Consider the following 243,793-nt stretch of genomic DNA (forward strand, 5'->3'; position numbering starts at 1 on the left):
CCAGATGCCATGATCTTCGTTTTTTTAATGTTGAGTTTCAAACCCGCTTTTGCACTCTCCTCTTTCACCCTCAACAAGAGGCTCTTGAGATCCTCTTCGCTTTCTGCCATTAGGGTGGTATCGTCTGCATATCGGAGGTTGTTGATAATTCTCCCGGCAATCTTAATTCCGACCTCTGATTCATCCAACCCGGCGTTTCTCATGATGTACTCTGCATATAAGTTAAATAAGCAGGGTGACAATATGCAGCCTTGTCGTACTAAAATACTACAACCCCATAAATGACTAACACATCAGTGACAACCAAGCACCTCAGCTGATGCATTAAAATTCCCACCATATGCCATCAAATGTTTGGGAATAGAGGAAAGTCTTGACCTGGGGCTGAAAATTTGACAATGTTGGTGCCAACTATGCCTCACAGGAAGAGCATTCTACAATTGGGGGGCCACCACTGAAAAGGTTGATCATAGTGTATGGGTAGGTTCACTATTGATCAAGCTAACGCACATAATTCAGGGGCAGAGCCTGCCGTGCAATGCTCCCCCACCCCCACATGCCAGTTCAAGCAGAATTTCAGGAGCTGCCTTATACCGAGTCAGACCATTGGCCCATCTAGCCCAGTATTGTTGACACTGACTGGCAGCAACTCTCCAGGATTTTGGGCAGGATTCTTTCCTAGCCTGGCCTAAAGATCTGGGACCTTCTGCATGCAAAGCGTGTGCTCTGCCAATGAAGCTACCCAAATAGAATACCTGGACAGTACTCACGAGATAGATTAGGCTGAGAGTTTGGGACTGGCCCAAAGTCATGGGAGTCAACTTCATAGGTGAGTAGGGATTTCAATCTAGCTCTCTTCTGTCCAAGAACAACAGTATATCCACTACGCTACACCAGCTCTAGGATCAGGATATGTTCAGGATAATTTCCAGATTGTTGTGTTTGTTTGTTTGTTTTTAATCCCCTATGGAGTTCAATTGACCACAGATCTGCATTGCAAGAGCTTCAATAGATTCAAATGGATTATAGATTGGTATGATGGAACATAATGTGTACACTTTATTTCCATTAGTCTGCTTTAAACATTGGTATTTAAAAGCGGACGCTTGCTTAAATACCAAAATGCGTGCCGGCTTCTCTGATATCATAGATCATTTGCAAACGCCAGAGCCTCTTTGATCTCTCTGAATGCCCAATGAGAACTTAAAAAGGAAATTAAATGCGGAGCTCAATTTTTCATTAAGTTGTCGCCCACTGTTTTACAGTTATGACTCTTCAGATCAGCCTCTTCTAACAGGTGGACAAACAGAATGTTAATACACTGTTATCCGTGGAATTGTAAAAGCCGCACAAAGAACAGCATTGTTCTACTCTTGTGACACCCTTTTTAATTAACCGTTGTAACCCTGCAATCCACAAATAATTTAAGCCGATGGATTTAATGAAAGCTCGGCCAACTATCCCCTCTACTACTTTTGAGGAACCATTTGTGCCCAGTAATAGTGTGCATATGAGATAGTTAGGGACTTTCAGGGTGGGTGAAACTCTAAAACAGTGTTCTCCATCCAGATACTCTCCAGACACATTGGACTACAGCTCCCAATGGCCATTCTGGCTGGGGATGATGGGATTTGTAGTCTGACCCATCTGGAAGGTGCCAGGTTGGAGAAGGCTGCTCTAGGACATTTTGGCAGGGGAGGGGGATCTTATATTGAATATGAGGTGACCAAGGGTCTTTCATTCTTTTACTAGCCCCCTTCTCCAAGCTTGCTGCCATTTCTGCCTGCTGGGTGAGAAGAAAGATGGAGAGAAAAGGAGGTGGCAGAAAGGGAGAGAGGAAAGGGGTGACCCACCCACTTTTGGCTCTGGCCCTGCACCCGGCTAGGGTGGTCACATACACATGGCCCCCCAAAAGAGGAAACACATCACCAAAAAAGATGTCTTTATGCATTTAATAGATTTATATATCGCTGTCCATATTTTAAAATATCTCTGAGAGATTTACAAGAAAATTTAAAACATTAAAATACATCATGATATGCATGAAAACACAATTAAATACATAATTATTAAAATGTTTATATAAAACATTAATTAAAACATTAAAATCAATTTAAAACCACTACAACACATAATTACAAACAGAGTGGGCAGCACACTCACTCAGGGAGGGCCTCAGTAGAGAAATGGGTCTTTAGGTGGTGCCTCCCAGATACTGGAGGGGTGGGGGAAGGGAGATCATTCCATAAATTGGGTGCCACCGCAGAAAAGGCCTTCTTCCTGGTTGCTGCGACACAGCAGCCTGCAGGTCATGGTACAACCAGCAAGACCCCTTCCGATGATCTTAATGATCGCACAGGTCTGTATTGGGGAAGGTGATGCTGCTAACTTGCATAATGTTTGCATATGCTAAATTATACATGTAGATGCAAATCAGTCTCCCCATCTCAGATCCGTGAGCCTAAGCATCAGCAACCCACAAAGAGTCCCGAGGATTGCCATTCTGTGCCCTTTGCTCCAGCTGCCCCAATTTACCAGAGGCAGCCCCTATTTCCTGGGCCATGCTGCTCCCACCTTTGCCTCTTAAGGACGCCTTGCAAAAATGTTGAGTGTGGATTGCCAGGGCTGCCATTCTTCAGGGTTCAGCTCCCTCACTGGGAAAATCAAAACTCTGACAGAGCAACCCTATGCATTTCCATGCAGAAGTCAGCCCTATTGAGCTCAGTGGGATTTACAGCCAGGTAAGCATGCATAGGATCGTGGCCTCAGGGTCAAACTACACATGACGTCAATTGTGTTGCATGTAGCTGAGGTGTATACTTTTCTTTTTACTTTAAAGCGCATGCAAGCCTGATTGAGACTGGGACCACTGCACGCTGGGAGGGGAGGATTAAACCTTTTACTCCATTGGCAGCAACAGTGGCTTCCCCCCCTTTTTTAACCCCCACCAGGGGAGATTTCAGGAATGAAGTTGTGTGCGTGGGGAGGTTTATTCCTCCCATCCCTGTGTGCAGTGGTCTTGATCTGAATCAGCCCAGCATGCACTTATTCTAGAGTAAAAAAAGAGATAAGCTTCAGCCACGAGCTACACAATTAATGTAATGTGTAGTTTGACCCCAGCAGCGTAGTGGTACATTTTGAAGAGGAGGCGCTCATCATGACATTCTCCGTAGCCACCCACTCAAGGAGAGTCCAGCAATCCAGGCAGTGGTGTTGATCCATATCCACAAACCAGTTCTAGCACTTTTCATCTCCACCAGGAGCAGGTCTTTGGTAAAGTGAATGGGTTTCAATTGCCCATTCAAGATCAAGCCACCCCAGAAGACTTTGTATTACAACAGGGAACAATATATTGTGGCTGGGGAAATTCATCCCCCCCACCCCGCTGCCCCTACTGTGTGGATTGCAGCCAAGCTCAGGAGCAGAAATTTTCCAAGGGGGGTGGCAGGTGACAACAGTAGCCCTGCTAATACATAATAATAAAGAAATATTAATAATAATAATAATAATAATAATTTTCCAAGGGGGATGGCAGATGACAGCAGCCCTGCTAATAAATAATTTAATAAATAATAATAATAATAATAAAAGTTATTATTAATAATAATAATTTTCCAAGGGGGATGGCAGATGACAACAGCCCTGCTAATAAATAATTTAATAAATAATAATAACAATTATTATTAATAATAATAATTTTCTGAGCGGGTGGCAGGTGACGACAGCAGCCCTGCTAATAAATAACTTAATAAATAACAAATATTATTATTAATAATAATTTTCTGAGGGGGATGGCAGATGATGACAGCAGCCCCACTAATAAGTAATTTAATAAATAATAAATAATTATATAACAATTATTATTATTATTATTAATAATAATAATTTTCCGAGGGGGTGGCAGGTGACGAGAGCAGCCCTGCTAATAAAAAAGGGTTGGCGCTGCGTCCCTGTGAGCCCTGGCTCCACTACACCACTGTTTGACCCTCAGGGGATGGTCAGTTGGATGCTCTCATCTCTAGAGTGCAGCTGCTGGTGTATATTTTGGACTGTTGATAATGAACTGCAGGATGGTGGACTGGATCCAGATTCTGGCATGGGCAACTTGGATGGCAGAAGCAGACTTCTCCACAACCTACTCCCTATAGCAGGCCCCAGAAAATGCTATGCAGAAGGTCAGGGGACCCTGCTGAATGGGGTGAGCTGTGGTGCACGGGGGGTGGAGGCAGGGCAGGGACGATCCCCCCAAATCAGGCAAAAGCGCCTTCTGTGAGCAGAGCCCTTTGGTCGACACAAGGCAGGCCCTGGATCTAGCCCACAATCCTTTTGTAGCTCATCTTTAACCAGAAGAACCCTGTTCCCTTTGGCTTTTGAAGTGAATGAATGGGGGCAGCACCCTGAGTGGTCCGGCAGCTGCTGAAAAGGGCCCTCCAGCACAGACATGGGTTGTAGGATTGCAGCCTTCCTCACTTCTGCTCTGATTCTGAATGCTGTGGGAGAAAACCACCGGTGGTACGTTGTGGCAGATTTTAAATGCCCAGTGGCTAACCGCTGCCCTGCTGCTGCCTGTTAGGGGAGCCAACACTGGTGTCGGCAAGGGGGCCTAGATGGCACTTGGCCAGGAGGCCCTCACACCTGGCTCCACTCCTGTCCATCAGGGGTGCCAACCCTCTTTCAGCCTGAGGGCCAAATTCAGTTTTGGAGACGCTCTTGGGGGCTGCATTCCGGAGGTGGGTGGGGCAAACGTCATAAGGGGCGGGGCCAAAAATACAAGCGTATTGTTGCTTCAGGCACTTGCTGCCAGCAACGCAGCCACAGGAGAGGCACCTTAGCCTTCAGAATGGGGGAAAAATCACACCAAAGCTGAGAAGCCAGCAACCAGTGGCTGGGGAAAGGGGGTGAGGCTAAGGGAAAGGAGGCACAGCCACCCGGGGGACTCCTGAGGGCTGGACTGGAACTTAACGAATACAGTGCACAGGCGGCGGAGAGGAACCTTAGTTATGTATTAATTAGAGGGGGGTTGTGAAGAAGAGGGGGCTCAAGAAGTGGCATGGTATGGGTTGTTAATACACACGTCCTGATTTTCATCTGTGAAATGTTGGAAACTGTGTTGGAAGGTTGCTGAATTCTAGCCGCCATTTAAGGGTGCAATCCCATCTAGATAGGCCTCTGATAGGCTGCCTCTGAACTTGGAGGCGACCGCCTATCCAAAGCAAGGCAGGAGAAGCATGGGGGCAGGGGGATCATTCCCTCCACACCTCTCCTGCTCTGCTTTTTCTGCTAGACAGCTGGGGGGGCAGGGGGAGCAGGAGAGGAGGCTGCTGTACGAAACATAGGATGTGTCGTACAGGTAGATCTGTTCCCCCTGCCCCAGAACGTCTCCAGCCCTGCCCCTTTTCAGCTGCTCCGCTCTCCTCTTCTGAGCATGGAGGACGGGGCTTCTCCGCGCTGCCTCCAAGGCAGCGTGGACATGGGGTGAGGTCAGTTGCTGGAAAACAGCATATCCTATGGCCATCTAGCCGTTGTCTAGTGGCCATAAGATTGCTCCCTAAATTTCCCACAATTTCCTCTGTGTATTTGTCACACTTTTCTTCAGGGTCTCTAAAGGGACTCACATCAGCAAAGGCCTTGTACTGAGACAATTAACATATATCACTTTATTTTCTTAATTAAAAACAATAATAATGCACATGTATTTTTAAAACAATTTCTTAAATTTCTTAATCGGCCATCTGGCTGGTCACCTGGCCACTCTGGGTGATCTACAGCAATACAGAAAGTTTTAAAACAATAAAATTCTACATTAAAACATCATATTTCCAAAAATATCCTAACCCACCCCAAATGCCTGCGTGAACAACCACGTTTTTAATGCGTGGCAGAAGCTCATTCAAGACGGAGCATGGCGGAGTTCCCTAGGGAGGGAGTTCCACAGAGTGGGGGCCACCACAGAGAAGGCCCTCTCCCTTGTCCTCACCAGCCTAGCTGTCCTGGCTGATGGGACAGAGAGAAGGCCATCCAAGGCTGATCTTGTTAAGGAGCCTGCCTGGTGTTGCTGGAGGGGCTCCTTAAGATAGGCTGGGCCAGAACCACATAGAGTTTTAAAGGTCAAAACCAACACCTTGAATTTGGCCCAGAAAACAACTGGTAACTAGTGCAACTCCTTCAGCACCGGAGTGATGTGATCATGCTGGAGGCTGCCTTTAATCAGCCAAGCTGCCGTGTTCTGTACCAGCTGCAGCTTCTGAACCATCTTCAAGGGTAACCCAATGTAGAATGCACTACAGTAGCCTAGATGAGAGGAGGCCATGTAATAATTTTACATGCATAAAAAATCACTTATCTCCAAAACAATAAAACAGAACGCAGCCCTCCCAAAGTTCTGTATTTCAGCTTGAGTCTGCAACAAAAATATAAATAAAACTTCCCTCTGAAGCTTGTTTTTTTGTTGGCCAAAGAAAGAAAAAGTCTCTACTCAGTTCACTCCAGCTCCACAGCAATCTTCTCAAGGTGGACCAGGATCCAGCAACACAGGAACTACTTGTTAAACAGCCCTTTATTCAATATAAAAGAACATAAACAAACAAGGAACTCATAGTGTTTGTTAAAAAACAACATGACTCTTTTAACAAAACCTCAAAAGGAAACCTCCCTACTAGCCTGCCTCAAAGGTTCAGGGTTGACAGAGAGGAGAAAGCAAGCTTCCTCCACCCTGCCTTTTGGTAATTGCCTAAAACCATGGCCACCCCTATCTCACTTTACTGAGCATGTGTAGGAATGTTCTCACTCAGAATTCTTAAAGAAAAATATACCAGTGGGTTACATATTGTCAATCTGAAGCATTATGGAAAATTTAAATGATGAGTAGACCTAGCCACCCTGCACTGCTTGTGTAACCCCGATAGATGAGATGGTTTAGCCCTTTGGGACGGAGTCCTCACTCAGAGGGAGGGCAAAGACGAAAACAACAACAAATAGAGTCAGTTTGTTTTACTGGAAAGCTGAATGCGAGAGAACTGATTTATGATTCTGGGCTCTTATCACCTTGTATAAGATAACTGGTAATTGTGTATAGCAGAATTTCAAGGGGATGGGGAATAATTTTTTGTATCTTTGATATTTATTATAATTATATTATTATTACAGGGATAATGCCTTGAAATACAGTGTATAAGTGTTACTAATTTTGGACTGCGCTGTGGTCTAAAGTTAAGAAATCTACAAAGGAACTACTGAAGTATCCAGCATCTTGAGAAAACCAAAGACACTTTGGGACTGGCCTACTGCAAAGTTACAAGCAAGAACTCCATATTTTTGCTTAGACTCTGAAGGACTAATTGTATTTATTTGTATTGGGAAATTGTTGCATGTTTTGTATTTAAAAAAAAAACTTAGTAAAGGCATGTGCATTCAGCTCTTTGCAAGTTTTATTTTAATTAAGCCCCATAGGACCCACACAAATAGAAGTTATACTTGAAGCACTGCCATGGCTGCTGGCTGTCTCCCAGTAAGGTCGCTATGGTGAACTGTGGCGTGGCACCACAGAGTACTTTGCCCAGGGCCATCTGAAACCAGCACTGGCCATGACAATTGGACTTGCTTGAAACTAGTGGAGACTGGTGGCTCCAATTTCGGTGGGGCTGTGCGTCCATTCTGGGTTTCAGTCAGAACCAGCCAGAACTCCAAAGGACCTATCCAAGGTGCTGAATCTATTTAGGGGTTAGGTTTCAGCACCTTGGATGATCCTTTAAAGTTCTGGCTGGCTCTGACTAAAACCCAGATTAGAATCATAACCCCACCAAAATCAGTCACCAGCCTCCATCGCTTGAAACTGGTTTAACTTCATACTATAGAGACCCTCTGTTTATAAAGGCCTCAAGACTCTGTTGTTTCTAAAAAATCTTCTGTCGAGAGGCTCCCCGGCAGTGCAGTCACAGAGTGGAATATAAAACCATCACTACCTCAATCAGCATGCAATTTGGCTGTGTGTGCACGTGCAAGGCAATGCTGTGTAAACTGTTCCAGGATAGATGTACATATGGCGTGTTTGTTTTGCCCATTTTTTCCCCAGTGCAATTCTCCTCCATTTGTAATCTGTGCAAGTTGGTTGTTGCGGAATTATTGCTGTGAAAATGTGCATTCTTGTTAATAGTAATGGCTGGAAATTATTGTTAGCCAAACAGAAGACCTTATTGATTTGATGTGACATATGGCAAGGATGTATAATGACTCACTTTTTTGGCTGCTAGTTTAAGATCTTATTCATGAAGTGTTTGTGAGAGAGAGAGAGAGAGAGAGATACATATACACATACACACACACACACATGCACGCACTTAGGGTTATTTCTTTCTATGGAATCATGGGGAAGGGAGGGGGAGTCTTCTACAGGTGGTCCACAGACAATTATTTCTATTCTTTGGTGCCCTTCAAAGATTGGAAAGCAAATCTGATCAGCTTTGCAAGGATGACTCATGCCAACTACAGGAGAAATTGTATGAAGAGCTGCTTACTCTCTGTCCAGCAACAACAATTCCAAATCTTTCAATATGGAACCCCAAATTATTTCCCAAAATTAAGGCTGCAATTCTGTGCATGCTTACCTAGGAGTAAGGCCCACTAAGTACAATAGGACTTACTTGTGAGTAAATGCGCAAAGGATTGCATTGCACAGCAAGCAAAGAAGAACACATCTGCTTGCATGCTGGCTTGGAAGTCCCCATGTGTTCAATGGAATGTGTTCCCAAGTAAACGTGCACAGGATCACTGTCTTAACTCTGTTTGAAAAGGCCAGGTTTTGCTAGAAGCTAGAGTTTTCCTTTGTTTGGGGGGACTTGAGGACTTGAAGCAGGAAAAACAATGCCCTTCCCCCACAGGATGCCCATGCAGTAATTAAACATCCTGGCACAGAATTATGTACTGCGAGAATCACAACTTCAGATTTAAAAAGTACATTTCTAGCCCTTATGGTATTCCAGGACTTGCCAGCCAATGGTTGTCCTTCCTGTTAATTATCACTAGGGTTAGAGTGACTGGGGGTATTCCTACTTAGAGGCTAAACGCAATAGGATTTTCTTGGAGGCTGAGGATGGACCTAGGAGGGCTGACAACTCTCCCACTTACAGTGAATGACTAATGACTTTTGAGTCCCATAGCACCCTAATGACTCCATCCCTAGCATAGTGCAGTCTCATTAACAAACTGCTTCCAGAGGGGTAGCTATGTATGGCTGCAGCAGCAAAAATAATGAAGAGTCATGTGGCATCTTAAAGCAGGGGTGAGCAACCTCAGAAGGAATTGGAATGCAAAGAAGTACAGACAGTGATAATTACTTCAGCAGTTGCCATTCACAAGATTTTGTTGGGTGATAACACAAACATTGCAATGGTGAACTGAGAAAAAAAATTGACATGCAAATAGTAACAGTGATCATTTCCTAAACAGTTGCCATTTACAAAACTGTGTTGGGTGATAAGGAGGTCAAATCAGTCCATCCTAAAGGAAATCAACCCTGACTGCTCATTGGAAGGACAGATAATGAAGCTGAAGCTCCAATATTTTGGCCACCTAATGCGAAGAGAAAACTCCCTGGAAAAGACCCTGATGCTGGGAAAGACTGAAGGCAAAAGGAGAAGGGGACGGCAGAGGATGAGATGGCTAGATAGCATCACGGATGCAATGAATATGAACTTGAGCACGCTCCGGGAGAGAGCGCAGGACAGGAAGGCCTGGCGTGCTATGGTCCATGGGGTCACGAAGAGTCGGACACGACTGAACGACTGAACAAAGTTGGGTGATAACAGACATCATCACAATGGTGAGCTGATTAACATATGTAGTGTGACTTTTAAAAAAATCTGTTGTCCTTATTCAAACCACAGGAAATGGAGTTGAATTCCTTAGGGCGCAATCCTATCGGGATAGGCAGCTGCCTCCAAAGTCGGAGGCGACTGCCTATCCAGTGCAGGGCAGGAGCAGTGCAGAGGGGATTGTCCACTCCATGCTTCAGCTGCCCTGCATTCGTGGCTAGACAGCCAATTTCAGCTGTCTAGCCACGGAAAGTCAGAGCGGGGTGGGTGGGGGACGATGCACAGGAAGCATCAGAATGGCACTTCTGCCTGCCCCACCCCCAGGAACAACCCGTTTTCACTGCTCTGCACTGCTGTTATGAGCATGGGCCCGATCCATGCTGCCTATAAGGCAGTGCGAGAGGGGGTGGAGGTCAGTTCTCAGGGAACTTACCTTAGAGTGCAGACTCTGAGGTCGGTTCCCAGGAACCAACCTATCCTATGGCCGTCTAGCCACTGACTAGCGGCCATAGGACTGTGCTCTTAATGAATTGTACTTCCACAATTTCAGGTTGGTATCTGTCTTTGAAATTCCTTTATCCTTGGAAGTTGTCCTTGGAGATTGAAATGGCGGCATCACTGGCAAATGATGCCATATATCACATTGGAGGATGAGCAGGTGTGCAAACCCCTGATATTGTGGATGGCTTTATTAGGTCCTGTTATAGTATTGCCTCGTGTGGTGCAGAGTGGTAGGCGGCAGTATTGCAACCGAAACTCTCCCCATGACCTGAGTTCAATCCCAGAGGAAGCCGGGTCTCAAGTCGCTGGCTCAGGTCGACTCAGCCCTCCATCCTTCTGAGGTCGGTAAAATGAGTACCCAGCTTGCTGGGGGAAAGGTAGTCGTGACTGGGGAAGGCAATGGCAAACCACCCAGCTATAGTCTGCCATGAAAATGCCAGCGTAAGCGGTGTCCCTCTAGGGGTCAGTAATGACCCAGTGCTTGCACAGGAGGAACCTTTCCTTTCTATAGTATTGTCATGGTAGATATGCAGACAGATCTGGCATCTGGGTCAGCCACAGGATCTTGTTCCTGCATCTGTATCTCCACTGCAAGGTATGTTGGTGTGTATGCCCTTTGGGTTGGGTGGCTGTCTGGAAGCAGGACAGGGCCAGTGAGAGGAAGTGTCACTGTCCGGGATGAGTTGTAGAACACTGATGATATGTTTGAGTGGCCTTAGCTGAGAACTATAGGTGACAACAAGTGGTGGCCTGTTATTTTCTCTTCTGGGTCTGTCCTGTAGTAGATTATTCCTGGGTATTAGCCTGGTCCTGTTGATCTGTTTATTCCCTTCATTAGGTAGGTATTGTAGTCTGAGAAATGCCTGATTTAGAACCTTAAGCTGTGAGTCTCTGTCTGATAGACAGAGGTGTACAAAGTGATGCGTGGTGTGGCTAGGGAGACATTTTTTCTCCTCTGTCAAAATATTAGAACCCGGGGGTCACCCCATGAAGCTGATTGGTGGAAGATTCAGGACAAGTAAAAGGAAGGGCAGTGCAGAGTTAAACAATGGAATAAATACCTGGAGGAGAAGGCTATCAATGGCTACTAGTTCCGATGGCTATGTGCTACCTCCAGTATCAGAGACAGTACGCTGATGTACACCAGTTGTGGGTTCCTGTTTGACAGCTGGTTGGCCACTGTGTGAACAGAATGCTGGACTAGATGGACCTTTGGTCTGATCCAGCAGGGCTCTTCTTATGGTAGGTCAGAGCAGATGTGGTTGTATCTTAGGGCTTGGCTAGATAATGGCTTTTGTGGTGTGTCCTGGGTGGAAGCTGAAAGCATGTAGGCATGTGTAGCGCTGTCTGTAGGTTTCCGATTTGGGTGGTGTTTATATGCCCATTATGTAGTAGTACTACTACATCTAGAAAGTGGACCTGTATCCAGAAAGTGGACCCAGGAATAATGTACTACAGGACAGACCCCTAAGAGATAATAACAGAACACTACTTGTTGTCACCTATAGTTCCCAGCTAAGACTGCCTCCCCAAATTCTGGGAGCCCGCACTACAATTGCTCGAGGCAAACAGCATGGTGCAACAAGCTGGTGGCTGGATTCCAAGTGGGGAGACCAGGACCCAAAAGGCCGCAGGCAGTGACAGTGACCGGGCTTGCACTATCAGTGCAGCCCACATGGCTTACTTAAGCTATGGTGGATTGCGGCACATGAATATTTTGAATATTCAACCCCTGGCAGCGTAGGGCTTGCAAGTGGGGCTTGCTATGGTTTGCCATGTCATCCAAACCTGGTGCCAGGGGTTGTTGGAGAGGGAAATGAACCTCAAATAACCAGGGATGTCTGCCGTGGGAAAATCTGGTCCTTTTAAGGCTGTTCCTGTGACACCCTTGGCTTGACTTGCCTTTGTGAGCCAAGCTGGTGGTTTCATCTTGAAATCTGGGAACGTTTTTTCATCATCCGTAAACGCAATTTGCGATCATACTTACAGAAGAAAAAGAAAAAACTTCCCACTGCTGCTGCACAACCGACCTCCTGTATCCCTACTGGGGTTGGCCTCTACAGAGAGAGAGGGTTGGTTGCACATTGCCACTGCCATGCCACCACTGTGCAACTGACCCTCTCTCCCTGCCAGGGTTGGCCCTGGCAGAGAGAGAGGGTTGGTTGTGTGGTGGCGGTGGCACGGCAGCAGTGGCGGGAGGCTAAGAGGAGAGCATGCTCCCCTCTCAGCCTCCTGCTGCCACTGCCGTGCCACCATGGCACAGCTGCCCCTCTCTCCCTGCTGGGGTTGGCCCCAGCAGGGAGAGAGGGATGGTTGCGTGGCAGCGGGAGGGTGAGAGGGGAGTGCCATGCGCCATGGCGCTCCCTTCCCCTCTCCGCCGCCACTGCCGCGCAAAGGTGGAAAATCTGCCAGCTGGCCCGACTTGCTCTGGGCCAAGTAGGGCCAACTGGTGGATCTCAGGTCGGAGTCCGGACAGGCCAAGCCTGCGAAAGAAACCCAGATTCCCCCAACATCCCTGCAAAGCACCCCACAACAGACCAAAGCTGTAATACCGCATGTGGCCATTACAAGGGTGCCGCTGCAGCACAGCACGGCTTTGGCTGGAAGCTCCCTCTGCCAAAGAGCTGGTGCAGCAGTGCAGGGAGCGATGCCCCTGGCCCTCTGGCCGCTGGTGCCCAAGATTCCTGTGAGATCGCATAAGCTGTCGAACCCCTTTCAGCCCACGGGTTGATACAAGCTGTCACGAGCCTCATTCCAGTGGTGGGTGGGGACGAAGGCAAAAGGAAGCGTGGCTCAAAGTGCCAGAAATACCCCCCAGTACTTATTTTAGCTTAAAGTCTTACTGCCTGTAATTATCTGTCCATCCAAAATTATTTCTCAACAGAACCCTCTCAGGTAAGCCTTAGGAGAGGCATTTCAATCTTGTAGAATGGGGAAAAAACTGTACAAAAGCCGGGTAACTACCAAACAGTCGACAGCAGGGGAGGTCGGTGTCTTACAATGTCAGTGGGGCGGTGAATCCGCTCCAGGCTTCAGTCAGAACTATAAAGGACTTCTGCAAAGCACCTTGGAGACCTCCTTTAGAGTTCTGACTGGTACTGACAGAAACCCGGAGCGGATTCACCGCCCCACTGAAATCGCAGCCACCAGCCTCCACAGGTCGACAGCGGAAGGAAAGTGGGTAGGGGCTGTGGAGGTGGCCTTCTGAGGGACCCCAGAGGGCCAGACTGGGGCCTCAGGTGGGCTGGATTTGGCCCAAAGGCCTGGGGTGCTACACCCCAGGTGAAAGCCCTGTAAATATCTGTCTGAGCATCTGAAGGTTCTGAACATCTGAAGAGTTCTATCTATCTATACGCACGCACGCACACTATGCGGAAAGCTACATAACTGAATTGCATCATTGCCGTGTCTCCTTCAGAAGACAAAAAACACATTTAAAGGGCAGATTCCCAGGTTGCTGTCATGTTTTCAAGGACGATAAATCAGAGAGGTGTTGCCTTTGAGGTTGAGCCTCAGGAGCTCCATCTCCTCCCCGTACAGTTGCGCCCAGCATGGAGAAGGCCACCTTCCTTTGATTCGTCCCCTTCTTCTCCATCGTCCAGCTTGGTCTGTGCCAGCAGGTCTTGCACTGTTGGACATGCGCTGCGCATTTGGGGCTTGCAGTGGGGTGGAGAACATCAAATGGAGGCTGATTTATCATTTTTAATCAAAAGTGGATTATAGCATAATAAATCCTAATGAAGCATTCCCCCGCAACCCCGTTTGGGGTTAGGTGAGGTGGAGGGTCAACTCATATATCATCACCAGCACTCCTCATGTCTAAAAGTGGAAAGGGAGGAAGGGCTCTATTCTGTCTTCCTCTGGCAGTTCTGGCTTCCCAACATGAACTGCATAAGGAGCAAAATTTAAACTCGTGGGGCCAATCTGATGTTAGGGCAGCCTGGAGCCCTCCATATGTGTCAGACTGGCTGGGAATGATGGGGTTTGTAGTCCAACACATATGGAGGGCGCCAGGTTGGGGAAGGCTGTGCTAGGATATTCTCATTCCCCCTCCCTGTGTATGCACCTGAATCTCGGAAATAGCAGAGATTGCTGTGTAGTTCAGCTGTGAAACAGAAAGTCCCCCAGTTCAAATCTTGCCTCTGCTACAAACTCGCTTATAGCCATATGGCAAGCCACTCCTCAGTCTCCCATATGGGGATGATAACGCTGACCCACATTACTGCAGGTCTGTCATCAGGGTGACTGAGATAACGGAAATGACATGCTTTAAACTCTGGAAAATCATGTACACTAACAACCATCTCAGTTCTCCCAATGCTGATCCTTATGTGGCAAAAATGGCACCAGCCCCACACAAGGGGAAGCTATGAGCAAGCTTAGGGGAACTCCAAGGTATGCAGAAGTACAAAAATATTAAGGGGGAGTCATAAGGTGGCCAAGAGTCCTACTTTACAGAGGACAATCCTCTATTTTGGAGAGCTGTCAGAGGACAGTCCTCTATTTGAAGGTGTCCTCTCTTTGAAGGGCTGACCACTCCAAGTCTAAAGTTCAAGAACCATAAGAAGGGGGGGGCACAGCAGGGGCCTTGAAGTCACCTGTCAGCAGTTGGCAAGTGGGCAGGAGACTAAACAGTTGCAAAGGTTACTAAGGGTGCAGTCCTATGCATATTTAGACAGAGAAAAGGCCTACAATTCCCAGCATTGCTGGCTGAGGCATGCTGGGAGTTGAAGGCCTTTTCTCTGTCTCAACATGCATAGGATTGCACCCTTAGTCAATCTTCTCCACTATTACAAGATGTCTTGTATGTCTATTTAAATAACAGTTTTTATTTTTAAATTTGCACCTACAAATATACATTTGGATATACAAATGCTATGCAAACTGGTGTCCTTTTATTGTCTTCTTTGCTTTTCCTCTTTTTGGGTGTTGCGTAAGTGGCCACCCTAGGGATAAACTTGCTAAAACAGCCCAGTGAGGACTGGGAATGCCCAGTGACCATGGAATGCTAGCTGAATGTTGGGTAGAGGGGTCATGGAACGGAGTCTCCTGGAAGAGGGCAGGGCTCCAGCCAGCCAGACATAAACAGGAGCACTGAACCCTGCAACATTTTGTTGCAGGTCTCACCTGTGCCATATCACTGCTAAGGCTACCTGATATCTCATAACAGAACTTTAGCTTTGCACGATAGGTGTGCAACACAGTTTTGAGGGGCGAGAAACACACCCTGGCTCATTGGGAAATCCTTCCTTCCCATCTTCCCCTCCTGACCATCTGCTCCCATCATTAGTACATGCCCTGGTCTCCTTTTGTTTAGACTACTGTAATGCGCTCTATGTGGGGTTACCCTTGAAGACTGTTCAGAAGCTGCAGCTGGTGCAGAACGCAGCGGCTTGCCTGATTAAAGGCAGCCGCCAGTGTGATCATATCACTCTGGTGCTGAAGGAATTGCACTGGCTACCAGTTATTTTCCGGGCCAAATTCAAGGTGTTGGTTTTGACCTTTAAAATCCTATGTAGTTCTGGCCCAGCCTATCTCAACGAGTGCCTCCAGCAACACCAGACAGGCCGCTTAACAAGATCAGCCTTGGATGGCCTTCTCTCTGTCCCATCAGTCAGGACAGCTAGGCTGGTGAGGATGAGGGAGGGTGCCTTCTCTGTGGTGGCCCCCACTCTGTGGAACTCCCTCCCTAGGGAACTCCGCCATGCCCCCTCTTGAATGAGCTTCCACCACGCGCTGAAACCTTGGTTGCTCAGGCAGGCATTTGGGGTGGGTTAGGGAAATTTTAGAAAATGATGTTTTAATGTGTTGTTTCTAAACTGTTTGTATTACTGTATATCGCCCAGAGAGGCTGGGTGACTGGCCAGATGGGCGATTAAGAAATTTAATAAACAAACAGAAAATAACAACAGCAAAGTAATAAATGTTCTATTCCCTTCACAGCATGCTATTGGCCACTGTGAATGGGGGCAGGGGGGGCATTTTAGGGCTAACAGTGTGGGATAAAAAATACATTGCAGTCTCCAGGTCTACTGTAGCTGTGCAGGACACAGGCCTACTGTGGCTCTTTCCCTAATTTGGGGGCAGAGTAGGCCTTCCTGTTCATGATGGACCACTAAGGGTGAGGTCCTGGTGGAAACCCAGGTACAAAGGCAGTTAACATGGATGAGGATGCTACCAATGCCCAAACACATCCCCAAACCAGAAATCTAACTGGCAATTGCCTGATGTCCTCCTGGTATGCCTGGGTCTCTGAGGCAACTACCCATGGATTAATCAAAGCCACAATGGGAATTATGGGAGTGGGTTATGGTTTGGAGTTGGCAACTCTCGATATCAAAAAACTCTTCTCTCTGGGCAGGGCCTGGAAGTGGAGTCTGTTGGGTCATGGGATGGAAGTAGTCTGCTGCTGGGGCCAGGGGCAGAGACTAATGGTTTGGGGGTGGAGCCCAGCTGGGCCAGCGGCAGAGCCTAGCAGTTTTGGGGTGGTCTCAGGGGCAGAAGTTCAGCCTGGCACTTTTGAGCAGCGTTGGGGGCTCAGCCTGGCACCAAAAGTGTCTGTTCACCTGATGTGTACAAGTAAAAGAGGGAAAAGCTGAAGGAGGAAAAACCAGCGTTGCCCTTTGTCCTTCTGGTAATTGGCCTGAAATAAAACACACACAAAAACCAGTCAGGCTGGTTTTTCCCTGGTTGGCTGGCAAACCTAGTGAATATACAGTCTTTGGGCCCCTTACAGACCAATGATTCTCTTCTCATGAACCACAGTTTTTCTTACTTGTGAAAATGGGCCTAAGTATAACCCTCCCTCTCCCACCTAAGTATAACCCTTCCTCTCCCCAAATTCATTTTTGGTGTATAACAACAAAACATCCGAGAACGCAGAACAACAAATATAACTGCATGAGAACTTTTAAGTGCCACTGGGAAAATTTAAAATATTTAATTATAAAAGCACAATAATGTTTGTTTAGCACATTCTTCCTATGAATGAAGAAATCTTGTTACCGCAGAAATGCAAAGCAGGGACTGCAAACAGTAATTTGAGAGATGAAGATAAAGTGGATATTGGGAAGGGGGGAGCACGTGATGAAAATGACATATCCTGTTTTCCTGCCATTCAGGTTGGCCATGAACACAGTTTAATATTTTAAATACTATAATGGGCTATAGAGCTGAAGAAAACTGCATTAATTGCTATGGGCTAGAGAGAGAGAGAGTCATTAAGAATAAAAAAGAATAAAAAATTAAAGAATAAAAGTAGAAAAATTAATACAAAATTAAAAACAGAGCGAAAAGTGGATCATGCAATAAAAACATGCAACTTCAGATTCTGTTTACACTTGAAATACTTGACTATGCAAACATCCTGACCAGTACTGTAATGGAGCCAGGGTTCACTGGGGTGTCCTGACATTTTTTTATTAGCAGGGCTGGTGACCTCATCTACCACCCCAATCCACTTTCCTGTTCCCTCAGAGCTTAGCTTCACAATAAGCTAGGGAAAATGGACTTTCCCAGCAACAATATATTGTTGTGAGCTATCCTTGTAATGCAAAGTCTTTTGGGGTGGCTTGATCTTGAATGGGCAATTAACACCCATTAGCTTAACAAAAGACCTACTCCTGGAGATGAAAACTACTTGAACTGGTTTGTTGATATGGGTCAATGCAGCTGCCTGAATTTTTGGATTGTTCTGGGGGCGCGGGGATGGGGACCATCATGTGTACCTGCACTTCAAAATGTGCCACCACCCCACTGATCCCGACTACAACATTCAGTCAGCCTATTCCTATTGCCCCCCCACAACCTGCTTTTTCTAAAATCTTGCCTGATGAAGAGAGCTGCAGATCTCAAAAGCTTGCACATTTTTGGTGATCTCTGGGTTTGCCTAATAAACATATTACACTATATGGATTTTGGAATTTTTGTTAGGGCCAACATGATTGCCTTTGTTTTTGTATAGCTTGAAATATGTTGTAGCAACAGAATGGGCAATTCACCTCCCCAGGTAACATATTCATCCCACCCCCTCTATGCTAAATCGTCACAGGGAGGTGCCAGGGAGAGGGGGGAAACCCTCTTCTCCTCTGTTGTTTGAAGCTCTGTGGCTTCTGTGAACCGCCCAAAGAGTTTCGGCTATGGGGCGGTACAGAAATGCAATAAATAAATAAATAAATAAATCCCTTGAAAGTGTTCCTTTGCTTCCTTTCCAGCAGCCAGGCAGCTGTGATGCCCAACTCACCTCCTGCCCCTCATTGAGTTCTGGTTACCTTCCCTATCCTCCTATCTTGACATCCAGCCTACTGGAGTTGTATCTTTTCTGACAACCTCTGGGAACTTCCATCTGCTGACTTCCCTTTGCCCACCACAGGTACTATGCTAGACAGGCAAGGATACAATGGCCCGGTTTGCATGATCACTGCAGCTTAAACAAGCCACGGTGGCCATGGGTTATTTAAGGGTTATTTCCTCCTCCAACAGCCCATGCTGCCCTAGTTCGGACATGACAAACCATGTCCAGGCAGGCCATTAGGCAAATGGCGCCCACTGCACACTGGTATGTGCCACGGCTTAAACATGCCACTGTAGCTTGTTTAAGCTGTGGTGATCATGCAAACCAGGTTGAAGAGAGGCCAGAGTGACCAGAGCATAGAACAGCTCAGAAATGGTTTCTTAATGAGAAAATAAAACACAACAAATTAAAGGATACGATAACCTCTCGGATACACCTTTTATTGATTGTATTATACCACATCAAAACAGCCCCACTTAAACTTTATGTAAATGCTACTATATCTGTAAACTTAGGGGTGCTTCCAGGTGAGACTTTAATTTCACCATCACCTTGCCTCATTCATGGAATATTATGGGGGGGGGGTGTCTCTGGGTTGTATCCAATGTTGGTCCTACTTAGCATAGAATAGAAACCAATGGAACTTACCTTACCTTGAGTCTAAATATTACTAAATCTGGATCCCACACATCGTATCTCAGCTCATTTCAAACACAATGGGTTGGATCATACTTAAGAGTACACACATACGAAGCAATGGGACTTGTTCGTCATGACTAAATTAGGTTCCATCGATTCCTATGGGTCTACTCCAAGTATGACTACAACCGGGTTCCCACATTCATGGAAGGAAAATAAGCCACACTTGCTTATTTTCTGTCTAGGTGTGTGCTGGCTGCGAGCCGCCTAATTAGCATAATTAAAAGTAGCTCAAAGGTTATTCCATGAAAATGTTTGTTGATGTATGCATCCGTGTAATACATACCTTTCAACTATGCTAGTCAGCTGGGCTGGGGGGCGCTTTCTACCTTGCTCTCAGGTGGTCTCCCTGCTAATGTTTTATGTGTCAAAACTCATTGGTTATTATTTCTACATCTCCTGCTACATCTTGCACAGTGTAGGGGTCAGTTTTCTCTCCTTATTATGCTCACCTTGCATCTTTCTCTCATCTCAGGCTGCGTGGTTGTAGGTACTTGTGCTGAAAGAACAGTCTTTGTCCCACTAAGAGAATCCCTACCCCTCTGAAATTAAGTTTGGTTTAAATGTCCTTTTACAATCCAATTTTTGTTTTCTTCCTGTCCCTAAGTAAACATTCCTTTTTTATAGAATAACTCCAACTGCAGAATCTCATTACTGAAATCTTTTAAATACACATTCATTAGCATTTCTTTCTTTTTCTTCCTTCCCCGCTCCCAATCAGATGCATAGTAAAAAAACAGATTGGATTCTTTGGAATGATGCTGCAATAGCTACATTATCTCATTTGAACTGCTAACTCCTGAACTGGTAGCTCATGAATAAAGGTCACAGGGTCCCACCTTTCAGTACCCTGATCTACATAATTCTTGCAGGTATGGAAGCCAGGTTGCAGGAGTCCAAAGGAGCTTTTGGGGAGTTCATAATATCCAGTCCTCCGGTTTCACCCATTCTCTCTTTATCACCCTGGCTGCAAATCCCTTACAAAAATGTGTGGGAAGAGCAGTTTTTCCACAGGATCCTGTTGAGGGAAGGGTGGTGGTGCATGCCATCAAAAGTATTCCTCAGATAGGTGTCAGACGCTTCTAAGGACTTCTCTGCTGGCTGTTGTGCAATAGCTGTGACTCTGATTAAACACTGGGGCAAACCTGAGCATCAAAAGGGGCCTTTCTGGGTTTTTGCTGTTTACCCATGCTCTTTAACTGCTCTGACCTGTGAAATTTTTCAGGCCCTTGCAATAGTGATGTGAACCTTTTGCACACTCTTTCAAGTAAGCCTTTGTGTGCCTGCCACTAAGGCAGCCTGATGGGCCACGAGCTTGGATAACTAGGGCTACGTTTCCCAACCTCAACCTAGGAAAACTGACAACCCCACATTCTTGTTCATTTAAATAGCACAAGCCTGCGTATTTTTCCCAATATGCCATCATATAAACATTAGCTTTAAAGTACAACCCCATCAGGACCACCGAATTCAAAACTCAATATGTACTAGCAATATTGTTCCAAAGCAAGCATGCTAGTATTCTTCCTGCCAACATGAAGAAAGTGGCTGGGAATCGACAGATTCCAAACAAACTGCAATGTGGGAGATCTTTGAATGGATCTGTGGACATCTTAAAAAGATAAAGTTTCACCCCATGCAATTTCCCTTATAGAAATTCCTACTTCCCACCCCACAAGCTGTTTGAGCCGCAGTGGGCGGGGGAGCTATAACATCCATACCTGTCCTCCCCCACCTCCACAGGTAATAGCAGCTTTGTGAGGACAACCATCTTCATTAGTTAAAAGGTTAAACTAGCTCCTCCTGTGTTCCATCCCCAATCCAGTTTGGATTTCCCCCTGCACCCTTTAAGCAAAAGAAAAAGACCTTGAGTGATCTTATGATAGAGCTCCCTTCACATCACATTTACTTTGGCCCTTAGAGCAGTGGTCCCCAACCTTTTTTGCACCAGGGACCGGTCTCGTGGAAGACAATTTTTCCACGGACCAGGGCTGTGTGGTTTCACGGGCAGACTTCCGGCTGCTGGGACACAAATGGCGTCCACATAGCGGACGCCATTTGCGTCCCTGTTCTTTGCAGTAATAGGCTACGTAAAGATTTACGTAGCCTATTACTTGAAGAACAGGGATGCAAATAGCATCCGCTATGCGGATGCCATTTGCGTCCCAGCAGCTGGAAGTCCGCCAGTGGCTGGAGCTGTCTGGCAGCTCCACGGACTCACTGGGGAACGGAGCTGGCCGGGGCCAGTGAGGATTCCGGGGGAGAGGGATGGATCGCCTCCCCCCCTGCAGACCCAAGGTAAGGGGGTTTCGCACACCCCTACTGCGGCCTGGTTCCTAACAGGTCACGGACCGGTACCAGTCTGTGGCCCGGGGGTTGGGGACCCCTGCCTTAGAGGATCAGGTAAACATTATAGGAGTTCCAGCATGGCACAAAATCCATTTGATCTCTGCTTACAAAACAGACCTATTCACAGTGGCACCACAACTGAAGGTACAGATTTAGCACACCACACCATCCACATCTACAGAGAGGGCCTTTCCAGAAGATGCCAGGCAATGCTTGCTATGGCAAGTGTTAAAGTCAGTGGAGGCTGGTGGCTCCAATGTCAGTGGGGTAGTGGATCTGCTCCGGGTTTCAGTCAGAACTCTAAAGGAGCTATTCAAGGTGGGGTAGCACCTTGGATAGCTCCTTTAGAGTTCTGACTGTTCCTGACTGAAACCTGGAGCGGATTAACTGCCCCACTGACACTGAAGCCACCATCCTCCACTGGTTAAAGCAGCACTAATTTATTTATGTATTTATTTACTATTACACTTATATCCCACCTTTCTTCCACTGTGGAACTCAAGGTGGCTACATCTGGTTCCCAAGTGGTCTCCCCTCCAAGCACTGACCAGACCCAGACCTGCTTAGCTTCAGCAAGGTGGCTGCCTCATATGCCTTCAGACCATTTATTGGGACCTCGAGCCCTGCTGTATCCCAAATGATGGGAGGAAAAGGGGTAGCCCCCAATGTGGAATGGTTGGAGGGCTTCCCCCCCTCAAACCAAGACATGAGGGAATTTGAGATGCCATTAACCCCTGGAACTGCAGCAGACAGAAAATACAGTTCAGTTGATCAGGTTTCTAGTACTGATGCCAGGCCTGGCTAGTCCAGAGATGTCATGACTGCCAATCACAGGAGCTGATACTCAAGCTGAGCACCCACTAAAAAAAATGATGTAGGAGCTCCATCATCAAATCTCCCCCCCCCCATTTAAAATCTGCCAGAAGGGGCTGTTTTTGAACAGAATAGTGGCTCTGGGAGAGAGTGGCAGCTCTGATCCAGAAAATGGCATGAGACGGGGAGGATTAACCCCAGCTTCCCAGAAAACTGCCCCACTGATCAAAACTGGAGGCCCCCATGGCTGCTTTTTAAAAGAAAGGGGAAAAAATAGTCAAGAGAGACAATCACAATTCTTCTGCATCACACATCTTTTTGACACCCTAATTACTAACTTATGTAGGACCCAAGCCACCGAGGGTGATGTCCGGATCCTGAATTTACATCTACTGCAGTCAAGACTGTTGCAAGGAGATTCTCCTTTTTGTATCAATATCCCAGATATCCACTGAGTATGCACCAAGCTCCAAAAGACATAGAGAGATGTTCTCAGTGGCCATACCACAACTGTGAAACTCCTTCCACCCAGAAATTCACATTGATCCACTCAAAATGCCTCCTCATAAGGCTACATTTTAGTTTTTAAGAGATGTGCTTGATACAACCCTTTTAATTTATTTGGAATTATTTTTTCTATATAACTTAATTTATTCAATTTTTGCTCAATGATTTTCCTTATAGACATAAAACCTTTACTCTTTAAATACAGGATGATACAAAGAAGGGAGGGGAAAACCTAAAGGGGAAGGAATGGGGGCAGAAGGGGAGGAAAGTTTACTGTTTGTATTGTATTGGAAAATGATTTTTTTTTTTTAAATAAACTGTTAACAAGAAGTTAGGCTTGTTTTGCATGTCTTTGCATGTCATATATTGTGTTGCCAATGAATTTGGTAATTAGTCCACTTGCTGGTTGAACCTCACCCATTCGTAATGCCCAACTTTTTAACCAGCCTGGACTGGCGCTTTACGAATTCACTATTTAGTTCAAAATTGATGGAGATTCTGAGCATGTGCAGTCTGTATCTAAACAATGCCATTTCAGAGCATGTGCTACAGTGGTGGGAGTAGCCCCTTCCTTGCCTAAATTGGCACTGCTTCCCTCCGTGCTGTCCTGGCTCCACAAGAAGCAGAAGGACTTAGTAGTGCGCCCCCCCTCATTTTCAGTAGTCCTACCTTCTCCTTGGCAGCTTTCCTCAACGTTGCTGCTGCCACCACACAGCCCTACCTCCAAGGAAGCACTATAGTTTGACTACAGCTCCCAAGATGCATTTTGATATCGCCCATGAGCAAAAGCTCATTTACCCAGAACACAGAACTCTCATCTGAGCCTACATGGCGAGTTTGTTATTTTCCAAGTAAATAACAAACTTACTTGGAATAAGTTCGCCCATCACTCGTCATATGTAGTTTGCCTGTAACTAAAATGGCACAGCACCTCACTTGAAAGTGCAGTGAAAATCCTATTTCTCAGGAACTGGAGTAGATGCCATTGGGTGGTGTATTGTGAACAGGAACAGTTGCCATTCTACCAGTCGAGGCTGATGGCTCCAATGTCACTGGGGCGGTGGGTCCACTCCTGGTTTCAGTCAGAACTCCAAAGGAGCTATCCAAGGTGTGGAAGCACCTTGGAAAGTTCCTTCAGAGTTCTGACTGAAACCCGGAGCGGATTCACGGCCCCACTGACATTGGAGCCACTAGCCTCCACTGCATTCTAGGTTTTCCAGAGGGCTTTCAGTGGTACCATCAGGGCAGGGCTTTGGGGAGAAGATTGAGGCCCTACTGAGTAGAATAAGCTGCAGAGGCCCCAAACCCTGGCTTAACACATGCTGAAGTAAGTGAAATAATACACATTACCATCCAAAGGCCATGGACTCCAGAGTCTGAAATGACATAACTGCACCACTGAAGGGCATTATCAGAAGCATGTGTTACCAGTCCCTGTTCACTAGAACAATCTACAGCAGCCTGCCCCAACCTGGCAATCATAGCTGGCTGGAGGATTCTGGGAGTTGTAGTCCAACACATATGGAAGGCACCAGGGTAGGGAAGGCTGCCCTACAGGCATCCTGCTGAAGGCAATGGCAAAAGTTCCCATCGGTAGGACTATCCATGTTGGACCAGAGAGAGACCCAATGAATCCAGCATTGACCAATTCTGGGCCAGCCACAAGGCCGATACAGAAACAAAATTCAAAGGGATCTTGATAGACTGGAGCAATGGGCAGAAAACAACAGAATGACATTTAATAGGGATAAATGCCAAGTTCTGCACCTAGGAAAAAAACCCAAAGGCACAGTTACAAGATGCGGGATACATGGCTCAACGGCACTGCAAGCGAGAAGGATCTTGGAATTGTTGTAGATCACAAGCTGAATAGGAGCCAACAATGTGATGTGGCTGCAAAAAAGGCAAATGCTATTTCAGGCTGCATTCATAGAAGCATAGCTTCCAAATCCCAGGAAGTACTAGTCCCCCTCTACACAGCACTGGTTAGGCCTCATCTGGAGTACTGTGTCCACTTCTGGGCACCACATTTTAAGAAGGATGCAGACAAACTGGAGAGGGTTCAGAGGAGGGCAACGAAGATGATCAGGGGACTGGAAACAAAGCCCTATGAAGTGGGACTGAAAGAACTGGGTATGTTTAGCCTTGAGAAGACTGAGGGGAGATATGATAGTGCTCTTCAAGTACTCGAAAGGTTGTCACAGAGAGGAAGGCCAGGATCTCTTCTCCACCATCCCAGAATGCAGGACACGGAATAATGGGCTCCAGTTACAGGAAGCCAGATTCCGGCTGAACATCAGGAAACACTTCCTGTCTGTTGGGAGCAATACAACAACGGAACCAATTACCTGGGGAGGTGGTGGGCTCTCCCACACTGGAGGCATTCAATATGAGGCTGGACAGCCATCTGTCAGGGATGCTCTGACTTGGATTCCTGCACTGAGCAGGGGGTTGGACTCGATGGCCTTGTAGGCCCCTTCCAGCCCTACTATTCTATGATTCTACGAAGGTGATATTCAGGATTTTGCATTGCACGCATATTTTTGAGATGGTGACGACTCAGGGGGGCAGCCTTAAATCAGTTCATAACACTGTAAGGCTGCAATCCTATATAGCAAGGATGTAGGAGAAAGTCCTACTGTCCTGAACAGAGGGCCCATTTCTGAGCAGGCACGCATAGGATTGCGCCGCAAATGGCTCGAAGCGCGCAATCGACCCCGAAACGCAAAGCGCCGAACGCGAGCGGCTCTGTGCAAATACGCGCGCCCGCGAATCGCTGCGGTTCGCTTGGCGGGGGGGGGCGCGTCTGCGGAGGCCAGCGCGGGTGCGCTTCTGCCGAGAAGCCTAGGCTGTGCGAACCAGCCCTGAGGGAGCGGGACGCGAGCGCAGAGACCCTCCCAGCCCGAGCTTCGCGGGCTGCGCAAGCCGGCTTTCCTTTCCCCCTCCCGCTCTCCAACTGGCCTTCCCCTCACGCTCACGCTTCCTCCCAAGCCCGGCCCCCTCGTGCGCCTTGACGAACAGCCGCCTTCCCCCAGTCATCGTCTCAGCATCCTCCCAGACCCTTCCCTGGGCCCGCCTCTTTCCCCCCTCCCTTTCCCCCCCTCTTTGTATCACACATCCGGGTGTCTCCCACTGCTGCGGCTCCTCTCTTCTTTTTTGTGTGGTGGTGATTTACACACACACACACACACACACACGCTCCCCGACCTCACTCTCCCCCACCCCCAGTTGCAGGAGGAGGGGGGGTGAGTGTGCGCGCCCGCGCGCGCCTGTCTGTACATGGCCATTGCAGCCCCAGCCTCCCCACGGGCTTGGAGTGGCGCGCGCGCGCGCGCCCCGCCAGCCCTCTCCCCGAGCACCAAAGCCAACGAGCGATGCCTCAGAGCGGCCCTTGTTACCCGCCAATCCTCAGCACCGTTCCTGGCGCCTCCAGCAGCGGCGGCTCTCTTTCTCTCACTCTCGTCCTCGTCAGCCGCACCGCCGCCACCCGCTCCGTGCCCGCCTCCGCTCCTCGCTCGGCGTTGCCTGCTCTGGATGCTCGCGCGGTTCACATCGCAAAGTTTCCTTCTCTGTTGCTGCTGCTGCCGCCCCGCCGCCGCCGCCGCCGCCGCCGCCTCCTCCTTTCCTCTGAAGGAGGTTGCTGGACTTTGTATGTGCGCGCGCGCGCGATTTTATTTATTTATTATTATTTTTTTTACAAAAAATAATAATTCTGTGAGGGGTTGCATGTGTGTTTTTTTATGTCGCGCCTCGTCCCCGTCTTCGTGGTTTTCTTCTCGCTCCCCCTGCTGCTCCTGCTGCTGAAGAAAAGGCAGAAGGAGGCTGTTTTGGGGAGGGGGTTGCGTGGTGGGGGCTTCCGCGCCTCTCTCTCCTTAGTGGCACACAGTAGCCCCGGCGAGGAAACTGTTGGTCGGCTTTATTTTTTGAAGGGAGGAGAACTGCAACCCTGCGCTCCGGAACCGGACAGTAGCAGATCCACCTGTCTTGAGGATTTAAAAATAAAACCAATAATAAGTACTATTATCTCTCCCTTGGACTTGGAGACGTTGTTGGAAACTGTGAAGGATTTAATCTCCGATTTTTAAAAGTATTATTATTATTATTGTTATTATCATTATTGAAAAGGAGCCTATTTTTTAAGTATATTTTTTAAATTTTCGCCTTCCTCTCTTCAATATCCCTTTCATCCCCCCCCCCCTTACTGAGGGGGAGTAAACAAGAGCCACGAGGAGCAAAAGGAATATGAGGGTTTCGTGGTTCACTTTCGCCTTCCTTTGGGGGACTTTCTGTACACGTAAGTAACGAAAAAGTTTGTGATGATCACCTCATCCCCCCCCTATTTTTAAAAAAGTCTTACAATCATCCTGGTCCTACAAGGAATTAAATACCTCTTTGAATAGAAAAGGTATTGAAAAAAAATATTTGAAATACCCAAACTGGGGAAACATGAAGACTTTTGTTTTTAAAGGGGGAAGAACAAAACACAAAACTTTGTATTTTGGTGGCTGCTGGTGGCAATCGTGGCTTTTTGTATTTTCGCCTCTCCTCCCTTCCTTCCGCCGCGTGTTTTAATTGCGAATCAAGAAGGTTGGGGGCTTTGATTCCATTTGATAAGATCAGAACGGTGGTTTTGGGTCGGTGTTGGGCTGCTGTGCTGGGTGCCCGGGGACGTCGGTTTAGAAACAAAGATCTTCGTTGACATCAGTTGGAAAAGAGGCATTTGGGGCGGACAGTAAAAACGTGTGGAGTTTTCCCCTTCGCTTCTCTTCTGCCATGTGTTTTCACCCTCGCTAAAGATAACCATCTTTACCCAGGGAGAAAAAACACAGAGACGTGGAATTCGAGGCCTTGGATTTCTACCGGTCGCTCTCCGAAATGTTATGTTTTCCCTTTGTTTTTAAACATGAACCCTTGAAAGCCCCCCCCCCATTAGTTTTCCTCTTGTTCTGGAAGTTTCCTTGGAATAGATTTTGCACACAACTTTTTAAAAGAAGGTACTTTGAATTGGTGTACTTGGTGTGAAACGGTAACGGTCTTGAAAGACTTCGCTTAAATCCACCGCCTTTTCCTCATCTATCGCTGTATAAAAAGGCTATGATTCCATAAGGTTTTGTGGGGTGACTTTCTACAAGATAGTTTATTATCATTATCATCATTGTTATTATTATTCTGATTGTGTGACTTAGCCTTTGGAGAATTGAGCTGAACACTGCTTTAAAACCAGTTCCCAAACATCAGGGGTTAAGTTACTGGGATTTATTTATTTATTTATTTATTTATTTGAAGGAGGGAGGGAAAGATGGTTCTTTCCTTTGTGAACCTTTAAACTTTCGCCCTAGTCTGGTAGTGTGTGTGTGTGTTTTTAAGCCTTACTACGATGTCACGATGGAAGTTACAAATGTAAACAACCGGGTGAAGAAGTCGGAAGACGTTTGGCGAGGCCCTGCTACAAAGTGACTTTCCCAGAGGAATTTATTTCATTGTACTGCATTTGCATGCGGCTGTAGGCTTTTTAAATTTCTCTCGCGTTTGTTCGGCTTCAGCTTCATTTACATTCGTGCCAGCCTGAACGGTGTCTGGGTTTTTAATTTTTTTGTTTCCCCATTGGAGGACGGGGTGGGTGGGAGAGCGCGGTCTAAATGAGGGAGCGGGGGATGTGTATTGTACAACCGTGCAATGGATGTTTCGCAGCCCAGGGCTGGAACTTTTGTGCCAGACCCTTTCTCTTGTTATGGAAATGTTTTCTTATTGTGCCATCACATTGATCCACTGTAAATCTGCTTTTCTCCTCTCGCCCCCACTCCACCCCCCCCCACCTTTGAGCAGGAGGAGGAGGTGACGGTGGGTTTGGAGGTGGGAAAGAAGGGGGGGTTGCGCCCTTTCTTTTCTTTCTCTCGATCTGCTAGCCAGAGCCATTGCTGGGAGGCGAGCATTGTGTCGAAGGGGCTGCCTGCATGCTTTTGTTGTTCACGGCTTCCTCCACCTCCTTGTTTTGATGACTTTAGGAGATGGGGGAGGGGTCTGGGGAGGGAGGGAGAAATCTCGTCCTTTGGGGGATTGGAGAAACGTGGACGGCGTTTGCCGCTCGCGTAGACGAAAACGCGGCGCGCACACAGCCCACAGCCCACAACACACGCACACACATCTCGTGGCCACGGAATAATAATAACGGGCGCTGACGTAAGTGCCCGGACCCATAGCATGGCGTGGAGGGATTGATTTGTATCTTTTAAAAACAGCAGTACCAATACATTACCACACTAGGACGCCTTTTCAGTCCTGCCAGGGGAAAGGAAAGGGGTGATCTTTGTATTTTCATAGCGCGCCTGGCAATAGCTGTGCTCCCCCGCACCCCGACTTGTTTTCCTTCAAACCTCCTTTCTATCGCCTCCCCACCAGCAAGAACACAGAAAATATTTCTAGCTGGGCGTGTGTTGTATAATAAATCAGAGTCGTAGCAGAGACTGCTGGTTTTCAACCGGGTGGGGTGGGATGGGGTGGGGGCCCTGCAACTGTGGCCCCCTTTTTTACATGTTGCATGTATCTTAAGATGAAGGGAACACAAGTACCTCCATTCTTAAATATTATTTGGGGCTGTGTTCGAATTACGTATAGGGGGTGAAAGATGCCCCTTTACCATGGTATACGTTTTCCATTGGAACCATCCTATCCACTGTAACTGTTCCTTGCTTCCAGACAAGGTTTCCCTGTCTTTGTGGGTTTGTTTTGGAATGTGTTTCAAAATCTTGGGGAGGGGTTAAATCCAGCAAAGTGGCAGCAGTGGCTGCTGCTTAGCTGCTGTTTCTTTGTTCAGGGTACCCATTATATATTCACTGTCACTGCCTTCTCTCCTTTTTTTCTGTTGTAAACAATGCTATTTTCTATTTTTGTTAAGTCCTGGGATTTCCCCCCATCTTCAATCAAGCTGAAGGTGGAAAGGAAGGATGTCTGCTTTTTAAAAAACAAAAACAAAAAAAACAACTTGAAATATGGTAGTGATCAAAGCTGCCAAGTATTTGTCTAACTGATTGTGAATTTGCATAGAGATCTTTGTCTCCAGTGCGTGAAGGGTTCGTGAGTGATCCTATTTCCATGGCAGTGCTCTGTACCATCTAGAGATTACTGGAAGGAGAAGGATAGCTTGGGACAATAATGTTAGGTGCGTGCGTGTGCTTCCAGTAATGCAATTCAGTGTGTGTATAATCATAAACTGTTCTACTTGCTTGCAGCAGGATTTGTATAACGGGGCTAAATTTAGCCCATTTCTCCCCCCCCCCCCCGTATGATTTTTTTAAAGCTTTTAGCCTATGTGCTTACTCACTCACACATAAAAGGTTCTGTCTCTTCTGTTGTTGTTGCTGTTCAAATCATAACCCGCTTTTGAAAAAAATTGAATGTGGAATAGTACACACATTTGTATCCATATTGGAATCATATTAAAAGTTGCCTTTTAGAAAACACTTGGCAGTTTGCTTGCAGTGACATGCTTATATTGGCTTTTTGGAAATCTAATTTGAAGGGGGGAAAGGAAAACACACGCATGTCATGTGAATTGTGAGACTCCTCCCAGGGTGAACAATCACACTGTAGAGCAAGCAGAGGTGTACATCTGCTTTTATGAATGGCCTTGGCTGTCTTTTTGTTTGTGTTAGTTGTGTTTTTGTTTTGTAGCATGCCCTTCTTGTAGCTGTCTAGAAATGCTCAGTTAGAAAAACGTAACTGAAGTTTTAAGGTATATTGACTGGAAGGCATAGCTCTTCTGTGCAGGTCAGAAGGTTGCATGCGGGGTGGAGTTTTCAGATCATGAGAAAGAGTAGGCTATTTAAAAATAGCTTGACCACAGTTGTGTGATTTCTAGTAATACCTTGGCTAACAGTAGTGTAAGAAAAAACAAGACTGACTTTTCTTTAAAAACAAAACCAAACCCTAAAACACTGTTGTGTACTTTAGTTTTTTGGGGGGAGCATTTGAAAATTTGTTGATGAAAACATTATGTTCATTTCTTGTGTTTTGTTTGCATATTTTCCTGCAGAACACAATGTTCTGAAATTGTGTTAATCTACTCCTCTCTACCCCCACCCCCAAAGATAATATGGATTGTAGGAAAATGAATTCTGTTGTAAAAGCACATCTTGGTGAAGTATTGCAGAACTTGCGCTCTCTCTCTCTCTCCATATATATATATATATATATATATATATATAATATTAGCACTTCACTAAACAGTAATGAATTGAATTCCAAACAGAGAAGTCATCCCTTTTCCCAGAGCCCTGCATTTATCCTCTTGTGGTTGAGAAAAGAAATGAGACCAGCTTCATTAGCTTGCTAATTAAACACAATGAAGTGCTGTGCCAAGGTTAATGGTGCTGGTCTTTAAAAACACAAAACTCTTGAACTAGTGGCCAGGATCCTATTAACAAAAATCTATTGTTAGATATAGATTATGTCACTCTAAATATCAGGACTCTTGACTGGTTGTAGTGCTTACATTAAAGGGAGTCTATGTGTGCATATCATTAAGGTGACAATCCTAAATACATTTGCTAGGGAGTAAGAAGCCCCATTGAATATGAAGTGAGCAAATATGCTTAGGATCATGCTGTAACTTATATTTAAATCATGTTCTTTAGCTAATCTTCAGGACATGTAGCAGCTGTATTGATGGCCACCTACTGAGACGGCAATTAGCTATGATAGTTAAATAGAAACTCCATGTACAATAACAGTATATCTCTACTACTAGGTGCTCAAGAGAAACAACAGAGAATAGCAAGCACTCTCCTGCCCTGCTTGAGAACTTCCAAAGACATGGGTGTAGTTGACTACTGTTGGAAACAGAAAATGTTGGGTTGATCTAAGAGTTCTTATGTTAGGATTTCTCTACTTCATTCATCTTTATATTTTTTTGAGATATGCCACTACCACTCACAGTTTTCAGGAACTTGAAGGTGGGGGAAAAATGAAATTAGTACAGTGTATCAAGGGCAGAGTTCCACATAAGCACATCCAGGTATCTATAATGACGATACATTAAAGACAAACACATTTATTTTTGAATAAGTGTTTGTGAACTGGAGCCCACATTGAGTAAAGCTCCTTTGGAATCGAGAATTCTATGGACTCTTTCAGTATTTCTCTTAAATGAAGAACTAAAGTATGGCAGATATTTAAGTGAAGGAGGTTGTGACACTTATATGAAAGTCCTGGGGCTTTTTTCTTTATAGTGCATCCATTAAAATGCTGAAATAAAGCTTATTTAAAAAATGCCTTCCCTCCACCCCAAAATTTGCTTAAGCATCTGTCACCTAAGCTAAGGCAGATGGGAGTTACAGTCCAAGAACAACTGAAAGGGCACAAGTTGCCCAACCCTGACTTATAAACAAGATGTGAGTTTGGGACAAACGTGTTGGAGAATGCATGTATGGTGTACATTTGAGTGCCAGGGAGTTGGTATTGGTAATGACGGATTGAGAAAATAAACATTTGCCAGTATAACATGTGGAATTCAGGCCCAGTCTAGACAAATGGCTCATCATGTGCTAAAACTGTTCTTGGACTGTACCACTTCAACTGCCATTGCATGTTTGAATGCTTCTTTGATTGGCAGAGGGGAGGTGGCAGGGAAAAAAGACTGCTACATGTAGAAAACTAGTATTTCAGGAAGAAGGCTAGGTTGGGATTCTTCCCCTGACTTCTGTTTTTCTATGCACATGGGCTTTCTAATACACTTGGGCTGTATTAAAGGGCTGGTTCTGGCACAGTGCTCCATGGTTATGAGATTGCAAATGGACCACAGGGTTGTTTCCTCTCTCCAGCAGCCTCTCCTTCCTCTGGTGTAAATCACACTTGCAGATTTAACCTTGGTTCCCATCTTAAGTAAGAGTGGAAGGTTACCAAAATTTGGTTAAGACAGAACCTGGAACTTATGTCCACCACAGCCTGAACTGTGGTTTCTCATAGGGGAATGATGGGGAAGGAGAGAAGCAGCCCGTCTCATGGCCTGCTCAATGCATTACATTTGTGGAGTCTGTGCAGATGTAGGTCTTGGGAAACCCACACTGGAAATCCTGAAATTAGTAAAAGGCTGGACTTGTGGGGCTTGATGACATTTGTTTAAACAAAACCTTTGATCTTGCAGCATATTTATCTTCACAAACCACTTCTCTGAGAATTGTATAATAATTTACACATTGACAAAGAGACTGCTGTTGATTTGTATGTGTGTTTTCTAAAAAAAAACCCTCTTTGTGAAGTGGATTTTCTTTGGGGGAGCTTCAAAGTCTATACTTGTATTGGTCAGCTGCAAAGAGCAGCATGGGCATGAGAGAGTAATTTTTGGAGTTGTTACAGTCTGTCTGTTCCAGTAGTTTATTTCCCTCTCTATCTGTAAAGCAAAATATTATGGAGAAAGTTGGGGAAAAGATGGGGGGAAATGTAATTGCTTTTAAAAGGTTTTTATTTTCTTTTATCTTTCCCCTGACCTTTGTCTGATGTTGCAACCTGATACTTCTTTCACGATCCAGTCTGATTTTTCTGAATTAAATAGTTCATGAAATATTGAACGAGGTTCATTTTTGTCTTTTAAAAATGTGTTTTAAAAAAAGCATTATAAAAATGTTTTTTAATTCCATGGCTGAACATCTGTACATGCCTGCCTTATGCCAAGTGAGACCATCAGTCCACCTACCCCAGTTCTGTCTGTGGAGACTAAGAGAAGCTCTCCAAGATTGTAGTCTAGAGATCTTTCTTTCCAAGACCTGCTTTTTGAGATTCATTTTAGCTAGATGTGCCAGGGATTTCAGTTGGGACCTTTTGTATACTTCTCCACTGTGGAGCTCTTGGCCCTACCAATGTTGTTTGTGGTTCTCAACATAAGGTGAGGAGGCATGGGCAGCCACATTGATTATACTCCCACCCAGGGGTGTTGTTAGGGAAGGGCTCACCTGGGCACAGGCCTCGGATCTTTTGAGCTGTCCTAATTGCCTTTTTAAAAAACATTTTCCCATTGATTTGCATTGGAAAACAAAAACGGCCATAACTTTTTTAGTTTGTAAGATATGTACATGAAATTTGGAGGCTTGGTAGCCCCCAAGGAGCTGATTGAGTATGCCAAATTTCAGGCTGTTAGATCCAGTGACTTTTGTGCTAGTCACAGGTAAAGCTTGCTTTTTTCAAGAAAATGTGTCAAAGCAAAGAGCTATATATATTTTTTGTGCTTCCACATACGTGCATGGAATTTGGGGACCAGGCAGCCCATATAGAGATGACTGAGCCTGCCAAAGATCAGACAGTTACGTGTAGTGGCTTTTGTGCTAGGCACAGGTAAAATTTGCTTTTTCCAAGAAAATGTGTCAAAGTAAAGAGCTGTAATTTTTTTGTGCTTCCACATAAATTCATGGAATTTTGGGACCTAGCAAGCTCTATAGAGCTGACTGAACCAACCAAATTTCAGACAGTTAGGTCTAGTGGCTTTTGTGCTAGCCACGTGTAAAGTTTCCTTTTCTCAAAGTCTAAAACAAAAAGTAAAAATTGTCAAGTCACCCAGGGGATTAGAGATCCTAATCAGAAGGTGTTTAAGGTGACCATTAGGAGGTCACTATCCCTAATCTCTGGTGTAGGATTTTTTTGAGGTGCAAAAACCCCTCTCCCCTTACTTTTCTTTTCTGCTCTTACATACCCACTGTTGGGAGCTTGCCTACAATGAAATTTTGAAGAGGGAGAAGGAAGGAAAGAAAGAGCTCCATGTAAAATACTGGTATTTCACACAGCATCTGATTTTATTGCCCTGAACTGGAACCTTTGGCTTCTGCAGAAGTTTAGTAGCTGCAGTACAGCAAAGGAGCCAGTCAGCCTCCACCAACTTCTTTCTCCCTCTCCACTTTAATTTCTCCTAAATAGCTGTAGGACTCAAATAATCCTAAAGGGAGGGTTAAGACTATGTGGCGTCATGACCGAGAAATTGCTGGGGATTTTAAATAGGTTCTACAGTTTTAAAAAAGCTAGAAAAAGCCCTCAGACACCTCACCTCATAAAATTCATTTAAGTACGTACAATCCTTGCAAGCCCTGCACAGCCTCCTAAATTCCTCTGAAGTGCTACCTCTCTGAAAGGAGCCACTTGGCTTAGGGAATTCTCTCTGCTCCCCACCCTGCACATTTCCAGTCACCATTCTTCTTTTCTTCTTCCCTCCCCTCCCCTGTCCTGTTCTTTCTTTCTTCCTTTATCTTCTTTATTCCACCCAGAGCATATCTTGGGGAATTCTTAAAGAGAATTCTCTTCGGTGGACAAGATGAATTCTGAACTGTATTTGACTTTATACAAACAGACAAGAGGGTTGGTTTTTCTCCTTCTCCTCACTCACGCAGTGGCCAACCCACAAGCAGGACATGAGTGCAATAGCACCTTCCCACCTTCTGCTAACATTGGTGAAATATAAATAAATTCTAGTAATTCTAAATTTGCATGCATGTATATCCTTCAGAAACTTTGCAGGTTTCTTGCCTGGGGGACACCTGTAATGACCTGTGCATTTTCATACAAATTTATCCAAAAACTATTGGGGAAGGGGTGAAGGGAAGGGAAAGCAAATCACTCCCTCCCCCAAATTGGAGAACTCCCCTTCCACATGAAGTGCTGTACCTATCCTTCTGAAACTTTGCTGGTTTCTTACTTAGGGACAACTGTAGGCTGTCTGTAATTTTCAGAACAATGGTCCACAAGGAACATAGGGAGATAAGTATGTCTTCTTTTGGAGACCTCAAAATGTCAAGGCCACTCTTGCACAAAAACCCTTGTGGCTATCATTCTGAAATTTGGCAGACATGATCTCCTCTGATGGGACAATGAATCCTGAAATGTTTATCCAATTTTTCCAAGGAATAAAAAATGTTATTGACAGTTCCCTTTAAAAGACAATCAAAATATAAACTCTGCAGCTATCTTTCTGACATTGGGCAGGTGTATCCCCTTCTAGGGGGCTACTATGCCTGAAATTATCATCCAGTTCTGACCAAGAGAAAAAATTAAGAGGTTTTTTTTTTTTAATTTCCCGTAGTAGTCAACAGGAATCATAAAGGCTCATTTTTCCAAACCTTGACTCAGGTTTGGTGCTGAGCTGAAGTGGTTCGACTACAAATTGGCCCGAGCAGAAGCGGGATGTTTTCTAAAATGCTGAATCAGGTTCTGAGTTGAAGTGGGGGGTGGGGTGGTCAGTGCACACTTCTTATGTATGTATGTAATCTTTACACACACACACATATATTAGTTGTGCGCTTAAACTTGTGTGTGTGTGTGTGTATATGCAAATTTGTGTTATGGGCCTGTGCCCCAGGTCTTTTAAGAACCTAGCAATGCACCTGCTCCCACCTAATCTTTGTGTGTGTTGACTGAACAAGGAAAATCCACACATTTCTTGTGTTTGTATTCCCTTGCTGTCTTGGTTGACAATCCCCTATTTTCACAAGCTTCCCCTACCCCAGTCCCCTTGCACCACAAATAGGTGGGGGTGATAAATGGCCTTGGGAAATGATCTGGTACAGGTGTTGGTTGTTAGACATAACAAGCTCAGTAGGTAACAGTTGGAAGTAACAAGCTTGGTAGTTAGTAACAAAGGGCACAATCCTCTACAACATCCAGCATTCCCGAGCTACTATGGCTAGTTGGGGAATGGTGGAAGTTATAGGACATTTTTCTGTCTGAACATGCATAGGATTGCACCTTAAGTCTGTAATAGTTTTTAAGGGTGCTAACCCAGCTTGTTACCTTTCTGCTGTATGGAGCTTATATAGGGCACTTTACCTGTTGCTTTAATTCTTCTTTCTTACTTCTGAAATATAGTGTGATGGGGTTATGTCCCTCTCTAGCTTTTAGCTGTCCCAGAACTGTTTATTATGCTGCTTCAGACAACAATAGTATATGATCATGTGCATTGCAAGGCTATTTAAGATATTCCCAATTACCAGTTGCACAAGCTCCACCTTTTTGTGTCCATGTGTATGACGTTGGCTCTCTGGTGACAAATGACAAGAAGAGAAGAGATTATTGGAAACATATGCAGTATGTGTTCCTGCATGGCAAATGCTAGGAGTGAATACTATAATAACATCCAGATTTGTTATAAACCATAATCCTATATAATAACTGCTCATGCAGTAAGAGTTAAAGGCTCAGTGTGGTTGAAACCCTGATCCATTTAGGTCAGACTCTTAGAATATGTGAATGAACACACACATATATATATATATTTGAATTAGTGGGAAATCTGTTATGTGGTTTGTGTCTTGTTTCCACAAGATAGTGGATCTGGTCAGGTGGTATGAACTCAGTCTGAGTCATGGGCTGCAGTCCTATACACATGTACGTGCAAGTAAGTCCCATTGAATTCAGTGGGATTTACTGCTGAGTAGGCAAGCGTAGGATTGCACTGTTAGGCTCACATGTAGTCACATATTCCTTTCCTGAGATCTCCCTGAACCTTCTGTTTTGTCTCTTAAATCCGATGTACAAATGAATGCAGACTTCAGTGGAGTCAGATTTTACTTCCCAGTGTTCATTTCTACTCTGAATCTGCCTGCTCTCCCTAACTGTCCTTGGATGTGTATCAAGCAGGAGGTGGCTGCCCAAGTATAAAACTTGTCTTGTGGTTGCATCCATGTTTTTGTGCTCTTGTTTCTAATTCTTTGTAGAACTGTTTTTGTTGTTGATGCCGTTTTGTTCCAGTTTCTTTGGATTGCCCTACGTATTAACATGGCATGTAGCAGAGGGCCAGAACAGGTGTGAAGCTGCCTTATTCTGAGTCAGAGTAAAAGTCCATCTAGCACAGCTTACCTTGACTGACAGCAGCTTATCAAGGACTTGGACAGAGGGTCTTTCTCAGCTGTGGAGATATCAGGGGCTGAACCAAGCACCAATCCATGCAGAGCATGTGTTCTGCCACTGACGTGATGCTACCAAGTCCTTGTCTCAAGCACAGATATTATTTATTAATGGAATTCCTTCTAACATTTGGAAATGGGAGTAATAAGGGAAGAACGTATTTTTGTGCCTCTGTGCAAGGTAACATTTGGTTGTTGCGTGGCGTAACAATAGTAACATGCTCTCGTGCTGTGGGTGAGAATTTATTTGCTAGCTAGAGAATAACATATGAAGTTGCCTTGCACTGAGGCAGGCCATTAGTCCATCTAGGCCACTCTTGTCTGCTCTAGCTAGCAGAAGCTCTCTAAAGATTTCCCCAGCCTTGGTATCTGGACTCCTATAACTGGAGGTGTTGAGGGTTGAACCTGGGGGGAGCGTCTGCATGTAGAGCATGTATTCTGTCATACTGTACAGTTGCCTATACTGAACTCTGAAAACTTCCTTGGCGTCTTTCAGTGGTATAGTGGTCTGGAGCCAGGGCTTGCAAGGACACAGCTCTGGCACTTTTTGATTAGCAGTGACGCTGACCCCTGCTAATCTGCCACCCCCCTCAGAATTCCCTGTTCCATCTGAGTTTAGTTGCAACCAATACAGTAGCTGGGGTGGGGGTGGGGAGTGAATTAATTGTACCAGCAACAATATATTGTTCCCTGCTGTAATGCAAAGTATTTTGGGGTGGTTTGGTTTTGAATGAGCAATTAAGACCCATTAACTTTACAAATGTTCTGCTCCTGGTGGAGATAAAACTGCTAGAACTGGTTTGGTGATATGGATCAGCACAACTGTCTGCATTTTTGGACTCTCCTTGGGGTTGGAGCTATAGGGAGCATTACGATGAACGTCTGCACTTCAGAAGTTACCACTGCACTGGTGTCTTTTCACTGATCCAGTCTGTTTTTAATGCTTTCTTTAAAAGGAACAGAGGCTCTCAATTTTTGGTTCATCACATAAACCTATGTAAATGATAGCTCTTAAAATATAAGTGTGTGTGTGTATGTTTGTAACTTATTCCCAGAGCTCAGTATGGGTTTTGCAACATCATAAACTTGCTGTGTATATGGATTTTTAAGGAATAATAAATATCTTGTAATTAATGCTCAGTGGGGCGCAGTGGGATGGGAGAAGGAGTATTGGCAATCTTCTGGTGATAGGATCTTCAACTTTGTATCCCTCCGTCTGCTGTGTTTGCTGCTGCTGATATCATTTTGATAACTAGGGCAGTGAAGCCTTGAATGGATGATGCCAAGGCACTTCTCGAATAAGGAAACTAAATGCAGGATTATTAAAGTTGCAAAGATGCCACGGTGTTGGTGTCAGAACAGGTTGCCACCTCAGGACCTTTTGTAATCTAATATGCAAGCATTTGCTATATCTGTGTTTTGTGCCTCTTTTATTCTTCTCTTTTTTTGGTGAGGGAGAGTAAAATACTGGCCTTACCAGGGTGGTTGTAAAAACTGCTGAGATAAAAGCATGAGCACTTGTTGGGAAGCGCTAAGCTGCAACTTTTGAATACTGCCACCAAAATTCAAAGATTCAGGCAGAGAATATGGTAAATATGTTAGTAAGTGTGATCGGGGAGCGAAATTCTTCAGTATTTCAAGACATGGTGACCTTTTCAAGTAAACAGCCAAGGAATACTGGAGCTGGTGTTGCTCTTGGTGTCAAAGAAGGCACAGAGTCCAATAAATTGTTTTGAGGAAAAACAAAAAAACTCTTTCACAGAATCACTATAGGCAGAAATCCTAGGCCTCAAAAGTCAAATAGTACTAGGGACATATTTATCTATTAAATTTATGTCACTTCTTTCCTCTTGAGGAACTCAAGGGAGCATAGATGGTTAAGAACATAGGAAGCTGCTTTCTGCTGAGTCAGACAGTGCAGGGGCCCTTCCACTGAGCTACACCCCTCCTCCTTTTCATTTTCACAATAACCCAGGCTAAATTTGTTGGTTTTAGCGCTCTGTTGCAGCTACAGAGCGCCATTTTGTTCGTAAAAAGAAGAGGTTTTTAAAAAATTGGTTCACAGCAGGGGCACACAGCAGGGTGGTAGGGGTCGCATCTGGTTCATGGGCCACATGTTGGCATAAGCAAAACAGGTAGCTATGTTTTGCCTTTCCCAAATCTGCTTAAAGGGTGATGGGAATGAACCCGTATCCAGTCACACCACATTTTAAAGAACAGAGGAACAATTGTTTCCTCAATTCATTAAGGGAAGATATTATTATTAATTTCATTTCTGTACTGCCCAATAGCCAAAGCTGTTTGGGCGGTTCACAACAATTCACACAAATTACAAATCACAACATTATACAACATTCTACACACATTACGTGATAACAAAACATCATCTAAATTTTAATGTACAAATTTTAAAAACAATTTGAACAGCTAAAAACAATTTCAATAATAGACCTAATCAAGACAGCTAATATAAATGCCCCATCATATGTCATTAAATGCCTGGGAGTAGAGGGCAGTCTTAACCTGGCACTGAAAAGATGACAGTGTTGGTGCCAGGTGGGCCTCAGTAGAGAGCTCATTTGGGAGGCCACCACTGAAAAGGCCCTCTCGCTGCCATCTTCCGAGCCTCCCTTGGAAGAGGCACTCGGAGGAATGCCCCAGATGTTGATCGTAGTGTCTGTGTAGGTTCAGGTTGGGAGAGAGATATCACAGAACGTTCTTTTTCTGGTGAGCAGCATCTCTTCTGCCGATGTCACTTCCCCTTCCTCTGGTAAATGACTCCATTGATGCCTTAGTTTGTTTCCCCTTTCGTTGTCAGCAGGAAGGGTAGGCAAAGACAAGGGCCTACAAGTGATTCGGTAATTCTGGCAAAGGGTGGGTCCTGTGACATTTGTTTATTTTGAATATTTGTTTCATGCAATTGAACCACAAGGGTTCTCGGAGCAAAAAAGTGCTCTCTGTCTCTCTATAAAAGAACAATAAAATCATATCAAAGCATAAGAGCAACATAAAATCAAATTTAATACAAAGCTAGGAAAAAAAACAGGTCTAAAAGGCATGGGCAAATAAAAAGTTCTTGGAATTAAAAAACACCAGTGAAGGCACCAGGTGAATTTCCCTAGGGATGACGTTTCATAGATGGGACATCACCACTTGAAAGTCCCTGTTTCAGGTCACTACCTGCCTTACCTCTGAAGGTGGAGGGGCCTGCAGAAACGCTTCAGAGAAAATTCCTAGTGTCCAGGCAAGTTTGTTTCAGATGCGCACACATTAGGGGCACGTGTGTTTGATGGCAAAAAAAGGACCTACCTCTTGTACAGGGCTGAGCAGAAAGTAGATCTGAATCTACTGGTAGATCTCTGGGTGATTTGGAGTTAATCAGCAAGGATTCCCAACTCCCATTTATTTAACAATAGCAGCAACAAAATGACTCTCCACCTTCCCTAAATTGAACTGCAGAAGTACAGGAAGTAGAATTTTGTGTGGAATATCTGTGAGTTCCCTTCAGGTCTGGTATTCAAATCACCTGGGTAGCTCCTGCACACCTGAAGTCTGCCTACCAGTGCTCTAGTCCCCCCCCCCCGTGGCCAAGCGTCATTTCATGTATTATGCAGGCAGTAACAAACTCAGGTTTGTCACTGAGTGTATCTTTAACAGGGATCCACAATGGCATGCGTGTTGTCGAACACCTGTTCTTCACATTCACACATTACATTTTTAGTGTGATGATTTAGGTGAGCAACAGAATGTTATAATGATGGTGGTGGAAATGAAGACAATACCTAGAAGGGACAGTTAGGTGGGCAGGAAAGCAAAGGGGATTAGAAGTTACATAGGTCCTGTTCAGATGTGCATGGGCAAGAGTGGTTAGGGTAACTACGGGGGGGGGGGGATACTGAAACCATGATGTGCGCCCCCATCACAGGACCTGGACTCGCGCAGCGCCGAGTGGTTCCCATAACCACCCCATCCATTGCTACTGTGACCATCCTATCACCACTGCTAGCACTGGTGATCCCAGCGGCCCTCGTGCCGCAAAAACGTGTACGCCGGCTGCTCCATCTGTTGTTATGTGACAGTGACCATACAGAAAGTCTGCGCCAGCTAGAGAGTTACTGGAAGTGCGGGACACTCTAGGCTACTATCTATGGTCGCATGCTAGAAACCCCTAGGAGCCCATTCTAACCACTGGAGAACCTGCCACATGTAACGGTAAGGCACCTCGGGGGCCCTTAACCCTGCTGCAGGGGGGTGGTTACCTGAGGTTTGGGGCTGCATTAATAGAAGCATAGCTTCCATATCCCGGGAAGTACTAGTTCCTCTCTACTCAGCACTGGTTAGGCCTCATCCTGAGTACCATGTCCAGTTCTGGGCACCACATTTTAAGAAGGATGCAGACAAAGTGGAAAAGGTTCAGAGGAGGGCAGTGAAGATGATCAGGGGACTGGAAACAAGGCCCTATGAGGAGAGATCGAAAGAACTGGGCATGTTTAGCCTTGAGAAGAGAAGACTGACGGGAGATATGATAGCGCTCTTCAAATACTTGAAAGGTTGTCAGCGAGAGGAAGGCCAGGATCTCTTCTCAATCATCCCAGAGTGCAGGACACGGAATAATGGGCTCAAGTTACAGGAAGCCAGATTCTGGCTGAACATCAGGAAAAACGTCCTGACTGTTAGAGCAATACAACAATGGAACCACCTACCTAGGGAGGTGGCGGGCTCTCCCACACTGGAGGTATTCAAGACGAGGCTGGACAGCCATCTGTCAGGGATGCTCTGACTTGGATTCCTGCACTGAGCAGGGGGTTGGACCCGATGGCCTTGTAGGCCCCTTCCAACCCTACTATTCTATGATTCTACAAGGTGGTTCCGGAACCGCGATTAGCAGGTTTTTCTCCCCACACATGACACACTAAGCCACCGTACTTAGCGCAAATTCCCTAACCATCATGGCTTCGCATTATTTGCCACCTGTTAGTATTGCTGATAATCTCCAGTATGCTGATATGGTATGAAGATGTAACTGAAAATTCAGTGTACATCTAAAAAATGTTGCATGAAGGGGCCTTGAGGTACAGGCATAATAAAAAATGGGAAGATTTGAGAAAGAGTCCTTTCATGCATCTAACTTTAGGGCTTCTACCTGTCCTTTCTCTTATTTCTCTTATCTCCCTTTATGCTCCATCTTCCTAGACACCATGTACCCAGAGGTATGAGCTGGCATAGCCCTGGGTAGAGTCAGAAAAATCCCAGTTGCCTGGCTGCCCAAGAGTTTAAAATAATGCTATAGTTTCCCAAGAATTTCAGATAGTCTTCCAGCTGTGCCTGTGTTACCTACTTGCCCCCCTTCTCTGGAATAAAACAAGATGAAAACCCCAGCTGACTATTAACATCCATCAGATCAGTTTGTTGTTTCTAAATAGTTCTGTGCAGAGAAGCTGAAGGGGTTAAGAACTCAAATTTTTGCTGTATCCCCAGACTGAGGAATTAAGTTGTTCGGGTTACTTTTTTTTTTTTTAAAGCAAAAGTATATCAAATTGCAGTTAATTGAAGGCACTGGACAGCCTTTTTCTTTAGGAAAATCTGAGCATGGTGTGGATTTGCTGTGTCTCACAGACAACAGTTAAAGTCAACAACAACAACATTCTGGCTTTGGGGTGGTTGTGGTAGAATGGGGGCAGGGTAGGTAGGTATGTCTCTGTTTCCAAACCATGAATACTTGCAGCCGAGACAACACACGTTCTCAAATCAGTACACCAGTATTTTTGATCACTCACACATCTGTTTGGCAGCATTTGGCAATTCTTGAAACTTCCCCAAAACATCTTGCGGCTAGTGGGTAATAAGCACAATCTACTATAATATCTAAAATGTCTCACCCCCTTTTGACATTTTCTTTTTTGGTTAAAAGTAATAATCCAGAAATACAAGCCAGATGGTTGAAGGAGGCTCCTATGTAATTTAAAGCTGCAGCCCTGTTTATTTTATTTATTTTATTTAAATACCACATTTCTTCTATCATGGAACTCAACAGTTCCCACAGGGTCACCCATCCAACACATCTTAGCTTCAGAAGGTGGCCAAAGTCATGTGTCCTCAGACCATGCCCTGGGACCTGAGTACATTTTCCTGGCAGTAAGTCTCATTGGACTCAGTGGAACTTACTTCTGAACAGACATGCATAAGATTGCATTGTAACAGCACTATCCTATGTATGTCTAATCAGACATAAGTCCCACTGAGTTCAGTAGGGCTTACTCTGTGTGTATAGGATTGTAAGCGTGCATAGGATTGCAGCCCGAGTCACTTACATTTCTTAGCCACTGTACTATATTAATTCACATAAATCTTGCATCATGGAAATTGTTCAGACACTTTTTGCTCATGTCTGGCACACATAACCAGACCTTGGGTGAAAAATATCAATAGAACTGGAGTCAGCACAGAATGGTATATAGCCACCTTCTTTGCCATAGTAATGTGGTGAGGACAGCCTTTGCTAATCTGGCACCCTCATATGTGTTGGACTACAACTTCCACCATACCCAGTCAGTAATGTTAATGGTAGTGGACTGGATGAGGGCAAAAAAATTGAAGCTTAATCCAGACAAGACAGAGGCTCTCCTGGTTAATTGAAAGGCAGATCAGGCAATAGGAATTCCACCTGTGCTTGCTGAAGTTACACTCCTACTGAAGACTCAGGCTCGTGGTTTGGGTGCACTCTTGGATTCACCCTTGAGCCTGGATTCCCTGGTTTTGGCAGTAGCCAAGAGTGCATTTGCACAGCTGAGGCTTGTGTGCTAATGGCACCCATTTCTAGAATTGTCTGATCTGGCCATAGTCATGTATGCCTTAGTTATATCCTATTTGGACTACTGAAACATGTGTGACTGCTTCTGAAAACTGTTCAGAAACTTCAGCTGGTCCAGAATGCTGTGGCCAGACTGTTGACCCCGGCTGGTTATAGGGAGCATTTGACATCCTTGTTGCAACAACTCACTGGCTACCAGTCTGTTTCTGGGCAGAATTCAAAGCGCTGATTATGACCTATGTCACTTGTGACCAGGCTATGTGAAAGACCGCACTCTCCCATATGAGTCTGCCTGTGTTCTAAGATTTTCAGGGGAGGCCCTTCTCTCAGCGTTGCCAGCTTCAGAGGCGTGTTTGATGCTGATGCGAGAGAGGGCTTTCTCGGTGCATGCTCTCAGGTTATGGTTATGGAACTCCCTGCCAAGGGGGGCTAGGTTGGCCCTTTTTCTGTTGTCCTTCTGGACAGATAAAAGGAAGTACTTCACACAGCGCATAGTTAAACTATGGAATTCGCTATCACAAGATGTAGTGATGGCCTCCAATTTGGATGGCTTTAAAATGGAGTTAGGCAGATTTGTGGAGGATAAGGCTATCAATGACTACTAGTCATGATGGCTATATGCTACCTCCAGTATCAGAGGCAGTTTGCCTATGTACGCCAGTTGCTGGGGAACATGGGCAGTAGGGTGCTATTGCACTCATGTCCTGCTTGTGGGTTTCCTGTGGGCAGCCGGTTGACCACTGTGTGAACAGAATACTGGGCTAGATGGACTCTTGGTCTGATCCAGCATGGCTGCTCTTAGGCTTTTATCTTATTAATGATATGGCAGGGGCAACTTTGGAAAGAAACTACTTGTGCAGCTAGTCTATTAATGTGTGCAATGTAACATCAGAGCAACTACTCACCAAATAAAGATCCCTCCTTCTCTTTTGGACAAAAAACCCAAGTAATTTTCCACCTCATAGAGGCTGAGATTTCATATGTCGCGCTGTTCATGCAAGTAGAGGATTCAGATGAACAGTGGGAATTGTGGAGCTGGGTATGACCAGCTCTTAGCTACTGGATTGAACCAACTCTTAGGGTGCAATCCTATGCATGTTTAGACAGAAAAAAAGGCCTACAACTCACAGCATACCCCAGCATTCCCATGTATGCTGGGAATTGTAGGCCTTTTTTCTGTCTAAACTTGTATAGGATTGTGCCTTTAGTTACTCACTACTGAGCTTAGGTATACCAGTTGATGGAGAACCCAAGTGGGAAAATGCTATTGTACTCATGTCCTACTTGTGGGCTTCCCAAAGGCATGTTGTTGGCCACTGTGAACAGAATGCTGGATCCGATAGGACTTTTGTCTGATTCAGTTTGACTCTTATGTCTGCACAATCCTATCTACATCCATTCAGAAGTAAGTTCCTTTGTGTTTAATGGGGCTTACTTCCATGTAAGTGTGCAAAGGACTGCAGTCCTCATGTGTTCGGTCATCTGTGCTTTCTGATGGGTAATGTACAAGGATGTGTCACCAAACCATGATCAAACCTGAATGAATTGATGATGAAAGGTAAACTCAGGGGAGTGTTTATACAAATTTCTTAAAAAGGTAATCCTTCATTTTATTTGCAGATAGCTTCCTACATTATTGAAGTGTAAAACTCTTCAAAGCTAGTGTCTGACAAACCAAAGTTAGCTAAAAATAGCTCTTCTAAATATGAAAGCTAGTTGAAAACTCTGAGCTACACTAGAGTCGTTTTACAGTTATTGTTGATAGAATTTCAGAGTTCCAAGATTGGAACGTGAATGACTTTCTGTTAGAACTAACAGCTGTTCTTTGCCCATTGGGATCTACTGTTTGCCTACCCAGCTCTTAATAATTAAACAAAAGCGTTATTTCATAGCAACTCCTGTTGAGGATTGTACTCCATTTATTTTCTGTCTAGCAGCCTGATGTTAAACACACTGATTTGGAAGGAAGACCCAATTAATTCAGGCTGCAATCCCATGCACACTTACCTGGGGGTAATTCTCATTGAATTCAATGGGGCTTACTTTTGAGTAGACACATGAAGGATTGCAATGTTGGTGGATCTTACTTCCTAGTGAGTATACATAGGGCTGTAGCCCAAACCTCTTACCTGGATTTTTATCTAGATTTTTAATAATTTAATAGTTACCTAGCTTCAGGTCTGCTTTGAGCCCACAGAAAAGGTTCTAGACTCTATAACCTTTTCTTCGGGCTCAGAACAGGGTTGTTTGGGTTTTCCAGGCTTTGTCATATTATACTAATTAAGGGCGCAATACTATGCAAGTTTAGACAGAAAAAAGTCCTTCAGCTCCCAGCATTCCCCAGCCAGCATAGCCCTAAGAGTGCAATCCTAAACAAACTTAACTTGGGAGTAAGTCCCATTGAACTCAATGGGACGAATTTCGGATATCTGGAAGGTCCCAGGTTGCCTACTCCTACTCTGTGCAATTGTGGGGACTGATGTGAGAAGCTATCCTAAATGTTGCAGCCATGGCAATGACAATTGCCATCAAGTCTAGGCCAGGGTTGTGGACAGATGTATCCAAATCTAGACATAGATCTGGTTTGCATGTAATGCCAATTCATGGGTTGTTTAACCCCTGAATTGGCGGAACTGCGCTGGAGTGAATGAGCACACTGCATCCTGTGCGCTCACCACTTCTGCTTTGCATCAGCTTTCTCAAACAACCCAGAAACATCCCATTCATGGGTGGTTTGATGCAACATCCAAACTAGGAACTCTGGGTTGTTAATCAACAAACAACCCAGAGTTTTAATCCAAAAACAAACCACGGGAGTGGAGCATTCTCTGTTATATGAACACAGAGAAATGCCTTCAAACACAAACAAAATCAAGACTGGCAAAATTGTGAAAAATGCTAGAAAGAGACCAGGTACACCAAGGAACTGGGAACAGCTTGGAACTTGTGTGTTTGAGTGGCAATCATGTGTGAAGAAATCTTTCCATATACCTTCAAAACATGGGACAGATTTGCATAACTCTTCCCACGCTGTAAAAAAAAAAAAGAAAGAAAAAAAAAGTGGAAACCTCCAAAATTTTGTGTTTTGTGATCCACCTTTCAGTACATCATCACAGGTGTGGATTTTTACAGTGCTTTACATAACAGGACCCTAGTCTGTGATTGTAAATGCTCAGAATAAAATGTAACAACTCCTACTCCCTGTGTATCCAGATTCTGTTGTCCTCGCTTTTGCCTGTCTCTGGTGGCAGTGAAGAGTGCAGATGCAAAACATTTGTTTCAAAATGCCTTATCTCAAATATGTTCTCTGCTCAGACTTCAAACCTAGATAGAGGAATGTTTTTTTAAAGGAGAAAGAAACCATTTATTTCAGCCCTCAAATTCCTGCAAGCTTTAGAAACACTGTCAGGGTGATTGCCGCCTTCTCAGTCTTTACATGGAGGAGATACTCAGGTAAGGTGTGGGGGGGAATCCTTTGCTCTGATGGAGTGTCACTCTTAGATTCCGCCCCCTCCTCCGTAAGTGACAAGCATCTCTCAAGTAATCATCTGAGTGGTGTAAAATTTGGCTGCTATGTGTTTAAATTCCTGCTGCCTGCTAGCTGTCTATGCTGAAGTCATGTGAAATTGGGATCTAACAGCTTTGTTCGTCTGTACTGCTCCTCCACCCCAATTACACCCCACTGCCATTTTGTACTACACACAGGACATGTACTATGCTACATAAACTTATTGCTCTCTCTCTACTAGCTTTAAAGGGCTACTGTCTGTCTGTTTCTGTCTCTGTCTCTCATAGTCAGAGACATAGAGAGAGAGCGTTTGCATGCCCTACAGAGCTGGACTGGCGCAGTATTAAGTGAGCAGTGAACGGGGGTCCTTGAGTCTTTTCTCCAGAACTTCAGACTAGCAGGGGAAGTGTTCTCTTTCCTTCTCTACTCATTAGCCCTTTAGCTACTTGGAATCCCAGAAGGTTCCTGCCTCTGCTCTCTTTCTGTAGCTACCTGGGTGGCCACACCCCTAAGCTCTGTCCCTAAAATAGACTGCATAAAATGTGCATACTTGCTGTTGTCACACACAGTTACTCTAGTCTCATTAAAGGCTGAAATTACACATTGAACTCTCACCAGGAGGTTTTGGGCAGCTGTGCTCTGCATGGCATTGACATCAGCTTGCCTTTGCCAGGTGTCCTCCCTTTACTTTGCCATTTTATAAATGCCACATGTGCAGCTGCTATAGTACTGTCAACATAGTGGAGCGCTATAGAGACTGCACATCCATGCTATGGGAAAGAGGCAAATAATGACTCTCCTTGCCTCCTTGAATCACTCAATGAGGCCTGATTCACCTATGCAAACAGAAGCTTGCCACATGGTTCTGGCAGTTTTTCACTGTACTGCTGCCAGCTGCAAACAAAAACTGGTTGCAGTGGCATAGGGAGAACTGTTGGCACTGCACCGAGGGCTGATTCTCTTGGACAGTCTACACAGAGCAGGTTCTACGTAGTTGCATTAGAAGAGGTTGTCACTTGATTGCTTTAGGATGTGAATCAGGCTGAAAAAATGATACTAAATGGCATACAGTGACAGTCAAATTTCATCCCCCCCCCAAAAAAAGTAAATAGGCTTGTGTACACATATAAGGCAGCGCATCAAACAGTTTGATTGTTCAGGGTATCTAATCTTTTATTTATTTATTTATTTATTTTGAAAAGCCTAGTGATGTTGAAATCATAGCTACGCTGAACTGTGTGCAGACAAGGCATACGGAGATATGTTCCAGATACAGATTACCGATTTCAATGTCGCAGGCAAAGATTGGAGTTCACTAACAAAGATGACCTTTGATATTATATGCTTCAGCTCTGCAACCAGCTGAAGAAATATTCTGTTCCTTGCTAACACAAGGTTTTCATAGGCTGAACCCTGCCTTTAAGCACACCATGCCAAATGCTTTATGGCTTTCTATAGGTGTGTGTGTGTGTGTGTCCCCAATCCCTTCTCTGGTAAAAAGAGAAATCCACAACCATAGATAAGGTGCTGAATTTCAGTTGGGGCAGCATGCAACTGCACTATTAGATGGCACAAATTGCACTTGCTAAAATTCTCTCTACTTTGCTGTTGTTATAGGCACTTGTCTGGCAACCCTAAGCTGACTGGGTAGAGTGCTAGAGCCCCTATGACTGTGGTTATGTGGTAAAGGCAAACTGCTGTTATCAGGCTTCTTAGGGATTTAGTGTTTCCTGTATAGAAACTCATGGTTCATAGATGTGGGAGAACATACTACTTCACAGGCACTATATCAAGGGGGGTGAGTGGTCAGAGATGTCTTTTGAGCAGTAACCATGCAGGGCACTGTTGCATGGCTGGATCAGGGTAGAGGAAAGGGGCAGCAGGCACTTAGAGCTGTAGCTCATGAAGTCCTTATCTTTAGCAGTCTGAGGGACTACTTTGCTTTGCAGACTTTGTAAGGCCAAATTAAACACGGTTACCTAGGATCAGTGTGGGCTCCATGTTTCTGAGGCCCATTGGGCAAGACACCCCAATGGGCGCCCTTCCTCAGTGAATCTACCTTCTCACTGCCATTGTAACCAGCTGCTCTTGCTGCTCTTCCCAATCTCTGTCATCATTGCTACTTCTTGCTTGACAGGCAGAAAGCAATCCGGCAGTCATCTACTGCGCCTCCTACTCACCACCACCACCACTGTATCGGCCAGAGCGAGAGGCAGGTGAACAAACTTGGGGAACTACAGCTCCCAGCATTCCTGACCACTGGCCATGCTGGCTGGGGCTGATGAGAGTTGAAGACCACAAAATATCTGGAGGGCACCAGGTTGGGGAAGGCTTGACCACAACATATACTGAAACCAAATCGGTGGTTTAAAAAAATCTTAGCAGAACAGCAACAAAATTCAGCAGGTGTAGGAGGAGCTCCATCTCCTGCCAAGGCCGGCAGCCTGGATAGAAAGTCCCCATAGTTCTTCTGAAAAGAGACTGTGGCTCATTCTTCAGCTTTGCCAAGTTTCCAAGGGAAAGGGCACAGGAGGTACGGTGGCTATATGCAGAAAAGAACAGGGATCCTGAGCCTTTAATAGTTGTGTAGAAGAGGGAATTTCAGCAGGTATAGCATGCATGACAGTCTGCACCTGATGAAATTCCCTCCTTTTGGGTTTTGTATGTTAAGACTGACTCACCCCCTCCAGTTAGTATGCCCATATGCAAAAGAGAACAGGGCTCCTGCACCTTTAATAGCTATATAAAGATGCAGGGGCCCTGCTCTCTTTTGCATATGGCCATATTGACCACAGTCAGTCTTAACCTACAAAACCCAAGTGTCCTTAGCCCTAAGTAAATGTAGGGCCAAAGACATTTGGGTTTGTATGTTAGAACCCACTTTTGTGTTGTGAAGACAGAGGGGAGATTCTAGAAAATCCACATTGGAATAGTTTTCTAAACAGTGCCTCTAGGAATTCAGGTGTTATGCCCAAAGTTAACAGGGTTTCCTCTAGGAAAATATCAGTAACAGTGGACATGCTTTCCTAAAAAAACCAGCTCATTTCTTATTAGTGATCTTCTCCTGTAGTGCTGACACAGGGGAATGTTGGGTGTATCCTGTAGTACACTCTCGGTTCATTCAGGACAATGTAAGACCAAATTTGGTATAAGGCAGGTTCCTGTGTTCTTAGTCCTTTTAGGAAGGGCTGCAACTCAGAGGCAGAGCAGATGGCTTGCATGCAAAAGGTCCCAGGTTCAGCCTCCAACATTTCCAGATAGGGTAGGGAAAGACCTCTCTCTCCACCTGAGACCCTGAAGAAGCTGCTGCCATTCATTGCAGACAAAGCTACCCATTCAATCTTATACATGTTTACTTAGGAAGAAGCCCTATTGAATTCAGTGGGAGTTACTCCCATGTAAGTGTGGATAGGATTGCAGCCTAAGTTAGATTGATTGAAGGTCTGACTCAGTAGAAGACAGCTTCCGACGTCTCATAAGCCTGCATCCTGTTCAAACTACTAAAGTTCAAAGTACACATAACTTAAAAGATAGCAGCTATGTCCCTTTTTCTTTATGTAAAATTAAGCACAGCAAGCCCAATCCTGATGAGAGCCAGTGTGGTGTAGTGGTTAGAGTGTTGGACTGGGACTCCAAAGATACGGCTTCTAGTCCCCACTTGGCCATGACGGTCACTGGGTGACTTTGAGCCAGTCACTGACTCTCAGCCCAACCTACCTCACAGGGTTGTTGTGAGGATAAAATGGAGAGGAGGAGGATTATGTGAGTCACTGTGGGTTCTTTGTAAGAGGAAAAAAGGTGGAAGAGAAGTGTTTAATAACAATAACAATAATAATAATACAGAAATAATGAGGATTAAAGAGGCTTGAATCCTTTGACCCTGCTATGTGATCCATATTTGGGACAAAACTCAATCACTTTTGAGCAATGTAAATTGAACATTGCCCCCTCCCCAATCTGGATTTGAACCACAAGTGGGGGCAAAGGGTTAAAGCTCTCCCACACACACTAGGGCCCTGGTTTGAGTCACATTCTTTGCTTTTGAGTAAAAAAAGAAACATAGCTGCTACCTACATCTTAAAGTAACATGTAGGTCCCAGGTCATAGACTAAAGGCATATGAGGCAGCCACCTTGCTGAAGCTAAGCAGGTCTGGGTATGGTCAGTGCTTGGAGGGGAAACCACCTGGGAACTGCATGTAGCCACCTTGAGTTCCACAGTGGAAGAAAGGTGGGGTATAAATGTAATGAATAAAGGAATAAACAGACATGTAGTTAGACCCTAAGAGTGCTCCCAGAATCCTTTGCACCCAGGAGTTCCATGGAAAACGGTTCCTCAGCAGACAAGTCAATGGGGAAAAGGTGACCTGAGGGCTGATATTTCAAAACCACTGACTTGTATGCAGCTATTTTTGAGAAGCTAAATGATTTAGAATAGTCGACACTGCCCCTTTACACATTTCAAAGGGAATTCTCAGTAACTTCACCCAGTTCTCAGATACAATCTTTTCTGTGCAACTCCCCATCTCTTCCTTCAGGAGACATTTTGATAATGATCTCTCCCCAGCCCCCATCATGATTGGACAACTCCGCATAGCATTTTTAATTTGATGGTTTTGTACATAATAGCATTATGTCTTGTTATGGAATCTCCTGCACACTGCCTTGTGAGAGGGCTATGTGTCTTTAAAGGTGGCATGTATAGTAGTGGTGGAAGAAAATTCTAAAATGCAAATATTCATTCATTCATTCATTCATTCATTCATTCAATTTCTATACTGCCCAATAGCTGAAGCTATATTCTGATAAAGGTCCCCCCACTTCTTAATAAACTTATGCTATGAGCTGCCTGGTATGAGCTTCTTGGCTTTCTGAAGAAAAGTTTTATCGAAGGGAACGTCCTTGTTAAACTGCACATAATTTTTGGAGTATCTGGAAATCCTAAAAATAAGAAGTAACCTCTTACTAAACAAATTCCCCTTCCACCTGAGTCTCTCTCAGAGGGCCATTTTCGAAGTCAGGAAAATATTGGACTTTGCTCAGGATAATGCTATGAGAATTGTTCTATAGGTTTCTGAGATTAGAAGGCCTTCGTTCTAATACCAAAACAGGTGTGCTTTAATGGAGCTTTGGAAGGCCATGGCATAGTGACTCCTATTTCTACTTGCTGGAGTCATGTATCTTCAGAATCTGTGCTATCAGGTTGTAGTTCTAAGTCTCTCATTTGTGATGGTGGGTTGCATCCTAAAAAAGAAAAAAAAATCCCAAGTCTTAGAAGAGTGTTATCCATATGCATGTTAACTCCATAGTAAGTCTCACTGATTTCAAAGGGATTTACTATCAGGTAGGTATGTGTAGGATTGCAGTCTTCATTAGGTTATAAAGAAAGTGTGAATTTAGGGGCCAGTTTAGGCCCCCCAGATGTTGCACTTTACAGGCATATGCAAAACCCAACACTCGAACAGAGTAAATGCTGTATATATCATCAAAATAACAAGCTTGTCCTGTAGATAGATCTGATGGGAAATGTACAATGCTTCCCAAAGGCCAAGAAGGAGCACTCCCTGGAATCCTATTTCTACCCAACTGTGAAGGTACAGCAGCCTGCCCTCTCCAAATATAGTCTCTAGACTTAACAACCTTGCTTTACCTTGGCTCCCTGTGCCACAGTTCCTATCTTCTCCAAATTACTTTCCTGTCTTTCTTGCCCCTAAGCCTTCTGTGAGGTTTTGGGTCAGCTCTATTGTTTTGGGTAGCTCTTCCTTTCTCTATATCTTCACCAACCACTGTTTCCTCATGTCCCTCATTTTCATCCAACGTATATCTTGGGCAGCCTCTCTAGCACTCCTGTCTCTTTTATCTGGTGTACAAACCCCACTTGCTTCAACCTCTTCTGTCTTTTCCATCAGCCATCTTCTGCATTTTCCCTTTCCACAGGATCCTGTTTCTGAGTTAATCCTGCACTCTTCCTTTGGCCTCATTGCACCTGTGTTCCCTTGTGCCTTTGCTTCTCTAACTTTTGGGACCTCTTCCCAGCTCTCTGCCCACAAAACCACTCTTGTCCCCAAGGCCTGTGTAGCTGGGATTAAAAATTTCCAACTGACAACTTTTCTTTGCTTCACAGAAGGTAAACTGCAAACATTCTGTCAGTTTTGTTCCCCGAGTAGTTGGAATGCTTGTGGATGATATTCTGTTCCATCATACCTCCTCAGCCAACTGATGTCAGGAGCATTGCCATCACAAGTGCAATACAATAAAATGCATCCATAATTGCTCCTCAGCATTCTGAAATGAAATTGAAATGTGGTTGTTGGCTGCTCTGAAAAATACGTGCATTCTTGGTCATTCCCAGCTGGGCAAAGGCTTCCCAGCACAGGTCTTTGTACTGATAGCACCTATGTTTTCTTCAGTAGCCCATAAGGACTGTTGTATAAATCTGTGTCTAAGAGCTGTACTTGAATCACCCAGCAAGCCAGAGTAGGAAGGGTGTGAATGGGTTTGTGAGATGCAATTTGGCCTCCCTGCTGGATGCAGTTTTTAGAAGCTAAAAATTAATTGGGTAGCTTCTCTCTCAGCCCCCAACTGGTATTTCTCCTTTTCCCCCTGCCTTTGCTTTTGATTACCAGCTGCTCACATTGCTTTACCTTGGAAGACACACAGTTGTGGATCAACTAAGGAGAAGTCTGCAAAGGACAAAGGTCACATTACTTTATTTTACAGCCCAGAGGTTTGCACATACATGGAATGACCTTTGTGTCATGGAGAGAAAATAATTCCTAACTTATAAAATAAGGTCATTCCTCTGATTTACTTTGTGGTTCCAAGCCAAGAATCACAGACTTTTTGAGGTGTTCCTGTGACTAACAGGGCTTTGGAGGTTAACAACAGATTGTTGTGGGCCTTTGGCTGTTGAATTGAGTCTGATGTGCTTCAGGCAGGTGCTTTACCTGGGAAGTCTTCTTAAAGCCTTTATAAGCTTCTCCTCCCACCTCAGGGAATGCCAGGCAAGGATTAGGTAGTAACAAGGAGCCACCTCATAGTTCCTTTCCCCATATATATGTATGTATGCATGCATATATGTATGTGTGAGTGAGAGTGCGTGCGTGCGTGAATATGGCTATTTCAAAGACAATTTAGAGTGTAATCCTATGCATGTTTCAACAGACAAAAGTCCTACAACTCCCAGCATTCCCCAGCCAGCATTCCCCAACCTTTGGGAACAATCCTAAGTTCCCAGGGAGAGTGGCAGATGGGATCAGCAGTCCAGAGACATCTGCAACTAATGGAGCAGCAACAGCAAGAGATCTTCCTTAGATACCTGCAGGAAGATTCACTGCCATGGTTGCCCTACTGGTGATGCTCCACCAAGGATGGGGCCAAAATTAGGCATGCTGGGTACATATCAAGGGCATGCCAGGGCTGGCCAAGGATCCACAGCATCTGAGGTCCCCTCAGTCTCTGCACAGGCTTCCCAAACGGGTGAACAACTATGCCAGCCCTAGAGCTGGTGCAGGTAATTCCCTTCTGTTGGTGTCAGTGGGAGAGACAACTCCATGGAAAACAGCTAGGAAGAAAGGGAAAAGTGCGCACTCACTGGCCACAGCGAGCCAGCAGTACATAGGAAGTGGTGGTTCCTTCATCACAAATCTTCCTTCCCCTGCTCCCATAGTATTGCTCTACCCCTGAAGTTGTAACAAGCTCACAGTATGCTGCATTAATAGATACAAGTCTTAATTGCATACTTTATTTAAATAGCATAATTTAATTGAACTTGGTGCAGAAGATTGATTTTAGCATAGCGTCTATATGACATTGAAAAGACAGCTCTTCTTGGAGCTTCCCAGATTTCTTACTAAAAGGACGCGCCAGCAGAATTCAATCACTGGGCTTTGGAATCTATCAGTGTAGACTTTGGGGTGAAATTAGTGCTGCAGCTGTTTGATTTCTTTAGGGATTTGTAGTGGTTTAACTAACTTTGTATTTTTATTGTCAGGTTCTTTTGAATGGGTTTTATAATATTTTGTTATACATCATCTCAAGAACTTTGTGGAGAGGCAATTTTAATACACGCCCTACCCACCCAGAAAAATAGTTAACTGGCTAAAAGAAAACAGTTTTTTTCTTACATTTATTGGTTTGCCTCCCACCATGTGCTCAGACATATTTAAAATCACTGAAAAACAACAGTACTATTAAACCTAGAAATAATTTAAAAGAAAAATCACCAATGCCTAGGCTTGAAAAGGCTTTAAAAAACACCAGTTGGTTTTATCCTTCTGTGAAAAAAACAGAGGAGGGTCCTTCGAGCCCTGGGAAGACTATTTTACAGTGTGTAATAGACTTGGGCAGTCTATTACAAATAATGAAACTTTTGTGGGTGGAACCTGTAAACATGGCAATATTTTTTTTCCTGAGGGCCTAACACTTCTAGTTTGTGCTAGTTTAATGGTAGATTTAGAGTCCAAAATTGTTGGGACAGGAACCAAGGCTTCTGTTTACACACAGCTCTAAACATGCCTTTGGTCATGCCATCGAATTGTGGAGAACGAATATCCTGCACTGCTCTGGAATGCATCGTATGCGCCTCGCCTCCCACTCTTAACAGGCAGAACTTGACAGAGATCAGCAGCTGCAGCGTCTGTCTGCAGAGATGTTTGCTACCAAATGTTGCTATTTAATTATATACATTTAATATAGTTATTAAAAGTCTGCCTCTGGGCTATTTTGATTATTCTCATTTACAGGAGCATTGCATGCCACCCCAGCCAGCGTTTGGGTCTGGGGTGCCAGGGCTGTTTGTCACCCACTCTTTACCAAAAAAAAAAAAAAGCAGTGGGGAAGCATATGATAATGTCTTCATTTGGAGTGCACTGCTTAAGCAACATACTCTAAAGAAGATACAATGAAATCTTCAGTGAGGCTATGAGTGGAGGATCATGGCCTGTTTTGCTGAATGCTCCTTTCCAGTCCAACCATTATATTTAATTTCATGAAAAAATATCCCCTCTGCAAGGTCTTCTTATACCTCCATTGTTCCTTCCCTCACCCCTTCCTTTGCTCGTTACTATGTGTTACCTGTGAAACATAGAAGATTTCGGTTTCAGAAAAGCCTGGCTTACATTTTAGCTAAGAGAGCATTGGGTTGTGTGGCTGTTTTTTTAAAAAGACAAGTATTCCCAGCCCTCTGAGGGCCCCTTTTACACATTAAGCAAAAGACAGTCCTGATGTTTCCACTGTGGGCTGGCTGGATCCCCCCCCCCCCCGATAACATTTGAAGGGCATCCTTATGTCAGAAAACACACAGTGAGCCCAACCCATGAGCTGATATTTCCAGGGACATGTTTACTTCATGTTATCAGGCACACAAATGCCCTTGAAATGGTATAGAAAAGATGTGGACAATACACAGTCAGGAGTTCAGGTGAATGGCCGTAGCTTAGTGGTTCCGGCATCAGTCTTGAAACCCTGGAGAGCCACTGCTAGTCCGTGTGGCGTAGGCCATGCTTCACAACCTGGCGCCCACCATATGTGTCGGACTACAGTTCCCAGCATCCCCACCCAGCATGGCTAATAGTCTTAACTGGAGGTTGGGGGAGGCTACTAATGGTCTGACTCAGTGGGGTGTTAACACAACATGCCAACCCACACTCAGTGGTTGAGTGTGGGTTATTTTGAACCGTGGGTTGTTTGTCGAACTGTGGGTTAGCGTATTGTCTGAAAGTAGCACGTTTCCCTCAGGGTGGGTTAGCGTGTTGTCTGAATGCAGCAGCCAGGGTGGCTTGTTAACCATGCAGCGTGGCTTGTTAACCACCCTGAACACCCCAACTACAAACCATTGGTTCTCAAGGTGGCTCATTCGAGAAAAATAAGCCACACTGCATGGTTAACAAGCCACCCTGGCTGCATTCAGACAACACAATAACCCATGGTTCAACAAACAACCCATGGTTCAAAACAACCCACACTCAACAACTGAATGTGGGTTAGCATGTTGTGTGAACAGCCCCAGTATGTTCCTCTGGTTGGCTACTCTTGGAGGCAGACAGCGCTGGACTAGAAGGACCCTTGGTCTGCTCCAGTATATGTGCTTACATTCATTAAAAAGATCCCATCGCATGGCCTCACAGAACCCTGGGTCGACTCAAAGCATACCATAAAATAACCATGCCACATCACATTTAACAGTTGAAAACAATAAGCCTAAAAGCATCAATCCAACATCAGATGGAACCATCTCACATTAAAATTACTACTTCCCCTTCATAATATGACCTTTGGAAGAAAAAGGGTTTTGTCAAGGTTCCCAGTGAGGAGAGTTTCCACAGTGAGGGTGCCACCGCCAAAAAGACCCTGCTCCTTTCCCCTTTAGACAAAGAAGGGTATTTTAGTGTGGTCCTGTTTGAGCATTGGAGGGAGCAATCCTATGGCCACTAGACAGCGGCTAGACGGCCATAGGATACGGTGTTTTCTGGGAATCGACCTTGGAGCCCGCGCTCCGAGGTTGGTTTCCGGAGAACTGACCTCCCCCCACTTTCGTGCTGCCTCGGAGGCAGTGCGGAACAGCCTCATCCTCTGCACGAGGAGCACGGAGTGGCCAGAAAGGGGCGTGGCTGGGGGACATTCCAAGGTGGGGAGAGCGTAGCTGCCTGTACGGCACATCGTATGTGTTGTACAGCAGCCTCCTTTCCCGCTCCGTGCTCCCATGGCTAGCCAAAAAAGCAGGGCGGGAGGAGCGCGGAGGGAATGATCCCCTCTGTGCTTCTCCTGCTCTGCTTTGGATAGGATAGGTGGTTGCCTCCGAGTTCGGAGGCGGCCGCCTATTTCGATAGGATTGCTCCCTTAGTGCAGCTTTCCCCATCTTTGTGCCTGCCATATTTGTCAAACTACAACACATGCTGGCTGGGAATGATGCGAGTTCCAGTCCAGCACATCTGGAGGACACCAGGTTGGGGAAGGCTCTCTTAGTGTATGGGAGGAAGTAGCTCATGGGAAGAAGTGCTCCCTCAGATAATCTGGGCCAGCACTGTTTGGGTTCTTAAAGGTGCAATTCTATGCATGTTTAGACAGCAAAAAAGTGCTTCAACTCCCAGCATTCCCCCTGCTGGAGTTGAAGGACCTTTTGCTGTCTAAACATGCATAGGATTGCATCCTAAGGTATCTTGTGTGAAGTAGCACTTTATGAAGAGTGTTCTTGTGGCTGACAAAGCACAATCACCATTCTGATGGAAGGGGTATAAAGAGGCAACTGCAATAGAGCTGATTTGGGGTCTTGATGGGAACACCCTTGATCATTGCCACATCCCATCCCTAATTGGATCTGTATGCCATACCGATCACCGGCGGTACCATAGCATACATGGAGGCTGATGGCAGCCCCATCGGGTCATGGAGTTTTTGATGTGGGGTTTGTGATGTGGGAGTGGGAGGCAAACTACTTGCTGATTGATTGTGCTCAAATGCCGAACTGGACATGTGGGAAGCTTCTGCAGAGAAAAGGAAGGGAGGGTGAGCAAACACTCAGGCATCTCTTTAATGTTTAAGGAAACATCATTGCCTTTAGCATGCTTCTATATCCCATTCTGCCCTCAAGGATACATTCACAGCTTTCAATTTACTATTATTTTTAATAGCATTGTCCTCCAGTGTTATCTACTTAAGTGGTACAATACCCATTTTCTCATGATGGATTCTAGTTGATGGTTTGTACTTAATACTGGAACACAGCCTCCAGGTGTACAATTTGTTGCATATAATACCAGCGTTTTCTTCTTTTTGGATCTAGACAACTTTGCTAGTATAATAACCAGGAGAGCGATCCTATGCATATTTATTCAGAAGTGTGTGCCGCTGTGTTTAATGGAACTTGTGCCCATAGGATTGCACAGTTTAAAAAACCTGGTGTATTGGATTGAAGTACTGAATTTTTGAGAAACACTGAGAATTTCTTTTTCTTCTGGGGGGGGGGGGGAAGAACAGATTTTAGTGGATAAAATTGTGTTTTTTTTCCAGGAAATTGTGTTCTGAGTTTATGGAAACTCTGCATTTGGGTCATGCTATGGATGCTGCTCATTCATTTTTTGTTTTCTCTGAACCACATGATGAGTTGCAGCTCTTATATAAAATGTGAGCCTGTTCCCATGTGACAATTAATGGAGGCAATGACCTGGTTTACACATAGAGGTTGAGTATAGGTTGTTGTTGAATCCTGGGTTGTCATTATATATGAACTCTACACTATAGTTTAACTATGGTTTGTTAACCATGAACAACCCAGAATTCACAACTCAACAACAAACCATGGGTTCTCTTCCTGGGTTGTTTGTGGTTAACAACCCATAGTTAATACATAGTACAGCATTCACACGTAACAACAACCCATGATTCAACAAACCCATACTCTGAGGTATCTTTATATGCAAATATCTCAAACATCAATTGTGTGACACTGTGGAGTGTGCTGCTTGAGTATTGGGCTTGGACATGGTAAACCCAGATTCAAATGCCTGCTCAGCTGTGAAGCTTACTAACATTGCAATCCTATGTATATCTACTCAGAAGTACATCCCATTGAGTTCAATGGCACTTAGTACCAAGGAAGTCAGTATGGGATTGCAGCATAAGTGGCCTTGAGAAAGTAACTGGGCCTGTTTGCACATCACAACAGCCCACTGTAGCTTAATTTACCCATGGGGTGTCACATTGTGCTGGGGGCCCACAAGTGTCACTTTTGCATGGCACCCATGGGCACCTGGCTTGCTGTGGCTTGCCGTGTTGTATGAACCCAGGCAGCAGGGGTTGTTTGAGGGTTAGAAAACCCTCAAACAATCCCTGCTGCCTGGGTTTGTACAACATGGCAAGCTAGGTCCCCGTCACAACTATATAGCATTTATATAGCATGTCAAACACTTCACATCCAGTATCTTGTTGTAATCCTTACAATGATCCTTTAAGGTAGGTCAGTAATATTAGTACCATATTGCAGATGGGGGCTTGAGACTAAAAGAGATTTGAACCAGGATGTGCCATGCCAGCTGTCATAGAAGGGTCTCTGCATAGCAAAGTAAAGGGACTGGAAGAGAGTTTTTGGGAGGGAGGTCTAAAGTGCTCTGCCATCTAATGCATGCTCTAAACCCCAGGAATTGAATGCCCAAGGGTTGTATGTAGTAAGGAAAACTGTAGGAAGCAGAATGAAGGTGGGGAGAGTAGAAAGCATCAGTTATCTTTTTCTCATTCTGTAATATTCTTGTCTGTGTTGGGGGCAGAGGTAGTGGCAATTGTTATTGCAGAATGCTAACTGTGTTCAGTACACTAAGCTCCGGCCCATTTATGCATTATGCAGTTTATGATATTCTACAGTTGCTTCCTTTCCAGCATTCCAAATTTTTTATAATTGACTATTTGCCAAGGCACTCTGCTCTGTACTGTATTGCCCAGGATAGCCTGCTAGCCAGGAGGAGCCTATAGGCCAACAAAGCAGGGAGGACAGGGACTGGGCATGTAGGGCAACTTTTAGCTATACGTTTTGGAGAGAATAGAATTCTGAAATGGTCTGCCTAATAGTTGTGGGGGTAAAGAACTTAACAGGAAACAAGGTGGAGCAATCAGATAAATTTGAGAACGTTTGGTTTGCATACAACTGCGTCATGCTGCTAGCGTAAATGACATTGTGCTAGTGGAAATTAGGTTGTGAACTATATGCAAGAGTAGAATCCAACTAAAGTTACGTTTGCGCAAGTATGATTGCACAAGCAGCTGTGCAAGTGGTTACACAAGCATAATGCACTAGCAGTTGCACAACACAAAGATTTGGTGGAGCTCCACTAATGCTATTTGAGTTTGCGGAATGACACTGCTGGACACTGCTCTAGGGGTATATTGTTGTTGTACAGAGTCAACTTAAAATATCTGCAAATAAATTTCAGCCACAACGTTTGACAGTGGAAAATGAGAACACTTGTTTTACATTAAACCCATACGTAGTTCATCATATGCTATCAAGACAGCCCACCTCCTTGAGGCTTGGCAAAGAACCTCTAAAACACTAAATTCAGGATGTACATGTCTGCAATCCGACAAGCACATTTCCATGTTTAGAGGCCATGAATACACACATTCTGATTTGACTTACAAAACTCACCTCTCAGAAGAATAAAACATTTTGGATTTTTCAAACGTCTGTACACAATGTCTCAAACATTAGTACAACCAGCAAAAAACATATATATTGTGCTGGGTAAACATGCCAAGATCATGTAAGCCCCAGCATTAGGTTCATACCGGGATATCAAAAGCCAACCAGAATAGAAATCTCCTAAGTGTGAATGGATACCTTTATGGAACTATGTGCTATAATGTGGGAAGGGGATATACACTGTTAGGAGCCAAAGAGCTTCTGCTTAGCCTTCTCCTGCAGCTTCTTTTCTATTCCCCTCCTCCCTCTCTCTCCCCTACATTGGATCAGCTCTAATCCAGCTCAGTCCAGCATACACAGCAGACAGAAATGTTATACTTGCTTTTCCTTGCCACTGTTGCCTTCCTGTGTGCCATCACCCGCCCTGCTGTTGACCCACCAGTTGCAACCTAAGACGGCTGCTTAATTCTGTCTGCTTTAGTGGTATCTGTAGCACTAAATCTCCACTGTAGCTTATTCCCATTACTTGGCCTGGAAAACTCTCCCTGGTTTTATGAAGGAATACAGCTGCTACATCTTGCTGTTGGGAGGTGAGGGGGTTGAGAAAGGAGGCAAGTGGTTGCCAGCTTGGTCTCACAAAATAGCACAGGCTCCTTGCAATAGGATAAGTCATGGTTTATGCAGCATACACTGTACTTGAAAAGGGGAGAACACACATGGAAAGTCTGTGCCAAGAAAAGCTAGATTCTGCGCTGTATGTATGTATGTATGTATGTATAAAATGTTTTCATACTGCCTTCCAGCTCTAGAAAGAGCCCACAAAGTGGTTTGTATCAATACAATATCAATACAATTAAAAAGAGCATTCAAAGCCAGAAAGCTAGATAAAATTAAGACACATTGAAAACTTGGCAGACCAAAAATGTCTCACGGTGCAAACCTATACATGTTTAGACAGAAAAAAAGTCCTACACCTCCCAGCATTGGCTGGGGAATGCTGCAAGTTGTAGGACTTGTTTCTGTCTAAACATACAAAGGATTGCACCCTTAACCTCCTAACTAATGGACAACAGAGAAGGAGCCAGTCTAGCCTTCCTTAGAAGGGAGATCCACAGAATATTGCACCAAAATGGCCCTGAAACGAGAGCAGGGTCTCAGAAAACATCTGCAATTGGCAGGCAAGTTAATACAAACTGGCATCATCAGCTTTTGTTATTTTTGCATAATGTGCTCCAATTTGGTTCTACTCATGGGAAAGGGCAAAGAGGAGTGTGACAAGCACTGAAACTCCTGTGCTAACCACTGCAAATCACATTCAGCCACCTCTCCGGCCCCTGAGGCTTCCCTAGGAGTTGTCCAGATACTTTTAAGCATGTCTTTGCTTTCATAAGGGCTAGAAACTTGGCTTTTTAAAATCAAAACCCGAGCTTCTCAGGAAATGGACCTATGCTCCCAATAACAGTCCAGTCTGAACTTTCTGTGCTCCCTCAGAATCATGATATACAGAGAGATGTAAGCATTGTTGCTGTTGGTGCATATATGCCCTTGTTCATTAAACTGGACTGACTCTTGATGTATCGAGTTTTTCTTCCATGAGAGTGAATGAAAACCTATAAACCATATGTCTGGATGCATAAATAGATTTTTGCATGGAAGATCTGTGAACAAAAAAGAACCTTGGCTTACTTGTAGATCTTGCCAGCATAACCCATATGCATTTTGCATGCTGGCAGAGTGATTTGAATACATGTGATGCCATTCTGGTGCTGAAGCTAAGCTGGTCTGGCTCTGTAAGTTGTGAAAGGTGAGCAGGGTGTAAAATGAACAACAAGTAACATAAAAATATAACATCCTTCGTGTATCTTTTCAATATGAGCTAATAGTAAGCACATGAACTCGTAGCAAGATCTCTGCCTCAGACCTTACCTCAGCCACAAAACAAGCCTTTATATATTCTCTGCCTCAGTTTGCTCTCAACAGTTTGATGCTGGCTTACCATACAGGGATGTTGTAAGGATTACTGAGATAATGTATGTAAATTCCCTTGAAAACCTTAAATGGATCACTCAGCAGCAGCTTCTGAGTGCTGTTATGGATTTCTTTGAAAAACACTCTTCTTAAGTTAAAGGAAGAGAAGGTCAGGGACATGGCATAGCTAGGGTTGTCACATCAACATTTCAAAAGAGAAATGCATTATCTCTTCTTTGTCTTGAGGAAAAACTAGGCATTGAACAGCAAACACACTGGGATTCCGAATCCTGTTTTTTCTCTGAGGTGTAATATGGGAGTGGGCTAGCATTTGCAAGGGAGAAGGAGTTGCTTAACAAGTCCCCCTATCTCTTTTCATCTACACCACTCCCCTTTTTCCCTACTTGATGGGGAAAGTGTGGGGAGCAGCTCCGGGATGCTGTGTTTCTGCTGCCATCAGGGAATGGTATAATGAGCTCAAGGCCTGGTAATGAGGGCTGGCCCAGGGCTTGAAAAACAGTGCTTTACATGTAATCCTATGCACACTTACCTTGTTGTTGTTGTTTATTCGGTCAGTCGCTTCCGACTCTTCGTGCCTTCATGGACCAGCCCACGCCAGAGCTTCCTGTCGGCCGTCGCCACCCCCAGGTCCCCCAAGGTCGAGTCCGTCACCTCCAGAATATACACTTACCTTAGGCAGAGTGAAGGGGCTGCCTCAGCTGATTTTGGGTGTGGTGAGAGGGCAGCAAATTGTTAGTTATTTAATTTATGATTATTCCCAGAGAAAGGCACTTGTGGGATTTTCTGCCTCAGGTGCCAGATTTTTTTTTTAACCAGCTTTGGGTACTATGCATCTTGACTTGGGGTTGCGTGGACACCATTTTCTGTTCCAGTTCAGGTAGTAAAATGTCTTGGGCCAGCCCTGCTTACCTGGGAGTAAGCCCTATTGAATATAATGGGACATACTTCTGACGCTCGTGTGGCGCAGAGTGGTAGGCGGCAGTATTGCAACTGAAACTCTCCCCACGACCTGAGTTCGATCCCAGCGGAAGCTGGGTCCCAGGTAGCCGGCTCAGGTCGACTCAGCTTTCCATCCTTCCGAGGTCGGTAAAATGACCTCTGGCTTGCTGGGGGAAAGGTAGCCATGACTGGGGAAGGCAATGGCAAACCACCCCGCTATAGTCTGCCATGAAAATGCCAGCGTAAGCAGGCGTCCCTCTAGGGGTCAGTAATGACCTGGTGCTTGTACGGGAGGAACCTTTCCTTTCCTATTTCTGAAGAAACACACATAGGATTGCACTGTTAGTCTACTATAGAACTCTTTATCAGACTGTTCAAACAACGTGCATACTCCTTGACTCAAACAGCTTGCATACTCATGCACCATTAGGGGTTGGTCCAGCATCTTACTGCTTGTGCACCTCCAAATCAGAAAGGAACTTTTCAGTAGCGTGCCCACGAATGGCTGTGTTCTTCTCTTATTCCCAGTTGCAGTCTGTTGTCTGTGGGGCTGTGTCTACTAGGCACTCTGGATAATACATGTATCAAGGCTTGGCATTTGTTGTTGTTTTTTACTTTGTAATCGGACACCCAGCTGCTTCAGCCTCAAACTGCATGCAGTGATTTAGTGGTTCAGCTAGTGTTGAGGAATGCATTGTGGTGCTTTCTACTTTGCAGCATGCAAGGTTTTGTGCTTCACATGCCGAGCCTCCATTTAAAATAAGCCCTAGGAAAAAAAGCTTTTACGCAGACCTTAAAATCTTGTGGTGAGATAAATGCTACAAATCAGCTCTGAGCTTGTCCGTTGTTCTGCTCTGGACAGTTTGGCTGGCAATATCTGTGGATGAGGAAACCAGGGAAACAGGAAAATGATAGATCAATCCTCTTCTTGCTGCAGCTGTTTTGCATCTTTTACCAATTCTGACCGCACAGAATACCACACATTGAAAGAGGCTATATGGCTTGTTTCCACCCCACCGCCTTCTTTGCTCACATGTCCTGGGAAACAGACCACAAATTGGGGCAAGACTTTTATGGAAGATTATCTCTTTTCTTCTTGTCCTCATTCGAAGCTTTGGCTGAATATGAGTTCCTCGCAGTGGAATTCCTTAAAGTGGAAATGAGCATTCAGCAGCACACGGCACTATCTCCATTGCTTCCCCGGATCACTTCCAAGCATGGGATATGGGCGGCCCTTTCACACATTACACAGGGGTACATCTTGGTTGGCTACCAAGGGTTCACTGAACAGAGAGGTACGGCAAATCACGGCTCCCTGATGGGCATGCCTGTATAATAAGTGTATTTGCAAATACATGTTCATCGCATTCACACTTTCCTTTTTTAGGTACATACTTAAAACATCTTAGAAATGTAACATAATGAAATTGACCTGTGTTAGATGCCAATATAGGTGGTGAGCTGAATCTTGAACTTGGATTTTCAGAGACCAAGATTCAAATCGCTCATTGGACATGAACGCACTGGATGTCAACTCCGAACAAGCAGATGTTTCACAACCTCCATTCTCCGTATGGGTAAATATGAATGACCCATCAGACAAAATTGCTACAGTAACAATTTTTAGTGTTCCAAAAGTACTGTTGAAATGGAACATTAATATTTTGGAAAAGGCCATAACTTTACTGGTAGAGCACATGCTTTTGCATGCATAAGGCCCCAGGTTCAGTCCCCGGCGTTTCCAGGTAGGGGTTGAGAAGGACCCCCATGTGAAACTTCGTATCAGCGTAGGCAGTACTGAGCTAGATGAACCAAGGGTCTGGCTTGGTATAAGGCAACTTTCTGTGTTTCAGAATGTAGACCTGAAATGTCTAGCTAGACATTAAAGTCAAACTAAACACATGAAACATATCAAGGATTAAAGTCATCAAAAGATAAATCAAATGAAAAAGTCCTAAGAGCAACTTTTTTTGTTTGCTACAGAGACAATTTGAGAATGGGTTGTGAGTTGATGGACCAAGACCAGTTCCTAGTCTTAAAGTTCATCATCAGCAAATGCTATTTGCCAGTACAGAGCCCTAAAAGAGTCAAATTTAGCTTACAAATAATCTAGATTTGACTTCTTTTTTTAGCTCTGTAATGCTCTGGATGCCATTTTTTTGTTTAGAAATTACCCCCCCCCTTTTTTGGGGGGTGCCCAGCAGATAGTAGCCCGGTTTGGGGGGACAGGGGGCAAAAATGGTCCCCAGACCTCTCGAAGTTTCCCACCCCTGCCTTAGTTACTTTTATATGGGTGGGAAGTGGCCAGTGGTCCAAAGGATCCTTTTTTTAGCTATTGACGCCTTGGCTAGTGTCAGCTTAGTTCTAATTTTTATCACCCTTCTGCAAACAACCCCCTTCCCGCCAACACACACCTATGCATTCATACTTACAATTAAAGCTTTGCGTTGGTGCGGTGAAAACTGGCAAGTGTATAGGGCTACTGGCTAAATGCAACTAGCAACTCACCTGTGGCACACTCCACGCACTGGGCTTTACAGAAAATACAAGGAGGCTGCTTGGCTGTGTGCGTGATTTTATGAACTGGCCCTTAGGAATAGAGGGGTTAGGACTTGACTGGGGCATATTTAAGCATGTGTTCTTCCCAGTTTCTAATGGCTGAGGGTTTATTCAAATCATGGCTTGAAAGCTGGGTGGTAGTTGCTCATTTGGTTGACTGTCAACAGTATTGTTGTGGTAGGCATCTTGTCATCTTTTTGTCTTGACCTTGGCTAAAGCAGATGCCAAATAGTAATGAATCAGTGGATGACTTCCTAAGCTCTTGTTGCGTCACCTCACGGCAAACAGTGGAGAGACGCAGGGAGAGTTGGATGCTTTGCATGCCTCCTCTCTTGTGCATGCGTGTGTTTGTGTGCATGCTTTTTAACAAGGTTGGCAACTTGCTTTAAAGGAAGTTGAGGTTGATTGATTAAGAAAAAAGACAGTTTCCTAGGTAATCTAAAATGAAGCTCTGGGTGAGTTCACAAGTGCATACATGGGTGAAGACTGAACATGTGTGAAATGACCTACATGCATCGAGCACTCTAGGTGGAACTTTCCATATCATCTGGCTTTGTCACATCACCACACTTTTCAGCTGAGGACATAGTTCACCCATTCAGTCATGGCTCCTTGTGTGAGTTAGTGCTCAGTATTAGTGAGAGCCAGTGTGGTCTGGAGGATAGGATAGCATGTTGGAATTGAATTTGTGGGGAGAGCTTGGGTTCAGATCCTTAGATTCAGTTTTGTCAGTGACCTCCACCTCCATGGGTTGTTGTGAAGAAAAACGGAGGTTAAAGCTCTGGACATTAAAAATGCTACAGAAATTATAAATAATAATGATAATGATGTGAGATGTTTCTGGCATGATTGTGACAAAAGTGGAATGCTTGAACCATAAATCTCTGAACCTTCAGAAGCAATAGATACATAGAACGTAGTCATAGTATTTATTTTATTTGTACCCTGCCTTTCTACCAAAAACTGGCACTCAAGGAGGCTTACAGAAACAATTAAGATTGATTAAAACAATGCATTAAAATACAATAAAAATATAACAGTTAAAGGAAAAAAGATTATTAAAAACAGCATCCAATCCTCCTACTGAAGGCAAAAGGAGAAGGGGACGGCAGAGGATGAGATGGCTAGATAGCATCACTGATGCAATGAATATGGACTTGAGCACGCTCCGGGAGAGAGCGGAGGACAGGAAGGCCTGGCGTGCTATGGGCCACGGGGTCACGAAGAGTCGGACGCGACTGAACGGCTGAACAACAACAACCAATCCTGCAGACCCAATTACAGGCTAAAGCAGTCTTTACCTGCCTGCGGAAGGATAGCAGAGAGGGAGCAAACCAAGCCTCCCTTGGGAGGGAGTTCACAGCCTGGGAGCAGCCAGTGAAAAGGCCCTCTCTCGGATCGCCACCAAACGTGCTTCTGAAGGTGGTGGTCTCAAAAGAAGGGCCTCTCCAGAAGCTCTTAAGACCCAGGCAGGCCTGTATGGGAGAAGGTGGTCTTTCAGGTAGCCTGGTCCCAAGCCATATAGGTAATATAACTACCTTTTTGAATTCTTCCTGGAAATAGACTGGAAGCCAGTGAAGCTGTTGTAACAAGGGAGCTGCATGCTCCCTGTTCACTGGCCCCGGCCAACAGTCTGGCTGTGGCATTCTGGACCCACTGAAGTTTCTGGACAGTTTTCAAAGGCAGCCCCACATAGAGTGTGTTACTGTAGTCCAAATGGGCTGTAACTATGGCAGGTGTGACTGTGGCCAGTCAGATGTCTCTAGGAACAGGCACACTAGCCTCAGCTGTGCAAGTGCACTCCTGGTCACTGCCGAGACCTGGGCATCCAGGTTCAAGGCTGAGTCCAAGGGTGCACCCAAACTGCAAGCTTGAGTCTTCAGGAGGAGTGTAACTCCATCCAGCACAGGTTGAATCCCTATTCCCTGATCTGCCTATCGACTGACCAAGAGCATTTCTGTCTTGTCTGGATTAAGCTTCAATTAATTTGCCCTCATCCAGTCCATTACTGACGTCAGGCACTGATTTAGGGCCAGCGCAGCCTCCTTGGATTTAGATGGAAAGGAGTGATGGAGTTGGGTGTCGTCAGCATGCTGATGGCACCAGGCCTTAAAACTCCAGACAGTGTCTCCCAGCCGTTTCATGTATATGTTAAGTAGCATGGGGGATAAGATGGAACCCTGAGGGACACCACAGGCCAGTGGCCGCAGCTTCGAACAGGAATCCCCCGGCGCCACCTTCTGAGATCACCCCTCCAAGAAGGACTGGAGGCACTGTAAAACAGTGCCTCCCAGTCCTATCTCAAACAGACGCATCAGGAGGGTACTATGGTCAGCATCAAAAGCTTCCAGTTTTAGTTAGTGACCTGGTTTACACTTCATGGTAAGCCACTGTCGGTTAACTCACCCGTGGGGCTCCAAGATGCATGCCAACCACCATTTTGAACATGCAAACTGCAGCGGGGGCATGTTGTGTCATGTGAATGTGGGCATCGTGGGTTATTTGAGTGTTAAACAACCCTTGGGATGTTCTAGTGTTATCCAAGGTTTGTTTAACCCTCAAAATGGTGACCAGCGCACGTCTCAGAGCCCTGTGGGTGAATTAACCCATGGTGGCTTATCATGACATGCTAACCAGCCCAGTGAATGTACTGATTCATAGCACAGATTGATAATTAATCTTTAGAGAGTATCTCCTCCCTTACAGATATCACAATAAAATATCAAGTTTAAAAATATATTGCCTTAATTTTGTTGGGTTTTTGTCAAAACCCCTCCCTGCCCATTTTTATCTTGTAAAAACAGAGGGTATAAAGTGTGGTTTTGTTTCCTTAGCAGAAGTATTAATTACTAATGAAGTATTCATTCATTAGCTGATTAACGCATAAGGAGGTATTGCAAGTTTGTTGGCTATACTTTTAAGCTTTTATACTTTTTTCCCTCCCTAAAGTTGACAGCTGGGAAAGTGGAAAACCAGGGGTGGACAACTTGTGGCCCTTCAGATGTTTTGGCCTACAACTCTCATCATCCCTCACCCTTGGCTCTACTGGCTAGGGCTGATGGGAGCTGAAGGCCAAAACATCCGGAGGGCCATAAGTTGATCTTGAACTGTAGCAAAATAGATTGCTGTCTGAGATATAATGCCATGTATATTGTATGTAGTCATCAGACAGGACCTGATTACATGGCCATTTATCCTAGATAACAACCCCTGGGCTAGAGGTTCCACATGTTAGTGTGTGTTTTCAAATATTCGTCAGTTTATTTTGCTTGAAGCACAAGACGGAGGAATCTGGGGCAAGTGAGAAGGATGAAGAGTCAGAAGCTGTGTTGTGCCAAAAGCCTCGTCACCATGTTGCAGGAGAAATATGCCTGGCAGCTTCCCAGAGTGCATTCCTGGATCAAATTCTGTAACATGTTAAAGTACTTTTCTGACACCAGGTCCTAAACGTGTAACTTGTTTAGTAATCCAGTCAAATGCAGTAGCCATGCTCCTGTCATCACTAATATTACTATAGCTAAATCTTGGATCCAAGAGATTTGCAGCAGCATGAACTGGCACCAACAATATTATTTTGAAACACTGCTCTAAAAAGTGCTTCAGTCATCATTCTGAAAGAGAATATATTTTACATGATTTCTTTTTTCAATTTCCTCCAACGTTTCCCATGTGTTTTTTCCACAATAGCCCCCACTGGCTCTCACATCTCTACTCTGGACCCTCTCAGTTGTTTGGGCATTGCAAGTTTGGGTCAGGATTGTGAAATGCCTGAATATACATGGGCCAAACCTGACAGTGCCAGGGATTCCTGACTCGCCCCTTTTATCCCAAACCAGTGGACTGGTGCAAATGTAATGCTAAGCCATAGTTAGTGCAGGGGTGTGCAACGTGTGGCTCTCCAGATGTTTCTGGCCTACAGCTCCCATCTTCCCTCACCATTGGCTAGGCTAGCTAGTGCTGATGGGAGCTATAGGCCAAAACATCTGGAGAGTCACGTAGGAATATGGGAAACTGCCTTATACTGAGTCAGGCCATTGGTACATCTAAGCCCAGTATTGTTGACACTGACTGGCAGCAGCTCTCCAGGGTTTCAGGCAGGATTCCTCCCTAGCCCTATCTGGAGATGCCTGGGATTGAACCTGGGACCTACTGAATGCAAAGCAGGTGCTCTGCTCCTGAGCTACGCCCGCTCCACAAGTTCCCCACCCCTGGTTTCGTGCTATGAAAGGAGCCTAGATTTGTAGCATGGCTATGGAGAGGAGTTTGAAGCTTTTGTTTCCATTTGGGTGGGGCTGCAGCTCAGTGGTAGAGCACCTGCTTTGCATTTAAAAGGCCCCTGGCTCAATCCCCAGCATCTCCAGACAGGGCTGGAAAAACCTGCCTCAGACCGTGGAGAACTGCTCCCAGTTGACAATACTGGGGAAGATGAACCAGTTGACAATACTGGGGAAGATGAACCAGTGGTCTGACTTGGTATAAGGCAGCATCCTCTGTTCCCATCCTAGTTTAGATTAACCACAGCTTGTTGTGTCAACCTGGACAAACTGTAATGCATCTTAACTAGGGGATGGAAACAAGCCAACTTCAAAACCAGGTTTAAGAAGCTAGCTTGTTTCAACAAACCATAATTAAGGTTAGCCACAATTTATGGTTCAGTTGCAGTGCCAAACTGGTTAGCCAAAAATGGAAGCAAAGTCTTCAGATCTCCTGACAGCTGTGGTAGAGGATGAAAGGGGAGGGCAGGGTGCATTTGCAAGGCTTGCCTGGGCTTCTCTTAACACTAAGCCATAGTTTCGTGTTACGGGCAAAGTGGGCCAATACTATGATCTCAGATGGGTAGAAATCACAGATCTATGGAGCTGTGAATGAGGTTGCCAGGTGCTACAACCTTTCAATTCCCCTAGAATCTTTAAATCTGCCTGGAGCCAGGAGAAGTGGCTGCAGTGGCTTCTCCTACCTGTTTCCCCCTTTTGTCTACACTGCTGTCACAGCAGGACTTGGTTCACATGCAATGGCTAACGATGGGCTAAACAATCCATAGTTAGCTGTGGCTGTGCCGCAGCAAGAGGGAGTGTTGCCTCCTGTGCACTCTTTCTTTCTGGATCACCACACAACCTCAGGAACCTGGGTTGTTTCTATGACATGTGAACTTGGCACTCTGGTTTGTTGAGGGAGAAACAACCCAGAGTTTGAACCAACTCTGGGTTGGTTGTCCCTCAACAACCTAGGGTTCAGGGTTTGCACGTCACAGAGAACGACCCAGGAACAAGTTGGGTTGTTTGGGAACTGGAAAGAAAGTGGAAGTGCCAGGCATGTGAGAAGCAGTGCCCTCTCTCGCTCCGGCGTGGCTACAGCTATCTGTGGTTTGTTTAGGCCATATTTAGCCATTACTAACTATGGACTGAACCAGGTCCAGGAGTCCTGCTTCTTACAGCAGGCAGGGAAAGAGACAGGGAACTGGAGGTAGGGGAAACCCCTGACTGGGCAGGAGGCTCAGGGGTACAGGGAAACCTCCGAGTAGTGACATGGTAATCTCTGAATGCCCAGCAGTAGCAAGTTGTTGTTGTTGTTGGACTGTGTGTCAAATACCAGGTGCTTCCAGACTGAGGGCTCCTAGAGCTAATGGTGAGAAGGCTTTGTGCAGCTATTCCATCCTTTATTTCTTAACGGCTTTTCTACGGTAAAAGAAAAGACAGATGATGTGGAGGGAAAACACTGGAGAGTTACATGTTAAAGACAACATCATCTGGAAAAGCCCCCCCCCCCCCGCACCTGCAAATTCATGAATGAGGCAGGGTGATGGCAGCCTCTTCTGCAAGCAGGGGTGTTGCTAAAAGGATTTAGAGCCCAGGCCCATAGAACAGAAATCTGCATATGCAGAGAGCCAGTGTGGTGTGATTAGAGTGTTGGACTGGGACTCAGGAGATCCGGGTTCTAGTCCCCACTCAGCCATGAAGCTCACGGGGCGTCACTGATTCTCAGCCTAACCTACCTCACAAGTTTCTTGGGAGTATAAAAAGGTAGAGGAGATGGACAATGTAAACCACCTTGGGTTCCTTGCAAGAGGAAAAAAGGCAGGATATAAATGTTGTAATAATAATGATGATGATATGCAAATTTAGAAATAATTATGAGGATTTGTTGAAATCTAATCTGAGACAAAGCCAGCCACTTAATTTCTCATCCAAATAATCTCAAATGCTTCAGTTAATTCGTACCCTGTCCTAGATCATCTCAAACCAATGGAAAAAGTCTCCCCCCCACCCTGAGCTTTATTGCCATGCAGGGGAAGATTTTTTGGAGGGTGTTCCTCTGCAGCTGCAGTCCCCCTTGAAAACTGCCCCCTGAGTGGCAATTAAGCTGGTGGAGGGAACATTCCATTGGTACCAGTAGACACTCTGGAGTCTAGGGAATAGATCCAGGACCCTTTGAAATAGATTTGGGGCTGGAGCTTAGCAATGCCCCATCCTGGAAGCACCCACAGTCCATGCCTTTATTGAAGAGACTGGTGAGTTTATAGCTCCACCATGTCAGAGTCTTCTGTAAAAAAGTTCCCCACACTTTCCCATCTTTTAAAGCATTAAATGAAGAAAGGATCTAATAGTGCAATCCTATGTATGTCTGCTCAGAAGTCAGTAACATGGAATTCACTGGGACTTACTCCCAGGTAAGTCTGCCTAGGATAACAGCCTAAGTATATTAGACTTTTCTTGTATGCCAAGTACTCCGGCTTTATGTACAAAGGTGGAAAATTCTGCCTGCACTAAAGGTGGCAAGGTAATGACAAGCACTTCTGTGGTGATCTGAGTTGCTCTTGCTCTTTTCAGTTTTGGTCTCTCATCAGTCTCTTATTTGAGGAATTGTATTCTCTGCCTTAGATGCCAGACCTCTGTAACAGGAGGCATGAAATAAAGAAGAGTAGACTTCTTGACATACTCTGGGTATGAGCAAGAGGGAAAAACCTTAGTAGATTTCAATCTCTCTCCCCCCCCCTCCCCTCCTTTGAAACCTATGTGGTTAACCCCCACCAGTGCACCACACTCTGCGGTTTGTAAGCATATGGTGTACACACGAAAACAGATCCTTGGTGTTTTGTTTTTTAAATCAGTGAATAACAAAGTCTGACCTAGCCTCCTGCCATATTACTGCTACTGTTAATTCCCCAAATGCATTAATCCATCTGTGTTAAGGAGCTCTAGAGTTTGGCTTTCTGTGATCAAGCTGGGTTTCTAGGCCAAGCTGTGCCAGACAAGAAAAAAGTTAGCTAGGGAAAAAAAAAGACAACATGAACTTGTAGAAGAGCCTTGATATTATTTATTATTAAATATAGTTATATTATTTACTTTATCCCACTCATTCCCTAAAGGCTCAGAGATATGACAGAAAACACATAACCAAATAGTGTGTGAGTGTGTGCATGAGCACAGAATTAAATGAAAAATCCTGTGCTAATGCAGTGTAAGCTTTCATTGCTGTAAACTCACATGTGTGTGTTTTTGGTTGTATAGCATGTAGAATTTGTAATCCTTCCCTCAGGCCCAGGTTTTTTTAATCTAGTTGGGGAAAGATGAATTGAAGCCCATTGGGAACCAATATGGTATAGTGGTTAGGGCAGGGTGAACAACCTTTCCTGCTGGGGGGCCAGGGGCAGCACATACACATGCCACAACTAATGGCGTGTGCAGTGTCTGCCACCAATAGCTGACTCCCTCAGCAGCACTTTCAGTTACCATCCCAAATACCAAGCTCCTGCATGTCTATTCAGAAGTAAGCATGAGTAGCATATGCACTTGCAAGTCAGCAGGACATGCCTCAGTCTACTCAGAAGTAAGCAGGACTGACTCCCTCAGCAGCACTTTCAGTCACCATCCCAATTACCAAGTCTCTTCATGTCTACTCAGAAGGAAGCTTGAATAGTATGTCTACTCAAAAGTAAGAAAGGCAAGCCTCTGCCTGTCTACTCAGAAGTAAGCAGGACTAAATCACTCAGTCCTCCACAGGCCCCACCCCCCTCTCCTGAGCAGGGAAAATTTCTCCAATCAGCAGCTGATCTAGGATAAAGCGTTTCCCTGCCAGGTGAGGGGGTGGGGCTTGGGGAAAATTTTGGTGGGCAGGTCAGCTGGGCTGCAGGAAAAAGTGGGTGGGATGCTGTAGGTTTCATTGACTATACTACATTCAGTCCATGAAGTAGTGAAGGGCTTCATGCAGCCTGTAAGGCCATGGGTTATGCACCCTTGGGTTAGGGTGCTGGTTTTGGTGGGGAGGGGACCCAAGTTAATATTCCCACTCAGCCGTGAAGCTCATAGGGTAACCTTGAGCCAGTCACTATCTCTCAACCTAACTTATCTCACAGTGTTGTTGTGAGGATAAAACATGAGGACAGTGGGAGGATCTTGTATGCCATCTTGAGCTCCTTTGAGGAAAGGTGGGATATAAATGTAATTAAACAGTCACTCAAACAGAATAAAGGGGACAAGATATATGTAAAGGCAAGGGGGTGGAAAGGGTCTGGTGATGTGTGTAGGGTGAAGAACTCAGCTGTCCAAATTATTGGAATATAAGAAAAATGATGCTGGATTAGACCAAAGGCCTATCCAGTCCAGCTTTCTGTCCCACAGTGGCCAACCAGATGCCCCCATAGGAAGCCCACAAGTAGGATACAAGCACAACAGCACCCTCCAGCTCATGTTTCCCAGCAACTGGTATTTAGAGGCATACTGCCTCTAATACTGGAGGCAATATATAGCCATTGTAATTAGTAGCCATTGGTTGGCTTATCCTCCATGAATTTGTGAAATCCCCTTTTAAAGCTGTCCAAATTGGTGGCCGTCACTACATCTTGCAGTAGTGAATTCCATTAATTATATGCTGTGTGAAGAAGTACTTCCTCTTACCTGTCCTGAATCTCTCACCGTTCAGTTTCATTGGATGATCCTGTGTTCTAGTATTATGAGAGCAGGAGAAAAACATCTCCCACTCCACCACACAATGCATCATTTTATGCACCTCTGTTGTGCCCCCCCTCTTACCCTTTTTCTAAGCTAAAAAGCCTCTGAATATTGTAACCTTTTTTTAATAGGGGACTTGCTCCAGCTAGAAAGCTAATTGTCAAGGGCTCCTTGGCAGCCTCCTTCAGTCTAATCCAGTAGCCAAGTCCAGACACAGACAAAGGGATTCTTTTCAAAGCTTTATTCCTTTTTTATAACTTAACTTTACTATCAGTGACTACCTATGAGCAGCAGAGTACCTATGCCCTAAGTTGGAACAGTTGGTCCTCGTTTGAAGGAGAATCACTGGCAGACCCTGAACTTATGGGCTAGGGAGAGCCCCTCCCCTTTTCCCTTGGATCCTCTGGGTGCAACCGTTGTTTGCGTGCCAACCGGGCACTACACCTCCTTTCCGCACCCTCCATTTGGTGCCGCTCCCTGCGTCGGCGTTGCGCGTCCAGCAAGTCTTCTTCCTGTGCTCTCTCACTCCCGGGACCGCTATCTATGTCAGGAATGCGGGTGGGAGGAATCTCTGCCAGCTGTTGGCCCTGGGAAGGATGAGCGCGCTCCTCTCCCAGGAGCGGCTGCTCCACCTCAGAATCAGAACTACTCTGGGATTCTATGGGCTTTGCTTGTACTGACTCAATATTTCCTCTCCAAAACATGAAGTAGAATGAGTGCAGATGGTTCAGCCTTTTACTGTACAGAAGAAGCCAGGTGCTAGAGAGGAGAAAGATTCTTCCACACTGGGGGCTTCTTGGCAAGAGAGTTCATCAAAGGAGAGGCAGGCATGTGCCAAATTCTTACAAGATCTTGAACTTTGGTTCTCATTTGGAACTGCTTGCTAAGGTTTGGGCTTGTTGTGCACACATGACACCTAGGAAATTGTGAGTGGCATTTCTGGTGAAGCTTGCTTATACTACAGTGTATCCATGCAACCTTCTTTACATGAAGAACTCCAGTTTCAATGAATCCGTAGTTCAGGCTTGAGGAACCTATAAACCTCAAGATGTTGGACTCCCATCATTCCTGACTATTGGCCATACTGACTAGGGCTGATGGAAGTTGAAAGTCTAATAACATCTGGAGGGCCACAGGTTTCCTTCCCCCGGCTTAGGTTCCTAGTCTTCTGTTTCTGAGGACATATGTACATTATCTAATACAATTCTGGTTTTGCATTTATTTCCTTACACGTTCTGCCTTTCTGCAAATGCACTCAAGGCAGTTTATAGTTTTAAAATAATGGCTTGCAGTCTTAGCAGACATGATACAAAAGCGGGGAGGGAAAGGAATGGGCAGGGAAGAGGAAAATAAGCAAATCCATGTGCCAGCTCTTTCATACTGTTACAAAGGCCACTGGAGTGTAGTGTTTGTAACCAAGAACATGCCATGAACCCATAAATCTGAGCTTTCTTACATGGCTCTCTGCCTCCAGGCTACATATTTTCCCCCTTAGTGTTAGATATTTGCTTATTGCAGCCTTCCTCAACCTGGTGCCTTCCAGATATGTGGACTACATCTCGTGGAATTCCTGGCAAGCTGGTTGGGGCTGATGAGAGTTGAACTCCAAAACATTTGGAGGGCACCAGATTGGGGAAGGCTCGCTTACTGTGTTACTGTTTCTTGTGAGCTGTTCACCCTTTCATTGCAAAGGGGCCACCATGCCTTGTGTGAGTTTGTGCCTGTCTCAATGGCATATCGGGTGGGGCCTGATCTGGATTGTGGCCTGTGGGCATTGCTGCTATACAGCCAATGAATAATGTATTGCTTTCCATCTGGAGATGTATCGTTAATTTCCTTTGTTTAATAGCATCATTGATTACATTGACGGCTCCTGTTCTGAGAGTACTTTGTGCTCCCTCTGCTGGAAGGCTGTTTGTACACATGTTCTCTATGTATCCAAGATGAGCCACCTTCAGACTATCCAAACTGTTGTCAATATTTGGCTCCTTGCAGTAGGCTGTAAAACACTGTCCAGTATTTTGAGGTGCTGTTGTATGGAATGGCTTTGGAAGAGGAATTTTCAAAAGGGCTTTTGGTTGCAGACAAACCAAGAGATAAAGATCATCTTGCAAACTTTCTGTAGGGAGAAAAAGCGCAATTAATATATTAGCAGAAACAAAAACCTAGCTGGGAGTTTTGTTCTGTAGTTTGTAGGGTTTTCAGTAGAGACTTGTATTTACATAATGGTGGAAAATGATACAAACATTATTGCATTGTGCCAATATGCATGCGACTTATGAAAGCTTTTTTAAAAACACATACAAAAACAAACATGTGTCCAGATTATAAATTGGGAATGGCTAGCTGGGAACATGCACGCAAGAGTAGCTGGGCCCCTAGCTTTCTTTTAAAAAGGGGAGGGAGGCACAGCTAAACACCTGCTGCTCCACAACAGGATAATATACATTTGCATCAAAATGGAGGTGCTTTACTCTGTGTTCCCCCCACCAACCCACCCTCCAGCCCATTCAGTTCTGCTGCCTCCTTTTGAGGAGAGCAGTTGTGTATGGAGGCATTCTGTTGGGAGAGAAAGGGGGGAAAGTTGTACCATGAAAGCATTTTTGAAACAAGGACAGGGTGGGGGCAATTTGCTTCTGGCAATTATAGAGGACTGGAAGAATGCTATTTAAATTTCAAATTGGGCTGGAGTTTTCACAGTTGCCATGTCAATAGATCAGTCTCCTCAAAACAGAATGTAAGCAGAGTTTACACAGAGCCACAGGGGCTGCATTGACTGGGAGGCCTCCTTTTGTTCTCTTTTCTACCCATGGTAGGTCAACATGATGAAATGAAAACAATTGGCTTGCCAGTGGAGGGCAAGTTAGCAAACTTGTCCTGCAGCCCATTCCTTGGGACTTGTTCTATTTCCTAGTGCTAGTATGCTAGTTATGGTATAATTCAGTATGATCTGCAACATGTGTCTGATGGAAAATTAGATGCACTTAGTTTTATGTTTCATGACAGCCTTCTCCAACCTGGTGCCCTCCAGATGTGTTGGGCTACAACTCCTACCACGGTTTGGGATTGGGACCCCAGGTGGTCTAGATTTGAATGTCTGGGTGCTGCAACTCAGCCTGCCCCAGGCATCTCCCCAGTAATATCTGCTAAAAGAAACTGTAATGTGACAATCATCACATTCAGTGTTTTCCCTTCCTATTGGCATCTGCTTGCTGGGGGCAGGAAAATGCTGAAGGTGATGGAATCATGGAACTGCTCAGATGACTCAAGGGGGTGGGTATGGGTTGGCAGCAGCTGTGCATCCCCTGTAATGTGTAGTTCAGTCCTCGTTTCAGTCCTCGTTTTGAAATCCTGCACCTTTGGAAAAGGTTGTCATTTAGCCACTGGTTGGTTGCCTGTAGTGAATATGTATGACGTCCAAATGAGCAGGGATAGAACCTTGCGTGCAGCCACTGTAGCACTGGCTTCTGTTTATGCACTGGCCTGCGCTATAACAACTGCACACATGACACTTCCAGTCCCCAGCCTTGACATCCAGAAGGGAGACTGGATAGAAAAGTAAGACGGCATGCTGCTTGGTCTCCAGACATAGCACAATCTTGTTTAACCCAGGGCTGTACTCTAGAAGCTGCACATGGTGCATTTTCTCAGTTTTCCTTCTAGCCTTATTATGTATTTATTTAAAAGATTTTTTTAACCCTACTTTTCCCCAAGAGTTCAAAGCACCTAACAAATTCATTCCATTTAAAACATCATAGATAAAAATTGCAAAAGTAAATGGACAGTTGCAGTAGAATGAAAACCACACACACTAAAACACAATATCAGGGCACCATAATTAGGAACTCCCATACTTCTCAATAAAACAACAGCAGAAGACATCAGCATTAAAAGGCCATTAGGGAGACAGATTAAAATGGGGTTGGCAAACAGCATTCAAAGGCATTTTAAAAAAAGAAAAGTATTTGCATATGGCAGAGGTTCGCATATGGCGGAAGTTCGTAAGAGGACATGCAAGATGGGACTCCCTTGGGAGGGAGTTCCAGAACCAGTGTGTGACTGCCGAGAAGGTCCTTTCCAAGTGGGAGCTGAACAGACCACCAGAATCACTGAAACATATAAAAGGTCCTCCAGTTATGACTTTAGTAAGAGGACCTGTTCATGTGGAAGAAGGTAATTATGTGACTAGCAACTGTCATACGTGGGGCACTTGGCTGGTCAGATTTTATTCCTGATCATGACTGCTGTTTCACGGATGGTCGTGACTGAGCCCTAAAGCCCAGTTAGACAACATGCAAATTTTCACAGAATCACAGAATAGTAGGGTTGGAAGGGGCCTGTAAGACCATCAATTCCAACCCCCTGCTCAATGCAGGAATCCAAGTCAGAGCATCCCTGACAGATAGCTGTCTAGCTTCATCTTGAATGCCTCCAGTGTGGAAGAGCCCACCACCTCCCTAAGTAATTGGTTCCATTGCCGTATTGCTCTAACAGTGAGGAAGTTTTTCTGGAACTTCAGGCAACTGGAACCTGACTTTCTGTAACTTGAGCCCATGATTTTGTGTCCTGCGCTCTGGGAAGATCGAGGAGAGATCCTGGCCTTCCTCTCTGTACCAACCTTTCAAGTACTTGAAGAACACTATCCTATCTCCCCTCAGTCTTCTCTTCTCAAGGCTAAACATGCCCAGTTCTTTCAGTCTCTCCTCATAGGGCTTTGTTTCCAGGCCCCTGATCATCTTTGTTGCCCTCCTCCAAACCTTTTCCAGTTTGTCGGCATCCTTCTTAAAGTGTGGTGCCCAGAACTGAACACAGTACTCATAATGAGGCCTAACCAGTGCTGAGTAGAGGGGAACTAGTACTTCATGTGATTTGTAAGTTATACTTCTATTAATGCAGCCCAAAATAGCATTTGCCCTTTTTGCAGCCACATCACATTGTTGGCTCATATTTTGCTTGTTGATCTACAACAATTCCAAGATCCTTCTCGCTTGTAGTATTGTTGAGCCAAGAATCCCCCATCTTGTAACTGTGTATTTGGTTTCTTTTTCCTAGGTGCAGAACTTGGCATTTATCCCTATTAAATTCCATTCTGTCGTTTTCAGCCCAGCACTCCAGCCTATCAAAATCACCTTGAATTTTGTTTTTGTCTTCCAGGGTATTTGCTGTCCCACCCAATTTTGTGTCATCTGAAAATCTGATAAGCAGTCCCTGCACCTCGTCATCCAAGTCATTAATAAAAATCTTTAGGGGCACTGGGCCCAGGACTGAGCCCTGCGGTACCCTGCTCATTACCTCTCCCCAGTTTGAGAAGATACGATTGATCAGCACTCTTTGAGTCCGATTCTGTAGCCAACGGTGGATCCACCTTTTTGCAGTGCAGGTGCCCGTCATGACTATCCCAATGGCCATAGCCCCAAGAAGAGTCCAAAAATGCATGAACACAAATGTGTTGATTTATATCAGCAAACCAGTGCTAGCAGCTTTCATCTCCACCAGGAGCAGATCTTTTGTAAAGCCAGGGGGTCTTAATTGCCCATTCAAGACAAGGCCATCCTAAAAATAATTTGCATTACAACAGGAAACAAGGTATTGTTGCTGGGAAATTCTTTTCACCCCAGCTACTATGGGGACTGCAGCTAAGCTCAGAGGGAACAGGGAATTCTCAGGGGTGGGGTGGCAGATCATGTTGGCATCCCTGCTAATAAAAAAGTCCTGGTGCTGCATCCCTGTGAGCCCTGGCTTCACTATGCCTTTGAGTCCAAGCATACAACACTGGTCTGCACTCACACAGTTTTTTTCATCCTCAAGTAGCATGAGCTCACTAAAAAATGCCATGGAGCAGTTCTGTGATGGGTCTTAGGCTAGAGTTGGACACTTAGCTTTCAAACTAGCAGTATGGTGTGTTTACTTGGTGCAGTGCTAGTAACAGTTACTCCTTCTGGTTCTTTCTCCACCTTCTGGCTTTGAGGATGAACATGGTGGTGGTGGTGGTGGTGAAGGACCCATGGGAGGAGTTGGATAAAATGAAAGATGAGCAGGGAGAGAATCTCCAGTGACCCCCTCCCCCTCCAGAGTTATTGCTGTCCTGCTTCGGAAGCAGATTATGTTGAGCAAAATGATGCAGGCTTCTTCTGAAGCCAACCTGTTTCATGGGGCTCCTGTGAAGATAAATTAGAGGAATCAAGTGCCATAGGAATTATTAATAACACAGTCAGTAGGACATTAAGGCCTTCTTATATTCACTTTGGTCTGATTGCCACATGTAAAAAACAAGCACCTTCGCATGATTACTTTACCATGTCATTTTTGCACAGTGAGATATTTGTTATGAAATACAGGAAGCTGCCTTATACCGCCCATCTGTACCAGGGGTGGGCAACTTGTGGCCCTCCATATGTGTTGGCCTACAACTCCCACCAGCTCTAGCCAACATAGCAAATGGTGAAGGATGATGGGAGTTGTAGGCCAGAAATCTGGAGGGCTACAGATTGCCCACCCCTGATCTATACTGATTGGCAGTGATACTCTACAGTTTCAGACAGTGTTAGAATGTAGACTGTGGAACTTAGGCTTGGGTTCAAGCCCCTATTTAGCCACAAAGCTCTGTGGACATTGGACCAGATACTATCTCTGAGCCTGGACTGCCTCATAGAGTCATGAGGATAAAATGGGGCAATCTCTCTCTCTCTTTCTCTCTCTCTCTCTCTCTCTTTGCTGTTTTCAGCATTTATCCCCTGCCTTTCTATAACATATTCAAGGGGATTTACAATCACAAATAAAACAATACACAAAGTAAAGACAGCAGGATATCACTAAAACTAACACTATACCCTATGGAGACTTTAAAAAAAGGCAGTAGCATCATAAGAGAACTTAAAAATAGTAACCCACAAAAGCTCGAAAGACTGAAATTAAACTACTTTCACTGCCTGTCTAAAAGTGAGTAGTGAAAGGACCCTCCTTTGAGAGGTTCCTCCAGATGTTGAGGTGCCACATCTGAAAAAGGTTCATCTTAAGTATCTACTATATTTCTGATATAACACCATCCTGAGCTCTTTGTCCAAAGGGTAAGATACAAAGTGTGTCTGATGGATAACATTTCTCTGATGTATTTACAGAGAGAGTGTTACTCTCAAAGTCATTTCTGTATACTTTAATCTCTTATCTGCCACATGAGGGTTCCTTTTTTTAATTTTTAACACCCATCACCACTAAAATGCCAAAGTAAAGTTGGTATATGTTCACTTTACATCAGGAGTGCATGATGAGAGGCCGTTGGGAGGCATTGCCTCCACAGGAGTTTTGCATGGCCCCTCAGTTTTCAGCCTAGAGGTAAAAGGTGTGTGGAGGAAGTGGCACCTGTGGTAACATAACTTGCACTTAGGGAGGAGGCAGTGTTGACACCCTGGGCCACCATCCTTTGTATCCCAAAGTGGCCTTCCAGGGCAACTAGCTGCAGTCTAGGGTCATGCATTTACCTTCTTAGAGCCATTTGTAACTTATTGGGTATCCCAGATCTGTCAAACTTGGAAAGGGGGGTACACAGGGGGCATAATATGGGAAAGTAGAAATCTCTTTTATGCTCTTTTATAGGGACTCCCCCCCCCCCATTAATCCAGCCCAGGACATTGTGGAAGAGCCTATATTGGTGCCAGTTTGAAGAGTGGTGGAGCTTGCATGTGCTTTTAAATTTCATTCATTCTATTTATGCCTTGCGTGTGCTCCACCGTTCTAAAAATAGATATTTTAATTTAAATGCGGCCTACTAGCAGAAGCACTGAGAGAGCTGTCATTTCAGAGATGTTGCGTCCTGAATTCTGCAGCCCCTCCCTCCCTCACCCTCCATGTATCCTTACCTTCATCATGCAGCTAGCATACTCTCTCAACCATATTTTTAAAAGAACTTAATGCTGCTTTCTCTTGCTGAGCTTTCTCTGTGGATGCATTAATCTGAAGCCCTTTTTTGACGCTGTTTAAGGAACAACCCTGCATAACTGGAATCCACATTTCTCTTGCTTAGATATTTTAAGACACGGCTGCAGAACCATTTTGGTCCAAAGGGCTGCATGTGATGGGGGCCACACACACACGCGCGCACACACACACACACACGTACATACGTACGTGTGCACACAGAGATACTTGCATACATATATACACATGCGCACACAGACACCCCAGTGATCCAGATGCAGATTGCTCTTTCCTTGCTGCTTGCGGTGGCAGAAAAAGAGTGATCAGTATGAGGATCTCTGGGGAAGGGACTAGAGAGCACAAGTGACAGGGGAATGGGGGGGGGAATTTGGTGGCCGGGAGGGTCAGGGCACCCTTGCAGGGGCTGCAGTAAAGGCGTTGGGGGCCACAGGCTGTGCACCCCTGTTTTAGAATCTTCTGTATTATAGCATGGTGTCTCACACCTTGATACGCATAAGCATTTTTTTGTTGCTTGCTTGTTCAAAAGCACGTGCGTGCACCCGCACCCCCGGAATCAGTATCAGACTGTTCAGTGTCAATTCTGCAGTTACATGTTTTACCTATTCAGAGTTTGGATGAGGGCTATGGTTGTTGTTTTTTTAATAAAACTCGATTCAGGGCCAGCTGTTAATCTGATGCTGATTACGTGGTGTTTTTTCCTGCTCAGCGCCCAGCAGAGTAATAAAGACTGAACAAGAAAGTAAATGAGCAAGCAAAAAACTGTTTATGCATATGAAGGTGTGAGTTGCTGCCATTCGCCAGCTCCTAAAGATATGCAAGAGCAAGAGAAATGTGGATTTCGGTTACACAGTTGCTTCTTACACAACAGTCAAGAAAGGGCTTCAGATCATATAAGCCACCTGTACTATGCAAATCAGCCTTCCCCAACCTGGTGCCCTCCACTGTGTTGGACTACAACTCCCATCATTCCCAGTTAGCATGGCCATGGTGGCAGGACATTTCAGCTGTAAATTGTTTTGATGGTGCTGTATAAAAAGAAACATTTCTATCACCACTGCCGCTGCTGCATGTTGTTGTGGTGACTGTAATTGTTTTATACGGCACCATCAGTGCACAGGGCACTTTACAGCAGACGCAAAACAAACAAAAAAACAGACAGGCCTCTGCCCCAGGGACCTGAAGGCTCACAATGGAAAGAGAACAGGCATGGGAGGAAGAGCAGCAGGGATGATCAGGGATACATGGGAGCAAGTGCAATTACATGTTCTTAGGTTCTGTTGTGTGTGGGGATGAAAATAGGTATGGGGGTGAGGCAAGCAAAGTGGGTTCTGAGGACTGATTTGAAGGGGACATCTCATAGGTATCCTAGGAGGGACCTCCAAGCTTGTTCTGCAGGATTGCCATGCAATGTCGTCTGATGAAGATGTGTCTATTTTGCCGGGCTTTTTCATGAAATTTGATTCTGACATTTCTTTCTTTCTTTTTCTTAACTGTTGGCTTATACTTCTAGTTTTAATGTGAAATGCTTTTTAGATTGAAATCATTTTAATGTGCGTTACGATGGCTTTTTATATTGCCCTTGCAAATGGCTTTAAGCGTTGTTTAGAGGAAAATGCATTTTTATCTAATTTAAAGGGCAAAATTTCTCATTGGAAATGTGTAGAGCAACTTTCTGGTCCATATGGATTCAGAGAAAAGCTTGAAACTGGGGAGCCACCCAGCCCCAGAGCAGGGTAGGAGGGGGTGGGAAGAGCATAGAGCTGAGAAAAGAGCAACACAGAGCCCTTCATTTGTGATACAGAATAGAAACCTGCTTTTTGGATGGTGGGATCATGATGCAGATCAGGGATCTCCTCTTGACCGGCATGTCTATGGTGCAAGCCATGCTTGCTTTGCATTGGTTGCTGTCCGAATGCAACCTGGAAATGCCAATCAAACTGCATTGTGGCTTGGAACTCTCCTTTTCTTCCCCCATCTCTCGCTCCTTGGTGGCCTCTATGGACCACCTATCCCCAATCTATATATGTTTCTTCCTCGCTGGAGACGAGTGTTTTTTTAGCTGCTTGTTACTTCTTCCTCGCTGGAGACGAGTGTTTTTTTAGCTGCTTGTTACGGAGGAACCGAGTGCTGTCAATATCCCAAGCTTGAAAGTAGTATGAGGGCAAGTTCTCATAGCTCATGTCAGCTATTTGCAGTATATATAATGGCTGTAGGAAATTGGAGAGGATGAAACTGGCCTTCTGCGCTCAAAGAGGAGCAGGGAAAGTTTCACAAGCAACCTTTTGCATGAATGGATTTTAGATAGCAGACTTTTGAAGGCATGTTTAGCAAGCAGATGATATGTGCCCTATTTCATTAAGCTCTAGCCTTTAAAGAAAGAAAAGAAGATACTGCTTAAATTACCGGAACTGCTTTGACAGGAGGGAGGAAGAAAGTTCAACCAACAGTATGAACTCCTTTTAAAACATGGTAAAAAGATACTCTGATTACAAGTAGGGGAATATTCAGAAACGTTATTATGGTAAGCTTCCCAAGTAAGGGAAATACATAGGGGTGTGTGTGTGTGTGTGTGTGTGTACGCACGTGCATAAGCCTCCCTAATTACACAAAGGCAAAATTAAGAGTGTGTGTGGTTTGGAGAACTGGTTTATTGAGCACAGCAGTTTTTTAAACAAATCCCAGCCTGGTTACTGGGCTCCTAAAATTTGATTAGTGGTATGAAGGATATTTTTCCCCTCAGTTCCCTACAGAGCATAGCTCCTGGGTATGAGATGCCAATTCCTACTGCCACCAATCCTGTGCCTTCAACAGCACCCAGAAATTTAGTAAGTGAAGTTTTCCATTGCATGGAAATGAAAGTATTTTGTGGAAAAACTAAAGGTAAAGGTAAAGGTGTCCCCAGCCAGTCGTGTCCGACTCTAGGGTGTGGTGCTCATCTCCATTTCTAAGCCGAAGAGCCAGCACTGTCCGAAGACGCTTCCGTGGTCATGTGGCCGGCATGACTGTACACTGAGGTGCACGGAACGCTGTTACCTTTCCCGCCGAAGCGGTACCTATTTATCTACTTGCAATTTCTTGCTTTCGAACTGTTAGGTTGGCAGGAGCTGGGACTGAAGACGGGAGGTCACTCCGTCACGTGGCACTTGAGTCTCAAACTGCTGTCCTGCCGACCTTCCAGTCTGCAGTTCAGCGTCTTAACCACTAAGCCACCGCAGCCCCACTAAGCCACCGACACTTGCTAAATTTCTGTATTATCAGGGTGCTGTTAAAAAGCACAGGAGCATGGCTACTCTGTCTCAGGAATTGTAGATAAAGATATCCACGACAACACACTTCCCATATGCATGCGTATCGCAAGATGGTCTTTATGCTTGCCAAGGGAGCCCCTGCTGTGGCACTATGGGAATCAAGCAGGGCAACTTCTGCTTCAGCTCCCAGGGGTAAATCAGCTCACTACTGCTCCTTGTAACATCTCGAAGGTGTAGCATGTGCTGGCGCCCACAGAACACCACAGGTTCATCAGGCATCTTTTTACAATATCTGGAGTGCACAGCCACCGGGTGGAGTGAGGTGTGTGACTCCTAGTACTTCCGTTAATCAAGCTGCTGTTAATTAAGCCAGTGAAGAAACTATCCTCAAGTTTTAAAATCCAACTGCTAACAGACCTTTAGGGTTGCAAATCTGTAAGCCTGACCTTCCTTTCAAAACAGAATGAACAAGCTTTGGTTTCACCTAGACAGGTGTTCCATGTACAGCTTGAAAGGTAATTAAATCATATCTGCAGCTTGAAAGCTAATTAAGCCTTTATTCCCTATTATAACAGATAATTACAATGCACAATAGGAAATGACTTGTAAGGTGTTCTTTTGAAAGCATTCACACTTTATAGGGAAATGGGTGGAGAAGGAGCATGAGTTGCAAAACAGAAGCTCTTTCTGTTGGCTAAGCAATCTTAAGTTATATTCAGGGCTTCTGAACATATAAAGGAAACCCAAAATTTAGCACTAAGCCAAGCTAAATTTTGTTACTTTACAAATTATGTGAGATAAATTGTGTATATTTTGCATAATTCAGTTAGTGATGGGGAGAGCCGATTTCATAAGAATTACGAAGTAGTAAGTTATAGGGTTGTTACAGAATGTACCTTTGACAGAAAGCTTTCAAAACCCAGTAGAGAGCCAAGTTGTATGCTTAGAAAAATTATTAAATTAAGACTTCCATGTTTGAATGCCTTCTGTGTTAAAAGCTAATATGTTATGCCAAAGGCTTCTACCTTAGCTTTCTCCCATCCATCCTAACTTCCCATATGGAGAGAGATTGTTTAAATTTAATTTTACATGGAGAACATTCAGACATACAATTCCATTGCCATCCCTTACATTTTGGAAGAAAACCGACAACTAGATAGGCAAGTGATGCAACTTTTGCTCCGTTTTTCGTCTGTCAGGATTTATTTATTTGTTAAATTTATATCTTGCCTTTCCGCCAAACAGTGCTCAAGATGGTTTACAGTAATACCATATAATAAACAGCAACAAAACGCAAAGTAACCCCCCCATTAAAATAAGGAAGGTAAAACATCAATAAAATAAGTAAAAACAACCAGTTAAAACCAATTACAACATATTTACAAGTCAGCTTATGGGTCAAAGGCCTGTCTAAATAAAAATGCCTGCCTGCCAGCAGAAGGTAATCAGACATGGGGCCACTGGGCCTCCCGTGGCGAGGAGTTCCAGAGCCTGGGAGCAGCCCCCAGGAAGGCCCACTCGGTGCCATATGTGTATCCGTTCCTGCCATATGTGCTCCATATGTTGGTGAAACAGAAAGAGGGCCTCTTCCTTGTACAAAGGCTGGACCAGGCGCTCCATAAATTACAGCCTTATACAGCTCAGTCCCTGATTTATTAGCCTGTGTTTAGAGGGGTTCTATCTGACTCAAAAATCCAGGGGTTAGGATTCTGTGGGAAAGCAAATTGATGAACAGGCATCACAAACAACCCAGTATCCATTCTGGCACTCCCAGCTGCAACTGTCTACACTTGTGTTAATGACTCCCTATGCCACCCCACTCCCTTTTCTTTTTTAATGTGGGACATCCTCTGTGGACATTTTGCTGTTTCCATCTTATTTACATGTGTCATGCTGTTCACTACAAAGCAATAACATAAACAGAATAAGTGTGTGTGTGTGTGTGTGCGCGCGCGCTAGTTAAATCTGTGGTTCTGTGGTTGAACTGCAGCTGGTTTCTCGCCAACAGCTATAAATAGCATTGTGTACGGAGAAAGAAGCTCTTGAATGAGGGAGAGCGGCAGGAAAGGAAAGCCCCTTTTGGTTTCCAGCTGGCTGCTTGCCAAGTAGCGGGCTGCTTCTGCGGATGAGTGTTTTGAGGTAGCGTGGGAAGCAGAGGAGTGAGTAAGATGGTCTTTCTTTGGTTCGTTAGATAACATCAGAGGTGTGTGTGCCTTTTCGTTCTGCGTGGGGTGTCCCCCCCCCCACTTTCATAATGATGGTCGTAACATAATAGTGATGTGATTTGCTAGATGCAACGACTGGTAACAAATAGGGAGTTGGAAAGCAAAGCTATTGTATGCTAATGTTCAAACAGCCCCCCAATCCTGATAGTAGTCCCTGATCTTTGATTTATTTTACTTTTTTATGGTGGAGCAAATTCAATGCAGGCTGTAAATAGCTCAGTAAAAATTGCCTTCAGGTGAACAGAGAAGATTTACAAACATGAAAAAAATAGTGGTTCTGTTTTTGTTTAAGGCCATTGATGCACTGCAGATGAACTGATCTGATATGTGTGGGCAGGCTGGCTAGTAAGACTTAATTGCAAGGCTGACATACGGTGTAGCCCAGTAAGATCTAGAAAACCTCTCCAGGGATACTGAGGGGCAGCTAAGGACAAGAGACGAGGGATCGTCCACGCTGCGTGAGGCACTGAAGGCTTGTCCCTTGAACATTGCAACCCTTGACCCTCAGCTCTGAGCTGATATGACCCTTTCCCCCTCCACAAGTTTTCAGTACTAATGCAAGGGTGAGAAGCTTGATCTGGAGCCTCCTAGAAGTCCAAAAGATGTTCCAGTTTCCAGATTTTGAGATGAGCAGCTGATATGTAGAGTATGCTTAATTCTGGCTCCTAAGCAGTATGCTCCTCCTGGTTTCCTCAAGTTGTTGCTGTACGGGCATGGTGGAAAAAAATACAAGCAAAGTCTGAGCCCATGGCAAATTTATTTATTTATTGAGTGAGTGAGTGAGTGGTACTTTGGGAATACATACTGGCCCTGTTCAGAGGCGCATGAGGGGAGGGTGCGGTTAAAGTAACTTCGGGGGGGGGGGTTAGTAAAACCACGACGTGCGTGCCTGTCACATGACTGGGAACCACGCAGCACCATGTGGTTCCCATGACCACCTCCTCTGCAGTTACTGTAACCATCCTCCCACCACTGGTGATCCCAGTGGCTCTTGCGCCATGAAAATGCGTGTGCCAGCTACTCCATCTGTCACTATGCGATGGCGACCATAGAGAAAGCCCACACCAGCTAGAGTGTCACCCAAAGTGCAGGATGCTCTAGGCTGCCATCTCGATGGTTGTGGCCTAGAAATCACCAGGATCCTGCTTTAACCACCGGAGAGCCTGCCACATGTTATGGTGAGCCATCCTGGGCCCCCTTAACCCTGCTGCAGGGGGTGGTTACCTGGGGTGGTTTCAGAACCATGGTTACTGGGTTTTTCTAATTCCCTAACCATCATGGCTTAGTGTTACGTGTGAACAGGGCCACTGACTGTTTGACCAAGCACGCCATCATAAATTTAGTCAGTCAAGGCTGTCTAGTTCCAGATGCCATATCAGTAGAGAACCCATACAGATGGCCATTCTGCACCTCCATGGTAAAATCCTGCTTCAAAATATGGCAGGATGACTCAAGTGGCTACACTGTCTTGGGGTGAGAGAGCTCACAGTGGGTCAGTTGGATCATTTGAATGGGCTCTAAGTGAAGCTGGAAGGAATGCATAAGCCAAGACACACAACCTTTGTTTAAATTCCAGATCACTTAATCAAGGATAATGATAATAAGAACATAAGCAGAGCCCTGCTGGATCAGACCTGAGGCCTACCTATTCTGTTCCCAGAGTGGCCAGTCGGATATCCATGGGAAGCCCACAAGTAGGACATGAGTGCAATTGCACCTCCCACTTGCGTTCCCCATCAACTGGTTTTGAAAGACATTTTCCCTCTGACACAGGAGGTAGTGTATTGCCATCATGACTAGCAGCTATTGATTGCCTTATCCTCCATGAATCTGTCTAATCCCCTTTTAAAGCGAGTGACAATCACCACATATTGCAGTGACAGATTCCATAGTTTTAACTATGCACTATGTGAAGAAGTACCAGCTTTTGTATTCTCCATTCAGGTTCACTGGATGACCCAGGGTTCTAGTCCTGTGAGTACTGTGAGAGAGGGAGAAAAGTGTCTCCCTAACCACTTGTTCTGTCTGAACTCAAGACCATGACTAATTAGAATCTGCACCATTTAGAATCATGCACCAAAATACATGTGTAACCCCCCCCCCCCCCGTAACTACTCCTTCACTACCATAGTTGTGAATACAGTTTGGTTAGTGGGTGATTTATATTTTTATGGGCATTTATATGGGTATTACATGCCATATGATGTTATAAATTTGAGCTAGTTAAAAAGTTAAATATACCAGTGCTTAGTCGCATGATGTCATCATATCGTTCATACCCAGAGTCTTGCTGCTTGCTGTATCTGAGTTTAGGAAGGCATTTTTTCGTCAGGTTTGATCATCCAGTATATTGCTCCTGTGGATGGCTTTTTGTTATGTGTTTGGCTTCCCATACACACTGTGGTTTGTCTTGCTTGTATGAGTCATCTGGAATGGAGGCTTCCTGAGCACTCCTTGCAACATACCTGCTCACCCTTCATGTGATGAGACTTGGACTGCATAGATTGGTATATCAGGGTCCTGTTTTGGGGCGGTGGGGTGGGGTGGAACAGAGAACTGTGATTCAATTATATTACTAAAAATATAACTATGCATAATAATTTACCTTGTTGCTTGCTTTGATTTATCAGCTCTCTTACCCAGCGACCAGGTAAACTTTATTATACTGTTGAATCACTTCAAATGGCAGAAGTTACATCTTCTCCAAAGCTGTGTGTTTGGATATTTAATTATCATTTAAGACTTGGTTCTTGTGAAGGAAAAAAAGGCCTTGCTTTCATAATTTTTTGCAAACATTTTTAATGTCAAAAAGCTTTGTCAGCTTTCCACCAGTTTGGAAATAATCCATTTATCATTAGAATGTCTTTTTTTAAAAAAACAGGTTAACAGGCCCCTGACATATTTTAAATACAAAACCCATGTAATATGAATGTTGTGACAATTCTTTTCAACTATTTTAATGGCTGATGCCACTTTGATCTTGCATACAATGAAAGTGCTGCTGAAAAAGAAGCAAAGATTTCATCTGAAATACTGCTGGGGGGAAGAAAAGTGTGTTTGGTTAAGCATTCCCTTCAAGCCAAAAATAAATAAATCAATAAAAAGGAGGCAGGGAGTGAAAGCCTCTTTACCCAAGACACAATTTTCTGCATGGATATCAGTTTCATCTAGGATGAACCAGCACAAACTCTGACCCAGTGAGCTAAATGTGGCCACACTGGCCATGTATGGCCACTCACCAGGGACTTGATAAGCATCCTGATTTTGCTGGGACTACAAAACACAGGAAAGTTGTCAAATGTATCTGGGCTCAGTGAGTCATCCGCCATTTCTGAACCTAGACCTGGAGCATGTGTGTTTTTCAACTCCGGTCACCTTTGTGCATCCTTCCCCAACCTGGTGCCCTCCGGGTGTGTTGGATTGCAACTCCCGTAATTCCCAGCTAGCATGGTCAAAGGCTGGGAATTATGGGAATTGTAGCTGGGAATTATGGGAGTTGCAGTCCAGCATATCCGGTGGACACCAGGCTGGGGAAGGGTGCCTTAGTGGCAGTGACTTCAGCTGCAAAATCTGGATCCCGAAGACCAGCATGCAAAAGGAATTGCTCTCTTGACCATGCAAGGGAAATATTTATACCAGTCAGAGGCAGCACTTACTGCCTGCTAGTAGCTTGCTGAGGGAGGGTCCAGCCCTAGATTTTAAGGTTCCTTCTTGGTTGAATCCTCAGAGTCCCTGGCTGGCAGGCTGCTTTCTACTCAATGGGTCCCAAGTCATGCAAACCCAGTCTAGAAAAATGTGTGCATTCTGCCTGTCTGTTTTTGCCATTGTACACATCGTAGGACTCTGCTGCTTCCAGGTGTGTGTTTGCCTTGCTCCACCCCTCTGCAGATAATGGCCCAGTTCTCACGTAACAAGTTACCACCATGGGTGAATTTCCCCACAGGGCTTTTTGTTATGGCAACCGCCATTCTGAATATTTGAGCTGTGGCAGGGGCGTACTGTAGCTTGTCATTGTGTGAGAACCTGATGAGGGTGGGTTGCATGGGTAGCTGACAAGGTCAACGGGTTCACACATAACAACAAGCTACGGTGTGCCCCTGCTTGAATATTCAAAATGGCAGCCACCAGTGTGTCAAGAAGCCCTGCAGGGAAATTCACCCATGGTGGCTTCTTGTTACATGTGAACCAGGTCAATATATCAGGCTAGAGCTTGCCAGAAGGATGAGCTAAAGGGTAAGAGAGGTGGTGTAGTGGAGTCAGGGCTTGCAGGGTTGAAGCACTGGAACTTTTTGATTAGCAGGAATGATGACATAATCTGCCACTATCATCCTTGACTTTCCTCTTCCCTCTGAACTGAGCAGCAATTCTCACATTAGCGGGGGGGGGGGGGAGATGGATTTTCCAAGCAACAGTATATTGTTGTGAGCTATCCCTGTTGCAATACAAAGTATTTAGGGTTGGCCTGGGCTTGAACGGACAATTAAGACCCATTAGCTTTACAAAAAGACTTACTCCTGGTGGAGATGAAAACTCCTAGACCTGGTTTGTTGATATGGATCAACACAGCTGCCTGAATTTTTGGACTCTGGGGGTGTGGCCATGGGCACTGTCATGATGAGCGCCCGCACTTCCAAATTTACCATGACGTGGCAGAATGAGAGCAAATGGGTTCTTGTCCTGCAGGTCTCAGACACAGGGTCAAGGCCAGCGGGGGAAGTTTGCTTATATTATTTGGGTGACTACTTGGACTTGGTTTTACACTGTTGGGATGGGTTCAATTTTACATTGTTGAGCTTCCTGTTGCATGTACATGCAGCAAAGCAGACACTTGTGAGTAAGAACATACTCACATGGGCAACACACTGTTTCCTAAATGGGAGTTACATCTGTGACTGTTGGATCCTGACCTTGTCTGATGCAGCTCTGGGGTCAGATGCTTTGGGAATAGAAATTCCATCAGTGAATTCCATGTGTGTTAAAGGTCACAGGAACCCCCTTTAAGTCCAGATAAAGGTCATGACTCTTATCCAGGGCAGGGCTTACTCTTGTTTGGAGATTAGAGCTGGCAAGCTGGATTGTGGGTGTGGGAAAGTAAGGGGCCAATGACTGACTGGCCTCCCTTCCCTACAAGAACAAAATCAATGATGGATAGCCTTGACAAGAATAAATGAACGAGGGCAAAAGATCAAATGCCAGTATGACACAGTGGCGGAAGGTTAAAGGGGGAAAGGAACTGGAACGGAGAAATGTCACCCTTCTGCTTTTTATAAATAAAGGTTTCTGTGCTCTTGGGTGCCTTGTATTGGCTTTAACCCTTAATGGTCTCCCGAGATTGAATGGGCTGTAGAGGAGATGCTCCTAATCTGTTTTATTTGAACTTTTCCTATAAAGTATGCTACACATGCACAATACATTAAAATCATTTGCTTGGGTCCTAATGGAACAGAATTCTCATGAATGGAACAGGGATTTTCCTGCCTCCCTCTTCCCTCCACAGCCTCCCGTGCCTCCCAAATCTGTTCATAGGTGTTGGGGAATCCTTGGAGATGGTGTGAAATATGGTGAGGGGGGCTGCAGATGAAGGGGGGAGTGGGTGGAAATCTGAACAGAGGAGCAACTTAGGATCGAAGCCATTATCTCCTTATGGCACCAATCATAATGGCCCTATAATATAGGGTGATTATGTTTCCCACTCTAAAGGTGAGGAAACTGAGTCAGAGATGGTGGCCTGCTCAAGCCCTCACATTGAATTCTGCTTGCTGATTGAGGGTTTGGAACAGATTTGCAGTTAGCACTCCTATCTACCACTTGACTCCTCACCACTGATCCTGCCCACCTTGTTGTTTTCATTTTGGAGAAAAAAGGAAGTCTCTAGTCCTTATGAATGCTTACTTTATTGGCTCATTCTTTGAAGTTACTTATTCCATACATAACACGGACCCTCAGTCCATATTTTGGCACAAGCACAGTTGCTTATTGGATTGAGCCCAGAGCAACAATTATAAAAAAGAACACACTCCAACCTCCGAAATATCCCTTCCCCTTTAACAATATCTGATAATTTGATAACTCTGCTCTCTAGAAGTAATCTGTATAAATAAAAAAGACAGCTCCCGGAGTTCCATCCATCACACCCTAATGCTGGGGTGTTTCAACATGCGCATGGAAAACTCTCTTGGCACCTGCCAGGCTCCCTGTCCCTCTCGATTTTTACTGTATTTCTTAAGATTTTTTTTAACTTGGAGGTTGACTTGCTGCAACATGAAGCGCTGCCCTCCAGTGCCATCTTTATTTGGGTTCAAAAGAGTAGTTCTGTGTTTTGGGGCTCAGATCCTACCTGTACCTTGTACTTAGGTTCTTGGGCAAGGTACTTTTCTTTTAGTCTCACTGGTTTGGCTTCTGGGAAATGAGTGTTTTGTGACTGGACATGGCCACCATGGCAGCCATTTTATGAATGGGCAAGCCCTGCCCCATGGCAGCCATTTTGTAAGAACACTCACAACACTCTCAGAATTCCAAATGTCACACCGAGAAGTGGATCTTGGGCTGGAGATATGCAGATAGGGTCTGGCTCTGTTCTTAGTGAGCTCCCACTGAGTTCTGTGTCACTAAAGTAAACGGTATATGCAAAATATGCCTCTCAGCACAGAGACTGGACTCATTGGACTGGGTGGTATATTCCCCCCCCCCAAAATCCAGAGTTGCTGAAGTACAAACACACTGTTTATCTGTCATATAAATGGTGACTGTCATTCATTTCTATGTAGGAAAAATACATAACTACACTTGGACAACAGTTTTAATAGGGGTAAAACCTGCCCATCACACCTGACAATATGTGGCCTGCCATCCCTCCACACTGACCTGATCTGGGTGCAATATGTCTCTGTTCAAAGATGCTGCAGAGATGCATTGCCTCCCCCATGGGCACCTGCAATATGCTCTTTCTCTCTCTGCACACTCCATGCCCACCATAATGCCAGGCATTTCACAGTGGTCAGTGCAGCATTAACCTGCTTTAGTGCATAGTCTAGCGCTGTATTGTTTTTAGCTGACCGAAGTAAGCGATTCAGTGTCTGTTTTCCAAAGGAAGTTAACTATGGTGCTTTTAATACCATCTTTGTGCAAGTCAGAGGAAACGATGGTTCAGTCAGGGAGTGGTTTACAGGCACTAGAGCCTTTTGTTCTGCTTCAAAATAAGCCCTGACATGGATTTCTTTACCCCCTTTCTTGCATTTAACCTTCCTTGAACCAGCTAAAGCTGGACCACCTGCCAGCTTTCCACCATTAGGCAGGGGGCAGAGGTCAAGCTTTGGAGTCAAAGATTTAGGTTAAGGAAAGAATGAACAGCACCATACAGTTGCATCATTGTAACCATTAACTGGCTGGATGAAATAAGTTCCGAGAACAGCCTTCAGGCAAAAGCAAAGAGAGGAGGCACTTTGTTGGGTATGCGCACTCACTCTCACACACACATGCATAGTGTTACAATAGGAACGTAGGAAGTTGCCTTATACTGAGTAAGACCATTGGTCCATATAGCCCATTGATGACACTGATCGAACCTGGGACTTTCTGCATGCAAACCATGTGCCCTACCCTATACCACATGTGCATGCGTACACCTATTGTACACTGCATATTAGGGATCTTTGAAATGGCTGCTTCTTCATTGCTACGTCAAGGAGGAGAGAATTGCAGGGTGGTGTAACACCATGTTGTTGATGAAGATGATGTGTTGCTCTTGTGGTTGTTGTTATTTAATTCCATTCTCTTCAGGGAAGCATTATCTCTAGAGCAGGTGATGATACATATACTTGTACTTTAAATGTTCTTACGAATAAAGAGTGGACACAGATAATAGTTTCTGAGAAATAATGTGTACAGCACCACCAGTGTACATGGCATCTTACAGAGTTACATAGGCAAAAATAATGCCTACATCCAAGCAACTTGTAATCTAAAATGGACAATGAATAAAACAGAAGAGGGAGAGAAAGGAGAAGCAACGAGTAGGATGAATGTGGGCCATTGCAGCTACATGGGAAGCCAGTGGAGGGATCTGGGAAGGGCTGCCACATAGGTGCCACAGGGGTGGGGGTGCAGCTCAGTGGTAGAGCACATGCTTTGCATGCGGGAGGTTCTAGGTTCAGTCTCTCTCATCTCCAGTTTTAAATGAGGATCAGGGGCTAAGTGGTGACGGGAAAAAATTCCCTGTGCTTGATAGTCTGACAGGGTATAATGCAGTTTCCTATGGCTTGAGCAAGTTGAGAGGTGAATAATTGTGGCAGTGAACTTTTGGAAAGAGATGAGAGAGGACTGAGGCTTTTAGGTAGAAATATTTGCAGCATTTCAGAAAAAGACAAAAATGCCACCTGCAAAATCCATTGTATTAATGTATTTATATAGCACCATCAACATGTGTGTCACTTTACAAGTACAAGAAGAAAGATTGCTGCCCAAGAAGCTTACAAATTGCCATGGCAGAGACACTGGAGGAGGGGAAGGAGTTGGAGGCAGGTAAATGGGAAGAATATCCATTTAACAATATTTCAGTTAGGTGCCTCCCTGCTGGCATGGGATGATAGGAGTTGGACTACATCTGGAGGGTGTCAAGTTTGGGAAGACTGCAGTAATGTATGGGGATGACCAGAATGTGGCAAAAGCATCATGTAGGAAAGGTGTCCCAGGATGGGAGGCAGTCCAAGGGATTTCTTCCCCTAAACTTTATTTAATCCTTCTTTAAGTCGAGCAGAGTCATGCACTGGAAGAATATATAGTATAGTTTCCCCCCACCTAAGGAGTGAGATCGTTTGAAAACAAAGTTTCAATTAATCTGCTTACTCTAAAATCCAGTGGCAAAACACAAGCACCTAGTAGGCCTGTTTATATAAATGTGTGTATATATACATACATACATACACTTCTCCCCCCCCGCCCCCCCCCCCCCCGGGCAATTTGTCATCTAGTGTCATTTGCCATCAAGAAAACAAATGGTTCAGGCTGTTCCAAAGTTCAGCAGTATGGCTACACAAAGTTGCAGCTTGAACATTTCATAGAAATCTGCCTGCCTTCATTGGATATTTGGCTAATGCACTTTTTTTGCTACCAAATAAGTGGAAGCGTTAAAGGTTTGTGCTGATTCCCACCGCCCACCCCACACACATACATTTTAAAGATACACTTCTTTCTGGTTGTCATCACTTTCTTCTTTGCTCTGTTTGGAAAGCCCACAAAAGCAGTAAGGTTAGTCTGCTGGATCAGCCAAAGAAAACACTCGAGTTTGTAAGCGCTTTGACAAGGAAGGAGTGTGTATAGTGAGACATGCCAGTTCACTTCTGCTTAGCGTGAATTGGCTGCAGCTCACTTCAGCAGGGGCTTCACAGCCAAGATGACATGCAAGAAGGGCTGTGTATATCTGGAAGCTCTTCCTGCAAGAGAGCTAAAGAGACCCTGTGTGATTTGATAAACTTTTTTTTTTAAATTAAACCTCCCCTGTCAGAGGTTACAGCTATAAACTTTAAACAGCAACAGCCCCATTAAAAAATTAAATGCATCTGTTTAAAAGCATGGTGTAGACTTCAGCTTCACAACGGAGACAGTGGAGGCTTAAACAAAAAGGACTCTAGATCAGCCTTTCCCAACCTGGCGCCCTCCAGATGTTTCGGACTTCAACTCCCATCGAACCCCAGCCAGCATGGCCAGCTGTCAGGGATGCTGGGAGTTGTAGTCCAAAACCTCTGGAGGGTGCCAGGGTGGGGAAGGCTGCCATAGATTGTCATATTTGGGGTCAGGAAATCAGCACATCTATTTTTTTTTTCATTTCTATAATAGTAATATTTTGTTATTTGTATAGTTGTAAGGTACCAGAGGGCTTGAACCATGGAATTTTGCAGTGGGGCCCAGGTGACCTGCTCTGTGCTCCAGCGGGACCACTTACAGGTGGAGGAAATGGGTGGCCAGAGCCTTGTTCTCCACTGCGCCACAGACTGATAGTGGCAGGGAGAGAACGCAGCTGGCTAGCCCAGAGGTATCTGGCAAGCTGAGCTGGCTAAATAGGCTGGCCACCCACGTCTGAGCTTCCTGCTTTGAACTGCCATACAGACCCCTGCGCCTTGCCCTCACCCCCCAAATCCAGTCATCTGTCCCTTTTGGATGACAGCTGCTTTTGGCCCTCCCTCAGCTGTCATCTAGCAGCAGCCATTCCAGCTGGCTACTTGAACCATCCCAGCTGCTCATTGTAAGAACTGCAACCTAAACTTGTTTTTCTCTTCTCCTTCCCCATCCCTTATTCCTTGTGTGTCATGTCTCAAATTTTGATTGTAAAACATTGGTTTAATTTTTCCCATTTGTTTCTAAGGGTAAAATCCAACCTAAGTCCTACTTAGAGTAGACTCATTGAAATGAATGAAACTTGAATAACCCAAGTCTCACTCATTTCAATGGGTCTACTCTAAGTAGGATTTAGGTTGGATTTTACCCTGATTGTTTTTAAATTGCTTTGCGTTGCAGACACCGCTTTGCATTGGATACATTGCCTAGAACTCCCTACGGTTTACAGAAAGGTCACAGGTTGGGGAGAACGTCCAGAGCAGTGAAACGTCTGTATAGGAACATTCTATATAGAATAGCCTGTGCAGGTTACAGAAAGGTTACAGAGAGGACAAAAGAGAGTGAGAGCAGAGAAATCGACAGATTGGGAAGTTTAATTTAGATGATAGTTAGGCGGTGCATGTGTGTCTGATCTAATTGCCTATATAATGGCTATCCCTTTCCCTATCTATCCGATATTTGGCAGCTTACATGTCCTGGAGGTGTAATAGAATATGTGAAAATTTCATACCATTTAGATGGAAAATACCAAAGTTACTGGCATCAAAAGGCTGGCTAACCCTCCCATTAAAAGTAATGGGAAGCTAATGGGATGTGCGCCTTTTTAATTGCCTCTAAAATAAGGACCTTTTGTCTTACGGATCTGAAGTTTGGCAAGGCTGATGCTGGAGTGGGAGTGGAGAAGGTTGGGATATAGAATGCCTGAAAATTTAATGCCATTCAAATGGAAAACGTCAAGTTATAGGCAGCAGAAGACTCACTGGGTCTGTCTTGAAACCAATGGGAAAATGAAAAAGAAATGAATACGAAAAACAAAGGAATTAATAAACAATGGGAAACACAAATGCTGTTCAAATGAATGGAAAATGAAACAAATAAAAATAAAAACTAATGGAAAAATGAAGCAAACATTTTCCTCTTGTACTTCCTTACCTCTGCCCCACTGATGATTGCCTGCCTGCCTGTCCCAAAATTTTATTTATTTATTATCTATTTCATTTCTATACTGCCCACTAGCCGAAGCTCTCTGGGTGGTTCACACAAATCTGACCATCTGCCTGTCTTGGACCTGCCCTTCAGAGCCATGGTTTTCACTTTTCGACTTGACCCATACTTGCCCTATATTTTGGCTGGGACTCCACTGGGCCTGCAGAATAGTGCTTTAGAGCATTCAAAGCCTGCCATATTCATTAACTTATTAATCGTTACAAAATAACCATGTAAGATGGGTCAGTATTTTATCCCCACATTGCGGATGGCTGGCTGGCTGAGGATGAGAGAATAATGGCATGACTAAGGCCACTTAGTGTTGATCTTGACCTTTTGAAGATCTAAATGGCCTGGGACTGGAGAATGGAAGGGCAGCACATACATACTGGCCTCATCCATCTGCCAGAAGACCAAGTGCCCTTGGAGGCTGAGCCCCTGCCTCTCAACAGGAACATTATGGCAAAGGTTGAGACCACCCTGGCCTCATCCATTGGCCAGAGAAGGAGCACCTGGAGGGAGCTTGCTTTGCCCTTCCCTTCCAGAAAGAACACCTATTACATTGGAGACAAACCTGGCCCCATTCATCAGCCAGAGATGGAGCTGCTGCTTCAATGCTAGGGTTCCTCTTCCCTCCCCTTTCCTTTGTCCTCTAGTATTGTGTCTATTTCCCCTTCATGGATCACTGCCTTGTTGTGGCGAAGGGGCTTGCGTAATTCAGTGAAGCCATAAGCTATGCCGTGCAGGGCCACCCAAGATGGACAGGTCATGGCAGAGAGTTCTGACAAAATGTGGTCCACTGGAGAAGGAAATGGCAACCCACTCCAGTATTCTTGCCAAGAAAACCCCATGGAACGTATCACAAGGCTAAAAGAGATGACGCTGGAAGATGAGCCCCTCAGGTTGGAAGGTGTCCAATATACTACTGGGGAAGAGCAGAGGGTATTTCCAAGTAGCACCAGAAAGAGTGAAGCGGCTGGGTCAAAGCCGAAAGGACACTCAGCTGTGGATGTGTCTGGTGGTGAAAAGAAAATCCGATGCTGTAAAGAACAATATTGTTTAGGAACCTGGAATGTAAGATCAATGAATCAAGGTAAGCTGGAGGTGGTCAAACATGAGTTGGCAAGATTGAACATTGACATCTTGGGAATCAGCGAACTCAAATGGACAGGCATGGGCGAATTTAATTCAGGTGACCATCATATCTACTATTGTGGGCAAGAATCCCTTAGAAGAAATGGAGTAGCACTCATAGTCAACAAAAGGGTGGGAAAAGCAGTACTGGGGTACAATCTTCAAAATGATAGAATGATCTCAGTACGAATCCAAGGCAAACCATTCAACATCACAGTAATTCAAGTCTATGCCCCAACCACTGATGCCGAAGAAGCTGAGGTTGATCGGTTCTATGAAGACCTACAACACCTTCTAGAACTAACACCAAAAAAAGATGTCCTCCTCATCATAGGGGATTGGAATGCTAAAGTAGGAAGTCAAGAAATCACTGGGATAACAGGCAGGCATGGCCTTGGTGTACAAAATGAAGCAGGACAAAAGCTAATAGAGTTTTGCCAAGAGAACACACTGATCATAGCAAACACTCTTTTCCAACAGCACAAGAGGCGACTCTACACATGGACATCACCAGATGGTCAATATTGAAATCAGATTGATTATGTCCTTTGCAGCCAAAGATGGAGAAGCTCTATACAGTCAGTCAAAACAAGACCTGGAGCTGACTGTGGCTCAGATCATGAGCTTCTTGTTGCAAAATTTCGGCTTAAATTGAAGAACGTAGGGAAAACCACTAAACCATTCAGGTATGACCTCAATCATATCCCTGATGAATATACAGTGGAGGTGAGGAATAGATTTCAGGGATTAGACCTGATAGACAGAGTGCCTGAGGAACTATGGACGGAGGTCCGTAACATTGTTCAGGAGGCAGCAACTCAATCTATCCCAAAGAAAAAGAAATGCAAGAAAGCCAAGTGGCTGTCTGATGAGGCTTTACAAGTAGCTGAGGAAAGAAGGGAAGTGAAAAGCAAGGGAGAAAGGGGAAGATATATCCAACTGAATGCAGAGGTCCAGAGAATAGCAAGGAGAGACAAGAAGGCCTTCTTAAATGAACAATGCAAAGAAATCGAGGAAAATAACAGAATGGGAAGGACTAGAGATCTCTTCAAGAAAATCGGAGATCCCAAGGGAATGTTTTGTGCAAAGACGGGCATGATAAGGACGGGCATGATATCATGTCCCTGATAGCCATAATAGTGCGGTCACTGAACTTGAGCCGGACATCCTCGAGACTGAAGTCAAGTGGGCCTTAGGAAGCATTACTAACAACAAAGCTAGCGGAGATGACAGTCTTCCAGCTGAGCTATTTAAAATCCTAAAAGATGATGCTGTTAAAGTGCTGCATTCAGTATGCCAACAAATTTGGCACACTCAACAATGGCTGCAAGACTGGAAAAGGTCAGTTTACATTCCAATTCCAAAGAAGGGCAATGCCAAAGAGTGTTCAAACTACTGCACAATTGCGCTCATTTCACATGCCAGCAAGGTGATGCTCAAAATCCTACAAGCTAGGCTTCAGCAGTATGCGAACCGAGAACTACCGTACCGGAAGTACAAGCTGGGTTTCGAAGAGGCAGAGGAACTAGAGATCAAATCGCCAACATTCGCTGGATCATGGAGAAAGCAAGAGAATTCCAGAAAAACATCTATTTCTGCTTCATTGACTACGCTAAACCCTTTGATTGTGTGGATCACAACAAACTCTGGCAAATTCTTAAAGTGATGGTAGTACCAGACCACCTTACCTGTCTCCTGAGAAACCTGTACAAGGGTCAAGAAGCAACAGTAAGAACCAGACATGGAACAACTGAGTGGTTCCAAATTGGGTAAGGAGTACGACAAGGCTGCATATTGTCACCCTGCTTATTTAACTTATATGCAGAGTACATCATGAGAAATGCCGGGTTGGATGAATCAGAGGTCGGAATTAAGATTGCTGGGAGAATTATCAACAACCTCCGATATGCAGACGATACCACCCTAATGGCAGAAAGCGAAGAGGATCTCAAGAGCCTCTTGTTGAGGGTGAAAGAGGAGAGTGCAAAACTCAACATTAAAAAAACTAAGATCATGGCATCTGGCCCTATCACTTCCTTGCATATAGAAGGGGAAGAAATGGAAGCAGTGACAGATTTTACTTTCTTGGGCTCCAAGATCACCGCAGATGGTGACTGTAGCCATGAAATTAAAAGACGCTTGCTCCTTGGGAGGAAAACTATGGCAAACCTAGACAGCATAGTAAGAAGCAGAGACATTACCTTGCTGACAGAGGTCCGTCTAATCAAAGCTATGGTTTTCCCAGTAGTAATGTATGGCTGTGAGAGCTGGACTATAAGGAAGGCTGAGCGCCGAAGAATTGATGCTTTTGAACTGTGGTGCTGGAGAAGACTCTTACGAGTGCCCTGGACTGCAAGGAGGTCAAATCAGTCCATCCTAAAGGAAATCAACCCTGAGTGCTCATTGGAAGGACAGATACTGAAGCTGAAGCTCCAATATTTTGGCCACCTAATGCGAAGAGAAAACTCTCTGGAAAAGACCCTGATGCTGGGAAAGACTGAAGGCAAAAGGAGAAGGGGACGGCAGAGGATGAGATGGCTAGATAGCATCACCGATGCAATGAATATGAACTTGAGCACGCTCCGGGAGAGAACGCAGGACAGGAAGGCCTGGCGTGCTATGGTCCATGGGGTCACGAAGAGTCGGACACGACTGAACGACTGAACAACAATTGTGTCTATTAGATTGTGAACAGGTGGGCAAGGACTGCCTTATCTTTCAATATCTGTAAAGTGCTTGGAAAATTTTAGGTGCATAATAATAATAGTTGTAGTAGTAGTCATAGTAGTCGTAGTCTAAGACATAGATACCTTAAGGACTTCTGCTTCCCATGCATAGCTCCCTGAATGCTCAGATCAACATGAGGCACGTAGCTCCATGTGACCCGTGACCCACACCATCAAAACACAGTGAGCTAGTATGCAAGACAGGGTCTTTTCAGCCATGGCACCACAATTGTGAAAAGCCTTCCCAAGCAAAGCCAGCCTGGCTCCATCACGATTTGCATATTGGTGAGCAGCAAAACCTTGGCTGACCCAGAAAGATGTTGGCGATAGTGCAAGCTGACTGTTATGGAATATTGCCACTATTGATGTTTCTTGCTGTTGGGGTTTCTTGGGGGGGGACGGGACCTGTTTGCTATAATGGTCTTTTATTTTATTTTATTTTATTATTTATTTATTTAATTTCTTTCCATTTCTATACCGCCCAATAGCCGAAGCTCTCTGGGCGGTTCACAAAAATTAAAACCAAAGAGCACAAAATAAAACAATACAAAATACATAAAATGTTAAAACCACAGTAAACAATACAACCAGAATAAAACCTAGCAGCAGTGCAGGGATTTAAAATACAGATTTAAAACAGCAAAACTAAAAGTCTAAAATGCTAAAATGCCTGGGAAAATAAAAAGGTCTTCACTTGGCACTGGAAAGAATACAATGTAGGTGCCAGGCAAACCTCACTAGGGAGCTCATTCCACAGCCGGGGTACCACAGCAGAAAAGGCCCTCCTCCTAGTAGCTACCTGCCTCACCTCCTTTGGCAGGGGCTCACGGAGAAGGGCTGCTGAGGATGATCTTAAGGTCTGGGCAGGCCCATATGGGTGGAGGTGATTCTTCAGATAACACAGCCCCAAGCCGTTAAGGGCTTTGAATGTTAATACCAGCACTTTGAATCCGGCCCGGAAATAGACTGGCAGCCAGTGCAGCTGGAAACCCTGTTAACAATCTTGCTGCCCTATTTTGGACCAGCTAAAGTTTCCGGACCATTTTCAAAGGCAGCCCCACATATAACGCATTGCAGTAATCCAGACAATAAGTTATCAGAGCATGGATAACTGTAGCTAGGCTATCTCTGTCCAGATAAGGGCATAGTTGGTATACCAGCCTAAGCTGATAAAAAGTGCTCCATGCCACTGAGTTCACCTGTGCCTCAAGTGACAGTTCTGGATCAAAGAGCACCCCCAAACTACAAACCTGATCCTTTAGGGGGAGTGCAACCCCCTCCAGAACAGGTTGAATATCACCTAGCCAGGCAGACGAACCACCCACTAACAGTACCTCCGTCTTGTCTGGATTGAGTTTCAGTTTATTGGCCCTCATCTAGTCCATTACCATGCCCAGGCCCTGATTCAGAACAGCCACTGCCTCACCTAGGTTTGATGAGAAAGAGAGGTAGAGCTGGGTGTCATCCGCATATTGATGGCACCTCAGCCTGCACCTCCGGATAACCTCCCCCAGCGGTTTCATGTAGATGTTAAACAGCATGGGGGATAAAACAGAGCCCTGTGGAACCCCATGGCACAATTGCCATGGCACAGAGCAATAATCCCCCAGCACCACCTTCTGGAATTGGCCATCCAATAGGAGTGGAACCACTGCAGTGCAGTGCCTCCAACTCCCAACCCAGACAACCTATCCAGAAGGATACCATGGTTGATGGTATCGAAAGCCGCTGAGAGGTCCAGGAGAATCAACAGGGTCTCACTCCCCCTGTCCCTCTCCTGGCAGAAGTCATCCCACAGGGTGACCAAGGCAGTTTCCGTTCCAAAACCAGGCCTGAAGCCCGATTGAAATGGATCTAGATAATCCGTTTCATTCAAGAGTGCCTGCAGCTGTCCTGCAACCACCCATTCAAGCACCTTGCCCAAGAAGGGGATGTTGGCCACTGGCCTATAATTGTTAACATCCTCTGGGTCCAGGTTAGGCTTTTTCAGGAGTGGGCTGATTACTGCCTCTTATAGAGCAGCCAGCACCACTCCCTCTCTCAAGGAGGAATTTACAACCTCCTGGACCCGGCCAAACATCCCCTCCTTATTTGATTTAATAAGCCATGAAGGGCAAGGGTCAAGCACACAAGTGGTCAGTTGGACTTGGCCAAGCACCTTGTCCGCATCCTCAGGCCTCAATAATTGAAACTCATCCAATAGAACTGGACCAGACGGTGCTCTGAACACCTCTACCAATGGAACTGAATTAATCGTGATGTCCAATTCATGGAGAATCTGAGCAACTTTTATCTTCAAAGTGCCGTGCAAACTCGTCACAGCGTGTAACTGAGGGTTCCACAGTCTCTCTCCCTGGCCCAGAATGTAACAAGCTGCGAACCACTCAGAAAAGCTCTGCTGGATGACAGTGAGAAGATGCAATGCTGGTGGAAAAGAACTGTCTCTTTGCCACCCTCACCGCCACAGAGTAGGCTCGATAGTGAGCTCTTACCTGTGTTTGGTCAGACTCGGCACGAGTCTCCTCCACCTGCATTCTAGCCATCTCCCCTCTTGCTTCATTGCCCTCAGTTCAGGTGTATACCAAGGAGCTGGCCAGGCTCTGCTCAGAGGGAGAGGGCGCTTGGGCACGATCGTGTCAACTGCCCGAGTCATCTCTGCACTCCACAGAGCGACCTGGGCTTCGACAGGAGCACCAGCCATACCAGTAGGAAAATCCCCCAGAGCTCTCTGGAATCCATTGGAATCCATTAGCTTCTGGGGGCGGACCATTTTAATAGGTCCCCCACCCTTGCAGAGGGGGAAGGCTGCCAAGAGTCTAAACCTCAACAGGAAGGTTTTTTTTAATTCTTACTTATATAATGTATTTTGCTGCTTAACCCTGTTTTTATAATTATTTGTTTTTATGATTTTATGATATTATTATATTGGCAGCTGCCTTGGATGCCTTTTGCAACATAAATGCAAGGTGAATTGTTTAATTAATAAATATAAATAGTAAGTTCACGGCAGAGGTGTTTCAGATGAACTGCCCATAGAGCTTTGACTATCGGGCAGTATAGAATTGTAATAAATGAAAGGAAGGAAGGAGCAGAAAGTTTTTTGTGCCATTGGGAAAATATTTTGTCTTCAACATTGCAACTGGAAGTGATGGAGAGAAATTCCTGCAAGAATTTTTCCAAGTTGGCTTACTTTGTACAGCAGGGCACAGCTGGATTATGGCTTATAGGTACCCATGGAACATTAAATGTCAGTTAAAAATTGGTTATGGACACAGCCTGGCAAATTTCTGATCTCTTGCGATGTTTAATGCTTCCAAACTGTTCTTTTTTATTTCCGTCTGAGCAAATGCCTTGCTCTTTCAACTGAGAATGTAGTTGCAAGAATTCTTTCTTTAACCTTTAACCCTCGAGTAAGTCAGCAGCTGCTATTAGTGGGCTATGACTTTTTGTGGAAAGCAGCAAGAAAAGTGAGTGATGTTCGGCATTTTGGATGCATTTTAACAAGAGACCCTGTCTGGACTGTTCAGCGAGTCTGTTGTGTTGGATCAAATGTCTGGACCGCTCGTCTATGTTAAATTCTCAACTAGTATTAGAGATGACATCCTAATTAGTTTAATATTATCTACATTTCACCTATTTCCATACATCCAATCTAGAAACCAATCTAGATGGAGGGGCCATAGGATAGCCACAACTATTTCCCCACCATTGGTTTAAACTGGACTTAAGCACAACTTGAATTGGACCTTATATATTTTTCCTCTGTAAATGGAGATTCAGAAGTCGCCATCCTTCCTGTGTCTGCCCAAGATAGAAAAATATGATAGGAGAATAGGTTGGAGCTGTTCCAGCCACATTAGCTGTTAGAGTCCTGTTTTACGGTTTTAACGAGAAGAAAAAGATATTTTACATTAAAACCGCCCAGAGAGCTTCGGCTATTGGGTATATAGAAAATAAATAAATAAATAAATTAAATAAAACCCATTTTTCTGTGTAACAGGCTACCATCATGTTCTTCTCAAACAACTTCCTCATAGTGCTGTCAGGAAGTGATTTAAGAAGGAAGCGTTTAATGGAGGAACCACAGCTCAACAGTAGAACCCCTGTTTTGCACGCAGGAGGCCCTTGCCTCCTTTCCTTGCATCACTAAAAAAAACAGGTGGCGTATTCTTCAAATAGCGTTAAGAAAATCATTGGGAAAGATCTCTGCTTGAGAGATGCTGTCATTCACAGTAGACTGGGGTGGGGAACCTGTAGACCTTCAGATGCCGAGTGCAACTCCCATCATCCCTGACTACTGGCTGTGCAGACTGGGTGTGATGGCAGCTGGAGTCCAACAACATCTGTAGATCCACAGGTTCCCCACTACTGGAATAGACAATCCTGGGTTAGATGGAGCAATGGCCTGACCTGGAATAATGGAGGTTCCAATGTTCCTGAGGGCCAAAGGAGACATCACTTAAATCTGTGTCCAGCAGAGACATCTTTTTCATTTTTATTCTAGAGTAGGTGCAGGGCCGCCAATTCTGATTGAGATCCCACCATTTAATTTAATTTATTTAATTGCATTTATACCCCGCCTTTTTCTCTCTTGCAAGGAACCCCAGGCGGCTTACATTATCCCCCTCCTCTCCATTTCATCCTCACAACAACAACAGCCCTGTGAGGTAGGTTGGGTTGGGAGTCTGTGACTGGCCCGAGGTCACCCAGTGAGCTTCCATGGCCGAGTGGGGACTAGAACCCAGGTCTCCTGGCTCTCAGTCCAACACTCTCACCACTATACCACACTGGCCATGGGGGTAGGTTTTTACAGTTTGGATCAGGCCCCCTTCAACTACTCTAGAGTAAAAATGAACAAAAGGCACAGTTCTGCTAGACACAGATTTAAAGTAATGTCTGTTTTTGCCTTAAGAATTCAGAACTGGAGCATTCTAAATTGCTTCATCTGTTTGATCATGATAATGGAGGTGCAGGTGAATTCCAGGGTGCTCTTTCTGCTGTTGTAATGCCTCTTCAAGTATTTCATACTCTCCCATCTCTATTCACCCTCCTTTCCTTAAAACCTCCATTCACTTGGGTCACCCAGGAGTCAGGGGGTACCATGAACGTATTCACAGTATTTTATTTCATTGCAAGAGAGGCTTTCAGCATGAACTCATTGCTGAAACCTCTTTAGACAGTCCTTTGGGGGTAAGGGAAAAACAGCTTTATTAGCATGTAGAAGGGAAGGATTTGTCACTGTATCAGTCCATGCTTCTCCGGCACATTAACATTGTAAAAACCTTTTTTAGAATGGCGATTCTTCATGTTCAAAAGGAGGATTAATGTGGTTCAGGGGTTAACTTTTCAAATAATTCTTTTCTTTAAAGCCGGCAACAAGTTTTGTTCTTTGTGTAGTTTAAAACAAAATTTCAGGGTAAGGATTGGCACTCTTTGCTCAAAAGTTATTGTTGAACTGAACAAATTATTCCCTTTCTTTCTTTTACCTTTACCCTCACCATTTCTCTTTTTATTTTGTGTTCCATCCTTCCTAGACTTTTCACTTGTCAGGGGAGGGGGAAGGCAGAATTTCTGAACTGAGCAGGGCCATTGCTTAGATTAAGTGAGGGTCACTGATTTTCTTAATGTTGTTTGAAGAATATGTGGAGTATGTCTGAGCAGATGGCTGTTTCTCTCTCCTTGGCTTATTCTCCTCTTCTCATGGAAGTGAGCTGTCTTTTCCATTAATAAATCCCAGTTGTGTGAGAGGATTCAATGGAAAATTGACAGAAAAGATGGGCATAGCTCACAAAGGCCCTTCTGCTAAAGTTTACAATCTTTAAATGTAATCTCTGTGTAGTAGCACTTATTTGTTCTTCATCATAGGAAAAAGAGATTGTAAGGTAGCCTTCCTCAACCCAGCACCTTCCAGATGTGTCAGACTAGAAATAGCCATGTTGGCTGGGGCTGATGTGATTTGTAGCCCAACATATCTGGAGGGTGCAAAGTTGGGGAAGCTGCTGTAAAGTATTGATTTGCACAATCAAGCCTTCTATTATTGACTACATTGTATTTTAAACACATTGCACATACAGGGCATATTTGCCTTTACCTCTTACTAGTGATTCAATCTGTATCCTGATTTACATCCTAATTTATTTGAAATTCATTGGTTTCCATTGTGTCAGACTATCCTAACTGTATGCTAAATTGGCTAAACCCAGAGTGATCCTTCTCTGAGGTCATCAACAGAGGCCCTTATCACTTGCCAACCTCCATGGGCATTAGGTTGGTGAGTTCAACTGAGAGGGCCTTTTTGGTAGTGGCCCCGCTCCTCTGGAATTGGCTTCCATCAGGGATTCTTGAGGCCCCTTCTTTGCAGGTCTTCAGGAAATCTCTTTCAAAAGCCTTCCTGAGTTGAAAAAAAGAACACTTCATCTACTTCCTAAAAGACCCCATGTGTGTGCCTTGTGCTGTTCCTCCCACTATTAAACATGTCTTGCTGGAGTTTCCAGGATCCTCAAGTATGCAACAGGCCTTTCTGCATACCGAGTTCTCTGTCCCAATTCTGGGTGGCAAGGTTGATCTACAAGCTTAATACAGGTTTCTGAGCTTTACTGACTTGGCTATTCACTTTTTAAGACTGTTTGCATTATTGGGTGATGAAAGAATTATCTTATATTTGCAGCGATTAGTGTGTGATGCAATATGGCCTAGTTGCTGCTGTGCTATATACTTCAGTTACACCTTCCTACCTACCTAAATGTTCGCAAGCCAAATTTCCCTAGGCAGGGAGTTCTACAGGGAAGGAGCCACCTCAGAGAAGGCCCTGCTCCGCATTTCCATGTGCCTGACATCAGCTGACAAAGATATCTGGGCTTGGGTATGTATATAGATGTATCCTGCACTGATGTGTCTAATCCTACTTTAAAGCCATCTGAGACAGACCAGCTGCAGTTTTTGAACTCTTTTCCAAGCCCGTGTTAGGAAACTGGAGGCAATGATTGTCTACAGAAGTAGATTTCATGTGGCTGCAATGGGAGATTGGGGGATGTCATACTGACCCACACATTTTTACACAAGAACCCAGTCCTGGCTAGCAGTCCAGCATGATATCCACCACAGTGGGACATCTTTTTGGCTTTTTAAGTTGACCCTGCATATGTCCTTAGTGTCTAGAAAAATGATTTATTTCATATTAATATTTATATACCACTTTCCATTTTAAAAATCCTGAAGCAGTTTATAAGTAATTATAATACAAAACATTAATATAAAAACACAACAGCATTTAGACAAGTTGATGGTTGGGAAAAGCCAGGATAAACAAGTAAGTTCTTAATAATTGTCGAAAGCACATGAATGTAGGTGCCTGATGTACTGCAGAGGGGAGGTCATTCCAGAGGGAGGGTGCCACCACAGAGAAGGCAGAATAACTAGCAGAATTACTAACAGTTTTTCAGAAATCTTTGTAGATTAGCAAGTCTTTTCTTCATCTGTTACTGACTGCAGTTTAGTGCACTTTGAAGCTGCCTTTGACACAGGACCCGTTGTAATTCAGCCTTGTCCAGAGGAAATTTCCAGTTTGCACCTGATTTGTTATCAGAAAATTATCCACAGCCAGAGAAAAGTGAAGAGCCTGGATTTACTATGACATTTTACAAGGCCAGCATCTGGAGGAACACGTAATGATTAAGCAAACCACGTCCCTTACCTGAACCATATGGTTCACTAAACACACACACACATGCACGCACGCACCCCCCCCACACACCCACACCCACACAGACATGAAGCTCTCATTTCTTAAAATACATGTTTAGCTCTATCTCTCTTTGAAGCAAAGCCACTATCTCCCCTGGTCAGGTAGAAGGAGAGAGTATTTCCCACATACTCATGATTTTGCCTTTCTCAGCCCTAAGGCAAGTGGTGAAACACAACTTGAAAGTAATATCCTAAGTCCTAGGATGTGAGCTGGTACATTGGAGATGGTGTATCAGGTCTCCATATGGCATCCTGTGGGTGCCTGCTTGAACAGGAGTTCCACGTATGCACTGGAGCTGTTAGAATAATGGTGTAAGAGAACATTGAGTAAGTATTTTTTAGTTGATTATAACTGTGACCAATTTAAAATAACTTTGCATATTGTCCAAACTTTATCTCAGTAAAGGAAACTTTTTGAGATAACTTACACCATATAAGGAACAAAGCCTACCACTCACTGTTCAAAGTAAAGTCCATCTTTATTATATTATTGGCATTTTATTTTCTTTTTCATTTCCTATTACACTAACACACCAGAACCAAAGTAGCTGCAAAAACAAACACATGGGTGACCTCTATTGTTACTGCACTAAATCTGTCATCACTAATTAAGATTACTGTTGATAAATCAACTCAAAATTTAGTTGATGGATCTATTGATTTAATCTTGTAGCCTGAGTGTATGTATGTGTATGACATACCCCACATTTAAAAATAAAATAAAATACATTGATTCCTATATCTTTCCTGCCATGGAGAGAAAAATAGCTTGGGAGGGGTATTTTAAGCATAAAAATGGCTGGAACAGAAAGGTGAAATGCCTTCTTTCACTGTCATCACTGGTATTTCTCCACACTGAAACTCTCAACTTCTGGAGGTTGCTTTGAGTCCTTTATGTTAAAAAAAAAAAAGGCCGAAAAATGATACACAAGCTGCATGTAACTTGCAGTTTAGCCCTTGCTCAGGGGGCAAAATAGTATTGCTGAGAGGGTGCAGGGGCAGGACAGAGTCTCATTGCTCTGTGTTAATGTATTTTGATAGTTGCTCAAGTGGGATCTTTCAGCCTGAGTGAAGGAAGGGATAATATAGAAGACCATGACGATGATAGAAATGCACAGTGAAAGAAAATCATCTCCCAAAGAGGACTTTAGTTTTCATATCAGGTTTGGTTTCAAAATGTGTGAATAACTACAAAGTACAATCTCTTTTTGAACTTTCTCTCTAGCATTTTGATGATGAAGATGACGATAGTTATGGGGATGATTTCCTATTACAATAACACACCAGAACAAAGGCTGAAAAAATGAACACATGGATGCCTATGATTCTTCTTCTGATTATGGTGTTGATGATTAAAATACCAAGCCTTTTTACTTGAATTACTGGAGGGGTCATGGAAAGCTCTGTTGCATGTGGAGCCGGGGCTCAAAAATGTTCCTTGGTTGCCCAGGAATTTTACAATCGAACTATGGTGTCCAAAAAAGTATTATGGTGGCTTCCAAACATTTGAGGCTCTTGGATTTAGAAATCTGACATCGCCAGGTTCAATCCCTGGCATCTCCACTCAATAGGACAGGTAGCAGCTGATCAGAAGGACCTCTGCTTGAGATCCTGGACAGCCACTGCTGATCGGAGTAGTTTTGTTGTTTATTCACTCAGTCGCTTCCGACTCTTCGTGCCTTCATGGACCAGCCCACGCCAGAGCTTCCTGTCGGCTGTCGTCACCCCCAGCTCCCCCAAGGTCGAGTCCGTCACCTCCAGAATATCATCCATCCACCTTGCTCCTGGTTGGCCCCTCTTCCTTTTTCCTTCCACTTCCCCTAGCATCAGCATCTTCTCCAGGGTATCCTGTCTTCTCATGATGTGGCCAAAGTACTTCAGTTTTGCCTTTAATATCCTTCCCTCCAGTGAGCAGTCTGGCTTTATTTCCTGGAGTATGGACTGGTTTGATCTTCTTGCAATCCAAGGCACTCTCAGAATTTTCCTCCAGTACCACAGTTCAAAAGCATCTATCTTCCTTCGCTCAGCTTTCCTTATGGTCCAGCTCTCGCAGCCATAGGTTACTACAGGGAATACCATTGCTTTAACTATGCGGACCTTTGTTGTCAGTGTGATGTCCCTGCTCTTCACTATTTTATCAAGATTTGTCATTGCTCTCCTCCCAAGAAGTAAACGTCTTCTGATTTCCTGGCTGCAGTCAGCATCTGCAGTAATCTTTGCGCCTAGAAAAACAAAGTCTGTCACTGCCTCCACGTTTTCTCCCTCTATTTGCCAGTTATAAATCAAGCTGGTTGCCATAATCCTCCTCACTTTCAGCCATCAAAGTGGTATCATCTGCATATCGGAGTAGACAGGTCTGATTTGGTATAAAGTCACTTCTTATGTTCTTAACTCATTTTACAGGAAGGTCACTGAGGAGGGTTTCCCCCCTGCCCTCCAACCTACGAAGTAGACTCCGGGAAAGATGTGTTGCCACAGCCATCCTTTCCTGCACATTCATTTTGGCCAACTGATAGTGGATTTGGCCCCAAGGCCTCCAGTTGTTGATTCTCAGATTATACTATTTTATCCTTGCAACAATGTTGTGAAGAAAGCTAGGCCAAAAGGGAGAAGGTAAATTACTCAAGGCCACCCAGTGAATAGGCATTTGAACCCACATCTTCTCAATCCAAGTCCAACATATTCTGTTCAGTTGACCATGTCGATCCTGGGAAGACCCATGCCTCATTCAGAGAGAGGCTTTGGTATGCTGAGCCACTCCTAGATTCTTGGCATATGTGGCTCTGTTATCCTGGGATGACAGCCCTGTCAACAGAAACATGGATTTTCAGACACCCTTGCAATGCTGGCTATCCCTGAGTCCTTCACCTGTGACAGGTCCAATGCAGTGTTTCTCTAAAGAACTATGAACTCCACCCTCTAGAGATATCTACCTTGGTTTTATTTGCATGATTAAGAGCCCCTGATCTTACTCAGGGTAATTGACTGTTCCAGTTCATTTTAATCTCTGATCCCTCAAATGTTTAAACAAATCAGAGTTCAGAGGGACCATTTCCAAGGAAAATTGAACAGCCCCTCAGAGTGTGAAATTGCCTAGCTTTCTTCTAGGAAGGAAAATTGGTAGTAGCTGCGGAAAGAGTCCAGGCCCTCTGCCTGTCCTGCCCATAGCATCTGCGTAGCCCCAGCAGCTGTCTAGTATGACAGAGTTGAAGCAGTGAAGGGATTAATTGCCAGTGCCTTGGCTGGAGACATTGAGTGTACGAGTGAGACAGTCTCCAGTTAATGACATGACTATACCAGCAAGGTTAAACAGAATATCTTATGACAGGACACTGCTCCAAGCTCTTGCGCCTGCACCATAAAGTAACTGTGCACATCTTAGCTAGGCAGCCTAGCTCTAAACATGAAACACCTTCTTTTTAATGTGAAGAAATGTTTTTAAAAGTTTTCAAGCCTTAAAACTAAGAGCTGGCAATGTCCCTGGGAATTATTTTACCAGATTTTACTTCTGTAAAATCTGTATAAGCCACATCAACTTATTGTCCTGTGAGGTATGATTTTGCTTCTTGTACAATTGCTGCCTAAGGCAAAGGCACAGAATCTTGCGTTTGCTATGATATGGACCTGCATTTTACCTGAGTTAGCAACACACATCACTTTGGAAAACAGTTTTGAGTATAGGCAAAGGTGGAAGCCCATGGAAATTAGCCTTCGGGTTCTTTAGGAGGAAGCAGAGAAAGAGCCAGGAAAAGTCTTGCTTACTACGGCACAAGTGTTTTCTTCCACTGGGCTTCAGAGAGTGTCATGGATGGTTTAGAAGGGAGCAGTTCTCATGAATGGGACATTATCCTGGGCCCTCTCTCTGACTGGAGCTTCTCCTTACCAGGCCCCGCCCTCTTAACCATGGATCCAATCATAGCTGAAAGGTGTGTCCAACTGGAAAGAATTAATTTAAGGGGCGATGGTGGTGGGCGTATCCATTTGTTATGCTGCCAGAGGTTGCTTTACCTCCTGAGAGCAGTTTGGCTGGGCTCAAGTAGGTATTTTGCAAAAGCTGTAACTTCTGGGATTGGAACTTTCAACAAGAGAGCATGTGTGGAATGCATATGTGCTTATTTATATCACCTGAAGCCAGAGATAGGAGTTTTGGCAGCCTGGGTATGCAGGCAGATTCTTGGGATTCTATTTCTAGAGTTTGTGGAACGGTTTAGTGTGGTGCTTAAAGTGTGGGAGGACCGAGCCGGGAAGTCCTTGGTCAAAAGCTCGCTAGCCATGAACTCACTAGGTGGCCTTGGGTAGGATGCAGCCTCAGCTCTCACCTTCAGTAAGGGGATAATATTGAAGTACTGATGTCAGGAATATGGAGAGAGTGAAAAAGCACTGTGTAGGTCAGCCTTCCCCTGCCTGGTGCCCTCCAGATCTGTTGGACTGCAATTCCGTCATTGCCAGCCAACATGGGAATCGTGCAGGTCTGGCCCAAGCCACGTTGCCACCTCAAGCAAGGCAGCAGCAGTGCCACTGTTGGTGCTGGCAGTGCCCCGCTTATTCTGGGCAGGTAGTGGCGGCCCACTCTCTCCCTCCCTGCTGGCCACCCAGCCAGCCAGCTGCTCCCATCTTCTGCCCCAGCTGCAGGGCCAAAATACCATGAGACGTCCCAGCCGCTCCTGTGAGAATTCAAGACCTCTTGCAGTGTCCCAGCCGCTCCCATGAAAGTTTGGGACCTCTCGCGATATTTCACCCAACTCTCCCAGGAGCCCTGTAGCTGGAGCAGAAGGTGGAAACAGCTGGCGGTGGGCCAGTGAGCAGGGAGGGAGGAGGTAGGGTCACCTTCAGCTGGGTAGGCGGTGCAAACTCTTGGCTGGTCAGCCAGCCAAGCAGGGAGGGAGGGAGGTGGCTGGGCAGGTGGCGGCGGGCCCTTTAGGTGAGGAGAGCAGCACAATTCGCTGCTCTTCCCATTCCACTACACCTGATGTGCCTGCACCAGGCTGCCTCGTTCCAGGGCCAGCCCTGGAATGATGGGGATGCAAGTCCAACACATCTTGAGAACCAGGATGGGGAAGGCTGCTGTAGATGTTACGTGTTGTTATTAGGTTATGCAAAACTATGCCTTATGTACAAAACTGCATGGCTAAACCTTCAATTGAAGACATTAATGAACCATCTATACATCTTTTTGTGAGGGAATGCTTGCAGCTACAAGCTAAGATATAGGCAGTGAAACAACATATATCATTCCTGGGAAATGCAGGTGCATAAAAGACTTTGGTGGGCAGCAATAGCAACTGGAATATAGTATAGCTGAAGAGGTTTTCCAGGGTGGAAGAGTGACAGGACACTCACCATCCTCATCTAAATCCCTAGAAATAAGACAAAGAACAGGACAGGCCTCATCATGCCTTGCCTGTGGTGAGCGAAGCCAGGCCAGTCTCTCTCCACTGGTTGCAGACTCTGATCATCAGTCTGCAGTGGTGGGAGTATTTCTCTGAATCCGTGGGGGCCTCTGGGAGTGTTCTCTGTGGTGGTCGCTGGTATATCTGGCCTCTCTGTTGGCCTGGTGAAGGTAGGCATGCAGGTGCGGTACATACATTTCTTGAAGTGCAAGGTGACATATCCATTGAAAATAGAAAGAAAAATGGTACGATGTCAATAAGTAGGAGGGAGGATGCTTTCAGTACTTTCTGGGGTTACCCATTGGTAGGTGCAAGAAAGTTCATTTGGAGCAGAGACTGTGGCTGCGGAGCGATGTTGTTAATTTGGTTCTGTTTAACTTCAGAACCTGCATCAGTTGGGATCTAGACACCCTGGTGAGGAACTAAGCTAGTTGAAACAGGCAAACATCATCACAGACTAAAAAGTACTGAAATCCATTTATTTAAGAAAAGTATACAAATTAAGAAAAGTTGCATGGTGGTTATATGAACATTAGAAGCCTTTTCTGTGATTATGTTATCAACAGTGAAAGAGAACAAAACTTAAATAAGATTAACCAAAAGATTAACCATTAGAAGAGGGTCACTAGGGTGTCTAGAACCCAATTGGTGTAGGTTCTGAAGTTAAATAGCACTGAATTAACAGATATGAGGCTTCTCTTGTGGGAAACACCTATTAGTAGGTGCATCCTACTAATATCACATCAGGACTGAAAGGGTGAGTTTCTCATTAATATATAGATGGGTTTAATCATTTTCTTATATATTCAGGGTTCTTTTTGTCATCTGTCCTGTTCCCTCAGGATAGGGCAGAGTATAAATTTAAATGAATAAAGGGATAGCTGAGGCCAAGGTCCCCTGCTGCATTAGATAGTTTGGACAGGGCTTGAATAAGAGATCCATCTCCATTACTGTGTTCCCTTTTCAAAAAGACAAGGTAATGATGGGTGACCGACCTACTGTGAAGCTACTTCTGCAACCCACTTCTCATGGATGCTGCTCAGTGCGTGGAATTCGGAGAAGGGCTGCTATGCATATGGCTAAAAGGATTAGCCTGTTCATGCATGCTAGAACATTGGAAGCAGATGGCCGATTCAGCTTGTGTGTGTGTGTGTTTGCGTGTGACAACTTATCACAGATTTGCTGTCTTTTGTCCTCAGTTAACTGCAGTGCATTATCAAAGTTCACAAAAGCCAGCTGGAAAGCACACTGCCCTAGCTGTTACTTTGTGGTATATGTGCAAGAGAAATATATTGCTCCAGAAGGTTGCTGTGTGAAGTCAGAAGTTGCATTGGAATGAGAGTGTTTTGGGTTTTTTTTTTAAAGTATGTTCCTCCTGAGAGATATCTGGTCATTTTTTAAAATGGATAAACTCTGCCCAACTGAGTTCATGTTGCAAAATGGTGTGTATAGCCTGCATGTTTTTTGCATCACATTCACAGTGTTTAGCATAAGGCAAGGAAAGTATAGCTGTAGCTTCACCCATTTTAGCTGAATTTCCAGAACAAACTGATCTGGCTTGCACGATATGGTGCAGGTTGTCGTGGGTTATTTAATCCACAGCAAACCATGGCACCCATGGGCACCAGTTTCCATATTCAACTCCCACTCAGAGGTTGTCATGTGAGAAGCTGGTGAGCGTGGTTTACGTGAAGGTTAAACAACCCTCACATAACCCTAAAACAGACCATGTTCGCGCAACACGACAACTCCCAAGCAGGGTTCAGATATGCAAAATGGCAGCCACATGCGCCCTGGCCTCATCTTGAGTTAAATTACCCACGGAGGGCTGGCATGTCATGCGAACCAGCCCAGTGTATGCTTGCAAGGACATCGATCTGCAGATAATTTAATCTAAGTAATACAAATCTATGATTGTTCATGTATGTCACATTGCTAAAATTTTACAAGAGAGATGAAATAGGTTACTATGTAAATGGCAGTAGGCAGAAGACTCAAGAATTCAAATGCATTCGGAAGATCACATCTTGGCTTAGCAATTCATTAGTTAATTAACTGAAGATTTATATCCCATCTTTCTAATACATTTGCATTACCCAGAAGGGCCCACAAGAATCGAAACACTACAATCCATTGCAAAACAGCAGTATATAAAAACCAAACAATATCAAAACAGGCCCGGGAGATAAAAAGCCCTAAACAGCATTTACCATATAAAACCTCAGGCCCGTCTCTATGTATTTTGGCACCCTGGTGGACATGCTGGCACTGCCACCCCCTCTCTTCTCTCCCCCTGTCCCCCAGCCATGCTCCTGTCCCTCCCCATTCCTGGCCACCAGCACCCTCATTCTGACCTCTTCTTCTTCAGTCGCCACCATCCTCCTCCTCTTTACTCTTCCAGCTGCCTGCCTCCCCCTCTCTTCCATACTGTTTCCTTAAAATGAGGCATTCTGGGTGAGGTGGCCTTGGAGTTTGCCTGTGCCACAGCAGCACAGGCTTTCTTTATAGCCACCTCACCCAGAATGCCTCAGTTTAAGGAAGGACCCCCTCAAAGTGTGGCATTTGGGCCTGGCCAGCTGTCCAGGGAGCCCACACACCCACGTGATCGATCTCTCGCTCTGGGAGAGTCCTCAGAGTGAGAGATTGGGCAGATATGTGGACTCTCTGGGTGGCACAGAGGGGTTGGTTGCCAGGATAAAGGAGGAGACAGACTGCCACTGCCTTCAGGCAGTTGTTTTGGCCCCCTCAGAATTTGGTGGCCAAGGCAGCCGCCCTGTTCACCCCTACTCCCCAAACAGCAGTGTAAAACCTCATCTGCCTGGCAAGGCAGAAGCTTGCTGGAATGGCTGTGTTTTCACCAAATGGTGGAAGATCGCATGGGAGGGGCAGATGAACCTCATGGGGCAAGGACTTGGGTGTGGCCACTGAGAAAAGGGGCCTTCTCAGCAGCTGCTCCCAGGTTCTGAAACTCCCTGCCAAGGGTTGGTTTGGCACCCTCCTTTTTGTTCTTCCCCCAGCAAAGGACAGAAAAGGCAGGCCCCTGGTTTGCTGCTGAAGGGGGTTTTGACTAGTTTTTAATTGTGTTTTTAATTTATTTTTAACTTTTTAATTGAGATTGTTTTTATCTGTATTTTACTATTGTTAGCTGGCTTGAGCGCTATTTTTTGGAAAGGCAAGATATACATCTGATAAAAAGAATAAATAAAAAATAGCCATAGCGCCCCATTGCCTTTGGACTGGGAAACTGTGGTTACCAGCTTCAGAACAAGGCAGGATATTAAAGCATGGCTTGAAGTTGGTCTGTTTCAGAGCTGTTAACTGTAAATTTCTGATTTGGAAGAAATGGGTAACTATGGTTAATTAAGAGGCCTCCTTATTTAATCACAGGTAGTGCACAGCGGGGAGTGAAGGAGCTGTGTGTTCAGGGTAAAGGCTTGTGCGTACTGAGATATGATCATCTGAGCTGGGTCTTCATGTCTGTATGAACAACACTGTAAGCTGGGATGAGAAAAAGTAATACTACAAAGTCCTGGAAGCCAGCACCAAAATTTTAGGAGGATGCTTGCCTGCTGGACTTCAGTTGGCAAGCATACCCAGAGCAAGATCTCTGATACTGAATGGAGAGCTCAAGGGGATATGTATAGGAGAAGCAATTCTTCAGGTCCTGAGATCTCAAACTGTATAGGGCTTTAAAGGATCAGAACCAGTCTCTTGAACTGAGCCCAGAAGTGAATAGGCAACTTATTAGAATGTGGAAACAAGTTCCACAGAAGTGGCAACTTTCCTTAGTGCAAAATCATGGCATATGAAAGAGGAAAGGGCATGGGAAACCTTTTTCAGCCCGAAGGCCAAATTCAGTTTTAGAGAAGCTGGGGGGGGGGGGCACAATCCAGTGGTGTGGACAGGGGGCAAAGGGGTGGGGCCAAAAATACACACAAAAAATGCCAGCATATGTAGCTTAAAGCTCTTACTGCCTGTAACGAAGCATTAGGAGAGGCATTTCAACCTTTTAGAATGTCAGGGAAACTGCACAAAAGCTGGGACACCACCAGATCACTGGTGGTTGGCATTAAGGGGGTGGAGCCAGGGGAAGGGAGCATGGGGACCATCTGGGGGACCCTGGAGGGCCGGATTTGGCCCCTGGGCCTGAGGTTCCCCACCCCTGGCTTGGGGCAAAGGCTAAGGATGAAAGCCAAAAGCTTCAAGGAAAAGGTGGTTTTGTGGAGAGGCTTGAATGAAAAGAGAGCGAGGGCACTACTTGGTGTTTTCAGGGAGGAATCACAGGCATCAGGACAGTAAAGATGAAGGGGCTAAGTTGTTTTAAGGGAGAAGGAGACTTTTGGGCAGCCAAGGATGGTAGAGTTGGAGGAGCAAAGAGCAGGTTTACAACTGGAAATAAGGCAGAATGAATACTCATTTGCAAAATAAATGAGCCATCCACTTTTTCTAGCTTCCTCCACTCCTTTTTATTCACACTAATACTATTGTTGTAGGAACAATCCCTAGAAGTTTCCCTTTGGTGTGGGATTGTACTAACATTCCTTTGTGGGGTCATTTGAAAACAATGTCTTGCACTGTGAGAAGCTAATTCTATAATATTCGGGAGGGGTGGGCTTTCAGAATTCTCCACTGGAATGTGATAGCTGAAAGCACCAGGCTCTTCTCTTAACCAGTGTTGCCTCTTTATCCCTCTTAAAGAATTTCAGGAATCCCTGGGCTTCCTTTTGGACCCCTAGAGGCCCGTGTGTCCTGACAAAAGCTAGGCTTCGCTATGCTTCCTGACAATTGATGACCCCTTTTTACTCGCTTCCCTTGTTTGGCTTTAGCTCAAGGTTAATTTCACTTCAAAGTGTCTTGGGAGGGTGGATGTTAAGAAAAGATCCATGGGATGATTTAAAATGTCTATGCTCCCATTTTATGATAGCAAAATTGCCCTCCTTTTAGGAATGGGGACAGAGCAAGAAAGACACTCTTTGGTTCTGCAAATTATTAGATGATTCCCAGAAGGTTCAAGTGGTTTAAATTAAGGAAACTTAAATCCAAAACTAGAGCATGTCTTTTATTCTCTATTGGGGTTTTTTTAAGCACCCATGTAAGGTCAAGAAGCACCTAATCAGCATGTGCACTAGAGACAGGCAATCGTTTGTAAATAGCATTCCACAATTCTCCTTGCTGTAAGTGTTCCATTGCTCTCTCATGGTGATGACGGAAAGAACCCCACCTTCCTCACCAGCTTGGCGTTGGACCATTCCCTGCAGTTGTACTGAGCTTTGGAGGATTCAGCCAACTATAGGGAAGATCCCCACCCACAACCCCGAGCTGGACAGGCGGCTGGGCCTTGCTGCTTTGGTGTTTAGCAATAGAGGCATTTGAACCCACAGGGCTTATACTCATCAAGGCTAAAGATGTGATGGTCCAGAAACCTTCTGGAAACATTTGGATAAAAAGTTTCCCCCTGTTTTTTTCCCAAGGACTGTTCCCCCCACTCCCAAAAAATTGAACAGCTTTGGATGATGAAATATTTTCTTTTAGAATTTAAGATAAGGTGTTTATATATTGTTACCAAGCCTTTACTCCCACTACCCCCAAATTATTTCTAAAAACTATGTAATAAGAACATTTTTATAGAAAGACTGGAGGTGTAAAATGTCTGGAAATAATGAAACAATGGGGAAAATGTTTTTTAATCCTCTCTGTAAGATTCTCAGCATGGTTACTTCTTCTATTTCTTACTAAAATTATTGATGCTATGTATCTTTTTACTGATAAACATTTTGGGATGCTCCAAGTCATGCTCAGTTTCCAACATATAAATAGAGTCATAATATGGAAGAAAATGTATGTTCTTGACAGTATGGGTTTTGTTCTACAGCATCCTGTGTTTGGGGACTTGTCTTCCTCAGCCTCCAGTTTTTCCTGCTTCTTTTGGCTTCTAGTATGTTTCAGATGTTTCATGGACTACTTGCATAAGTTCCCTCTGGTCAGACATAAACTAGGAATCTAAAATATGTTGTGGATAACTTGGTTTGCTCATCATGTTTGGTATATTAAAATTTTAACGTATAGTTTATTCAGACAATAATTACAAATTTATTGAGTTCACTTTTAAAGTTGTCAAATATAACCATTTTATGAGCAAACCAAGTGATACATAATATAACTTTAGGAACATAAAGGCTGCTTTAGGAACATTCCTCAATCTGATGTTTTGGACTACAATGCCCAGCATTTCTGACCAGTGGCCATCCTGCCTGAAACTGATAGGAGCTGAAGTCCAAAATATCAGGAGAGCATCAGGTTAGGAAAAGGTGTTGAAAAGCAACAAAGTGACTTTAGATCTGTAAAGAGTGCTAAAAAGTAAATATTGCTTATTTTTGTATTTTCCCCAAAATTCCCCTTTTTTCACAAAAAAAGGGGGGGGGAACTATTTTTTTCTATGGCTTCAGAATTTCTGGACACAGTGTTTAACCTCAACAATTTACCGGTAAATTAAAGCAAGCAAAACACAACTAAAGGTATTTACACAATAGAGCTGAGTGATACAAAAAGCTTTAAAAGAAAATAAAAGTTGCAAAACATAAGTCCTCTTACCCTAGCTGTACTTAGTCTTCTCCAAGCTGCTTCTTCCTGCTCCCTCTTCAGGCTCTGGTCCCCTGACTGTCCCTACTGGCTCTCTCACTCTGTTTATATAGCCTCCTTCATCAAAACCAAAAGTACTGTTTCAACCCTGCAGAAATGAAACTTAACCGGGGAAACAGAACTACTGCTTCTGCTGTGGATATTGGAGAAATCCACAATGGAACCAAATGCATTTGGATTTTTAAGAATCTGACCTGTGGATTCCACTGGCTTTTCCTGTTGGGCAGATTCCGCTGACTTGCGGCCCATTTTTCTTACCTTTGGGAATTTTGAGTGAAACTCATTGTAGAAAAATACGCAATTTTTTTAAAAAAAAACCTGGCCGAAAATGCACATTTTCCCCATAGTCTACAGCATGAAAATGTGCATTTTGGGGGAATTTGCACATTTTTGCATGTGTGAATCTGTGCAAATTTGGAAACTAAAATAAAAAAAAATCTGATTCTGTTGATGGGTGGACGACAGAACGAAAGGCATCTGACAATTCATGAAACACAGATGGAATGGATTTTACACAATCCATACATCCCTAGTTGCATCAATGGGTTGTACCCACCCAAGCTGTCCATCTCTGATATATGCAAATAGGCTAGTGCTTTTGGTTAAGTGTAGTTAAACATGTCCTTGTTGGTTGGTATAATTTAAGATGAGAATGAAACCTGGCTCACAGCTCTCAAATCTTAGCAATAAAACAAACTAGGTTCTTGCCTAGCTGTCTCTTTCAGATGCTAGTTTAGACTGGGCAGAGATGGTTTTTCACATACAGGAGCATGCAAACATCCTAGCCCCATCTGAAGTGACAAAGTCCAGGAACAGGTACATCACATGGTCCTGCTGATTATGTACCTTGTTTCTAATTGGTTAATTGTGGCATGAGTTTTCATATGGGACAATTGACTTCTTCCAGTAGACAGAAAAATGGGCAAATGTATTACATACGCCCACGCACACAATCTGAGGTACACACCCAGTTAGCCAGGTGAGAAATAAAGATAACAAGGGGAGGGCGGGGGGAGAGCTGTAGGCTGGAGTGTTCAAAACATTTGTTGTTGTTGTTGTTCAGTCGTTCAGTCGTGTCCGACTCTTCGTGACCCCATGGACCATAGCACGCCAGGCCTTCCTGTCCTGCGCTCTCTCCCGGAGCGTGCTCAAGTTCATATTCATTGCATTCGTGATGCTATATAGCCATCTCATCCTCTGCCGTCCCCTTCTCCTTTTGCCTTCAGTCTTTCCCAGCATCAGGGTCTTTTCCAGGGAGTTTTCTCTTCGCATTAGGTGGCCAAAATATTGGAGCTTCAGCTTCAGTATCTGTCCTTCCAATGAGCACTCAGGGTTGATTTCCTTTAGGATGGACTGATTGGACCTCCTTGCAGTCCAGGGGACTCGTAAGAGTCTTCTCCAGCACCACAGTTCGAAGGCATCAATTCTTCGGCGCTCAGCCTTCCTTATAGTCCAGCTCTCACAGCCATACATTACTACTGGGAAAACCATAGCTTTGATTAGACGGACCTTTGTCGGCAAGGTGATGTCTCTGCTTCTTACTATGCTGTCTAGGTTGGCCATAGCTTTCCTCCCAAGGAGCAAGCGTCTTTTAATTTCATGGCTACAGTCACCATCTGCGGTGATCTTGGAGCCCAAGAAAGTAAAATCTGTCACTGCTTCCATTTCTTCCCCTTCTATATGCCAGGAAGTGATGGGGCCAGATGACATGATCTTAGTTTTTTTAATGTTGAGTTTCAAACCAGCTTTTGCACTCTCCTCTTTCACCCCCAACAAGAGGCTCTTGAGATCCTCTTCGCTTTCTGCCATTAGGGTGGTATCGTCTGCATATCGGAGGTTGTTGATAATTCTCCCAGCAATCTTAATTCCGACCTCTGATTCATCCAACCCGGCATTTCTCATGATGTACTCTGCATATAAGTTAAATAAGCAGGGTGACAATATGCAGCCTTGTCGTACTCCTTTCCCAATTTTGAACCAATCGGTTGTTCCATGTCTGGTTCTTACTGTTGCTTCTTGACCCTCGTACAGGTTTCTCAGGAGACAGGTAAGGTGGTCTGGTACTCCCATCACTTTAAGAATTTGCCACAGTTTGTTGTGATCCACACAATCAAAGGCTTTAGCGTAGTCAATGAAGCAGAAATAGACGTTTTTCTGGAATTCTCTTGCTTTCTCCATGATGCAGCGAATGTTGGCGATTTGATCTCTAGTTCCTCTGCCTGTTCGAAACCCAGCTTGTACTTCCGGTAGTTCTCGGTTCGCATACTGCTGAAGCCTAGCTTGTAGGATTTTGAGCATCACCTTGCTGGCATGTGAAATGAGCGCAATTGTGCGGTAGTTTGAACACTCTTTGGCGTTGCCCTTCTTTGGAATTGAAATGTAAACTGACCTTTTCCAGTCTTGTGGCCACTGTTGAGTGTTCCAGATTTGTTGGCATATTGAATGCAGCACTTTAACAGCATCATCTTTTAGGATTTTAAATAGCTCGGCTGGAATACTGTCATCTCCGCTAGCTTTGTTGTTACTAATGCCTCCTAAGGCCCATTTGACTTCACTCTCTAGGATGTCCGGCTCAAGTTCAGTGACCGCACTATCATGGCTATCAGGGACATTCAGATCTTTCCTGTATAGTTCTTCTGTGTATTCTTTCCACCTCTTCTTAATCTCATCTGCTTCTGTTAGGTCCCTGCCTTCTTTGTCCTTTATCATGCCCGTCTTTGCACAAAACGTTCCCTTGAGATCTCCAATTTTCTTGAAGAGATCTCTAGTCTTTCCCATTCTGTTGTTTTCCTCGATTTCTTTGCATTGTTCATTTAAGAAGGCCTTCTTGTCTCTCCTTGCTATTCTCTGGAACTCTGCATTCAGTTGGGTATATCTTCCCCTTTCTCCCTTGCTTTTCGCTTCCCTTCTTTCGTGAGCTACTTGTAAAGCCTCATGAGACAGCCACTTGGCTTTCTTGCATTTCTTTTTCTTTGGGATGGATTTCGTTGCAGCCTCCTGAACAATGTTACGGACCTCCGTCCATAGTTCCTCAGGCACTCTGTCTATCAGGTCTAATCCCTGAAATCTATTCCTCACCTCCACTGTATATTCATCAGGGATATGATTTAGGTCATACCTGAACGGTTTAGTGGTTTTCCCGACGTTCTTCAATTTAAGCCGAAATTTTGCAAGAAGCAGCTCATGATCTGAGCCACAGTCAGCTCCAGGTCTTGTTTTGACTGACTGTATGGAGCTTCTCCATCTTTGGCTGCAAAGGACATAATCAATCTGATTTCGATATTGACCATCTGGTGATGTCCATGTGTAGAGTCGCCTCTTGTGCTGTTGGAAAAGAGTGTTTGCTATGATCAGCATGTTCTCTTGGCAAAACTCTATTAGCTTTTGTCCTGCTTCATTTTGTACACCAAGGCCATGCCTGCCTGTTACCCTGGTGATTTCTTGACTTCCTACTTTAGCATTCCAATCCCCTATGATGAAGAGGACATCTTTTTTTGGTGTTAGTTCTAGAAGGTGTTGTAGGTCTTCATAGAACCGATCAACCTCAGCTTCTTCGGCCTCAGTGGTTGGGGCATAGACTTGAATTACTGTGATGTTGAATGGTTTGCCTTGGATTCGTACTGAGATCATTCTATCATTTTTAAGATTGTACCCCAGTACTGCTTTTCCCACCCTTTTGTTGACTATGAGTGCTACTCCATTTCTTCTAAGGGATTCTTGCCCACAATAGTAGATATGATGGTCACCTGAATTAAATTCGCCCATGCCTGTCCATTTGAGTTCGCTGATTCCCAAGATGTCGATGTTCAATCTTGCCATCTCATGTTTGACCACCTCCAGCTTACCTTGATTCATTGATCTGACATTCCAGGTTCCTAAACAATATTGTTCTTTACAGCATCGGATTTTCTTTTCACCACCAGACACATCCACAGCTGAGTGTCCTTTCGGGTTTGGCCCAGCCGCTTCACTCTTTCTGGCGCTACTTGGAAATACCCTCTGCTCTTCCCCAGTAGCATATTGGACACCTTCCGACCTGAGGGGCTCATCTTCCGGCGTCATCTCTTTTAGCCTTGTGATACGTTCCATGGGGTTTTCTTGGCAAGAATACTGGAGTGGGTTGCCATTTCCTTCTCCAGTGGACCACATTTTGTCAGAACTCTCTGCCATGACCTGTCCGTCTTGGGTGGCCCTGCACGGCATAGCTTATGGCTTCACTGAGTTACGCAAGCCCCTTCGCCACAACAAGGCAGTGATCCATGAAGGGGTTCAAAACATACCATCCAGCATAAAAGTTAAGCCAAACAGGAGCATTAATATATAAACAAGTGCCAGGGTATTAGCTACAACTGTAATTTGAATCTTTTGTGCTGAATGCTTGTTTGGGGGAAAGGCCACAGCTCAGTAGCAGAGGACATGTTTTGCATGCTGGAGGTTCTAGCTTCAGCACCCAGCACCTCCAGGTAGAGCTGGGAAAGAATCCTGCCTGAAACCCGGGGAATCCATTTCCAGTCAGTGTAGACCAGGGGTGCAGGGCCGTTTTCAGCCCAAGAGCTGAATTCCATTTTGGAGAAGACCTTGGGGGCCGCATTCCAGTGGTAGGTGGTTCTGAAGGCAAAAGAGGAGGGGGCAAAATAGCAAAATACCAGCATATTTTACCTTAAAGCTTTTCTTGCCAGTAACTAAGCCTCAAGAGAGGTACTTCAACTTTTTAGAATGGGGGGGGGACTGAACAAAGGTTGGGAAACCACCAGATGATTGTTGGCCGGGCAAAGTGGGCATGGCCATTTGGGAAACCCTAGAGGTCTGGATTGTGACCTCAGGAGGGCCAAATTTGGCCCCTGGGCCTGAGGGTTCTACAAGACATTACTGAGCTTATTGGAAAAATGACCTGATGTGATGTAAGGCAGCTTTCTATGTTCCTAGAATACTAAGGTCAGAAGGAGAATGTCCAGGAGAATTGGTTGCTGACAAACTGACTTTCATAGCTGCTCTGTTTAAATCAGGGGAGAAACCCCCCCCCCCACTACTCATTCATATAGTTACAGAAACCTTTGCCAAGGTATGAGACTGCTTACTGCTTGCAATAGAGCAATTTTCTTACATTGTGTCTCTGAAACATTTTCCAGGGTATCTGGATCTTGGATGTATGGAAGACTTTATAACAGTGGTATACACAATCTGTCTTGGCAGCCCAGAGATTTATTGTCCATTTTTATTTTCCTTCCCTGCTTCATCCTGCCAAAAAGACTGCCAGCTTCTAAGCATTGATTATTTAGGTGGAAGAGGGTGCCAAGAAGGGAAAACAAACACAGTTTGGTTCTTCAGTGTTATAGTTTGCCTGGTGTCTGACCTTCTGGACTTCAACATCTTCTTGTCCGCCTACATGCACTGCAGTCCCCTCCCCCAGCCCCCAATTACCACTGAATTGAATTTGGAATTGTGGTATTTGAAAATGTCAAGGAGAATCAATAGGAAAGCTCTTGGGAGGACCATCTTGGTAGACTCAGCACATTTTAAAGCAGATTTGAAACATCTTCCCTGATAAATCTCTTTAGGGTTCTGTATATGACTTCTGGAGCGCTTCTGCTCAGATCTTATAAGGCTGTGTGTTTCCCAGACATCTGAGACACACTTCACGCTCGCAGCCAAAAGTGCTTACTTTAAGGCTGTGTGGGAGTATCCCCTATGTTTCTCCATGAATCACTGATTTTGCCATATGTGACTCACACTAGGATACAATGGGCATCCTCTGAGGACAGGTAATTCTGATGTATCTCTATATTGGGAGTGAATGATCCAGTTGTACCCAATGCAGAAAAGCAACAGAAGTACCTGCTTTTAGCACAGACCAGAACTCAGAATCATGCAGAAATATGCAGGATTCACTGTGCCTCCTCCTGTGGATGGCAGAGATTGGACTCCCAGAAGCCTTTAATGATTAATTTATTGATTTGATTTCTTAAGGCTTGCTAACATGTCGTGGTACACAGTTTGGAAATTATTGAGGAGAAAGAGGTGTTTGCACGATTTGCAAGTGTTTTGCAAATGCAAGGGTAAGAATTCATTTAATGTGGAATTGGATAAAGCTCTCAAAAAACTCTGAAAGGCAGCAAATTTTTCCTAAACTTCCTAATGGTCAGAGCAGTCAGACAATGGAACCAACTATCTAGGTAGGTGGTGGGCTCTCCATCACTGGAGGTATTCTAGCAGAGACTGGACAGTCATCTGTCAGGGATGCTTTAAACTGGATTCCTGCACTGAGCAGGGGTTTGGGCTCAGTGGCCTAAATGGCCTCTTCCAGCTCTCTGAATCTCTGAAATTCTGAGCGCCCATAGCTGAGGAATGAAAACAGAAAATGTAAAGGCTTAGCACTGCAGTCATTAGGGTAGCCATCCCAAACTGGTGCCCTCCAGATGTGTCGGACTACAACTCCCATCATTCCCAGATAAGATGGCTTTACTGCTTGCAAATGGGAATGGGATGTGCAAATTCTATATACTTCTCAACCCCTTGACCATAATTTTGTTGTTCTTATACACCTGTTGCCATAAATTACAACCTTCTTTACTCCACCTCTGTCAGAGCCTCTGACAAAATGGGGAACAAGAACATCCCACTTTCTCTAACAGTGCAGTCCTATATGTGTCTGCTCAGAGGCATGCTGCACAGGATTGCAGCCTAAATAATTTAAGCAGAAGTTTGGATTAATTTACGCTAACTACGCTTTTGTGTCCCTCCAGTCATGTCCATTTGATGACGGCTGCTCTATCATTCTTACCTCTGATCCTCAGAACAAAGTGACATGATAAGTTATACTGGAAGAGGTGTTCCAAAGGTTAACTTGTGAGTTTCATGGCAGGATGGAGAATGGAATCAGAGACTTCTCTGTCCAAGCCCACCAATAACAGCAGTGTTCTGCACCATGTTACATGAAAGCCCTTATACCTGCAGGCAGCATTTAATGGTTCCCTTTCCTGCGTTTAAGCCCAGTTCAGCAACAGGGTATCAAAAATTCTTAAAACAAAAGGAACTTGCTATCCATTTACTGAATTTCCTGTCTCCTCCTTGCCCCTCAAATATAGTATTTATTACATCAGTATTACATCCATTCCTCTAAAGAGCTCAGGATGATATACAGGGGGTTTCTGCTCATTTTATTCTCAAAGTAACCCTTTGATTCAGCCCTGCAGGTTTGGAAGAGGCTTACTAGAATGTTGCATGGCTCATGGTGCTAGGGCTGGCTGGCCCTTAGTACAGAATTGCTGAACCGTCTGAGCCCCTTTCCATTAAGTTGGTGCTGATTCAGATAAGCAGGCTCGATGTACAATGGCTTGCTCGGATTCCACAGCTTTCTTAGCTCCAAACCGAAGAGGTTTCAATAGCGCCCTTGCAAATACCATGCTTTTCAAAGGAAGTAGTTCACACACTCAGCTGCAAGTCATCAAAGAATGAGCTCATCTGAATGATGAACTTCAGTGGGCAGTGAAGGAAAAGCAGCAGTTTTTTGGGCGGGGTAGGGAGGAGCTGCAAAGAGCCCACTTGGGAGCAGTAGAGTGTGAGAACTGGGTTTAGGATGGCCACTTCAGTAGAAATAAAAGAAATCTCACCGCAGTGGAGAACACTGACTAGCTGACCTAGAATCATAGAATAGTAGGGTTGGAAGGGGCCTACAAGGCCATCGAGTCCAACCCCCTGCTCAATCCAGGAATCCAAGTCAGAGCATCCCTGACAGATGGCTGTCCAGGCACTTGTGTGCCTGCTCAGTCTTCTACCCAGCTGCTAATTGTTGACAGGCAGCTTCCACGCCCCAGCTGCTCTCCCTCCTTATGGTTCTTTGTCTTTAAACCAGACTTGGACTGGAGAGCCCATCACATAGATAACACCTTCAAATAGAGGATTGTCCTCTGCCAGCTCTCCAAAATAGAGGACTGCCCTCTGTAAAGTAGGACACCTAGCCACCCTAGCTGGGTTGTAGGCAGCTGCCAAAAAAGAGCCCAATATCAAAAGCCAGGAGTTTTTGCTTTTGCCCAGGTAAATTCCCTTCCTGGACAGCAAGATTGTATAGTCCTTTCCTGATCAGCAGGAGCCAATGGCAAGGCTGGCTGGGTGAAGTCACTCCCACAATCCAGGAACTTTTTGTTACCCCGGCAATGCTCCAGCCCTCCACACGGGGCAGCAGCATCACACAAAGCAATGGGTTCCTGATTCTACTCACAGCTTGTGAAACAAGGAGGAAACCTTTACGTTTCCATGTTTGGTGCTTCTGCAGAGATGGAAGGCAAATATCCTCTTTGGATGGTATCATTTTCTCTTTCCTCCAGATGTGTATTACCATGAATGTACAGAGACTTTCCGGTAAACACCAAAGGCATCATGTAGTTGTATAATGCCGCTTCCCTCAACCTGGTACCCTCCAGATGCGTTGGACTACAACAGCCAGGGGATAATGGGAGTTGTACGCCAAACCATCTGGAGCACACCAGATTAGAGAAGGCTGGTATAGTGCATGGTCCATTATTTTATACACTGCAGCTGGAGAAGTTCATTTCAACAGTGAGGTTTATGTTTTTCTATATCTTTAGCCCAATGAACAAATAGCTGTTTTGCTTTTAAGTCCATGAAGAATGAGCTATTTTAGAATAAATGAATACTGTGTGCAGTGGGCGAAAAAGAGCTTTCAGCGGTGTGTGATATGTAGGGAGGAGGCGTAAGCAGTGATCCTTGGCATGGGAAAAGGAGGTGTTAAAAGTATATCTGAGTGCCCTATTTTTCATCTGAAAAATATTGGGCATAAGAGGGCTGGCAGTTCACTGCTTGCAGACCCCCAGTCCCTTCTATAATAATTTATTATTTATTTTGTTTATTTCACTTCTATACTGCCCAATAGCTGAAGCTCTGTCGGCGGTTCACAAAACGTTGTTGTCTTTTGCCTCCTCCAAGAAGATTCTAGTTTAAACAAATCCTTTAGGGGTTTCTTTCCTGCATATCAGTTCACATTCTATAAAACATGGCCAATGGAATTGCCCCACCTTGTAGGGGTGTTGTGAGAATAGATGCTGATAGTGTGCAGACCATGGCATTGGAAAGAAGCTACCAGCATCTCGTATGTTTAGGCTGCTCTTCTAATTACATTTACTTAGAAATAACATCACATACAAATTCATGGGAGTGTCTCCTGTGTAAAGATAAACAGCAATTTTAGATTGTCATTTTGTAACACAAATGTATTCAAAAAGCAAAGGTAGCCATGTAGACCATAAGTAAAATTCCAATTTTGAAAGCTTGCGCATTTTTGTGATCTTCAGATTGGCCTACTAAAGGTATTACATGAATATGAGTTTTGGAAACTTAATCTAAGAGTAGTTCCATTGATTTTACTCTGCAGTGACAAGATTGCAGTATTCCTGACTAGAATGGTGTGCCAGTTTTGAACTGCTGCAGTTTCCTTAAAACAATTTTTTTTTCTTTTCTACATTTCCTTTGTGAAAAGAAACAAGCCCTCTTCCTCCACAAAACCCTTGAAATTATTGAAAGGAACAGATTCTTGACTGCATATTCCCAGCGCACCAAGCTGACTTCAAACATATCCTCTGTGTTTCAAGGGCTACATTTTACTAGCAGTTTGGGAAAAGGAATGTAGTAAAAACCTTATTCCATTTGAATAATTTTTTTTATCTCTAATCGAATTAAGCTGAAGTTGTATTTTTAAGGGTGATAGAGAAGATACAATTTGCCACAGAATCATACCACATGTGGAAGCTCAGATTTTAAAGTTGGACAAAGAGTTCGACACAATACGATTGCTCACATTCAAGGGTTGAGCATGGGTTGAATATGGGTCGTTGTTGAAACATGGGTTATCATGTTGTCTGAACACAGCTGTGATAACAAACCACGACTTGTTAACCACAAACAACTCTGAAGAGAACCCATGGTTTGTTGTCAGGTTGTGAACTGTAGATTGTTCATGGTTAACAATGCCTACCTTCTCCCTTCCCCCAGTTGGTTTATGCCTCAGAAAACTCAGAAAGATGACCAAGATTGCCAGATGTCTGGGGTAGGAGTTTAGGGTGTTGCAAAGTTCTTTGCCCCTCCCTCTTTATTCTGAAACAGATGAAATAATGCAAAGCAAGCAGATAGATGCAAATTAGTCTCTAGTTTTGTTTAACATGCAGCCTGATGAAGAGTTCTGGAGAACTTGAAAGCTTGCTCACTATTATGTGACATTATGGTTGGTTCTAATAAAGGTATTGCCTGACCATGGATTATGCACATTTCTCTAATTTGCACAAGTTGCATGGTTCCATTTCTCTTGACAGCACACACACAGGTTCCCTTGACTCAGAATTTTGATTTTTAGGTCAGGTTAATGGCCACTGATTCAGAGAAGAACATTCACCCGCAATGTGGGGAAAAGGCTGTTCTATTGCCTATGGGGGTGTGGGGAGAGAGATGGCACAAAGCATTCTCTGTGATCTCTGACCTCGTTGGCTTTTCTGCTGTTGCACACACTAAATCACCAGCAACATAGCATGGTTTTCCAAACTCATGTGCTTTGACCTGATATTGTGACTCTTGAACATCTGACAGTCCGATGTCCTCTCCCTTTGATTGAAGGACAAAGTGGGATAATATCATGGTTGCCAGATGTCTTGTTAAGGATGCTCTTTTTATATCCTTTTTATTCCCAAAAGAACACAGCTGCATGGAGCATAAAGGATATCATCTTCCAGAGAATATTACAGTCCTATTGAACTTCAGTGTTACCTTACGTTTATGAATGTTTGATTTTGGCAACATGGGGCCCAACAGATAGCTAGAGTCCAGTTCAGATGTCACGATAAATCAGGGATTGTCATGATGGGAATGAGCAGCAGTGAACCTCTCCCTACTTTCGTCTGGCATGGCCATGAGGGGGTGATCAAAAGCTTTTCCTTCCATTTTTGATTAACTACAGTTTAGCATTACAGCTGAACTCTAAACTGTGATTAATCTTAATCTTTGCTTTCAGCAAAGTGCCTCATGATATCCTTATTAGCAAACTAGTTAAAAGTGGGCTAGAAGAAACAACGATCAGATGGATCCACAGTTGGCTACAGAATCGGACTCAAAGAGTGCTTACCAGTGGTATCTTCTCAAATTGGGGAGAGGTAATGAGCAGGGTACTGCAGGGCTCAACCCTGGGCCCAGTGCTCTTCAACATTTGTATTAATGACTTGGAGGAGGAGGTGCGGGGAATGCTGATCAGATTTGCAGATGACACAAAATTGGGTGGGATAGCTAATACCCTGGAAGACAGAAACAAAATTCAAAGTGATCTTGATAGGCTGGAGTGCTGGGTTGAAAACAACAGAATGAAATTTAATAGGGATAAATGCCAAGTTCTGCACCTAGGAAAAAGAAACCAAATGCACAGTTACAAGATGGGGGATTCTTGGCTCAACAATACTACAAGCGAGAAGGATCTTAGAATTGTTGTAGATCAACAAGCAAAATATGAGCATGTGATGTGGCTGCAAAAAGGGCAAATGCTATTTTGGGCTGCATTAATAGAAGTATAGCTTCCAAATCATGTGAAGTACTAGTTCCCTCTACTCAGCACTGGTTAGGCCTCATCATGAGTACTGTGTCCAATTCTGGGCACCACACTTTAAGAAGGATGCAGACAAATTGGAAAAGGTTCAGAGGAGGGCAACGAAGATGATCAGGGGACTGGAAACAAAGCCTTATGAAGAGAGAGTGAAAGAACTGGGCATGTTTAGCCTTGAGAAGACTGAGGGGAGATATGATAGCATTCTTCAAGTACTTGAAAGGTTGTCACAGAGAAGAAGGCCAGGATCTCTCCTTGATCATTCCAGAGTGCAGGCCACAGAATAATGGGCTCAGGTTACAGGAAGCCAGATTCTGGCTGAACATCAGGAAAAACTTCCTGACTGTTAGGAGGTAGTGAGCTCTCCCACACTAGAGATATGCAAGATGAAGCTGGACAGCCATCTGTCAGGGATGCTTTGACTTGAATTCCTGCCTTGAGCAGGGGGTTGGACTCGATGGTCTTATAGGCCCCTTCCAACCCTACTATTCTATGATTCTATGATTCTATGATTAACTATGGTTTGTTCAAACAAGCTAGCTTTATACCTGTGGTTTGAAGTTGATGTGTTTCAAACAAACCATAGTTAAGATTAACCACAATTTGTCAGAATAATCAAAGACCAAAGTGAAAGCTTCTGATCCCCTTCCCACAGGCATACTAGGAGAGGAGAAGTACATGAGCCCCAGACTCACTGCAGCTTGTTCTCGTCATGATAACCCATGGTTTATTATGACGTCTGGACCAGCTCAAACTGTTGACCTTGGATCCAAGAGACCTGGGTTCAGGTCCTGATATGGATTCATTGTATTAACCCCGTATTGTAGATTCAGGGGGAAGAGGGGGAGTGAAGGCTGAGATGACTTGCGTAAGACCAGCTTTTAAGTTCATGGCTGAGATTACCTTTGAACTCGAAGTTTCTGTGACACAGCTTAGCCTCTTCGCTGCTATGCAAGCTTTCCCTTTTTACTTAGTGGTGTAGAAGAGCACTCTGCACCTGCTTAAGTGATCTCATCATGGCTTCGTATGTTGTAGGGATAACAGGATAAAGGCTGTCCAAGCCAGAAATACATGGGTTCACTTACTTCTCTCATTGTCCCCTAAAAAAAACACACTAATGTTGTGGGAGAAGACTTTGGCTCTGTGGTAAAAGAACTGTCTTGCAATCGACAGATGATAAATATCCTTCCAGTCCCCTAGAAGTTCCTCTGCTGAGCATGTAGGCAATGTCTATACTGAGTTTCTCCCTACCACCCTCAATTTGATCATTAAGAGCCTTCCATTTGGAATCTTCCTCCAGGGCCAGGACACGGTGAGGCAGAGACGAGGGAATGCATCTACTACAATGCCAACTGGGAACTGGAAAAGACTAACCAGAGTGGGGTAGAGCGCTGTGAAGGAGAGAAGGACAAGCGCCTCCATTGCTATGCCTCCTGGAGAAACAACTCTGGCTCTATCGAACTGGTGAAGAAAGGTTGCTGGCTCGATGATTTCAACTGCTACGACAGGTAATGGGGAACAGGTAGAACCAAGGAGCACACTTAGGTTCTTGCTTCAAGTAGGTACCTGGGCTGTCTTTGGAAGATGCAATTTTCCCCATCTCCATGCGTGAAATACAGATAGTTGTCCAGGCATTTGTCCAGTGAGGAGTTGCAGTTCCTATGGTCTGATGGTGGCTACAAATAGGTTTTCAATTGCAGAATCAAATCTTTGCTAGTTTGTGAATATTCCTGATGTTATAGCGTCCATCTTTTTGCTTGCTAAATTATGACACTTGCTGTATTTGTGGGGCAAAATGATTAGGGGATGAAGGGGCTTATAGTGGCCAAAATATAATCATAGTCACTTTATCTTAATTTTTTTCAGTGTTTAATTATGGAATTAGAAAGCAGTTCATGAATGTCTGATGGCATTTATAGTCCCTTCCTTTCCTACACAGCAATTTGACTTTTCAGAGTGAAGGTGGCAAATAGAATAGCAGCATGCATTTCTACAAAACAATGTGGCCATATTTTTTTCATAGTCGCTGTTGCTCTTTACTTCCTCCAAAAGCCTTTTCCGCCTCTCATTTTCTTCCTCAAATGTGTGTTTTTAAAACTGATGGTAGAATTAATGGAAATTGCTTCAAATGACCATTTCTGCTGTTTACAAAAAATGCAGGCAAAGTCTGTCCAAAATAAGTTTTTTTTACTTATGATGGACAGAGCCCCTGAAACGTGAGCAGCTCATTGAAATTATGAGCGTGGCAACTTTATAATATTGCGCTAAATCCAATGCAAAGTGAGCAGACTTCCTCTCCCTCAACAGGAGTTTCCCTTCCCCTCCTGAGCCCTGCAACCCCCCCCATCTGTTCCAGAGGGTCCCCCAACCCTGCAGAGCTGATTTAGAAGATTTTCAAAGGGCTGAAGGGCAGGAGGGAATTCGATCCGCCAGTGGCATCTATTCCACCAGCAGAAGGACACTGTTGGATACAACCCATTAAATGCAACTGGAATACAACATGATTAGCTAACCTGTTATTCTCTCTTGTATCACAGTTGTCCTTTCCAGCACAATCCTATACATGTCTGCTCAGAAGTAGAGCCCAATAGGGCGTAGAGATAAGTAGCTAGAGGACTGCAGCCTTAGAACAGTAATTTCACAAGGTGCTATTGAGGACACCCCCCCACCCCCACCCCCGGCCGTCTCTGTTTTGACAGAGATGCTGCAATGCACTTGACACTTCCCCTCTTATGTCCAGTGCAGAACATGTTGAGGCACAAGGGACAAAACTCTTGTTGGTATTCTAAAACTCGTGCCCCTAACAATTCTCCAAATATGTCTGTATTTACCAAAAAAGGTAGAAAAAAGATTACAAGAAGAATGCCATCAGCACCAGTACTAAAGAATTACTTGCTAGCTGCTACTTAACATCCAGGCCAGAGACTGATTCAGTCTGTTCCTGTTGACATCTGGGATTGAGGACTGGTCCTGCCCCCTCTGCAGTTTCTCTTATCTTGGTATTAGGTATTTTGCTACTTTTCTATCATTATTTCCCATTTCTGTTTTATTTCAGTTAGCTGATGATGTTGCTCTCAGCCCTGGCCCTTCTGCACATCTCTTTTATCCTCCTAATTTAGTTTATGTTCCTTGTCATTTCTTTGCTGTGTTCAGTCTTCTAAATTGCTGTTCCGCAGTTAGCAAATCAGCTATACAATCTTTTTCTCTCAGAGTCTTTCTCTCTTTATGCTATTATGGAAACTGGAATTCTCCAGTTGACACCACCACTCCAGGTGCGTAAAATTCATCAACCTTTTCCCTCTCCCCCACCCCACCCCCAGTCTTGTAGGACAATGTGGTAGGATGGTGCTTCTCACTAGTGTAAAGTTTTCTTTCTTTCTTTCTTTCTTTCTTTCTTTCTTTCTTTCTTTCTTTCTTCCTTTCTTCTCCTCCTCCTCCTCCTCCTCCTCCTCCTCCTCATTATTCCTGACAGATGTAGTGATGTCCAATTTGGATGGCTTTAAAAGGGGGTTAGACGTACTCATGGAAGATAAGGCTGTTAATGGCTACTAGTTCAGATAGCTGTGTGCTACCTCCAGTGTCAGATGCAGTGTGCCTATGTACACCAGTTGCTGGGGAACATGGGTGGGAGGGTGCTGTTGCGCTCATGTCCTGCTTGTGGGTCTCCTGTTGACAGCTGGTTGTCCACTGTGAGAACAGAATGCTGGACTAGATGGACCCATTGTCTGATCCAGCATGGCTCTTCTTAAGTACTTATTTCTCTTATTTCAAATTTCATGTTTGTTTCTTTGCTCCTTTTAATTTTTGGATAGCTGTGATATGTCATCCTGCAGGTTCTCTCTTGTTCATTCTTCTTTTTGATCTTGTCTTAGTCTACCCTTTTCCTCCCTTCTTCTGTCCCTATTCTTCTTCTTGGTTTTAATATCCATATTGACTCATATCCTGAAAGTTTTGTTCAAGATTTCCTCTCTTCTCCATTCCTTTCTCTTATCCTCTCTTCTCATACCCCCACTCATTCTGCCAGCCACATCTTAGACCTTGTCATTCCTTCACACTGCTTTTTTTGTTTTCAGACCACTATCACATTGGCTTTAGTAGCCCCTTTGAGTTTCCAAATCTTTTTCGAACCATAGATTTGGAAGGGACTTCAGAGCATTCAGCTGCAGCATCCCTGACAGAGGGCCAGCCAACCTCTGCTTAAATACCTCCAGCAAAGGAGAGCCCACCACCTCCCAAGGCAGTCTGTTTCATTGATGAACAGCTCTCAGTTAGTTTCTTTTTCGTTTCTTTTGACATCTTAATTCTTTAGTTTGTGGCATTCCCTTCCCAGGAAGGTCCACCTAACACCAACTTTGTTCCCCTTCCAGTGCCAGGCAGAGGGTTTTTTTAAATTCTTCCAAAAATGTATTATTGTAATATGGTGTAATTTATTTATTTTGATTGTATTTTATCTTAGTTGTGGGATTAGCCTATTCCTATTGTCTCAACTCCCACCCTCCTTCCAATTCCCTTTTTTGGCCCTTTCCAATCTAGTTTTGGAACTTCTATTGAGACTGCTCTGTGTAAAAGCTCCTCGATATGCTAAGTCACAAGAGCTATATTTTATTCTTATTGTCCTTGATCTTTCCTTAGCTCTTGATACAGTTAAGTACGCCCTGATGGATAGTTCTCTTCATTCTTTGGAATTCTGTAATTCTGTTTTACAATATTCAGCAGGTTTTCTCTTGGTATGTCAACAGAACAACTCATGTCTTATTTTTTGTGCTTTCCTCTTGAGGGTGACCTGTTTTTATTATATTCTTATGTTAATAATTGTTTTTCCCCATCTTTAATTCTTTTTTCTACTTTTTAGTCTCACTCTACCAGTTCAAAGTTGTTGTTTACTTCTTTTCCCCAAACCATTCTCCTTTCGGTTCTTCACCCCCCATCCCACCCCCGCCCCACACTAAATTCTGAGACTGTAGACAAGGAACTGTTTATTTTATTCTTGTATAGTGCCTTGTGTACATTAAGTGCTTCTATAAATAGTAATAAATGGTGATGATGTTAACTGCTCCCTCTTCATGATATCACTTTCTTTTTCAGGCTTCCCCCTTTCCTCCAGTTAGTGGTTCTTACTCTTTAATATTATATGATCAAGCTTGTGCACTCAAAAAGGCTTGTCTTGCTGTGTAACTGGGGAGACTTGCTTACACTAAGTGAAATAGGTTTGTCTCCACTTACCTGCCTCATCAAAACATCCAGTGAAAATTTTACAGATTACCGGGGTGGGGGTGGGGGGGTGGTAGCGGAGGAGAAGAATATCTGATCATTTCCATTATATGATTTGAAACTCCTCTAACTTGGTATCTTTATATTGGAGCAAACATCAAATGCCTGCTTTTCCTTGTAGTTGTAGAATCCAGGAGGGGAAGGAGCTCTTGGGTGTTTTCACACAATAAATGCTCAATAATTTCTGGCATGCTCTGAAAATGTTCTTGTACCATTACGTGGAGAGCAGTATGTTCTTCCAAGAGCCATTTGCTGCAGAAAAAGGAAAACTTAGTCATTCATAGCTGTATACTAGGGCAGAAAAACACACTGGGGCTTTTGGGAGGCCGGGATAATGGACCTTGCTTTTAGAGCAGTTATTTCCATATTTATTAATGCATTTATTTATCAACAAAATTTATATCCTGCCCCTTATCACATATAATCTTGGGGTGGATTACAACAATGAAATAAAAACAGAGAAATTTAACTTCAGACAATGAATTACCCAGATGCCTGCTGAAAAAGAAAATCCTTAACTTGGTGCTGAAAGTATATAATGGTGCTGAAAGGTATATAATGTAGGAGCCAACCAAAGCTCGACAGGAGAAAATTCTGCAGCTGGGGTGCTACTGCTGAGAAGGCTCTGTGATAAGTTACAGATTTTTTAAACCTCTGTCAGTGATGGCATCCACAACTGACCTCAATGCCCATGCAGGATTATATGGGGAAAAGTATACAGTATCTTCCCATTGCATGTGGTAACACGTATATGTAGGTTATATATCATCCCTTTATCATTCAGTATTTGATAACTCTTAGCCAAACATGTAAACCAGCTTTCTCAGCCTGGTTCCTTTCAAATGTGTTGGACTATAACTCCCATCATCCCCAACATGAAAAACAAGTATATTGTGTGGGACAAAGCTTTGAGGAACAAAATTATTGAGTTTCAAGTGGACTGGTGCTATGGACAGCCTGATGAACCAGTGATATTTCACTCATGCATTTAAGTCATTCCTGTCTTGTGGTGAATATGTATGAGCATTCGTGTGTGAAGTAGGCCCATTGTGTTGCAAAGTGCTTGGGAGGGCACCAGAGAAGGGAGATAGAATCTTTGTCCACATGTTCTGTCTGTCTGTCTTTCTAGGTATCAAGCCATACTGGGCAATATTAAAAACCCTTCTCTCTCTCAATATTGGTACCATAGCTTGGATTCATGTGTTACATTTGCCTGCTTGCGAGTAAGTGTTCCTGGAAGCAACTGCTTTGGTGGTGATTGTAACATCTGATAAACAAATGTATGGATGTTACCGCAGCAATATGTCTGATGTTATTTACAATTTTATTAAGGTTGTTGTTGTTGTTGTTCAGTCGTTCAGTCGTGTCCGACTCTTCGTGACCCCATGGACCATAGTACGCCAGGCCTTCCTGTCCTGCGCTCTCTCCTGGAGCGTGCTCAAGTTCATATTCATTGCATCCGTGATGCTATCTAGCCATCTCATCCTCTGCCGTCCCCTTCTCCTTTTGCCTTCAGTCTTTCCCAGCATCAGGGTCTTTTCCAGAGAGTTTTCTCTTCGCATTAGGTGGCCAAAATATTTCAGCTTCAGCTTCAGTATCTGCCCTTCCAATGAGCACTCAGGGTTGATTTCCTTTAGGATGGACCGATTTGACCTCCTTGCAGTCCAGGGGACTCGTAAGAGTCTTCTCCAGCACCACAGTTCGAAAGCATCAATTCTTCGGCGCTCAGCCTTCCTTATAGTCCAGCTCTCACAGCCATACATTACTACTGGGAAAACCATAGCTTTGATTAGACGGACCTTTGTCGGCAAGGTGATGTCTCTGCTTCTTACTATGCTGTCTAGGTTGGCCATAGCTTTCCTCCCAAGGAGCAAGCGTCTTTTAATTTCATGGCTACAGTCACCGTCTGCGGTGATCTTGGAGCCCAAGAAAGTAAAATCTGTCACTGCTTCCATTTCTTCCCCTTCTATATGCCAGCAAGTGATGGGGCCAGATGCCATGATCTTCGTTTTTTTAATGTTGAGTTTCAAACCCGCTTTTGCACTCTCCTCTTTCACCCTCAACAAGAGGCTCTTGAGATCCTCTTCGCTTTCTGCCATTAGGGTGGTATCGTCTGCATATCGGAGGTTGTTGATAATTCTCCCAGCAATCTTAATTCCGACCTCTGATTCATCCAACCTGGCATTTCTCATGATGTACTCTGCATATAAGTTAAATAAGCAGGGTGACAATATGCAGCCTTGTCGTACTCCTTTCCCAATTTTGAACCACTCAGTTGTTCCATGTCTGGTTCTTACTGTTGTTTCTTGACCCTCGTACAGGTTTCTCAGGAGACAGGTAAGGTGGTCTGGTACTCCCATCACTTTAAGAATTTGCCACAGTTTGTTGTGATCCACACAATCAAAGGGTTTAGCGTAGTCAATGAAGCAGAAATAGACATTTTTCTGGAATTCTCTTGCTTTCTCCATGATGCAGCGAATGTTGGCGATTTGATCTCTAGTTCCTCTGCCTCTTCTAAACCCAGCTTGTACTTCTGGTAGTTCTCGGTTCGCATACTGCTGAAGCCTAGCTTGTAGGATTTTGAGCATCACCTTGCTGGCATGTGAAATGAGCGCAATTGTGCGGTAGTTTGAACACTCTTTGGCGTTGCCCTTCTTTGGAATTGGAATGTAAACTGACCTTTTCCAGTCTTGTGGCCACTGTTGAGTGTTCCAGATTTGTTGGCATATTGAATGCAGCACTTTAACAGCATCATCTTTTAGGATTTTAAATAGCTCGGCTGGAATACTGTCATCTCCGCTAGCTTTGTTGTTACTAATGCTTCCTAAGGCCCACTTGACTTCACTCTCTAGGATGTCCGGCTCAAGTTCAGTGACCGCACTATCATGGCTATCAGGGACATTCAGATCTTTCCTGTATAGTTCTTCTGTGTATTCTTGCCACCTCTTCTTAATCTCATCTGCTTCTGTTAGGTCCCTGCCTTCTTTGTCCTTTATCATGCCCGTCTTTGCACAAAACGTTCCCTTGAGATCTCCAATTTTCTTGAAGAGCTCTCTAGTCTTTCCCATTCTGTTGTTTTCCTCGGTTTCTTTGCATTGTTCATTTAAGAAGGCCTTCTTGTCTCTCCTTGCTATTCTCTGGAACTCTGCATTCAGTTGGGTATATCTTCCCCTTTCTCCCTTGCTTTTCGCTTCCCTTCTTTCGTGAGCTACTTGTAAAGCCTCATGAGACAGCCACTTGGCTTTCTTGCATTTCTTTTTCTTTGGGATGGATTTCGTTGCTGCCTCCTGAACAATGTTACGGACCTCCGTCCATAGTTCCTCAGGCACTCTGTCTATCAGGTCTAATCCCTGAAATCTATTCCTCACCTCCACTGTATATTCATCAGGGATATGATTTAGGTCATACCTGAACGGTTTAGTGGTTTTCCCGACGTTCTTCAATTTAAGCCGAAATTTTGCAAGAAGCAGCTCATGATCTGAGCCACAGTCAGCTCCAGGTCTTGTTTTGACTGACTGTATGGAGCTTCTCCATCTTTGGCTGCAAAGGACATAATCAATCTGATTTCGATATTGACCATCCGGTGACGTCCATGTGTAGAGTCGCCTCTTGTGCTGTTGGAAAAGAGTGTTTGCTATGATCAGCATGTTCTCTTGGCAAAACTCTATTAGCTTTTGTCCTGCTTCATTTTGTACACCAAGGCCATGCCTGCCTGTTATCCCGGTGATTTCTTGACTTCCTACTTTAGCATTCCAATCCCCTATGATGAAGAGGACATCTTTTTTGGGTGTTAGTTCTAGAAGGTGTTGTAGGTCTTCATAGAACCGATCAACCTCAGCTTCTTCGGCCTCAGTGGTTGGGGCATAGACTTGAATTACTGTGATGTTGAATGGTTTGCCTTGGATTCGTACTGAGATCATTCTATCATTTTTAAGATTGTACCCCAGTACTGCTTTTCCCACCCTTTTGTTGACTATGAGTGCTACTCCATTTCTTCTAAGGGATTCTTGCCCACAATAGTAGATATGATGGTCACCTGAATTAAATTCGCCCATGCCTGTCCATTTGAGTTCGCTGATTCCCAAGATGTCGATGTTCAATCTTGCCATCTCATGTTTGACCACCTCCAGCTTACCTTGATTCATTGATCTGACATTCCAGGTTCCTAAACAATATTGTTCTTTACAGCATCGGATTTTCTTTTCACCACCAGACACATCCACAGCTGAGTGTCCTTTCGGGTTTGGCCCAGCCGCTTCACTCTTTCTGGCGCTACTTGGAAATACCCTCTGCTCTTCCCCAGTAGCATATTGGACACCTTCCGACCTGAGGAGCTCATCTTCCGGCGTCATCTCTTTTAGCCTTGTGATACGTTCCATGGGGTTTTCTTGGCAAGAATACTGGAGTGGGTTGCCATTTCCTTCTCCAGTGGACCACATTTTGTCAGAACTCTCTGCCATGACCTGTCCGTCTTGGGTGGCCCTGCACGGCATAGCTTATGGCTTCACTGAGTTACGCAAGCCCCTTCGCCACAACAAGGCAGTGATCCATGAAGGGGGTTATTGAGTGATGCTATCAAGTGATGAGCTTCACCTTATCATGCAGAAAGCTCTGAGCTTATTTTATAAGTGATGCCTGGTGATTCATTTGCACAAGTAAAAGCTCACACTCATGGTCAACTCCTCGCTCAGGAGGTTCAGGCAGCGCATGAGTGAGTGGCATGGATAGAAAAGGGAGAATGAAGACAAATTTACAGGAGCAATTACCTCCAGTTGTATACTGACTGAGGAGAGAAGTCATTAATCTATGTATACCATTTCCTCCCTACTTTAGTTTTGTCTTGTTATGTTTAATTTGTTCCTTTCTATTACTTCCAGAGAGGATTCATTCAGCCCTTACTCTTATATATTTAGGGGGTGGTCTGGGGCAGAGCAAGGGAAGAGAATGGGAAGAAGGTTAAGAGGGGAGGAATGGAGCCATACCCAAGAATAACACTGTCATTATTTTGCACTTTGCTTGTATATAATTGTATACACTGATGCATATATTGATGTATACGATTGCACATATTGTTATTAAGGTTACTATATACAATATGTACAATCGTATACATCAATATATGCATCAGTGTATACAATTATATACAAGCAAAGTGCAAAATAATGACAGTGTTATTCTTGGGTATGGCTCCATTCCTCCCCTCTTAACCTTCTTCCCATTCTCTTCCCTTGCTCTGCCTCAGACCACCCCCTAAATATATAAGAGTAAGGGCTGAATGAATCCTCTCTGGAAGTAATAGAAAGGAACAAATTAAACATAACAAGACAAAACTAAAGTAGGGAGGAAATGGTATACATAGATTAATGACTTCTCTCCTCAGTCAGTATACAACTGGAGGTAATTGCTCCTGTAAATTTGTCTTCATTCTCCCTTTTCTATCCATGCCACTCACTCATGCGCTGCCTGAACCTCCTGAGCGAGGAGTTGACCATGAGTGTGAGCTTTTACTTGTGCAAATGAATCACCAGGCATCACTTATAAAATAAGCTCAGAGCTTTCTGCATGATAAGGTGAAGCTCATCACTTGATAGCATCACTCAACAAGCCGTTATCATGAATCATTCTTATCGTGACTGGCTCGGCTCATCGCCTGACCAAGGGAAGCTAGTCAGTCTGCCACATCAGGAAGAAAATCTGTGATCTCTTGTGGCTTTCCTGTAGTGAAATACCATAAAGTGATTTCGCTTCCGTGAAGGGGGCAGTTGGCAGACTTCAGAAACCCCTCCGAACAACAGGACAGAGTTGGTGTAGCATCCAAGTTAACAGCAGGAACTAAGAGCTTTTCTACATGAGGCTGTTAATCCGCTGCATCTAATTTTGATTTTGTCACAGAACTGAGATCCGAGCACTACGCGAGGAGTGTTTCCATTCCTGCTTTTCTGCTACATAACCTCTAGCTGGCACTGTGGTGTAGCAGAATAGCGCAAATACACAAGAAGGAATTACATTTTCTTTTGACATCAGAAATAATACTCCATTTTTCCTGCTCTGAAAAAAGGTCTATTGTTTTCATTTATAAACAGAAGCTGTTTATAAACAGAAGCGAAACTGGAGGGTCATGACATCATCTAAAGAACCCATAAACAACTGTGAGCAGGGAACAATGAGAGCACAACAAATGCCTTGTGTAGAAAAGCTCTAAGACATCCCAGATCCAGATGTTCTCAGCCAGTAAGTTAGCTATGACGTTAGCAGTATGGTCTTGATCAGGCCACTATCAGGTGCTTCCAAATGAGGCTTTTATCATCCCATCTCCCTGCCTCATTCACAGAATTTGGGGGGGGGTGTCGGTGTCCAGGCACCGGCACCTTCCACTCATAACCCTCCCATGTTTTCCCACTGCTTCTATCTTTTTTCTTACCACAGAAAATCCATTAAGTAAGAAAAGACAGAATAGCTGCACAAGACCTTGTTGCACCAGCAGCCCTCTGTCTAGAAGCACCCATCACCTCTGCCTCAGCCTCCATTCCCATTCTGTAATATGGGGATAATGTACCATTGGCTTATATTGCAGCAGGCTTGTAAACAGCCACTCCACTTGTTGACTGTGGAGAATTAGGATCACCCCCAAGTGATGGAAGAATTAGAAAAGAGGTGTACCCCCCCCCCTTTTTAGGCTGTTGAAGTAGGTGTGGGCAGACAGACTGGTAAACAGTCAATAAATTGTGTTGCTTTTAGCTTTGATGGACTTATCTGAAAGGCTGTCTTACAGGGTTTAAAGACAGGAGAGACTATATATGTGGAGCTCTTTGAGCACGTAGCAAGAGCACTATAAACCTATCAATCAGTTTATTATGTGTATCCTGATCTTTTATTCACCAAGCTGTGAGACCTGCTTCACAACGTGTAAAAAAATAAAGCTACATTTCAAAAAAAAGCAAGCACATTAAAAACGCTACAGTGATTAAATTAAAAACAGCAATCTCAAAATCATCACAGAAACCCAGCAGCAGTAAAAATAAACAGTAATAGTAGTACATTGGAGAAGAAAACATCTCAACTGATGATAAGATGTCAAAAAGGGGGCCTGACATCTCCATTGAGAGGGTATTCCAGAACCATGGGGCCACCACAGAGCGGAATTAAACTGCTGAAATGAGGAAATCTTGGGAGGGGCTGTAACTAGAAGTGCAAAGATTGGGAGCTTCATTTGGTTCTGGTACTCAAAAACAAATTCCTGAGCTCAGAAGTATTTAATTCTATGTCTTTTGAACCAGGTTCTCGTAGATGGACCTCAGTGCTCTAGTAAAAAACAAAGTAGATGTGCCCACCCCTGATTTAAATTAATCTGGGTGCTTCCAGATAGAGGGCTTCTAGTACTACCAGTGAGAAAGCATTGTGCAGCTAATCCATCTTTTTCTCAACAGATTTTCTGTGGTAAGCAAAAGGATGGGGAGAAGCGGTGGGAAAATACAGGAGGGTTACAAGTAGGAGACGTCATCTGGACTCCCTGCAAAATTCTATGAGTGAGGCAGAGCAATGGAGCAAAAGAAAAAAAGGGCCTTATTTGGAAGCATCCTATATCTAATTTAACTACCTGTACAACTTCTTATCTGATGTACACATGAGCGAATACAGCATGTGTTTCATAATTTGAAATGTTTGTTACCCTCTTGGACTAGATTTGTGTTCTGATATTTGTTCAAAACTCGGGCCAGGATACCTACAACACTTAACACTGAAACTTGATTTGACATCCAAACTGTACTCCTGAGAGCTCATATATAAAGGTTATGGTAGAATAGGTTATGCAGAATTCTTCATAGAACAAGGAATCCTAGATTGATGTTGGATTTCATTCAGAGGATTGTCCCCAGAGAAGTTATATGCCACACCTTTTCTATGTATGAAATAACAGAAACACAGCAAAACACCACTGTGTGGATGTAAAATATTACATTGGAGTCAGATCTTAGTGAAATAACGAATTTCAGATCTGCAGTGGGTAACAATGCACTCAGCCACATAAATGTTTTGACCTGGAGATTTAGCAGAGCATTCATTTTCTCCCTGAAGAATAGCAAAACTCTTTTAAGTCCACAGTATCCCACCTCAGATAGTTTGCCTTATATGAGCTCAAACAAAAGCATGTGGAAATATTGCTTAAATCCATAAGACATCTTGATTTGTTTGGTAAAACAGCTGATTAATATACATATTTCATCATATCTGTGCTGACACTTTGCATGACACGTTTACACTTTACTGCTTCTGAGGATGGGAGGAGGCAATACACAGGGCATGATCTCCTTGTGAGAAGACAATGTGACCTATAAAATGGCATGAGTGGGCATAATTCATGGAGTTATCACTCCTTGAAAGATAGTGTTGGCTTGTTAATAACTAACCCTAAATTGTAGAAAGACAGACAGACTAATAGGGCAAGGCAGACACTGTTGGCTGTGCCTGGAGCTGATGCTTGGCATTGTCTGATCTGTGGGAGCATCAGCCAGGCAACATTATTTCTGGTGCAATCATCTGAAGCTGAGAAAGGTACTCTCCTTCATGCAGGCATGGTTTAATTGGGGTAACGCTGTATGCTGACACTTGGTTGACACTGATTTCCAGGTGGTTTTGGAGCAGCTTGCCACAAGCTGGCCGGTGTGTCGTTCTTGCCAACGAGGCCTCGCCCCACAATTACTGCCAAAAAATATCCTAAAAGCTGCCGCTTCTGATCTCCCTCTGGAAATCGTTCTCATGGCACCATGGAAGAAGGGGTTATGTATCATGGGCTGTGACCTCCCCACTCCACTCTTTTCACACACATGAAGAAATATACGGGTGCAATGGGCATTTCAGCAAGTTTGGCCATGGCCTTGCAGCACATGATACATTTCTGTAGTGGCTCCATATGGGGTGTCGGAAAGTTCCTTGGTGCTCGGCTTTCTTTCTTTAAATACAAGAGGGAGATAACGCATGGGCATGTGTTCTTGAAACCTGAGCTATATTTACTAGTATATTAGAGCGATTTGTTAGCTATAACTTGCCCTTTTGTAAACTTTCTGTGCACTTAAAGGGCTCTTGAGATCTCACACATGGAGTTTTCTGCCTCTAAAATCCCTTGTAACAAAAGGTGCTGTAGATCAGCAAAATACAACAGAAGTTGCCAGTAAATAGGAAAAGACAATTCACTTGTATACTGAAGCAGCTTCTCTTCTGAGGACAATATAAGAATTCACTGACTTTATCTTCTTTTCTTTTATGTTGTCTTAATATATAGGCAGGAGTGTGTGGCCACAGAAGAGAGCCCACAAGTGTTTTTCTGCTGCTGCGAGGGAAACTATTGCAATGAGAAATTCACTCACTTACCTGAAGTTACTGGCCCAGAAGGTGAGGCTTTTGTTTGTCAAGAATAAAAACCTTTGTATTGAAAGTTTACCTCGGTAGGTTTTTGTTAACCTTGAATTCCTGGCTAGGCAAGAGAACATGGAACCTAATTAGAGCGGCGACATTTTAGATTATGAAGTTGGTAGTTCTACAAGTTAGGTTTCTACAGAATGTAGTTTAGTTGTTTTTCAGTCTTCTGGGCGCAGTGAGTTGCACAGCAGCTTCCTAGCCCATAAGCAAAGGAAATAAATTCCTTGCTCTCCTGGAATGCTTGGGGTGGATCGCTGCTGACAGATTGTTTGTGGGAAGAGAATAACACAGTCTGATTTACACAGATTGAGCTAAATCTCTCAATTAGCTGATATCGAAATGGCAGTGGGCATGGTGGGGTGAGGGGAGCGTGATCACAGAAAAGCAAGTTACCAGGGCTTTCAGGGATGTAAAGGAGCAAGGGATCTAAAAACCAAGGCCCAGTTCACCAACACCTTGATGAATTTGGTTGTACTTTCTTTGCTGCTGGTGTGGTAAGTACTTCTCATTGGTTCCTTGTCTTGATGTCCTCAACGTTTAAGCATAGGACCCTTCTTTAAAGTTAAGTAATGCCTCATTGTCTACTACAGGCATGAGGAACCTCTGGCCCATGGGGTTACATATCTAGCCTGGCAGTTTCTCTCTCTCCCCCCCCCCCCCCCCGGCAGGGAAAGCTCTCAGCAGCTGATAGGAGATAAGAGCTTTTCCCTGTTGAGCACTGGAAAAATCTCCCTTTCTCAAGGCTCAGCAGGGAAAAGTTCTTCCCTCTGATCAGCTGCTGATTGAAGATAATAGCTTTTCTCTGCTGAGCGCTGCAAAAGGCCCTGCCCACTCTGCCCTTAGCCACACCCACTTTGCTTTTGGCCACAGATGGAATGAAGCCCTCATGATCTTTGCCAAATTGGAACTCTGCCCTTAGACTGAAAAAGATTCACTATCCCTGATCTATTAGAATTCTTTTAAGGTTACCAACACCAACACGAATGTAGACGGGAGTGATCCAGTGGCCGTAATCAGGGGTGGAGTTCTTTCTCAAGACAAATGTAGGCTCCCATAGGTGATATGATATAACATTATTCCCTTGCTATTAAGCAAAGTGCCATCCAAGTGACGAGACCACCAATTCAGAAATTTGAGCCAACACGTGATGTCAAATTGTGGTTCTTCATGGGCCTTCATTCAGCATTAAGCACACAAGCCAAGAGTCAAGCCAAACAAATCTGAGGTGTTCTACAGCCTGTTGTAGTCTGTTTAATGGGGGGGATGGGGTGCACACATGCATGTATAACCTTTTGATTAGAATAAACATTTCAAAATTTAATATTTTATACAAATTTCTGTTGTTTCCTGTTAACCTAACACAAGTAAAAGGTTAAATATGGAGACCCCAAGATAATAATAACTAGGCTAGGCCCACCTTTTAGAATAACTAGGTAAGCCTGGGGAACCCAGGACCCCCAGAAAATAATAAAACTGGATTTCCCTGTAGATAAAGCTAAGGAAGCTTAGCAGCTTCAAAAAAGCAGAACCAGTGCTTTTTTGCAGGATTGGTTCTCAGCAAGGTATGGGGGAATTGCAGAGGCTGGATCTAGACAGGGCAAGTGCCAAAATCCGATCAAGCTTGTCCAAATAATCAAATCAGATGAGATAAGAATTCAAAACCAGAATCCCGTTGAAGTCCAAATCCAGTTAAAGCAGTCCAAAGTGAGCAGGGCAGGGAAACAAAGGAACACAAACATAGAGTAACTCTTGACCAGCTTCCTAGGAGCCCCTTTAGCTTCCTTGTGTAGAGTTGCTGGGAGGCTGGAGAAAACAAGAAAAGGAGCTTGTAGGACTTGAAATAAGGTCTACAGAGATGTTGGATGAGTGGATGGGAAAACTGTTAAAAGACAGCAGACAATGGATAGGGGGAGTGTTGCCACTAAGAAAGGGATTTAAAGAGTGAGTCCTGGCAAGGACCTGTATTGGTCTTGGTACTCCAAGTTGGGGTGGGCGGAAGGTAGATCTCCAGATGTTTGGGACTACAACTCTTAGAAGCCCCTGCCACTATGGCCAGTGGTCAAGAATGCTAGAAGTTGAAGTCCAAAACATCCGGAGATCTACTTTCTGCCCAACCTTGCTCTAAGTCATCCGTCTTCAACAAGTGGTCCTGACCTGTGGGTCGCACCAGCAGCAGCACCACTATACAAATATATGATAAAAAAATTAAGAGCTAGATCCCAAAATAGGTCCCACCTTGGGCTAAAGGTGGGCCCTGGTCTGAAAAGATTGAAGATAATTGCTCTAGCCTATTCATGAGTGAGGTGATGGTATAGTGAATAGGAGTGGAGGTAGAGCATTTTGTATGTTTAGGATTACAGCCCATAACCTAGGGATTGACAGCATCTGTATTTATTTATGATGTAATTGTATAGCTTGCCTTTCACTTTACGGTCCCAGAGCAGGGTACATGCACATTGATAAAACAATATAAAATGGCTTAAGACCACCATTAAATTCTCCATTCAAATCATAATCCAACAGCTTCATCCACTTCCAAATCCCTGGGTAAAGAGGTGTGTATTAATCTGCTGATGAAATGCATACAATGAAAATGGCAGACGCATCTCAACAGGGATGGAATTCTGTGATCTTGGGGCCACCATAGAAAAGGCCCTTTCGTGCCCTGCTGCCCCACAAATCTCCAAGGGTGGTGGTACTGATAACAAGGCCTCCCTTGCTGATCTTAACATCCAGGCTGGTGTATAGGGGCAGAAGTGCTCTTTCAGGTATTTCATATGTGACCCATATGCCATTCCCTATAGCCTGTAAGCTGCTGTAAAAATCCTGAATATTTGAGGTTTAATTTTCAGAATGAATTCTAGTCCTCATGGTTTTGGTAGTATGTGCAGATTATTGAGTAAACTGGAGTGGGAAATGAATCCACATCCTTTCAAAAATGTTTCCTCAGCCCATCTGATGACTTTGAAACATTTGGGATTTCTGAAGTGCAAACATCAAAAGAACAAGTGCTTGTTTACCCCCTGTGGTTTGTCAGCCACCACAGAAATATATGCACAGTTAATTACATAAAAATGAAATATTAGAATTAGCCTTCCATCTGTGATACATTTCCAGGATGCAGTCATTAAGGGTGCAATCCTATGCATGTTTAGACAGAAACATGGTTGGGGCATGTTGGGAGTTGTAGGACCTTTTTCTGTCAAAACATGCGTAGGATTGCACCCTCAATGGCTAGGCTAGCTGACTATCCTTGTGCCCAGTCCAAGCAACCAATCAACATTACAGAACTTTTCTTTGTTCAGAAGCTCTTTGCTTCTGCTTACCAGATGCTGGGGAGAGATGACAGCTGTCTCATGCACCATCATGACTTGAAGACAGAATGCTGGAGTAAATAGCGATTCATCTGAAGCAGCAAAACCATTCTTACTCTCTTCTAAAATCCTGAATGTTGCTGTCCTCTTCTCTTTCCAGTGGTCTACGAGCCACCGCCACCAACTCCCTCGCTGCTCAACATTCTGGTTTATTCTCTGCTTCCAATTATTGCCCTCTCCATTGCCATTCTCCTGGCCTTCTGGATGTACCGTCATCGCAAACCACCATATGGACATGTTGACATCAGCGAGGTATGCAAGAGGAATGGTGGATTCAGATAGCAAAACGCTTGCAGCTTCAGCAGGTTGGCCCTGGGCAGTGCTGGCTTGCCTGAAGTGGTCCAGTAAACTCCCATAATTACCAGGCTTTTTGCAAGCCTCAGACAGGAGCTGTCTAAAAGTGGTTGCAAAGCCATCATATATTAGGAAGACTCCCAGCTGTCATGTTCTACTGCCTATGCCAGCCTTCTCCAGTCAGCCGCCATCTGAATGTATTGAACTACATCTCCTGGCTGGGGGATGCTGGGAGTTGTAATCCAACACATCTGGATGGCACCATTTTGGGGAAGGCTGCCCTATGCCATGCCTGGTGCTTAATACAATACTCCCAATTCTTGTCCTGGGAGGAGAGAAAGTAGAAAAACGTGCATATAGGAAGCCGCCGCTTACTGAGTCAGACTATAGCTCCATCTAGCCTGGTATTGTGCACTCTGGCAGGCAGCAGGCTCAGGCAGAAATTATTAATGACCTTGATGTCAAATACCCTTTTAACTGGAGCGCCTGGGCATTGGGCCTGGGCTCTGGTGGATGCAAAAACATCTGTTCTTCCAGTAAGTTACAGACTCTCTCCATTCATTACCACATTAGTGAAAGAGGAGAGAGGGATGGCTCAGCTGACATATATTGCTTAGGAAAGATAATCTTGTCAAGGCAGTGAAAGTAGGATCTGTTACCTCTCCTACCCTGTCCTTTCATTTTGAGAACCATTACTCTATTAAGCATAGATTTACATAAATTGCCAGGCAAACGCAGGCTAACATGCATTATCTATTACTCTTAACAGCTTTTCTTTAAAGAGTGGTTTATATGGAAGTCCAAGTAGTCTCCCATTCAGAAACTGACCAGGCTGGAACCTTCTCAGCTGTCATAGTATATGAAAACCATGAATCCTCAGAACTTTCTTGGGCTGAGTGGAAGGTTACCTTTATGGGAATTTAGCCATGTAGGGAGGTGGCTGTCTGTTGCCTCCACCTATGTAGTTAAGAGACTTTGACCACTGATTTCAAAGAGTGTTAAAATCCACTCCATCCTGTGGGCAGATGCAGCTGGCGTGTTGATGGTTACTAGCTTAGCCCTTGTCTACTCAAGTAGCAGAGTGAAATGGCAGAGTCCAGCGGTGGTTGAATGGACTGTGCCATTTCAGACTGCAGGTGGGGGAATCACTTTCTTAATTCCCCCTTACACCTCTGCAAGTGAAAATGTAGCAGGGTGTAGCTTGAGTTAGAACCATGGTTTGCTAGTTTGTTTTAATTGCATATGGTTCTTTTGACATGAGAGTACATTCAAAAATGTCATCCCTTACCTGCTGTCAGGTGTAAAGCAGATGTTAGATGTCTTTAAAAAGTTAGACAGATTCACTGAGGGGAGGTCCACCAACAGCTATCAGTCATGATGGCTAAATGGAATCCCCACACACAGAAGCAGTGTAGATTCTGGGGGCAAAATACAGAGGAAGACCACATCTTCATGGCCTGCTTGTTAGCTTCCCAGACACATTTGACTGACACCATGTGGGATTTTTACCCTTCGCTTTTCAATGGTATATGAGCCACAGCCATATAGAACAATATTTTGTTCTGTTGTTCTAAAATGGCACTCTGCATTCCCCACAAACATAGCGAAAAAATGAAAAATAGGTTGAGGTAAGGCCAAGGAAATGTTAAAGCCAAAAAAACCTTGAACAATGCTGTTCAAAACTTCCGTGATTGCTGGAAAAAGGTCATTTAAGTTTGCTGATTTCCCACTTGAAAGCTTGTTTTTAGAGAAGTGAGCACATTAGCCTGATTTTACTTTTCAAAGTAATGCTTTTAGTTGGAATGATATGTGGTAAAAGGCCAAGCTAATTGAAGTCCAGGAAAATTTCATTGTTCTTGCCTCTGAAACAGACTTCGGGAGAAATAATACCCTAAACATCATTTTTTAAAGCTAGCATTGGCATTGTATGGATGGATACAATAGGATTAAGGCTATTGACCGGAATTGAGAGCAATGTATTACCTTCCTTTTCAAATGCAGGTTGAACAGTGTACCGTATTCATATATGTCAAGGCTAAACTTTGCAACAACAACACCCTTAAATTTGGGAGACTTGGGCCACTTCACACATATTTTTTTTAAGTGGTATGGCTAATAATGTAAAGCATGCACGCAACAAGCACATGCTTGCAAGTATTTATCATACAGGTACAGATCCCCTAAACATACACTGGGTTTGCTTCTCCATAATGTGTGAAACAACCCTTGACATCAAGCAGTAAATTTACTGGATGGCATCAAGTAAAACAGCAATGACCCACTTCATCCAGGGGTGGAGGCAGTCAGGGCAGGTCACTCCTTATCAGGGTGTGTGTGCACAGACCCCTGTTGCGCCTTATCAGGGTGTGTGTGCGCAGACCCCCATTGCAAGGAATAATATCATCATGGCCAACAAGCAGCTAAAGAGTCTGGTACTGCCAGGATTCCTTTTGCCCCCACTTAACTTCAAACACCGAAACATGCACAGACAAGAGGTTTCAGTCTACAGCTTTTAATTCATTACTTCACAGGGTCATACAGATGCAAATTCTCAGTGACTCTCAGTCTGCAAGGAAATGCCTTCAGGGGGTTCAAAAGGTAGTTACAAAAGCTGCCTGCTGTTTGAAGAGGAAGGCGGTCTCACTAGCCTAACTTAAGGTGGGGGAGGTCTCTCTCTCTCTCATGAGGCTTCTAAGTGCAGCTTTTCACACAAGGCCAATCGGGTAGACCATCTAAGTTCCGCCCCTACCGTCTCTCTGTTTGCTGTGCGCCTGTTTCTGGTGTCTATTAAATCAGACTCCCCAAACCCGCCTTCCCCTGTTCTCTGACTCTCACAGGGGTGTGTGTGTGTGTGTGTGTGTGTGTGTGAAGAGAGACCCTCATCCTCCACCAGCTGGACCTTTGAAACCTGAGGAGCCTGCCTAGCCATGTCTGGACTAGCCTGGGAAAATACCTCCCCCATGTCTGGCGGTTCTCCTTCAGAATTTGAACTACTGCCCCACTCCCTGTGCTCAGAAACACCCCTGACAGGTACTGCAGGCTGAAGGATTTGAGAGGTGCCCCTCCTAGCGTAAAATGAGACAATGCCTGATAGGCCTCCTAGGGGATCCTTCCCTAATTCAGCCCTGGGAGGGGCACCTGCCAGTTTAGCAGCAGCTCATGAGATACTCGTACACCACAGCCAACATGGGTTAGGGAGGGGCAGGGGCAGGCTACAGCCCACACACTGCCTGTTAGCCACCTCTGAAGTAAAAATACTTCCAACTCCAGCTTGTTCATATTATCATCCACATCTCATTCCTAGGACCCAGGTCCACCCCCACCTTCTCCACTGGTTGGACTTAAGCCATTGCAGTTGCTGGAGATCAAGGCTAGAGGGCGCTTTGGCTGTGTCTGGAAGGCTCAGCTGGTGAATGACTATGTAGCAGTGAAAATCTTCCCCATACAGGTGAGTGTGCGACTGTGAGTGCTGTTCAGAAATAATGGCTTCCCAACGGCAGTTTGGAGCATGGAATCCAAAGGTTCATATTCTAGGCTACTGGCAAGCTACTACTTTTAACAGGAGATGCATTTTTGAATTGGGCAAGGACTTCAGGATCAGCAGTATATATGCTGCCTGCTGACTCGGTCCAGCACAAACTAAGACAGTCAAAGGAGTATTTGACCCATTTTGGATGCAATGCTAAACCATTGTTTAGTGTTACATGAATGAGCTGCAGTGAATCTCAGGCCCATGTGGTCCACCTCCCCTCCCCTGCTGCAACTGCCAGGAGAAGATTGGAAGCACCTGCTTCCTGTTTTAAACTAACTGGAGTTTATTGTATGTCTGAATTTGGGGAAACTCTGCTTAGTTGAAACAAGCCAGGATCAAAATGTAGTTTATGATCCCAACTTGACAACAAATCATTGTTTAAGCTAACCAGTGTTCCCCCAAGTTTGGCTATAACTATAAATTCTGATTAGCTTAAAAGAGGAAGCAAATTAATTAACCCACAATTTGCTGCCATTACATGCAAACTGGGTCAGTATAAATCAGAGCCAAGCAGGGGGTTTGTAACTATGAGGGCCATGGCTTTCCCAGCCCTTTTGGAGACAGGGTGGGGTTGGGTGGCCGTACCAGTGTTGGTGGTGTTGGGATGCGGGGAACACAACACTGCTCTAGTTTAATGAAACTAGGAATTTGAAACATACTCTAAAATCAAGTTAGATTAAATGAATTCTACAATGTTAAACTTTCGACATTCCAGAACACTTCTCAAAATCCCTAGGCAAACAAGAACATTTTAATTTGGCACTGAAAAGAATACAGACTTGGTACCAATCATATCTTCCTTGGGAGGGCATTCCAAAGTCAGGGCACCACCACAGAAGAGGCCCTGTCTTTCTGTAGAGGCATAGTGTACTTCTCCCAATGACGGTACATAGAGAAGGGCTTCCTCTGAAGATCTCAATGCTTGGGCAGAATGGAATGGGAGGGAAGTGTTCCTTCAGCTATTTGGGCCGCTGGCCTTTTAGGGCTTTAAGGGTGATCCCCAGAACTTTGAATTGGGCACATTTTAAAACTATTTTTTGTATCTTGAAACTTTGGGCTGGGGTTAAAAGCAAGCAAACCACTAGAAGCAAATAGCAATTTCAGATAGGGTATCTGCAATTAGAGAATTGTTGAACCATTTATTTTAGAACAAGACTTTCTTTATGTGCAGTCAATTTGTTTCCTTGGTTCCTTCACCCTAATGTTACTTCTTGGCTTATCCTAAAAGTACTTATTTCTAAAGTTTCTACAAACTTGTATTCAGCTGAAGCAGAAAATGGAATACCACTGAGCACCTCGTTTGCACTGTGGTGAGCCATTGGTGGGAAATATTCAGCACTGAGCCGTTGATAGTGCCAGTGACGTGGTGCTGAAGGAGTCCATGCTTTCTTGCCCATCGCTGATTGATGGACAAAACCAGATAAATGGGGGAGGGAGGTGGAGGAAGGAAAAATAATTCAAGGATATGCATCCAGATTTTATGTTCCTGCAAATTGCTTCTGCGTAGATTTTCAGCTTGTGTTTTGAGAGTTCTCATGACCTGGATTATCAAGCAGAGAAGCATATATACTTCTGGAAGATGACTGTGGGTATAGCTACATTACAAATTATATATTTGGTTTTGTACCAGTTTAGTCACCATGGCTTTTTCCCAAAGGATGCTGGGAGTTGGAGTTTGATGAAGATGCTGGGAATTCTCTGTTAGAGTCCCAAAGAATCCCCCCCGCCGACCACCACAGGACGACAATGTGCAAGATTCCCTGTGAGAGTGGGAATGATAGTTGAAGTGGTTTTAAGTCTGCAGTATAGCAATACCCTGAGAAATATTTAGACACTGTGACTTATTATTTAATCCTCCATAATTTGTTTGCCATCGTGGATTTAAGGGAGGAGATTTCCATGTCATCTGTTTAGGCCAGCTCTGACTAACTGGTGGGATATTTTATCCTAAACCAGATTAGAAAGATGTAACTGTTAAGAGTATACACAAAAGGTTTGAACCTGGTTAACGTCTGCACGGTCCTTGTTCTTTTTTGTGCTTCCATTGAAAACATTTAGCTAAGGTTTATAGAAATATATTATTCAGAAATAAGCTCCATTGACTTCAATGGGGCTCAGTCTAAGGTAAGTGTGTATAAGATTGCAACCTTATTTATTAATGACTATACAACACTTCCTTAGTTGTCTTTCTTTCTTTTTGAGGCTGTGGATACATGGAAAACATTTTTAGGAAACAACATTTTTCTTACTTCTCTCCAGCTTCTAGTGAAGTGAGATGGCTAAACCTCTCCAACTGATGCTTCAATTTTGTGAGAATATTTGTAACATAAGAAAAGTGAGCTGGATTAGACTAAAGGCCATACTTTACTGTTGAAGCTACCATCCGAGCAAGCCAACTATGAGATGCAAACACACCCAAGTTCTGTGAAATGGTGGGGTGGCAGGGAGGACTAGTGATCTCTAACAGACATTCTCAGCACCTTGCCAAACTTTAATTCCCTCAGTTTTGGGGTAGGACATTAATTGTTACAATTTGATAGCATCATGAATTCACAGGAATAGCACTACTCACAATATGGGATTCTCTATTTTTCTAACCACTTCTCTTCCCCACACCCATACTGCTCTCCTCCATAGGATAAACAATCCTGGCAGAGTGAGAGGGAGATTTTCAGCACCCCAGGCATGAAGCATGAAAATCTTTTGCAGTTTATTGCTGCAGAGAAGCGAGGAACAAACCTGGAGACAGAACTGTGGCTGATCACAGCTTTCCATGACAAGGTAACAGACCCTTGAAAACGTTGCCATCTTGATAGCGGTAGAAGGACCTGAAGCAAACTGAAGTAAAAACAGTTCACCCTCCCACACACACCTGTTGCCCCTTGCAGGGCAACAGGCCAGGAAAGAGAGCTAGGCCAGGAAAGGCCCCATTCTGTCTGGTCCCCAGGAATATTGGAGTTCCTCCACCCTGTGGGGAGATATAGGATATAAGCAAAGAAGGAGGAAGACGATGTCAGAGTCTTCACCTAGTTATCCATTCATTCATTGCAAGATCCTCCTGTATGTGGGTAGAGCTTGAGATGCACACATTAGCCAGAAAATTGTAAGTGGGAGCCACAGTAGCACTCACAGTTCTTATCATCAGTTTTTACCTTTGTGCTACAATTAAGGCTACTGAGCCCAGAGCTTTTTGAATCTCATGTGTTCTGTTGCATCTCTGTTGCAGAACCCAGAGTCAGAGAGACCACGGAGTGAAGGAAAAAGAGATTCTTTATTTAACGCGCGGGCTTAAGGCTGGAATCGTTTCCAAAGAGCCAGAAGCCCTGATTTACATTAGCACATTGGTTTTATAGACATTGTGACACATATGAAATGGCTCCTCCTCTCCCTCCCGCATGGGGTTGCAATCCTCAACATTTCTTCTCTTAGCACTATTGTTTATAATACAAGAACTGGGTTATAGGGTAGCCATGATAAGGAGAGAACAGAAGAGAACAGCAGAGAACAAGATATACAACTGTATGACCTTTGACAAGATAAGGAATTCCTGTGTCTCGTCAGCTTACAACAATATATTCAAGGGAGAAAGAGCTCAGCAAGAACATGAAGCATGAGACTGCATGAGGCTACTTAGTCTGACCCCTGATATGGCTGCTACATTCCCCCCTTAAATGCATAATTTCATTACAATTATAGCATTACTGATAACTATACAAAGCTTTTTGTGACATACATATTACTTAGCCTCTTGTTGGGCTATTAGAGCATAGAGGGCAGCAGTTTTATTAGCTGAGACATAAAACAGATTGGTTAAACAGCGCATAAGACAAGGAACGCAGAGACATAACAGAACTTTTATGAACAATACTGGTAGAATTAGGATGAACAATGCTTTTAAGCCAGCTAAGATCTGGAAGCCAAGGGGTTAACTAATTGAGCTAATTGTTTTGTCTTATTGTTTCGTTAGCTACTATATTGTGCAGCTTGTTGATCTGTTCATCTACAGCATTGCCATTATCAGTTAAGTTAAAACAACAGAGCTTTTGGTGTGTCTCACAACTTAAATGATGAAGAAGGAAGAGGTAATCTATACCAGCTCTATTTTCTAGAACTGCACCTCTTAGATCACGCAACTCTTTATTTAACAATGACAATGCTTGTGAGGTGGCATTTATGCTTTTGGCTAAGCTGCAAGCTAACCGGTTGATTTCCAGACCATCAGCCACGGCTAAACCTGGAACCTTAACCAGTGACATTGCTAAGGCCAATTTTTCTGAGTCAGAATATAACTGCACATGACTATTACAATTTTTAGTTAGTTGGAGTGCTCGAGGCTGCCGTTGACGGATTTTCTCGGGCTACAGGGGAAGAATTGGCACCAGTTCAATTGGCGGCTGAGGCAACATGGGTGGTTATCAGACAAGTTGGCAGGAATCAATGACCAAGTGCGGGAATTACATGTCTAAAACCATCCATGAGGCAAAAGTATGTGGGCATCATTAAAAGATATGTTTTGAATTTTATTACAGTGGAAGGGGGCCAGGGATAGCTTTGTATTTTCTGGAAAAAATTTTGAGAATTAAGCATTCGTGCACACGTAGCATTTGTTTCAGCAATGATGGGGGTGCATAGAGTGAACTCTGTAGGGGGTAGGATCTTTGCAACCACGCCCCAATTAGCATTTTGGGAATAAGTTAAACTTACACCATAAACTTTTAACATGGTATCTTTTTGAATTTTCCCAGGATGTCTACAGACAGGTATTAAGCAAGAGCTAATAAGCCTGTCTGCAGGTATACCTTTTGGCAAACAAAAATGTTTTACTCTAGTGATGTTAGCCAGGTGAAGCCAGTAATTATCAGCAAATCACTGGGACAAACTTCTTTTTCCAAGGGCAGACCCCCCTTTTTGCACCTTATTAAGGAAACACAATGCAACACTACTAACACTACAACACGCATGTTTGATCTTCTTTGGGATCTGACCGTACGCTGGGCAGCTATTCACCTGGCAAGCTGCAGTAGGGTCTAGTCCCCTTCTTTAATTCTCCAGTTGCAGGTCTGACCGTACGCAGGGGGACAGTTTCCCGGTGTGTCCACAGTAAGGTCTAGCCTGAGTCTTCTTACTGCTTTTTCAGAATGATTTTTAAAGGATTTTCAGGATTTCTGTTTATGGTCTACTTTCCCCCTCTCGCTCTCTTGACTCGTGTCCAATGTATCCAGGGTTTAACTCTAGCTGCTTTCATAGCTGCGGGGGTGGAAAGTATGACAGTTCTGAGTTCTTTCCATCTGGGAGTCAAAGGGTTATTTTTTCCTCTTTAACTCATACTTTAACTCTTGGTTGGAAAGGATGAGCTTCTGTGATGGGAATGGCTTATTTTTTTAAGACAAAGCGGCGCTGGGCTTGAAGAACTTTGCTCAGTGTTTGGACTTCTTGTTTAAGGCTAACGTTTGCTTGCTTTTGATGCTGCTCCAGTGTCAATTATGAAGTCAATGTCACGGCCCCTCACAGTCAATGTCACGGCCCTTCTCAAGCTGTCTCCCTCTTCGCCCATTCTGGCCTCTTTGGTTTTTTTTCCTTTGTGTATTTGATTTATTTTATTTGGGCATTCATGCCACTAATGTCCATCTTGTCCACACTGGGCACACTGGTTCTTTTTTTAAGAATCTTCTGCCTCTGCCGGGTCTTCTTCTTTTTTTTTTTTTCGTTTACGTCTTCTTGGGCCTCTGGGTCAAGGGGGGTGTACTGGCGATAGGCATTTGAAAGACGCTCCAAGTACGCTCTGGGGCCTTGGTGGCACCTTGCAGCACTTTAGACACTTTGGTCATATTAACTGACTTCTTCATACCTGCTTTCATGGCTTTTAACAGCAGGGTTTGATACTGGGTGAGGCGCTCTAGCCCAACTTGTGTTTTGGGATTCCAGCAGGGGGGGGTTACTTACAAGGAGACTTTATTGGGTAACTTACAGCACACAGGCGTACTTAATTTTTGGATCAGACAGCTTCTCTGAACCACGAGCTATTGCACTAAATGGGTTTTTATACTATACATGTTACCCATAACACTAGCAAGCATTTTCAGCATAGGCTAGAAGTGTTTGGTTCTCAGGCACAGCTTCCTGTAAACAACTTCGCTTCCCAAAGTGCTTGATAACACTTTTTATTTATTAGTATGGGAAGACAAATTTTTTCTCTTTTTTTTGCTTTCTTTTTCTTTGCTGATCTGCCTGTATTGCAGATCATGTTTCAAACTTTTTATATAAAACTTTCTGCTCCATGCACCAGCCTTGTCTCTTTATTTGTCTTTTTCAAGTTAAACTTACTCACTTAAACCTTTCTGCCTTACACTAGTCCCAATGACACACATTTGGGATAGGCTCTTCTTCTCCTTCTAGTTACATTTTCTTCATCTTAAAGAACTATTACATTATTGTGGCTACTTTACCCCAGGTAATAAGCTCCAGGCACAATCAGCTGCTTTTAATTTATCCTGGGGGCAACTATGGCCACGCTTCTTTTTTTACAAATGTTTTTTCTTTGCCTTTTGCCTTTTCTTTTTCTCTCTTCTCTATCTGTCTTCTACTTTCTCTATTCTTTCTTTTCTACTTGCTTTTGTCTTTTCTCTTCGTTATCCATTGGGAACCACACTTAGTATCATTTGGAGTTGCAACTAACACTAATCTGCAAATATCACATATATTTTATGATATTTAAGAAATCATAAAATATACACAACAAACTTTTTCTGCAATTTAACACAATGAATGGAAAACACTTCTTTCATGGTAAGGCATGATGGAGCAGATCCAGCAATCATACTGGTCTTCTGGCTGAAAGCTCAGGGCTCATTAAAATCAAGGGACGGGCATACCCACACACGCAGAGTTCTAGGTCACCATTTTTGCATCGGCAACTCTATGCTGCATGAGTTCTGGCAGAAGGAAATCTAAAAGTCACAGATCAAACTCAGCCTGCTGTACACTGAGCTGACTACAAACATAGACACACGGTCCACAGCGATGAGAGTTCAAGTTTATCAAAAGCTTCATAGCACTGTCCATGGCAAGTTTGTGACAATTTAAAATTTTAGTTCATGTGCAGAGTGTCTCTAAAAAGCCTAGATGATGATGGAGGCAAACAGTGAAGGCTCTGGGCAATGAAGATGCGATGTTTCCAGCAAAGGCTCTCTACTTTTGCATGAGTTTAAAAAGGGAAAGTGTGGCCCTACACCCCTTCTGACAGACAAGGGCCTTTAACTTTTTAGCAAGGCTTCTGTTTAAACAGAGCGGCACAGCTCAGCTCTCTAGCCATGATGCTTTAACTTGGGCAACTCCTCTGTAAATTTTATTTTACTTCTGTCAGGTTCTCTCACAGACATTTTAAAAACTTACTCTTTTTTTTTCTCTTCTAACCTGGTACACGAAAGCACTGAAACACTGAGTGCCGAAACTCAGGACGCTGGGGGGTGATGGGCATCGCTTTATACTTGCATTTTTCAGGCAGCCATTAATCTTCGGGGAGACGGTGGGGTGATTTGCAGGACTTCAAAGGCAAGCTTCTCAGTTTGTTTGTATTTGTAAATCCCAAGCTCAAAACAGGACACGATGAGGTACAGGGCCACCAAATTCTTGCTTTGGCACGGGCAACAAATAACTCGGGTTAGCTTTCTTCGCTGGGGTCTCAAACAGGAAAACAGTCTTAATTTAAAGTTGTAACATCACTGACAGCGTCAGCCAGCCAGCTACACAGATCTCATTGTTTTTTAAGACAGTTGCTCCAATATCTTCTTTTCTTCTCAATCAGGTTGGGTCTCCCAGCTTACACAGTTTATTGCAGCTTCCAGGAGCATGGCAGTAGCGTGATTTTGGCTTGGCCAGGAACATGCTGTCTGGTTTATCGGTCTCTTTAGCACACACACTTAGGCAGTGTAACACTGGACACTCAAATCAGTGAGATTTCTTCATTGCAGGGAATCCCACGGCAAAAGCTTAATGGTTACGCTCTTCAGAAATCATATAGCTGATGGTCAGTAGCTACAGGCTCTATGCAATTTTAACACAGTTCAAAGCTAAACACGGTTACCTTGACAGAGATCTTCAACATGGTCTTTCTGCTTCATTCTGCTTTGGGACAGTCTTATGGCACACTTTTCACTCGAAGAGGGGTCTAGCCTGTGCTCTGGGGGCTGATTCTTCACCTTTATTTTCTATTTTGCCTTCATCTTCTGGGTCTTCATTTTCAGTTTCCATTTCTTAGGGATTTCATCTCAATTAGGCGAGGTGATGATGTTGCACAACTCAGAACGTTGTGGGCAATTTTCCTGCCCCCCCTCTCTCGGCGCGCTAGGCTAACAGCTACTTCTTTGGCCTCACACTCTCACGCTCCCACGCTTTGTTAAAAGCCAGACTGTCCTGCAACATTTTTCTAATTAACAGCCTCAGATCTTGTTTTTTTTCCTCTCAGCTCGACCTTGAGCTTTTTGCTGTTTTCTCTTTCTATTCTGAATCTTTTTTAAAAAAACCTTTTTCCTTCTTTGTTTGACATACATCTCAAGGGGGTGCAAGGTTTGCTTCCCCCACCACCCATAGCCTCCCTCCTAAATTGAAGACAGACACAATTAGGGAATGGGAATTGGTCAGTGAGTAAGGGGTCTCACTGGCCGACACAAGAGGATTTTTCACATCACGCACTTTGCTACTGGCCTGGGCACCCGGACGGTCAACGGTATGCTTCAGAAACCGCAGTAGCCACTCACACAATCATCAATCTCTCCACTACATCCATATGTCCCTGCCACCCACTTTTCCCACTTTTTACCAGAGCGGAAAACGGCTTCCCCAGCTTCCTCAGCTTCCTACTGAGTACTGGCGTGCTAGGTACTGGCGCCCACTCGGGGGTGTGATCAGGCCCCCCTTCTACCCGCAAGGAGTAGGTTCTTTTGTATACGTATACCACCAACACTGACCTTCTTCATAAGGCGGGGCCCTCTTTTTTTCTGCCCAGTGGCCTTTCTCCCTAAAGGCGGGGCCCTCTTTTTCCCATATACTTGCCTTTCTCCTGAAGGCTTCCAATGTGGGTTTCAACTCAATTGCAGCTGCGATACAGGCAGGGCTCAAGTTCCTTCCTCCGCTTCCCAAGGTTCTCTTGCTGCTCGCTGCCGTTTGGGCGATCCCAGTGCAGGCTTTCTCCCATTCACTCGACAAAAAGGTCGGTGGCGCCAAGAAAGGGAGGCATGCGCCGAGCTCGTCTTCCCGGTGCGGCGATCAAGAGCAGGCAACTGCCACCTGTCTGGCTCAGAGCCTGCCACATCCGAGTCACGGCACCATTTATGTTGCAGAACCCAGAGTCAGAGAGACCACGGAGTGAAGGAAAAAGAGATTCTTTATTTAACGCGCGGGCTTAAGGCTGGAATCGTTTCCAAAGAGCCAGAAGCCCTGATTTACATTAGCACATTGGTTTTATAGACATTGTGACACATATGAAATGGCTCCTCCTCTCCCTCCCGCATGGGGTTGCAATCCTCAACATTTCTTCTCTTAGCACTATTGTTTATAATACAAGAACTGGGTTATAGGGTAGCCATGATAAGGAGAGAACAGAAGAGAACAGCAGAGAACAAGATATACAACTGTATGACCTTTGACAAGATAAGGAATTCCTGTGTCTCGTCAGCTTACAACAATATATTCAAGGGAGAAAGAGCTCAGCAAGAACATGAAGCATGAGACTGCATGAGGCTACTTAGTCTGACCCCTGATATGGCTGCTACAACTTCACCTCATGAAAACACAACATTCTCCCCTTTAAAAAAAGAAAAGAAAAGGAAGTATCAAGGAAGTTTGAGAAACGAGTCAAGTGATATCCTCAGGCCTTGGAAATCGCTGAGACTTCATATAGGGAGCTCTATAGCTGTCCCTTGCTGAGCTCCTGGTTCCTTGCCCTTGGTGCCTCTGCTCCAAGCCGTTCTTTTCTTTGCTATTTAGTGATTCATGCTATTACAAATGGAACAACAAGAACAAGGACCACGAAACATTATCAGAATTATGGAACTTACAAAAATCTAGGCAAATTCACTTAATGTATACTGTCTGAGCTTTGCAAATAATTTGGGAATTCTTTGCAAAGAATTGTAAATAATTTGGGAACAAAGAATGTTCTACTCCCGGGAAATCCTTTCTGGGTTTTGTTGCCTTCAATCTTTACAGACCCAGGATCACTTTAATCTCAGCCTGTATCATGGACCACTTTTATTTTTTAAAAACATTTTCTGTCTACGTTTACCATCTTTGCCTGCCTGTTGATGTTTTATGTGAAATTCACTTTGTTCAGTGGGGCTTACTCCCAGGAAAGTGTGCTTAGGATTGTAACCTTAAAAGTGCTTCACTTTGCCTGCGTTGTGTCCATTGCAAACTTAAATGTGCTTTATCACTAACTAGCTACAATTAGGGTCTCTGGCAAAATTTGATGCATCATGTTGTATTTCTTCTAGGGTTCTCTAACTGACTACCTGAAGGGGAACATTATCAGTTGGAATGAACTCTGTCATGTGGCGGAAACAATGGCTCGTGGACTCTCTTACCTGCATGAAGATGTCCCTTGGTGTAAAGGCGAAGGACACAAGCCTGCTATAGCACACAGGTGAGGTCCTTATTTGTAGCCGATCACACCACAGGCCCGGAGGAAACATAACACTCTGCATCCATGGAGTAATGTTGGGAATGTCAAACCGGTTCTATACTAGGGGAAGATCTTAGTTCATTTGCAGAGCAGACAGAAAGTCCCTGCTTCAACCCACAATAATCTCCGGCCAAAACAATAACGTATTTGGTAGAGACTCTGGAAGGTCATTGTCAGTCAGAACAGACAGCACGGACAGCAGGAGGGATGGCGCCATGGGAGAGCACATGCTTGGCATGCAGAAGGTCCCAGTTTAGACCCTGGCATCTCCAGTTAAAAAGGAAATCCAGTGGCACTGCTGTAAAAGACCTTAGAAGAGTCACTGCTAGTCAGAGTAGACCAAAGATGGGGAATTTGTGGCCCCCCAGATGTTGTTGTACTGCAACTCCCATTAGCCTTAGCCAGCATTTTAGCTAGGCAGGCATTTTTGCCTGCCTATCTGAGGCGGTGGGGAGGAGGAGGCTGGGGAGGGCTGAGGATACGGCATAAGCCACCCTTTCCCGCTCTGCCCACTGGCATGCCCCCTTGCCCTTCCCTCCTTGTGACCTCTCCCAGGTGACAAGGTCACCTTTGTGACTTTGGAGAGGTAGCCGGTGTGGTTCTCTCCACGCTGACTGCGAGGGGGAGGGGTAGGGGTCACGGAGCTTGGATTCCTGGATCCAAGGTTGGAGCGCTGTCTCCAGCCTCGGATCTAGGAATGTGAAGCATCCTATGGCCCCCCAGACTCTGTTTAGGGACCATAGGATTGCTGTCTTATTTGCTTTTACTGTAACTTTTGTAGTTTATATTTTGATTTATTGTACACTGCTCCGATATCTCACAACGTGCAGTGGATTGCAAATTCTATATTAAATAAATAAGTACCTAGCAATATCCCTGTTCTGAATATGCAGTTTCCACATAGCTGTCATAGCTAATACCTGTTGCTAAACCTATCCAGCCATGAATTTGTCCCATACTCCTTTAAAGCCATTTAAGTTAGTGGTCATGCCCACATTTTCTCTCTCCATGTTCCATTGTGGCTTCACAATTTCATAAACCTCTGTTATGCTCTTCTGCTCCCTTAGTTTCCCCATCCCGTTAAACTGGAAGCTTCACACAGTTTAACCTTTGCTTAAAGCAAAGGGGCTTCAATCCTCTTGTTCAGTCGTTTAGTCGTGTCCGACTCTTCGTGACCCCATGGACCATAGCACGCCAGGCCTTCCTGTCCTCCGCTCTCTCCCGGAGGGTGCTCAAGTTCATATTCATTGCATTGGTGATGCTATCTAGCCATCTCATCCTCTGCCGTCCCCTTCTCCTTTTGTCTTCAATCTTTCCCAGCATCAGGGTCTTTTCCAGGGAGTTTTCTCTTCGCATTAGGTGGCCAAAATATTGGAGCTTCAGCTTCAGTATCTGTCCTTCCAATGAGCACTCAGGGTTGATTTCCTTTAGGATGGACTGATTTGACCTCCTTGCAGTCCAGGGGACTCGTAAGAGTCTTCTCCAGCACCACAGTTCGAACGCATCAATTCTTCGGCGCTCATCCTTCCTTATAGTCCAGCTCTCACAGCCATACGTTGCTACTGGGAAAACCACAACTTTGATTATACGAACCTTTGTCAGCAAGGTGATGTCTCTGCTTCTTACTATGCTGTCTAGGTTTGCCATAGCTTTCCTCCCAAGGAGCAAGTGTCTTTTAATTTCATGGCTACAGTCACCGTCTGTGGTGATCTTGGAGCCCAAGAAAATAAAATCTGTCACTGCTTCCATTTCTTCCCCTTCTATATGTCAGGAAGTGATGGGGCCAGATGCCATGATCTTCGTTTTTTTAATGCTGAGTTTCAAACCAGCTTTTGCACTCTGCACTTTCACCCTCAACAAGAGGCTCTTTAGATCCTCTTCGCTTTCTGCCATTAGGGTGGTATCGTCTGCGTATCTGAGGTTGTTGATAATTCTCCCGGCAATCTTAATTCCGACCTGTGATTCATCCAGCCCGGCATTTCTCATGATGTACTCCGCATATAAATTAAATAAGCGGGGTGACAATATACAGCGTTGTCGTACTCCTTTCCCAATTTGGAAGCAATCAGTTGTTCCATGTCCGGTTCTTACTGTTGTTTCTTGACCCTCGTACAGGTTTCTCAGGAGACAGGTAAGGTGGTCTGGTACTCCCATCTCTTTAAGAATTTGCCAGAGTTTGTTGTGAGCCACACAATCAAAGGCTTTAGTGTGGTCAGTGAAGCAGAAATAGATGTTTTTCTGGAATTCTCTTGCTTTCTCCATGATCCAGGGAATGTTGGCGATTTGATCTCTAGTTCCTCTGCCTCTTTGAAACCCCGCTAGTATTTCTGGTAGTTCTCGGTTCACATGCTGCTGAAGCCTGGCTTGTAGGATTTTGAGCATCACCTTGCTGGCATGTGAAATGAGCGCAATTGTACGGTAGTTTGAACACTCTTTGGCGTTGCCCTTCTTTGGAATTGGAATGTAAATTGACCTTTTCCAGTCTTGTGGCCACTGTGGAGTGTTCCAAATTTGTTGGCATAATGAGTCCAGCACTTTAACAGCATCATCTTTTAGGATTTTAAATAGCTCAGCTGGAATACTGTCATCTCCGCTAGCTTTGTAGTTAGTAAAGCTTCCTAAGGCCCAGTTAACTTTACTCTCTAGGATGTCCGGCTCCAGTTCAGTGACTGCACTATCATGGCTATCAGGGACATTCAGATTTTTCCTGTATAGTTCTTCTGTGTATTCTTGCCACCTCTTCTTAATCTCATCTGCTTCTGTTAGGTCCCTGCCTTCTTTGTCCTTTATCATGCCTGTCTTTGCACAAAACTTTCCCTTGATATCTCCGATTTTCTTGAAGAGCTCTCTAGTCTTTCCCATTCTGTTGTTTTCCTCGATTTCTTTGCATTGTTCATTTAAGAAGGCCTTCTTGTCTCTCCTTGCTATTCTCTGGAACTCTGCATTCAGCTGGATATATCTTCCCCTTTCTCCCTTGCTTTTCGCTTCCCTTCTTTCCTCAGCCACTTGTAAAGCCTCATCAGACAGCCTCTTTGCTTTCTTGCATTTCTTTTTCTTTGGGATACATTGAGTTGCTGCCTCCTGAACAATGTTACGGACCTCCATCCATAGTTCCTCGGGCATATTGCCCCTTTTGTTCACACATCTTTGTATTGTTTGAAGCCACAGGAAGAACTAATCAAAGGAAGATCTTTTTCCTGCTGAATGATAGGGACACGTTCGTTACCTAAAGGACTGCAGTCTTTACAGCCTTTAGAACTGTCCCCCCACCCATGCAAAAAAAGAAAAGAAACAACAACAACACCCCCCCCCCCAACCCTCTGGAAAGCCTTTGCATAGAGAAATGTAATATACTGTATGGGGAATTTGTGGTCTGACAGTAATATTGAAAACCTAGGAACATAAGGAAACTCCCTTATACCAGGTCAAGTCATGGATCCATCTAGCCCACTACTATTTATTCAGAGATGGGGAATGATGGCCTTTCAGATGTTGCTGGATTGCAACTCCCATCATCCCTCACCATTGGCCAGGAAATGCTTGCCTGAAAAGAAAAGTCTTCAGCAAATGTTTTCTTTTCAGGCAAACATTTCCTGACTGATAAGTATATTCCAGCCACTGTTTTATTGATAAAGAGCACAATCCTATTGGATATGCCCTTGATACATGAAAGCCTCTGAACACGGAGGCTTATGAATATCCAGTGCAGAGCGGATGCTCTGCAAATCAGGTGCATGCCTGATTTCCATTCGAAGGGTATTCTGTAGGATGGAAGCCCCCACACTAAAGCCCGTTCTCCTGGTGGTTTTGAAACAGATCTCCAATCTATGTGGGAACACAAGGAGTGCCTCTTCAGAAGGCTTCAGTGATCAAGCAAGATGAGATGGGAGAAGGGAGAACTTATAAGATTTGGAGGTCCACCCACCACCTACTGCCACACTACCTGGCCAGGCAGCCCATAGCCAGCACCTGGCTGGGCAGGCAAGCAGCAGCAGCACCCGATGGCTGTAGCCTCCTACAGACTGAAGCCAGGCCAGATGGGTCGGTGGCCTTGGGTGGTCTCAGACGTAATTCTTGGCACAATTCTGCAAGACTTGGCAAAACCTCGTGAGAGTTGGTAGAGTCTCATGAGCCTCGGCTAAATCTTGTGAGACCTCTGGTGAGACATAGGGCCTGTACAGGAGCCCCATGCGGCTCGATCCCAGTGTGCCGCCAAACACTGCTCAGTTGGGTTCTGGCTACGGACCGCCTGGTGAGGCAGTGGTTACTACTAGCCTTTTCTGTTGATTGAATTGTGGCATCTGACACTTGGATACTGAGAAATAGATTTCGGCCCAAGCCTAGGGATGCCCCCGTTTCTCACAAGACGCTGGGGAACAGACAAAAAGGGGAGCTACCCACTCTCCTTGCCCTGCCCTGCCTGCATGTCTCCCAGAGGCATTTGACTAGCTGCTCCCTTTTTGGACAGCAAGGCAGTTCTTCTGTTCCTTTGATCCAATGGTCTGGACCTCCCATTCCATGACTTGGCTCTTGAATTTCTGGATAGATCTTTCCACACAATCATTTCTTAGGCGGTCACATAGAAGACAGCTTCCAACAAAGTAGGTTTCGTGCACATGCAGGCAAGGAGAATTGTTCCAGAAGCCCATCATTGGATGCAAAATGTTTTGTCAAAACTGGCTCTTGTGGAGTGAGTGAATGAATGATCTCGTGAGAGTTGGCGAAATCTTGTGAGACTTCGGGCAGTGCTTGGGGGGCCAGTATATAAGGCCTCCCCCCATGTGGCCCAAGCTTAGTCTGCCTGCAACTCTTGTGTAGTGCCCTTGCCCAACCAAAGAGCGGATTTGGTATGTATGTATGTAACGGGGTTTGGACTCGATGGCCTTGTAGGCCCCTTCCAACCCTTCTATTCTGTGACTATTCTATGATTTCCATCCCTTTAAATACTTCATTGCTAGGCTGAGGATGCAAAACAACCTAGGAGCTAAGCATACATCTTTGGTAGTCTTCCACCTGTGCCTAAACAACCACACTTAAAGCTAAGGGCAGAGATATGTGGTATGGTTAGCCTGGAGAGGAGAAGACTGAGGAGGGATATGATAGTCCTCTTCAGATACCTGAAGGGCTGTCACGTAGAAGGGGCAAAGACTCGTCCACTGCTCCCCCAAAGGGCAGGAGTGGATCCAATGGGTTGAAGCTACAGGAGCGTAGATTTTGGTTGAACCTTAGGAGAAACTTCTTAACATTAAGAGCAGTTCAGCAATGTCACCAGTTGCGTAGCAGGCTGGCTGGCTCCTTGGAGAGCTCCTTGAGAGTTCTAACTGACACTGGAGCGGATGCACCACCCCACTGACATTGGAGCCACCAGCCTGCACTGGCTGGCTCTCTCTTGTCGGAGGTCTTCAAGCAGAGGCAGGGCAGTCTTCTGTTGGGGATGCTCTAGCTCTGGATTTCCTGCATCGAGCAGGAAGTTGGGCCAGATGGACTACGCTTCTTCTGTGGTAATGAGAAAGCTCACTGAGCCCTCCTTGTCATGCACCTTTACTGGACTGGTGTTGCTGCTTCCACAACTGAACCTGCACTAGTCTGGATATGGATATGTATGTATGTAAAGGTTTCCATCCACATGCTTTGTCCTGACACTCTGTTGACGCACCATACGGGCAATAGACCTCCCCAGAGGCTGTGCTTTACTTGCAGGCTATATAAACATGGCATCAAGGACAAACGACATGAGGAGATACCTTTACACATACCTGGACCAGCATGGGAGTTCTGTGGAGGCCTTGTTGGTAAAGGTGCAGATAAAGAGGGCGAGAGCAGAAAGCACTTTCTAGGGCAGGGATGGGCAACTTGTGAACCTCCAAATGTTTTGGCTTGCAACTCCCATCAGCCCTAGCTGGCATCGCCAATGATGAGGGTAGAACACATCCATCCCTGCATAACATCAATTTATTTATTTATTTTTAAAACGACTGTTCCGCCTGTCAACAAGGTTTCAAGTCAGCTGGAAAAAAGGAATTGTTAAAACATTCTTAACATTGAAAAAACAAAATATCCAAAAATAAAAGCAACTAGGTAATACTAAGCAACTAAGAGAGCCAGTGTGGTGTAGTGGCTAGAGTGTTGGACTGGGAGCCGGGAGATCCGGGTTCTAGTCCCCACTCAGCCATGGAAGCTCACTGGGTGACTTTGGGCCAGTCACAGACTCTCAGCCCAACCTACCTCACAGGATTGTTGTGAGGATAAAATGGAGAGGAGGAGGATAATTTAAGCCGCCTTGGGTTCCTTGCAAGAGGAAAAAAGGCGAGATAGAAATAAATAAATAAACACATAAATAAATAAATAAAAATAATACTTAAAAAAAAACATTAGGACAATGGAAGCAGGAAAACAATCCATGGGAGACTAATATTGTCTTCACCTGCTGCCACCCACCTCACCTCCTGAAGGCAGCAACACCCAGAGAAGAGCCTCTGGAACAGATCTTAGGGAAAGCAGGTTCTTTGGGAAGCAAATGGTCCTACACATATCGAAGAACTCTGCAGATTACAAGAACAAGTGTAGTACTGATTGTGACTTCACTCTAGTGCCTGCTTGGTGTGTTTGTAATAACGGCTGTCATTCTGGAGGAGGCAAAGCAAGGGGAAGAAAATGTATTGCCACCTAGCTATTTATCCAGAATGAAAGACGTCTGCACATACATACGCTCGATTCAAAGCTGTAGAGGCAATCAGTGAGTCAGTGTCATCCAGAGAATAGATAGTTGACCTTGAACTCAAGGAGACATGAGTCCAGGTTCTTTCTCTGTCATAGAGTCATTGTGCCATCTCAATCAATTTACTGTCTCTGAGCAAATGGGGTACCTAAAATGTTAATTGATTAACCTCAGGCAGAACAACAACATGTCAGGTGGTGCTTTATATAAAGTGCACGCCTCCACAATGCATTGTGAGCACAAGAAATACTTTTAGCTTAAGTTTGGTTAGCTGGCTTGTGTGGGTCCACTCCTGATGTTACCTCTGACACTGAAGCAAAGAGATAAAGAAAGGGGGGAAATGGTGAGGGAGAAACACACTTCTCTCTAGTAAGATCTGCTTGGTGCTTGCTGCAAAGGGAACTATAATATGAACAAAGATATATCACCTGTACATGAAGCCCAGATACTGGTTTCATTTTGCTTATTGTAGTGTAAACCCACTGGCTGAACTATTCAAACTGTTCGAAGAAGTGAAAGGAAGTTGTACAACAGCCTTCCCTAGCCAGGTGCCCTCTAGATGTGTTGTCCCCAGTCAGTTTGACCAGCATGTTGGCTGTGGGTGATAGGAGTTGTAGTCCAATCATCTGGAAGGCATCCGGTTGGGGAAGTCTGTTGCTGATATAATGGACAAGAGATATTAAAAAGAAAGAAGTGTGGTGACAGGGGACTGAAATGGGTACATGAGGAAACTGTGAGGAATATAGATGTAGTTCTTGATCACATTTATACCTAACTCTTCCTCCAAGGACCTCAGGATAGCATAGATGGAGGTATCACATTTTATCCTCACACCAGCCCTGAAATGGTGAATTTTTCCCAAGGACACCCAGTGAGCTTTATGTCTGAGCATGGATTTGAAACAAGGTCATAGGAACATAGGAAGCAGCCATATATTGACCATGGGTCCATCTTGCCCAGTACTGTCAACACTGAATGGCAGTGGCTCTCCAGGATTTCAGGCAGGTTTTTTTGCCAGCCCTACCTGGAGATGCTGTGGATTGAACGTGGGACCTCCTGCATGCAAAGGATGTGTTTTACCACACAGCCACGGTCCCTCCCCCAGTCCAAACCCAGTGCTCTATGTAGTATACCACCCTAGCTGCCTTATATCACTTCTCTACGTGAGGAACCTATTGAAACACAGGAATAAAAGGCTAACGCAAGTGATGGCTTATCTCCCTTCTGTCCCCATCAGTTTCAAATAAATCTTTCCCAAATGTTCTCAAGCTACCCCTGAGGCTGTTGTTTCTTTGTATAGCATTTCTAGGGCTGAAGGCCCTAAAAGATTCACACAAAGGCTTGGAAACTGTAGGTCATGCAAGTTAAGATTTAGACTACTCGTAGATAGGAATAGCTTCTCTGCGTGTGAGCCTTGCACAGTTTGCAGCCTAAAGATAAGCCAGAGGTGAGGACCACACTTGGAATACTATGCACACTTCTAGTCACTGCACCTAAAGAAGGATACTGCAGAGCTGGAAAAGAGTAAGCAACATGATCAAGGGGCTGGAGCAACTCCCTTATGAGGAAAGGTTACAATGTATGGGACTATTTAGCTTAGAGAAAAGGTGACTGTGGGGAGAAATTATAGAGGTGTATATGCACAGTGTGGAGGAAGTGGATAGGGAGACATTTTTCTCTGTCTCTCGTAATACTAGAACTCTGGGTTATCCCATGAAGCTGATTGGTGGGAGATTCAGGACAGATAAAAGGAAGGGCTTTACACAGCACATAGTTAAACTACCAAATTCAGTATCACAAGATGCAGTGTTGGCCACCAACTTAGAATTAGAGAATTAGACAAATTCATAGAGAATGCGGCTATCAATGGCCATTAATTATGATGGCTATATACTACCTCCAGTATCAGAGGTGGTATGCCTTTGAATACAAGTTGCTGGGGAACATAAGTAGTAGGGTGCTATTACACTCATGTTCTGCTTGTGGGCTTTCCATGGGCACCTGGTTGGCCGCTGTGGGAACAGAACTCTGGACTAGATAGGCCTTTTGTCTGATCCAGCAGGACTCGTCTTAACGTTCTTAACCTGTGGCCCTCCAGATGTTGTTGGATTCCAATCCTATCTGCCCCAGCCATCATGGTCAGTCATCAGGAATGATGGGAGTTGTAGTCCGACAATACCTGGAAGGCCACAGTTTCCCCTTCCTTGGGATACACTCATCCTAAAAGGTAGAATAAAACAGCTGTTTTAGAGGCTTCTCCTACATTTATGAAAAAGCTGTTGATCTGTCCATTAGGGCTGCGCACACAGAGAATGTGGCTCAGTATTCTTTGCAGCATGCAGGGCATCCATAGCAGGTGTACAGGGTTTCCTCAGAGGAGAAGCTCATGCAGAAAGGTTTCCTTGAAGGTAGAAAGTCTGAAAACTATTGTCCTAGCTTTTTGGTACAGCACTGCCCCCTAACGGCATGTAAAAATAAATCGCAGGCAGGAGATGGTTACATTTTTCACAGGTAAATGCCCCCCTCCTTTCATAGAATCAATTCTGAGATGCTCTTTCTTTCTTCCACTGGAATTCCCCCCTCCCTGCTTATTCTTCTCCCTGAACAAAAGCAAGTGGCTTTCTTTTGCAATGAGCGATCTCCTAAAACGTTCATTCCGGCACCAAGTTCTTTAAAGGCAGGGTCAGGGTTACCCAGAATAAATCCCAGCAGTCCCATCTGGCTAGTCCAAGTGTCTTTCTCTGCCACGCAATTAACTCTTATTCATTGCTTTCTCTATATTATACTGATGCTAACATGCCTCAGCTACAGCTTGCTCTAGGAACATAGGAAGCTGCTGTGTTCAGTGGGATGGGAGAGGGCGCCTGCCTGCTACTGCTGCCTCGTGGAAGGGGAGAAGAGGCTGCCCAGCGCTCTCCCGGGGAAGGGGAGGGGAGATACCTCCATGGTGGCAGGGAGAGGAGAGGTCACACACTGTCACCAGGGGTTGGGGGGGATCCTAAAAAGGATGGAGGCTGCTATCATCGTCATCATCAATTTTCTTGTGGTGAGTGAGATGAAGCTCTTCCCATGATATGGAGTGGGGTAAAGGGGGCTTAAAGCCTCTGCAGTGCCAGTGCTATCAGGCCGGGGGGCAAAGGAAGTCACTTCACTGTGGGGGGAGTTATGAGGCCTGAAAAGGCCCAAGAGAGGGTTTGGCTCAGCTCACCACTTCATTTGCGCCTGTCCAGAGCAATGTGTGAGCTGTTAACACTGCAAATGTCTGGCCAAATACTGAGGACTTGCATAGTTGCTGACCCTGATTCTCCAGTTACAGCTGGGTCTTCCTCGTTGAAAGTAGACCCTTGCTCCTGAGTAAACCCTGGATGAAAGGGTTCTCTGGCAGTCAGGTAGGTGCTCTGGCAGTGACTCTTGGCATCCCACCTGGTCTGCTGCCACTGGTTCTCCAGAGAGCTGTGGGATGAGGGAGAAGCGCAGTGGTGTAGTGGAGCCAGGGCTCAGAGGAACGCAGTGCCGACACATTTTGATTAGCAGGGATGCCACCCTCTCCTGCTACCCTCCTCAAGACGCCCTTTCCCTCTGAGCTTAGCTGCAATCCTCAGAGCAGCTGGGGGGGAATGAATTTTCCCAGCAACACTATATTCCTCCTTGTTGTAAAGGAGAATAAATCCACCTTATTTGGGGTGGCTTGGCCTGGAATGGGCAGTTAAGACCCATTAGCTTTGCAAAAGACTTGCCCCTCGCAGATGAATGCTCCTAGAACTGGTTTGTTGATACGGATGAACATAACTGCCTGCGTTTTTGGCCTCTCCTTGGAGGCGTGGCTATGGGACCGTCATGGTGAGTATGGGCACTTCAAAATTTGCCACTACACCACAGGAGGGGAGTCAGGAACCACAGAAGGGCTGGGGTCAGAGGGGGTCTTTCAGCCTGCAGGTGAGGCAGCCCTGCAATAGGACTCCTCAGGTTACCCCATGTCTTCTGTGGAAGTGAGATGTGCTCAGGAATGGAAATCCGACTCCTCCGAAGAGCTCTCCCCTGGGCTTCGGTCGGCCAGGAGTCCGACACCACCCCCGTGCCTCTGCTTGGCCACTGTGCCAGCCTGGCTTCTGTCTCCCAACTCTCAGCTGAAGTAGTTACCCAATCCTGTGCCTCTTTGCTTGGGAAGGAGCTCCAGCTGTATCCAGACAGCAGGGTTCTGCTCACACCTATGTCGGTGTGCAGGGGATTGCACCTTCACATTGCAATGCAGTCCTGAGTTCCATGGGACTTACTCCTAGGTAAATGTGTATTTCATTTATTATTTATGAATTACAGTAAGTCTGTATCTCGCCTTTCTGCCCAAATGGTGCTCTCATTCTAAGACGGCAGCATTAGTAACTCTGCTAGGTGAATAGCTGAGAATGTATGCAATTTTTGATGCCTTTATTTGGGGCTTAGAAAAAAATCTTCTCAAAGAACCCTTCCCTTACATAATTGTGCCTGGATAGACTACAGGCTGAACTTTTAGAGCCAGTGTGGTATAGGCAACAAAGGGTTCAGCTGTGACTGGAGAGACTTGGATTTATGGAGTGATGTTAGAAAAGTCACTATCTATTAATTTGGATGAATAAATTAATTAAACAGGACTTTAACTAGGGGTGATTGGGGGAATAATGAATGGGCATAATTGGAAGGGGAATTGATTTGAAGAAGAACGCTTTTGGGGTGATCTTGAGTGGGGTGCAAATTAATTGAAGAATATATTTGATTTGAATGAGAAATTAATTGGCTTGCCTTAGGGAAATTTAAATTCTAGTAATTATTTCTAAAATTTGCAGCACTTCAGACAAATTTGTTCTGGATCCCACAAGGATGCTGTTAATCATGTGTGTGTGTGTGTGTATACATATGTGTGTGTGTGTGTGTGTATACATATATATGTGCGTGTGGGTATAGTACAGTGACTAACAGAAAAATTGAAATCATAAAGCAAAGCGGACCCTTGTCAGGAGCGCCCTAGCTGCCTCTTACAGTCCCTTCCAATAGCCAATTCAGGACACAGACGACGAGGATTCTTTCCAAGGCTTTATTCCTTTATGACTCTTTCAGATACTAATCACTAGTGACTAAGCAAAGAACTGCACTGGGGATAGATAGCAGAGTAGCCTAAGCTCCAGGTAAGGCAGTTGGTCCCCGTTTGAAGGAGAACTGCGGGAAGACTCTGAACTTATGGGCTATGGAGAGATCCTGCCTCTTACCCTTGGGTCCTCAGGACGCGACTGTTGTTTTAGCACCAAACGAGCGGAGCGCCTCCTTTTGGCGCCCTCCATCTGTCGCCGCTCCCTGTGTCTGCGCCGAGCGTCCTGCAAGCCCCCCTCCAGCGCTCTCTCACTGCCAGGGTCACTGTCTCTCTCAGGAATGCTGGCAGGAGGAATCTCTGCCTGCTGCTGTGCTTGTGAGAGATGAGCGAGCTCCTCTCCCATGGATTGCTGTTCTTCCTCAGAATCAGAACTGCTCTGGGGCTCTATGGGCTCAGTTTCCACCCTGACAACCCTTTGATTCATATCAGAGTAGCTGAAGAAGGCAGAAGCTGAAATATTTTGCTCTGAGTTTTCAATTGTTCTGTTTTGTTAGTTGCTCTAGTGTGTGTGTGTGTGTGTGTGTGTGTGTGACAAACAGACAAATAGATTGATTGATAGATATACACAAATTAATGCGCAAATCTTAATTTTGTCTTTCTGGGCCTGAGCCCCAGATCTTCTGAGTACCAAGCAATGGCACTGCATTCACCCATAAGACCATTCTGTCCCATTTCTGCAATACTCTGTGGCTTTAAAAACAACAACAACCACCACAGGAAAATTTGAATTCAAATAAATGGTAAAATATTACTTTTAAATGTATTTCTCTCCTCCAAATATGCATTTGTAAAAATATTTTGATAGCTTTTTTGAGCCATGAACTACATCGGAACATCTGGGATGCACAAAGGCTAGAATATGGCTCTATTCTGATCCACACATTAGGCTGGCGGAGGGGTGGTGGTCTGTGTTTCAGCTCAGCTCAGCTCAGCCTTCATGAAGATCACCTTCTTCAGCAATCCATAAAGGGTGCATCAGAAGTTGGCACTGGCCTTATCAACTCTTCATGTACCAGAAGGTGCTGGCTGTTACCTACAAACCTGCAAGTGGTTTGGGAGAGGAATATCTGAAGGGCTGCCTCCTCCTGCATGAACCAGACCATCAAGTACAGTCATCATCGGAAGCCCTCCTCTGTGTTCCATCCGCAAGGGAGGTGCGGCTGGCAGTAAGCTGAGCTAGAGCCTTCTCAGTGGCAGCACCCCAGTTATAGACCTCTTTCCCAAGAGAATTTGACTGGCCCCTTTGCCGTTGGTTTTTAGGTAGGCAGCCAAGAAGTTTTTATTTCACCAGGTTTCTAATCTCTTTAATGTTGGGGCTGTTCACACAGTATGCTAACCCACACTCAGTGGTTGAGTGTGGGCTGTTGTTGGACCATGGGTTGGTTGAACTGTGGGTTAGTGTGTAGTCTGAACCCAAGACATTTTCTAGTGGGTGACTTGTTAACCACCATCAACAAACCATAGGTTCTCAAGGTGGCTTATTCAAGAAAAATAAGCGACACCGCATGGTTAACGAGCCACCCTGTGGAAAATGTCCTGCTAACCTACGGTTCAACAACGACCCACACTTAACCGTTGAGTGTGGGTTAGCGTGTTGTGTGAACTCAGTCTCTATATTAACTTTGCTGGTGGTTGCTTTTATTGTTTATATTGTATCAGGATTGTGTTTTTATTGTTGTGCACTCCCCAAGGGGCGCTTATGGGGGCCCAAACATGATATAGAAATGTTTCTTGAAATAAACAAGTTGCAAGTACAGTTATGCCTTAACTAGGAAATGGCCATGTGAGCCAATAACAACAACAACAACAACAACAGACAATATATTACCCAACAATTTCAGTGCTTAGTAGAGGCTTACTTGCATCTTCTTTCTCCCAGCCTGCCACATAGCAATTTCAGTCTGTGATGCCAGTTTTAACATTCCCCCAATGTAAGGAAGCTCTCTCTCTCTGAAGAATAGAGAACTGTGGGTATGTAGTCCCCCTGCAGAGCATTCTGTACCCTGGGAATTCACTGAACTCTACCCCACCCCATTGCTTTCTCTCTCTTTACTGTGGTGTGCCTCTTCGTAACATATTCTGACAGGACATTTCAGAAAAACAATTGTATCTGCCCTCATTAATTATATTGCATGGCCCTGCGGTTGTCCTCCGATCTGACTGGCAGGGTTACCACAGTGAATTGAATGGATGGCAGGAGAATTATAATGCTGAGCACACATGGGCTGGCCATCTGCTGCCTAAGGTCTGTAATTTAATTATATTCACCCGCATCCCCCTCCCCCCCTCCCCCAATTTAAAATGCTGGAAAGTCTGGGAATGACTTACGAAGCAGGGTTTCTACTTTTGGGGTAGGTAAGGATGAAAGCGTGGCCAACATAAGCCTCTCTGAAGGGAACCAGGCCAACAGCTAGCATTCCAATGCCTAGCTAAGCTTTCTAGAAAAGTGTTGGCCGAGGAGTTAAAATTGTATAAAATAATAAGAGGTTTTGTAAGTTTGTCATGTAGGATGACCTGGTCTCCAAGTTCGGCTCACCAATTTCTCCCTTGATAAAAATCCCCATATATTAGGTGCAAATGCACCTCATATTTACATCCGTAGCAAAACTCCTGCAGGCTATAGATTAATCAGGATTGCACCCAACAGTGGCTGGCTGAATCAGTCAGACTTTTATCATGGTCATTTCAAAGTGCTGGGATTCCTGCTTATGTGAAGCACTCCTCTACTATCCCCCCCCCTCCTTTTTCTGTAGGGACTTCAAGAGCAAAAATGTATTGCTGAAAAGTGACTTGACAGCTGTGCTAGCTGACTTTGGATTGGCGGTACGGTTTGAACCTGGAAAACCTCCGGGAGATACCCACGGACAGGTAACACCTGCAACTTAGCAAAAGTGTTGGCTTATACCACCTCATTTAGCAATATCTCTCAGAGCATATAGCAGTAAGTAGAAGCGGTATTTGTTCATGCTAAGGGACATTACTGTTTTTGGAAAAGGAAAATGCACCTCCATTTACATGTGATTTTGTCCTAGTATTCTGAGAGCCAATCTACGTTATCAGGTGGGTCCTGTGGTGCTGCACTTGCCTGGGCTACACGTGCAGCAGAATAAGGTCATAGAGCAGAGTCCTGAAGTGGCAGAATGGATTGTACCACTTTGGTCTAAGATTAGGGTCTCAAATTTTTGAATGCCTCCATACATACATCCTTTGAATGCTTACGCACACACACCCCTGTAAGTAGAATACTAGCACAGCAGTGATAGGACTAACCAAGAACTTTCTCCCTGCAATTGCTTGCAATTACTTTTTGCTTGCAATTGTTTTTTTTTATTTGGAAGAACATCCACATGCGGGGGGGTGGGTGGGCTGTGCAGTACAGTCCACTCTATCTCCTCATTCTGCTGCAACAAGGGCTCGTGGCTCAGTGGTAGAGCACATGCTTTGCATGCAGAAAACCCCAGGTTCCATCTCTGGTATTTCCAGGCAAGACTGGAAAAAAATCTGCCAGTCAGTGTCAACAATTTCAGGGTAGATAGACCAAGGCCCTGACTCGGTATAAGGCAGCTTTCTGTGTTTGGTGCATCATACTAATCAGAATGCAGTTGTGGAATTGCAAATCTGAATGCTTCCAGATTAGAAGCTTTCTCCCTGATGCACTAGTTTTCTGTGTGTAGGACATTTTTTCCCTTTATAGAGAGAACATTGGCTGATTAATTAATTACATGTATGCTCTGCTCTTCCTCTTTATACATAAGAACTATACAAAAGAACAGTTTATGTATAGTTCCCATGCAGTCTTCCATCCAGTCAGCTTACATGGGGTTGTTCACATGACACGACAGCCCACTATGGGCGCGTGCTGCCACCATTTTGAATATGCAATGCCCTGCTTGAGGGTTGTCATGCCTTGTGAACCTGGTGAGCGTGGGTTATGCAAGGGTTAAATAACCCTCCCATAACCCATGGGATAGTTTAACCTTGGCATAACCCACACATGCTGGGTTTGCACAACACAACAACCTCCAAGTGGGGGTTGTATATGAAACCTTGTCATGGTTTAAATAACCCATGATGTACTGCACTGTGTCACCTGAACCTGGTCATGATCAGACCTGTTTAGGCTTCAAGAGTTCAGCTCCACTGTGCGGCTTCAGACTATCCTGTGAGCAAACATCTGATACCCCCACTTGCAGTCTGAAAGGGTACAATCCAGCAAGAGCGGCATGGCGCGATTCTTCTACCGCATAGCTCAGCTGTCGATTGATCCAATGTCACTATGACCCCTGACTCTATTTTCACAATCATGGATGCAGGCTAGAATAACCTAGGCCTGCACAACTCATGATCCACCACTTTGAATGCAGCACATAGGTGCCTCCCAAAGGGCTTGACTTTGCTGCCTGCCAGGAACGACACAGAGAAAAGGGGATTCCAACCACCAGACAGGGCCATAATACATGTGCAGGCCTGGCATACACACTGAGCATGCGCACACATATTTATGCACGCGCACACACACGCACAGTCTATCCTTTTACCACCCAGACTGAGTGTGGCCATGTAATTTAACGGATGTTGCGTGAATTTATTCAGTCACCTTGGCTGTGTCTTGCAAGAAGTGAGGAAGTGGGTAAAACCGAAGTATGTCCTTCAGGTAACACAGACATATGGATACCCACTTACTCTTTTCCTATAAAATTGCAATTTTGCATCCTAGTTACTGAATCTCATACAAAGTACAGCCGTTCCTCTTTTGTTTCCTGCATTTCTAGGCCAGACTCCTGCTAGCTAATTGGGCATTGCTGCAATGCAGTGAGGGGCTGTGTGCCTGGAGTCCTTTGACTTTGTGAACGTTCTCCCCAGGCTTACTGAGCAAGAATGCCTTTGCCTCCCATTGGACCGTATTATGGCTTTATTCAGGAGGGTTCGGGGTAGGGGACAGTGGGGAGAGATGTACCGAGCTCACCCAGGCCAGCACCATCACCATCACCTCCTCCTCACAGAGAGAAAGTTCCAGCGCTCTTCAGGATTGTCCTCCATGGCCAAAATATTCCTGCTCATGAAGAATTCTCCCAACGTCTCTTCTGGCTATTTCTCCTGCCATTTTGTACCATAATCCAGGGATAGGGAAGCTTTTTTTTTTGTCACAGGCCACATTCCCTTTGGGGTAATCTGTTGGGAGCCATATGCCAGCAGTGGGCAGTGCCAAAGTCACCACTGGACATGGCCAAAGCCAAAAGTGACTTGGGCTACCTTTGTCTTCTTCTTTGTCTTCTTCTTCCTTCTCCTCCTCCTCCTCCCCTCCCCTCCCCTCTCCTCCAATCTTCCTGTCCACCCAGCAGGCTGCAGGAGGAGGGACAGATTGCCAGAGGTCTGAACTGATTGCGTCCAGAGGGCTTTTGAAATCAGGCTAAAGGCCACACATTGCCTGCCCCTGCCCTTAGCCGCACACCATGCCCACTTCCTTTCTGTAGGCTGTCCCCTCCTCCCTTCCAGGTGGGTTTGCAACTCTGCCTAGCAGGTTGGCCATGGTCTTCAACCTCTCTTAGCTTGAGCTGTAGCTGGAGAGAGCTGCTCCACCTCCTAACTCTGTCCTGGTAACCTCGCAGACACCTCCCCAAGTGGCTCTTCCCCTTGAATTCCCTACAGTTTTGAACATGAGGATTGTTTTATGTCCAAATTCCTGATCATAAAGGCATTCAAGTTGAAAGTAGTGGTGCGGATGAAACCCTACTTAATTAATACTGGTTAGGATACGGGGGGGGGGGGTTCTTTTCTTTTTTTGCAACAATAACTTGATCTGTAATTAGATAAGAACATCAGAAGAGCCCTGCTGGATCAGACCAAGGGTCCATCTCGTCCAGCATTCTGTTCACACAGTGGCCAACCAGCTGCCCACAGGAAACCCACAAGCAGGACACAAGCGCAACAGCACCCTCCCGCCCATGTTGCCCAGCAATTCATGTACATAGGCGTACTTGACCTATCTTTCTCTCTCTCTTAGACTTGACCTGCCTCTCTCTCTATTTATTCTACATTTACTGCCCTTCCATCTCAGTGACAGATTCCTCTTTCTGCCTCAGGTGGGAACAAGGAGATACATGGCTCCAGAGGTGTTAGAGGGAGCAATAAACTTCCAGAGAGATGCTTTCCTAAGAATAGACATGTATGCAATGGGGCTGGTATTGTGGGAGTTGGTCTCCAGATGCAGAGCAGCTGACGGTGAGTATCAACATTTCCATTGTGTTTACAGCTTCAGGAATAGTCCCACCTTTACTCCACCTCTAAGAAACTGTGGGCATGTCCTTGTATAACAAGGAAAGGTTCTTAGTAAAGTGGGATCTTTATTTACCCAAGTTATCTGAGAGAATCCCGATAGATCTGAATAGTCAGATAAATCTTTCTGCATAAGGTTACAGTGAAACAGGATCACACGGATGCGCTCTAGCAGCGAGAGGCAAGATTGCACTCTTGTTCAGAACCAAAGATGTAGAGCTAGCCGAGAGGGTTGCAAACTTTGCCGTGCCTGCTGCAAAAAGACCTGCAACGGACCTGAGATGATAAGTCATGGTTGTTGTTTTTAGAGAATAAATATTTTATTAACCTTTGTTTAGTTCCCTGCTTAATTTTTGGTTTTCAGTTCAAATAGTATAATAGTAGTTTTACAGTGGTTCCCTCCCTTGCATAAATAGCTTTATCACTGTGATCTTTTGTTATGTCCAATGCAGCTAAATTTTCTTGAACCTGAATTAATATTATTGGTTTTATGCATAGGCAAATTGAACACATTCATTAATTTGTTAATCACCTAACTCATATGATTAATTGACAACCTTTCTTTAATCAGGTAAAAACACTATTCAAACATGTATTTTTTCAGTCCTCTGAGTTCATTGACCTGTTTTACTTGGATGCTGTCTGTTCTTTTATATTGATAATAAAAATGATATGATTGAATGGTCAGACTCATTTTTAATATGTTTCATTCTCTCGTATAGTATTTTACCTATGTTTTGATTACTGGCTGTAAGATACTTGGAGTGACTGATGCCCAAACAACCAGATGAAAATCTAAATAAATAAGGGCACTATCCTATGCATGTTTAGGCAGAAAAAGGTGCTTCAGTTCTCAGCATTCCTGAGCGAACATGAGGCTGGGGAATGCTGGGAGTTGTTGGACGTTTTCTGTCTAAACATGCATAGGATTGTGCCCTAAGAGACTGTTCTGTGCCTTCCAAACTCACACACCTTCGAATGAGTGGCTGCATTTGGATATAATGCTAAACCATAGTTAAGTGCTATGGAAATGAGCCTGGATGAGCCTTGGGCTGACACATTCCCCGTCCCCTCTCCTTCATTGAGGCCATGAGGAGATCAGAAGCTTTTGCTTCCATTTTCAACTAAACATGGCGACTGGTTCTGTTCAAACCCAGACAAACTTCAAACCATGGTTAATGATCTTGGCTTGTTTCCCTAAACCATAGTTAACACTGACGACAGTTCTTGTTTTGGATGAAACTGTGGTTAATTGAAAATGGAAGTGAAAGCTTCTGATCTCCTGTCTCTGGTAAAAAGGAAAAGTTGGTGCATGTCTCATAGGCCTGTTGAAAATTAATAATCTAACAAGTGAAATGAAAATACTAAGTTTCCATGTCTGAGTGTTTTTGGAATATGATCCATGAAGGAAGAAAGGCAAGATATGGGCTCTCTGGCCGGTGTGGTGTTGAGATCTGAGGTACTTCCTACTAGGAATGCTTGAGGAATTCAGTCTTTGTAAATTCCAATATGAGCTGGCCTGTTTTGCGCTTTCCGGATTAATGTGCATATCAGAACATAGCAGATTTTGCACTTTTCCAAATGGTGTGACAATCAAATATATCAAAATACTTTTTAAAATGTGTATTTTGAGAGGAAATACATATTTATGTATGGATTCTCATGCAGATTTTTAAAAATAAAAGCTTATTTTACAGGCCTATGAGTGAAATTATGCAGAAGTGACACATACTAGAAATAGGCTGACCCATGCATTCCTATCTCTTCTGCATTTCTTGGACAGACGGCCAACGTCAGTTACATGGGGATTTTTAAAAAAAATTATGCAATGATGATTATCTCTGAAGTGTGTGGTTTAATGCTTTCTTGTTGAGACACAGATCAGACTGGATCAGACTAATCTATATGTTCCGTTGATTTCCACAGTGTAATGATATTCTTCTCACTGTGCAACTCAGGTCCAGTGGATGAGTACATGCTGCCATTTGAAGAAGAGATTGGCCAGCATCCATCCCTTGAGGATCTGCAGGAAGTGGTGGTTCACAAGAAGATGCGCCCTGCATTCAAGGATCAGTGGCTTAAACATCCTGTACATCCTTTCTCATTAATACTTTTAAAACTTCCTTAGCAACTAGGCTCAGAAGTGCAGTTTAGTAGAACTGGATGCCCCCTTCAAGTAAATTACCAAAGTAACATTCTTCAGTAATTTTGCAGAAAGGAACTGTTTTGAGGCATAAACAAAGCTCCAGATTAAAGTGTGTGTGTGTGTTTTAAATTCTACATAGAGCCTGAATTTGGAGGGGTTTTGAGCTGTCTTTGGGAGTCCAGTGAGAGGACCAGGGGACAAGAGGAAGGAGATTAACAGGTGCTGAAGGCATCCTGGTTTCTTCACTTGGGTTTAAAAGAAGGGGAAAACAAAATTTTTAAAAATAAAGGTGGACAAAGCATTGCTGGAAATGGAAGAACCTTACAACTGCTTCTGGGCTCCATGGGGGCTTTAGACTTGTGTTTCTTTAACATCTGTTTTCCCCATGCTACACACCAACCCACTTTTGAAGCTGAAGGCACTTTCAAAAGCCGTTTGTGATATGGCAGAGGATGGGGGTGGGTGGGGGAACTACTGTTCAAAGAAAAGTAAAATAATCCTACTCAAGCCTTTGGCTACATATAAAGTAGTTCTTTGGATTTTGGCCTATGTGATAAGCTTTCTGAATAGCTTTTCTGTGGTTCCCATGGAACCTTCTGCCTCATGTTTTTTTTAAAGCCCTTTCCTTAAAAGGGTTTTCTCAGTTAATACATGGATACAATACCTTAGAACACTCTAGGCATCCATTTAGAAGTAATTGAATGAAAGAGCTAAATTAGCAGAAAGAACTCTCCAAACTTATTAGCTGTTTGCATTTATTGAAAGTTAGTGGCTGCATTTGGTTGTTGAATATCTTGGGTTAATGAACCAAGATATGAACAAGCCTTTGCTCCTCACTGGGGGAGTAAACCTATGTTTGGGTTCTCCATCTTGACCCTGCAGGGAGGGGCTCACACAATTAAAAACTCCTCCGTAGAAAAAAGGGATTATGCGTCTTCTCTCTGAAGACAGAGCGCAGAACATTTCTCAGCATTACTACGTATGGATGTGGTATGTTTCCCCTTTCACAAACACCAAGAGATCAGTGCCAGCTTTTATCCTAGCTTGAGAAGCAGCTCCGGGGGGGGTGGGGGTGGGCAGGGCAGGGCAGTGGGTTCCAAGTTTAATGCGGAGCCAAGCCCCATCCTGGGAGTCTGGTTGGCTGAATTCCTCTGTTTTCTCCTATGTATACAGGGTTTGGCGCAGCTCTGTGTCACGATTGAAGAATGCTGGGACCATGATGCAGAGGCACGCCTGTCAGCAGGCTGCGTGGAGGAACGTATCGCTCAGATACGCAAATTGGTACATGGAACTACCTCGGACTGCCTCGTTTCCATCGTGACCTCTGTCACCAACATGGACTTGCTGCCCAAAGAGTCAAGTATCTAAATCCTGGTTCACTTTCTTTTTCTTTTTGGTCTTTCCAGACTCAGTGGATTTAAAGAAAAGAAAGACGTTAAACCACAAATCCAACAAACACACACACACACACACACACACACACAGATGAATGCAGCTGCTATTTTAATCTTGACTTTTTTATTGTTGTTATTATTATTGTTGTTGTTATTGTTATTATTATTATTATTATTTTGATTGGATCAATTTTACCAGCACATTGCTCTACTGTATTAAAAAGAAAAAAAAAAGAAAAAGAGGACATCTCAGCAAGCATTCGGGTGCCGACTAATGAATGCAGACACGGTGCAGGTACCTCAAAACCTCAATGGACTCACTTTGTTTCCCTTTTGATCCTATTTTCTGGGTTTTCTCTTTTGCCGGTCTGTCTTTTTACACAGAGCATTGGTGGTATCAAGAAAACAACCTTTTCATCTGCAAGACATGCTGCAAACTTAAGACTGTTACATCAGATCACACCTCAAAACAGACTTTCCCCCCAACTTTTCCTTTTCTTTTCTATTTTAGACAGTGAGCTTAAAAAAAAAAGCAGATGTGTCTTTTACGGGTCTAACGGGTTTTGCCGTAACATGGGAGAGGGCGGGGGTGGGGGAGAAACTGAGAAGAGAATGTTAACTCTTTGATGGTAGAATTGAAAGTGAAAAGTTTAGTAATAGGGCTGGGGAGAAAGAGACGTTGGACTTTTGCAGCATTTGGAAAAACATCTGCTATGGAGCTACTTCTCAGGTAAACAGTTAATGAGAGGAAGGGCAAGTTTTGAGGCAGAGTATTAAACTGCTGCAGAGTGCAGAGAAAGTTGGGTCACAGAGAATCACTGGTAGAAATGGGTTCTTTAATATCTCAGGCTTCAGTAGTGTTAAAAAGAAAAGAAAACCTTTATATTATATTTATAAGTTCAGAGAATGAGGTGTTGGGACTAAATTACTGCAGATATCCCACAAGGTGTCTGATAGAGCAGTGTTAAAATTCCAAAATTCAATGTTCTAAAAAAAAAAAGAAAAAAAGAAAAAGAATATAAAAGAAAACAAATACCTATGCTAAACAAAACATGGCCAATAATACCTGCAACTAGATAATAGCATGCAATATGGACAGCAATTTAGGCTGTGATCAAATGCACGCTTCCTGATTTGTCCCACTGAAATCAACAGGACTTACTTCCAAGTAAATGTGATCAAGAGTCATCACCGGTAAAATTCTATATATTTTAAAGGTTCCGCATTTCATACTTATATCCTGATACATCCACACTTCCAAGGATGTGTGCTTAGGGCATGTCTTCGTGACAAATTTAAACCAGTTTCAAACCTGTTTAGTTGCTGTGGCTACCTACCATGGGATGTCAGGAATTGTAGAGGGGATAAAGGTTTCCAATTAAAAAAAAGTATCAATGTGTCACACAACTTCACAACAGAGATCTTTAGTGAAAGCCATGGCACTTAAACCAGTTTGAAACAGGCATGTATAGTGTAGATGTGTATAATTTAATTCGCCAATCATATTTCCACAGCCTGATCCTAAGTGCATTACTCAGAAGTAAGTTCCACTGTTTTCAGAGGTAAGGGTGCATAGGTTGGCAGCCCCTCCCAGTTGTTTTTTCTTAATTCTTTGTTCTCTGAACTCTGTCACCCAACTCTTTCATCTTAACAGTGGTGCATATTTTAAATACAGTTAATTCTATTATGCCATAAACTCGCTCTAGTCAGTGAATGTTCCTAATGCTGCTGATTCAACATTTAAATATTTTTTTAACTTGCAAAACATGCAATGATTTTTTTAAGAAAAATTAGAACACACACACATTACGTGGCTTCCGAGGTTTAAACTAAAAAAGAAAAAAAAGTTTTGAAAAAACTTCACGACCACAGACCACCTCAAACCAGAAATACCTCAGAATTTTTTAATTGTATGACTTTTATTATATATTTTGTTAGTTGTGTTGTCTTGTAGTATGTATATTTTAATGTAAGTTGGCTTTTATGACAAGGGAGTTTTAAAAAAAGAGAAAAAAAGATGAAAAAAGTTCCAAATTCTTTTAGGAAGTGCTACCATTTTTTGTTTGTTTTGTTTTATAAAGCACCATTGTAAATAAGTGTAAACAGTTTTAGAATAACTGCCTATATAAGGTTCCTGGGCATTATTCGCTGTTATTTGTGAAGGCTGTTTCCATTCTTTTGATATTTGGGGTAGTAGGAGCACAAGCTGTTTTAGTAAAGAAAAATCAGTGCATTGTTTTTTCATGAAATACTTTTACCTTTTCCCCTGAATACAACATCAATCTACAGACTTGATTGAGAAAAAGATACCTAGTTAATGGTATAAAAATCATCCAATAAAGACACGTAGGCTAGCCCACTTATGCTAAGGCAGTTCCGCTAATCATAGTTGGACTACTCTAGAATAGCTGGGCTGCAGTTTGCTGCCTGGAATCTCAGTGAGAGTGTTTTCTAACAAATAATTAAAAAGGATATGGGGGGGGCATAATTGGCAGATGGGTATGTTGAAGCAGACATCCCCCAAAAGACCAGGCTTTTTCTCTTGTAAAGAGAGTAGAAAGTTGCTTTTGACATTCAAAGGTCAAAAGAAAATGCAAAGGTGCTTAAGAAAATGCAAGTGACTTACGTTTCGCTCTTCATGATTCCAAGCTCTATCCAGAGGGGAGGAGAGGTGCTGAGAAATGAGCATTCCATGCCTGCGTTGGGAGAACATGCATCTCCCCTACTTCAGATGAAAACCAGAAGTGTGGGAAGAGGAAGCACCAATCACTCTCATTTCCTGTCTAGCTCCTTTTGAACATCCAAAGCAGCTTTAGGATAAATACACTACCATGTGCATCTTTCACACCAATCTTAAATTTTAGTTACTTGGAAGTGAATTCCCTCAACACTAGTGGGATTTACTTTTAAGTAAATCGATTAAATTCATCCAGGAGTGAGGAATATGAGCCAATTTATTCTTTCAAAGAAATGTTCATACATGACTTTTCTGAATTTCGGGTGGCCCCTGTCCATAATTCTGAATGATTATCAAGTTGAAGCCAGGCTTCGTGTACTAATGGTAAAATATGTTGATCATTTTAATGGCTGCAGTGTCCCGAGAGGTTAAAGTTAAAAATGCACATATCCTTTTCAGGCAAAGACCACCCCTTGCTCTTCACTGTGTTTCTACATTGGGATTTTATCTGCACTTGTTTCATCCACAAAAATGACTTTGGATTGGCTCTATAGAGGGAGATACTAGAAGTCAAGTCAGTGATCAAATGAATCCATAAACACAGAATGTGCTTGTGACTAGAGTTGCGCATGGGTATTAAAGTCTGGAGCTGCTGTGTGCTACCAAACTACGATAAGCTTGCACAACCTGTGACACACCCTTTATTGTGGCTTGTCAAATGTTTAACGACCTCTTCATTTTTGAAGCCCCAAGGAGGCAGGGTTTTTTAAGCACCCAGTACGGCCCCCCACATATGACTAGTGGGCTGCATTCAGCTTGGTAGGTCACAGGTTTTGTAGGCTTGGACTAAGACAACATCACCATTTGCGAAAAAGACCTTTAACTTTTATCTTTGTGATTGATGTTGTAAAGAGAAACAACTTAAGCTTTGGGGAGGCTGAAGTGAAATAGAACAATTAAGATGAATAAACCTTGTACCTATGTATCTTCTTAAATGTGAGGTTTAATGATCCAAGTTGTTAATGGCAGTGGGAAAAGACGTGCTGTCTTTTAATTATTGTAATAACTCTGCTGCTTTGGATATCCCTTTTCCTTTCTTTGCAGCATTATTTATGTAATGGCTAAAGCAGGCTTGTAACAGCAGTTGCTTTGCTTTTGTTTAAAAACAAACACACAATATCCTGATTTCAAGAAGCTTTAAAATATTTATTGAAAGTGCCATATTTTATAGCCTGATAGAGTGTCCTCAACCTTTCCTTTATGTAAAAGAAAGCATGTCTACGCACATACACACCCTTCACTCTTGATTGCGTTAAATTCGTTTTTCTGCAGGGTGCTGTAGGACACACGGTTTTTGACCAAAATTAACTGTTTCTTCCCTATTTGTGGCATCACTTGCTTATCCTTATAGATCATGTTGTCACTAGTTGCATAAGTAAAACTCTGTGGTCAGATTCAACCATATATGTACCCCTTGGTAGGAGAGGGGGTTATCTGTCTCCCTCCTTTTGAGCATATGTGATACCTTGATCGGATATAGTATCTTGAGTGTCCAATAGGCATTTCAAAGATAATATGATGAAGCATTCTCAACTGGATGATCACAAATTTCCTACGCTATTGAAAGAACTCACACAATCCCTATTAATACCTTTCAGTCTTCCTGGTTCTCAATTAGCTTTGCGAACCTGATTTAAAGAGGTTTCTTGATATAGCAATAAGGTAGTTCACTACAGGTGTAGCTATGCATGGAGAATAATTTCCCCCAGATATGATTTGGTTTAAAGGTATTTACGCCCATTGCCAACATTAAATCATCCCCTTTGTGGTAGTTCCTAAAATTCTTCACATGCTGAGGTATTAACTACTCTTACAGTGCAATCTTATACATCTCTATTAAGAAGTAAGTCCCATTGAGTTCAATGAGGTTTACTCACAGGTAATTGGATATAAGGTTGCAACCTGAATCATATTTAGCCTCCTACATGTTCCCATTTCACATACATGTCCAACTGTTTTTATTTAGGTTTATGGGTGAATATAAAGTCATGTTTCTCATGGGGAAATCCTACATAAGTTAAAATTACTTCAGGTACAGACTTCATTCTTTGGATACCAATACCAAAATTCCCTATAATATAAATTGTGCTGGACTGAGGTTCTATCCAGTGTTAGTCCTATTTAGAGTAGATCCATTGATATGAATGGGACAACATTGGAAACAGCCTCAAATCTCTGTATTTTTGCATCACTAAGATTACAACATCAGTCCTCAAGACATGGTAGTAATCATAATACTGCTTTGGGTGGTGTTTTTTTTTTTGTAAAGCATGGGTATTCTGCTGGGTTTCCAAACTTCACTCATTATAAGTAGTATTTTTATGGTAATTAAGGTTTTTAATATTACAAAATAACATCAGAATTGGCTTTTTCTTCCATTTTGAATTCTATTAATATGGACAGTAATAAGTCATTTTGAAGGTATGAGTTTTCAAAATGAAGCTTTAACTTCCTGGCACATTTGCATGGTGCTTCAGTATTTTAGCGCACTTTCTAAGTTGTTATAGTAGGTTATGTAGCAAATTGCCCTTTTGCAAAACAATAGAATTATATGTAAAACAAGCTACTATCTTGTATGAGTGGAAAACGATCCCTGCTGTACATGCAAGAAGCCTCCTTCCAGTTGGGGCTGGTGACACCGAATTTTGGTGGGGATATGAATCTGTTCTGCGTTTCAGTCAGAACCAGCCAGAACTCTAAAGGAGCTATCCAAGGTACTGAGCCCCCCAAAATAGGTTCAGCACCTTGGATAACTCATTTAGAGTTCTGGCTGGTTCTGACTGAAACCCAGAATAGATTCACAGCCCCAGCGAAATCGGAGCCACCAGCCTCCACTGCCTCCCTCACATGAAAGGGCTGCCCATGATGACTGGGGAGTTCAGCCGCACCACTGGCCACAGCCCTGCATTGTGCATGCCACTGTTCCCCCCCTTGACATCCACATGGAGCTCTTTTCACATGATTAACACATGGAGGAGGCTAAAATATTTGCTTTGCAGCCCTCCTAAGTACCATCACTAATGAAGTCTTCATTGTTACACTGGAGAATCAACAGAGGGTTGACTAATTATAGCTGCTGCTGTTAACGACAGGATAAAAGTTGACTTCTGATTCCTCTTCTTTCTGTGATCAACTGCTATTAGCATAAATAGTAATCTATAACCCAATCTTGTCCCAATGAAATTAATCTGTGGCTTGGATCCAGAGAAGCCCTTTTACGAGGGTTAAACTGCTCCCTCACCTTCAAGTTGCAGCCCCCCCCCCACCATGCCATATTGCATGCTCTTCTGACGGATTCCCAAATTTCAGGGACTCGAGGAAATACAGCAGGAAGGAGGAATTGGGGAAGTCCTTTTGTGTAGGTGGAACTGTGGTTGTGCTTCTCTGGATCCAAGCATACCTGTGTACAGGTAAAATGTAGGAATAAGTTAGGATTGCCAGCTTTTTAAAAAACAAACACCTAGCTCTGTCTCTGTGCCTGAAACTCAGAAATTAGGTATAGCTATTCCCATCACTTTATCTCCATGAAAGGAAAAATCTCACCCATCGTCAGACAGCTGTTAAAGGCACATAAGCAGGGCTAGTTTGTTTTTTAATGGCACCTGTGAAAACACGTACTACTTCATGTTGTTTTGTTTTTAAAAACTGTCCCTTAAATAATTATTTTAAGTATTGCATCAGGTTTTAGCCCATGATAAACATACATATAGGAAACATACAGAATTGTATCAGATTAACCTCTGGGAATAATTTAAATATGGCTCATCTGTTCTGCCACATAGAATCCACACTGAAAATAATGTGTCTTCCTTGTGAGCAGTGATCATTATGGGTTGGAATCGCTGGACACTCTGCGAAGCTATGAGGTTGTGACGTATACATGGAGCTTCATGTAAGCAGGGGCTATCCTGTACTTTTCAGTGTTGGGAAATGTTCTAGAACTCCATTCCCTGGTATTGAAGAGCATGGGCAGCTTCTGCTGATGTGGAGCACAATGTAAGCGTCGGTGACATATATGTACCAAAGCTGTTTTGTATATTGAACCAGCTGCATGCAGTCTCTGGAAAGTTGGAGGTGTAGAATTAACCTCTTGTATATCTGTAGAGACTGTAGGAGTGGGTTCTTCATTGTCAGTGAATACCCCTAACCTGTACACTCATATACATTTCCTGGTTTTACACATTTTCTTCTCCCATTTACGAAGGTGAGAAATTCAAATGGCAAAGGAAGCTCATGCAGTCTAAAACCACAATCATAATACCATTGAATCCTAATAGCATTTCATTTGTAAAGATAGCAAAAAGCACCTAGTGCTATTTATCAGTTTTGCATATTGATTATCATTTGAAGATGCTGTTCATTTAAAAACATTGTCTACATAAATAAAGGGGGAAAATAACATTTTAATTTCTTTTACTTAAAAAAAAAAATAGTTACATCCTAAGAATAAAAATTCTACTTCGTGTGAAAATTGATTTTATACCACAAATTACTGTTGTAAAGTCTAATACGTTTCTGCAGGGGAAAAGAACAATAACAAAAATAGTATATGTAATCACAGCAAGAAAGGGTGCCAGATTTAAAAGTAACTGAACTGGTTCACCTGTAACGAGAAGCCACCAAGGGTGAATTTCCCCACAGGGCTTCTCTGTGGGGAAATTCACACAGGGCTTCTCGTCTTGGTGCCGACCACCATTTTGAAAATGCAAGCCATGGTGGGGGGTACAACACAGCTTTACATGTGTACATGGTGAGGGTGGGCAGTTGGAGTGGTTAACAAGCCACCGACAACCCTAAAACAGGCCATGGGCTTTGGGTTTTCCCTCCACCTTTCTCCTGCATAAATTCCTTTGTCCCTTTCCTTTTCAGCATGGTATAGTGTTATGCCTGCAAGAGGTTAACACTAATGATGGTTACCTTGAAAATAGAAATTGAAACCAAGGTTTGAAATTGATTGGCAAAACCTGGTTAAAGCTAACCATGGCTAGCATTAACCTCTGTGCAGACACAATGCTACACCATGGTTAACTCTAAAAAGAAGAGCAGGGATTTCATGTAGATCAGGAGACAGCATGCAAGCCCACTGGGCGGTCCCAAATTCTTAACCAAGAGACTAGGAAATGTTATGTCTGAATTGGGCCAGAGTGTGTTCAGACAACATGCTTGAGATAGAATACCCCTGAGTTTTTTTCAACTCAAGGAGCTTGATTTTATGACTGTGGAAACCTGAAGTTGTTGATTCCAGGTCACATTCCTAAATTAAGAATCCTCCTTTATGTAAGCAGGGAATTCCAGAGTGCATCATTCACATATCCTTGCTAAGTATTTTAGGTTACTTTACAAGCCCACAACATCTTGAAAGCTGCTTCCCTATAGTGAAATCCAATGACCCACCAGTGTACAAATGGGTAGTCCACACACAACGAGGTCAGTTGCATGGGTCTTTCCCACCCCAATGGTTGGCTGTCTTGGAGGGCAGTAGAGAAGGGGTAATGTAATGTTTTTCCTACCTCCTGTTACCATGATGTATAAATGAGTTTCATGTGCCACTTTAACTACTGGTAACTTATCCTTTGCAGGTCCTGTGATGTTGAACTCCCTTCTGCAGCTCAGCAAAGTGCTTAAATCATAGAGTGTTGTGGTTTAAAACACAAACTGTGAATGTGTTCTCTGTCTTTGCAGAAGACTCCTTGTGCATTTCTACTCTTCCAATGCTTAGTCTGTTGCCAAACTTTAGCACTGAGTATAAGCCCATCACTTGATATTCAACTTAAGTGTTCATTGATGTATCATAAAAAAGGTACCAGTGTATTTTCTAAAATCTTTCTGGTCAATATGTTCTCTTCCTTAACATTAAAAAAACACAACCTGATTTAAGACAGAAATCAGATTTGTTGAATCATAAGTCATGATTGATAATCATATTTTATTAGGGCACATCTACAGAGAGGTTGTTCTTTTAGATTTGTCGGTTCTGAAGTCTTAACATTATTTTTGCCTTTGTTTATTTTCATGCAAAGCAACTGCTGTAAGCTTTTAGCATTTAAACTTCTGTTTTTCATCAGGGGATGGGATGGGGGGGAAATTGCTTTTCATTACCCAATTTTAATTTCTGGATTCAATCTGTGATCCAGGTATTTCAAGAACCAGTTACCTCAAACTTCACATTAAGTTGCTTTCTGGATTCTTCTTCATACTGCAGGATTGTAACATACACTGACAAGGAACCATGCTACACGTGGGTGTGTTTATATAATATATATAATATATATGGAGAAATGGAAATTGATCCGCAAGGACTGAAGCTTTAAAATAAAGAAGCTTGTGGTTTTTTCCTCCCAAGATTAAACCAAAAGGGCTTCTTTGTCAAGCTCTCAATTGTGTTGGGTGTATGTAACAGCAAGAGGGTGTTACTAAAAAGTGCTTCCTTTCCATGATCTTTGTATTTCTACTGTTTTCATTGTTTTATTGGGAGAGATTTCTTGGTTATCTGGTCAAAGTTACTTTGAACTTCTAATGGCAAAGGGGTGCCAAGGGTTATCATGACCCTACACAAAGAGGATGATTTCCAGGGGTTCAACTTGGGCAGAGCACAGGGCTATGGTTGTTGAGCCCTCCTAATAAAGACTGATTTTCCCCTTTACCCTATATGCAGCAAATTAGAGCACTACCATTTTCTCTGGAATGAAAATCTATAGCATTATTTTCACGAATCTTGGTTTTGTTGGGGGTGGGGAAAGTGGATTTTAAAAAAATCTATCTAGTCCTATAGCATTTATTCCTGGTCATTGATACACCAAATAAAGTCTGCACTTTTACTAATAAAAGAGTGATCTTCCTATCAAAATTTCAAATTTAACGACAGGGTCTAGATCAATTTTCCCCATTCCTGACTCCTTTTTAAAGCATCACTGTGTCAAATATTTGTGAAACTTTTGAGTGGTTACAGCAAGAGGGGAACTTAATCCCCCCCCAAACCTCACCAAATGAGTTATCAAATTAGTTTATGATGCTTGATACCGCAAAAAGGTGGTTACTGCAGATTTCAAAACATGCTTTTTGGTTTCCAGTCCTATGCCCTACATTCGCACAATGTCAGGGCATTCATCTTGCCAATCTACCCACTTCTGACTATGGGAACTGAAGCCTACAATCTTTCACCTGTGAATATTTGTCACATTTTGTCCTTAAGTTTGGTGGATTTTCTACTGTAAAGTTGACCTAAGTACAGTTTGTCAATTCTTGTGGAAAGAGCTTTCTGCATTGTTTTATACCATTCGACAGTTATACTAAAACTCACAGTATCTAAGAAAATTCAGGAAAAAGAACACAAAAGAAGAAAAAATGTGTTGTTTTTGGTCACTGTTCAATTTATCAGCTACTTCTATATGGTATGCTTTTTATTCAAGGAAACTGAAATAAAATCCTAAAACTAGTCTAGCATAGTGAGTTGTGTGTATCAGTTTTATGATGAATAGCTATGTCTTATTAAGCTGTGTTACTTAACTTGTACATAGAAGGTCTAAATAGGAGTTTGCAGTAACTTGCTTCTACAAGATTTCCGTTTTGGATTCTTGACAACTCCAGAAATGAGAATTAAGTAACTAGTTTAGGAAATTGCTAAATGCAGAAAGCTCTACCAGATGGTGAAATAATTTAAAAGACTGTTGGTCCTTGGCTAAAATTCCAATGTACTGTTTGTATACCAAGATATGTGAAATGTAAATGTTGTAGGTTATATTTCACTCTTGTAGCTTAAAAAAAAGTGTAGACCAGAGATAGCTTGTACTACTGAGTTAACAAAACTTATACTAAAGTATCCACTTAAAAAAAGTATACAGAGAGTTGAGCTCATTGCTGTAACCCCTTTTGGATTGAAAAGTGTGCTGATTTTTATATATATATATATATTATATATAAATATAGATCTACATATGTAAGATGGCCTAAAGAAGACATCCGCTGTATTGCAGTTATGAAATGAAACTGTTTTGAACCTTGTATCATAATTCATAAATTTGCAATGGATCTTTGTTCCTTTTTACTGTGGTATTTTAGAAACAAGTCTCATGTTTCAAATTAGATCTGCCAAGTTTGGGTATTGCTGCTTCAGCTAAGCATAGGGTGCCCGAATAAACCAGTATGAATGTAGTATTTTTGCCCTGTGCGAAGCAGCTCCACTCCAGCAAATAGGAGGGGGAAAAAAACCTAGAAAGAACTATTTCAAATTTATCTTTTTTGTATATTAAAATAAACAATAAATTACAAATATCAGTCTCTGTTGTGACTTCTAGGGGCAACTTTCTCTTCTATACCTTTCACATCTGGTGATGTACCATTATTGTTTCTATGTCCCAATAGCTTTGCTGCAACCTAAAACCTGTTAGCACCCAACTGGCTAATCCCATTGAGGCTTGCAACCCTAAACATACCTGGGTAAGAACTCGATAGGACTTACTTCTAAGTAGGTATGTATAGGATTGCACTGTAAAAGTCTGCAAGTCTCTTCCAGGACTAAAGATATGAAGGTCTGGGGAAATACCAGAAAGATCCAGGAAAGTTTTTTCTGAAAAATTGAAGAGTTTTGGATTATGAAATACTTACTTTTAGAACGATGAATAAAATGTTTAAAACAAAGTGTTCATATATTGCTGCCCGGCCTCCCCACCCCCCATTGATGTCTAAAAACAATGCAATAGGAAGACTTTTATAGGAAGACTAGAGATAGAAAATTTCTGGAAGTTTTGAAGCCAAAGGGAAAAATTTTTTTTTATTCCTCTCTGTAAATTTCCCAGTGTAGTTATTTCTTCCATTCCTCATTAAAAGATACATTAATGTACCTTTTACTGATATGCATTTAGGGATGCTCCAAGTTATGCTCAGTTTCCTAACATCTGACTAGAGTTTATTATTAATATTTATATATTGCTTAATATAATAAAATTCCTAAGTGGTTTACATATAACAAAGAGTTACCATATCATATAATATGTGAAGAACATGTGCATTCTTGATGGTTTTATTCTACAGAATCCTATATTTCTGGGTATGTTCTGGTTAGATGCAGTCAATGGATGCACTTCTGAAACCCGCATGTGAGAGGAACACTATGTTATCCTGTCCCTACCACCACATGCAGTGAAACAATGTATGGGTTATTCCATCTACATTTTTTCTTTTTTAAACACGCTGAGGCTTGGATCTGTGGAACTCGCTGTCACACATTTTTATATATAAAATTCCAAATTTATAATCCAAATTACCTTACTGAAAGAGAATGCAGCCTCAGCTATACAGTCTTTAATGATTGCCACCAAAATAAACCTTATATGTTGTTCAGTCATTCAGTCGTGTCCGACTCTTCGTGACCCCATGGACCACAGCACGCCAGGCCTTCCTGGCCTGCGCTCTCTCCCGGAGCGTGCTCAAGTTCATATTCATTGCATCCGTGATGCTATCTAGCCATCTCATCCTCTGCTGTCCCCTTCTCCTTGTGCCTTCAGTCTTTCCCAGCATCAGGGTCTTTTCCAGAGAGTTTTCTCTTCACATTAGGTGGCCAAAATATTTGAGCTTCAGCTTCAGTATCTGTCCTTCCAATGAGCACTCAGGGTTGATTTCCTTTAGGGTGGACTGATTTGACCTCCTTGCAGTCCAGGGAACTCGTAAGAGTCTTCTCCAGCACCACACTTCGAAAGCATCAATTCTTCGGTGCTCAGCCTTACTTATAGTCCAGCTCTCACAGACATACATTACTACTGGGAAAACCATAGCTTTGATTAGACGGACCTTTGTCGGCAAGGTGATGTCTCTGCTTCTTACTATGCTGTCTAGGTTGGCCATAGCTTTCCTCCCAAGGAGCAAGCGTCTTTTAATTTCATGGCTACAGTCACCGTCTGCGGTGATCTTGGAGCCCAAGAAAGTAAAATCTGTCACTGCTTCCATTTCTTCCCCTTCTATATGCCAGAAAGTGATGGGGCCAGATGCCATGATCTTCGTTTTTTTAATGTTGAGTTTCTTTTAGGTATATCACTGCCTTGTTGTGGCGAAGGGGCTTGCGTAACTCAATGAAGCCATAAGCTATGCCGTGCAGGGCCACCCAAGACGGACAGGTCATGGCAGAGAGTTCTGACAAAATGTGGTCCACTGGAGAAGGAAGTGGCAACCCACTCCAGTATTCTTGCCAAGAAAACCCCATGGAAACCCCTTTTAGCCTTTTATCACAAGGCTAAAAGATATGACGCCGGAAGATGAGCCCCTCAGGTCGGAAGGTGTCCAATATACTACTGGGGAAGAGCAGAGGGTATTTCCAAGTAGCACCAGAAAGAGTGAAGCGGCTGGGCCAAAGCTGAAAGGACACTCAGCTGTGGATGTCTGGTGGTGAAAAGAAAATCCGATGCTGTAAAGAACAATATTGTTTAGGAACCTGGAATGTCAGATCAATGAATCAAGGTAAGCTGGAGGTGGTCAAACATGAGATGGCAAGACTGAACATCGACATCTTGGGAATCAGCCAAATTTGGCACACTCAACAATGGCCGCAAGACTGGAAAAGGTCAGTTTACATTCCAATTCCAAAGAAGGGCAACGCCAAAGAGTGTTCAAACTACTGCACATTTGTGCTCATTTCACATGCCAGCAAGGTGATGCTCAAAATCCTACAAGCTAGGCTTCAGCAGTATGCGAACCGAGAACTACCGGAATTACAAGCTGGGTTTCGAAGAGGCAGAGGAACTAGAGATCAAATCGCCAACATTCGCTGCATCATGGAGAAAGCAAGAGAATTCCAGAAAAACGTCTATTTCTGCTTCATTGACTATGCTAAAGCCTTTGATTGTGTGGATCACAACAAACTCTGGCAAATTCTGAAAGTGATGGGAGTACCAGACCACCTTACCTGTCTCCTGAGAAACCTGTACGAGGGTCAAGAAGCAACAGTAAGAACCAGACATGGAACAACCGAGTGGTTCAAAATTGGGAAAGGAGTACGACAAGGCTGCATATTGTCACCCTGCTTATTTAACTTATATGCAGAGTACATCATGAGAAACGCCGGGTTGGATGAATCACAGGTCGGAATTAAGATTGCTGGGAGAATTATCAACAACCTCCGATATGCAGACGATACCACCCTAATGGCAGAAAGTGAAGAGGATCTAAAGAGCCTCTTGTTGAGGGTGAAAGAGGAGAGTGCAGAAGCTGGTTTGAAACTCAACATTAAAAAAACGAAGATCATGGCATCTGGCCCTATCACTTCCTGGCATATAGAAGGGGAAGAAATGGAAGCAGTGACAGATTTTACTTTCTTGGGCTCCAAGATCACTGCAGACGGTGACTAGCCATGAAATTAAAAGACGCTTGCTCCTGGGGAAGAAAGCTATGGCAAACCTAGACAGCATAGTAAGAAGCAGAGACATCACCTTGCCGACAAAGGTCCGTCTAATCAAAGCTATGGTTTTCCCAGTAGTAATGCATGGCTGTGAGAGCTGGACTATAAGGAAGGCTGAGCACCGAAGAATTGATGCTTTCGAACTGTGGTGCTGGAGAAGACTCTTACGAGTCCCCTGGACTGCAAGGAGGTCAAATCAGTCCATCCTAAAGGAAATCAACCCTGAGTGCTCATTGGAAGGACAGATACTGAAGCTGAAGCTCCAATATTTTGGCCTCCTAATGCGAAGAGAAAACTCTCTGGAAAAGACCCTGATGCTGGGAAAGACTGAAGGCACAAGGAGAAGGGGACGGCAGAGGATGAGATGGCTAGATAGCATCACCGATGCAATGAATGTGAACTTGAGCACGCTCTGGGAGAGAGTGGAGGACAGGAAGGCCTGGCGTGCTGTGGTCCATGGGGTCACGAAGAGTCGGACACAACTGAACGACTGAACAACAACAAATGTAGTTGTTTCAGTCTGTTTCAGCAAACACACAGGGTGCTTCCAAGCAGAGGGTTCCTAGTGCTACCAGTCCAAAAGCACTATGTGCAGCTATTCTGTCTTTTCCTCTTTAGTGGATTTTTGTGGAAAGGAAAAAGATGGAAGAAGCAATGGGGAGGGTTATAACTGGAAAACGTTGTAGGGTGTTTCTAAACAGAGGGTTCCTAGTGCTAACAACCCAAACGCATTGTGCAGCAATTCTGTCTTTTTTGCCTTAATGGATTATCTAAGGTCAGGAAAAAGACTGAAGATGTGGTGGGAAAACATGGGAGGGCTACAAACAGAAGACGATGTCTGGACTCCCTGCAAAATTCAGTGACTGAGGGCACAATCCTATGCATGTTTAGACAGACGTAAGTCCTACAGCTCCCTGGATGCCTCAGCCAGCCATGATATAAGGCTCCAGGAGTTTCATATCTGCATTGTTCTGATGTGATCGTACACCGCCCTGAAATCATTTGAAACGTGGCGGTATATGCCCTGGCTGGGGCATGCTGGAGATGGCGTAGGACTTCCCCCCTCCCCTGTCTAAACATACATAGCATCGTGTCCTAAGATAACACAAAAGAAGAATTAAAGCCGCCCTTATGTTGTAGTTTGGGATTAAACGTGGGTCTGAAAAGGGTGGAGATGGTTGACATCAACGCCCTTCAGGAGGGCCACGAAGGCGAGGCCCACCGGTGCGGTTAACTTCCGCGCGCTTTTCCCTCCCCTCACAGGGCGGCATGAGGCGAGAGCGGGGGGGGGGAGCTGCGCGGCCGCTGGCTGAGGCGAAGAAGGGAGGCGCTTTCCTTTCGCCCTCCCTCCTTCCCCTCACAGCCGGGCTATGGCGGAGACACGGGGCGCCCGCTTCGCCCGGAGCCGCTTCTTCGGCGGCTTTGTGTGTGGGGCAGCCGTGGGCGCCGCAGCCTCAGGGCTGGCCGCCATGACGCTCCTCAGGGAGCCCCGCGCCCCACGCCCGTCCCGACAGGGCCCCGCCGCCCCCTTCAAAGCGCCGCCGCCGCCGCCAGAGTGGGAGGGTAAGGAAGCGAGTGCGCAGGCGCAGCGGCCGAAAGGGATGGCCCGCGCCGGCGCTTGTTTCCAGTCAGGAGTGGTCGGGTGGGGGCGCGGACGGGAAGGCCGGAGGGGCGGGGGGGGCGGGGCTGGATCTCTGCCCGTCCTTTCATGAAGGAATGAGGCGCCCTCAGCGCTCGTCACAAATTCACGGGGTTTGCCCAGCGTGGGTTTATTCCCTCCACAGCAAAAGCGCCCGAGCCCCGTTGAAATCAGAGCGCCCTTGTTGTTCAGTCGTTCAGTCGTGTCCGACTCTTCGTGACCCCGTGGACCACAGCACGCCAGGCCTTCCTGTCCTGCGCTCTCTCCCGGAGCGTGCTCAAGTTCATATTCATTGCATCGGGATGCTATCTAGCCATCTCATCCTCTGCCGTCCCCTTCTCCTTTTGCCTTCAGTCTTTCCCAGCATCAGGGTCTTTTCCAGAGAGTTTTCTCTTCGCATTAGGTGGCCAAAATATTGGAGCTTCAGCTTCAGTATCTGTCCTTCCAATGAGCACTCAGGGTCGATTTCCTTTAGGATGGACTGATTTGACCTCCTTGCAGTCCAGGGGACTCGTAAGAGTCTTCTCCAGCACCACAGTTTGAAGGCATCAATTCTTCGGCGCTCAGCCTTCCTTATAGTCCAGCTCTCACAGCCATACATTACTACTGGGAAAACCATAGCTTTGATTATACGAACCTTTGTCAGCAACATGATGTCTCTGCTTCTTACTATGCTGTCTAGGTTGGCCATAGCTTTCCTCCCAAGGAGCAAGCGTCTTTTAATTTCATGGCTACAGTCACCGTCTGCAGTGATCTTGGAGCCCAAGAAAATAAAATCTGTCACTGCTTCCATTTCTTCCCTACTATATGCCAGGAAGTGATGGGGCCAGGTGCCATGATCTTCGTTTTTTTAATGTTGAGTTTCAAACCAGCTTTTGCACTCTCCTCTTTCACCCTCAACAAGAGGCTCTTTAGATCCTCTTCGCTTTCTGCCATTAGGGTGGTATCATCTGCGTATCTGAGGTTGTTGATAATTCTCCCGGCAATCTTAATTCCAGCCTGTGATTCATCCAACCTGATGTTTCTCATGATGTACTCTGCCTATAAGTTAAATAAGCAGGGCGACAATATGCAGCCTTGTTATACTCCTTTCCCAATTTTGAACCACTCGGTTGTTCCATGTCTGGTTCTTACTGTTGCTTCTTGACCCTCGTACAGGTTTCTCAGGAGACAGGTAAGGTGGTCTGGTACTCCCATCTCTTTAAGAATTTGCCAGAGTTTGTTGTGATCCACACAATCAAAGGCTTTAGCATAGCCAATGAAGCAGAAATAAGACGTTTTTGTGGAAAACGTGTAAAGACTCAGGGCGCGATTCCATGCATGCTTTGACGAAAAAACAAAGTTTTACAACTCCCAGTATTTCCCAACCGCCCATGCTGGCTGGGGAATACTGTAAGTTGTGGGACTTTTTCCTGGCTAAGCATGCATAGAATTGCACCCTCAGTTTTATTTGTGGTCTAGAAGGCGCTGTGCCAGATGCATGGAGCCTTATCCCTGGTTGAAAGATTTCATCTCTCTCAATCTCTGTCTCTATACACATGAAGTGATACCCCATGTTGAAAGATTTCATCTCTCTAGATTTCATCTCTTGCCAGCGCACCCACATACATATATAGTACCACTGATTTGTCAATTTTATTGCCGGTAACCATAGGACACACATGTGCACAAATACACTTTCTCACACACTTATGCTCAGGTACAGAGGGGAGAACAGTAAATAGTGGGGCCAAAAGGCTGTGAAATGCAAGGAAGCTTATGGTGTTTTATGCAAAGCACATCTTATACATTTCAGCTTTGTATAGAAATGTTACAGATCTCCTTTCTGTTCTTAGCATTTTGGCCCCACTATTTACTATTCTCACCTCGGTAGCTGGGTATATGTGTGTGAGAATGTGTATGCGTGTGTGTTACATAAAACTGTCAAAAATGATGGTGAGATTGGAGAGGAATATTTTCTTGTGATATGTTGATATCTTGAAAAAATTAAAAGGAAATTTCTCAGGAACAATCAGCTTGATTTTGGACAGTCTCAAGATAGCTGTACATCAGGCACACATTTTGCTAGCATTTAACAGGTAAAACCTTTTGTCTGAACATTCAGTAGTATCTGATACTAACAGAATTTTTTTATTCTTACAGTTTGACTTTCTCCACTTTTTTTCAGAGTGTTTTTACTTTTACTGTCTTGGTTATCTTATGCAGATATAATTAGACTATAAGAAGAGCTCTGCTGAATCAGATCAAAGGTTCATCTAGTTTAGCATCATGTTTTCTATAGTGGTCAACCATTTAATACTGTAAATTAAATGTTAACATTTCTTCAAACTTATATCCCTGTTAATAATTTTTAAAAAATAATTATGTAACCCAGTCTTATATTGGGCTCCCGGAGATCAAGGCAGCTGATCAGGTCCATACTTGGTCAGCTTCAGCAGTGCTGCGGCTTCATAAACACTAGAGGTTCTCAAGCTGTGGTCCGTGAGCTCTATTTAGGTGGTCCACAGAAAGCCTGGGGAACAGTCAAGAATATATGTGCTTAGCACTGGACTTGATTTATTTTTTCTTATGATGGAGATCAAGGTACCTTTGATCAGGGCTGGATTATCGAAGAGGGCCTCTGATTTTCATAGTACGACACCAGTTCAATCTAATAATTTTCCCCTACATATGTATAATTTAAAGGGACCCTTCTCAGCCTCCTGGCCTAAAGCCTGTGGTTTTCATAATAAACCACTGATTTTGATGATGATCCCAGCACTGAAGAAAACATGTTATTAAAATTTGAGTTATATATGTGCTTTGATTTATAGAATTAAAAAAAGTTTAGTAAGTGGTCTGCTGAGATCACAGCAGTTTTCAAGTGGTCTGTGGAGGGGATAAAATCTGAGAGTCATTGTCCTATACCACTCACTAGAACTCTGCTAGCAATTTCTAAAGAAAATACAAAAATCTATTGGTAATATATCTTGCATTAATATTGCATTTTAAGCCCATGGTAGTTATGCTAGTTATGTTTTAAAACACACTGAAAAGATTATGCGCAACAGAATAGAGAATAGGTTTCTTTTATGTGTTCTGTTTGTAACAATTGGTTTTGAAATAAGTTACTTTTAATACTTATTTGCCTTTGTTTGTGCAATAAAATTACTTTTATTGAACGGCAAACAAATTATTTTGTCATAGCACAAAAATCAAACAAATCAACCTGTGGTTTAGTCATAAATTGTTAAATACAAATTGAATTAAAAATAACATCTCCTCCTTCCTGCATACAGTGAAAATCAATCAGCACTGTATTGGAAAAGTGGTTTTCTCTGGCGCTGTCACACCAGTAGTTAATTGCTAGCAATGACATCTTTTTCATTTTATGGTAGTTTAAGTGTATTTGTATTACTGCTATCATAAAAATCAATCTGAAGTGGTGGGTGAAAGGTTATGTTATGCGGTGAATTGTCCATGTTTCACTTTCAAAACACTGACTTTTTAAAATGTTATGTGATAAGTGAAGTGGGTTCTCCTCAAACTCTTTTTCCAATTCTCTGCATTTGGGTGATCTCTTAAGGTTGCCATCTCTTTATCTGGCAGGGCGTCTCTGCCGTTAGAGCATAAGAACTGCCTTGGCATATCAGACCAAAGGTCCATGTAGTCCAGCATTTTGTTTCTAGCTGTGACCACACATATTGCCTCTGGGTGAGCCAATATTATGTAGTGGTTAGAGTGTCGGACAAGAAATGCGAGATGCAGGTTCAGATGTGTGCTCACTGTGTGACTTTGGGCTAATTGCTTCTTTTTAGTCTAATTACCTCGCTGGTTTGTTGTGAGGATAAAATGGTGAGATTCAATCCCTGGCATCTCCTGGAGAGCTGCTGCCAGTCAGCATAGAACAGGAGTAGGCCACCTGGTGCCCTCCAGATATTTTGGACTACAACTTGTTTTGGTGTCCGGCTTTGGTAATGGACTGGATAAGACCCAATAAACGGAGGCACGATCCAGGCAAGACTGAGGCTGTGCTGTTGGGTGGTTCCGGATGAGGAAAGTGCAACGAGCTCTGAATGGGGTTATACGCCCCCTGAAGGAGCAATTACACAGCTTGGGGATACTCAGGTGGCCTTCATGGTGGGGACTGCCTTCTACCACCTTTGGCTGGTAGCCCAGGTAACATCTGGGTTAGATTACTGCAATGGATTGTATGCTGTATTGCCTTTGATGACGTTTTGGAAACTTGGCGGTCAGGTTGTTGACTGGGACTAGGTGATGTGAATTGCAAGTCCAGTCCTGGCTCATCTGCACTGGTTTCCAGGCCAAATTGAAAGTGCTGGTTTTAACCTATAAAGCCCTTCATGGCTCGGGCCCGCAATATCTCAAGAGCCACCTCTCCCCATATGAACCTGCCCGGTACCTGAGGTTGTCTTCAGAGGCCCTTCTCTGTGTGCCCTCTTCGAGAGAAGCTCTGGGGGTGGCAGTTCAGGAACAGGCCTTTTCTGTGATAGGCCCATGTGTATGGAGCGCTGTTCCCCAGAAAGCTTGCCTAGCACCAATACTATCATCTTATCAGCACCAGGAAAGACATACTTATTTTTACAGGCATTTGGACATTAGTTATGGCCCAATTGTTGTGGGCTCCTTTTGTGGGGTGCATTCTAAACTGTGTGTGTGGCCGGGAGGTGGGGGGAACTTGAGTATTGTGGATGAACACTTTTTGTATTGTATTGTTCTTAGATTATGTCATTTGTTTATTTTTTCATTATTGTGCTGATAATGATTTATATTGGTTTTGGGTTTTTTTTCTATATTATGGATTTCTGTATGTGTCTTTGTGAGTTGCTTTGAGACTGCTTTTTGCAGCGGGAAGCGATGCCTAAATTTAAGAAATAAAAATAATTCCCATAATCCATGATCCTTGGCCCCTGGCACAGATAGTACACACCGTTCATTATACTGACTAGGGCTGATGGGAGTTGCAGTCCACCAACATCTGGAACACCATACATTTTCTACTCCTGAACTAAAAGCACAAGAGCAATGTCAGGAAAAAAATGGCCTTATTACACACAGGAGTCTAACTTTTTTCTCCTCCCATCTTCTATGGTTTTCATACACTCTTGAGCACATCCTATGTTCCTAAAACTCTTATGCTGGTATCTAGAAATCTGAATATTATTCCATGTATTTAGATGTATATCTGACCCTGTCCTGAAGGCTTAAGACTGGTAGCAATAGACTTTAAAACAAACTTAGATACATGGTAAATCTGAACAACAAATTAAGACATTATTATTATTTATTAGCACCACCCATGGATATGGTGCTCTGCACCAGAAGTCATTCTAAATAAAGAGTTTTGTAAGATTGGGGGGAAGTGTTCCATTGTTAATGGGACTAGCACATAAAATGTGGTTCTTAATGAAATTTATTGTATTTTCTGTCAGCTCTTCTATGGGTGATGTTCTCTTTCTTTCCCTCTTGGAACCTGTGACAGAGTCCGTGTTGAAAAAGTATGGCTTTCCTGCAGCTGGAACCCAGATCAAATATTACACCAATCACGCACTATCTTATGATCAGGCAAAACGGGTACCTAGATGGGTGATTGAACATATTTCCAAGCACAAGACCTTGGGTAAGTGAACTCTTGTATGCATCTGTGCTATTATAATTAATTTCCTTGTGGGTTAGAGGTACTTCACTGGTCATGCATGAATAACAGACCTGAAGATCTGTCCAAGTCATGCAGTGATTATTCAGGCAGCAATCCTATCCACACTTATCTGGGATTAAGCCTCAATGAACATAGTGGAACTTTGAGGAAATATGCATAAGATTGTTTTGTCAGGCCAATAAATTTTAGTGCCCCTGTACACACGCTTTTGATGGATAACAGTCTCAATCTTTTAAAAACACAGGTTTCCACAAACATAGTTGGCAGTGGCAATCAGAAATTCAATTCTGGTAACCACCAAGGAAAGCCTCCAGAATACCAGAGGAGTAACCATTTTTGAAGCTACCAGCAAAACAAGGAGGCAGAGGGCCTCTTTCAAACTAGGATGGCATTCTGTCTTATGCAGGGATGCAGCATTAGTGCTATGGGTTGGATGGAAAGGGAATGATACAGGCACGCACCCATGCACCAACCATCACTATCATCCACTGTTTCACCAGGGATACAGAAGGGATACATTTTTCCTCTGTGGATCAGGATGTGAGAAAGCTGAGCCCTACTTCCTACTGCACAGAGTGGTTGGCTACCAGGTCCAGCCCAAATTTGTAGATCATGAAGAGGTATCTCTGTGTTAAGAAATCTCATTTTCATCTGTGATGAGGCTCTGAACTGGCAGGGCGAGCACAGGACAGCCAGTGGATGTCTGTAGAATTTAAGAGGCTATCCTATAGATTCCTACAGAGATGTATTGCTACATCACCACTTGTCCTAATGCAGGCTAATAGGCATCTTAGGCCAAACAAGTGATACCTACTTGCTAATAGTGTTTATTGTCGATCTGGACTGCAGCAACCTACCATTCAGTCCATGAGGCCTTTTTTTTTTAATGAACTTCTCGCTTGCTGTCCTTTCTTCTTCCCTGTGTGGCCTTTGAACATTTGGAGGTCGATGCAGTAATACCTGATGACATCAGTGTGAGTGCCAGACTGCACATTACATGCAAAACTACGTGTGTTGCATGGAAAAGCTGCTCTGGGTTGGGGTGATTAAGGGCATAGTCCTATGGCTGCTAGACAGCATCTAGACAGCCATAGGATTTTTCAGTTTCTGGGAACCAAGCTTGGAGCCAGGGCTCCGAGCTTGGTTCCCAGAAACTGTGCTCCCTGCTACCTCCCCTGTTGTCTCGCAGGCAGTGCAGTTCTTCCCCAGTTCTGCACTCGTAAGAGCAGCATGGAGTGGTCGAAAAGGGGGCATTCCTGGGGGCAGGGAGGGGAGGAGACCACAGAAGCACTGTTGCAACGCTTTCTATGCGCCATCTGGCCTCCCCCCTGCCCCCCCCACTGCTAGATAGCTGAAATCGGCCATCTAGCCGCAAATGCAGGGCAGCCAGAGCGCAGAGGAGAGGAGAGGATCCCCTCCATGCTCCACCGGCCCTGCATTGGATAGTCAGCTGCCTCTGAGTTTGAAGGCAGCCAACTGTCCCCATAGGATTATGCCCTAAAAGTGGAGAAGCCATGAGGAGGGGTTGTGACGAAATGGTATTTTGTTGTTTAATTGTATATTTTCATGTTTGCTTGCTTGATGTGTTCCAACACATCCTTTCTCATAAAGGCTATGGTAAGGAGCGGGGAGGGGGGCGGTAGAATGTTCAGATTTAAATGGTGTCTCCAGACTGGCTGTGGCTTTTTCATTTGAGAGAGAGAGAGGGAATAACAGGCACCTCTTTATAGGGGGAGATAAGGTTTGGCTTTCTGAGGGGTGGGATTAGGGCACTGGGCTCTAGGTTTGGGGTGGTTAGATTTCCCTGGGCGGTGGAAGGAGGTGTATTTATTATTTTGATGTAATATTATTAGAAAGGGTAGAGTAGGTAAGGAATTAATAAAGACATGAAACAAGAATTTTGCCACATAAAACTCAAACTACATTGAAACATCTTATATTGTGTAAATAAAGTTTAATTTAAATTTATTATTTTAAACTATGCCATTCTTGGTTTCATTTGTTATCAGTAAAAGGGTTAGAAATAGGCCAAAGTCTAGGAATCAACACGCACACAGAAATTGAAGATACTCTCCTCGTGAGGAGGAGGGTGGTGGCAGCATCCTAATAATGTGGTTGCCGGGGTTATAGTTGATGTATTCCTTCCACATGTACTTGCTCTAAGGTATTACATCAAGGAAGAAGTTGAGAGAATATAGAAGTACTGAAATTCTGGAGCTAGAATCAGTACTTGGTGTTGTCAAAATATTTATGAGGAGTGGTAATGTTATAATAATCACAGGTTGGGGAAGGGTAATACGTCACGGGGTCATTTAACTTTTTCTCCACCCACCACTTCTTTGCTCCTAATCTCCTCTTCCCAAAGCATGTTTTTATTTAAAACATGGGGGTGTTGGGCTACAATTAACACACATGTGTGTGTACTGTGTAGTTTGGCCCTGAGCAACTGAGTAGTTTGGCCCATAGCATTGTCTCCTGCGTGCTCAGCTCTGTTTGAGCTATGGGTGTTGTCACTTGAAACTCCTGATATTTTATTAATAACATCTTTTGTGGTTCCCACATTGCAACACTAAAAGGAATTCTGTTGGTCTGTTTAGGATGCATTTAATGTCACCACATCCTTGCCATGCCTCCTGCTGTTCACATCTGATTCATGCAAGGTCTTGCACTACTGCATTTGCGTTGTGTACTAGCATTGTCCTTAGGTTCTAAGGGTGCAGCTACCTGGGTGTCCTGCTACACCAGTACAGTGCCACAGTCTACTAGTAAAACAGCATAGCAGGAATTAAGGATCACCTTGGGAGGGAGCAGTCCTATGGGGATAGGCAGTCGCCTCCGAACTCGGAGGCAACCACCTATCCAATGCAGGGCGGATGGAGCATGGAGGGGATCTTCTCCTCTGCACTCTGCCTGCCCAGCACTCGCAGCCAGATGGCCGATTTCGGCTGTCTAGCTGCAGGACTTCAGAGTGGGTGGGGGGAGAGGACGGACGATGCATAGGAACCATCATACCGGCACTTCCACACTCCCCTCCCCACCCCTGGAACACCCCCGTTTGCCCCGCTCTGTGCTGCGTGGGCAATTGGCACGATCTACAAGGTGGCAGGGGAGGGGGCGGGGAGGTGGTTTTCCAGGAACTGACCTTGGAGCATGGGCTCTGAGGTCAGTTCCCGGAAAGCAACCAATCCTATGGCCATCTAGCCTCTGTCTACCGGCCATAGGATTGTGCCCTAAGTCTCACGTTCTTAAAATATGAGGCAATAAACATTTGCACACTGAGCATTGCAACATAAGCAGCCTAGTGTGATTTAGATACAGGATTCTGAAATGCAATCAAATGTGAAAGAAACTATGGAATTGTAAGCTGTATATTCATGGCAGTGCAGCTAGGACATTGATACTTTAAGCCTAGGCTCTTTTAAGTATTTTGAAAGGCTTGAGATGAATTATTGAGTCCTCCAGCTCCGAAGTCTGTGTTGTAGGGAACCCTGGGCTTCATCAGAAGCATATCAGGTTTCTCAGAAACATCAGTAATGGAGGAGAGCCTTTCCTCAAAGACAGTTTAGTACCGCTACCAATCTTCCCTGAAATTCAAAGTTGCATGAACGTCTTGGATGTACACTCTCATCTTACACAGCGTAATAATGAGGCCCAACAAGCCTAGCTAGTGCTCCATGTGAGTTGAGTGTGTACCGTAGAATATGCCCCAGAATCCTTTTTTTATTTTGAAGTTTAAAAAGTTGCTTTCAGTATAGTTCTTTTAATATGGAAAAGTTATCAAACTATTTGTTATAGAATCATAGAATAGTAGGGTTGGAAGGGGCCTACAAGACCATTGAGTCCAACCCCCTGCTCAATGCAGGAATCCAAGTTAAAGCATCCCCGACAAGTGGCTGTCCAGCTTTGTCTTGAATGCCTCCAGTGTGGGAGAGCCCACCACCTCCCTAGGTAATTGGTTCCATTGTCGTATTGCTCTAACAGTCAGGAAGTTTTTCCTGATGTTTTTATCTTGTTCTTTATCTTGTTCCTCAGGCAATGCAGACAGAAAACATTGTAAATTTAGACCTGATCCTAGCATCCCTCCAATGTTCACTGCCTTGAATGAAGACTACATCGGGAGTGGTTGGTCACGAGGCCATATGGCACCAGCAGGGGATAACAAATACTCACCAGTAGGACTGCTACTTAACTTTTTGCTCCTTGTTTCTTTAAAGGGGAGGGGAAGGAATATTGAAAATAATTTGCACCATGACTTTCAGCAGAACAAGGTAATAGTCAAAAACATGGGATTAGAATAGAATCCATAATTCCTGAATTCATCACAGGACTGTCAAAGTGCTCTGTGGTCATGGGCTAATCTTTCAACTTTTCTACCTAGTTCATAGTGAGCAGGAGGGAAGTAAGTAATTTAGAAATGAGACTGAAGACTTGAAATATAATACAACATATAATTGAATGATGATAGGGCATTGCTGTTCTGTGTGTAAATGTTTTTATTGGTTGTTTTCTGTGAGAGAACGTTATTCTGATCACTTTATTCTGCTTAATACTAAGTGCTTAAGTAGGCCTAGGCATCCATCTAAAATTCAATTACAATTCTGTTTTTCATATAGAAAGCCATGGCAGAAACGTTTTATCTGTCCAACATTGTACCTCAGAACTATGACAATAATGCTGGATTCTGGAATAGGTAGGTTGTTGCTAGATCAACTACGTACAATGTAAAATTCAGGTAAGGGTGCAATCCAGTGCAAGTTTATATAGAAAAAGGTCCTATAACTCCCAGCATTCCACAGCCAGTCATGCTGGCTAGGGAATGCTGGGAGTTGTAGGACTTTTTTCTGTCTAAACTGGCATAGGATTGCACCCTTAATCATATTCCAGCCCAAACTGGAGAGAACTACAAAATAGGAAGTGAAGCACCAAAACCTAAAGGAGAAGAAATAAGAATAAGTATGATAATTCTTTCTAAGAGAAAGGGAGTAACTCACTACTGGTACTGTGATCTAGCCAGAAAGCTCCTACAGTGTGTTTGTGCAATGGGAGGAATATTGCCCAGGGCAAGTGGTAGGCATATTAAGCTTAGTGCAGGGTTCAAATATTTATTTATTGAGATTTATAATCTCTCTTTTCCTGAAGGCTCATCGTGCATAACAGTTTAAAGCATACAAATCCAATGAATGGAATGAAATTCAATTAATTAGACACACACTGCCACAGAAATAGAATTAGCTTGCTTCAAGCAGAGGAAACAGTATGAAAATGGTTTCTGTTAATTTGGTAGCTACTAATGCAGATGAATCCATGAATGGTCCCTTGGCTACCACTTGCAAACAGATACTCTCACCTCTGCTCACTCAGCAAGGTGCAAAATACTGTTTCCACTATCCATTAGGATGCACATGAAGTGCTATCTCCTTGCATCTAAAAGGTGCAAGTAAGGTGTTGGTTTCTTCAGTGGCTCAGCAGGTTATAAACACCAAGGTACAAACCAAACAATAACACAAGCATGATGCAATCAAGGAATGTCTTATTTATTTTAATTTATTTTATTATATTTTAATCTGCCCAATAACCAGTGTTCTCTGGGCAGATTACAAACAGTTAAAAGACTAAAATGCCATACAGTTAAAATATATAATACAATACGAATATTTAAAAGAATACAATACAACCAACAGCACAGAAATAGATAAAACTGCCATAAAAATCTACAACTAGGTCTCTAAAATGCCTGGGAGAAAAGAAGGGTCTTTGCCTGCCACCAAAAAGATGACAACATAGGCGCCAGGCAAATCTCTTTGGGGAGGTCATTCCGTAAGTGGGGTGCTACAACTGAGGAAGCCCTCTCTCTTGTAGCCTAACTTCCTTTGGTGGAGGCATCTGGAGGAGGGCCTCCAAAGATGACCTAAGTCCATTTAGGGCTTTAAAGGTCAACACCAACTTTTTGAATTGGGCTTGGAAACGTACTGGAAGCCAGTGCAGCTGATGAAGCACTGGCATCCCATGATCATATTGGCCAGTCTCAGTTACCTAGCAGCTCTGTTTGGAACTAATTGAATTTCTGAATTGTCTTCAAGGGTAGTCCCACATACAACACATTGCAATAATCCAGCCATGTTACCAGAGTGTGGATAACTCATCAGCCTATCTCTGTCCAGATAGGCCAGCGGCTGGTATATCAACCTAAACTGATGAAAGGTGCTCTTGGCCACCAAAGCCCCCTCGAAATGTAGCAAACATAAAACAGAAAGTGCCATTTCCATTATATAATGCTGTGATTGTCTATTCACGAATACTCTATTTGAACTTACCTGGTGCTGTGATGTGCCTTTTCGAACCTGATGCACCATTTGGGAATGATTGTGCTGGGAAAATGAATATTTCAGGGTTGCTTCGTGAGGCTGAAGCCCCATACTGATGTTCTTTAAAATGCTATTTGGAGGCCTTGTACACAAGTAGTGTATTCCACCAGCTTTTCTCACCTTGTGGTGGCTGCACTTTTAAAACTTGAGTTTCTAACACATTTGAGCAAATACTTAGAAAACACTTTAATTTGCCTCTCATGATGAGTAAAAGTGAAATAGTACTTGAAACAACTTTACCAGGAAAAAAATACAATTGACATGATGCTTTGTGGCACAGTGGCTTTTCAAAAGGAGCAATGCCTGACATATATGAGAAGACACTTGCAAATGAATGACAAGGGTTACTGTCATTAACTATTGAGGGTGAGCAAAGATATTTTCTTATGAATGAGGGAAACCAGGTGGAGACTTGATGTATGATAGTGTTGCAGAGCTAAAGCTCCAAACAGGAATAAGCTAAAAATCAATGTTTATGTTTACCAGTTTCTGCCATGGGTTTACCCATTGTATTTAATTTAATATACATAGCTTGGAAAATATTATACCCGCTCCCTCTTCAAAATGTCCACTTGTCCTCCTCCTTTGTTCTAGGAAAGGTGGGATCCCCCTGCCCCCAATATTCCAGCCCATCTGTTTACCCAGTCTGTTTTGCATATTTACAGAATAGAAATGTATTGCCGGGAACTGACTGAAAGATTTGAAGATGTCTGGGTTGTTTCAGGACCTTTGACGCTACCTCAGATGGATGATGATGGGAAAAAAAGAGTTGTCTATCAGGTAAGCACTTGCACCCTGTGAATGTAGCCATATTATTTGGAATGAAGTCCCTTTGGATCTTATTGGAACTTTTATTATTATGTACATTCTTCTTTTTGTTGCCTTTATTTTGTTAACTTTATTTCAAAATAATATACAATTTCATGATAAGAAAAAAGGCAGAGCAGTACATGTCTCCTGTACACTGGGGACTAGAAATTAGGGGGTGGGTTTCTAATGCAGCTTTGCACTAAACAAATCAAAATCCTGCATCCAGAAAAGTGAAGCGGTGTGACTTGTTTAAATGATACAATAACGGCATGGAAATTCTGGGAGGGTGAGATAAAACATGCTTTAAATAAATAAATATTGCACAGATTAGTATGCTTTTGCATAAATTATCTATTAGTGGTAGTTGTGAGGAAGGTTGAGGAGGTTCGCAGGGAGTCAAAGCCCCATGCTTTGATCCCTTCCTCTATCAGCAGAGATTTCATTAAGCGTTGCCTATACACTTTCAAGCTTATCTTCACAGCCAAATGGGCTAGAAATGAATGAAATGGGCTAGAAATGAACATCCCCCCAACGAACAAAACCTGAGAATATCAGGAGACCGATTTTTGTACCAGCACTAAATGTTTAGTGCTTATGTAGAACTGCAAAATACACTTAGCTCTGGTTTATAACTGCATTCCGTGCATTGTTAAAAGCCAGCAATAACATTAATTTAGATGGCTGGTTTTTGTCCTTAATATTTTTAGATCCCTTGAGGGAGAAGGAAACCCCTGCAAAGAATTGGTCATGGCACTGTTCCTTCTTCTAGCTTCGGCTGTGTTACTGTTTACTGTTCATTATGAGGGGACTTAACCTGACACTATGTATATGCTGCTGCTCTTCTATCTGTTGGCTGAAGTTGGCGTATCCCAGGGCATGTGCCATCAATCTGTCTGCCTTGATGAAGGCATTTGTTGCAAACATAGACTGATGATCACACTTGGTATTTGAGAGATACATCTGAAGAATATAAATATATATCTGGAAATGTAAAAGAGAATTCCAACAGGAAGAATCTGTTCTATGTCACTGGAGAGGCAAAAGTAGGTTTTCCATCTTCGTCCAGAGCAAATCAAAATGACAGCATCTTGTTTTATAAATTTCTCTTCTCCGGATAACGTCACTTTAGTGACTTTTGTTTGCTAGCAGATTTTTCTTCTAAATGTAACTTTCTGTAATCATTTTTCTTCCTGCGCTTCACTCAAATTGAACCCAGATTAAATGCATAATTTAGAACTTTGTCACCAACAAGTTGCCACGATGCAGGTTTTTTCTTCCTTATATTTGTTTTATACTTCAGTGAAAACATACTGTTTGAGGGGTTTTATTGCTGAAGTGTCTACATGGATAACCATGCATCTTTCATCTTCATTTTAACCTAACCATGTTGAATCTAACACCTACAAAAATGACTAGATGGATTAAGAACTAAAAAAGAGGTATTTAGTAAAGGTGGTAAATTCTTTGTGCATCACTTTAACATATGAGTAAATACAGTGCTGCTTAAAAGAGGAAGAAATCCTTTTAGGCTGCAATTCTTTACACACCTCCCTTGAGATAATTCCTATTGAACTCCATGGGGCATGCTTCTGAGTCAACATGTACTGTTAAGTATATGTCTGCCATAAAACACCACAGCACAAAGCAAGATGGTCTGAAGGCTGCTTCTCATATTTACTTTTGGCATGGAAAGGGCAGCATACAGTGATTTTTATCAATTTTACTTGGTGACTATGTGATTTGTTGGTGACCCATTAATGAGAGCTGATTCAAGTTTACAGAGAATCATCCCAATGTGTTAAAAATAACAGCTCTAACTCCATGTGGATGTGTTTGTGCAATGGATTTGCCACCATTGCTTCCTGGGCAGGATTATTCAATTTTTCTTCCTCTAGAAGTGGAGAATGTCCTGGTTTGGCATTTCTGTCTCTTTTCCCTCCCTCAATAGCTTGAAAGTGGATGGAACAAGCCACACAAAGAAGGAAATTATGCAAGCTCGCCAGGAGGTCATTCTGTTACTGAACTGTCCTTATGGTTAGGAGAGTTTTCCCATACCATACCGCAGAGCCTAAATCTAAATAGTGTGTAAATTAGCTGATTAAGCACACACATTAATTAATATCTGCCTTGTTATTCACTTATAGCTATTCAGTTACGTTAATCATTCAGTGTTAATGTTGTTCAATTAGTTAATTCACTTACTTTTAAAAATGTGAAAGACATATAGATGATAGCTGTTACAAAATGCCAGTGTAAAGCCCCAGAATTTTTCATTTTGAGAAGGGCTGAATACCCCACCTACATTTTGAACTCTTGTGGGGGGAAACAAACTTCTGTTACTATTGATCTAAAAATGATTTGAAGCTCCTACACACATGCACAGACAAGCCTTGGGAAAGCATTGCTTTATAACAGAAAGTGCAGGTATTTTCCCTTGAAAATTTGAAAAACTGTTAACAAAATTCCTGAATTGTTAGTAGCTTTTATAGTATTGTAAGAGAATAATAAGTGTATGACACTCACAAACCATAATGTTACTAAATAAATCAACTTTATGTAGTTCTTTAAAATGATATTGTTGGCAAGCAAGAGAGTAACGAAACAGGTTGGGTAGATTCTCTGTTTAGCACACAAGATTGGAATGATAAGCATCTTTCCAGTGAATGACGATAATATATTTAAACAACTCTCTCTCTCTCTGAAAGAAGAATGCAAATTTAGTAATATAGAATAAGAAAGCAAATAGATCCTAGGAATATATTCACATTTTCTCATTAATTTCAAGGAAAATTACTCCTAAACAATGAAGGCAGGGAAGAAAAAAATTGTAGTTCCATAGGGACTGGAAGCAGGGTTGGAAAGGCTTCAGGATAGCAGGAACTACTTTGTTTTTCCTAACTGGTGCAGGGTGCTAAGGAGAATTAAAGAATTCACTTAGAATTTAAGAATTATAAACCCAGGAATTTTTTTGGAGTACCAGAAAAGAATGGGGCTCACAGTCCTTCCACACAAAAATCCACTGCTGGTTATCCCAAGCTTTCTTTATTTCATCAATATAATTTAGGGAAGAAGGAAAGTCGTTTTATTTCTGCTATTGTAAAAACATTGGGGAGTCAAATCCTTCCGTATCTACTGCTGATCATTTAGAGATCTCCCAGTAGATCCAGATCTACCTCCCCCCCATTGTAAAGGACCCATCATGCCCAAGATTTAAGTCAGATGTCCTTTATTTCATTAGCTTTCAATGTTTTACATATTTTGATAAGTATCAGAGCAAATGCTGAGAATACATCGAGTAGAATAACAGAAGCCTCCGGAGTCATGATTTCACTTAACGTTAACTTAAAGCTCCATGAAGACTGCTTCTGATTGAGCCCTCTCAGACAGAAAAGTTGTTTGTGTGCTTACAGCAGAAAAAGTACCAATAACAACAGCAATGCAAAGAGTAATGGAGATTAGTTTAGTGAACACCTTATATTGCTCAAGACAATTGCAGTTTGAAAAAATAAGTCCCGTGTGATCAAAAGAACTACACAACCCTGCAGCTAATTCCCTTGCTGTAAAGGATGCTTGTAATAAAGCTCAAGTGAATGAGCTGGGCCTGAGGTAATATCAGTTGGAATAATGTTATCTATAGGAAGATATTTAATGATCAGTGTCATTGTTCAAGTAACAGGTCAGGCAAACCAAGCACTTTCTTGGACACACTGAGCAAAGGAAGCTATAACCGTAATCTAAAGCAAGAAGGATGATGTATCTACAAGTCATGGCACAAGAATGTTGCGGCTAAATTAATTCTTGGACATTCCCCTCCCCATTATATCTGGTCCTAGTTTGCTGCAAAAAAAAAAAGGTGAATATCAGTAATGATGTCTTAGCAATGTCTGTGATTCATTTTGAAAATTATGATGATTCTTATGATGTTGTTGTTGTTGTTGTTGTTGTTCAGTCGTTCAGTCATGTCCGACTCTTCGTGACCCCATGGACCATAGCACGCCAGGCCTTCCTGTTATGATGTACATGCTTCTAAAATGCTAGAATTCTGAGGCCATCAAATTATCTTGATTGGAATTAGACCAATGGATGATGTTGTCCATGCAATGCATAATTAATCTATGGTGGTCATCTCTGCCACAAGATGCTTTGATGGCCCCAACACTAGGAGCTTTAAAAATGGATTAGATCTTTCATAGGGAGATGGAGTTATTGGGGATTGCTATTGCCATCCTACCCTACTTGTGTGGTGAGTTTCCTTGGAGCACCTGGCTGGCCATCATTATCACAGAATCATAGAATAGTAGGTTGGAAGGGCCTATGAGACCATCAAGTCCAACCCCCTGCTCAATGCAGGAATCCAAGTCGGAGCATCCCTGACATTAGGCTGTCCAGCCTCATCTTGAATGCCTCCAGTGTGGGAGAGCCCACCACCTCCCCAGGTAATTGGTTCCGTTGTCATATTGCTCTAACAGTCAGGAAGTTTTTCCTGATGTTCAGCAGGAATCTGGCTTCCTGTAACTTGAGCCCATTATTCTGTGTCCTGCATTCTGGGATGATAGAGAAGAGATCCTGACCTTCCTCCCTTTGACAACCTTTCAAGTACTCGAAGAGCTCTATCATATGTCCACTCAGTCTTTTCTTCTCAAGGCTAAACATGCCCAGTTCTTTCAGTCTCTCTTCATAGGGCTTTGTTTCCAGTCCCCTGATCACCTTTGTTGCCCTCCTCTGAACCCTCTCCAGCTTGTCTGCATCCTTCTTAAAGTGTGGTGCCCCCAGAACTGGACACAGTACTCCAGATGAGGCCTAACCAGTGCTGAGTAGAGGGGAACTAGTACTTCCCGGGATTTGGAAGCTATGCTTCTATTAATGCAGCCCATTAGAGACAGAGCACTTGACTAGATGTCTCTTTAGTCTTATTTGACAATGCAGTTCTTATGGTGCAGCCTCAACTTTGGCTGAATAACATTGTTTGAGGCAGGTTACGTTTATTTTTCCTAGTCTACAGAGTTCTACCAAGATCTCAATGACTACAAAGCACTCTCAGGAAGGAAAGGGTCACTGGAGCACATAGAGAATTTCTGTTTTAATGTATTTGACAATATTGCCTCTGAGGCAAGGAGAACTGTGAAGAGCTGGGTCATGTGTGCTGGCAGCTAAATCTTGATGGAATTTGATTTCTATTGACCGTATCCTGCAGAAATCTTAGGTAACTGCCATCTCTGAGGCAGAGCTCGGTGTGACAAAGGTCCATTGTTCTCCACTAATGCGGTTTACTGTGTTGGCATTACATTGTCCTCTCACTAGAGGGCACTGACTCCATAAGACCTTGAGAAATTTCTTTTTATGCTCTGCCTGTTCTTGTTGGCAGCAAAGCAAGCACCTTGCTTTTAAGGTGTCTTTCTCTATTTGTCTCTTCAGGTCACTCTCTCTGGTACTACTGGAGGATTATGCAACACTGGCTAAATGCCAAGAATACTTTAACTAGGAGCTGCTTGGCCCCTGCGGGAAAATTAATTTTCCTTCCAAGGTCAAGCTGGTAGGCTTCTTTCTGGCTCCCCCCCACACACACATTTTAGAAGAGCATGGCACCACTTGCCTTTTTGACCCATCTGGATTTTTATAATGAACTTGATTCTTTTAGAGAAGTCTGTGTATTCCCTACACCAGAAAAAATAATCCCAGTTTTGTGCCATAAAAACCCACGTTTTTGTGGCCAAAATATATAATACAAGTCAAACAATCTTATTTATTTGTTTTAGGATTTTTTTAGCTCACATACTCCTGATGTTATCAATAACAATTTTAAAATTGATCAAAAATAACTAGATTACAACATTTAATTGGTAAATCAGCCCATGAAATTGACTTTGATTAATCAAAAGTAACTTAATTAGTAAAGCTGCAAATTAAGGACACATCAGTTTACTTTTTTAGTCTAACTTAAATCCCACTGGTTTCAATGGGTCTGCCTTAAGTCTGAGTAAGTCTGAGTCCAACCATAGTTTTGTTTATTTTAAGTTCTTTTTTTTTTTAATCTATATTTATTTTTTTTAATAAGTGAAATAAACAATACCAGCAACAACATTTTAAGTTCTTTTACTTTCAGGATTTCACCTATGTTGAAGTTTTGATAATAAGCAGATTTATCTAAATGTAATAGGTTTAAAGGCAAATGATGAATCAACTAAAGATCATTTGATTGGTTGTCAGCCCTAACCGCTCCCCTGGCCTTTATAATCATTGTCCAGTGAAAAACTGGAGATGCCTAAATTCTGCTGAAATAAATGGGATTCAAGACTGCAATCCTGTACAGTTAAGTTTCAGTCCCATTAGGAGCATAGGAAACTGCCTTATTCTGTCAGAACATTTGTTCCTCTGGTTTGGTATGGCCTACATACATGTCTGGCAGCTGCTTTTCAGGGTCTTGGACAGGAATCTTTCCCTGCCCTAACTGGAGACTCCAGTGATTGAACCTGGGACCTTTTACACAAAGCATGTGTTCTACCACTGAGCTATGGACATTCCCATTGCTGTCAACAGGATCTAAGCAGTCTAACTAAACACAGGATTGTAGTCTAATTATTTATTGGAGGGCTTCAGTCCTTTTGGAACATAAGTATACACACACATTCCTTTATTTGGATTGTACCTTGAATGTTAAATCCCATTGTTTTACCAACATGCACCCCAGTTACCAAATGCCCCATTCTCTCTTTTTTTTTTTAAAGCATGCCTGTGAAGTATGATTTAGCATGGTTTGGTGAATTTCTGGCATTTACTTTGTAAGCACTGCCACAGGTCAGCTGATGGGTTAAACAGAACATGTAATGGAGAACAGGTATTATTTAGACCACAAAAGGGAAAAGATACAACTCAGTTTTATTCAACTACAACTAAACCACCCATGAGGTCCCAGTACAATAAATCTTCCCACAAGGCTCCAGCTGTAGGAGATAATTGCCAAAAAAGAACAACTCATTAAACACACTTGACACTTGTGGTAAATTGGGATGGCCAGTCCGTCTGATCTTCAGAGGGTAACAAGACTCAGACCTTTTTTGTCAGCCCAAGGCAAGGCTTCACTACTAGAACAGGCAGACAGTCCTAGAATCGACCGACCAGAGAGTTCTTGTTGAAAGCCTAAGTGTCACCTTGTCTTAAATCAACATGACTGGAACTAATTGTATTTGATAGTTTTTGCTTGGGTGTCCTTCTGCTAGTTGTTCCCTTTATACTAGTTTCAGCAAAGCTAGTATACAGAGATGTAAGCCCCTCTCTATGCTATCCTGCTACGCTGAGGTCATCCTAACAATGTAGTGATGTCAGCAAACACATCCAGTGGTGTTAGCAAAGCAATAGAACAATGTATGAATCCTAATTGATGAGTTCCCAAACATTCAGCTACATGTCCTATTAACTATGATTATATTGAGAATCCAGCCATTTCTAGCTATGTAGTAGTGTCTTATTGCATTTTGTCATGGACTTTGTTTTTTAGGCTCTCTTTTCACACTCCCTGCATGTTCATGCTCCCTGCTAACGTCACCAGCAGCTGTATATTTGTCACATTACATAAGCTGATGTTCATCCCCATGGAAGCCACAGTCTGCTGACAAAGGCTTTTTGCTATGCTTTGTGTACAAAGAGCTCTTGACAACCAGATCCCTGTCTTCTATGGAGGCGTAAGCCTTCAACTTTGCCTTATCAGTTTATCTCTGTAATAAACTGGATAAACTCTGGAGTTCTTACATATTGTTGTAGAATCCCACTCCTCTTTCTTGCCTGCCTGCTTTAAGCATTATGAGGTGTTGACCCCATATTAAACATTGGTAAGAGGCTACAGCAATTATTTTACCCCTTTATACCATTCCCACCTCCCATATTTAGTATCTTTTGGGGTATGAGTAATAATCATACTTGGCATTTATAGAGATATTTCAAGCATTCACACAGTATCCCTACAACGTAGTTCATGGTTGTTGTTAGCATTCGGCTGGGAAAGAAGATATTAAGTTCAAGAGAACGGTGGCTTGCCTAAGATGACCTAGTGATTTGGTTGTTGAGGTGAGATTTGTACTGGGAATATTTCACTCATACTTTTACAGCTTAATCCTATGTATGGTTACTCCTTATACTCTTGGTGCAGATGAAACGTAGGGCTAATGTTATCCTGTATGTGTTACTACAGAGTTTTTCTGCACAATGCTAGCTTTTCAATTTGGTGAATGTTTCAGGGATCCATCTATGGGACTGATGAATCCCATGATATAGTTTTGCAGCTCAGTTCTATGCATGTTTACTTGGAAGTAATTCCCAGTATGTTCAGTGTAACTTGCTGCCAAGTAAGCATAGATAGGGTTGTAGTCTCAGGCTGCAATGTTATGCACATTTACTTAGGAATAAGCTCCATTGAACTCAGTGAACATGTTGAGTTACTCCTGAGTGAACATGGATAGGATTACCCTGTTAGTGTATTACTTCCTATTCCTAGCTATGCTTTTATTATACAAAGGCCTGCCATTATATCATGGAAGCTATTCAGACCAGACCTTCCTTCCATCACTGTGATAGTGCTTCTTTCGCTATCCGTGCTGAATTTGAATTCTGGGTATTAAATTGTCCCCAACTCTTCCCTCTGCCCACACCCAGTCCCCAACTTTGCACACACTGTGTCCCCCTTTGGAATTTACTCCTTCTATTATCTTTCTCTCTTATTGTCTCTTTAAGGCTTGCCATTCACCTAACACACACATTGTTCTTTCTCAGATATCTGTATCCATTCTAAAATCGGCTGTGGTATTTAGCCTTTTAAAACTCTTGTCACCTTAAGAAAAATGACTTAAACAGGAGAGAAAGGTGACTACAGTTTGGCCTATCATTTCTCTAAACAAGAAAGAAAAGAAAACTCTGAAGTATCATGGATTATGTGAGAACAAAGAAGAGAACAACAGTTCTTTAGCCAAGCAAGGAAAAATAAGTATAGACTTCATTAAGGCATATTCAGAAAGCTGGAACCCCGAAGGAATTTTGGTTGCCAGACTGAGAGGAGAAGATACCATGCTACTGCGAACACAGGGACCTTCTTTAGCAGAGGAGCATGAACAACTGATAATTGAGCTGCTATGAAGAAGCCACAAAGTAAGGTATCCTCTCACTGAAGTAGAGATGGAATAGGGTTGTAGATCAAGCAGTATCTGCAGAAGCAGATATCTGCAGATTTATCAAACTAGTTACCTGTTCTTGCATACTGCAAAGGCAGCTGGCTAGAAAGAGGTTTGGTAGATACAATAAGCCTGCCATGCCCAAGCAAATTCTGGACCTGTAATTTTAAATTGCTTAGTTTATTTATATGCCACTTTTCCAAACAATGTCCAAAGCAACTCACAATAAATATTAACTTCTCAAAATACATAACGTTTGGAGGTCAGAGGGAAGAAGCAGCTTGCTACAAAACATATCAGTACATTTAAATAAAACAAAAAACAATTCAATAACCTAGCAAAGTTCCATAGGAGACTTTATATACACACTGGCAGCTCCTCTTTCTGCTAGTGTGCTGGCTTTGTGCTGGTCCTGTGCTGGCTCATTGCACACAGCTGTGTCCGTGCTCCCAGTAGACCCTCTCTCCTGTGTAGAACTCTCCTCTTGAGTAGACCCCTGGTGATAGAGCCTTCTGGAAGCCAGATGGGCACTCCTTTGGTGATTCTGTGTTTCCCACTCTTGCCTGCTGCCACCTTTGCTCTAGAGACCTTGGGGATGACGGAGGAGAGTCCGGGGTTGAGGTGGAGCTCGGGATAGGGTTGAAGGGGTTGTTGGGAGGCCCAGGTGAAGCATCAGCCTGCCTTTGGTCTGTTGAAGGTTCCTCCAGGTCTTCCATGGGAGTGAGGTTTTCTGCAGAAACTCAGTCCTCTTCCTCTGAAGAAGTCTCTCCAGGGCCTGAGTTGGATGGGATCCTGACAGCAGTGGTGTAGCCCACTAGACCCTGGGACTAATGGGATCCTGACAACAGTGATTCAGCTCCTTAGACCTTGGACCTAATGATCTTATTGGGTCCTCCCCTTTAGAGCGCCATGTGTGTTACTTCAGTTGTGAACCACACAACAAGCATTTCTCTCTCCCCTTACCCTTGCTTTTACAGTTTCTGCTTTCCTGATATGTGAGAGCAAAACAAAAAAACCTGTTTGCCAACCCTGATTTAAAAAAAGAAATATTCTTGGTATATGCAGTTTCATATTTTAAACTTCCTTAACTTATATCACCATCATGAGTATAGGAATAAAATGGGAGTTTGCTTTTGCTGCCTTGATGCTAAACACATTGATTTGGTAACATGTACCATTTTGTTGTAGAAAAGGACGGTATATGTTTCAAGTGAAAATAATTAAATGCACACCTGTAACCACATACATGCCTGGCTGGCTGCCCCCTGACTATATATATGCAGAAACCATCATCGGCCCCCGCATGGCCATGCTGGCCTAGGTGCTGATGCTGGGCCAATTTGTCATTGCCCCCATTACCTACCATTCTCTAGGTGGTCATTTGAGGTCCCCTCGGGCTGCCTGGATGTCAGCTCTGAGATTCTAGCTGCACTACTGTCTGACCATTCCAAGAATGAAGTACTTACTCGGGCATCCATATCCCCAAAACTTCTGGTTTTAGGTCAGTACTTGGCAGAGATAAATAGGTTGATGAACTGCTTCCTTTTTTATTAGAAACAGACATTACTTTCTTGTAGCTAAGCAGAGCAGCTCATGCAGCCTTCCACTTATTTCAGCACAGAGAGATGGGACAAAGCAGAGACTGAACCACACCAGACAAGAATCAGAAGGGAAATTGGACTGTTCCATTACAGCTCCCTTAAGATGTATTAAATATACCACAATCCCACTTCCTGTTCCCCTGTCCTTATCTGCTGCCAACCATTATCCTATATGCCCCTTCTTTCTTTCTGTTGTGGCGCTTTAGGCCTCATCTTGAGTACTGTGTCCAGTTCTGGGCACCACACTTTAAGGAGTGTGGACGAGAACAAACTGGAAAACGTTCAGAGGAGGGCAACGGAGATGATCAGGGACCTGGAAACAAAGCCCTGTGAGGAGAGACTGAAAGAACTGAGCATGTTTAGCCTTGAGAAGAGAAGACTGAGGGGAGAGATGATAGCTCTCTTCAAGTCCTTGAAAGGTTGTCAGAGAGAGGAAGGCCAGGATCTCTTCTCGATCATCCCGGGGTGCAGGACACGGAATAATTGGCACAAGTTACAGGAAGCCAGATTCCGGCTGAACATCAGGAAAAACTTCCTGACAGTTTGAGCAATAGGACAATAGAACCAATTACCTAGGGAGGTGGTGGGTTCTCCTACACTGGAGGCATTCAAGACGAGGCTTAACAGCCATCTCTCAGGGATGCTTTGCCTTGGATTCCTGAACTGAGCAGGGAGTTGGACTCGATAGTCTTATAGGTCCCTTCCAACCCTACTATTCTATTATCCTATTATTTACAATTCCTGTGGACACCGTGTTATGGATGACATGATCTCATAGATTAACATTATTTTGGTTTTTGACTTGCTGTAACCTAATGTCCCTGTGTACAGAATATGGGCATAAATGCTGCCTTACATCTCCCAATAACCTATGGGAACAGGTAAAAAACTGGAGGTTTAGACTCACCTTGGTATGTGTTAGGCTGACGTGCAGATATGTGGGATTAAAGAGAAACAACATGGATTCAGATTAACTAGTATTTCCTGGAGAATGACCTTTATAGATCAAGTGTTATGTATAAAATACATTAAAAAGTTTATTATTTCTAAACTGATGTATGCGACCATTTTTCCCTAGATAGGGAGATATAAACACTATGATCTTGAGAACAGGATTGGCTCTCAAAAAAGGAGGTTTGAAAGACTTGTGATTAAATGGGAAATGTATCCTGCTGTTCAGTTGTTTAACCACAAGTGAACCTCCAGCACACTGTTAGAGCATGGTGTGGGACAGAATTCCCTCACGTAATTCTGTATTTTGTTTAATTTGTGTTAGCTTTTAATCACAGCGAGTCACTGTTACCATAAAAAGGACTCTGCTGTTCTCTGGCCAGAATGTGTCACTGCTGCAGCAAATGATGACCCTTTTATCATTCTTTTTATGTGAATTTTGTTGTTGTTCAGTCATTAAGTCGTGCCTGACTCTTTGTGACCCCATGGTCCATAGCACGCCAGGCCCTCCTGTCCTCTGCTCTTCCCTGGAGTGTGCTCAAATTCATATTCTTTGCATCGGTGATGCTATCTAGCCATCTCATCCTCTGCCGTCCCCTTCTCCTTTTGCCTTCAGTCTTTCCCAGCATCAGGGTCTTTTCCAGGGAGTTTTCTCTTCGCATTAGCTGGCCAAAATATTTGAGCTTCAGCTTCAGTATCTGTCCTTCCAATGAGCAGTCAGGGTTGATTTCCTTTAGGACTGACTGATTTGACCACTTTGCAGTCCAGGGGACTCGTAAGAGTCTTCTCCAGCACCACAGTTCGAAAGCATCAATTCCTCAGCCCTCAGCCTTCCTTATAGTCCAGCTCTCACAGCCATACATTACTACTGGGAAAACCATAGCTTTGATTAGACGGACCTTTGTCGGCAAGGTGATGTCTCTGCTTCTTACTATGCTGTCTAGGTTTGCCATAGCTTTCCTCCCAAGGAGCAAGCGTCTTTTAATTTCATGGCTACAGTCACCGTCTGCAGTGATCTTGGAGCCCAAGAAAGTAAAATCTGTCACTGCTTCCATTTCGTCCCCTTCTATATGCCAGGAAGTGATGGGGCCAGATGCCATGTTCTTAGGTTTTTTAATGTTGAGTTTCAAAGCAGCTTTTGCACTCTCCTCTTTCACCCTCAACAAGAGGCTCTTTAGATCCTCCTCACTTTCTGCCATTAGGGTGGTATCGTCTGCGTATCTGAGGTTGTTGATAAATCTGGCAATCTTCATTCCGAGCTGTGATTCATCCAACCCGGCATTTCTCATGATGTACTCTGCCTATAAATTAAATAAGCAGGGCGACAATATGCAGCCTTGTCGTACTCCTTACCCAATTTGGAACCAATCAGTTGTTCCATGTCCGATTCTTACTGTTGCTTCTTGCCCCTCGTACAGGTTTCTCAGGAGACAGGTAAGGTGGTCTGGTACTCCCATCTCTTTAAGAATTTGCCAGAGTTTGTTGTGATCCACACAATCAAAGGCTTTAGCATAGTCAATGAAGCAGAAATAGACGTTTTTCTGGAATTCTCTTGCTTTCTCCATGATGCAGCAAATGTTGGCGATTTGATCTCTAGTTCCTCTGCCTCTTCGAAACCCAGCTTGTACTTCCGGTAGTTCTCAGTTCACATGCTGCTGAAGCCTAGCTTGTATGATTTTGAGCATCACCTTGCTGGCATGTGAAATGAGCGCAATTGTATGGTAGTTTGAACACTCTTTTGCATTGCCTTTCTTTGGAATTGGAATGTAAACTGACCTTTTCCAGTCTTGTGGCCACTGCTGAGTGTTCCAAATTTGTTGGTATATTGAGTGCAGCACTTTAACAGCATCATATTTTAGGATTTTAAATAGCTCAGCTGGAATACTGTCATCTCTGCTAGCTTTGTTGTTAGTAATGCTTCCTAAGGCCCACTTGACTTCACTCTCGAGGATGTCTGGCTCCAGTTCAGTGACTGCACTATCATGTCTATCAGGGACATTCAGCTCTTTCCTGTATAGTTCTGTGTATTCTTGCCACCTCTTCTTAATCTCATCTGCTTCTGTTAGGTCCCCGCCTTCTTTGTCCTTTATCATGCCTGTCTTTGCACAAAACGTTCCCTTGAGATCTCCAATTTTCTTGAAAAGATCTCTAGTCTTTCCCATTCTATTGTTTTCCTCTATTTCTTTGCATTGTTCATTGAAGAAGGCCTTCTTGTCTCTCCTTGCTATTCTCTGGAACTCTGCATTCAGTTGGATATATCTTCCCCTTTCTCCCTTGCTTTTTGCTTCCCTTCTTTCCTCAGCTACTTGTAAAGCCTCACCAGACAGCCACTTGGCTTTCTTGCATTTCTTTTTTGGGGGGATGGATTTCGTTGCTGCCTCCTGAACAATGTTATGGACCTCTGTCCATAGTTCCTCAGGCACTCTGTCTATCAGGTCTAATCCCTGAAATCTATTCCTCACCTCCGCTGTATATTCATAAGGGATATGATTTAGGTCATACCTGAATGGTTTAGTGGTTTTCCCTATGTTCTTCAATTTAACCGAAATTTTGCAAGAAGCAGCTCATGATCTGAGCCACAGTCAGCTCCAGGTCTTGTTTTTACTGACTGTATGGAGCTTCTCCATCTTTGGCTGCAAAGGACAGAATCAGTCTGATTTTGATATTGACCATCTGGTGATGTCCATGTGTAGAGTCACCTCTTGTGCTGTTGGAAAAGAGTGTTTGCTATGATCAGCGTGTTCTCTTGGCAAGACTCTATTAGCCTTTGTCCTGCTTCATTTTGTACACCAAGGCCATGTTTGCCTGTTATCCCGGTGATTTCTTGGCTTCCTAGTTTGGCATTCCAATCCCCTATGATGAAGAGGACATCTTTTTTTGGTGTTATTTCTAGAAGGTGTTGTAGGTCTTCATAGAACCGATCAACCTCAGCTTCTTCAGCCTCAGTGGTTGGGGCATAGACTTGAATTACTGTGATGTTGAATGGTTTGCCTTGGATTCGTACTGAGATCATTCTATGATTTTTGAGATTGTACCCCAGTACTGCTTTTCCCACCCTTTTGTTGACTATGAGTGCTACTCCATTTCTTCTAAGGGATTCTTGCCCACAGTAGTAGATATGATGGTCACCTGAATTAAGTTCGCCCATGCTTGTCCATTTTAGTTCACTGATTCCCAAGATGTTGATGTTCAGTCTTGCCATCTCATGTTTGACCACCTCCAGCTTACCTTGATTCATTGATCTGACATTCCAGGGTCCTAAACAATATTATTCTTTACAGCATCGGATTTTCTTTTCACCACCAGACACATCCACAGCTGAGTGTCCTTTCGGCTTTGGCCCAGCCGCTTCACTCTTTCTGGCGCTACTTGGAAACACCCTCTGCTCTTCCCAGTAGTATATTGGACACCTTCCGACCTGAGGGGCTCATCTTCCGGCGTCATCTCTTTTAGCCTTGTGATACGTTCCATGGGGTTTTCTTGGCAAGAATACTGGAGTGGGTTGCCATTTCCTTCTCCAGTGGACCACATTTTGTCAGAACTCTCTGCCATGACCTGTCCGTCTTGGGTGGCCCTGCACGGCATAGCTTATGGCTTCACTGAGTTATGCAAGCCCTTCGCCACAACAAGGCAATGATCCATGAAGGGGTTTTATGTGAATAAAAAAAGGTAAAGGTAAAGGTGTCCCCAACCAGTCGTGTCCGACTCTAGGGTGCGGTGCTCATCCCCGTTTCTAAGCCGAAGAACCAGCGCTGTCCGAAGACACTTCCGTGGTCATGTGGCCGGCATGACTGAACACCGAGGTGCACGGAACGCTGTTACCTTTCCCGCCGAGGCGGTACCTATTTATCTACTTGCAATGTCTTGCTTTCGAACTGCTAGGTTGGCAGAAGCTGGGACTGAAGACGAGAGCTCACTCCGTCACGCAGCACTCGGGTCTCGAACTGCTGACCTTCCAGTCTGCAGTTCAGCATCTTAACCACTAAGCCACCGCGGCCCTTAAGCCACCGCGGCCCTTATTTATTTATGTGAATAGCTGATCCCAAATCAAAGAGGACCTGTGTGCACATACAGTCTTCAGATGCTTTCTGTTCACTTACCATAAGGGCATATGCTCTCTGTCTTAAGAAAACAGCAAGAGAAATGTGTGTCTGATCCAAATAATGGAGATTGTTGCACAAGTTCTGAATGGCACAGTTAGATCAGAAGATCCACTAGGTGGCACTGGGGGATCAAATATCCAGAGTCCCCTGCTTCCTTGTAGTGCTTCTCAGAATGAGGACAGGATCTTTAAAACTATAAAGACATAGCTTTTAAACATTCTGATTCTGCCCCTCCCCCTGCTTGCTTAGGCTGAGCAGTCATGAGGAACAGTGCACATTAGTTGTCTGAAGAATGCACTATAAACATAAAGAGTCTGGTACAGTGCAGTTGGCGTGGTAGAAGTAAGACTCTTCTTGTTGCTGTGTTTGCCAGTTGGTTAAAAGTTAGATTCTCTAGTTCTGTGCAAGATGCTGTTACCTCCTATTACAAATAAGGAAGTACCATCACAGCTGTAAAATAAAAGTACCCAGTCCTTAAGCACCATTGCACTACTCCAGAGGCTCTAGTGAATGCATGGTGGTGTTGGAGCTCTGCGTGTGCAGGAACTACCTGGTTCTCTCTTATGAGCCATTTTACCACACGTCCTCTTTGACACCTCTACATGAGCTCAGATGTATACACATGTCATGACAAACACAGAAATGAAGAGATCTTTCACAGAGGTGTGGTGAACACAGAGCAGATTACTCAAAGTGTTTCAACAGATTATGCTTCAGCAAAGTGGGAAATAGCTACTTCAAGTGGGGAAAATTATCTCAAAAACAACTGCTCAGAGTAAATATTACAAGCTTTATTTTATAACAAATGCCTTACAGAAGAGAAAAATGCTTAATATACCAACCCGCTAGCACAATGCTTTCCACTGGGGGTCAGTGGTGGCTCCCAATCACCTCAAGTGTGTCTCTCTGCCTCTCTCTCTCCTGCTGTCTCTCTCTTTGTAGTAACTGCTCACTTTCTAGCTTTGTCTTGTTTCCTTTAGCAGTGGGCCAGCTGCTGTGAACTGGCCTATTGGAGGATGCTTCAAGAGTGGGAATTCAGGAGACGTGCTGATCCTCAGCTGTAAGGTGGCTGGGCAGGGCGAGAGGACAACACAGGAGCAATCAGCCTGCTACCTGCAGGGGGAGCCCAAGAAGCAAAGAGCATCGTGGTCAGGCACTGGAGGTGGAGGGGGAATTGCATGTGCGGAGGAGAGAGAGAGAGGAGAGAGCAAGCAATTTGGGCCTGTGCTGGGAGGTTTTGCTGCACTGAGTATAGCAGAGCATTCTCTCAATGACAGGAAAACAATCCATCCCAGTCCAAGGACCAAGTGACCCTGTCGGAATTTGTCTGCCTTGTGACTTGGTGACTGACTGATAAGGCTTTGTCTGGTCACCGTGGAGGGGGAAGGGGAGGAGAGGTCTGAAAAGGCCACCAGCTGAGCCTGGTGCACACCACTTGACTTGAGGGAGAGAGGAAAGTCCCCCCCTGGCCTAGGAGAGGCCTCCAAGTGGCCGTGGTGGTGTGCCTGAAGCCACAGTGTCACCTGCTTGAAAAAAAAGTGTATATCACTGCCCTAGCAAATTGAGCAATATACTCCTAGCAGTCCTAATGCAGAGATAGGGAAAGATGGAGGCAGGGGAATGAATGTTTGCTAAATAAGTACTAGGGAGGGCACTGTGGAAATGGCAAAGGCAAGGTTTGGGAAGCAATACACAGAGATATTGAGTGCTGGTGACAAATGGTGGACCATGCAGGGGGTAGAATGACAGAAAAAAAGAGAAAGAGAATGAAATGCCATCAAAGAAGTTAGATTTATCTCGTTTCAGCGTTTTGTTTCAGGGAAACAAAAGTCCTCAGTTCCTTGGTCACAGATACTTGGAGAACCGCAGAGGGCATAGGTAACCTCAGTTCTCTCAGCTTTGGGTCATGATTTCACAAAGAGAATTTGGAGTGGAGAGCTTAAAAATGAGGCTCCTCCTTAGATCCTAACTACTCCAAGGAAAATAACAAATGTGAAGAGAGGCAAGGGAACTGGGGATAGAGACAAAGAAGGGGAACTAACTGAAATGCTAAAGGCATGGATGGGTAAGCAGGTTGTGCTTAACTTAAGAACCTTATGACCACCACAACATAACACCTGAAATTCCTTGCTTGTACATCTAAACATTGCACTCGGTGTCAGCAACTCATAGAGATGGTACAGTTTCCTGCAAGGCACCTAGCTCCAGAGAGCAATGCAAGGAGCTCACGGGGTGGCTATATCCTGTATGAAACCTGGCTGAAGGCTCAGCAGGCACTTCACAGATGAAGCTCTGTCTGGGAATACAAGGCAACGCAGATCTATCTGGCCAAAGAAGGCAACAAGGTAGTTGATGGGAGAAGATTTTGGCCCTGGAAATGTGGGCCTGAGTCAAGTAAGGAGAGTGCTAGGAAAAGTATCATGAGAGGGAGATCCAAATGAACCCCTAGCTGATCTTGGAGTTGTGTGATCATGAGCCTGTCCATGCTGTTCCAAATCACAAGAAAGATCACTGGGTGTCTAAACTCAAGGGCAATTATAGAATTCAAAATAAAGAGAACAGAGTGGGCAGTGGCTTTGGGGCTAGAGGAAAGGAATCAATAGTTTGATGTAGGGAACGAAAGGAGACCAAGGAGGTCCCTAGCTGTTCAACTGAGTTAAAACTAGCTGACTGAAAATTACAAAATTTATGCATCTTGGAGGCCATGAGGTGAAGGTATATAGAACAAACGGCATCACGAGGTGTGCCCTGGTAGTGCTTTAATCAGCTGATCTGTCTTGGAGTGGGGATGTTTCAGGATTGGGCCATGTTTCCCACCAAAACTCTGGATTGGCCAATTTAAAGGTGCCATGGGTAGTCTGGTTTGGATGGTAAGTCAGGTAGACACTTGGATATATCTGCAGTTCCACATGAGCAACTCCTTTTAATTTGACTAGTGGACACAAAGACAGATACTGCCTGCTAACATCTGAGGGCTTCTTGTTCCTGACAGCATTCAGGCCTCTTTCTCTTGTTACCTTCCTCAGAACAAAATGGACTCTTTAGCCAAGGTGCCAGAGTGCTGCTAGTAAATACACAGGACACAACTATATGTTTGCAGAAAGCCACCATGACTGAGCCTTCTCTGTAACACCATGTAACTTCAAGATTCCACCCTGTGCAGAAGGAACATTCTGTAACATTGAATAGAACAGGAAAGCTACTGTATCTACAGAGCTCTGTGTGTGCCTCAGACTTACAAGATGGGATGTGATGGAAAAAGAGTAGAGGGCAAATGGATAGGAGGGAGATCAATTTATGAATTCCAGAATGAACGGTGAATTTTTACACGCATTTAATTCCAACTGAGACCAGGCTGACCTTCCCTTGCCAGTGTTCTTGGGAGGGAGGAGATAAAACTTCCTAAGAGCCTGTGTGTGTGTGTGTGTGTGTGTGTGTGTGTGTGTATAAAACATTTATATCCCACTTTTCCACCAAGAATGGCACTCAAGGCAGCTAACAGTAATAAAGTACAGATTAAAACAAAATCTAATTTAAAACAACATAAAAACGAATAAATGAAGAACACAACAATAAAACACCTAGCTAGGAACCAACCTATTAAACCCCATTCAGCAGCAAACCAGCTTACATGCCAAAGGCTTGCCTGAATAAAAATGGCTTTGCCTGCTGGTAGAAGGACAACAGAGATAGAACCAACCTTGCATCTCTCAGCAGGGAGTTCCAAACGAGCAGCCACCAAGAAAGCCCTCTCTCCACCAAAAGTGTATTTCGGTGGGACCGAGAAAAGGGCCTGTCCTGAAGATCTTTAAACCTGGGAAGGTTTGGATGAGAGAATGAGGTCTTTCCGATAGCCTGATCCTAAGTTGTATAGGGTTTTATAGGTCTTAACCAACACTTTGAATTGTGCCCCAAAAGTAGACCGGTAGCCTGTGAATCTGTTGTAACCAGGGAGTCAAATGCTCCCTGTAACTGGCCATGATCAACAGTCTGGCCATAGCACTCTGGACCAGCTGAAGTTTCTGAACAGTTTTTGAAGGCAGCTCCACAGAGAGCATGTTACAGTAATCAAAACAGGATGTAACTAAGGCATATTTGTTACAGTAGTCCAGAACTTTATATTTATCACCCTATATCCATATGCACAAATACATACTTGTAACATGGAGTTCCAGCCATATGGAAACAGAGGTCTTTTTTGAGCAGCAGCCACGTCACAGATGAATGTGGCTTGAATCTATCCTCACATATGTGCATGCATGCCCCAGGGTGCTTAATGCAGTGGCTATGATAAAAGGAGTTCCATAAATGGGGTAATAACTAGCTCCCATATATGTGGCTATAATATATTCATTTTATTTATTAGGTTTATTAGCTGCCCATCTGGCTGGCTACCCAGCCACTCTAGGTGGCGTACAATACAAATAACACAAAATACAACATAATCAACAAAACAACCTTGCTCTAAAAAAACCCTAACCCACCCCAAATGCCCTCCTGAACAGCCAGGTTTTCAAAGCCCGGCAGAAGCTCATCAAAGAGGGGGCATGGTAGAGGTCACTAGGAGGGAATTCCAAAACGTGGGGCCACCACAGAAAAGGCCCTCTCCCTAGTCCTCACCAGCCTAGTTGTCCTGGCTGATGGGACAGACAGAAGGCCTACCAAGGCCGATCTTGTTGAGCAGCATCCCTGGTGCTGCTTGAGGCGCTCCTTAAGATAGACTGGGCCAGAACCGTATGGGGTTTTAAAGGTCAATACCAACACCTTGAATTGGGCCCGGAAAACAACTGGTAACCAGTGCAACTCTTTCAGCATTGGAGTGATGTGATCTCACTGATGGCTGCCTTTAATCAGGCAGGCCGCCGCGTTCTGCACCAGCTGCAACTTCTGAACCGTCTTCAAGGCTAACCCCACATAGAGTGCATTACAGTAGCCTAGGTGAGAGGAGACCAGGGCATGAACTACTGATGGGAGTAGATGGTTATTTATTTATTTATTTATTACATTTATATCCCGCCTTTTTTCCTCCAAGGAACTCAAGGTGGCGTACATAATCCTCCTTCTCCTCCATTTTATCCTCACAATAACAACCCTGTGAGGTAGGTTGGGCTGAGAGTATGTGACTGGCCCAAAGTCACCCAGTGAGCTTCCATGGCCGAGTGGGGTCTAGAACCCGGATCTCCCGACTCCCAGTCCAGCACTCTAGCCACTACACCATGCTGGCTCTCAGCATGTTAGGAACGTAGGGGTGCAGCCGCCGTATCAGATGGAGTTGGTACAGCGCCACCTTGGCTCACATCCGACACCAGAGCCTCCATGGACAGCTGGGATTCTAAAATGATCCCCAGGCTGTGGCCCTGGCCCTTCAGGGGTAGCCACACCCCATTCAACACACATATATCTACGTACATGTGTGTGTGTGTGTGTGTGTCTGGGTCACAAGTCTTTGATTTTTGATTGATTTTTTAAAAGTATTTTAAGTAATCTGCTAATAACTATCTGGTGTTGTAAGTAAAACAATCTATGTGTGTCATGAATAAAGTTCATATTTTCTATCTATGTGTGTCATGAATAAAGTTCATAAAATGGTACATATTTTCTGTTCCTGCAATCACAGTAAATTTAACACATCTTTGTTTTGTTCAGTTTAATGGCAAATCAGTTGTATAGGGTACAAGAGGGAACTTGTGCAATCAGTGTTCTGGAACAATCTTTGGGCAAAAGCCAAACATCGGTGTCAATTTACATAGCGTCTGTTTTACTCACTACAGTCTTCATGCAATGTTTTCTCCAAGCTCTACAGTACAAACTAAACTGGTTTAATTGTCATAGCTTCCTTTAAATCCAACCTGAGAACTGGCAGTTTTCTTTTAAAAAATCAGAGAATCGTGTGTGTGTGTGTGTAATATACTAACAGCAAACTCGTTTTCCAAGTATTGATCTTTATGTACCCAGCGTATTGACGGGCTTGGGGTAACCCGAAGGTTTGCAGAAGTACAAAAAATATCCCCCCCCCAATACTAAACAGGCAAATAAACAGGGTGAGGGCTAAAAACAGCCCTCTGAGGACTGAACATGCTCAGTCACCACAGAATGCTGAGTGTGCTGGGATGGGGAGGGGAACAGAACGGAGTATTATAGAAAAGGGGCTGCCTGGCTGGCTAGAACGTTGAACAGATGTATTTCACATCGCAACATTTGCACGGAACACTAATCCCCTGACTAAGTTATGGCTTCCAGGATTCCCTGAGAGAAGGAAGGGGGCATAGCTATTTAACCAGATTGTGTGTAAGGTAGATATGCCTTCACAGAGAATTATGACTCCTGATACAACCTTTCTACAACATATGTTCTTCTTGTCTCTCTGTCAAACTATAGGGAGAGCTAACATGTTTTCCTTCTATCTTGTTTGTTTGGTGAGTGGGATCATTGTCAGTTATTAGCTTGAATCTATTTTGGCAGCTCTACATAAGAAAGTTACAACTGGTTTGACACTGTGATAGAGGAGTCTTCAACATGATATGCCTTTCATCTGTTTGGCTAATGCACATCACACAGACAATATTAGTCCTAGACGCAGGAGGATTATGGCCTAGTTTCAAATGAGGTTGAGTGATACAATCTCTTGCTCTGTTGATAGGTAATTGGAAAAGATGATGTGGCTGTACCTTCACATCTGTACAAAGTGATTCTTGCCAGACGAAGTGAAACATCCACAGATCCTTTGGTACTTGGAGCTTTCGTGGTACCCAACAACCCTATTGGCTTTGACCACCAGCTGCTGGAATTCCAAGTTGGCATTGAAGACCTAGAGAAAATGTCAGGCCTTGTTTTCTTCCCACAGGTGAATAAAGCCAAAGATGTTAGAAATATCTGTGAAGTCGATACGTGTAAGCTGATGAGCTTGAAAGAGTTCACTTTGTACATCACCACTCGGAAGTTACAGAGTGCTAGGACACTGGAAAGGTTGGGAAAGATCATGTCTGAATTACAGGAAAAAGGAATCGAGCCTGATGAATATCTTTTAAAGGTTTACAAGAAGAAGAAGGAAGAATTAGAAATACAAAAGCCAATGGAAGTGAGAGAAGGGAGAGCTGGTTAATACCTTATTTAAAAACAGAAACACAGTTTGTTTTCAGTAAGGAGTTGCTACACAGAGATTCTGGTGTTGTTAAAAAGCAAACTTGGACAAGCCTTCAAACTGGCCGTGCACCTCTGGTAAAAGTGCAACACTTAGCTGTGAGAAATAAAACAACCCCTGTAGCAGCCAGGCCTATAGTCACTAGTTTGTGCCATTTTTTAAATCAGTCATCAGGTGTTAGGTTTATTCAGAATCCCTTTTAAGAATAATATAAATGTAGAAAATGGTTATCTTAGGAATAAGTAGAACTTGTAACTTCCATTTTCTCACTTGATGCTTTAGAAGGGGTGTTAGTGAGTGTGTGTGTGTGTGTGTGTGTGTGTACTCACAGCTGCAGGAAGAAATATATGACCTTTTTAAACCTTATATTTTTAAGAGAGAGTAACTCTCTGATACCTTTCTATTAATTTTCATTTTCCCTTCAGCAAAACCTCCAGTTACCTTTATTATGAGAACTTGGTTATCCCCATAAGTCCTAGCTCTCTGAAACCACTGTAAATTCCCTTTGTAAATATAACCACATGTAAAAAGCTAACACATTCTCTGAACGTACAGGTGTTCTACCACACCAGCTGTATTTTTTTATTTTTTATTTTGCCTGCTGTATGGTTTTTTAAGACATCTGGCTGCCTTTTCTTTGTTGTAACACCCTATTAAATTGTTTTCATTGAACTAAACCTCTCTTGAAATGTCTTGGTTCTTCAAGCAAAGCCTGTGTCTTACTGCCACTGTGACTACATTAGAAAATCCCCGTAACATCCCAACTTACCAGTAGTTTTATTTTTGTTCATATTTACTGTTTGAAAACAAATTCACTTAAAACTGTTTGGTTGCATATGCCTTGAGAAGCTCTATGTTAATTTAAGTGAGTTTGAATAAACTTTTCCCCAAGGTTTCAATTCTGACTGTGTTTTTCTTCAGAATTGTAAGATCAGCTTCATTGCAGGTCAGAGGCCCTGCTTCATTCCATGCAGGCTTATGCTTACACAAAGAGACATTTTCCTTTTGTTTTTTTCCTCCTTCGAAGCCACTTTGGGAAGGTTGAGGTACAATGCGGGAGGCAAGAGGGGCTGCAGTATGGGGGGAAAGGTGAAAGGATGTCTTCAGCTTTACTCCTGTGCTTCTCTGGATCACAGCTGTGGTCTTTTCTTGGTTCTAATGTACAGCTTCTGTGTTTGAATTGCAAATACTATAAAAGAAATGTTTCAAGTCAATAATGATTTTTTAAACCCTATTCACCACTAAATATATATATATATATATATATATATTTAAGGGTGTCTTTTAAAAAATGATTTGGTAGTAGGGTTGGGTGTTTGACTGGTCAAAAAAGATGTTG

The 243,793-nt window shown here is 43.9% G+C and overlaps 2 protein-coding genes across 2 annotated transcripts; both read left to right on the forward strand.

The window, feature by feature from the left end:
• Positions 1-26,246: 26,246 nt before the first annotated feature.
• Positions 26,247-191,894, forward strand: ACVR2B (activin A receptor type 2B). The gene is made up of 11 exons (XM_084859391.1): positions 26,247-27,265; positions 137,983-138,190; positions 151,234-151,343; positions 154,845-154,996; positions 158,343-158,486; positions 161,208-161,351; positions 169,061-169,209; positions 183,842-183,956; positions 187,172-187,310; positions 189,323-189,453; positions 190,684-191,894. The coding sequence occupies exons 1-11, from the start codon at positions 27,214-27,216 to the stop codon at positions 190,876-190,878; spliced, it is 1,539 nt and encodes a 512-aa protein (XP_084715517.1). The 5' UTR covers positions 26,247-27,213; the 3' UTR covers positions 190,879-191,894.
• Positions 191,895-206,323: 14,429 nt separating this feature from the next.
• EXOG (exo/endonuclease G) lies at positions 206,324-243,351 on the forward strand. Its single transcript, XM_084859392.1, has 6 exons — positions 206,324-206,590; positions 212,149-212,286; positions 216,358-216,497; positions 216,939-217,015; positions 219,356-219,470; positions 241,954-243,351. Exons 1-6 carry the CDS (start codon positions 206,398-206,400, stop codon positions 242,413-242,415), a joined length of 1,125 nt encoding a protein of 374 aa, XP_084715518.1. The 5' UTR covers positions 206,324-206,397; the 3' UTR covers positions 242,416-243,351.
• Positions 243,352-243,793: the final 442 nt, after the last annotated feature.

This window comes from Heloderma suspectum, chromosome 5, assembly GCF_057233095.1.
Source record: "Heloderma suspectum isolate Gila_16-S chromosome 5, 16-S_ref, whole genome shotgun sequence".
Classification (NCBI taxonomy): domain Eukaryota; kingdom Metazoa; phylum Chordata; class Lepidosauria; order Squamata; family Helodermatidae; genus Heloderma; species Heloderma suspectum.

Excerpts from the sequence above, each read along its gene's own strand:
- ACVR2B (XM_084859391.1), top strand. The coding sequence starts at position 27,214 with ATGAGGGTTTCGTGGTTCACTTTCGCCTTCCTTTGGGGGACTTTCTGT. Across the intron at positions 158,487-161,207 it reads TGAAAATCTTCCCCATACAG|GATAAACAATCCTGGCAGAG; the intron begins GTGAGTGTGCGA and ends TCTCCTCCATAG. Across the intron at positions 187,311-189,322 it reads CAGATGCAGAGCAGCTGACG|GTCCAGTGGATGAGTACATG; the intron begins GTGAGTATCAAC and ends TGTGCAACTCAG.
- EXOG (XM_084859392.1), top strand. The coding sequence starts at position 206,398 with ATGGCGGAGACACGGGGCGCCCGCTTCGCCCGGAGCCGCTTCTTCGGC. Across the intron at positions 206,591-212,148 it reads GCCGCCGCCAGAGTGGGAGG|AGTCCGTGTTGAAAAAGTAT; the intron begins GTAAGGAAGCGA and ends AACCTGTGACAG. Across the intron at positions 219,471-241,953 it reads AAAAAAGAGTTGTCTATCAG|GTAATTGGAAAAGATGATGT; the intron begins GTAAGCACTTGC and ends CTCTGTTGATAG.